Source organism: Lithobates pipiens, unplaced genomic scaffold (assembly GCF_037356315.1).
Source record: "Lithobates pipiens isolate NorthernLeopardFrog02 unplaced genomic scaffold, aLitPip1_a1.2 Scaffold_8, whole genome shotgun sequence".
NCBI lineage: Eukaryota > Metazoa > Chordata > Amphibia > Anura > Ranidae > Lithobates > Lithobates pipiens.
The window spans coordinates 39279094-39567451 of NW_027507903.1; the positions used below are offsets into that span (position 1 = coordinate 39279094).

General features: G+C 43.9%; 1 long non-coding RNA gene across 2 annotated transcripts; it reads left to right on the top strand.

Moving 5' to 3' along the window:
* The first annotated feature begins 85953 nt into the window (after positions 1 to 85953).
* Positions 85954 to 220805, top strand: LOC143960071 (uncharacterized). Of its 2 annotated transcripts, XR_013270252.1 has the most exons (6): positions 85954 to 86088; positions 157352 to 157446; positions 167715 to 167909; positions 191879 to 192079; positions 209034 to 209135; positions 217055 to 220805. It is a non-coding gene; the product is annotated as an uncharacterized LOC143960071 (long non-coding RNA). The 2 variants fall into 2 exon arrangements; XR_013270251.1 differs by lacking the exons at positions 209034 to 209135; positions 217055 to 220805 and having other exon boundaries at positions 191879 to 192227.
* The last annotated feature ends 67553 nt before the right edge of the window (positions 220806 to 288358 follow it).

Genomic DNA, 288358 nt, shown 5'->3' on the forward strand with positions numbered 1-288358 from the left:
CCAACATGTATAGACAAGCAGTAAAATAGCAACAGTATTGGACAGATGCCCTTCCTCAAACCACAGCAAGTCTCTGACTAGCAAAATCCTACTAAGTAGTTAAATATGAAAACATATATTCCTGTGAAAGAAGATAGTGGGGGATAGTGATTGTAGAAATGAAAATAAAGATATAAAAACCGTAGAAAGGTTGACAAAAGGTTACTAATGGAATCAGAAATAGAACGACTGAAAACAGAACGTGATTTTTTAGAGACATGCAACCTTGAAAAGAATTGAGTTAATGGAAGTCAAGAAGCCCCATAACACCAAACCCATAGCGGGGGTAGTCAGCCCCCTTTATTCAGCTGTCAGCTTTACCAAACACATGCTCGGTTCTTGACAGGGCTTGAGAAACTTCTGTGACACTTGAAAGGAATGTAATTCTTTTTATATTTTGTTATAAAAATATATGTTTTTAATTCTCTTTACTGGAGGTGATTGGTTCTCAGCTGCTTATAGAGAAATGCGTGTCAAATGTTCTATAACAAGGGAAATTTTGACATTTATCTGAAGGTGCTTTAACCACTTCACGCCCGCGCTATAGCCAAAAGACGGCTACAGCACGGACGCTAACTGCCGGGAGGGCGTCCCTGGACGTCCTCCTGCTTACTCCCCCTCTGCGCGCCGCGGCGGGCGCGTATCGGGGAAGTTCTGTGCTGGCCATGTCCTTTGGACACAGCCAGTCACAGATCGCTGTAAATGGGCAATCACAGTGGCCGTTTACAGCGCGATTGGCGTGTCCAATGAGAGATGATCTCATATGTAAACAGCCAGCTCTCCCTCCTCACGCAGAGACAGCGTGTGAGGAGGGAGAGATGAACCGCTGAGAGATGCAGCGGTTAGTGGAAAAAATAAAAATAAAAAAACGAAAATAAAGTGCCCACCTGTCCCCACTGCCACCTGTCAGTGCCATCTGCCCCCACTGCCACCTGTCATCAGTGCCATCTGTCCCCAGTGCCACCGGTCATCAATGCCATCTGTCCCCAGTGCCCCCTGTCATCAGTGCCACCTGTCCCCAGTGCCACGTATACATGTCATCTGTCATCAGTGCCACGTATAAGTGACATCTGTCATCAGTGTCATGTGTCATCAGTGCCACATAGTGCCATCTGTCATCAGTGTCACATCAGTGCCACATGTCATCAGTGCCACATAGTGCCATCTGTCATCAGTGCCATATCAGTGTCACGTGTCATCAGTGCCACATATTAGTGCCATCTGTCATCAGTGCCACGTATTAGTGCCATCTGTCATCAGTACCACCTGTCAGTGTCACGTGCCATCTGTTATCGGTGTCACGTGTCATCAATGCCAGGTATCAGTGCCATCTGTCATCAGTGTCTTTTATTTTGGGGCATTATTTGTGGTATACACATGCCATGTGAGAGAAATAACCTATTACAATGACAATTTTGTGGAAAAAAAGAATTGTGCATCCTCTGGGACTGTGACATCATAATGGGCGGGGACATCATCCGGTGATGTCCCTATATAAGTCGCCGCGCGCTGCGTCCCTGCCATTGTGAGTGGAGGCAGCGACGAGGCAACATCTGAAGAGAAGAAAAGAAGAGAAGAACAGAAGACGGGGACAGCGGCGACAGAAGACCGGGCCACCGCCTGTAAAAGAGCTAGAACTAGGCGCGTTGGCCCGGCAAGAAGAACCGAAAGGGGAGACAAGACCCCCGAAGTCGAAAGAAGAGGGCGGCGGCGAAGAAGAAAGCCGGGCTCCTCCACTAGTAAAAGAGCTAGCAAAAGATAGCGGAGGAGTCCGGCGAGAAGACCCCGAAGACGGAAGAACCCCGGAGCTGTGCAATAAACTATTTTAACCCTTGTGTGTTGTGTTTTTTTTGTAAATTTTTTTCACAGGCGAATGGGTAGGGGTACATTGTACCCCATACTCATTCACATAGGGTGAGGGGCCGGTATCCGGGGGCCCCCTTATTAAAGGGGGCTCCCGGATTCCGATAAGCCCCCCGCCTGCAGACCCAGACAACCAACGGCCAGGGTTGTCGGGAAGAGGCCCTTGTCCTCATCAACATGGGGACAAGGTGCTTTGGGGTGGGGGGGCCGTGCGGCCCCCCCTTCCCCAAGGCACCCCCCCATGTTGAGGGCACGCGGCCTGGTACGGCTCAGGAGGGGGGGGCGGCTCGCTCGTCCCCACCCCCTTTCCTGGCCTGCCGGTTAGCGTGCTTGGATAAGGGTCTGGTATGGATCTGGGGGGGGCCCCATGCCATTTTTTCGGCGTAGGGGGTTCCCCTTAGAATCCATACCAGACCTAAGGGCCTGGAATGCTCTCGGAGAGGGAACCCACGCCAATTTTTTTTCAGAAATTTGGTGTGGAGTTCCCCCTTGAGAGCTCATTCTCTGATTGACCACGGCAAAAGTCGCCTGGCCTGGAGCGACTTAAAGTCGTGTTGTAAGTCGCCCCAAGTCGTGTTCAAGTCGTCTCCAAGTTGCCTCACAAAGTCGTCCTGGAAGTCGTGTCGCCCCTGTGTGAACCGGATCTTACAATCACTTTAACTTATGTTGAAAGTTCTTTTTTAGGAGTAAGGTTTCAGATTACAAATTCTCATGCCTGTTCTCCCTCTTAATTGTTGTAATACTTGTGCAAGCTATCTATTGTTTAATTGAGAATGTCTTTACAGTTTAATGTCTTTATATACAGTGGGAAAAATCATTATTTGATCCCTGCAGATTTTGTAAGTTTGCCCACTTACAAAGAAATTAAAGGTCTATCATTTTTATCACAGGTGTATTTTAAATGATAGAGACAGAATATCAAACAAAAGCCCAGAAAAAACACACAAAACAAATGTTATATATTGAGTTGCAGTTCAGTGAGTAAAATAAGTATTTGATCCCCAAGCAAAACATGACTGCAGACAGGCTGGGAAAGAGCACTGCCACTCCCCCCAGCACTGCCACTCATCCTAACTTCCTGCCAGCACTGCCACTCACCCACCTCCCCCCCAGCACTGCCACTCATCCCAACTCCCTGCCAGCACTGCCACTCATCCCAACTCCCTGCCAGCACTGCCACTCATCCCAACTCCCTGCCAGCACTGCCACTCATCCCAACTCCCCCCAGCACTGCCACTCATCCCAACTCCCCCCCAGCACTGCCACTCATCCCAACTCCCTGCCAGCACTGCCACTCATCCCAACTCCCTGCCAGCACTGCCTAAAGGGATGCAGGCCCAGCAACTTTCATCATTGGAACCCTGCAGGTGCAGCAGCTAATTGATAATTATAAAACCCCTCCCACTGATATTCACTTAGCGCATGGACACATACAAAGAGCTATTTATTTCAGAATAAAAAAAGGCAGGAATCTGCAACAAAGTTTGTTAAAATCACATGCACATAGATCACCCAGAGCGGAATGTTTTTCTTTCTCAACAAATGTAGAGTTACTCACCACTTATTGTTTGTGTAGGTAGTGGTAGTTCTAGCACAGAATTATGGCGGCTGGTGTTTTTTTTTCTTTGGGGGGGGGCAAGTCACCCGCCGCCACCAAATCCCCCACCACACCCCTTTCAGGGTCAGGTCATGGATAGCAGCCCCCTCCGGGTCACGGACAGACGAGGGGCAGCCATTGTTATGAACGGAATGCATTTCCTGCTAAATACTGTATTTATTGGCGTATAACACTCACTTTTTCACCACGAAAATCGGGGTGTAAATAGCGTGTGCGCCAATACTTCAATTTTAGCTGCCTCGGAGGGCACAGGGAGGGGGGTTGGACAAGCGGCTTCAGATTACATACAGTGAGAATCTCCTGTTTACTCAGCAGCATCTATGATAGGAAGTCCCGTCTCCTGGGCCACCATTGGACCACTGTTCTGTCTATCATAGGAAATATTCTCTGTATGTAATCTGTTGTCCTGAGCCCCCCCCCCCCGTCCCCTCTAGGCTGCAGATGGGAATTGATCAGGCTGCACTGATGGCAATGGTGAGGCTGCTGCATTGATGGCAATGGTGAGGCTGCCGCATTGCTTGCAATGGTGAGGCTGTTATATTGATTGCAATGGCGAGGCTGCATTGATGGCACTTGTGAGGCAGCAGATGGGCATTGCTCAGGCTGCATTGATGGCAATGGTAAGGCTGTTGACATTGATTGCAATGATGAGGCTGCATTGATGGCAATGGTGAGGCTGTTACATTGATTGCAATGATGAGGCTGCATTGATGGCACTTGTGAGGCTGCAGATGGGCATTGATCGGGCTGCATTGATGGCAATGGTGAGGCTGCATTGATGGCAATGGTGAGGCTGTTACATTGATTGCAATGACGAGGCTGCTGCATTGATGGCAATGGTGAGGCTGCTGCATTGATGGCAATGGTGAGGCTGCTGCATTGATTGCAATGGTGAGGCTGTTACATTTATTACAGTGGTGAGGCTGCATTGATGGCACTTGTAAGACTGCAGATGGGCATTGATCAGGCTGCATTAATGGCAATGGTAAGGCTGTTGAAATCGATTGCAATGGTGAGGCTGCATTGATGGCAATGGTGAGGCTGCAGATGGCCATTGATCAGGCTGCATTGATAACAATGGTAAGGCTGCTGCATCGATGGCAATGGTGAGGCTGCTGCATTGATGGCAATGGTGAGGCTGCATTGATGGCAATGGTGAGGCTGTTACATTGATTGTAATAGCGAGGCTGCATTGATGGCACTTTTGAGGCTGCAGATGGGCAGTGATCAGGCTGAATTGATGACAATGGTAAGGCTGTTGAAATTGATTGCAATGGTGAGGCTGCATTGATGGCAATGGGGAAGTAGTTACATTGATTGCAATGGTGAGGCTGCATTGATGGCAATGGGGAAGAAGTTACATTGATTGCATTGACAAGGCTGCATTGATGGCACTTGTGAGGCTGCAGCTGGGCATTGATCAGGCTGCATTGATGGCAATGATGAGGCTGCAGATGGGCACTGACCCTTATTTTGCTTCAAATTTCCTTATTTAAATTTTAAGTTTTTTCCCTGAAACTTCCCTCTTAAAATGAATGTGTGTTATACGCCGATAGATACAGTAATTGTTGCTAGCTGTATCAGTAATATACTGGAGAGATATACTATTCACTTTGATTTTGAATAAAAAATGAAAAAAAAAACAGAATATCTAAAATACTTCGGACTTTGGACTTACATGATTGTGAAAGCTACTATAGCTCTTTTGTAAATGGATGACAGTACTCTAGTTTTACCATTCTTTATTGTGAGATGACTAGCAAAAAACAATGCATTAGAGAAAGAAAAAGACAAACTCCTCATATTCCCTTGCTCAATAAGATCTTTTTTAAAGGTGCCTGTATCCCATTTTGCATAAAGGGTTAAATTCTTTGCAACTTCCCGAAATAATGAATCGCACACTAGATGGCGCCAGAAAGCCAGTTTAACATCTTTACATTTCTGATGATCTGTGCTGCTCTGTAAAGTTGTTGAAATCTTCCAGATTTGCATAGGGATCAGCTGTACCAGGTTCCAAAGACGGCTCAGATCCTTATAGGAATTCTTTTTTTTAAAAATGGTAGAACGGCGAGGCGGTTGATTTACTAAAGGCAAATATGTTGTTCACTTTGCAAGGGAATTTTCCCTTAGCTTAGAAGGTGTGTTGAACATTCGCTTTGCAAAGAGGTGAAAATAAAAAAATTAAAAAATTGCATTTTTGCTTGAATGTGATTGAATGATGAATGCAGGAAGATGAAGGAAGGGGAGCTTCACCTCATTCACTCAGCTCTAGGTAAATTCCCTTACAAAATGAACAGTCTATTTTCCTTTAGTAAACCAACCCCATGAATAAGACCCCCTTCACACTGAGGTGGTTTTCAGGCATTTTAGCGCTAGAAATTGCCCCTAAATAACACCTGAAAACCTCCTCCTATTCATTTCAGTGAGTCTTTTCACACTGGAGAGGTGCACTTGCAGGGGGTTAGAAGAAGTCCTGCAAGCAGCATCTTTGGGGCGCCCTGCCCATTGAAATGAATGGTTAGAGCTTCCAAAGCACCTGAAAAGCGATTTGGAAGTGCCGCAACACGGGTGCTTTTAACCCTTTCTTTAGGATTAAAAGCTCCCCGCTAGTGGCTGAAAAGTGCCACTTAAACAGCGCTAAATTGCCGCTAAAACGAACAGCACTGTAGAGCTAATGCAGCTGCAGCTCTAAAACCCCATACACACAATTGGACTTTCCGACAACAAAACCGTGGAATTTTGTTGGCCCAAACTTGTCTTGCATACACACGGTCACACAAATGTTGGCCAACAATTATGAACATAATGATGTACCAGACGTACTACGTTGTTTTTCAGCTCTTTGGCGCCGCCCTTTGGGCTCCCTTTCTGCTAATTTTGTGTTAGTGTAGAAGTTTGGTGAGTGTTGATTCACACTTTTCTTTTTGCGCTTTTCAGTTAGTTTCTGAACGGCCATTAGTCAACCAGCCATGTTGTGGAATTGGAGGAGATAACATGTTATTTATTATCGGCCTTGGAGTTATTGCTTTGACATTATTTTTTTGCTTGAATAATGATTTGATTTGTTATATTTATTTCTATATTTTTGGATGCATAGAATGCACTTTTTGGTTAAGTTCTATTGGCAGTTAGCATGTCTAATTTTTTATTTTTTTAATGCACAATAAAAAAATTGTGTAGAATAATACTTGGCTATGTGATTTACTTCAAATGACAGTTTGGGAGTAGGCAGTTACATTTAAAAAAAATACAATGTAAAATTAACAAGGGACACCAACATAGTTGTATCTTTGTTCTTAAAAACTACAGGATAATAGTGTTGTGGTAACAAATAAAAAAAAAAATTAATAAAAATAATAAAATTATTCTTGATATCACTAGAAAAGAAAAGCCTTTGAAAATGAGTTTGCAATAACTCCATCAGTATCACCAGCAAAGCAGCTTCATTATTATCCCATTAAAGAAGAAGAGAATTGTGCGCTGCATTTCTCGATTTCATAATTTGCCACGTCACGAATGTTAATTCTCCATTACGAGCGCTAGTTTACAAGACCGACCACTTCTGCTTCTGAGCATGCGCGTTTGTACTTTGGACTTTTGTCCGATGGACTTGTGTACACACGATCGGAAAATCCGACAACACACATTTGTTGGCGGAAAATTTGAGCCCATGTTAGCCAACCTTTGTTGGCGGAAAGTCCGACAAAATATGTCCGATGGAGCGTACACAACAAGCTCACATCCAACATTTCCCATCGGAAAATCCGATCGTGTGTACGCGGCATAACATAAAAGTGGGAAACTTGCACCTTGTAAGCAATGAGATTCCTTGGCAGTGGTGGCCCGTCCACAAGGGGTGCAGGGTCGTTCCTCCCCCCCCCCCCCCGCAATCCATGCACCCGGCCCCTAATCTACATGCAGGGTGCATGGATTTAATATTTTTTTTGAGCACATGATTAGAGCCTGAGGCTCTAATCGGCATTAAAAAATGGTGGTCTCGGGGCGCCGATCACTACTGAGTGAGGGGGGCAGGCTTGTTTGCTTCCCCCTCCTAAATATTGAGCACCAACCACCACTGTTTCTTGGGGTGGATTTACTAAAAGCACATGGTGGTGGATTTGCAGTTGCTCCAGAGCTTAGTAAATGCTTCACTTTGCAAATAATACCCAATCACATGCAAGGAAAATAGTAACAGCATTTTTGTATGCATATGATTGGATGATGACAGTCAGCAGAGCTTCCACCTCTGAAGCAACTGCTCTTGCAGAGTGCCCAGTCTATTTACCTTTAGTAAATCAACCCCATACTGTTTACTTGGTAATGGAAGTTGCACTTAGCAAAATTTTCCCAACAGCGCGTTATTGGGTACTTTTTGCAATGTAGAGTTTCAAAACATTCACTAAACTCTGGTAACACATTTTTGCATTTACGATAAAAATTAAATCTGATTGGTTGCTACGGGCAAGTTTTCCACATTCTCCAGTTCTTATAAATCATCCTTTAAATATATGTCCTCAGGAAAAAAAAATGATCCCTGTAAAATTTTCTGCTTTCATTTATTTTTATTCATAAAATGCAGATGTCACCGTCTATGATGACCATGTCTAGTGGCGGCTCCAACATTTGGGTATTATAGACTTCATAAAGAATTGTACAATGTTATAAAATAAAATTTACATTTTGAAGGTGATATTTGTATATAGAATGCAGTAAACATAAACATAGTAAACATAGTAATATCTGCAAAATCAGATATTATTTTGGTACCCAAACCTTTTGAAACATTAAAAGGAACATATATTGGTACTTGTACCATCCGATTGATTGTTATCGCTTCTTCTTTGTAATTTTATTCTATTTTATTTTCTGTTTGCTTATATTACTTTGTAATTTCTTGGAAAATGATGAAAATTATTGTATTATATGTATTGTATGTATACTGTATATATTGTATTATATATATATGTATACTGTATATATTGTATTATATATATATGTATACTGTATATATTGTATTATAAGTATACTGTATATATTGTATTATATGTATACACTGTATTATATGTATATGTATACTGTATATATTGTATTATATGTATACACTGTATTATATGTATATGTATACTGTATATATTGTAGTATATGTATACACTGTATTATATGTATATATATATATATATATATATATATATATATATATATATATATATACTGTATATATTGTATTATATATATATATATATATATATATATATATATATATATATATATAGATATATCTATATATATATATATATATATATATATATATATATACATTGTATTATATGTATATGTATACTGTATATATTGTATTATATGTATACACTGTATTATATGTATATGTACATATATATATATATATATATATATACAGTGGCAAGACAGATTACATGATCTTGCTCTTTCGGGTCTGGGGCATGCACCTGCTCTGCCGGCAACCCGCTCCCACCATAATTGGACGCATCGGAAGCCAATCAGCGGGTCCGGCAGACCCAATGTCCGCCGAGATCCGCCGAGAGGCAGAACAGCTTCCTGCCTATGTAAACAAGGCAGATCGCCATTCTGCTAGCGAGGGAGACAAAGATTCTGCGTTTCTGCTCAGCAGGAACACAGATCTCTGTTTTCTCACAGCCAAAGCACCTTCTCCACAGTTAGCAAGCACTCCCTATGGGCACATTTAACCCTTTTATTGCCCCTGATGTTAACCTCTTCCTTCCAGTGTCATTAGTACAGTGGCAGTGCATTTTTTTTTTAGCACTGATCACTGTATTAGTGTCACTGGTCCCCAAGAAGTGTCCCTCAGTGTCAGATCTGCCCATCACAAAGTCTAAAAAAATCGCTGATCGCTGCCATTACTAGTAAAAAAATAAAAAAATAAAATCCCATTGGACCTCAGCAATATTATAATCTTATATACCTCTATCTCACTGTTCATAAGAATGTACAACCGTTGTTTACATTCTGCTAGGCCTTTGGGCCAATGTTTCTTCCATTTACTTTATTTTCCTCAATAAAAGTGTTGTGGAAAATAAAGTTCAACACAATGATAGGAGATGGTCTCCATGTAGTAGAAACTGTGCGGTACTTTTTTATGTATGCTATCGCTTTGTCATAATGTTACCTTTTCTATCCTATACATTTGTACCTGTATATGTATACCTTACTCAAATTTTCAATAAAAAGTTATTGGAAAAAAAAAAAAAAAAAAAATATATATATATATATATATATATATATATATATATATTTGCATACTAGCTCATTATGCTCATATATATATATATATATATATATATATATATATGTGTGTATATATATATATATCCCATAGATTGTAGATGCTATAACTTTTGCGAAAACCAATCACTATGCGCTTATTGGGATTTTTTTTTTTTTTTTTTTACCAAAAACATGTAGAATACATATTGGCCTAAATTGATAAAGACATTCAATATTTTTTTATTGGATGTGTTTTATAGTAAAAGTAAAAAAAAAAATGTTTTTTTTTTCAAAATTTCGCTCTTTTTTTGTTTATAGCACAAAAAATAAAAACCGCAGAGGTGATCAAATACCACCAAAAGAAAGCTTTATTTGTGGGGAAAAAAAAGGACATCAATTATTTTGCAATTGTCAGTTAAAGCGGGAGTCCGCCGGGACTCCGCGTTTTTTTTTTTTTTAAAAGCCAGCAGCTACAAATACTGCAGCTGCTGACTTTTAAAATAGTGACACTTACCTGTCCAGCGCGCCCGCGATGTCGGCACCCGAAGCCGATCTCTAGATCGTCTTGTCGGGTGCTGCCGCCGCCATCTTGGGTATGGGAATCAGGAAATGGAGCCTTTCGGCTTCATTTCCCGGTTCCCTACTGCGCATGCACGAATCGCGCTGCGCAATAAGGATGGTCCCCGCTGCCTCTGGGATCTGTGTGTTTCCCAGCAGGCAGCGGGGCACTTGCGGAAAGGGGCGGGCACTTGCGGAAAGGGGCGTAATCTACGCCCCTTTCCGCAGAGAGCTATCCCGGAGGTGGGTGCAGAATACCTGTACTGTGCAGGTATCTGCACCCCCCTCCCCCCTGAAAGGTGCCAATTGTGGCGCCGGAGGGGGGGAGGGTTCCGATGAGCGGAGGTCCACTTTAGGGTGGACCTCCGCTTTAAACTCCTCCTGCACAGCCATTCCCTGGGAAGACTAGTGCACTGCTGTTTCTCCTCCCACAGCCTTTATGCAACTGAGAACATAGGGAATGTGAGTACTTATAAAAAAGGAAAAGGAGTATGTATTATTTTCTTCATTTTTTATATCTATACACAAATGTTTGAGTTGTTTTATAAGGTGAAGGTTCACATATAGTTTAAAATTTTTTGACAATGCTTCATGTACAGTATATTTTTTCAGTGTGATCAAAGTAAAGTAACTGTCACTGTGACATAGACTAAATTCTACCATTAATTATCAAATACAAATCCCAAGTGTAGTTGAGCCCTATAGATGATCATAGGTTTTAGTAACAATGAAAACGGTTCTGTGTCATTTCTAATAAGTATTCTTGCATTACAATGCAGTGCCCATGCTGTAAAAAACAGCAAATATTTGAAGCCTTTCATTATTATTCTGTAATAGCCTATTGGACATAATTATAGAGTGTAGGTGACGACATCTGGGGTTCCCAAGTGCCTTGCAATTGTGTTGTCCTCTAAGTTATTTGTGTCTTGAAATTACTACTTTTTTTGCAAGAATGAAATCTGAAGTCAGATACAAATACTGTACCATTTATTTCAATCATGTATTCATTACAAAATCTTTAAGGGCTTTATTTTATTGCCTGTAAATGCACCTCTACTGTATATTAGCCTAGGGTAGCCATGCACACATAGGTGTTTACAGGTATATTTTACCGCTTGCCGACCAGCCGCCATCATTATACTGCAGCAGGCCGGCACATTCCCACGAACTGTTGTAGCTGTACATTGGCCCTTTAAGCAGGGATAGCAGGCGCTCGCTGCACTGGGGGGGGGGGGGGGGGGTACCGATGCGTGTGACCGGCGGTCGCGATGGATGCCAGCCACACGCACACCTCCCAACTTTTTGGAATGGGAATGAGGGACACCTATCAGCAAAAGTATGCAGGCACAGGACACACCATTTGCCACGCCTCCTTAAAGGGGAATTGTACAAAAAATACAAGATTGGTTCAACCCAAAAGTGCTTTTTTACCACTACTATTCATTTATATTAGCTTTTGGAATTTACAAATGCAGAAATTTAAAAATTAGATGAAAGGTTTAGCTCTGGAAAACACTTTTTGATAGATAAAAAGTGCATTTTATATACATCTATATAGATTAGACATGTACATTTGTTTTAGTCCGAATGCATTTTCGTACGAATTTCGGGTATTTTCGTTGTCGTTTTAACAAACGATAACGAACATGCAGAATCTGAAAACCGAAAGATCCGACATAAACAAATGCTTTATTTTCCTTTTCGTTGCAACAGTTCGATATAGATAGGAGATTCGACATGATGCTGACAATAGCGATCTGTGTCCATGGAACCTGTGGTCGAATGTGCCTAACCTTAGCTCTATTAGTCCAAGATTATTCTACATAGAGAGAAAAGATTTGACATAGAGAGAAAAGATTCGATGTAGAGAGAAAAGATTCAACATTATAGAGACAATAGCAGAAAAGGTTGAATGTGCCTAACCTAACTCTATTAGTCCAAGATTTTTTTCGACATAGAGAGAAAAGATTTGACATGAAGATTTGACAAAGCAGTCGCTGCGAGCGGACATTTATGGTCATATGCTCCGCCTATAGGCTATAGAATAATTCTAATGTTGGTTGACTAGTAATAATAATTAATAAATATAATTATTACTAGTGTCATACAACATTAGAATTCTACTATAGCTTGTAGGCGGAACATTCGTCCAGAAATGTACGATTGCGGCGTTGTACAGTTTAGCTGCTCCGTCGAATCTTCTTAGAACATTCCACAGTCACCAAAAGCCTTCAATGACAGATTTGACCTTAATTATTTTGGATTTTTGGACAAATACATTTTTTAACGAAACAAAATAAATAAAAACAAATTTCGGGAGTAACTAAATAAATGTATTTTTCGCACGAAAACTAAATTCCGAAATAAAATATTTCAGTGTGCACATGTCTAATACAGATCAGACCAAAATGAGGGACAAATGATGAGGAATGAGGGACAGAGGGACATTGCTCCAAATCAAGGACAGTCCCTCAAAATCAGGGACAGTTGGGAGGTATGAACATGCAATCGCGGCCAGAATATGTACATGTATGTGTAAACACACAAATCCCTGTTCTGTGATGAGAGGAGAGACAGATCATGTGTTCCTTAAAACACCCTTCAGGTATATATTTATGCTATATACCTGAAGGGTGTTTTACGGAGTCACTTTAATGGACTGAAATTCATCTCCTTGTCTCTCTCCCTCTTTTTTGGACTGTTTATGTGTTTTTAAATTAATTTTAGATTCATTTTTGCACTATTTGCAGTCACATTATTATTTTTTTGTTTTTAAAAACAGGATATATTATGTCATATTATTATTCTGGTATTTTATAAGTTCTAGCGCAGCTTTACTTTTGGATTATTGTGTATTGTGGGTATCTCACATTGTGTTGCGGCAAGAATTTATGATTATTAGTATTATTACTGTTATTTTAAATCTTGTCTCACTGGCACAGGTTTTTTTGATTATTCAAGTATTTTCTGGACAGCGCTGTTTTCCCATGATTTTTTAGATCATGTGTTCCTACTAGCTAGGAACAATGATCTGTCATCTCCTCTAGTCAGTCCTATCCCCCCCTACAGGTAGAACACACACGAGGGAACAGTCAACCCCCTTGATCGCCCCCTAGTGTTAACCCCTTCCCTGACAGTGACATTTACACGTATAATTTACTGTATAATTGTCAGTGGTCCCAAAAATGTGTCAAAAGTGTCTGATCTGTCTGCCATAATGTCTCAGTCCTGATAAAAATCACAGATCGCCTCCATTACTAGTGAAACATTTTTTAAAATGCCATAAATCTTTCTCTATTTTGTAGACGCTATAACTTTTGCGCAAACAAATCAATATACGCTTATTGCAATTTTTATTACCAAAAATATGTAGAAGAATACATAGCGGCCTAAACTGAGTAAAAAATTTGCTTTTTTTTTTTAATAAATTAGGGATATTTATTATAGAAAAAAGTACAAAATATTGTTTGTTTGCTTTTCAAAATTGTCACTTTTTTTGTTTATAGCGCAAAAAATAAAAACCGCAGAGATGATAAAATACCACCAAAAGAAAGTTCTATTTGTGGGAAAAAAAAGGACGTCAATTTTGTTTGGGTACAGCATCGCACGACCGTGCAATTGTCAGTTAAAGTGACGCAGTGCCATATCTCAAAAAATGGCCTGGTCATTGAGCAGTCAAATCTTCTGGGGCTGAAGTAGTTAACGAGGAGTGTTTACAGGCAGAAAAAATAATGCACTAAAGGAGGACTTTATGAACATAATTTACAATAGAAAATGCACATAAACACGTGTGTAAACTTTTGGCAAGTACCCGCTCCCACGTCCGCCTAGACTATCCGAGTGGAAGCCCCACCCCCCCCACGTCTGCAGCCTCTTGGGAAATGTCACAGTTCCCAGGAGGCTGAAGGACCAATCACAGGCACACATGTCTTGTGCATGCGTAGTGGGGAGCTAGCTGTAAAGCCACAAAAAGTCACAGCTGGCTTCCCACAGTTAGCATGGCAGCACTAGGGACCTGAAGACCAGCAAAGAACCGGCCACAGATGAGGACATCGCTGAATCCCAGTACGGGCAAGTATCCTTTGATTAAAATTTTCTTTTTTTGGGGGGGGGGGGGGTGGGGAGGGTCGGACTCAAGAACGCCTTTAAAAATATTTTTGTACGTTGGAACACCATACGATCAAACCATACACTATAAAGTCTTGGGATGGTGCAATGATTGATACCTATAGGATGGTTCCACTTAGTTGATATTAGACAATACTCTTCAAAAATATATACATGAACAAAATTTGATAGTGTTTAGCGTCCCTTTAACACCTTTCGATTGTTTGCTCTAAAACAGGGGTCTCAAAACTTTCTAAACAAAGGGCCGTTTCTTGTCCTTCAAGACTGTGATGAATGGGGGCCAGTGGAAGTGAAAATTTTCCTGGCGTTGGTGGGAATAAACATCAACACATTTGGTATTAGGTGGAGGAATAGTGCCCCATCGTTGGTATCATTGGGAGGAATAGTACCCCATTGTTGGTATCATTGGGAGAAATGGTGCCCCACCATTGGTATCATTGGGAGGAATAGTGCCCCATTGTTGGTATCATTGGGAGGAATAGTGCCCCATAGTTGTTATCATTGGGAGGAATAGTACCCCATTGTTGGTATCATTGGAAGGAACAGTACTTCATTGTTGGTATCATTGGTGAAGAATAGTACCCCATTGTTGATAGTATTGGGAGGTATAGTACCCCATTGTTGGTATCAGCAGGAGAAATGGTGCTCCATTCTTGATGCCACTTGGCAGAATAGTGTCTAGCATCAATAGGAGGAATAGTGCCCCAAGGGCCAGATAAATGCAAGCAAAGAGCCACGTTAACTATGTTTATTAATCCAGAATTCAGTATTTGAAGTTAGAAATTCATATCACATTATTCTTCAGTCCTCTCAATTGTGTGTCTATGGCAGGCTAAATGAAAATATTAATGATGATAGTCCTATTACACCACCTGCTCTTAGATTTATCTGACTTTTCTTTTCACAAAGCTTGCCGAACTTCTTAGCCGAGTAGTAGACCACTGCGTTCTTCAGTGATGACCTGTCTGTCCAGGACAGGAAAATGTGGAAAATGTTTTCATGACTTTGATGCAGAGATGGTTTTCAGACTAGCAACCAGCACTTGACGGAGCATGTTTTGTATGTACATTTTTCTTGCTTATGACTTTGATGTCCATGTTGACTTTCTCTTTGGATGAATAACACACCTTTGTGTCTTCCAAACCTTAATTCCACCCATTTAATGGATTTTTAATTGTGGGCTGAATTATCCTTTGTGTTGCTTCTCTGTAAGTGACAGGAAATCATGTGTCATCCATACACCATTAGATCCAGTTGCTTGGACCAACCATCGGATATTTGTCACACCTGGCCACATATGAATTTTGCCAAATCAAATAAAAGGCAATTTTTCTGCCAAACCAGATTTCTAGATAATGAATGTGACTAATACAAAGGTTGCATAGTGACCTTATAATGTAGACTAATGAGTTCATCATCCAGGTACATCTGCAGTCTCATCCATAGTATATATTATAGTAACAAGTACAGTACTTCTTTGTATATGGAGTCCTCTTCTCTTTGTTTATTGAGAAAAACAGATATCACTTTCCATCATAATTTCCTTTTATATGGGATAAGCCGCATCATAAAGTTAAGTATTTATTTCTGCCAGTACCTGTGAATTTGACTATCTTTCTGGTGTCACTGACATTTAGGGTGTAAAGCCAGCCATAGATTGTGCTATTCTCTTTCCTGGAATCACAGGTTGCAGGGAAGAAAATCTTTCACCCCCCCCCCCCCATATACACAGTCAGTGTTGATCGGGGAATCCATCCCGCAGAGCCATTGTGTTCTTGTGTTCTCCCAGAGGGGAGCCTTCCCTGTCGGGAGAACACACAGTGATTATTGCTAGCTGCTATAGCCATCGGCAATAAATACATGAAAAATTCTACACGCTGGTTGTACGCAAGCTGATCAATGTACTCAAGTCGGTCCAATTAGCCTGCCCATACATGGCTGGATTCTCACCCAGTCTCTGCTGAACCGGCCAAGATTTGAACCGCTTTTGGCCGGCTTAAGTTAATCACAGAGAAGTTATAATCATTATCTAATATATCAGTGAATTTTCAGAAGCAGACAATTGTTCCTGCAAGGGTCTTCCCTCTGCCCCTTCTATTCTCTATCTACACTTCCACCCTGGGTCAGTTGATAATCTCTCATGATTTCCAGGGCCATTTGTGTGCTGTCAACACCCAAATCTATCTCTACACTCAACTCATCCATCTGTCTTCTCATGCATCACTAGTTTACTAATTTACATATTTGCATGGATGTTGCTCCACCAAAAAGCATATTTTTCAAAAATGACACCAACAACACCGTAATTATTTACTCCATTCATGCTAGAGTGCTAGGGTGAATCCTAGACTCTGATCCCTCTGTTCAGGTCGCACTTGCAATCACTGTCCCAAGAGTGCAGTCTTCATCTTCGCAATATTTCCAACCAAATGAAACCACAAAGCTTCTAGTTCACTATATTTTTATTCTCCCACCTTGACTATTGCAGTTCCTCCTTTTCGGCCTACATCTTCACAAGCTATTCCACATTCAGTCTATAGTAAATGCCGTTGCCAGCCTCATCCACCATGCCAAGTGCTCAGTGTCAACCACCCAATTCTGCCAATCCCTCCTTTAATCTTATACTAACCGAAACATACAAAGCCATCCACAATTCTGCCCTAAGCTACATCACTATCCTCTCTAGACCTCCTGCTCTCTATCCTCCTCATCACCTCCTCACATGCTCCAGAACCTCCTCCTTCCTCTGGAACTCATCCAGCTATCTTCTACTCTGTCCGCCTTCAGATGATCCTTGAAATTTTTGTTTCTTTAGGGAAGCCTACCCCATCTCTACGTAAACAACTGGAATTTTACTTTCTTCAACAACTCATGGTTATTTTTTGTATCACCTGTCTCTCTGTTTAAATTATTATCTCTCTTAACACTCTTGAATTGTATTGTAACTGTGCGGTCTCTCTCTTGTAAAAGGCTGCACAAATTGTTGGTGATATATAATTCCTGTGTAATAATAATGATTAGGCTGTCAGTGGTCTAGAACAGTGGTTCTCAGCCTCAGACCTCAAGTACCCCCAGTGGGCCATGTTTTAGGACCTTCTCTTAGCCCTTGTACACACGGTCGGAGATTCCGACAACCAAATTCCGTAATATTCCAGTGATTTCGACTGATTAATTCCGGAAGAGGTCCGGAAGTGATGTTGCATACACACGGTTGGACTAAGTTGTCGGAAAATCCGATTGTACATAACGTGATGATGTTATTTCGTTACGACGGGACTACGTTCAGGCTAGTAGCCAATAGCTTTGGCCTAGGAATTTGATCTGAGCATGCGTGGCACTTTTGTCCGTCGGAGTAGGCTACACATGATCTGAGTATGTCCGATAGGAGTATTTTGTCTGAAAATTTTACCGGCAAGTTGGAAAAGTTGGTCCGTCGGATATTCCGATGGAAACAGTCCGATGCAGACCACACACAGTTGGAATATCCAACAAAACGGTCTGATAGGAAACATTCCGACGGAATCTCCGACCGTGTGTACAAGGGCTTAGATAAAATAGCTCTTACCAATACTATGTCATTGATATTGATTTAAACCAGCAGTAAAGGAAAACCTGAAAACATGGCCCATTGGGAGTACTTGAGGACTGAGGTTGAGAACCACTGGTCTTGAAGATGACCGATATAACAGGAAAAGCCTATTTCTGCTGATAGTCTATTTTTTTTCAAGGACAAAGGATCTCTTTGTTTGGGTGAATGGGTAGGGGTACCACATCTAAGAGCCACCACATCTAAGAATTGGTAACTTAATATATTCAATTGTTGGTTTGACACTGTTCCGAACACACTCACAATGTGTAAGGTTAAGTCTACAGGCTTGGATAAATCAGTGTGTAAATGAATAGAAAACGGGCTAAAAAAACAAATTCAGAGAGCAGTGGCTAATGATTCTTACTCTGAATGGTCTAACATTATCAGTGGTGTACCCCAAGGTTCAGTGTTGGGACCTCCTACTTTTTAATATCTTTATAAATGAAATAGGGTCTGAGATTAAAGATGACACCAAGCTATGCAGTGGAATAAGATCGTTACAGGATGTCTCCAATTTACAAGACAACCTCAATGCACTGTTTCATTGGGCAACTATGTGGCAAATGAGGTTTAATGTTGATAAATGTAAAGTTATGCATTTGGGGGCTAAGAATATGCATGCATCATACATACTAGGGGCAGTACAACTGGGGGGATCCATAGCAGAGAAGGACCTGGGTGTTCTAGTAGATCATAAGCTCAATAATAACATGCAATGCCAAGATGCTGTTTCCAAAGCAAACAAATCCTTTCTTGTATTAAGAGAGTTATGGACTCCAAAGATAGAGATATAATTTTCTCCCTGTACAAATCATTAGTAAGACCTCATCTGGAATATGCAGTTCAGTTTTGGGCACCAATTCTCAAAAAATATATCGAAGAACTGGAGAAAGTGCAGAGAAGGGCAACCAAACTGATAAAAATCATGGAGGAGCTCAGCTATGAGGAAAGATTAGAGGAACTGAATTTATAATCTGTTGAGGAGAGGAGATTGGGGGGGGGGGGTGGGGATATGATCAACATGTAGAAATATATAAGGGGTCCAAATAATGAACTTGGTCGCGAGTTATTCACTTTAAGGTCATCACAGAGACAAGGGGGCATTATTTATGTCTGGAGGAAAGGAGATTTAATCTCCAAATATGGAAAGGCTTTTTAACAGTAAGCCCTTGTACACACTGTCGGACATTCTGACGGAAAATATCCGATCGGACCGTGTTGTCGGATAATCCGAATGTGTGTGGGCTCCATCGGACTGTTTCCGTCGGAATATCCGACGGACAAAGTTTTAGAGCTGGGCTATAAAACTTTCCGACAACATGATCCGATCGGACTTTGTCCGATTGTGTGTAGAGAATTCCGATCAGACAAAGTGCCACGCATGCTCAGATCAAATTCCTTGACCAAAGCTATTGGCTACTAGCCTGAACGTAGTCCCGTCGTAACGAAATAACGTCATTGCGTTACGTACGATCAGATTTTCCGACAACTTTGTCCAACCGTGTGTATGCAACACAAGTTTCGGACAAAATCCGTCGGACAAAATCCGACGGATTTTGTTGTCAGAATGTCCGATCGTGTGTACAAGGGCTAAGATCTGTGAATATGAGGAATAGATTCCCTCAAGAGCTGGTTCTGGCCAGCTTAGTAGATTGCTTTAAAAAAAGCTCTGGATTCTTTCCTAAAGGTACACAATATAACTGGGTACTAACATTTATAGGTAAAGTTTATCCAGGGAAAATCTGATTACCTCTTGAGGGATCAGGAAGGAATTTTTTCCCCTGCTGTAGCAAATTGGATCATGCTTTATTGGGTTTTTTGCCTTCTTCTGGATCAAATTGTGGGTATGGGATTGTATATATATATATAGGATTGTATTTATTTATTTTTTTCTTGGTTGAACTTGATGGACTTGTGTCTTTTTTCAACCTAACTATGTAACTATGATCTGTCTCTGACACATATGTCCCATACACACGGTGGGAATTTCTGACGGAAAAAGTCCAATCGGATTATGTTGTCGGAAAATCCGATTGTGTGTGGGCTCTATTGGACTTTTTCCGTTGGAATTTCCAACAGAAGAAGTTTGAGAGCAGAATCTAAAATTTTCTGACAACAAAATCCGATTGGACTTTTTCCTATTATGTGTAGAGAATTACTGGCCTCTACGTAGTCCCGTCCGACCGTGTGTATGCAACACAAGTTTCGGCCAAAATCCGTTGGAAAAAATCAGATGGATTTTGTGGTGGGAATGTCCGACCGTGTGTATGGGGCATTACAGTTTGTCTATTGTGGATCTTAAAACACCTAGTTTTGTGAGTGTGTGTATACGCAACACCTATCATGCTTTTTTTGTTTGTTTTCCCCTTTTTATGGGTTTGAACAAGATGGACTTGTGTCTTTTTTTTTTTAACCAGGCTAAATTATGCAACTATGTTTCGGGGGTTTAACCATAGAAAAAAGAGAAAGATGTTACAGTGGTCACTTCATGAAACCAATAAAAAATCTACAGCTAACTTTTTTTATTTTAAAGAATATTAAAACATACTTAAAGAGGAAGTAAACCCTGATTAGTTTACTTCCTCTTTGATTCCCTGCAAAGGTAAAGCATAATGGACTACTATGCATCGCATAGTAGTCCATTATGTGTCACTTACCTGACACAGGAGCCAGCGAAGTCACCGCTACCCCCTGTAGTCCGAAGCCTCCATCTTCTCAGTGGGTCTCACTGCTCTGCCACTGTCATTCGACGAAGCCGCAATGACGTCACTCCTGTGCATGCGCACGGGAGCCGCCACTCGCGGCATATCGCCGTTGACAGCGCCGTAGACAGTGGTGCCTGTGTTTTGGCAAATACACGGTTTAGGAGATATTTCTTGGACCTACAGGTAAGCCTTAATCTAGGCTTACCTGTAGGTCAAAGTGGTTTGTAAGGGTTTACAACCACTTTAACACAATCCATCAGGCTGCTTAGCCTACACTGATGTTCTTTTTTTACAAAGTGTTAAAAGTAGAATCAAAAGAAGAGAATAAATGCATGGCTATGGCAATGAGCGCCCTGCAGCTGTCCCCAGACATAAGTCCCAATGCAGAGTACAGAAGGTGCTTTTATCGTGACATGTCTGGACAGTGTGACCCCACTTGCTGATACAATAGACAGGTATGGGCTGTGTATTGAGCTATCTGTATACACATTGTGCTTCTTTTGGGTTGGTGCTGGAAGCCCAATAACCGAATATTTACAGCACGGTGCTTATAAAAAAAACCTTTTCATACGTTGCACAGAAGAACAGTTGTTTGCAGGGCCCAAACCTCTCCCCCACCCTCACATCTCTTCCCATCTGGGGAAGCTTGTCTGTTTGAAATATATGGAGGCCATAGTGAAACACAGGCAGTCCTAATGAAAGCGAGGATTGACGACTAGTGTTTAGATGCAGCTCTGGGCTGGGATTCAAATGCAGCTCTGAAGTATGGTCTGTGACTGAACTCCTGTGGGGAGTCAGGGCAGCATCTCATCAAGGAGATCTCTGTAACCCGCTGACGCCAGCAGCACTCAAGGGCTGGAGCAACCTTCCAAGCAGAATACACAGACACAGATGTGACCATTATACGTGAAGCTCTGTTTAAACCAAGATGCTTTATTCCTCAATGCATCCAGGAGGAGCGTCTCTTTTTTTTTTCCCTTTTTCTTTCTTAAGGGCATTGCCGGCACGTCAACCGTGTAGGCTGCCTTCTCGCAGATGCCAATAAATCCCTATGTATTCAAGCAGCGTATAAAAATGTTTATTTCTCTCAAACAATAAGCAATTAGGCTGAACAAACAGGCCCGCGTGGCTTTTTTTTTTTTTAAGTACCCGTAGACTGTACTGCTTGCTGAGATAATCTGTGTGCTGTTGTCAAGTGCTACGATGGTGTATTATCGCAACGCGGGCTTAGGCAACCTGTGGAGCTACAAGTCAGGTTTTTTCGGGAACTTGTAGTACTACGGTTACTAAAGAGCCACGGACGGTTTAGACATAAGGCTTTAAAAGCAATGACAATGACAACAAATGCAAATCTGAGCCCCTATGATTGAGGAATTATTAAAGTGTTACTAAACCCACAACAGTAAAATCAGTCTCTATCTGCAGTAAGACCCCTTTCACACTGAAGGTGCGAAAAATAGCGCCTGAAACTCGCCTTTCAAGCCTCCCTAGTGTTAAAGCCTGAGTTCTTTCACACTGGATCGGTGCGCTTGCAGGACTGATAAAAAAGTCCCGTAAGCAGCGTCTTTGGGGCGGTGCGGGAGCGGTGTATACACCGCTCCTAAACCGCCCCTGCAATTGAAATTAATCGGCTCTTTGCGGGCAGTTTTAACCCTTTTTTCGGTCGCTAGTGGGGTTAAAAGCGCCCCGCTAGTGGCCGAAAAAGCGCCGCTGTAACAGCCTTAAAGTGCCGCTAAAACCAGCAGTGCTTTACTGCTAACGCGGCCACGCTAGCAGTGTGAAAGGGCTCTTAAGCATGCTTGTTATACTCACTGTGGAATCTAAGGGGTTAATCCTCTGTTTGATCTTGTCTTCTCTGATCTTCCCCTTCTTCCACAGTCCCCAATCCATCTCCTGATAGAACAGAGCCTTGGGGGCACTCTGCACATGCTCAGTTTGGTGAGTACTGCTAGAGAGTTTTTTTTTTCTTGGGAGCATGCATGTGATTAGCACAGGGCCAATCAGCACTGTCCAGACAGCAGGTCAGGGGCCCTGCATCCTCATAGGACAATCAGTGGAGAATGAAAACTCCTTCTAAAAGCTTTAACCAGGCACTGATAGAAGTCACAAGACTGCTATATACTGCTCATGAGAGAAGGTATTTAGCCGTTTAAATTTACTAAAATAATTGCATTTCCATGTTCTTTGTACTGTGGGAGACCAAATATAGTGATGCAGCAGTGGCGGATGGTGGTATAATTATTTTTTTTGGTTGGGGGGGGGGGGGAGCAGCAAACAATACACCCACAGCCACCCCACCCCCCCCACCCCCGGTCACACAGCTGTCAACACCGCGATTTGTACTGCATACCTGCCTACTACAGTGCCATTTCTAGAGAGGTACGATGCGGTCTCTGGGATCGTACACATCAGGCTCTGTACACACAGGGGACTGTCACTCCTCTATGAACGGCTCTGATCAGCAGCGCCTCCTCTGTACAGCTTCAGTGGCCACAAACCTCTCCAGCAGCTCCAGCACCCGAACCACTTGTGGGACCACCCTGGACACAGACTTCAGGCCATACTGCTCGGTGAGGCTCTGAAGCTCGGAGCCCAGGCTCTTGGCCATGCTGTACACATTCTCCAAGGACAGAGCAGCAGGAGCCCGCCGCCATACCGTCCCCTCTCTCCTCCTCCTAGGCCAATGGGCTCGCTTCTCCTTTTGGCCAACTGGGAAAAGGGTCTCAGGAACTGCTTCCTGATTGGCCGGGAGGAAAATCAGTGTGATAACAGCAAATGTTCATTCTTTATTATCACACAACTGTGCGCTAATCACGTACTTAAAAAAAAAAAAAAAAAAAACATTGGAATCCATGCGTCCAGCTCCCTGCATGTAGATTAATTAGGGGGCCGGATGCATACCTGGGGGGCGGCGCCCATGCGCCCTGCAATACGAACCACCACTGGACTGCAGGGTACTGGGTAGGGATGCACCGATACCATTTTTAGTATGAGTACTGATAAACTCTTTTTAGTACTCGCCAATACCAATTACCGATACCTTCCGCAGCTGATTTGTTTAGCTGTCAGCAGTTGTACAAAGCATTGAAAAGTTTTTTTTAAATTAACCTCTTCAGCCCCGGAAGATTTTACCCCCTTCCTGATCAGAGCACTTTTTCCGTTTCGGCACGGCAATTGCGCGGTCATGTGACGTTGCACCCAAACAAAATTCATGTTCTTTATTTCCCACAAATAGAGCGTTCTTTTGGAGGTATTTGATCACCTGTACAGTTTTTATTTTTTGCGCTATAAACAAAAGAAGAGAGACAATGTTGAAAAAAAAAGAATTATTTTTAACATTTTGCTATAATAGATATCCCCCAAAAATATATAAAAAAAACTATTTTTTCCTCAGTTTATATTTTTGGGAAAGAAAAATCGTAATAAGCGTATATTGATTGGTTTGCACAAAAGTTATAGTGTCTACAAAATAGGGGATCGTTTTGTGGCATTTTTATTATTATTATTATTTTTTTACTAGTAATGGCAGCGATCTGCAATTTTTATCGGGACTGAAACATTATGGCGGACACATCGGACAATTTTGACACATTTTTGGGACCACTGGCATTAATACAGCAATATATGCTATAGAAAATGCATTGATTACTGTAAAAATGTCACTGGCAGGGAAAGGGTTAACACTAGGGGGCGATCAAGGGATTAATGTGTTCCCTAGTTTGTGTTCTAACTGAAGGGGGGAGGGGACTGTGTAGGGGAGATGACAGATGACAGATGGCTGTTCATACTCAGTATGAACAGACTATCTGTCTGTTGTCCTCTCAGAGAACGGTTCTCTGTGTGTCAGCGGCAATCGCAGGAGCCAGCGGTGATCGTGACTGCCGGGCACATGCATCAGCTCGGGGGCCACCGCCCCCTAGTGGCTACAGGGCAAAGTGAAGTTACATAATGTTGTTTCACCCAGCCGTGCGATTCTGCCGCAGTAAAATTGAATGAAAAGTGCAAAATGAAAAGCGCGAATCAAGACTCACCAAACTTCTACTAACATGAAATTAGCAGAAGGAGCCCAAAGGGTGGCGCTAAAGAGCTGAAAAACAACATAGTACATCACTACATTCATATTTGTTGGCCAACAATTCCTTGCCTATTGTATGCAAGACAAGTTTGGGCCATCGCCCTTCGGACAAAAGTGCATGGTTTTGTTGGTCAACAATCCAATCGTGTTTACAAGGCTTTAGAATCCCGTTTTCTCTGATTTGACAATTGCAATCTGATTGGTTGCTCTTCGTTTCTATTGTCTGTTCATTACTTTTGCTATTGGTGTTGTTTTACAAAATGCTTTGGGAAACTGTGTGACCAGAATGTAGTCGTTAAATTAGTGTGGTCCATAATAAAGCCTGAGGCTTCTAATAGAGCATGATGGAGACCCGTAGTCTGCCAGTAAGAGTTTGCTCCAGTTTCAATATAAGCTGCATATCGCATCACACTCTATAGAGGGGAAAAAACGGGTGGGACTTTATATGAGACCAGGACTATCCAGCACCTAGGTCTCCATCCCTAATAACGTAGAATATAAAGGGAAAATGGGGGGAGGGGGAAAAAGTTGGGACTTTATATGATAACACAACCCTCAGGGTAGGATGGGACATACAATATAATATCTAAGTTAATCAAAGATGACGATAATGGACATAATAAAATGATGAATATGCATTTAATTGATACAATAAAGATGATAAAAATTAGTAAAACATGGTTGAAACGTCATATAAAATAACATAGTAGACAAGGTATCATATAATGAAATCAATATAAGCAGTACATCCAGAATAGTCAACGGAACAGTATAAACATCTAGTATTAAATAAATTGATGACTCATCCAAATAAAACCCATGGTATGGACATGGTTGCTGCGACATGACATCAAATATATAATCTCCACGCGTTTCGTGGATTTGTATCCACTCATCAGGAGCAGTTTAAATAGGGATGTCTAGAATAAATAATAAGTAAATAATTAATATTCATTAATTCACACAGGAAGAGAGGGAGAAGCAACTACAATCCTAGCACTCTTACCTGTGAATATAAAATTGATTTGTAGAGAAACATTAAAATAAAACTGTTGATAATGAAAGGCACCAGGGGATGAAAAAATCATCATTTAATACTAGATGTTTATACTGTTCCGTTGACTATTCCGGATGTACTGCTTATATTGATTTCATTATATGATACCTTGTCTACTATGTTATTTTATATGACGTTTCAACCATGTTTTACTAATTTGTATTATATTTATTGTATCAATTAAATGCATATTCATCGTTGTATTATGTCCATTATTGCCATCTTTGATTAACTTAGATATTATATCGTATGTCCCATCCTACCCTGAGGGTTGTGTTATCATATAAAGTCCCAACTTTTTCCCCCTCCCCCCATTTTCCCTTTATATTCTACACTCTATAGAGGGTCTCTCCAAGCTTGGGGACCTCTCCTTAGAGGGATGCCAGTGAGTTCATAATCATGCCCATAGACCAGCGACGACCCTCTTTGAGTTAAAAGGAATCATTTTGTTGACTATTTTTAATTTTTTTAATTTTGCAGCATCAGAATGTTCTGCAGAGACTCTGCTGTGAAAAAGCTTTCAATGATGACTGGATTAACATTCAATCAGAGCAGTGGCCCTGCTGCAAATTTTGGTCTCCTTCTTACTGCAGCTCTTTCAGGTAGGCTTCCCCCTTGTAGCCTTCATGACGTTCCCTTATTAAAAGATATTGTAATAAGAAGAGCACCTCAACAGAATTGTAGAGCATGGAGACTTCCCTATGAATCCCTTTGCTTAGTTATGTGATGTCACAAAACAGATCACATGACCAAAAACAGATTTGCCATGGAGGAACTTTTTACTGTACAGTATATTGTGAATGTTACTAATTGGAAGTAAAAAATATTGGGGAACCACGTAGGGTGTCACTCAACTGCTCCATGCTCCAGAGCTGAGGCTTTCAGTCTGTGTGTAGCCACTGGCTTTCTGCATTCTCTGATGCCGTAGCCAATCAGAGGGTTTATTTTCCTTAAAGGGCTATTGTGCATAGGGTTACCACCTAACCCCTTTATAAAACTCTGGTTAGGCCACATCTGTCGTATTCTGTCCAGTTCTGGTCACCACTCTTCAGAAGGGATGTGCTGGTAATGGAGAAAGTCCAAAGAAGGGCAACAAAACTAATAAGGGGACTGGAGGACCTAGATTACGAGGAACGACTCCAAACACTAAATCTATTCTCGCTGGAGAAGTTTCGCTTGAGAGGGGACATGATAGCAATTTACAAATACCTCAATGGCGATCCCAGCATAGGAAAAAAACTATTTAGGCTCAAGAAGTGTAAGAGGACACGGGGACACACAATGAGATTAGAGGAAAAGCAGATTAACCTTAAATTGCGCAGGGGGCTTTTCACTGTCAGGGCAATAAGGATGTGGAACGCTCTCACAATTGGTGGTGGCTGCAGGGAGTATGGATATTTTTAAGAGACTCTTGGATGTACATCTTAAAGAGCACAACATACAGGGATATGGAAAATAATTATAGACACTGACACATGTGCACCTACACTGGTTGAACTGGATGGACTATTGTCTTTATTCAACCTTATCAACTATGTAACCCAAACACATATGAATTACACAGGTTCTGAGGCTAATTTAATGCAGATAAGGCACCAAGTGAGTTTAATTACCACCTTAATCAGCCACAGAACCTGTGTAATTAATATGTGTTCAGTTTGAGGCTCCATGCACACTGGAGCTCATAAACTGCAGTTTATTGGAGTTTGGGCATTTTTTTTAAAAGCCCATAAATGCCACTCTATGTTAGCCTATGTGTCCATGCATAAACGCAGATAAACGCTCATAAGCGCTTATAAATGCTCATAAACATGCGTTTTTCAATGGATTATGGGAGTTTGGAATGCCCTGTGGGATCTTTGGAGTGTCCTCTGTGTATTTTTATTGAAAAATCCCATAAACGCTAACGCTAATAAACGCTCATAAACGCTAGTACAAAACTCTGTTAAAAGCATGTTTTTCAACCAGCGTTTTCTGCCAGCAATCTGGCGTCCAGAAAAAGCTTTTTTGAGCTTCATGCCGCGTACACACGGTGAAACTGTTTGACGTACTTAGTCCGTCATACAATCCGACGGACAATCCGTCGTACTTTCCACTGAACGGACTTGACCACACACGGATGCACAAACAGTCCGTCGAAAGCTTGCGCGATGACGTGTACAGCACGTACGACGGGACTAGAAATAGGAAGTCCAAGGCACAGCAAAGCACCCTTCCGCCGTGTAAATCCTTTCTGGGCATGCGCCATTCTTAGTCCGTCGAACTAGCATACTGAGGACCGTATTGTCCGCTGAAACCAAAGTACGACGGACAGATTTTTGGAAAATCCGAAAATCTTAGTACGCCAGACTGCACGCTGAAAAAGTCCGCTGAAGCCCACACACGAGCGGATTGTCCGCTGAAATGTGTTTCAACGGACTAAGTACGTCAAACAGTTCGACCGTGTGTACGCGGCATCAGTGTGCATGGAGCCTTAAAGGAATGGGGTAGCAACCCTAGCTGTGCAGGTTGCTCAGTATTGGAGTTAGGCACCCCCAGATTGTCCCTCTGTGTCCTCTAATATCCTTAGTTTTGATTTCTCCTAATGAATTGTCAACTGATTCTCAGTGCCTCCCAAAGTTGTATCTATAGCCTCATACACATGATTGGACTTTGTACAAACTTTCCCTTGGATTTTTGTACAAAGGGCGTCGGCCCTGAACTTGTATTGCATACACACAGCAGGACTTTTTCAACCAACTTTCACCAAATCACGTGGTTTTTCTGCTCTTTACCGCCACCTTTGGTCAACTTCTGTATTGTTGTCTGATCTTTTGCATTGGTTCTGAGCATGCGTGTTTGTACTTTGTACAAAAGTCCTATGGTTTTCTGTACACAGGATCAGAATTTGCTCCATCGGACTTTTGTTGCCAGAAAGTTTGTCCGTTCGCACAGCCAACAAAAGTCAGATGAAAACCAAAAAAGTTTGTCCGATGGAGCGTACACACGGTCGGATGTTGCTCCAAAACAGCTAATTCGCATGTTTGTTGTCAAAAAGTCTGATCGTGTGTATGGGCCTTAAGATCTCCAGTGTTTCCATTGTCCGTCCAGCCTGTACTCAGCTCCTGTATGTCTCAGTGAGCCCAGCATTTCCCAGTGTCATCAATCATTCCAACCTTGTGATTCCTATTTACTCCAGCCCTTGACTCTGATTATGCTTGTTTGATCCCCTGCCAGCATCCAGTCTTCCTTAACGACCAATTCTCTCTTCAGTCAATTACTTGCTTCTCTACACTAGTGTGATTCCTGGTGTGTTCCAGCCAGCCTCTCGTTATCGTTATCTGTTCACTCCCAGCCAGGCATGGACTGGCCATTGGGACTACAGGGAGTTTCCCGGTGGGCCGATGGCTCAGTGGGCCACTCAGGGGCAGTCCTGGAGCCAATCCTCTCTGACAGTGAGTGATCACGATTTCACTCCTGTCAGGAGGAGCTGCTTCCGTCATATGCTGGAGAGAGCATTAGGCTTTCTGCTCCCTCCAGCCGGCAGACTTTCCTTCCTCTCTCCCCTTATCACTTGTTATCACATGACTGGAGCTGCTGATGGGACACTCTGATGTAAGGGGGCTGCAAATGGGACTCTGATGTAAGGGGGCCGGTCTGGATGAAGTCCAGGGCCAAATTTCTGTCCCAGTCCAGCCCTGCTCCCAGCCTGTGTTCGTCCCCTATGTGCTTTCCTTACACTCTTGTGTTACCCACTGCCTTGTGTATCCAGCATGCCAGCACTGCAAGGGACTTTCTTCTGCTCTCAGTATCTGCCTGCTGGAGTGAGTCAGAGGACCACAACCTGGAAATCACCTGCACCATAACATCTGCACCCATTGGAGCTCTGGTGTAGACCAGACGGGTCCTTAGATTCTCAGGGCTTTCATCATTAACAATTGTCAGCTAAAGCTGAACTCTCTGTGTCCATTCTGTGGCTTTTACTACAATCTGCCAAGCCCTGACAACAAAGTCCTGGTCAGCCACTCTCCCTCTAGTGGAAGTGGATTCCTGATCGGTGATATAGGGCCCTAATGCAGCTGCATAAAAGTAAAAAAGACCCTACGCGCACACCTGCAATACCTCTGTGAACCAAATGTGAAAATAACAATTGATAAAAAAAACTGTTGCTGCTCAGATGTAGCACCCTGATGTTTAGACAGGGTTGCTAACCAATTTAGTTTGCCAGGTAGTAATTGTCCTGGCTAATTGTTAGTTGATCCACTGATTTACCCCTAATTCTGGAATTGCTGCACTTTTCTCTTCTGTCACTAGGTGGCATTGTAGCTGGTGACATTAGATAGACAAGGGCATAGCAAGGACAGATTATGAATGGATGGGGTGTCTCAGACAATAGGCAGGGGTTTCTTTAAGCCCCTTGGCCTGCTGGGATAGCTATTTATTTGGTTGGAGTCAGGTGATCGGGGTTCTGTGCCACCTGGACGGCTGTCTGGGTGGATGTGTTATGTCGCAGATAGGCCAGAAGCCTGAGGCCTATCCCGGGGACACCTGACTGCTAGGCTGCCTGAGGCCTATCCAGGAGCAGGAGAAGCAGCGTAGGGTTGGGACTGCAGGATTGGAGTCCAACCAAGTTGAGTTGAGCCTGATGGCAAATTAGTTGTGGTCAGAGGTAGAGGGGAAGCTGTCGCCACTAAGTGCCCACTCCCCTTGTTACCGGAGACCACTGTCAGTAAGCTGAAGCAAGTACCTGAGAAGTCTTCTCACCAGCCAGAAATGGTGAAGAAGTGGGAAAGCATCAGCGAGAGCCAAGCCAGGGACCCAGCAGGATAGCGGGGGTGACGCTTGAGAAATATACAGCGGGATAGCCGTGGAAGAACTGGGGATCCAGTGACAACTGGGATCTGGAAGTCTAGTGAGAGACTGGGAGCTCAGTGAGTGAAGATCTGCAGTGGGATACTGTGAGATAAGTAAAAGGATTGTTCTGTGTTACCAAGAGTTATGTACAACTACCGTTAGTGACTGTTGCAAGATTAGTTGCCTTCCACTGCTGTCTACCACTGTAACCCTTTCTCCCAGAACAGATCTATTGTTTACATCCAAAAGTGACTGGCGCCCATCATTTCATCTTGCATCACACCCATCATGCCTGGTAACCCATTCTGCAAGGAAGGATGTCAGCTCTCCCTAACCCTTGAGGTCACCATTAGGCCTCTAGGACCCCGGGACCTTCTACACAGGTAATTAAGTGTACCACTCTATAATACCAAATAAAACAGTTTTAGGGTGAGTATGTATCCCCCTGAAAAAGCCAAGTCTGTGGCGTAATGCGGCCAGGGCAGGATGTTTTCTCGAATGGTATTGTGCTTGTCAGTGATTAGCTTGGGAAGTGTCTGACACATCAAGCGATAGTCTGTGATCTCAAGGGGATAGTGGTGTGACATATGCCCACAAGTCGCAACCTCATATGCTGAAATCTTCCATGGAGGACTGACACCTTTGTATGTGCTGTTTACCTGTAGTGCACCAGTTATCTGTGTACTTTCTAAAGTGAGTGGTTTTATTTACTATTTTAATAAATGCAGTATTTTAATGGACAGCTCTATGATGGTGTACATGTATTAACTGAGTGTTTATCGGTAAATATGGAGCCTGTCTGTGCCTGGTGGAAACTAGGTCTGGAGGAGGAGTGTTCTTCCAGGGATCCGACCATTAACATAATTTAAAGGGCAGGTGGGAATTAGACCTGGCATATAGGTCAAGGATGAAGGTGAGCTGCTAAATGGTGGAGGTGCATGACACACACAGGGTGTACTACATAAGGATTAAAGGGGAGTCAGCATGGTGAAGTGGACATCTGGTGGAGTCCTATCATGGACCTTTCCCTCCTTTATTCCTTTTCTATAGTCATTGAACTGAGATTGGTGGTCATTATGTGGTGGAACTAGACACATGGACATTTTTCTTCCTTTTCTTATCATTATGAGGTTTAGAGCACAGAATTTTTTTCCCACCCTTTTCTTCATTTGTGATTATTTTTTTGACACAGATTTTGAGGACTTGCATTTATCTTTATTAGCATACACAGAGCAATATAGGTGTATCACAATCCAATTCAGCTTTAGATGTGTAGCACTTATGCCGTGTACACACGACTGGACTTTTCGACAGCAAAGTTCGGACGCAACGAATCCGTCAGACAATTTGAATGTGTGTGGGCTTCTTCGGACCTTTTCTGTCGAAAAAATCTGACGGATTTTAGAAACAGAACATGTTTCAAATCTTTCCGCCAGAACCAGTTCCTAACAAGAAAACCGCTCGCTTGTATTCAGGTCCGATGGACCAACAACGACGCTAGGGCAGCTATTGGCTACTGGCTAATGAACTTCCTTTTTCTAGTCCCGTTGTACGTCATCACGTTAAACGATCGGACTTTGGTGTGATCGTGTGTAGGCAAGACAAGTTTCAGTGGAACTCCATCAGAACTCCGTCGAAAAGTCTTGCAGAGTTCATTCCGATGGAAAGTCCGGTCGTGTGTATGTGGCATTAGTCACCCTAAAACTGTTTCATTAAATACAGCTGCAACTGCTGCAAACCTTATCCCTACACACTTGTTATGAAGTATAATATAAATGCTTTAGTCCAGCTTAATGTCTGTAGTCTTTTCTTGTAAATAGCTAGGCCAACATATTATCCTTTAAAACTCAAAAGCATAAGAATCTCCATTAGGGGGCTACAGGCAGAGCTATAAAACTAGGTGCTCAGGGTGGAATAGGGTGAAATAGGGCCCTCCTTTCCACCCCTTATCACTCCTGTCCACCCCTTATCATCTCAGTTTCCTCATAGAGAGCTCAACACCATTTAGGATGTTTAACCCTTTAAAGTCTATGGCAAATAATTGTATATAGCGGTCTTTGAAAGCATAATGCCCCGCATACACACGATCGGACTTTCCGGCAGACTTGGTCCGGCGGACCGTAATCCATCGGACAATTCGATCGTGTGTGGGCTCCAGCGGACTTTTTTTCCCAAAAGTCCAACGGACCTAGAAATAAAACGTTTCAAATCTATCCGATGGACTAAAAATCGGGAAAACCGTTCATCTGTGTGCTGGTCCGACGGAGCAAATACTATGCAAGGGCAGCTATTGGCTACTGGCTATTGAACTTCCTTGTTTATTCCCATTTATGTCATCACTTTCAAAAGGATTGGACTTTCGAATGGACTGAGTCTAGTCGTGTGTTTCCAAGCCCGTTCTTTCAGAAAGTCCGTCGGACCTCCACCGAAAGTCCGTCGGGAAGACCATCGGATCTAGTCCGTCAAAAAGTCCGGTCGTGTGTACCCGGCATAACAGGTATACCAATTCTGCTGTTGATGCGAGTAATGGGAAGCTAGGGTGAAGGTGGTAGTAAATGGAAAGATAGGAATAGGAAGAGAAGGAAAGGCCAACAGTGCTTATTAAAGAGGAAGTAAACCCATCAGATTCCCTGCAAAGGTAAAGCATAATGGACTACTATGCATCACTTACCTGACACAGGAGCCAGCAAAGTCACCGCTGTCCCCTGTAGTCTGGAGCATCCATCTTCTCGGTGGGTCTCACTGCTCCGCCGCTGTCATTCGACGAAGCCGCGATACGCACGGGAGCCGCCACTCGCGGCATATCGCTGTTGACAGCGGCGCGCTCAGTGCGCCTGCGCACCTGCGTGCCGCTGTCTACGGTGCATGCGCTGTAGACAGCGGTGCCTGTGTTTTGGAAAATATCTCCTAAACCATGTAGGTTTAGGAGATATTTCTTGGACCTACAGGTAAGCCTTAATCTAGGCTTACCTGTAGGTCAAAGTGGTTTGTAAGGGTTTACAACCACTTTAAGGCACAAAGCTGGCCAAGGGAGTTTCTTTCTCAGCCTTCCTCCTCTCCTCTCCTGCTGGAAGTTGCAGGATGGAAAGCAGGTGAAGGGACTACTAAATAAATAATGTATTGGTCCTGTCCTTTCCAGAATAAACACAGTGAGTGATCAGCACCAATCACCCCTGTGTCCATTTATCACGGAAACATAGGAAACTGTGTTTCCTGAGCTTCAATTTGTGAATGAACAGGACCCTCAGAGTGCTTCAAGTTTATTGATCTGTACAACTGGGGCTGCAGAGAAAGGGACTGATAAATCCATGTCAGGTAGGCTGTATTTGACCCTGTGATTTCTAACAGCAGCCTTGGTTATGCTCACTGTGGAACCTAAGGCCGCGTACACACGGGCGGACTGTTCGCCCAACTTAGTCCGCTGAAACACAATCCGCTCGTGTGTGGGCTTCAGCGGACTGTTTCAGCGGACAGTCTGACGAACAAAGTCTTACGGAATTTCCGTAAGACAGTCCGTCCAAACTTGGTTTCAGCGGAGAGTCCGCTCATGTGTAGGCTAGTTCGACAGACTAAGTTTGGTGCATGCTCAGAAATGATTTACACGGCGAAGGTTGCATTGCAGTGTATTGGATGTCGAATTTCTCGTCCCGTCGTACGTGCCGTTCACGTCATCGCGCACGCTTTCAGCGGACTGTCTGCTCATCGTGTGTGGTCAAGTCCGTTCATGCAAATTTTGAACGGACTGTTTGTTGGATTGTCTGACGAACTTAGTTGGGCGAACAGTCCGCCCGTGTGTACGCGGCCTAAGGGGTTTATCCTCTGCATTGTGTAAAAAGGCTGTTTGATCTTCTCTGATCCTCCCTTTCCTCCACAGTCCATCTGCTAAAAGTAAAAAGCCTTGTGGAGCACTCTGCACATGCTCAGTTTGGTGTATATTACTGGAGAGTTTTTTGTTCTTTCTCGGGAGGGGGCAATCAGCACTGTTCACACAGAGGGTCAGGGGTCAACACCAAGTTCACAAAATTTGAACCACTTATGTATTTATACATGGTGATAATATCCCCCCTTATTCTCCTCTTCTCAAGAGAGAATAGATTCAGTTCCTCTAATCTTTCCTCCTAACTGAGCTCCTCCATGCCTCTTATCAGTTTGGTTGCCCTTCTCTGCACTTTCTCCAGTTGCCCGATATCCTTTTTGTGAACTGATGCCCAAAACTGAACTCCATATAGTAGTGAGCTCACTATATAAAAATAAGACTGGTGTGCAGTCATGTTGGAACAGGAAGAGACCATCCCCAAACTGTTCTCACAAAGTTGGGAGTATAAAATCTTCGAAAATGTCTTGGTATGCTGACCTCTTAAGAGTTCCCTTCACTGGAACTAAGGGGCCAAGCCCAAACCCTAAAAAACAACCCCACACCATAGTCCCCCCTCCACCAAATGATTTGGACCAGTGCACAAAGCATGGTCCATAAAGACATGGATGAGCAATTTTGAGGTGGAGGAACTTGACTGGCCTGTGCAGAGTCCTGACCTCAACCCAATAGAACACCTTTGGGATGAAGTAGAGTGTAAACTGCAAGCCAGGCCTTCTCGCCCACATCAGTGCCTAACCTCACAAATGCGCTTCTGGAAGAATGGTCAAACATTCCCATAAACACACTACTAAACTTTGTGGACAGCCTTCCCACAAGAGTTGAAGCTGTTATAGCTGCAAAGGGTGGGCCAACTCAATATTGAACCCTACAGACTAAGACTGGAATGCCATTAAAGTCCATCTGCTGACCGTGGATACAATGCTCTGCAGGCTCTCTAGAAAAATACAATACCTGCAAAAAAATTTGCATTTATTATTTTTTTATGAAAATGTGAACTTATTCTTTAAGGAAGAAAGTGCAAAGAACAAAGGGAATGTGCAAATTCATAAAAAAATATATATATATTTTATTATTTTAATGACATAATTTAAGGAACTATTCCTAATTGGTTCCGATGGGTTACTTTAGATTTTTTTAGTTTCTCTCTACACTATTTTATCAATTAAATTTGCATGTGTTTGTGGTGTGTATTTACATATGACAATTTAATTAATCTAGCTACATGAACAGCTTTTTAGATGATAAATATGACCTGTCCTTATTTTTTTCATATGGTATTCCAACCCCTCACCAAAATCTGAAAATTTATTCCAGAGGTTTGGATTTTGTGTGATTTTTTTCTGTTTTCTCGCTTTATCTTCATAGATCCTGGAAGGACAAATCAACTTTTTACGTCTTTATGCTTTTCACCCTTGATTCTTCATTATGTGAAAAGATGCTAAATGAATACTTTCAAGATGGCAATTTATATTGAAATTGCTGTTCATTATCATTGCATAACAAAGCAAAGAATAGACTAAGACATGCAATTTTGTCAACAAGGTTTTACATGAATAACATATTGTAGCTTCGCCAACAGCTCTAATTTCAGGAGCTGCTGGCATGCCCGTCATATTCTGTGCAGGCTGTAGCCTCCACAATGCCAAGTGGCCACTACAAGTCCCAGCACAGCAGCATAGGTGCTACCTATTTGAAGGATGACTCTTCCTGTACCTTCTGAAGAATGTAAATTATAAAGTATAGGTCCAAACAAGTTGACCTTTTAGCAGGTATAATATTGTAATATTGGTCTTTATAAATTGTAGGCATTACATTTTCTTTTTCTTTTTGTTCAATAGCAGCAAAAAAAGGATTTCACCATGTCAGATCAAGAAAGTGTAGTTGCCACATCCTTCATATGTGTTTCAGAAAATGAGAGGCCCCCCTTCAATGGGACTTTTAAAGGCAACGTACACTTGAGTAATGCAAAAATTTTTATTTATTAGATATACATAAAAATATCCGATCGTAAAAATGTCGATGGTTAAAGAGTTTGTACAAAAAATATACACCTATTAAAAAAAAAACATATTTTTGGTAACATTTTTCACAGCCTTGTATGATATGTTACATGCACTATGTTTTATCTGCTTTTTTGAATTTTTTGAATTTTTGATTCATTTTCTGATGTTTTTTGTTTCTTTTTTATTGCCAGTTCTGTCCAATCCTTACAATCAATTTCTTGCTGTCCACCAGGCAAATACCAAATTAGGAACCCTTATGCCCTGTACACAAGGTCGGATTTTTTGATGGAAAATGTTCGATGGCAGCTTTTTGTCAGAAATTCCGACCATGTGTAGGCTCCATCGGAAAATTTTCCATCTGAATTTCCATCACACAAAATGTAAACTCAAATTCTGGATCTCAAATTTTCCGATCACAAAATCCGTTGTCGGAAATTCCAATTGTGTGTACACAATTCCGACGCACAAAGTTCCACGCATGCTCGGAATCAAACAGAAGAGCCACACTGGCTATTGAACTTAATTTTTCTCGGCTCGTCGTACGTGTTGTATGTCACCGTGTTCTTAATGTTCGCAATTTCCGACCAACTTTGTGCAACCGTGTGTATGCAAGACAAGTTTGAGCCAACATCCGTCGGAAAAAATCCATGGATTTTGTTGTCGGAATGTCCGATCAATGTCCGATCATGTGTACAGGGTATAAGTGTTTCATGACCTTATCACTTTTTGGTTGGTGCCCATCTAGGCTCCCACTGGCACAGTTGCTTCACTCATTTTTCCTTTATGGAATCATTTTGCATGGTATGTATATTTTCTCGGACAGCATGATTGTTCATCTGTTTTTCATGGCTAATACGAATAGCTCTACCTTTTCTATACCATTCTGACATGTCCTTTTTATCTTTTATAGTAAAAATAAATTGTGACTATACTTACTCCTATCCTATACCCCTGACAAAGGTGTTTAACCAGAAACGTGCCAGTAACCAGGGATTACTATATACCAGAGAGTATTATTATTTTGTTGTCATACTTTTCATGTGAATTGTTGTTTTTTGTTTGTGTGGCTTTTCATATTTGTAAATTTTTTGTACAAACTCTGATGATTTTTTTCATTACTCAAGTGTACATTGCCTTTAGAAGTCCCAATGAAGGGGGACCTCTCTTTTTTTTGTTCAATACCAGTTCTAGCATGTGAAGAATGTTCACATTTTGTGAAGAATGTTCACATTTTGATTGTTATTATATAGGATATACTGTATATAAACCAAGTTATGGCAGGACCAGTAACCACTCACAATAAACAGAGTTTTTCAGCATATTGTTGTTATATTGGACAAGGATAATTTTTTTATATTAGAAGGTTTTTTATGACTACACGTTGCACATCATTCCCAGCTTTTAAATGGGAAATTACACTTTGTAGTGTTAAAATGTTTGAGCAAAAGACATGCCCATGGGAACCCTTTTCACTTCATTACCATTTCTTATAGCCCAGAGTGATTGTTCTGTTTCAAATGCTAAAACATGCAATATTATACCTTCTAATCTAGACCCAGCCTATGCAGACAGTATGGTCACTAGCTGACTTGGCAGAACCCACAGGCAGTTTAACTCTTCAATACGACACAGATGAATCCACCTTAGTATTACTTCAAATAACTGCAATAGAGTGAATGTTTTTCAGTCTTTTAAAGTGTATGACCATATTGACTTTCCTAAGCCCTATCTCTGCAGTATAAAAGTGAAACTGATTACAGAGATTGCAGGGAATTAAGGACTGTATAGCCCAGGGCTGGCAAAACATTAGGGTAATAGAGGAACATACCAAATACAATAAAACAAGAACAATAGGCAGCAGACTCCAACTTGTTATCAGTAGATACCCCTATACTATAATATTATACGACAGCATACAACAATATTAAAACTGTCCATGAGTATGGATAATGGAGAAAAGAGGAAAAAATAGGCAAAATATACAGCATATACATGAGTCCTTGTGGTTCAGATGAAGTCATCGATTTGAGAAAGCTGGGGCAGTATCTGAAGGCATCAGGTCAGTTCTCCAAAGGTGGGAAGGTTTGCAAAATACTTTATAGGTGGAAATGGAACAATCTGTTGATTTAAGAAATCTTTCCTTGGGACTCTGATTCCAGCCTTTCCGAAGAAAGGAACCTTCTAGCATGATGACTGGTAAAGGACTCCAAATGGTTTCCTAAGCCTTTTACTGGTGCGGTGTTTGTGGCACATTGACTATGCTGTAAGTCGTGTCAGCTTGGACTTTGATGGACAAATCTGTAGCTAAGTTGCAGATTAGGTCAAGAAGCTGTTACAGGAATGCAGAATCAAACCCTAGGAACTTGTAGGCAGGTGCAGTTTACCCTCCCCTCTGTAGGTGGTGCTGTGTTGCTGGCTGCAATAGAGAGGAAATGGAGGATTTCCATTGGAACATTGTTCCTCTGCAGCCTTTGTAGGTGTCTGTCACCAGGGGAGCAGTAGTCTGATTGGAAGCCTCAAAAGTGTATGACTTCAGCAGCCATCTTTAACGGAGGCAATGCTAATAAATAGCAGTGCCCCACTGTAGTTGGCATTTAGTTGTGACGTGAATAGAGTAGGGGCAGGATCCACTCTGGATAGGGACAGTTTATTTAACCCTAGAGGACAGACTAGGAACAGCGCTTCCGGCACCGTGTGGAGTGATAAAGGGGTTGGATTGGTTCTTCTACTACATTGCTACTCTGCCTAACACCACCCCTCTACTCAGATGCTGCTCCAGTAATGTAAGCCTTATTAGAGTGATAACCTTAGTGCTTGAATTACTTCAATGTGTACCGTTAACATTGCTGGGAACATCTGTGTTACTAAAACGCTGATACCATAGTGTTTGGAACTGTTAAACCCAGGGCTGTCTTTAAGGTAGGGCAAAAGGGGCAGCTGCCCTGGGCCCTGTCATTGTTGTGGGGCCCAAAGCAGCTGCCTAATACTTGCCAACTATACCAGTTTAAATTCCCTTGGCCCTTGAAGTTTTAGTCCCTAGCTTTATCCTGATATCTCAGTGTGAAGTGCTGCTATTAATGCTGCCCAGCTCTGCCTTATTGTGTACAGATGACTCACCCGCAGACCCTGTGTTTACAGGTAAATAACCGACATTCATATGTAAATAGCTGCATCCGGCGGCATATATATGTAAATAAAGGCGGCATTCATATGTATATCATGCCCCCTGCAGTGAGGAGATGATGTGCTGTAACCTCTAGCAACCAATTAGTGATCATTATTACTGTACAATAATCTCTAGCAACCAATCAACAAGCAGAAATCATGTGCTGTAACATCTAGCAACTAATCAATGAGCCGTAATGTGTGATGTAACCTCTAGCAACCAGTCAGTAAAGGTAATGATACACTGTAATCTCTGGCAACCAATCGCAATCACTTCCTGATCTGATACAGTAAACTGCTTTTAAGTCTAGCTGCTATTTATTGTATGTCTCAGAGCAGGTGGAGAGCGAAACTGTATGGAGGGGGCCCCAAGAAAACATTTGCCCAGGGTCCAATCACTATTAAACCGGCCCTGGTTAAACCAAGTACCTTTCTGCTGTTCTCCACATGTTTTTTATTACCCTCATCTAACCAAATAATAATTGTGCCACTTTACTTGATCTCTGTATGCAATTCTTCCATATTGGGCACCAACTAACTGCTCATATTTTCATGTCAGGATTCTCTAAGTGAAGGAACATTACTGTTTTGCAGTTGTAAGATGTAGTTTTGATGACAGAACTAGCCTTTGTGGATAGTCCTTTATGAGCAACTCTGTAGCAAATATTGTGATTTAGAGTCACTAGTTACAAAATCCATAAACTGGTGAACATTAGTATTGTTGTGTGGGATCTTGTTATTGGTTGGTTACTGGTAATTTGTTGAAGGTTAAATCTTGCTGCTGCCAGTAGTAATTTTGGATGTTGTCTCAATGATGCTGCTGCAAGTTGGTTCTCCAATGTGGACCTGCTCCCTAACGAGAAGTCTTGTTGCCTGATGATCCCTTTCAAGTTCCCACAGCTTGAGTCTTGAAAAATGAATTGGGTGTCTCAAATACTCTTAACAATAGTTTATACACTTGTAACACTGCTTCTGATTGGTATGAGGAGCAACCATAACAACCCAACCTAGGTCAGACTTATTGGCGTAATGTAAGCATTGTTGCGAAGATAGCTCCTCCATTGTTCTTGTACCTTGTGGACTCTTGGAAGGTCTCCTCATAGCAGAAGCAAGAATTTGGCATTTTCATCCAATGGAGGTATATAATCAGTCAAAATTACAAAGTATACTGTGTATGACGTAAGTCTTAGGTAATTTATTATACTTGATAAGTGTAGGAAAATTGATTTATTTTTATTAGATAATAAATAGAAAGTGACCAGAGCTCAGACTTCCTAAAAATAAAACTTAATTTTTTTTGCCCAGTGTAAACTTTGTTGCAGGTTGTGCACTTTTAAGATACTCACCGACCCAACGGATTTAGCAGTGCCCTGCAGAATCCTCTCACAATTCTGCCCCCACTCAGTCTATAATATCACTGCTATAGTGTCCGTACTTATTGAAATAAGCAGGTCAAATAGAGCTTTTTGTGAACAACACAAATCTCCTTTATTTCCACCTTCAACCTCCTCAAGAGCTCTGGTGGATCCCCTAATAAGCATTTAAGGTGCCTAACATTGGCACCAGATTAAGCCAGCCAGCCAAATGTTTATCCATCTTCTACCTTGCAGGAGCCACCATGAGTTCCATGATACAGATGTGATGTCAAACTGGAAATTTAACCCCAACATGTTTTGTCAGTACGTCAGACGTCATCAGGAAGGATTTCCTTTTATGTCTGAAATGTTGAATTTTTCAGGGGAGAGGCTGGTGGCTGATAAAAGAGGCATGGATTAGCCAGTTCCTGTGAGTCTTCCACGCCGGCTTTCCAACAGCTCTCTAGATTCCTGCATCGGCTCCATTATTGTTTCAGTCCCAGTGGCTCCTGTCAGGACTGAACTTTCTTCTATCGGCTTCACACTGTGTAGCTTTAATACCTATCACTCTAGGATGCTTGTGAGTGCATTTAAACTTGTTTTTATTTTTCTCATTCAATAAAATCCCACTACACCAGGGTGGCTTGGCGCCTTTCCTTCCCCCTTCCTTTCTCTCATGGAGTGTGTAGAACAATACTTTTCCCTTTACATTAAATATGTCAAAGAACTCTGTTGTGTATAGCGGGATATCTGCGCTAAACCCAGTTAACCAGTTGCCGACCGCCGCACGCCGATGTACGTCGGTACAATGGCACGGGCAGGCATAAGGACATACATGTACGTCCCTTGCCTCCCGCGGGTCGGGGGCCCGATCGGGCCCCCGCCCGGTGCCTGCGGCGGTCGGTATTCGTACGGGAGCGATCCCGGACGAGGGGACGGCCATTCATTCATGGCCACCCCCTCGCGATCGCTCCCGACGAATAGAAATCCCCGGTGACATCACTTCCTCTCCTGTAATGTAAACACAGGAGAGGAAGTGATGTATTCTCTCCTCCGTGTCGGTATTTTTCGTTCCGACACGGAGGAGAGCGGATCAGTAAGTTGCACCAACACTCACACACACAGTAGAACATGCCAGGCACACTCACACCCCCCCTTTACCCCCCGATCACCCCCCCAATTACCCCTGCCCCCCAGTCACAGTGACACCAATGTCATTTTTTTTTTTTTTTTTTTTGCATTGGTGTCATTTGTGACTGTAATAACTGTTAGGGCAGTTAGAGTTAGCCCCCTTTAGTTCTAATGTACCCCCCTAACCCCCCCAATAAAGGTTTAACCCCGTGATCACCCCCCGTCGCCAGTGTCACTAAGGCTGGGTTCACATTGCAGCGGTTTATGAGAACGAATGTGATTCGCACCGCACTGCAGTGCAAATCACATCCGATCTCTGTGCGATTCGAGTTCAGCCATTCGCCGCACCCGCCGCACCCGCCACACCCGCCGCACCCGCCGCAAATTCGCACGGGACCCTTTTTTTGGCCCGCAGCAGAATCGGATCGCATGGGTGTTCACACCATGCGATCCGAGTTTGCAGATCGCACTGCGATATGCGAACTGATCTGGGGGTGTCAGTAACATTTCACTGACACTCCCAGCAGTTCGCATAGGGCAGTGTGAACTGCCGCCGGGAGGCATGCGATGCGGGAACCCGCCGCGGATTCGCGGCGTTTCCGCATCGCTCCAGTGTGAACCCAGCCTAATAAGCGATCATTTTTCTGATCGCCGTATTAGTGTCACAGGTGACGCTAGTTAGGCAGGTAGGTATTTAGGTTCGCCGCAGCTTTTTATAGCGCCAGGGACCCCCATATACTACCGCATAAAGCCCCCTGATTGCCCCCTAGTTAACCCTTTCACCAGTGATCACCATATAACTGTTACAGGTGACGCTGGTTGGTTAGTTATTTTTTTATAGTTTCAGGGCACCCGCCATTTATTACCTAATAAAGGTTTAACCCCCTGATCACCCGGCGGGTGTCATTTGTGACTAATAACTGTTAGGGCAGTTAGGGTTAGCCCCCTTTAGTTCTAAGGTACCCCCCTAACCCCCCCAATAAAGGTTTAACCCCGTGATCACCCCCCGTCGCCAGTGTCACTAAGGCTGGGTTCACATTGCAGCGGTTTATGAGAACGGATGTGATTCGCACCGCACTGCAGTGCAAATCACATCCGATCTCTGTGCGATTCGAGTTCAGCCATTCGCCGCACCCGCCGCACCCGCCGCAAATTCGCACGGGACCCTTTTTTTGGCCCGCAGCAGAATCGGATCGCATGGGTGTTCACACCATGCGATCCGAGTTTGCAGATCGCACTGCGATATGCGAACTGATCTGGGGGTGTCAGTAACATTTCACTGACACTCCCAGCAGTTCGCATAGGGCAGTGTGAACTGCCGCCGGGAGGCATGCGATGCGGGAACCCGCCGCGCATTCGTGGCGTTCCCGCATCGCTCCAGTGTGAACCCAGCCTAATAAGCGATCGTTTTTCTGATCGCCGTATTAGTGTCACAGGTGACGCTAGTTAGGCAGGTAGGTATTTAGGTTCGCTGCAGCTTTTTATAGCGCCAGGGACCCCCATATACTACCGCATAAAGCCCCCTAATTGCCCCCTAGTTAACCCTTTCACCAGTGATCACCATATAACTGTTACAGGTGACGCTGGTTGGTTAGTTATTTTTTTATAGTTTCAGGGCACCCGCCATTTATTACCTAGTCTCACTAGTGTACCCCTAAATTTAGGGGTGTCTACTTTCCAAAATGGGGTCATTTGGGGGGGGTTTGTGCCATCTTGGCATTTTATGGCCTTCAAAACTGTAACGCCCTTAGAAAGCCTGAAGGCGGTGCTTGGTTTTCGGGGCCCCGTACGCGGCTAGGCTCCCAAAAAGTCCCACATATGTGGTATCCCCATACTCAGGAGAAGCAGCAGAATTTATTTTGGGGTGTCATTTCACATATGCCCATGGCATGCGTGAGCAATATATCATTTAGTGACAACTTTGTGAAAAAAAAAAAAAAAAAAAAAGTTTGTAATTTTCCCGCAACTTGTGGCAAAATATAAAATATTCCATGGACTCAACATGCCTCTCAGCAAATAGCTTGGGGTGTCTACTTTCTAAAATGGGGTCATTTGTGGGGGTTTTGTGCCATCTTGGCATTTTATGGCCTTCAAAACTGTAATAGGTAGTGAGGAGTGAAATCAAAAAATTACGCCCTTAGAAAGCCTGAAGGCGGTGCTTGGTTTTCGGGGCCCCGTACGCGGCTAGGCTCCCAAAAAGTCCCACATATGTGGTATCCCCGTACTCAGGAGAAGCAGCAGAATTTATTTTGGGGTGTCATTTCACATATGCCCATGGCATGCATGAGCAATATATCATTTAGTGACAACTTTGTTAAAAAAAAAAAAAAAAAAAAAAAGTTTGTAATTTTCCCGCAACTTGTGGCAAAATATAAAATATTCCATGAACTCAACATGCCTCTCAGCAAATAGCTTGGGGTGTCTACTTTCTAAAATGGGGTCATTTGTGGGGGTTTTGTGCCATCTTGGCATTTTATGGCCTTCAAAACTGTAATAGGTAGTGAGAAGTGAACTCAAAAATTTACGCCCTTAGAAAGCCTGAAGGCGGTGCTTGGTTTTCGGGGCCCCGTACGCGGCTAGGCTCCCAAAAAGTCCCACATATGTGGTATCCCCATACTCAGGAGAAGCAGCAGAATTTATTTTGGGGTGTCATTTCACATACGCCCATAGCATGTGTGAGCAATATATCATTTAGTGACAACTTTGTGTAAAAAAAAAAAAAAATTTTTTTTTTTGTCATTATTCAATCGCTTGAGGCAAAAAAATAAAATATTCAATGGGCTCAACATGCCTCTTATCAATTTCCTTAGGGGGTCTACTTTCCAAAATGGGGTCATTTGGGGGGGTTTTGTACTGCCCTGCCATTTTAGCACCTCAAGAAATGAGATAGGCAGTCGTAAACTAAAAGCTGCGTAAATTCCAGAAAACGTACCTTAGTTTGTAGATGTGACAACTTTTGCGCAAACCAATAAATATACAATTATTGACTTTTTTTTTACCAAAGACATGTGGCTGAATACATTTTGGCCTAAATGTATGACTAAAATTGAGTTTATTGGATTTTTCTAATAACAAAAAGTAGAAAATATCATTTTTTTTCAAAATTTGCGGTCTTTTTACGTTTATATCGCAAAAAATAAAAATCGCAGAGGCAATCAAATACCATCAAAAGAAAGCTCTATTTGTGGGAAGAAAAGGACGCAAATTTTGTTTGGGTACAACATTGCATGACCGCGCAATTACCAGTTAAAGCAGCGCAGTGCCAAAGTGTAAAAAGACCTCTGGTCATTTACCAGCAAAATGGTCCGGTCTGAAAGTGGTTAACAAACAAAACAGTGAATATATATATAAAAATATATATCATCTATATGTATAAAAAGAAATGGTGCTGCATCCAAAAAAAACTTAAATATTCAGTCCATAAACTTGTATAACTAATAAAGATGTGTAATCCAAAAAATCTAATAAAAAGGCATGTATAGATGCTCGCATGTGCTATATTAATGTGCTATAAAAAGTGCTAAGATGTGAATACACATATGTGAAAAAAACGGAAAATTGTATACTCACCTTTCCGTAATTTTCCTTTCCTGACGCATCTTCATGGCACCACACACTGGGTTGTGACTCCGCCCCCACAACCTGACAGGATTGGTTAACTATAAATTTGAAGGGGAGACCTCCTGCTGCATTCTCTGTAAATATCATAAACTAAACAAACGGGAGGGAATTGTGTGGTGCCATGAAGATGCGTCAGGAAAGGAAAATTACGGAAAGGTGAGTATACAATTTTCCGTTTTCCTGACGCCTTCATGGCAGCACACACTGGGAAATAACTCGCCAGACGGGTGGGTAAATGCAAAATATATTTAATTCCTATAATGCCGAAGAGTTGGCTCTAATAACAGATCTACCAAAATCTGCCAAGGACAAATGGGCAGAATTCACTCTATAGTGAGAAATGAAAGTATGTTCAGAAGACCAGGTTGCTGCCCTACAAATCATCTCTGGAGAAACTCTGCAATATGCCGCCCAAGAAGTAGCCACTGCCCTAGTAGAATGAGCCCTGATGTCTTCTGCAATCGCCAAATGTTGCGTGGAATATGCCTTTTTAATGGCCTTCACCAACCAGGCCGCAATAGTGCGTGAGGAAGCTGGCAGCCCGCGTCTAGTTCCATGAGGAATAATCAAGAGAGAGTCCGTTTTCCTAAAGGAGATAGTAGCTGACAAGTAGTTGGTGATGATGGATTTAATGTCCAGCGGATGAGGATCTCCCTGATCATCAGTGAAGGATGGAAGGACAATATCTTGGTTATAGTGAAAGGAAGAAGCCACTTTGGGTATGAAACGATCTGAGGGTCTAAGAACTACCCTGTCTGGAAAGAAAACCAGATAAGGCTCTGAAATAACCAAGGCTTGAATTTCCAACACTCTTTTGGCTGATGTTATGGCAATTAGAAAGGCAAGCTTCAAAGTCAAGTCCCATAGTGAAATAGATTCCACAGGAATAAACGGTGGACTAGAAAAAGCATGGAGAACTACCGACAGATCCCATGCTGGAAATATAGGCTTCCTAGGAGGCTTTATCTTCAGACTAGCCTTAAGAAATTGGATGACCAGGGGATGAAAAGCCCATTTTGTGCCTGTTTTAGCAGAGAGAGCCGAAACCTGCACCTTGAGGGTGCTTGAACTGAGGCCTTTGTTAATTCCCGACTGAAGGAACTCCAGAATTTGAGGCGGTCCCGGAGCAAGAGGATTCCAATTTCTTTCTCGGGCCATAAGGCAGAACTTTTCCCAAATTCTAGCATAGATGGAATTCGTGGAAACTTTCCTAGCCTGCATTAAGGTAGAAATGACCTCCTGGGAACAGCCTTGCGCCTTCAACCTAGACCTTTCAACTTCCAGGCCATCAGATGTAACCTCTCGGGAGCAGGATGAAGAAACTGTCCCTGTGAGAGAAGGTTTGGTTCTAGTGGCAGAGCAATTGGTGGCTGGACACTGAGCTGTAGAAGAGTTGTAAACCACGGCCTCCTCGGCCAGAATGGAATTACTGCGATTACTGTTACTGAGGACCTCCGAAGTCTGGACAGGAATCTCGCAATTAGAGGAGTAGGCGGGAATATATACCCCAACTTGAAACTCCATGGATGTATCAGGCAGTCTATTCCCTCGGCTGATGGAAACGGATTCCTCGACAGGAACCTGTGACATTTGGTGTTTAAAGGAGTGGCTGCTAGATCTATCTCCGGTGTCCCCCAGGTTTCCGTCAGGAGAGAAAAAATTTGAGGACTCAAAGACCACTCGTTTTTGGACAACGGCTTCCGACTCAGATAGTCGGCCAATGCATTCTGTGTTGCTGGGACATATACTGCTCTCAAGTCTGCTAGGTGAACTTGGGCCCATTCTAAAATGGGACAAACTTCCTCCATCAAGGTAACACTTCTTGTACCTCCTTGTCTCTGTACATAAGATACTGCCACCTTGTTGTCCATCCTGATAAGCACACTCTTTCCCGAGAGCAGAGATGTGAATGCCGTTAGGGCATGGAAGGCCGCCCTGAGCTCCAAAATATTGGAAACTACTCCTAGGGCTTGGAACTGCCACTGGCCTTGGACTGCTAGATCCTGGTAGTGTCCTCCCCAGCCGCTCTGGCAAGCATCCGAAGTCACCACTTCTGGGTCTGGAGGGATTATTGGCTTGTATTTCTCTAAATTGTTCTGGTGTGTCCACCACCATACTGATCGTTTCACCGACTTGGAAATGACAATGGTCTGATGCATGGACACTCCATTCCACTGCTTGAGAAAGGAGTTTTGCAGGATCCTCATGTGCCATTGGGACCATTGCACCATGGGTATGGTGGCTGACATGGATCCCAGCATGCTTAGACAGCCCCTGGCTGAAAGATGACTTGCTGACAGCAGTCTCCGCATCTTTTGAATTAGGAGCTGAATCTATGCCTGTGGTAGCTGAACTCTGTTCAGTTCGGTGTCCACATGTGCTCCTAGAAACACCATCTTCTGCGTGGGTTGTAAACTGCTTTTTTTCAAATTGACGATCCATCCGAAGTTGTGGAGAGTTAAAAGAAGAATTTCCCGATGCTGAAGTAATAACTCTCGACTTTTTGCTAACAGTAGGATGTCGTCTAAATAATGGTGAATTCGAAGACCTTTCCCCCTCAGGAACGCTACTAATGGTAGGAGAGTTTTGGTAAAAGTCCTGGGAGCTGACGAAATGCCGAATGGAAGGCACCGAAACTGGAAATGGGAATGATTGATGGCGAACCGAAGAAATTTCTGAAAGGCCGGATGTATTGGGATGTGCAGATAGGCGTCCGACAAATCTACTGACAGCATCCAATCGCCCAGATTTATTGCTAAGAGTATGGACTGGAGACTCTCCATCTTGAAGGCTTCTATTTTGATGTTTCTGTTGAGCCTCTTGAGATCCAGTACTGGACGAAAATCTCCTGTCCTCTTCTTCACCAAAAATAACGGAGAGTAGAAACCTCTCCCTCTTTGAGTCGATGGAACCTCCACAATAGCCCCCTTCTGTTTTAAATCTGCTACATATTCTATCAGGAGATTTTTCCTGAATAGTGTGGAAGGCAGTCTGGTAGGCTGAAAGTGGTTTCCTGGAAACCCGTTCACGAACCCCCATTTGTGCCCATACTTGATTGTGGACAGTGCCCAATTGTCCTGTATATGTCTTGTCCAGATCTGAAGAAACCCTCTTAGCCTGGCGCCCACCTGGGCTGGGTGAGCGGGCAAACTTTCAAAAGGACTTTGGATGCTCCCCTGCGGGTGTAGCCTTGGTCTTCTGCATTCTCAGAAAGGAAGGCTTAGTATTCTTCCAATCCCTCCTGAATTCTCTGCCGGGACGGTAGGATCTGGACTCCCTATACTTGTCCGGAAGATTTCGCCTAAAAGAAGGCCCTTTCTGAGCTTTGGGTCTTCTATCGGAAGGAATCAGTCCAGATTTCCCTCCTGTGACTTTGGAAATAGCCGAGTCCAGTTTGGCCCCAAAGAGATTGGAACCATCATAAGGGATCTTGCACCAATTAATTTTGGAGGCTGTATCGGCCATCCATGGCTTCAGCCATAAGGCCCTCCTTGCTGTTACTGATGCCAACATTGTTCTGGCCGAGGATCTTATGATGTCCACTGAGGCCTCTGCTACAAAGTCACCTGCCAATCTAATCTCTTGCAAAGAAGAGACTAATTTCTCCATTTCTGTACCTTCTAGCAGATCCTTCTCCAATTTAGTAGCCCATCCAGAAATTGCTCTTGCCACCGCTGCCGTAGTAATAGCCGGCCTGCAGGAGCCCCCTGCCATGGAATACGCTTTCTTTAACTCCAAATCCATTTTACGGTCCAGTACGTCTTTAAAAGAGACCGCATCTTCGATGGGTAAAGTGACATGACGGGCCAGATGCATCAGGGAGGAATCCACTATGGGAGCATTAACCAAAGGTTTAACCTTTGATTCGTCCAGAGGATACATTTTTGCTAATCTGTTAGCGATGCTTGGTCGTTTGTCTGATTCCCACTCATCTTTAATAAGATCTCCGAGTTCCTCAATAAATGGGAAGGACTCTGGTCGTTTTTTTAAATTGGGAAAGTACTTGCGGGTTTTCTGAGGCTCAGAAATAATATCCTCCCAGCCGATAGCCTCTTTGACTGACCTTGCAAATGGTTCCACCAAAGAAAAATCAAATCCTGCAGACATTTCCTGGCCATCATTATCTGAGGATGATTCCGAAGCTTGGGAATGATATGTGTGTGCAGTGGATGTGCTAGGGCCTGTCACCTCCATAGCGGGTGCTGTTGCCAAAATAGATTCACGTACTGATTCCCTTATAAGGTCAGTCGCAATTCTGGCGTCTGCTTCCTTCTCCTTAGTTGCTTCATTGAAGCAAGAGCGACAGGCAAGCTTCTCCGGAAGGGCCGGTGCGCCACATATCCAGCAGGCATTAGCTGCGGGTCTGGTGTGATGGCTGTGATGAGAGGAAGGAGACCTGTGGTCCGAGTGGCTATGCCGAGGGCGACCATGGTGGGAGCGACCATGTCTCTGACGAGATGAGGACCTGGAGCGACTTCTGTGCGATCTCCTACTGGAAGTGCGACTTGAGCCTCTTCCATGCCTGGAACTTGCTCCTCTTGATCTGGTAGGGCTGCCAAAAAAAGCAGCATCTTTAGCAGTCGGCACTCTTTTTTCTCCCCTTCAATACTCACCTACGACGTGTAGAGCCCCTTACCTTTCTAGCTGTCGATGGTCTGCGTGGGCAGTGGACTCCATGAAAAAAGGTAGACAGAGTAGACTGAAGGGAAGAAAAAAATAATTTTCCTTGCGATACCGATAATAGATAAATAATTAAAAAAAAAACACACATTTTTTTTTTTTTATGAAAAAAGATTTTTTTATTTTTTTTTAAAAACCTGCCCCTTTAAGAACTAGCATTTGAACAAAAAGCCTTGCAGAATACACACAAAAGACTATGCAGATATAGTAGAGAAAAGGAATATTCTTACCTTATCCAGCCGAACAATAGAGATACAGGGCAGTGTTTGTAAACAGCAGCATGCAGAAGCATACAGCTGTAATTTTAAAAACGGCACCATAGCGGCGCCGAATGACGCTCCGCGCATGCGCAGAACGGCCCGAGGACACCGGCGCCATCTTGGAAGAGGGAAAAACCCTCTCTTCAGGGAGAAAACAAGGATACAGCTGCAAATAGACATGCGCAGAGCGATGAGGACACTAGCGGCAGCCATGACAGCTGTCTGGAGGACAGCAAGACCCAGCCACTCCTGCAGGGAAAAAAAGGACATGCAAATAGACATGCGCAGAGCGATGAGGACACTAGCGGCAGCCATGACAGCTGTCTGGAGGACAGCAAGACCCAGCCACTCCTGCAGGGAAAAAAAGGTATCTTTTAAATAAGAAAAGGATAGGATTCATAAAGGAGAGCCCACTGCACAATAAAAGCTTATTTAAAGCTTATAAAAAAACTCAGTGAGATGTCCCCTGAGACCACCAGAACGGGGATTCCCTCCATAAAGCTGGTCTGCGTGGGCAGTGGACTCCATGAAAAAAGGTAGACAGAGTAGACTGAAGGGAAGAAAAAAATAATTTTCCTTGCGATACCGATAATAGATAAATAATTAAAAAAAAAACACACATTTTTTTTTTTTTTATGAAAAAAGATTTTTTTATTTTTTTTTAAAAACCTGCCCCTTTAAGAACTAGCATTTCAACAAAAAGCCTTGCAGAATACACACAAAAGACTATGCAGATATAGTAGAGAAAAGGAATATTCTTACCTTATCCAGCCGAACAATAGAGATACAGGGCAGTGTTTGTAAACAGCAGCATGCAGAAGCATACAGCTGTAATTTTAAAAACGGCGCCATAGCGGCGCCGAATGACGCTCCGCGCATGCGCAGAACGGCCCGAGGACACCGGCGCCATCTTGGAAGAGGGAAAAACCCTCTCTTCAGGGAGAAAACAAGGATCCAGCTGCAAATAGACATGCGCAGAGCGATGAGGACACTAGCGGCAGCCATGACAGCTGTCTGGAGGACAGCAAGACCCAGCCACTCCTGCAGGGAAAAAAAGGTATCTTTTAAATAAGAAAAGGATAGGATTCATAAAGGAGAGCCCACTGCACAATAAAAGCTTATTTAAAGCTTATAAAAAAACTCAGTGAGATGTCCCCTGAGACCACCAGAACGGGGATTCCCTCCATAAAGCTCATTTAGAGACTGTACAGGAGGGACTTCCAAACAGGAGAGGCTTGAACCTGCTGGGGTGAGGCGGTAAGAGGCTTATTCATCTGTAGGTATCTTTGAAACTCGAACGATCCAACCTGTCAGGTGAGGATAAAAAAGAATGCAGCAGGAGGTCTCCCCTTCAAATTTATAGTTAACCAATCCTGTCAGGTTGTGGGGGCGGAGTCACAACCCAGTGTGTGCTGCCATGAAGGCGTCAGGAAAAACATTTAAAACTGTGTAGTTCCAAAAAAAAAAACATGCTTGGTCCAATGTGAACAACCAGGGCGAACTTCTCAGAAGATCAAACGATTTTTCTGTTCATCAAACAAAGTAAGTAAAACAGCGCCGCTTACCAGATGTGATGGATCTCAAATGATAAGACTTAGCCCTTGTACACACCGTCGGAGAGTTCAACAACCAAATCCGTCGGATTTTCTCCGTCGGATTTTGTCCGTCGAATCTTGTCCGAAACTGTTGCATACACACGGTCGGACTAAATTGTCGAAAAATCCAATCTTTCAGAACGTGATGACGTAATTTCGTTACGATGGGACTAGATTCAGGCTAGTAGCCAATAGCTTTGATGTAGGAATTTGATCTGAGCATGCGTGGCACTTGGTCCGATCAAAATTCTCTACACATGATCAGATTACGTCCGACCGGCCCAGTTGGTCGGGAAATATTTCCAACATGTTGGAAAATTGGGTCCGACGGAGATTCGGACGGAATCAGTCCGATGCATACCACACACAGTCGGATTATCTGACGACACGGTCCGATAAGATGCATTCCGACGGATTCTCCGACCGTGTGTACGCGGCATAAGATAGGCACACACAGGAAGGATCACTTGGCCAAGGGAGTTGAATCCACTAATTTTCCAATACTGGGATCCTTCCTCCTGTAGCAGCTTTTCTCTGCTGAAATACTCCTCTCAGAGCCTTCTAATAGAATAGATTCCTCCAAGGGATGTATTTATGAAATGGAAAGAAGAGGCTTCATGGTGCAGTACTCGAATTAAAAAGAGGAGTATTTCAGCAGAGAAAAGCCGCTACAAGAGGAAGGATCCCGTATTGGAAAATCAGTGGATTCAACTCCCTCGGCCAAGTAACCCTTCCTGTGTGTGCCTATCCGATCTCTATAATTTGAGATCCATCACATCTGGTAAGCAGCGCTGTTTTACTTACCGTATTTATCGGCGTATAACACGCACCCCAAGTTTAGAAGGGAATTTTAAGGAAAAATTTTTTAGGAGGGAAATTTAAGGAAAAAAAAATGAAATTTAAATGCCCATCAATGCAGCCTTATCAGTGTCCATCTGAAGCCTTGTCAGTGTCATTTGCAGCCTTGTCATGCAGCCTGTCAATCATTGCAGCCTTGTCATTGCAGCCTGTCCATCATTGCAGCCTTGTCATTGCAGCCTGTCCATCATTGCAGCCTTGTCATTGCAGCCTGTCCATCATTGCAGCCTTGTCATGCAGCCTGTCAATCATTGCAGCCTTGTCATTGCAGCCTGTCCGTCATTGCAGCCTTGTCATTGCAGCCTGTCCATCATTGCAGCCTTGTCATTGCAGCCTGTCCGTCATTGCAGCCTTGTCATTGCAGCCTGTCCATCATTGCAGCCTTGTCATGCAGCCTGTCAATCATTGCAGCCTTGTCATTGCAGCCTGTCCGTCATTGCAGCCTTGTCATTGCAGCCTGTCCATCATTGCAGCCTTGTCATTGCAGCCTGCAGCCTGTCCGTCATTGCAGCCTTGTCATTGCAGCCTGTCCGTCATGCAGTTTGTCCGTCATTGCAGCCTTGTGCATCGTTGTCCCCTCAGCTTTTGTTTTTAAAAATGGCCCTGCCGAGATGTCCTTTGTATCTCGGCGGAGCCCGGAAGTTCTCGGCGGCTTTCGGCTGCCTCGGCCGTACTCGGAGGCTTACGGCCACCTCGACTGTACTCGGAGGCTTTCGGCCGCCTCGGCCGTACTCGGAGACTTTCGGCCGCTCTCGCCGCTTCTCTGCGGTTTTCGGCCGCCTCGGCCATGCTCGGAGCCTTTCGGCCGCCTCGGCCGTACTCGGAGGCTTTCGGCCACTCTCGCCACTTCTCAGCGGTTTTCGGCCGCCTCGGCCATACTCGGAGCCTTTCGGCCGCCTCGGCCGTACTCGGAGGCTTTCGACCGCTCTCAAAAACCGCAGAGAAGGGCCGAAGGTGGCCGAAAGCCGCGAGAAGGGCCGAAGGCGGCTTAAAGCTGCCCAGAGCCCAAAAATTGCAAAGGAAATTGCGGTGGATTGGCGTATAACACGCACCCGTGATTTTCCCCTGATTTTAAGGGGAAAAAAGTGCGTGTTATATGCCGATAAATATGGTACTTTGATTGATGAACAGAAAAATCGTTTGATCTTCTGAGAATTTCACCCTGGTTGGTCACATTGAGCCAAGCACGTTTTTGTTGGGATTACACAGTTTAAAAAAAAAAATTTCCCACATATGTGTATTTGCATCTTAGCACTTTTTAGAGCACATTAATATAGCACCGCATGCGGGCATCTATACATGCCTCTTAATTTGATTATTTGGATTGCACATCTTTATTAGTTATACACAAAAGAACTCTGAAGTGGCAAAAAAAACAAATTAACTGCTATAATTGTCTAAAACATCCTGATGGCGAGGAAACATCTTAACCAGAGACATTCTGGCACGGGTCTCTGAAAGTCTTTTGTGATGTAGCTTACTTTATTTGAATATGATCTTTGGAGGTGACTGCTAATGACATCTCCCGCCATAATCAAACATGGATGTAAGATCTTCAGTGGATGTAAAGTCCTGTTTAAATATGCCTTGCTGTAAGGCTGATAGCCACATGTCTCTGTTACATTCTGAGCACTCTCTGTGGGCGCACAACATCTGAAGCAGATATCATAGTTGCTCATTGCATTCTTCAAAGGACTTTGCCTTGCATGACGTTTCCTGAGAGGATATGGTTTGTTGTGAATGAGACAGTAGGAGTTTGGGTCTTTTCACCTTTCTTCATTGTTGCAGCTGGCAGTGTGTGTAACTCCTGTCTTTCTAATGGAGGTCATGTTTCTAGAGTCCCTGTATTAAGTGGTGAGGTTTTGAGATGATTTGATGAGCTGGTTAAGAGATCTGCACATGAGTTGCCACAAAGAAACAAAGGGATTCAGGTCCAGTAGAGCAACTGTCCATCAAACAAAGGGAAGATGGCTGTTTTTGCAGCCCCCCCCCCCCAAACTTACCTGAGTCGGATCTCGATAGGATGCAGGTATAAACCTAACAGGGATTATAACCCTCCCTAACACCTTAAGAAATACTTTAAGATGAAAGGAGAAGTAGGGACAAAGCTTTTTTGGCAGTACTTCTCCTTTGGGTCACATAGTTCTGCACTCCTGTGACTTGTATTCAGCCAACAGCGGGTTAAAGTTGGCTGACGTCACTCAGCCTGTCCAGGCTGTGGAGTGTAACAAAAGTTAATGTCAGGATCTACCCAAATGCCTAGACTGGCAGCTGGCTCAGCCTCTCATCATGGAGGGGCAGAGCAGAGAGCCGGTGACTGACAGTTACCGGCTCTTTGCTCACTGAAGACTTTCATGGCTCAGTTCTCGGTCTTAGAGGCAGCAGGGAACAGATAGAGCCTCAGATCTATGCTGCATCCAACTAGGTGAGTATAAATGTTTATTTTTTTAAAATAAGCATCTGTGCCAGTTATCATTCATGGCATGCCTGATGGGTTTAGTTCCAATTTAACCACTTCAATACCAAGCAGGCCAATTTTCAGCTTTCAGTGCTGTCTCAATTTGAATGACAATTGTGCGGTCATGCTACACTGTACCCAAAATATTTTTTATAATTTTTTTTCCTAAAAATAGAGCTTTCTTTTGGTGGTATTTGATCAAGGCTGGGGTTTTTATTTTTTGTGCAACAAATAAAATAAAGACAGACAAAGTTTTTCTTTGGTTCTGTTATAAATTTTGTAAATAAGTACGTTTTCTCCTTCGCTGATGACCATTGATGAGACTGCACTGATGGGCACTGATGAGGTGGCACTAATGAGCACTGATAAGTGCCACTAATAGGTGGCACTGGTATGCAGCACTGATGGGCACTCCTAGGTGGCACTGATGGGCACTCATAGGCAGCACTGATGGACACTCATAGGTGGCACTAATGGGCCCTGAAAGGCTGCACTGATTGGGTACTTATGGGTGGCACTGATAGGTGAAATGGATGAGCACTGATAGATGGGCATGGATGGTCACTGATAAGTGGGCACGGATGGACACTGACAGGTGGCAATGATGGACACTAGGGATGAGTCGAACACCCCCCTGTTCGGTTCGCACCAGAACCTGCGAACAGACCTAAACTTCGTGTGAACTTTAGAACTCTATTAAAGTCTATGGGACTCGAACGTTCACAATCTAAAGTGCTCATTTTAAAGGGTAATATGAAAGTTACTGTCCTAAAAAGTGTTTGGGGACCCGGGTCCTGCCCCAGGGGACATGGATCAATGCAAAAAAAAGTTTTAAAAACTGCAGTTTTTTCAGGAGCAGTGATTTTAATAATGATTAAAGTGAAACAATAAAAGTGTAATATTCCTTTAAATTTCGTAGCTGGGGGGTATCTATAGTATGCATGTGAAGGGGCGCATGTTTCTGGTGCTTAGAACTGTCCCTGCACAAAGTGTCATTTGTGCAGGAAAAAAAATCTTTTAAAATCACTTGCGGCTAAATTGTCGGCTCCCCGTAATACAGAGAACACTCAATGAGTGTTCTCTGTATTAGCCGACAATTCATTCATTCATTGATAAAAAAAAAAAGCGTGGGGGTTCCCCTAAATTCAATTACCAGGCCCTTCAGGTCTGACATGGATATTAAGGGGAACCCCGTGTCAAATTTTAAAAAAAATTGACGTGGGGGTCCCCCTAAATATCCATACCAGACCCTTCAGGTCTGATATGGATATTAAGGGGAACCCCGCATCAAATTAAAAAAAAAATTGACGTGGGGGTCCCCCTAAAAATCCATACCAGACCCTTTATCCGAGCACGCAACCTGGCAGGCAGCAGGAAAAGAGGGGGGGACGAGAGAGCGGCCCCCCCTCCCTCCTGAACCATACCAGGCCACATACCCTCAACATTGGGAGGATGCTTTGGGGGTCTGTGACCCCTCAAAGCACCTTGTCTCCATGTTGATGAGGACAAGGGCCTCATCCTCACAACCCTGGCCGGTGGTTGTGAGGGTCTGCGGGCAGGGGGCTTATCAGAATCTGGAAGCCCCCTTTAACAAGGGGACCCCCAGATCCCGGCCCCCCCCTGTTTGAAATGGTAAGGGGGTACAAAAGTACCCCTACCATTTCACAAAGAAAGTGTAAAAATGGTTAAATAAGACAAACACACTTTTGAAAAATTCCTTTATTAAAAATAAAAAAAATTAAAAAAAGATTCCAGCGGTGCTAATCCACTCTTGCTATCCAGCGACGGATCTCCGGGGTCCAGCGATGGATGATCATATCCAGCGACGGGGGATCTCTCAGTCCAGCGCTGTCCATACATCCGTCTTCTGTCTCCACTCCGGAGACACTGCGGGATCCCAGCGCTGACGTTTCTTATATTAGGAGGGCGGGGCCACCCGTCACCTGACCCCGCCCCTCTGACGCTGGAGAGGGAAGCCAGGGGTTCCCCAGTGACGTATGGGTGACCCTGCCCCCTCTGATGTAACGCAGGTTTCCGTTACATCAGAGGGGGCGGGGTCACCCATACGTCACTGAGGAACCCCTGGCTCCCTTCCCTGGTATGGATTTTTAGGGGGACCCCACGTCAATTTTTTTTTTAATTTGATGCGGGGTTCCCTTTGATATCCATATCAGACCTGAAGGGTCTGGTATGGATATTTAGGGGGACCCCCATGTCAATTTTTTTTTAATTTGACACGGGGTTCCCCTTAATGAATTGTTGGCTAATACAGAGAACACTCATTGAGTGTTCTCTGTATTACGGGGAGCCAACAATTTAGCCGCAAGTGATTTTAAAAGACTTTTTTCCTGCACAAATGACACTTTGTGCAGGGACAGTTCTAAGCACCAGAAACATGCGCCCCTTCACAGGCATACTATAGACACCCCCCAGCTACGAAATTTAAAGGAATATTACACTTTTATTGTTTCACTTTAATCATTATTAAAATCACTGCTCCTGAAAAAACGGCAGTTTTTAAAACTTTTTTTTGCATTGATCCATGTCCCCTGGGGCAGGACCCAGGTCCCCAAACACTTTTTAGGACAGTAACTTGCATATTACCCTTTAAAATGAGCACTTTGGATTTCTCCCATAGACTTGTATAGGGTGTTCCGGCTTTTCGAATTTGCTGCGAACAGCCCAAATTGTTCACTGTTCGCTGAACAGGCAATGTTCGAGTAGAACATGAGTTCGACTCGAACTCGAAGCTCATCCCTAATGGACACTGATAGATGGCACTGCTGGGCATCACTGATGAGGAGACACCTTGCGGGTATTAGTAGTAGGCACTGACTGGCACCATTTGTTGGCACTGATTGGCATATTTTGGGCACTGTGTGATATCCCTGGTGGCAATAGGGGCACACCTGGTCAGCCATGTGTGATGGGTATCCCTGGTGGTCCAGAGTGGGCATCCGTGGGGGGGGGGGGGGGTTGTGCTGATAAACAATCAGCGCAGACCATTCCTGTCAGGAGAGCCGCCGATCTGTCAGACGCGAGTGAGGAAAAGTCGATAAACGGCTCTTCCTGTTTACACTGTGATCAGCAGTGATTAGACACAGCTGACCATGTGGTAAAGAGCCTCTATCAGAGGCTCTTTACTGAGATTTACTGAGCTGACACGCCTCACCACCGATCGCCATGTTGTGCACCCCTACGGGCCGGCAGTTATCCTGCCGGACATCATATGATGCCCAGTCAGGATAACTGAACCACCGCCCGGCTGTCATTTTGCTATAGGCTGGGCAGGAAGTAGTTAAAGAGGAGCCCCAGGCTCTCCCAAAAAAATAAAAGTCAGCAGTTACAAATACTGTAGCTGCTGACGTTTAATATAAAGACATTAGCCTGTCCAGTGATCCAGCGTTGTCCTCACCCGAGTCGATTCTTCAATCAGTTTCGGGTGCAGGCTTCGGCATTGTAGGTAAGGGAAACTGGCAGTGAAGCCTTGCGGCTTCACAGCAAGTTTCCTACTGCTCATGAGCGAGTTACGCTTTACTTTGTAAATGGTCCCACAGTCTTCTTGGACCTGTGATGTGTCCCTGAAGTCTACGGGGGAAGGAGGGGAGGCCGAACCTCCAGCTCAGATCATTGCGGTGCATCTGACAGGAAGTGGGAGCGGGTACCTGTCACAAACAGGTACTTGCTCCCCCCCAAAAAAAGTTCCAAATGTGGCAGTGGAGGGGGGAAAAGATGCAAACAAGTAGAACTTCCCCTTTTGGTTGCCAGCTGGGAGATTCCGAGGCCAACAGCTGAGAGTAAGCAAAGGGTCAGGGATTCTGGTGACATCATTGCCAAAATATGGCCATTAACATATTTGGGTAATGACATCACCAGCATCCCCAGCCTTATAGCAACTGTAGAGCCCTGCTTAGGAAACTGTTATGTTCATAACAGCTTCGCAGCACCAATCTCCCCACTCGGCATCTCTCTGAACGGCAACTCTTGGTCTTAATTACCGCCATTTGCTTATCTTTTCGCTTTCTTTTAGAATCTGTCACAGCAATAGCAACAGGTTCTAGAAGTTGCAGTTATAATAACTACTTGAATCTTGTGTACCTTTTGAAAACCTTTAAGTTGTTGCAAGGCTTTCCTGAATTAGGCACAGGTCGTACTACCCAAAAAACTCCTACTTTCAAATTCCCCCCATTATGTTTTAAGAATCTGGCCTCACTAGTTATCAGCTATTGCTGGCTGCCCAGCAGAGCCCTCGATTACATAGGGTCTATCAGCTTCACTTTTAACTTGTACATAGTTGTACAGCAAAGGGTTAACTTTGTGTTTGGTCCCTCTGCAATTTCAGCCTGGTAGCCCCCCTGCATAATGACATGAATAGAATTGCATGGTATGACAGCAGTCACTTTCTCATATTGTACCAGTTACTATGGCAGCAGATGTGGATGAAGGCAGTTGTGTACTAGCCTACTGGATGAAAATCAATGCCGGTAATGCAGTTGTAATAACAGCTCTGAGATCTGCACGGGCAGCCCCACACTCTCCACAAAACTTCCATGTATTTTCTCTTCATGTGACGGTTTGTTCGAAGGTGTTCTAGGAAAAAAAACAACATTCAAAAAAAAAAAAGGCAGTGATTTTTGTGTCACTGTCACTCTTGAAATAATACAGCTTGAGGCGTAGGAAACCAATTTCAAACTAAAGTTTAAATCAGAGTTTTGTCACAGGATATAATACTTAGTCCACCTCTGGGGTCATTCAGAACCCCAAATGAACCTGGCCATACATGGATCAAAATTTGGCCAGTTCAAGTTCAGTTCTCCTTAGGTGAATTGATATTCTCAATGACACCATGCTCATGGAGGAGATTCAGGCAAGAGAAAAATAGGATTTTTATAACAGCTTACTTGTAAAATCCTTTTTTTGGAGTACATCACGGGACACAGAGCTACAGTAATTACTGTATGGGTTCTATAGCACCTTAAGGTGATGGACACTGCCACACCCTAGACAGGAAGTTTAGTTCCCCATATAACTCCTCCCTTATCAGGAGTACCTCAGTTTTGTAGCAAAGCAATACACGTGTAACCAGAAAGAGGGGAGGGACGTCTGTGTCCCCATGATGTACTCCAAGAAAAGGATTTTAAAGGTAAGCTGTTATAAAAATCCTATTTTCTTCTTTCTACTTTCTAGAATCTGGTAAATATATGGACTGAAGACCAAGTTTCGGCCTTGCATATTTGAGCCATGGAGGCTTGGTGATGTGCTGCCCACGAAGCACTAACAGCCCTGGTGGAGTGTGCCTTGATTTGAAAAGGTGGAACCTTCCTCTTCAAACCATAAGCTTGAATAATTACTTGCCAAATCCATTTGGCAATAGTAGATTTTGACACTGCCTGTCCTTTGCTAGGACCTTCAGGCAACACAAACAAATCATCTGTTTTCCGAATCTGAGCAGTTGCCTTTAAATAGATTTTGACTGCTCTCCCTACATCCAAAGAATGTAGTGACTTTTCTTCCGTAGAACAGGGTTCTCGAAAAAATGAAGGTAGAACAATAACCTGGTTTAGATGAAAACCTGAAGCCACCTTTGGCAGAAAGCTAGGATGAGGACGCAAGAAAGAGCCACCAATTCTAGTACCCTTCTTGCAGAAGATATGGCTACCATAAAAACTAACTTACTTGTCAAAAGGATCCAGGGAATATGTTGTATCGGCTCAAAAGGCTGTTTCTGTAATGCCGACAAAACAAAATTCAAGTCCCTAGGGTTCAGGGGTGCTCTAACCAGTGGATTAAGGCACGATACCCCCTGTATAAAGCTTCAGACCAAAGAATGCGAAGCAAGTGGACGTTGAAACAAAATCGATAAGGCCGAGACCTGGCCTTTGATGGTGCTCAAGGCCAGCTTCATCTCTAAGCCCATTTGCAGAAAAGCAAGGATTCTACCTATAACATATTTTCTAGGATGCCAACCCCTGGATACACACCAGGAAACATATGCCCTCCAGACTCTATAATAAATAACTCTGGAAGCTGGCTTTCTTGCATTAATCAAAGTAGATATCACTGAGCCTGAAAGCCCACGACTCCTTAGAATGTGGGTTTCAATAGCCAAACTGTTAAATTTAGCGTTTGTAAGGTAGGATGGAATACTGGTCCCTGCGATAGCACATCTGGACATGGTGGTAGGGTCCATGGGGCCCCTACCGCCATCTTTACTATTTCTGTATACCAAGATCTTCTGGGCCACACTGGGGCCACAAGAACCTAGAATAGGAGGGAATGCATAAATCAGTGAGAACTGATACCAGGGGGTCACCAACACATCTGTTCCACATGCGAGTGGATCCTTGTTCTTGACACAAAGTTGTCGTCTTTGTTGTGGAACCTGGACGCAAACAGATCTACGTCCGGGATCCCCCATCTTTGGAATATAGCCAGGAAGATGTCGGGGTGACGGGACCATTCCCCTGGGAACAACTGCTGGAGACTTAAGTAGTCCACCTGCCAGTTCTCTACCCCTGGAATGAAGATTGCTGATATGCACGGCACATGCTTTTTTGCCCAGGTTAGGATATGGTTTACCTCTCCCTGGGCTGCCTGACTTCTGGTGCCCCCTTGGTAATTGATATAACCAACTGCTGTGGCATTGTTGGATTGAATCCTGACAGGAAAATCCCGCAACCTGAATGTCCAGGCCTTTACGGCTAGGTGCGCTACCTGAATCTCTGGAATTTTGATGGGCAAGGTCCTTTCGGTTCTGGACCATTTCCCTTGGACAGATGCTTCTTCCAGGACTGTTACCCAACCCGAAAGGCTGGCATCTGTTGTTACCACCTTCCAGGTAACTGGTAAGAAGGATTTCCCCTTTTGCAGACTCTCGGATATCCTCCACCAACTGAAGCTCTGGCCTACTTTTGGTGACAAATGCATTGGAAAATCTAGTGCTTGGACCTTCTTGATCCAGGCAGACAGGATACTGTTTTGCTGCAGTCTCAAATGAAACTGAGCATTGAGAACCGCTTCGAATGAAGCCACTATTTTCCCTAAAAACCTCATACAAAGGCTATAGAAGGACCCTTCTTCGCCCTGACCACCTGAATCAGCTCATTTATGGCGCTGATCTTTTCTGGGGTAAAAACACCCTCTTCTGGGTTGTAACTATAACCAGACCCAAGTACTCTAATCTTCTTACTGGCTTTAAAGAAGATTTCTCTAGGTTGAGGACCCAACCTAGGCATTCCAGGTAGTTGACTGTGGTGACCATACTTTGGTCCAAGCTGGCTACAGACCAGTCTATCAAGAGCAGGTCGTGTAGGTATGCTATTATCGTTATACCTTGAGTCCTTAATGTGGCCAGAGAAAGGGCCAGAAGTTTGGTAAACAGCCGAGGTGCAGTAGTTGGACCGAAAGGCAAGGCTACAAACTGAAAATTAAGTTTTTCTACTTCGAAACGCAGATATTTCTGGTGATCGGGGAAGATAGGTACATGCAGGTATGCATCCTTGATGTCGACTGATGCCAGAAGTTCTCCTTGTACAATAGAGACTACTGATTGGATAGTTTCCATGCAATATTCAGGAACCAGTTTAGATCTTTGATATCTAGAATGGGTCTGAAATCTCCATTTTGTTTTGGCACAGTGAAAAGGTTTGAATAAAACCCCAACCCCTGCTCTTATATGGGAACCACCATGATCGCTTTTTGCGTCAAAAGTCGGTCTAACGGCACTATTAAGTATCTGGGGGTATATGTCTCTAGGAATCCAGCAGATTACATTGCGCTGAATGTAGAACCATTATTCTCCCTGGTGCGTACCAAGATTCAGGCCTGGTCTCGCCTCCCCCTTGGGGTTTGGGGGCGCGTTAATCTGATTAAAATGGTCCTATTACCTAAACTACTGTATGTGTTGTGGCATGCCCTGGTATATTTGCCACTGAAATATTTTAAATCCCTTGAAAGTCTCCTTAGGCCCTTTGTATGGGGGAATAACAGACACAAGCTTGCTTGGCAGGCTTTGAAAAGCCCGACTGATATGGGGGGCATGGCTCTTCCAGATCTAAACCATTACTATGTTGCCTCACAACTGTCTCAGCTTTTTCATGTAGACAAGACTGATAAACAAAGTTTTCTTACCCTTCTCTGCCCTACTTGGGCACAAATTGCAGATGATCCGATAGCTGCTGTCTCGACGGGGGCGGGGAGCTCTGTTGGGGAGCCAGGTAAACACTCCATGCTTTTTCATTACAGAAGGATTTGGGATCTGGCATCCACTAAACTGAATGTTACATCACCAAATGACTATACCCCACTTTGGCATAACAAACAAATGCCGGAACTTCAAAGGATCCAGGGTGTTCAGTTATGGGTATCGAGGGGAATATACTACCTGCATCACCTGATTCACCACGGTACTATTAAAACGTTTCAGGCGCTGCAGGAGGAATTTGGTATTCCAAACACTATGCTATATCAATACCTACAGGTTCAACATGCACTTGGAGCACAGTTTCCGCAGTCATTGCCTCGGCCTGCTCCCAATCCTATTGTCGCCATAGTGAAGGATACTGATCCCAAAAAGCTTATCTCATGCTTTTATGGTATGCTTACGGCCCCCGTCTCGGCGAGACTAGCGTATGCTTTGAAGTCCCGCTGGGAGGGCGATGTGGGTGAACTGACGGATGAGGAGTGGGAGGAGGCTCTGGAGACGTGCAAGTTGGTGTCCCCTAGGCTCCAAGACAGGCTTTCTCAGATCTATATAGTGCATAAAGCATACCTCACCCCCCTCAGGACCGCCAAATATAATTCGAATCAATCTGTGCTCTGCCCGATGTGTACTCTAGAGACTGGGACGTTCTTCCATCTTATATGGTCTTGCTCCAAACTACAGGAACTTTGGAAACAAGTAGTGTCATTTCTACATGATGTTATGGGCTCGCCCTTGGCTCTCGACCCCAAACCCTGTCTACTAGGGATATTTCCTGACGTATTAGATAAAATTACTAACACTTTCCTACAGGAAACCTTGTTTTCTGTTCGAAAAGTGATAGCTAGACAGTGGATGAGGCCCCTTCCACCCCGGGTTGAGGACTGGAAACGGGAAGTTAATTTTACGCTCCCATACAAAAAATTCTTATATAAAAATAGGGGTTGCCCAGCAAAATATCATAGAATATGGGATAAATGGCTGCAGGAGGCTGCCACGTGTGATGAGGGAATTTGATGTAATATTACAGTAAATAATATGTCAATGTTAGGACTTTCCTTGGCAGTGATACATAATGGATACTGTAATGGAGAAATGTTTCTTATCTATTGTTATGGTTATGACGCAACACCTTTTGAATGTTCGGTGTATGCCACTGTGATTGTAATCTCTGCAATAATGTTCAATAAACATTACCTGTTTGAAAATAAAATAAAAAAAGTCGGTCTAACGCTTGAAAGAGAGACTTCTTTTTCTCGGAATCTTTGGGGACATTTGACCTGAGGAAACGGGGAGATGGGAATTCTCAGAACTCTAGTTTGTAACCTAGAGCTATTGTGGAGACCACCCATCTGTCTCGAAATTCTTCCTGCCAGACCCTTGAAAACTGCAGAAGTCTTCCCCCCACTCGAACGAGCGGGGAGACCCCTTCATAAAGAGGCTTTAGCATTATGTCTTGTAGGCTTCCTCCCCTAGGACTTCTTTTGTCCCTGGGGTTGACCCTGAGGTTTACCTCTTGAACATGGCAGAGGAGGCTGTCGCGACTGCCTGGAGGCTGATGCCTCTGGCACTGGAGAAAGAGCCTGTTTAAATGAGGGACGTTTACTTTTTTTCCTAAAAGGGTACTTTTCCCACTTGATATCTTTTGGATATATTTGTCCAAATCCTGCCCAAACCTCTTTTCACCACGGAAAGGATCAGCCAGGAGCTTTTTGCATGGCGCTTCAGCTGACCAACTTTTCAACCATAAGATTCTACGCATATGTACCAACCCAAGCGTAAGGCAAGAGGTTTGGAGAATAGAATCTCCGTTTGCGTCAATTTCAAAACACAAAGCCGATGGCAGCTTAGCGAAATCCTGGGCCTGCTGTTCAGGGAAAACCTTGAGCACCTATTTCAAATGGTCTCTCAAGGACTGACATTGCCGCTACTAGAGGTTGAGCCACTGAACCTGCCAAGGAGAAAATGTTTTATAACAGGAATTACATTTTTTTATCAGTTTGATCCCATTGTGCATTGTCAAATGGACAAGTAAAACGTTTATTTACAGAGGATATAGCAGCGTCAATTGCTGGTATACTCCACATCTTAGTATATTTTTCCTCCATAGGATAAAGTGTTGAAAACTTTTTAGGGGTTAAAAAATGCTTATCTGGGTGATCCCCCTCAGTATAGATAAGCTTTTCCAGCATGGAAAAGAAGAATGGACAGGAAAGGCACGCAAAGCTTGAGGAGGCTTTAGTGAACCCAAACAAGAAGTGGGCTCTTCAACCGACTCAGTTAAGGGTAGCTTAAATGTGGAGCGGACCATTTCAGTAAGAGAATGCACCAGCAATTTCTCAGCTTGTGAAGCTGAAAAAGGTCTTTCCCCACTTGATCCCCTGAGGGGGAATTATCTTCCCTCTCCCACCGTTTCTTTGTTTGAGGATCCTGGGTGGTAGAAGGGGACCTAATGCATTTTCTTCCACTCTGTGAAGATGTGATTAAAGCCGCTAACCTTTCCTCCAATCCAGTCATAGCTGACGAGAAAACCTCCTTAGTTATATAGACAGGGGCTGAAATGTCGGAAGCAATTGCAGCGCCTGATGAACCCGATGGCTCACTTTGACCAGCCTCCCTAGGCCTTTCAGGGGGAGATAGTTTGGCAGAGGGAGGGTCCTTAGGGCCTAAAAGCAACCCCTTTGTGCCCTTGTTTTTTTGTGGTATTTGTACCACCCCCTCTGGTCATAGTGCTCAGCACAAACGCAGGTACTGCCAAAAAAATGCACCCACAGCTGAGCAAATAGTCCAGCAACTGCAGCTGCTATTAATGCTCAGCCTGATGCAAAGTAAATGTGCCCTGGGAATGCCTGTGTCACCAACACTCACATGCCTCCAGCCTGCTCTGTGTTCCTCCTTCAGCTGTATGAACCTGAAAAAAGTGCACTTTATAGCTTTACACAGCCTGGGGCCGAGGTCCCTTTTTATCGGGGGTTCCACCCCCCTGGACCTGTAAAGCACTCTGCCAGGAATATGGCTGAAAAAAACAAAGCACTGGATCCTGGGGTTCAGCTCTCTAAAAAGAGAAGCATTACAGGCAAAACCTTGTTTCTTCCACCATGAGGCCTGGGTACCATTCAATTTGGCCTTAAAAGACATCTTGAATGGATCCAGTTGCATGGCTTGCCCCGGCAAGATTTCTCTAGTGGAGCTCAGCACAGCACAGCTTTACTCGTGACCAACACCTAAGACACTGACGAAAAAACTGAGGTACTCCCGGTAAGGGGAGGGGTTATATAGGAAATTGAACTTCCTGTCTAGGGTGTGCCAGTGTCCATCACCTGAGAGTGCCATGTACCATATAACCCATACAGTAATGACTGTGGCTCTGTGTCCTGTGATGTACGATAAAGAAAGGACTTGTGGGAGAAGCACACCAAGCTGTGGTACATATGGCTCCACTATTCCTCCTCTGACAGATTTTTTTTAGGAGACTCTCTACACAACCCAGAATCCTGCCAAGCAGTTGGCCCCCCCCCCCCCCGCCTCGTTTTGACCTGTATCCATGAATGGTGCTGGAATATGGATGCCTGTCACAAAGCCAATGTGACAACTACATATCCAGTAGGAATGTAATACTGAATACTCTATCTCCCTTCCTCCTCTCTTTTCTTTTCCCTCTCTCCCATTCCTTTTTTAAATCCTTTCTGTGCTCTATTGCGCATTCTCTACTGGACATCTCTCACTAGCCATTTTTTTGCATTATTTTGCTACCAACCAGTTACCTGTGTTATCTTTTTGTGTATTTTTGGCATCTGTTCATAATTTTTCCCCTTCCCCTTTTTCTTTCTGTATCTCTTATTGTTTCATTTAAAAATCACTGTATAAAAATATATTCAACCTAAAATGTGGCCAATTTAGCAGGAATTGGCCAAATTTCAATCAGTGTGTGGCTGTTGCTGCTTGACAGAAGTTGTTCTGTTGAAGGGACATGCTAGAAATCCGGAAAATTGTTCAAATACTTACTGTCAATTTCCTTTCCTGGCCTATAATCATGTCAGCACACAATGGGTTAATGCCTCCTCTGGAGCTCAGAGGACCACCTCTTCCTAGCTAACACCAAACTGTTAGATAACCTAGCCTGCGACAGACCACTAGGGAGGGAGTCCTGTGCTGACGTGAGGCTAGGCCAGGAAAGGAAAATTTCGATAAGCATTTGATAACAATTTTCTGTATTTCTGGCCCACCTCACGTCAGCACACAATGGGATATCACTAGCTGAATACATTTTCAGGAGAGAACACATGAAAAGAAACATTGACAATCAATGTAAAGCTGTTAAAGACAAAAATAATTTATCTGTCTTGTCCCAAACCTTGCAAAACTTGCTGGCTGCACGCCGGGCTTGTAAAGTTGAATAAAAAGCTATATGTCTCACATATAGCCTTCACTAAAATCTTGGCACAACTGCCCCAAAGGTTTCCACCCCTCTAGTCAAAGGAGCTTGCCCCTTTTCCTGAGCAGAAAGAACTACTTCCTGCATGCCAATCTAATCACCCTGGTGAAACAATAGAAGATGACTCAAGAACCTGACAGCGAAATGAAAAGATTGTCCACTTTCCTCACATCTTTTTACCCTTGCATGTACACTGTTAGCAACTTGTCCATTTGCAAGGACCTTAAGTCTTCCTGTTGTGTACTCAGTGACTCCATGTGAATACTAGTAGGGACTGCCCCCCGGTTTTCCTGGAAACTGGATACCACTTTTGAATTGAGCTTTGGAGATGGACATAGTATCACTATTTTTGTTAAAAGACACAGAATTGATCTTTGCAGGAAAGGGCTGCAAACTCTAACATTCTTCTGTCTGAAGCAACTGCTGTCAGAGGAACTAGTTTTAACAGTAGGAGCTGCAATGGAAATGAAGCTATTGCAGTAAAGAATGCCTGTACTAGTACTTTCAGAACCAAGCCTAAGTCCCATGAGAGGATCAAGAATTTACTTGGTGGTCGTATATGGATTACTGCCTGCATAATGCATTGGTTCAATGGTGTTGTATGCCAGACAAACCTCAAGCACTGATTGTAAAAATGTCTGAAGCTGGGGACACAGGATAGAAAGCTTTGCTAAGCAAACAGAATAAACTTCCTTCATATACTCATATGCAGCGTTCATGATATTGTGGTCTTCATAAAGGTCTGAACCACCTTGGATGAGAATCCCTGCACCTCTAGTTCGGCTGATTCAATAGCCATTGACGTTGGCATAAAATATCTTGTTTGACTGGAAACGGGATTGGTGGTGCGGATGACATCTGGGGGGGGGGGGGGTTGCAATGAAAACCAAGGCCTCCTCAGCAGGTGGAAAGCACCTATATGGCCTAAACATGTTCTGTCCAAATCCAATCTTCAGAAGAATTTTCATAATCATGGACACTGGAGGAAGAGAAACACCAACGGAAAAAAACATGGCACTGTGAATTGTGGCACTTCTATCACTTTATCTTTGTACATTGTTACAGCCGTGTGTTCAGTGGACTCTATGAGAACTACAGCTGGAATGCCCCATAGAGTCAATATTAGTTGAGGTACACATTGTTGGAAAAAAATTTGCCTAACTGATCTGTTAGTGGATCCTGCTTTCACAGTAAGTAGCCTGCCGTTAACTGCCTGTTAGCGGCTCTCTGCCCAGCAGTGGCGTTGCTAGGGGGTCTCTATTGGGGCTATAGACCCAAATCTGGGGCCCATAGCCCCGAGTCTATTGCCACAGGGTCCCTGCCTGAACAGCGGGCCGCGGTTGCAACGGGCGGGGGGGTTGCTTGAGAGAGGAGGATGAGAGAAGAGAGTGGATGGACAAGCAAAGAAGACATCATCTCTCTCTGCCCACTCCACATCACCTCTCTTCCGCCCTCACAACCGGGTCTCTTCAATGTGGGAGCGAGGTGTGGTGGGGGAGCAGAGAGATGACATCATCTCTCACTGCCCGCCACACATCAGCGCTCTTCTGCCCTCACAGCACAGGCCTCTTCAATGTCAGAATTGCGGTGGGGAGCAGCGAGTTGACATCATCTCTGACTGCCCGCCCCGCATCACTGCTCTCCTGCCCTTACTAAATGGATCAGTGCTGCCAGCCTGCCACCAATGCAGTGACAATGCACATTTGGTGTCACTGGCTGGCATAGCAAATGACAATTCACATAAGTTGGCAAGTGACAATCCACATCTCTTTGCAGGTGATGTAGCAAGTGACAATCCGCATCAGGTGGCAGGTGACATAGCAAGTGACAATCTGCAAATGGTGGCAGGTGACCTGCCAAGTGACAATCTGCAAATGGTGGCAGGTGATGTGGCAAGGGACAATCTGCAAATGATGGCAGGTGACATGGCAAGTGACAAACCACATCTGGTGGCAGGTGATGTGGCAAGTGACAATCCGCAAATGGTGGCAGATGACCTGGCAAGTGACCATCTGCAAATGGTGGCAGGTGATGTGGCAAGTGACAATCCACATCAGGTGGCAGCTGTAAATGGTGGCACGTGACGTGGCAAGTGACAATCTGCAAATGGTGGCAGGTGACGTTGCAATCTGAAAATGGTGGCAGGTGACGTGGCAAGTGACAATCCGCATCAGGTGGCAGCTGCAAATGGTGGCAGGTGACACGGCAAGTGACAATCTGCAAATGGTGGCAGGTGATGTTGCAATCTGCAAATGGTGGCAGGTGACATGGCAAGTGACAAGCCACATCTGGTGGCAGGTGATGTGGAGAGTGACAATCCACATCTGGTGGCAAGTGACAATCCGCATCAGGTGGCAGGTGACGTGGCAAGTGACAATCTGCAAATGGTGGCAGGTGACGTTGCAATCTGCAAATGGTGGCAGGTGACATGGCAAGTGACAATCCGCATCAGGTGGCAGCTGCAAATGGTGGCAGGTGACGTGGCAAGTGACAATCTGCAAATGGTGGCAGGTAACTTGGCAAACTGCAAATGGTGACAGATGACATGGCAAGGGACAAACCACATCTGGTGGCAGGTGACGTGGCAATCCACATCTAGTGGCAGGTGATGGTGGCAAGTAACAAGCTGCATCTGGTGACAGGCGACGGTGGCAAGTGACACGCTGCATCTGGTGACAGGTGACGGTGGCAAGTGACATGCTGCATCTGGTGGCAGGAGATGTGGCAAGTGACATGCCCAGGGCTCCCACTGATTCTGCATTATGGTGAGTTGAACCACTTCATTATATATTAGAATGTAACAATAGAAACAATTCGCTTCAATCACCCTGACACCATATCAACTATGGTGCCATGATGATTGAAATTCCAACACCAGCCATTGCCTGAGAAAAATTGCTTACCACCGGCGTGGCGTCCCCCCCCCCCCCCCTCCCCTGGGCCTGCAAAAAGGTTGGCGACTGCTGCTATGGGCTCTAGCCCAGCAAAAACTTTGTTATGAAAAGTAATTGGGAAAGACACTTGGTGCCCCTTTGGTGGGTAATGTAGGCTACTGCTTTCTTGTTGTCAGTCATCATCTTCACTCGTGCCCCTTGGAGGAAGATCCTGAAAGGCTTGCAATGGTAGAAAAAATGGCCTTAAGTTTAAGACAGTCAGAGCATTTGTATTCCACTAGGCTCTGGTGGCATTGCACTTGTCTCTTCAGACTGGAGGCAGACTGGCATCCGACGTCAGAATTGTTCCATTTCCTGGGCACGCCACAAAGAGCCACACTGGTGTCCAAAAACTCAAACTTTTGCTAATTTGTGCAGACACAAAGACCTTCTGATCCATAGATAGCCAATCCTATTGAGTGAGGAGGGCAAATTTAAGAGGCCCCAATGTGCCACCTGGCCCAAGGCAGCACTGAAATGGCTGTTGTAAAATGTCCCAATGGGGACAATGCAAACCCTCTCTGACATAAATGCTGTCTCCATGACTCTTCATATGCAGATTTTCATTTTGCTAATTTTGCAGTTTTGGAAAACAACTTGACTTATTCGGGCATGAAAAGCTACCCCAAGATCCTTCATAGATTAAGACGGAGTTAACTGCTTTTCCTCTTTGATCACTAGTTGAATGAACTTGAAAAAGGATTTACAGGACAAGGTTGTGATGCTTTGCCAGCTCCTGGCTTAAAAATGCAACAATCAAAATGTCATCCAAGTATCAATCAAGCCTTATCCCCAAAAACAAATTACTGCCACTACTGCCATTGAAATGTTCAAAAAGTTTCTTGCTGCTGTGCCAATTCTGAAAATGGCAAACACCTAAACTGGAAGTGACAGCCAGTCACTGCAAATCTCAGATGTCTCTGGTGTTATGCACAGATTGGTACATGGCACTATACATCAGACAGGTCGATTGACTAACTCATCTTCATGCTGAATGATCATCATGACTGTTTGCACAGACTCCATCTTGAACCTTTGTTGTGTATGTACCCATTCAGTTTCTTCTAACCCAGACAATAGGGAAATCTCCTGATGCCTTGGGTCCTAGAAAGAATGGGGGAAACACCCAGATTTGTTCTTTTGAGGGCACCAGCACTATGGACTTGTTGCAGTATAATTCCTATATGTAATCATGCAATAATTCTTTCTTCTTGAGATCTGTTGGTCATGAATGAAAGGATTTGGTGATTGTACTCCCAGCTAACTGTCTTTGATGTTTGTCGCCCAAACACTCCAAAAAGGAGGCTATCCTGGCTCCCACTGAAAGACCATGGTTGGGCATAATTTCAAAGACTTTCGAAATGTCTAGCAGCCTGCTCTGGATTTGATTCCATGTAAACAGGAAGTTTGAGCCCCCTTCACTGCGATCTGGTAAATTTCAACCTTGCCTATAAGATTTGGCCTCCTGAACCCTTCTGAAGATCGACTGACTTGAGCTGTTTCCTCTTGTAAAACTGCAGCCACCCTCTGGACATTTCTTCTGTTACTCGCTTAGTCCAGCATTTTTGCCAAACAACCTCCCATTATGGAGAATGTTACAAAGGGGTGTGTAGAAGCTTCACCCACCCTCCAGTGGCACAACCACATCGCTGTGACTTAATCCGCCAGGCGCAAGCCCTAGAATTAAGTCTATTGAAGCCTCAGCCAAAAGTCAGCAGTAAGGTTCAAGTCCTCCAGAACCATGCAGACTCCTACAGTGTCCACTTGAATTAAAGGCCATTTTTAATGCTTTAAACATCACAGTGCTGTTGCTAGTCAACAGGCAAAATTCTGCCACAGTATAGATGTTCTGCCAGTCTGCAGGCCAGTTCACCACGATTTCTGAGTTGAAGGGGTCTTGCTACATGCACATTTTTGAAGTGTTCAGGTGCCTTTTCATTTTCCCATGTTACGGATGTGTTCCATACATAAAAAATGCAACATATTGTACTTTAGTTGACTGTACTGGAACACACTGCACTGGTGTGACGTAGGCCATTGGAATCCATGGTAAACACTGTTCATGCATTTTTTACTCCAATAAAATCACATTGGATTGCATCCAGTGTGAACCAGCCTTAAGTCCACTTTTTGATCATCCATAGGATCCATAAAGGTATTGAAAGGCAAAGACACTTGCACACCAGACACTGGCAGGCCCCATCCACTCCTGGAAGTGCATTGCTTAAAGATGCATCAGCCAGCTTCATTGGATAAAGCTTGGAGACCTTTTACTGTAAATTGGTCTTATTATCAGATCTCTCCCATTCTTCATCATTGAGCTTTTAACTCTCTGTCATTATTGGAAAAGAAGGTCCTTCCTTTTTCAAAATTGGAAATATTTGCATGCTTTTTGCAATGGTTGGACCCGTGTCTTGCCTGTGGTATGGATATTTGCTGCATACTTTCCGCTACAGCTGATGGGCTTAGAAATTTGTGCATCCGCTTTCTTATCCATTGTCATTTGAGGCAGTTCTTGACTTCTTGTCAATGCATATGCGGTGTAGCATGCTACCAGGGCTGGGCAAGGCATTTTCTATTGTGCTGATTTAAATGCAGCCATTGCCACGTGAGCTGCTTGAGGAGCATGAAAGCTGCCCCGTGCGGGAATGTGAGGAATGCATATTGTCCAGGTCAGGAGATGACCAGTGGTGGGTCTTATGTTTCTTGGAGTGTTTGTGTTTAGGGCTTCTGCTCTACACTATACTTTGCATTCCTTGAGCACTCGTTTGAAGACCTGTCCTACACCACCCCCTCCTACCTATACTAATCTTCCGTGCCACTGACAGGTGTGGTGAGCTCATGAAAACATTTTTTTAATAATTTCACTGGTTGTACTTGATAGACTTGTGTCTTTTTTCCTTGTGAAAAAGATTTTTATTGAGCATACAATAGAGTATTTGACAATAGGTTAAGTACATAATATACAACAGAAGTAATGAAGCTCAGAGTTATATATTCAATACAATGTAAATGATATATTCAACTATAATTACTACTATAACAATACCGCATATTAATGGTATGATTTATTAGAGGAATTAGCTTCTTAAAGAGGAAGTAAACCCTGATGGGTTTACTTCCTCTTTTTTTCCCTGCAAAGGTAAAGCATAATGGACTACTATGCATCGCATAGTAGCTCATTATGTGTCACTTACCTGACACAGGAGCCAGCGAAGTCGCCGCTGTCCCCTGTAGTCCGCCGCATCCATGTTGCTGGTGGCGTCTCGCAGCTCCGACGAATCACAGCGGCGCAACCGCGATGACGTCACTCCCGCGCATGCGCACGGGAGTCGCGTCTCGCAGCTCCGCCGCTGCCATACGCCGAAGCCGCGATGACGTCACTCCCGCGCATGCGCACGGGAGTCGACAAATTAGGCAAATCCATGCGCCGTAGACAGCGGTGCCCATTTTCGGGCAAATATCTCCTAAACCATATAGGTTTAGGAGATATTGCTTGGACCTACAGGTAAGCCTTAATCTAGGCTTACCTATAGGTCCAAGTTGTTTGGAAGGGTTTACTTCCTCTTTAAGTAGGAAAGAGCTTCAAAATCATAATAGGAATAGATAGAGAAGAAAGGAAAGATAGGAAGAGAAGAAACTAGGAAGGGAAGAAAAGAGGTCCACAGGGTCGAGTCGAGGGCCGCCATATCACTCATCTATATACTGTAATCACTTACCCATTGGGTCAGCTACCATGGTAATAGAACTTCTTCGTTAAAATTTGATGGTAAATAATTTTTTATCCACGGATGCCATACTTTTTCAAATTTGATAAGCATGTCAGCTTCAAGAGCTGACATTTTGGCTTGCGTCATAGTGTTGTTCATCCTATTCACTACCTCATCCACAAGACTTGTGTCTTTTTTCAACCTCACCAACTATGTAACTATGTAAAAAAACAGGTACACTACCTTTTAAGACCCATCTACTTTCATTCACTTTCTTCAGAAGCAGCAGCAGGTGAGCTCAGGCAGCCGTCCAGAGGCAGACAGGAAACACAGAATCTGAAACAAAAACCAGTCAGACTGTCTAACCTCTGGGAACAGCGCACAGCAGGGGAGCAAACAGCAACACATCTTTACCTCACAGGAGAAAACTGGCAGAATTGCAGAGAGCGGGAGAGAAATCCGTTCCTCTGCCGGTTCCAATACTGTTTAAGCTGCTGCTTGGTGACTGGTGATCATTACCCCACGCTGCCCATCTCTCTGCCCTCTGTGACATCATCTACTGCCGCTCTCAGACTGAAGACAAAGTCAGGAGGGCCGTGCGGCAAGCTGCCTATACAAGACAAGAAAAACCCCAATGGTGACATTTCAGAGCTTATTAATACCACACCTGTGGAATATTTGTGCCATCTAAGAAACATTGGCACAAAGAACACCCAGTTTAAGGAGGGTTTACCATTACTTTTCAGGGTCTTCCAACTCCATGAGAGGCTGAACATGGAGGGGTAGTTTTGGCAGGTGGATATATCCTTGCAGCAAACAAAGTACTTACCAACTGCAATCCACAGGTGGCCTGGAGCATGTAAAAAAAAACACTTCAGTGGGGGTAGGATTGGGCCGCCTTTTGTTTAAGCCAAACCTGAACATTTTAGCAGCCTTTGGGTGCACCAAGAAGAGTAGTAATATGGTGCTCATAGCATGCCGCCGCAAACAGTGATTGTGGCCAAATTGCTATTGCTGACATCAACCTGCATCCCAGTGATGCCGAACCTGCCCCCAGACAGCTCCCAGATGGCAACAGATTTGTGTGTGACTATCTTTGTTATTTGGGGAGCCACAGCCCAGTCTGAATAATTTGTTTAAGTTTCAGTCCGCCTGAAACCAAGACACATGATTAAAATCCCGAACTGTCCAGGTGAATCCCGGACCGGTGGAAATCGTAAGTGGGGGAGTATCTGTCTTTTCTATTTAGCTAGGAAGAGGTGGTCCTGTGAGCTTCAGAGGAGATGTTAAACCATTGTGTGCTGACATGACGTGGGCCAGGAAAGACTTTGATCAATCAGCGGCCGATCAGTGTATTCTGTACCAGTGGGGGTGAGTCCTCTATCCATCTCGTTTGTCTAAATGGAGGAATCTAAATAAAAGATGGCGCTCTTTTTGATCTGTACAGTACCTAATTTTGTGAGTGTGTGTATAAATATCAACAAATATCATGCTTTTTTTTTGTAAGCTATTAGCTCTAAAATCATCCTAAAGAAGCCCTCATCTTGGGCAAAACATGTCGATCCAAAAACCTTCTGGGATCTATCCCTATGTGGATTTATGTACTGTATGTCTTTGTATAAAACACAATATGTTTTTTAGATCTGTATCTTTCTTGTTTTTAAGGTTTTAGACAGCTAAAATGTATTGATTTTATATGGATTTTTCTTGAGCAATTATCTTTTTCTGGGCACATTTAATTCCAGGGAAGTTCGGGAAACTGGAGAGAGTGTAGAGAAGGGCAACCAAACTGATAAGAGGCATGGAGGAGCTCAGCTATGAGGAAATATTAGAGGAACTGAATTTATTGCCTCTTGAGAAGAAGAGATTAAGGGGGGGGGGGGGGGTATGATCAACATGTACAAATACATAAGTAGTCCATATTGTGAACTTGGTGTTGATTTATTCACTTTAAGGTCATCACAGAGGACAAGGGGGCACTCTTTACTAGGATTAAAAAAGATTTCATCTCCAAATACGGAAAGGTTTCTTCACAGTAAGAGCTGTGAAAATGTGGAATCGACTCCCTCCAGAGGTGGTTCTGGCCAGCTCAGTAGATTGATTTAAAAAAAAGTCCTGGATTCTTTCCTAAATGTACACAATATGACGGGTACTAACATGTATAGGTAAAGTTGATCCGGGGAAAATCACATTGCCTCTCGGGGATCAGGAAGGAATATTTCCTTCAGCAGAAGAGATATTGTGTGTGTGTGTACACTAATGGATTCAAGCTCTAAACATCAGTTTTGCATATAAGAAAAAACCCTCATAATGAGACTTCAAAGGGCACTGAGTCATATCTAAGTGAATAGAAGGGGTCTTGGGATGATATAAAAAGTTAAAGCGGAGTTCCACCCAAAATTGGAACTTCCACTTTAAGGGAGGTGACCCCCTGACATGCCACATTTGACATGTCATTTTTTTGGGGGGGAGCCGGTACCCTCTTTTTAGAGGGTCCCAGCTACCACTTCCTCTCCCGGCGCACCTCTCAGCAATCATCTGGGACATGTCACAGGTCCCAGACGATCGCCTGGCCAGTCAAAAAAAAAAAAAACGTTGACACGGTTTACTTCCTCTTTAACCACTTAAGGACCGCCCCACATACATTTACTGCGACGGGGCTGCTCTGAAGTGCAAAATCACGTATCTGCACATGATTATCTTGCACAGTTCTGGGCAGGAGTCGTGCTCCTCTGTGATTCGACACAGCGGGAGTCAATCAGAGGGTCCGGTGACTGCGATGGCCGCCAGCCATATGTAAGCAAGGCAGATCATCCTTCTGTCAAACAGGAAGACTGCATCCATCCCCATGCAGTAAGAAAGCACTCATAGGGAACACAGTTTACCCTTTGATTGCCCTTGATGATAACCCCCTTCCCTGGCAGTGTCATTTATACCGTGTGAGTGCATTTTTTTTTTAGCACTGATCACTCTATTGGTGTCACTGGTCCCCAAAGAGTGTCACTAAGTCTCAGATTTGTCTGCCGTAATGTCGCAGTCCCACTAAAAATTGCTGATCAGCACCATTACTAGTAAAAAAAAAAAAAAAAAAAAAAGTCCCTAAATCTATCCCATAGTTTGTAGACACTATAACTTTTGCACAACCCAATCAATGTACGTTTTTTGGGGGATTTTTTTTTACCAAAAATATATAGCACAATACAAATTGGCCTAAATTGATGAAGAAATTAGATTTTTACACTTTTTTTTAATTGAGAATGTTTTATAGCAGAAAGTAAAAAATTGATATTTCTTTTTCATAAATCATGAGACACAGAGTCAGGCTGCATTACATGCTGGGTTATACTTCATCATTAGGTGAATGGGCACTGGTAGACCCAAGGTCTTCAGACAGGAATTGATCCCCTATATAACCCCTCCCATACAGTAAGTAGTTTATTTAACCAGTATCTGCAAGGTGGATGGCACGGTTTGTTTTAGCTGCTTAGATAAATGGTACCCGAGCCTCGCAAAGAAGACTCAAGATCCTGCGAGATTTTGTCTGTAATGTGGCCTCCGGACGCTGGACCCTGCGGAGCTCAAATCCTGAACACTACAGCGTTAAGGCATTTCCTGCAGGGTGCTGTACAGGTCCAAGGGGGTGGACCCCAAACATTAAAGGGTACCCAGTCCTTGAAGGTCCAAGTGACAGCGTGAAGGGTGAAGATTGGGCCCTTAGTTCCTATGTGACCTTGCGCCTGGTCGGGTAAGTGAAACCCCTTTATTTTATTATTGTGGGGTGTCCCAGCGATTGTAACAATCAGTCAAGCTAGCTAAAGGCTGGACACCTGTGTGCGGTGACTATACGGGGGAGTTCTGGGCTATCTATGGGTGTTTGCAAAATTTACCTTTTTTGCTTGTGTCTGGCTGTTTTTTACCTGTGTGATGGCGCACTACAGTGCTCCATTTCGTCTTGGTTCCCCATGGCGCACGTGCGTTCGCAAGCATAGAACATTCCAGTGCACACCCAGCTTATTTAAGCTGTGCAGGCCAATAATGTGGTGCTTCCAGAAGGCAGCTGTGGGACACAGAGCAGGCTCTAAACAGACTTGCAGTGGTTTATTTCTCCTTACCCGGGTCACGTGAGTCAACAGGTGTTGCTTGGCAGGCTTAAGGTACTTAACAGGATTTGTTGCATAGGGGGTTGGTGAGCCCTATTAAAGGGTCTCCCTTTTAAGGTGTTTTAACTACACCAAAGTACTCTTTGTTTGCTGCATTGAATGTCTTCCAAAAAGATGAGTGGAACACCACAGGGAAGGGTACACCTACGCCATCAGTAGTTCTTGATGAACCTAGTCGTATCCCTAGTGTTTTATCCACTGAAAGACCGGAGGCTCCCGGGTAATCTGAGCCGCTGCACCTATCTGGTATTGTCCCTACAGTCAACGCTGCTGCTTCACCCTTCATCACTAAGGATGAACTATCCTCAGCCCTAGCTGGGTTAGAGCCCAGGATTGCTGGCATGATTGTCTCCATCCCGCATCCTGTCTCCATCCCGCAGGGTGGCAGGAACCGTGACAATTCCCCCTCCCTGGAGTCTCCTAGTCTAGAGCAGGAATGGGTTGAGGATGGGGAAGAGCTTAAAGCTCGGGATTCGGTGGAGTGCCCAGCAGATGAGTCTGCTTCTGAGCAATCTGGACAAGAAGATGTCCACTCGATGCCTGCCTCTCCGTCGCAGAGGTTTTTGATCCTGACTCTGACCAAAATGGTTCATTCTGCCTTTAAGTTGCCTCTTGCAGAGGTGGCTGAGCCCCCCTTGTCCTCTTTGGGATCTCTGCGACCTTTTCAGGTCGCATAGACTTTCCCGCTACACCCCCTGTTGGAACAGGCGGTGTATGCTGATTGGGAATATCCTGACAAGACTTTTTTGCCTCCTAAAAGATTTTCGCTTTTATATCCCATGGATGAAAAGTTAACTTGTCCGGGAAGATAACACAAAGGGCTTGAAAGACCCTGTTGGCACGAAATTGGAGTTCTTATTAAAGGTTTCCTTTTTTTTGGCCAGTTCAGCCATTCAGCCAGCTGTTGCAGCAATTGGTATTTGCCAGTCCGTAAAGTATCAAGTCAAACCACCGGACAGGCCTAACCAGAAGGATGATCTGCCTAAAAGTAAGGCAGATATTCCTCGAGCACTGTGTTTTGCTGTTGGTGCTTTAAAGGGTTCAATACAGCAGGTTTCTCATCTGGCTCTCGTCTGTATATATGCGCAGACTTTTATGGCTTAAGAAATGGTCAGCCAAGTTTCCTTTCATTCATTTTCATGGGGAACGTTTATTCTGTGATCAATTGGACAAATATATCCAAAATATTTCACTTGGAAAAATATATCCAAATATATCCAAAAGAAATACATAGGAAGTTATATACTACAGTGGTAAAGAATAACTGTACTTTTCAAACACTTTGTCTGTTTTCTTATATCCAGGAAAGTGAAGACATTTTAGCTCTGAAAGCTATCATCACTGGCGCAGACCAGTTCAATCATGGCTTTGTTTACATTCTGCTTGTGTGCATCTGTACTGTAACTGTAGACAATGATAGAGAAAAAGGAAGGCATCTGCTTTTTGCACCAATTTTGGTGATTCTGAAAACTTTGAAGTGCAAAGGAGGGATTGGAGGTCTTTTAGACCCCCAATCCCTCCATAAAGAGTACCTGTCGCCACCAAGAGATGTTTCCATTCCTTGTGACAGCAATAAAAGTAATCAGAATTATTTTTATTTTTTTTAAAGGAACAATAACATTTTTTTTTTAAAGCGCAGCAAAGAAAACGCATACGTAAGTTTCGCCCGCAAATGAAAATGATGTTTAAATCCCACATGTGAGGTATCGCCACGAACGTCAGAATGAGAGTAATAATTCTAGCAAAAGACTTTCTCTTTAACTCTAACCTGGCAACTGTTAATTTTTTTTAAACTGTCGCCTATGGAGATTTTTAGGTACCATAGTTTGTCGCCATTCCATGAGTGTGCGCAATTTCAAAGCATGACATGTTAGGTATCTATTTACTCTGTGTAACATCATCTTTCACATTATACAAAGAAATTGGGCTAACTGTACTGTTTTTTTTTTAATTCATTTTTTTCCCAAAAAAATTGCATTTGAAAACCGCGGCGCAAATATCGTGTGACATAAAATATTGTTTGTATTATTTTATTCTCTAGGGTCTCTGCTAAGAAAAAAAAAAAAAAAAATATATATATATATATATATATATATATATATCTATACAGTATATATATATATATATATATATATATATACATATATACACACATATATATATATATATATATATATATATATATATATATATATATATATATATATATATATATATATATATATATACCCGTGTATATATATAATGTTTGGGGGTTCTAAGTAATTTTCTAAGTAAAAATGCCTGAAGCTGCAGGCATCATCCCTGGTATAAACACTCAAAGTCCAGCACTGTACCGGTACTTTGCTGGTCACCAAGTGGGTAAAGAAACCCTTACTTTGTGTGGCCTCATGTCTTTTCTAGAGACCTAATATTAAATAGATCTCTCCCCTTGCTAGTGTTACCATTCAAAGATTTGTATATTGTGATTATATACCTTCTTGAGTGTCTCTTCTCCAGGAAAAATGCATTTAATGTTTGTAGTTGTTCATCGTAACTGAGATCGTCCACCCCTCCTACTAGCTTTGTTGCCTTTCTTTGGTCTCTCTCCAGTTCAAGCACATCCTTCCTGAAGATTGGTGACCAAAACTGGATGGCATACTCAAGATGTGGCCCAACCAGAGTTTTGAAGTGGTAGAATTATATTTTTTCTCTTGAGTAAAAACACTTTTTAATGCATACTAGTAGTTTGCTTGCTTTGCTTACTGCAGCTTGGCATGCTATTGCTGAGTCCAAGACCCCCATATATATTCCATCTGGGATTCCCCCAGAGATTGGCATGCTATTGCTGAGTCCAAGACCCCATATCTATTCCATCTGGGATTCCCCCAGAGGCCCCCCCCTGACAGGTAACATGCATTCATATTTTTAGCTCCCAAGTGCATTACTTTACATTTTTCAATACTGAACCTCATCAACAGTAAACTTTAGCTGCCCATCCTATTCTAAGTACATTTTCTTTGATTGTTAGATCTTCTTGTAAAGTTACTATGTCCTGTTTACAAGCAAGCTTGCTCTAATTCTATTTTACTGAACTGGTTGTTTACAACTGTCAAAACATAGACTTAATCTTTCAGTAAATGCCAGTTTATATATATATATATATATATATATTATAGTGAAGATAAAGGGAATTATATTTGTACCACAACTAGGCATGCACTGGTCATTGGGACTACCCGGAGTTTCCTGGTTTCCTGGTGGGCTGATGGCTCAGTGAGCCGCTTTCCAGACATCCCAAGTCTCCTGCGAGGTGCGGGAGTCTCCCGCATTTTGGCTGTGGCTCCCGGACACCTGCAAGGCAATTGTGATATCCCAGCTGCAGGGACGATCCGGGAATGATCGGTGTGGCAGGAGGAAGGGCTGTGGCCATGATCTCTCTGTATAGCTTTTTAGCCGCTTCTCCTCCTCTCCTTCCCACGGGTGTTGGCTAAAAAGCTATACTGGGAGATTGGTGCTCACAGCTGTCCCTACCATCGCACTGATCATTCCCAGCTGTTTCCTCTGTGCTTCTCCGGCTGCTCCACTGGCCACCTGTCCTCCTCCACTCACTCTATGTTCTCATCTGGTCCACTGTCCTCCTCCTTATCCCACCCTTGTCCCCCACAGCTGACTTCCCTCCTCTCCCGTCTGCTGCAGGGGGGAACTGTCAGGATGGAGAGCGGAGAAAGGGACCAGTAAATATGTAATTTACCGGCCTCTTCCTTTTCTAAATTGGACACAGCGAGTAATCACTACTGTTTCCCTGTATCCTGTGAAAACTGAGCAGAGTAAACTATGTTTACTTTGCTTCAATTTATGAATGAACGGGAGCCCCTGTCTCCTGTCCATTCATCAGTGCTGAGAAAGGGACTGGGGAATCTGTGTCCTTAGTCCCTTTCTCTGTCTCAAAGGGAAGATATCAGGGGTCTGTTTAGAAAAAAATTCTAAATGTAATTGTAATAAAATAAACGACTGTTACCACTAACCCCTGCCCTACCAACACCGCCCACTGCCCCAACCCCCTAATCCCAAAAAGCATTGTGAAAAAAATAAAAAACAAGTTAAATTGTGAAAAAATCAATACGTAACAATAAACTGGCACCATCCACTGCCTTACTGAAACCGTCCACTGCCACATACACCCCCACCCCCTTCTCCAGAAGCACTGTGAATAAAATATTTAAAAAAATTATTTAAAAAAAACAAACAAAAAAATTGTAAAAAATATACTTACAGTTGAATGTTTTTACTTATGTTTTTTTTGCGCAATTGTGTATATTTTATATACTGTTTTTGTGCGTGTTTGCAAAATTAAAGTGGGTCGGTCTGGATGAAGTCCAGGGCCAAATTTTTGTCCCAGTCCAGTCCTGGCCACAACCTCCATGAAAAAATAATGGTCTTTAAATGCCATTAGCATGACATAGACCACAGGAGACATTTTCTGAAAACTGACCTAATATTCTATAACTTCTGCAGTATGCCACCTCCACTTCATTTTCTTATACAGTTGATCTTGCTGGCACATATACAGACAATAATACAAACTTTAGGCTTGGAAGTAGTATGCTTAGCGGTGTGGGATAAAGTGCATTAGACAACCACAAGACTACTGTAATGTAAGCACATTGTAACATGAAGCATGTCAAATTGGACTTCAATGGTTACAAAACTATGCCAGCCACACAATGTCAAGATTTCCTTCCCATCAGTCACATGGGACTTAGGCTCAGCACTGATTTAAAACATCTGTATTTCAGACTCTTATCCAGCCAGCCGCATAGTGCCTTCATTGTTAATGAGGTATACAGGGGATGATGAAAGGGCAATTGTAGCTTTGTCAAAGAAAAGGCTTCCATTAGTGAAAATTTTCTATGTGCTGAAAAAATAGAAGCCAACAGAGGAGCATTATTTGATGGTATCACAAATTTCTGAGTTATTACATTTTTTTTATATCACTATATAACACGTGCCCAGTACATCATTCCTTGATGATGGCTTTACAGGGAAGGTTATTGCCATGTTTCTGAAGCTGCTTTATGATTGGGAGGGTCAAGTTTGGGTCCCATGGATGGAAACAGTTATGGCAAATTTGCAACAATTATTGAAATAATTGATTGCAGATTGGGGTTACCCATAACTGTTTTTGGTATGCCCTATTTTCAAATTTATACTCCTTGTCTTTTGAGAACATTCATTATTGAAAGAAATAATTTTAGTTTGCAAAGCACTGTAAATGAAAGTTCAAGGAAGATAAGGTAGCATAGTTGTCCATATCAACGTAATACCTTTGCTTTTTTTTTCACTTTCACTCTATTGCTGGTGAATAAGGATGAGCCGAACACCCCCCGGTTCGGTTTGCACCAGAACCTGTGAACAGACCTAAACTTCGTGTGAACTTTAGAACCCTATTAAAGTCTATGGGACTCGAACGTTCAAAATCTAAAGTGCTAATTTTAAAGGCTAATATGCAAGTTACTGTCCTAAAAAGTGTTTGGGGACCTGGGTCCTGCCCCAGGGGACATGTATAAATGCAAAAAAAAGTTTTAAAAACTGAAGTTTTTTCGGGAGCAGTGATTAAAGTGAAACAATAAAAGTGTAATATTCCTTTAAATATCATACCTGGGGGGTGTCTATAGTATGCTGTAAAGGAGCGCATGGTTCCCGTGCTTAGAACTGTCCCTGCACAAAGTGTCATTTCTGCAGGAAAAAAGGTAATTTAAAAGCACTCGCGGCTATAATGAATTGTCGGCTCCCCGTAATACAGAGAACAGTCATCGAAAGTCATTGATAAAAATAAAAAATAAAAATTACCAGGCCCTTCAGGCCTGGTATGGATATTAAGGGGAACCCCCGTGTCAAATTTAAAAAAATGACGTGGGGTTCCCCTTAGGTTCCCCTTTAGGTCTGTTATGGATTTTAAGGGGAACTCCACGCCAAATTAAAAAAAAATGGATTGGAGTTCCCCCCAAAAATCCATACCAGACCCTTTATCTGAGCACGCAACCTGGCAGGCCGCAGGAAAAGAGAGGGGACAAGAGAGTGCCCCCCCTTCTAAACCGTACCAGGCCACATGCCCTCAACATTGGTAGGATGCTTTGGGGGTCTGTGACCCCTCAAAGCACCATGTCCCCATGTTGATGGGGACAAGGTCCTCATCCCCACAACCCTGGCTGGTGGATGGAGTTAAATCATTTTCTAACATAAAGTTTGCAAACCTTGCAAGATGGTCTTGAAAGGCCAGAAAATAGTCCAGAAATAAATATGACATGATTTGGCTCCTATAGACTTTAGTTGGGTTCAGGCACTATGTTTGACATTTGCAGATTTCAGGCTGGGTTCTCAAATCCTTCAATGAACTGAATCCAGGCCAGTTTGCTTATTAATTACTTTTTATCAACTCAAAAAAAGCTGGTACCTAATTCAGTCTAAATTTTAAAGTGAACATGATCTCATATGGAGTACCTTGTCAAAATGTGATTTTATATTAGAAAATGATTTAACTCCATCCAACACCTATGACTATTGACTACATAAAGTCAATTCCTACAAACCTAATTTGCTCGATTGATTTTCATGCAATTTTTTTCACCTTTTACTTTCTTTTCTCTTTATGTGATATAATATTCCATTCAATATGTATCTACTATGCTTTTCACTCTTCCAGGCAATACATTTTGTTGGTCTTTAGTTCATGAATACTGTATGTATATACTGGTACCCTTTACACATTGGTCTAATATCATTTACTCTACAGACATATTTGGAATTTTTTCACCCTGGCCTATTTGGAGGGTGTTTTGGTCCGCTCGCTGCTTCCTTGGGTTCATTCCCTCAGCTCCCAGGACAGACTTGCCTCGCAGATCCTGACTTGCAACACTGCTTATTTGGAACAATTTATATGTAAGTATTCCAGGGAGATATACAGTACATCTTGTTTCTCATTGCCAATACCTTCTTTTTTACTATCCGGCCAAAATTTTAGATCCTATTTGGTACCTTCTTTAATTTTTTTTAGATATGCTATGTGTTTTCTTCTGATGAGTGGCACCAGGCCACAAAACGTGTCAAACCTATCAATGTCATAATTTTCCCAACACATAGCTTGACCTCAACTGTGATTCATTTGTATCCATTACTCAATAAGCATTTGGCTGTTTACATTACTTCCATGGGATTCTATGTGATTTCAGATGTGTGCATGTGTATATACATATATATCACCTTAATGCATAGAATGCATTAAGGCAAAAAACCATGAGGGTTTACAACCCCTTTATAATGCGTTCTGTTCTAGTATCTAATGCGGGGGTTTCAAAGTACTGAGTGGTTACAATTGGCCTGCAGGACTGATGCATACTGATACATTTCCTGGTAAGCAACGGCCGCCTGCTTACGATGTTTTTTTTTTTCTCTTCCTGGTTTACTCAGAGTAAGTCGGGCTAGCTGACATCGGTGACAGCACGTGACGTTTAACAATATTGCTTCTGGGAGTTGTAGTCCACGGCTGTGCACTCAAGCTCCCTGCACCCGGTGGGTGGAGTCTGGAGAGCAGCGAGGGCAGCCAGCCTAAATACAGCCATTGGCGTTGCTATGGGGGTGCGAGGGGGTCTGGCTGCCTCCTCCACTCCTCCCACAGACTCCTTCACTATGGAGGATGCCGCAGCTGAAGCAGATAGAGGTGAGGACAGACACACTAGCCCCACCCACCCGCCGGGATCTAAATGTGCAGGAATGAGGCATGCTATGTAAGTTACTTTGCACACTGTCACTACATAGAGTTCAAAGGTGCCCTGTACCACCCCAACCTGCCCTGTGCCACCCCAAACTACCCTGTGCCACCCCAACCCACCCTATGCCACCCAGCCTGCCCTGTACCACCCCAACCTACCCTCTGCCATCCCAACCTACCCTCTGCCACCCCAACCTGCCCTGTGCCACCCCAACCTACCCTATGCCACCCTAACTTGCCCTATACCACCCCAACATGCCCTATACCACCCCAACCTGCCACTATACCACCCTATACTATAATTTATCAGGGGCTGGTTTGGGGTGCGTCCCATGACCGTGCGCTGCCTGCATGGTGCTGTGCAGCCTAGATGGGGGGGTGACACTAACCCTAGTGACGCCACTGACTACAGCCAAACTACAACTCCCAGTGGGATCTTCTTGGACACCGTCGTGGCTGAGTCTGACTCACTGGATCAGCATGCAAGGAGGCGGACCTGTCCTGCTGTGCCTGAGCTGGCAGCTGCCATAGGTCCATTGCTGAAGTCACAGTGCGAGACCCTGACCTGTGGGGTCCTGCTGGCCGCTGACCTGGGGGTCCTGCTGGCCTCTGGGTCCTGCTGACCTGCAGGTCCTGCTGACCATGGCCTACAGGCCAGCAGGACCCACAGGTCCAAAGCCAGCTCTTAACAGGACCCACAAGCTATGGGTCCTGCTGGGAGCTGGCTTCAGAACTGTGGGTCCTGCTGGCCGCTGACCTGTGGGTTCCTGCTGGCTGCTGACCTGTGGGGTCCTGCTGGCCCTGGCCTATGGGACCTGTGGGTCCTGCTGGCCATGGGCTACAGGCCAGCAGCCAGCAGGACCCATATGCCATGGCCAGCAGGATCCACAGGCGGATCCTGCTAGGAGCTGGCTGCGAACCTGTGGGTTCCTGTTGGACGCCGACTTGTGGGGTCCTACTGGACCCTGTCCAGAGCCCCATGGGTCCTGCTGGCCATGGCCTACAGACCAGCAGGACCCATAGGTCAGTGGCCAGCAGGACCCACGGGTCCACAGCCAGCTCCCAGCAGGACCCACAAGCTGTGGGTCCTGTTGGCAGCTGGCTGCAGAACTGATGGTCCTGCTGGATGCTGCAGAGCAAACACTGCCAAGCATCTAGCAGTAAGCATACACTGGTAGCAAGCAGAGGCGGCTCTTTAATTAGGCAAATTAGGCAACCGGGAGGACCCCAGTGAGTGTGAGGCCTTAGGCGACCGCCTAATTTGCCTAATTAATCAATCACCAGGGTGGCATTCCGCCACCTCCGGCGCTGCCTTGTGCTTTCCGGGCATTGCTGAGACTTTTCAATACAGAAGTTGGGCTTCTGCAGAAGTGACAGCACAGCTCTCCAGGTGGCCGCACTGAATCCTAGCTAGTGTAATGTACATGAAGCGGGGAGGGGCCTGGCATCCCAAGTGTCAGGCTGCTCAGGCATCCATCTAGTCGCTGCACTTGCTGGTGCCCGCAGCATCTCACACACCACTTGCCACCCAGACTAAAAGAGCTGAGGACTATTTCCTAGGCTTTGCCTCGGCTCATGATAAACCACACGAGGAGGAGCCTAGGAGAAAGAACATCTCCCATCTGCACATAGAGCCTGAGCCCGGGCCGTATCTAAGGTCTGTGTTGGGACATTTATGGGGGAGAAGAAAAAAAAGTATTTATGGCAGGCGAAGACTATTGGGGGGGGGGGAGGGGACTTTTGCTGGAAGAGGAATGGTGATCCTGTGTAGGATGAGGATTTGGTGGAGTCAGTTTTTATTTAAAGTGGCTGGTGTGAAATGCAGTTCTGAACTGCTCCTTCTGTACGTATCATGCACCTTAACTCTGCACTCTCTCTCCCTTTATTACTTTTTTTTTCTCTCTCTCTGTATTTCTTTCTTTCTCTCTCCATCCCCCCTCTCTTTCTTTCTGTCTCCCGCCATCCCTTTTTCTTTCTTTCTTTCTTTTTCTTTCTTTCTTTCTTTCTTTCTTTATTTCTTTCTTTCTCTCTCCATCTCTCTTTCTTTCTTCCTCCCTCTCTCCATCTCTCTTTCTTTCTTCCTCCCTCCCTCCATCCCTCTTTCTTTCTTTCATTCTTTCTTTCATTCTTTCCTACTCCCCCATCCCTTTTTCTTTCATTCTTTCTCCCTCCATCCCTCTTTCTTTCTTTCTTTCTTTCTTCCTCCATCCATCCCCATTTTTTTTTCTTTCGTTCTTCCTCCCTCCGTCCCTTTTTCTTTCTTTCTTTCTTCCTCTCGTCATCCCTCTTTTTTTCTTACTCCCTTCATCCCTTTTTTTTTCTTTGTTTGTTTCTTTCTTTCTTTCTTTGTTTCTTTCTTTCTTCCTCCGTCCATCCCTTTTTCTTTATTTCTTTCTTCCTCCCTCCGTCCCTTTTTCTTTCTTTCTTTCTTCCTCTCGTCATCCCTCTTTTTTTCTTACTCCCTTCATCCCTTTTTTTTTCTTTGTTTGTTTCTTTCTTTCTTTCATTGTTTCTTTCTTTCTTCCTCCGTCCATCCCTTTTTCTTTCTTTCTTTCTTTCAAAGTATTTTATTTTATTTTCAATAACAAAATACAGAGAGACTGAATCAACCAGTTTGACAGGCAATAATTAACTAAGTACAAACATATGGTTACAGTCATGATAGCTAACATATCAACCTTCTGGACATTCGAGTAAAGAGAGGAAGTCATAGCCAAACAAATATGAAAACAAAAACAACGATCCAAAAGTGTTGAGCCTGGTTCCCCTCTTCAATGGGGGGGGGGGGGGGGAATGACCTGGAGGGCCTGCTTGGTTCAGGGCATATAAACTATTCGTCTCGGCTGAGGAGTCTTAGCTCTCCTGTTGGGCCTAGCCTGAGTTAGTTCCATGAGGTACCCTCATCCCTGTGCCCCTCTCGGGATCACACTGCGCAGGGAGAGGGTCTCCCAAACATAGAAAGGGCCCTCCCAGCCACCCCTCCATGATGTGCAAGGTCGGATATGCGAGAATAATGTAAAGGTCGACCAGTACCCCTGGGGGAGTGGAAGGCAAGCCTTCCAAAGAGTCAGAAAGAAGAAAGAAAAGGAAGGAAAGGGTAGAGTGAGAGAGAGTAAGAAAGTTCGTTAGGTTCCCAATGGTCAATTCCTGCTTAGTGCGTGAGCCGGGGGGATCCCAGGAATGAGAGAGATCCCCACAAATTGGGCCCAGGGTTCCCAAATTAACTCAAATTTTTGCGTGCAATCATTAAGAGAGCTCACTATTTTTTCCTGAGTCATAATCCATGAGATTTTTCATATCGCTTGCTTAACAGAGATTGTAGTTTGCTTCCAGGCTTTAGCTAAGGTCATTTTTGCCCCCAAGAAGATGAATTGGATCAGTTTCCGCTTATGTTTAGGAATGCGAGGAAGATGGTCGTTCAATAAGGCAATTTGTGGTAGCCTGGGAAGCTCGTGACCTGTCACTTTTTGGATGATTGTAAACAGTGTTTTCCAGTAGTGCCTAATTCTGGGGCATTCCCACCATACATGTGCAATTGTACCCAGCAGCTGACAACCCCTGAAGCACAGTGGGTCGGCTGTCGGGAACATCTTGGCTAGTCTTGCGGGGGTCAGGTACCACCTAGTGGCTATTTTTATGTTTGCTTCCATAAGGGAGGTGTTTAAGATTCCTTTAAAGGCTGTTGGGAAAGCAGATTGCCAGGACTCAAGGCTCCAGTGAAACTGGAGGTCCTCCTCCCAGGATAACATGTAGGAGGACTTTCCCGAAGGTTGTGATAGTGAAGCATAGATGAGTGAGATCCCTCCCCTCTGCTCCACGGCTTGGCCACACCAGAGTTCATAAATAAAGAAGCGTGGAGGGTTTGGTTTGTCTGGCAAAAGGCTATGTAGAAAGTGGCTAATTTGTGCGAAACGAAGCCTTTCAGTATGTGGAAGGTCTAGTTTGTTAACGCAATGCGCGAGCGAGATGGGTCCATTGATAGAAAAATAATGTCCTATGCGGTACAGCCCTTTGTCCAGCCACCACTGGAAAGCTTGTATATCCATTCCCGGAGGACATTTTGGATTATGGAATATATGGGACAAGGGAGTTAGGCCTGAGGTTATGTTCGGGTTCTTCTTTAATTTATCCCATAACGAGAAGGAATGTGAAAGAGTAGGGGCCAGGATTGGGGGTCTGTTTTTAGGTGCGGTCCAAAGCAAGAAATCCAGAGTATTGTGTGGGGCTGCTTGTCTTTCTATTTGTTGCCAATCAGGTTCCTCCCCATTAAAATATATCGCTGAAAGCTGCGCCAATCTGGCCGCTTGATAATATCTGTGTAAATGGGGGAGGCCAAGGCCACCTTGTTTGCGAGGTAAGTATAGGATATGTTGAGAAAATCTGTAACCGGAGCCTCCCCAGACAAATTTCAGGACCTTGCTTTGGAACGAGCGAAGATGATCGGGCCGTATCGGGATTGGGAGAGCTCTAAAAAGATACAATAATCTAGGCATCAGGGTCATTTTAACGGCATTGATTCTGCCTAGCCAGGAGATGTTTTGTGTGGACCAAAATTTTAGGTCTTGTTCCAGCTTGTGAAACATGGATGGGTAATTCTTTGCATACAGAGTTTCAAATTTGGGGGTTAGGTTTATGCCTAAGTATTTAATAGTGTGATCATTCCAATCAAAGCGGAAGTTCAATTTAAGTAGGTCTACCAGAGCCGGGGGCAGAGATACATTGAGGGCTTGGGACTTGGAGAAGTTCACTTCCAGGCCGGATACTCGAAGACAGGGTGCTACATAAATTCGGTAGGGAAATAAGGGGGGAGGTGATATAAAGTATCAAGTCGTCTGCGAACAGACCGCACTTGTGCTCCTGGGGCCCGCAGATTACCCCTTTGATATCTGGGTTTGTCCTGATTGCAATCGCTAGTGTTTCAATCGCAATAGCGAAGAGTAATGGAGATAAAGGGCACCCTTGCCTCGTGCCTCTCGCTATTTCGATGGAAGTGGACAGGTATCCCTGAGACTGAATAGCAGCTGTGGGTGTAGAATATAGAGCTTTAATGATTCCCATAAAGCGTTCCCCGAACCCCCACCTATCCAAGAGTGAAAACAGGTATTGCCAGGAGACTGAGTCAAACGCCTTTCGTATATCTAAGGAGAGCAGCATGCCCTGTTGTTTAGGTCCCCCTGGCCAGTTAGATTGGAGAATAGAAATAATATCTATAGTGCGTCTGGTCTGGTCCGGTCCCTGACGGCCTGGTATAAAGCCTACCTGGTCTTTGTGGATGTAAGAGCGTGTAAAGGAGTTAAGTCTATTTGCGAGGATTTTGGTGAGTATTTTGAGGTCATTATTTATCAGGGAAATTGGTCTATAATTACCCACCTCTTCCGGGTTTTTGTCCGGTTTCGGGAGTACTGTAATAAAAGCTGAGTTTAAGTCAGGATGTAGCGGGGCGCCATTCACTTTTTCGTTGAAAAAGTTAGTCAGGTGGGGAGCTAAAATTTCAGCAAAGGATTTATAATAGGGCACCGATAAGCCATCTGGTCCCGGGGGCCGAGCCCCTCTTTAAGTCCTTAATGACCGCTAAAGTCTCTTCTATAGAGATCCTCTCCTCCATGGTGGCTTTGTGGGTGTCCGAGATGGATGGTATGGATAAAGTGTCTAGGAATTTCGTTGTGAGATTAGGGGAACTATGACGGTCCTCTTTGTACAGTTTGGCGTAAAATTCCTGAAAAGCAGAAATAATCTTAGTGGGGTCAGAGGTGGTTATGTGGTCGTGCGTTCGAATTTTAGGGATGGTCCTAGCTCGTGTCCTGGGTGAGAGTTTTTTGGCCAGCATATGCCCTAGTTTATCTTTATGAGAGTAAAATTTGGCCCCGCTCCATCTTAATTGCTTCTCAGCTCTTACTGTCAGGGCTAGGTTTAATTCTAGCCTGGCAGAGTCCAATTGGGATGTGGAAACAGTATGGGGGTCCCTCTTATGATGGGCTTTGAGTTCAGCATAGGTTCTTTCAAGCTTGCGGATGGCAGCCACTCGCTCTTTCTTGAGTTGTGATGCTATCTGAATGAGTTTCCCTCTAACGGTAACTTTGTGTGCTGCCCATAAGGTTTCTGCAGAAATCCCTTCTGTCCTGTTGCGTTCAAAATACTCAAGAAGTGTGGAATGAATATCTGACACCCTAGCGGGTTCCGATAAGAGAGACTCATTGAGTCTCCAGTGGTAATGTTTAGGTCTGTTAAGTGGATTGTGCAGTGTGACAGTCACTATGGAGTGTTCCGAGAGGACAGTATCTATGATTTTGGAGTTCGCCATAAGGGGCAGCAATTGTGTAGGCAGGAGCAGATGGTCTATCCTGGCATAGGATTGGTGTGGATTGGAGAAGTGTGTGAAATCCCTCTTGGTTGGATTGGCTTCGCGCCATGCATCTGCCAGGCCATAATTATAAATCAGTTTAGCAAATTTTAAGCTAGTGTTGGAGGGGCGGATGAGTTTGCTTTTGGCCGGATTTGACTTATCAAGTCCTAGGTCTAGGGCAGTATTGGAATCTCCCCCCATGACTAAGCTCCCTTCCATGTGAGGGTCAAGAGTAGACATCATGGACTGGAAAAACTTGTGTTGTCCCTTGTTAGGGGCGTAGTATGAAACAAAAGAATATACCTGGCCGTCTATGGTCCCTTTAACCAGAATGAATCTCCCTTTTGGATCTTTATAATCTGCTTGCCAAGCGAAATTACAGGATCTAGCAAATAAAATTGCTACACCTTTCGTTTTGTTTTCGGTTTTTGCTAGGTAAAACTGGGGGAAATGGTGATGTAGGAAATTAGGGCTGTACCGCATAGGAAAGTGAGTCTCCTGAATCAGGACAACATCCAATCTAAGGGCTTTGTAGCCATTAAAGAGCTTTCGCCTTTTGACAGGGGAGTTTAGGCCCTGAACGTTATGCGAAGCTACCTTGAGTGTGGAGCCTGGGTGGTCAGCCATTGAAACAAAGAGAGGGGATGCCAGCCATACCTGCTTCATGTATCCCTGGAAAGTCCTGAGATCCTGTCGTCCCCAGGTGGAATCCATAAATCAGAAGCATAAAGCTGTGAACGACCTTTAAGTAGTCCTGGAGGAAAAAAGAATAAAGAATGACCATTGGGAACCATTGAGTTAATAAGAGAGTGATAGAAAAGAGATCCCAGATGGGAGGAGGAAAGAGAGAAGAAAGAGAGAAGGAGGAGGAGGTCTTAGAAGACAACCTCAGGTTTGTCGGGGTAACCACCTGGGGACCATGTCATCCCCAGGAGACTACCTCCTCTAGAAACGCCTGCTCCTCTGAGGGCAGACTTCCTTGCCCACTGAGCATTAAGGTCGGTGGGAAAGGTGGAGGCGCATGTACCGAGTCCAACACCCCGGCACTACTGTAAACAAAATAAAGATGTGCAACCAGCACTAAACCAGTGAAGTATATAGGTAGAGCTAAACATATAGCAGATCGTTCCGCAAGGTAGCATGAGACTAATGATCTTACAAAATGCTAAGTACATGTGAGAAACGGGAGACATTTTCTGGAAGAAAGAAAAAAAAAAAAGGGGGGATAAGAGGAAAACTGAAAGTGTAAACAAAACATATTGGAGACTTCGAGATCTTGCTATGGGCCTCTAAGTGGGGCCCGGGGAGTGCAGAATCGAGTAAGATTGGCTGAGATGAGATCCATCTAAAAGGAAGGAGTCCATCCTTAAACAGGAACGTTCCATTTAGGAGTCTCGAACAGTTCTGTGAAGAAGAGAAACTGTGCAACGGTGCAAAAAACCAAACTTGATGCAGCCTAGCTTGAGACCCCCCCTTTTAGGCAGGAAAAGGGCGTCAAAGAAAGCTGAGGCACTTAGAGGGGAGATCAGGGAGAGGGGGTGAATCAAGTCTTCAAGAAGGTGTAGTGGAGCCGAGGCTCGCAACAGGTGGGGGGAAGTTCCCCGGTATTACTCCATCCTGGAGTAGGAGATGGGATTGAGTGACCAAAAGGCTTGTGGGTGGCCCGGCCTCAGGTCTGCAAGTGGTCCTTTGTCCTCTTCGGCGTTGTTGGTTCCACAGGGGTGTGAGCGGGCTAGTTGGAGGTGGGCGCTTGGCCGGGTTGTAATTCGGGTTAGAAGTGTCCATGTCTGATTCCGTAGCAATGAGTTTAAGAGATAGGAGGGTCTTTTCTCCATCTTGGAAGCTGGAGAAGGAGTGAAATTTGCCCATGTGTTGAAACTTGACAGCAAAGGGGAAAGTCCACCAGTATTTTATTTATTTTTGTGCAAGGACCACCAGAAGGGGTTTAAGGGCTCTCCTTCTCTGAATCGTGGAAGGGGAAAGATCAGCAAAGAGTTGAATAGGATGTCCTTGAAAAGAGAGTTGTTTTGTCTCCCTAGATTGCTTCATGATCTCCTCTTTGACAAGGTAAAAATGTGGCTTGGCAATGACATCTCTAGGGGATCCGTCTTTTCTGGGGGGTCCTAGGGCTCTGTGGACCCTATCCAGCTCCAGACGGTGCTGTGGTATGTTTGGTATCAAAGATTTAATGATGTCTTGGGTGGCTTGTGACACATCAGAAATGGATTCTGGGAGTCCTCTGATCCGGAAATTATAGCATCTGGATCTATTTTCGAGTTCATCAATTCTGAGTATGGCAGTGTCCAGTCTATCCTGCAGAGTCTGGATGTGTGCTGAGTTTTGATTGGTCGCAGAGACTGTCATGTCCTATTTGTGCTCTATAGCTTCCATTCTAGCTCCCAGGGTCTGGAAATCTGTTTTTAAGTCCCCTGTTATCTTAGCTGCAGTAGAAGCTAAACCTCTTTCCAGGAGGGCTGACATCTTCGACAGAAGATCATCAGTGTGGGTCCCATGCTCAGAGAGGGGGAGAGATGGAGGGGATTCCCCTGGTGGTTGGATGAGATTCGGGCCTGCTGGGGAGTATGGAGGATCACCAAAGTTTCTGCTGAGCAGAGAGTCAGTGGATGCCGGTGAGGGGGTGAGGTGCTGTGCAGGTCCACTGGGTTGAGGTGGGGTGTAGGTGAGTGAGGCGGGGGCGAGTACTTGCCGCATCTCCGCGTGTATTTCTCTCCCTGAGGCGCGCTGTTGGGCCGCGGCGGCCATCTTGGTACACCCGTTGAGGACTCGTTGAATTGAGGCACTAAGTCTCTGCGGGGCTTCCTTCCAGGCATACGGCTGGCTTCTCCGGAACGTCCGGGCGCCGAATTGCCCGTTTTGGCTGCTGGCAGTGCGGGTGGCCGTGCGCTGTGGGTGCCGTTGGTGCTGGACTCGGCGGAGCTCTGGCTCAAGCGGCCATCTTGGAGACTCCGCGCATGCGCACTCTCCTCTTTCTTTCTTTCTTCCTCCCTCCATCCCTTTTTCTTTCTTTCTTCCTCTCTCCGTTCTCTTTTTATTTCTCTCTCGTTTTCTTTCTTTCTTTCTTTCTTTCTTTCTTTCTTTCTTTCTTTCTTCCTTCCTTCCTCCATCTTTCTTTAATGTCCTTTCTTTCTTTTTCCCTCCACCCCTCTCTTTTTTACCTCCTTTCTCCCTCTATTCCTTTTTTTTCTTCCTCCCGCTTTTATTCTTCCTTTTTTTCTTCCATTTTCTTTCTCCATTCTTCTTTCTTTCTTTCTGTCTCCCTCCATCCTTCTTTGTTTCTTTATCCTTCCCTTCCTCTTTCCTTCTCCCTCCCTCCATCCATCTCTATTTTTCCTTCTCCCTCCATCCCTCCTTTTTTCTTTCTCCTTCCATTCCTCTTTCTTCTCCCTCAATCCTGCTTTCATTTATTTCTCTCTTTCTTTCTTTCTCCATCTCTTTCTTTCTTTCTTTCTTTCTCCATCTCTGTCTCTCCCTCCCTCCTTCTTTCTTCATCCCTCCATCCATATACAGACCAGGATCCCCCAGTTTCACTCCAGTTCTCCTCTACCTATCGCTCATCTCCTACCCACTCCCCCCTTCCTTAACCCCTGCAAAGAGCTTGAGTGGGGCCTCATGTCTACATTTTGCCCAAGGCCTCACAAAGCCTGGAGACGCCTCTGGTAGCAAGCAGTAACTACCACTATTCTTTTTGGAACTTGAAAGTTTGCATGCGGCACCCATGGGATATGAAAACTTGTCCTTTGGCCCTCAGGTAATTTGAGTTTGAGACCCCTGATCTAATGGTACATAGTGAAGAGCATTGCTTTGTAGTATTTTTCTTAGCATTTTTTTGGAAACAGAAAGCTTGTGCCTCTAGGAAAGAGAAGACACTTGTCAGAAATTCCTGATGTAATAGGGTGGGTATGGTGGAAAAGATCCTTTTCCTCCTTTGGTTGCTTCTGGCCTGGTGCACCAGGCTTGTCCTTGGTTGAAGTGCTAATGTCTTTCTGGTAGAATTGGGGCTGCATTGGTCTAGTCAGGAGCTAGGAGGCACAAGGAGCTCCTGGTAATGTGCCCCTGGGAGTGGTGACCCAGGGGTTTCAGAAAAGCACTCTGGGTTTGGGACCCAACTGAGTTTTCACTGGCTATTGGTCATGTCACTCATTGCTTTTGTTGCAGTTGCCTCTTGGAGACATTTTCTATACTGGCCAAAAGGCCTACATTGTGCCTTACACTTGGCACTTTCTATTTCTTTTTTCACTATTTATCATGGGCACTAGCACTGCAAATGTGGTTTCTTTTTTTGTACAGACACGGAGGGTGCCGGTCTGTTGAAGCCTGCACCCCAGAGATTATGGCATGGGCCCTACTTCCTAGGGTTGCCACCTCATCCTTTTAAACCCAAACACATATTAATTAGACAGGTTCTGCGACTGATTAAGGTGGTAATTAAACTCAGTTGGTGCTTTTATCTGCATTAAATTAGCCTCAGAACCTGTGTAATGATTATGTGTTTGGGTTTAAAGGGATGAGGTGATGACCCTACCTACCTCATTGGTGGATAATCCATTACTGTACCCTTGTGTACTCTTTGGCTTGGTGTGATTTCATGGCTTACTTTTTTGCTTCACTGGGAATTTAATATCTTGCTGCAGAGTTCTGAAAAAAAAAAATGTACTGAAGTGCGAAAATCCTGGCGATTGGGGAGTAAGACCATGCAAACTCTGGGGCTTTTTTTTCCATTCCTACAAGTTTCCTTTAAAAAGCAAATATTTAATCTGGATAACATTATGTTCATAACTACTGTATAGAGTTGGTACATCTGCAGTAAACAGGACTTTATATGTTCATTATGTTCAAGTATTTTATTTCTGAATAGAAATCATTTTATTATGCTGCAGTCACTTTCGTTCTGTGTGTTTATCCAACAATCCAATCTATATGAATTCAGCAAACTCCTCTGTGAACATTTAGCTGATTCTACTTAATGCTCTCAACATAAAATAGAGACAATTAAGAGCCCGTTTCAGGGAACCATGTTCATAGGAAAAAGTGAGTGCCTCTTTAAGTAGGAAACGCATGAATGGCAGTAAGAAGTGCTTGTAGAATATCTGGAGATTATCTCTTGTAAAGTTTGTCAATCCTGTGTAACTGGTCAGTTGTACAGTTGTATTTTAAAATAAATCTGTGACCAGGCTATGAATATTAAAGTATTCACAGATTCCTAACAAGAAGAAAATGAGCTTTGAAGTCTATCTCCAGGCAAAACTTAAAGCCAGAAGTAAACCTTAAAGTTCCACCCCCTGGCATCAGTGGGCATAAATAATGCCCTGTCAGTGGTTTATATTGGAGGAAGAAGGCCCTATTGTCAGGATCAATGGGAAGAATAATGCCTTTGATGGTATCAGTGAGAGGAATGGTGTCCCATCATTGGTGTCAGTTGGAGGAATAGGGCTCCAAGGGCCAGATAAAGGGCAGCAAAGAGCCACATCCATCCCCTGGGCCACAGTTTGGAGACCACTGTTCTAAACTGACAACACAAAGCACAGAAGCTGATTTTTTTTTTCTTGCATGGAAAGTTTTCATACCTTGTTTGGCCATTTAGAGGTACAGGACACTGTGCAGACACACATGCCTGTATTGGGTAGCTCTTTCAGCCAATCCCCCCCCCCACCCCCCGACCAATCGCAGCCTTCCTCTGCCCCCCCCAACCAATCACAGCCTTTCTCTTGAACATGCCCCTGTATATAGTAATGGAAGAAAAAAATGCAACTCCGCCACACAGGCTAAAAGTCCTGCAGTCACACAAATGGCCAAACAAAGTTCAGTCCAAAGCTGTGTTCTGACTGAACTGAGAGCTAATCCTTATAAAAAATAATAAATAGCATAATGAATGATTAAAGTTCAAATACACCATTTATTGAGTAAAGAAAAAGAGCGTTCATGTGCATAAACAACTCACAGAGGTGATTCCATATGACCAAGGTGCTTAGCAGATGCAGGTGTAAGCCAAACTCACATATGGCTGATGGTAACATGAGAGCCTGGATGTGGGTCCAGATGGATGACTCAGATCCCGGGGACTCCTAAATGGTAGACACAGTAATTGGGTGACACCAGGGAGGATGGAGAAAGCCGCCTGTGGCCGGGGGACCTGGAAGTCCACACACTGGTGGGTCAGATAGACCAGAAGCAGGGCATTTTTTCAGCGGGAACACAGGGCAATGCAGTTCTGGCACTTCCAGCACTGAATGTATGCAATGGCAAGGGGTGCTGGGGTGTAATGGAGGGTCTATTGAAGCTGGTTGCTGGGGTATCTATTGTTGCTGGAGTGGATCTGGGTAGGGGGTGGAACCAAGGGTCGGTGCTTAGAGGTAGGTAGAGGAGCGGAACCAAGGGTCGGTGCTTAGAGGTATGTAGAGGAGCGGAACCAAGGATCAGTGTTCAGAGATGAGTAGGGGGCAGAGACACAAAGTGACTTAGAAGGGGGGGAGTTCCTGTACCTATTCTCTGAGAAGAAAAGCACTGACCAGAAGTGACATCAGGTGCTGATGGACGCGCTAGACAGTGCTCCGCAATGTGAGGTCACCACAGGATACTAAAAACGTCCCCAAATAAGGGGATGTGAAATGCAAATGAAGATAAATAACATGTTGATAGCCAGTAGCAGGAACCAAGGACTACATGTTTGGGGGGTTAACCCCTTCCCCAGGTCACATCTGAGGGGATTAGAACACCTAATCTAATTGCTGTCTGTGCCCCAATTAGGCCCCTTTCACACTGAGGCGTTTTTCGGCGCTACAGCGCTAAAAATAGCGCCTGAAAAAAGCGGCTCCATTCACTTCAGTGTGAAAGCAGGAGGGCTTTCACACTGGGGCGGCGCACTAGCAGGACGGTAAAACAAATCCTGCTAGCAGCATCTTTGGAGCAGTGAAGGAGAGGTATATTCACTGCTCCTAAACCACTCCTACCCATTGAAATCAATGGGGCAGCGTGGCTATACCGCCGGCAAAGCTTTGTGGGCGGTTTTAACCCTTTTTCGGTCTCTAGCGGGGGTTAGGGGGCCTTAGGGAGATTCACCCTCTCAATTTTAGCTTTTCTACTGTTATAATCGAAGGAGAAAGAAAAAGAAGATCACAATCTTTGGGTTATTCCCCAAAAAAGGTAATAGAGGGAATATCTTCCAATAGGGAAACTAGTGAAGAAAAGTGATTCCCTCAATTTGGAGGGACGTCCTCTTACTTCCTGTTTAGGCTATGGGACAGGAAGTAATGTGACACAGGTTGCAAAAAAAGAGTTTAACTGGTGCTTAACTTTTATTGCTTATATTTGCTTGTAAATGTATTATTAAGTACATCAATTTCAGAAATTTCAGAAAAAACATAAAAGTGGGCCTGGATAAGTATGTCTATGGTGCCTGTAGATAGCCTACACACGCTCATTGTGATCATACAGGACTATTGTCCAATCATTGTTACCCTAAGGCCGCGTACACACGCGGGGACTGTTCGCTCAACTTTGTCCGCTGAACAGTGTTTCGGCGGACAGTCCGCTCGTGTGTGGGCTTCAGCGGACAGTCTGACGAACAAAGTTTTTCGGAAATTCCGTAAAACTGTCCGCTGAAACTTGGTTTGAGCGGACAGTCCGCCCGTGTGTAGGCTTGTTCGTCAAACTAAGTTCCGCGCATGCTCAGAAAGGATTTACACGCCGAAGGTTGCATTGCAGTGTATAGGACGTCGTATTTCTAGTCCCGTCGTACGTGCCGTTCACGTCATCGCGCAAGTTTCAGCGGACTGTTCGTTTGTCGTGTGTGGCCAAGTCCGTCCATGCTAATTTTGAGCGGACTGTCCGCTCAAACTGTTTGACGAACAAAGTTGGGCGAACAGTCCCCGCGTGTGTACGCGGCCTAAGGGTAAAGAAGCAGTAGTGCGGTGTGTGATTCATCCTTCTTTTTTTCTGTAGAGGTGCTATTGAAGTCACAGAAATAGATCTGCATTCAGACATTGTACTAACAACCTCTGTTTTCAATTTCCCTCTAGTTTGCCATTATAGCATTTGTATAGTGAATGTTGTAATCTCACAGACCCCACTAAACACACACCAATTAAATAGTCCGCTTAGCTTATAATATTCTATAGAGCTGTAGATATGATTTCATTTACATAAGAATACCAGAACGTAATCTATAGTTAAAGTGAACTTGAATTCAATTCAATAAAATGTACTGTAGAAAACATTTAGAAATAATGATTGTGCATAAGTAATACCGTAACAAATGTACCTTTTTTGCCTTGAATTCCTCCTCAAAAATAGCGGTACACTTCCTTGTATGCCTAGACACAACTATGCCAACAGACTGATAGCTGTATATCTACAGTGTGAGATCAAAACGGATCTGGCTGCCCCCTATCCTTTGCTGTCAAAACACTAATTACGGAAAACAAAAAAAAAATACTTGGGGGGGGGGATTGCAAAAAATATATTATTTTCAAGCTCCTGGTAAGCGAAGCAAGGTGATGCCAGTGGTTATTCTGCCGAAGTTCCCGACGGAGTTCCGCTGAAAAGGACTTGCGTACACATGATCACACCAAAGTCCGATTGTTTAGAATGCGTACAACACAAACGAAGGGACTAGAAAAAGGAAGTTAAATAGCCAGTAGCCAATAGCTTCCTTGTGTTGTAATAGCATACAGACTAACGGTTTTCCTGATAGGAATTAATTCCATCGGAAAGATTTAAAACATGTTCTATTTCTAGGTCCATCAGCATTTTCGAAAGAAAAAGTCAGCTGAAGCCCCCACACGATCGGAATATTGATGGAATTATTCCGTCGCACCTTTTCTGCCCCGACTTGTTCAAGCCCCGACTTGTTCATGCTCCCGACTTAGTTGGGGTAGGTGGAACACTTTGGTGGGGGTGGGTCAGCCCGACACTTGACCTTTGACCTCTGGGGACACACCTGCTGACCTTTGACCTTTGGGGGAGGTCCCTATTCCAATCCCTGAGTCCTAACCTTTTTCTTCTAGGGGAAACCCTAACCCTAACCCCTAACTCCAACCCTAACTCCTAACCCTAAGTCTAACCCTAAGTCCTAACCCTAACCCTAATCTATTAGTTCATGAAGTCCATATAAAAGAGTATATTTAACTATGCAACATCAGTGGCAGCTCCCCATAGAGCAAAGCAATGACTCTGTGAGAAAACAAAAGGGAACAGATGGGGGCACCAGACTAAGTGTAGCCAATAAAACAAAATGGATTTATTTCAAAAGCCAAGTGGCAACTTACATAAGTAACAAGCAAATGGGCATCTCAGTACATATGGGGCAAGATGTTAAAGGGTGTCCGGAGGTCTTCTGAAGAGGTCCTGTGAGGCTCAATGTTTCTGATGCCTGGACTACCTGATGGAAGGCAGAGGACCGCTGCCCAGAGGGAGCAATAACCAGCGTGAAACGCAGAAGGAGCCGGACCTGGTGTGATTAGGGCTGTCTTAATGAGTGGGCATGCCTGAGCATTGCCCACTGCCCAGGGGCCCTAGCTGCATGGGGGGGGCTGCACTTTCTCCAAAGCAGCTGGTCCTTGGGCCCACACTGCCCCAAAATTGGGGGCCCCATGATGGCACTAAGAGTGATGGATACACAGGGGAGGCAGGCTAGCAGCAGTATGCTGTGCAGAACAATACCTATTATTTCACAGCCAGCAAGGAAGGGCAGGGCTAGAGTGCCAGTGATGCTCTGACCCCACTCCATGAAGCCTGAATGGTCGGGACTTGGAGGCCGCGGAGTAAGAGCTGGAGTGGGAGCTGCAGCCAAAAGTTTACATGCACTGTATTGCCACTGAAAAAGGGGGTACTACATGGATGGAATAATGGTGCTGGGGGATATCAAAGGAGTATGGGGGGAAAACAATGCTGAGGGGGGATCTGGGGTGTATAGGGGGTAGCAATGCTTGGGGTAGCTTGGGTGGCTATAATGCTAGATGTATCAGGGATGTAGAAAGGCCACAGTGTAGGGGGTATCAGGGATGTAGTGGGGTCACAATACAAGGGGTATGTTATGGTATATGGTAACAGTGCTGGGGGGAATATCTAGGTTGTAGAGGGGTCAGAGTGCTGGGGGGATATCTGGGGTGTAGAGAGGTCAGAGTACTGGGGGGATATCTGGGGTGTAGAGGGGTCAGAGTGCTGAGGGGATATATAGGATGTAGAGGGGTCAGTGTGCTGGGGGGATATCTGGGGTGTAGAGGGGTCAGGGTGCTGGGGGCTATCTGGGGTGTAGAGGGGCCAGAGTGCTGGGGCGATATCTGGGATGAAGAGGGATCAGAGTACTGGGGGGATATCTGGGGTGTAGAGAGGTCAATGAGCTGGATGGATATCTGCGGTGTAGAGGGGTTAGAGTGCTGGGGAGATATCTGCGGTGTAGAGGGGTTAGAGTGCTGGGGGGATATCTGGGGTGTAGAGGGGTCAGAGTGCTGGGAGGATAGCTGGGGTGTAGACGGATCAGACTGCTGGGGGGATATCTGGGATGTAGAGGGGTCAGAGTGTTGAGGGGGAAATATGGGATGTAGAGGGGTCAGAGTGCTGTAGGGATATTTGGGGTGTAGATGGGTCAGAGTGCTGGGGGGATATCTGGGATGTAGAGGGGTCAGAGTGCTGGGGGGATATCTGGGATGTAGAGGGGTCAGAGTGCTGGGGGGATATCTGGGATGTAGAGGGGTTAGAGTGCTGGGGGGATATTTGGGGTGTAGAGGGGCCATAGTGCTGGGGAGGCATCAATCTAGCAGATACATTATATGGACAGGACAGCTTTGTTACTGTATGTATGTAATATTTTCCCACAGTTTCTTTGCTGAACAGAATGATCGTTCATGTAGTTAATGCGGAGCTCCACCCAAAAGGGGAATCTCCACTTGTCTGCCTCCTACCTACTTGATGTCTGTTTACCTGTGCTGTCTCCATTGTAGGGGCCCCAGAGCATTACTTTGCCCAGGGGCACATGATGCTATTAAGATGGCCCTGGGTGTGATGTCAGCGGGAAACTGGATGTCTTCCACTCTGCTTATCGCTGCCTGTAATTCCATTTCTTTATGATTTTATATTGGTTCTGTTTTGTGTAAACCGGAGAGCAGAGCAAAAAAAAATCCATAGTACATCGCTCACAACTGAACATTGGCCGCTCACGACAACTAAGTCTTGTTAACATTTGTAATATTTCAATCTTTAGTGGTAATAGTCCAATTATTTTTATAGCTTACATATATTTATACTGGTAAATCCTGCAGTTCCAGAGCGTTCCTGTCTTCCTTCTCCATTTAACATTCACTTTCATTTCTTGGAGCTTATCCAAGCTCTATTGTACCGAGGAAGACACAGGCCGCTTTATTTCAGATACACTTCTGCTTCCAGAGAAACCACCCCCAGATTTCAACAACCATTAAACAACCTGACAGGACTTTCAGCAAGAGTGGAAAAGTAAAATAGCCAGCTTAATATGTGTAATCTGGGTGGTTTATTGTAAGTAGTCAGTCTTGTTTGGTTTCCATTTGTTTAAAAGCCGCGGAGAGACTTGGGGCAAGTCAACTTTTCATCATGGTGTGCCATGAAAGTTGATGACAACTGTTTCATGTTTTTTCTAACACTTTTAACTCACTAATCACTTAACGGTTTCAAACAGATCTAGACTTAGATAATCACACAGCTCCATCTGGAAGCCTTCATGTAGCAAATACAGTAGGTATGTCTATAAAGCTATGATGCTGGGTTTAATGGAGTACACGGTATGCTGAACGTCGAAGTCTACAAAATAGGCAAATTTATGTTTGGCGAAACACATTTTAATTTCCCAAAATTAGTATTAGAAGAGGTTTTATGCTTTATGTATAAATGTATCCAATCTGCTACTATTGTCTACATCCACCTTTCTCTACCTCTTCGACAAAGAGGAACCCTTGAAATAACTTATGTGTCCCAGGGAAACACTGCTAAAAATTACAATTTCTACAACTCCTGATACATTAGTGTGATGGTCAGTGAGAAGAATGCTCCTAAGGCCTCGTTCACATGACCGATCCGTTCAGGTCCGCCTGTCAGTTTTTTAGGTGGACCTGAACGGATGCTACATAGACCTCTATGGAGTGTCCGGTGTCAGTGGTGAAATGCTACACATCCGACCTGCTCCGATCCGAAAAAGTGTGACGGGGAAAAACTTTTCCATCCATCTGCGGATCGGATCGGGTGATGACGGGCTCTGCGATCAGTCGTCATCCGATCTCCCATAGGGGAGAGCGGCGCTCTGACAGGTCCATCCCTGCGCAGTGTGCAGAGGCGGACTTGTCATCTTCCTGCTCAGCGGGGATCGATGGAGTGATCCCTGCTGAGCAAGCATATGTACACGGGGCAGATCATCACTGATCCGTCCCATGTAAAGGAGAGTCCTTACACTTGTGGTCATTAGGAAGAATTACCCCCTTACAGATAGTTAAAAGGATCAATGGTGTCAGTGTGAACATATCAGAGATGCAGAAATTGCTAATATCTCAAGGAACATCTATTAACTTCTGGAGGAATTCTACTTGAGAAACCCTGCTCTACATGCTTTCAATGTACCGTTCACATTACTGCTATTTCAGATACAAGTCGAGTTGCACAGAATCGTCTGACATTGGAAATCACATTGTTTTCAATGGTGCACTTTCATATCAATGTAACTCAGCACGGTGCAATTTTGGAAAGGTTTCCTGTGCTACTTTGGGGCAATTCCAGCACATTTTTGGCTCCACAGAATAAACAGACCACTTCAAAGTAACATCCAATAGGGATGGGCGAACGGTTCGGCCCGAGCATAAGTTTGGGCCAAACTTTGGTTTTTTGGATGTTCAGCAAACACGAGCAATATGCAGTGTTTGGGGGAAATTTGAAAGCTGACGGGGGTCCCCTTGTTAAAGGGGGCTTCCAGATTCCGATAAGCCCCCCACCCACAGACTCCCACAACCACTGGGCAAGGGTTGTGGGGATGAGGCCCTTATCCCCATCAAGATGGGGATAAAGTGCTTGGGGGCTACCCCAAAGCACCCTCCCCATGTTAAGGGCATTTGGCCTGGTACAGTTAAGGAGGGGGGGCGCTCTCTTGTCCCCACCTTTTATGCGGCCTGCCAGGTTGCGTGCTCGGATAAGGGTCTGGTATGGATTTTGGGGGGACCCCTACGCCATTTTTTTTTTATTTTGGCACAGGGTTCCCCTTAAAATCTATACCAGTTCTGAAGGGTTTGGTATGGATTTTGGGGGGACCCCTATGCTATTTTTTTTTTAAATTGGTGCAAGGTTCCCCTTAATTTCTATATCAGACCTGAACAGCCTGGTATCGATTTTAGGGGGACCCCACGCAATTTTTGAAAAAAAAAATTGGTTCGGGGTTCCCCTTAATATTTATACCAGACCCAAAAGGACTGGTAATGGACTGGGGGGAGGATCCCATGACACTTTACAGGCATACTATTGACACCCTCCAGGCACAATATTTAAAGGAATATTTAATTTTTATTGTTTCACTGCTCCCAAAAAAAATGCCATTTAAAAAAAAATGCATTGATACATGTCCCCTGGGGCAGAACCCGGGTCCCCAAACACTTTTTCGACAATAGCCTGCATATAAGTCTTTAGAATGAGCACTTCATGATTATTCATGTTCGTGTCCCCTAGACTTTCGCGTGTTCTGCCAAATTGTTTGCCTGTTCGGTATGTTCTGGTTCAAACCAAACCAGGGGGTGTTTGGCTCATCCCTAGTATCCAAATTGAACTACATAGTCACACCAAAAGTTGCATAAAAATCAGATCTCAGCAGTGGAAACCTAGCCTTATTCTTTGTAAACCCCAATGTCCTGTCCCAGTATTGTTGGTAAGTCACATGCTTACATGACCTTCCCTTGCTTGGTGCCACATTGCCTCTTTTTCAAAAATCCTTACTGTGGCATCCTGCTCCTCCTGCACATGCATGTCATTAGACATGTGCGACTTGTTTAGTTACGACTCCAAATTCAGACTTTTTCATTATTAGGAGACGCGGATACATCCAAATCTCCAAATCACACTAGTACACACTCCTGTGCATCTAAAATATATTATTGGCATAACGAATTATCAAAATTTTGTTCAGATCCATTTCATTTTTCTGTTGCATTAAAATTTTTCTTTATTATGAAAAATGCACTGCATATAAAATGGAAACATATTGCAATACACTGTGTTTGGGTTGGATGGAGGAGGATCCATCAGAATCTCTGAGTCATAATATAAAAAATGAATCTGAAATGATTTTGTCCCATTTGTTATGTTATGATTTGGAAATTCTGATGGAGTCCCCTCCATCCAATGCAAATAGAGCGCATAAGTAATATCCCGAAATAATAAATGAACATGTTAAAATGAATATAGCCAATCTTCCGAAAAATAACTTCTGAAATATGAATCAATTCGGAAAAACGAATATACAAATTATTCAGAAAATTTGAAACAAATCAAAATATACTAAATAAATCTGAATATATAAAATAAATTCCAAAAATTAATCATTCTAATATAAAAAAATATAGTCTGGGGGAAGGGGAGTGTTAGATGTACTAGGAGGTTTAAATACACTATCAAATTGAAGCCAAACTCGGTTAACAGTTTTTAGGCAGTTACAGCAGAGAGGTTTTTTTTTTTCATTTTGCAATAAACGTTTCACATAAACAAGTAAAAAACTGATAATTGTAAGCACCCCAAATGGTTTGTCTCAACCCTCTAACTGCTACATCTGCAGGACAGATTGTTCTCTTGAAAACAACAGCCTTACTGACAGGACTATTATTTAAAAATGAAGGAAAGGAAACCTAAAAAAAAGAAAACTACCGTATTTTTCGATCCATAAGACGCACCTGATCATAAGACGCACCTAGGTTTTACAAGTTGAAAACAAGAAAAAAAAATATTCTGAACCAAATGGTGTACTAAAATATTTCCCAGTGCCCATGAAATGCAGAGTGACCATTACCATAGAAAGTATTGGCAGGGTATGGCAGAGTATTGGCAGGGTATTGCAGAGTATTGGCAGGGTATGGCAGAGTATTGGCAGGGTATTGCAGGGTATTGCAAAGTATTGGCAGGGTATTGCAGAGTATTGGCAGAGTATTGGCAGACTATGGCAGAGTATTGGCAGGGTATGGCAGAGTATCGGCAGGGTATGGAAGAGTATTGGCAGGGTATGGCAGAGTATTGGGAGGGAATTGAGGGATGGCTGTGATTGCACTTGTCACAGAGCAGCACTGTGGGCTCTACAGATGCAGCCCACAGCGCTACTGCCATCCGATCTCTCCCCTCCACTGTCATCATGACACCGGTTTGTTTACAAGTGATCGCTCCATCATTTGACAGAGCGATCACATTGCAAACGCGGGTGCACCAAGTTGGCCGCTGCTCCAGAGCTAGGCTGAAGCCACAACCTTTCCTAAGGCCGTGGAGCGCTTCGGATTGCGGCGGGGCGGTGCCAATCGTATATTCGCACCATAAGACGCAGGCACATTTTCCCCCATATTTCTGGGGGAAAAAAGTGTGTCTTATGGTCCGAAAAATACGGTAATGAAGCTATCACATCTAAGATATGGTAAGCTGCAATATAATAAATGTTTACTTTTGGGTTTAATACCGCTTTAACTATTCAGACAAATCATGAAAACGATTTCCTTCCTTTGCAATTAGAACATTTGTTTTCATCAACAGCTCTTAAATGAAAAAAACATGCAGGTAACTTTTCTGCAATCTTTATGATGCCTATTATGTTGTTATGAATGCATGTATGACACATACCTGGTTGGAGGCCGAAATTACAAGAGGGGAACTAGGTGTCTAACCTTGGAGATGGCCAGTAGAAGTGGTGTCAGGGCTGTAGACAGGGATCTTAGAGACACTCCAAGAACAACCGTGGTAATGTAGTGCAGGACGGAAACCGATGAACCTGGGATGCAGTAGTGTGGAGACGATGCCCCCGAGGAGACAAAAGAGCCATTAGTCCAGAAGCCCAGCCGGACTCAGGCATAAGTAGTCAGGATGAGAGATGTGGACTAGAGACAAGCCTGGGTCATACATGGTTAAGCAGCTAGAACATACAGTAGTCAGTAGCTAGGCCAAGGTCACACATAGTAGATCAGATAGAAACGTGGTTAAACAGCAAAATCACAATCAGGAGTTCAACAGAGAGTTGTCAGGAGAATGCCTAGTCAGCAACAGGTAATCAGGTAACCAGGAATCAGAAACACAGGAGCAAAGATCATAGTTAGCTGAAGATTATACAGCAATAAGCAGTCATGGGTGCGTCCAGCGCAAGCATGCGTTCCTGCACCGCGTTCATGCATGTCGTGCAAACGCTCGTGCCCCCACAGGAGGGACTCTCCTTCTGCATGCTGGTGCATGCGCACCCTTGTTCTGGTTAACATCCATATTATCCATATGTGCTGCAATAGCTTCCTTGATCACATGGTCCGTGACTATTTTAGTTCTTTTAAGTCTGATTCCACTTTGCTAAGCAAGTAAAAAGAAAGTGAAGGGGTGGCTCTCGCAGCATGAAAATGAGAGGATCTGAAAGGTACCCTAGCCTCATTTTCCCCCCAATACTGGAAAAGTATTACAGTGGGACCCTAGTGAGCAGGAATAGTCGGAGGACTAGCAATTGGAGCAGCCCAGGAGAGACATATGCTTACTTACAAGCAATTTTAGGTGAGAGTTCTGAGAGCACAATGGTGACATGAAGGAGTATTGGTGAAGCACAGAAGGATATCATCTATAGGTGTGGGGTGAACATCATGGTTAAAGATACTGTATAAAACAAAAATGCTTTGTGCACTGGTGGGCAGTCATGTTGGAACAGGAAGGGGCCATCCCCAAACTGTTCCCACAAAGTTGGCAGCATGAAATTGCCCAAAATGTCTTGGTATGCTGATGCCTTAGAGTTCCCTTCACTGGAACTAAGGTGTCAAGTCCACCCCTGAAAAACAACCACCCACCATAAACCCCCCTCCACCAAATGATGTGGGCCAGTGCAAAAAGCAAGGCCCATAAAGACATGGGTGAGCAATTTTGGAGTGGAGGAACTTGACTGGCCTGCACAGTCCTGACCTCCACCTGATAGAATACCTTTGGGATGAATTAGAATGGAGACTGCAAGCCAGGCCTTATCGTCCAACATCAGTGCCTGACCTCAAAAAGGCGCTTCTGGAAGAATTGGTCAAACATTCCCATAGACACACTCCTAAACCTTGTGGACAGCCTTCCCAGAAGAGTTGAAGCTGTTATAGCTGCAAAGGGTGAGCCAACTCAATATTGAATCCTATGAACTAAGACTGGGATACCATTAAAGTTCATGTGCGTATAAAGGCAGGTGTCACAATACTGTGTATGTTTTTGTGTTGGGAATAATGACACACACAAAACTACAGTATACTCTTTAGTCATCAGAAGCATTATACTGCAACTTAGATATGGTTAGTGGGACTTTAAGGGCCGGTGCACACAGCGATGCGCGGCGAGGCAAGTCGGAGACCTGCACGGACCTCAGCGGCGACTTGCAGAGGACTTCTGTATAGAAGTCAATGCAAGTCGCCCCCGAAGTCGCCCCAAAGTAGTACAGGAACCTTTTTTCTGAGTCGGAGCGACTCGAGTCGCTCCTCTCAGAACGGTTCCATTGTACAGAATGGGGGCGACTTGCGGGAGCGAGGCGAGGCGAGCCGTGTCGCCTCGCCTCGCGTCGCAGTGTGAACCGGCCCTAAGGCTCCATGCACACTGAAGCTCAAAAAAGCTATTTCTGGACGCCAGATTGCTGGCAGAAAACGCTGGTTGAAAAACCTGCTTTTAACAGCGTTTTATACTAGCGTTTATGAGCGTTTATGAGCGTTTTACAGCGTTAGCGTTAATGAGCGTTTTTTATAAAAATACACAGAGGACACTCCAAAAATCCCACAATGCATTGAAAAATAGTATGCCGAACACTAATGAACGAGCGTTTATGAGCGTTTACAAGCGCTTATGAGCGTTTATCAGCGTTTGTCGTTTTTTGGCGCTGAAAAACGGCACTTTGAACGCGAATTTCTGGCGTTCAGAAAAAAGTCCATAAACTCCACTGCTCATTAAAGCTGAAAAACGTCCATGTGTGCATGGACACATAGGCTAACATAGAGTGGAGTTTATGGGCTTTTACAAAAAACGCCCAAACTCCAATAAACTGCAGTTTATCAGCTTCAGTGTGCATGGAGCCTAAAAGTACCATGGAATGGCATAAAAACAACTGCTACAAAATATAAAAACTTTGGTACACCTCCCTTCTTACACTGTATTCCATTTATACCATTTTATTATGTAAATAACTTATGAATATAATCTTACAATACTGTTCTGAAATTCTGTCATATTACAATGGCAACAATAGTGGAAAATGGGCTGAGTAGCAACTCTATGCATTTCATTGAGATCATTTCAACTTCTTTAGCAGCCACCAATTTATGATATAAAATAGTACGTAAATTAGAGACATCAAACATACATAATTTTGGATCTTTTTTGATGTATGTATGTATTTAAAGTAAGTGTATCATTTATTTCACAACAGTATTATAAGAATTTATTTATAAGCTATATACAACTACAACATACTTTTTACTGAGACGTGAGCAGGGAGATGTACCAAAGATTTTATATTTTATAACATTTGTTTTCCTGCAAATCATAAATAAAGATGTTTTTATCTTTTTAATAATATGTACTGAGACATTCCTTGGTGCCACCATGTCGGGCATTTATTAAATGGAGATATTGGTACCTATATTTGAGTATTGGATGATTTGGGTCCTTATTTTTTTTTCTATAAACCATTATACTGCACTAAACTTTTCATTTAGCCTTAAAATTGTCATGCTGGTTATTTTCAAATGTGTGAAAACATGAATTCCCAATAAAGAATCCTTGAAATATATATTTGAAATTGGGATATTGACAAAAAGACAATGTTCTGTTTTATATGAAATCTGGGTAAGGCCCCTTTCACACATGCGGATGGTATGTCCGTATTTCATCCATCCGTTTGCGGATGAAATACGGACATACATTCATCCCTATGGGATAGCGGGTGTCTGCGGATGAGCATCCGCAGACACCCTATTTCGTCCGCCTCTGCAACAGTCCGATTCTGCAGACGGAGGAAAATCCTATTTTTCTATCCGTCTGCAGAGCGGATCGGACGAACACGGACACACGGTCCGTGCTCGTCCGATCCACATAGAGGAGAGCGGAGATCTGACAGGGCGGTCCCTGCACAGTGTGCGGAGACCGCCCTGTCCGCAGCCGGCTCAGCGGGGACAACGGAGCGATCCCCGCTGAGCGAGCGGATCTTCACGGGGCGGATCATTACTGATCCGCCCCGTGTGAAAGAGGCCTAAGGCCGCGTACACACGCGGGGACTGTTCGCCCAACTTTGTCCGTCAAACAGTTTCGGCAAACAGTCCGCTCAAAATTAGCATGGACGGACATGGCCCACACACGACGAACGAACAGTTTGCTGAAACCGTGCGCGATGACGTGAACGGCACGTACGACGGGACGAAAAATACGACGTCCTATACACTGCATTATAACTTTCGGCGTGTAAATCCTTTCTGAGCATGCGCGGAACTTAGTTTGACGAACAAGCCTACACACGGGCGGACTGTTCGCTCAAACAAGGTTTCAGCGGACAGTTTTACGGAATTTCCGAAAAACCTTGTTCGTCAAACTGTCCGCTGAAACTGTCCGCTGAAAGCCCACACACGAGCGGACTGTCCGCCCAAACACTGTTCAGCGGACAAAGTTGGGCGAACAGTCCGCCCGTGTGTACGCGGCCTTATGCTTTAATAATGATATTTGTTTTTCAAGACAAATGAAGGAACATCAGTAGTGGAACCTAATTTAACCTTTTTCTTATTTCATAAAGTTTTATTGAATTCACAAATTAACAAGCTTCCCCTCATTTCAGATCTACCCCTTAGATTTAGAGCAACCGCACCTCCAAGTGCACTTTCAGTGCAAAGTGGATTTGCCTTTCGTAAATAACCCCCTATGTCTTTTTATGAGTGGTATCGTGACGGATTGGTAAGGGAGGAGGTTAAATGGGGGAAAAAAAAGGGAGACGTTCAATAGTAAGGGTGGGGGGGTTAATAGCTAGTCAGGAAGTTAATTTTCCCTCTTTCCCTCCCCCTCCTCTCTCACGTCATCATCTGAGATGGGTGTATCCTGTACTCAAAGGGAGGATTATTGATAATAAATGAGTGAGTAAGTAATTGTGGGAGAGTGATAGGGGAAAGGTAGAGGCATGCATGGAGGAACTCCATCTGACACCCTATGATGCAATCTGTAGTAAGTAAAATGTATATAAAACCATGTATGGTGATATTAGATAGGAGAAAACATTAATTTCTTGATCATACATCACGGGACACAGGAGCTTCATTACATAGTGGGTTATATAGGCACCTCTGGTGATTGGACACTGGTTGACCCTAATTAAAGAGAATTCCTCCCCTATATAACCCCTCCCATCTGGGAGGCACCTCAGTTTTTTCGCCAGTGTCTGGTCGATGGTCACGTAAAACTTAGCTCTATGCGGGTCCCGGCGAGGGCCGAAGGGCTACAACAAACCGGATCCATACCTCGGGCCGATATTTGACTCCCATGATGGTATGGTACCCGGGCCTCGTCTGCCGAAGAAATGAGGTTTTGCCTGTAAGTCCTCTCCATTGGAAGACTAGGCTCTGGGACAACCAGACTTGGGGTACTGTTTACTCAGGGCGCCCGTAAGTTTCTGGCAGAGCTTTCTACATGGCCCAGGTGGGAGGATCTTTTCGTAAGAGCCCCAGATATACCTGAAGGTTGGCTAACAATACCCGCCGTGATGGGTGAAGGCTGGAATTGGTCTGATATCAGCAATTCCTGCGGCGGGGACAGGTAAGGGAAGTCATCCTATATATTTTAAATATATGAATGGATTTCTTCATTGTGAGTAGTTGTATGTCTTACCTGGTTTCCACCACTAGAGGGAGTAAGAGCAGCCTGATGCATACTTACATGCCTTTCAATACAAACACGCTCAGTGAAAGCCTGGTTCTCCAGCTACTCACGTCTCCCTTACAGTTCCTGCCACAGTTAAAGGTAAAAAGGGGTCCCATGCAGGTCAGGGGTCCCACGTTGCTCCCTTTGGGTTCTCCTCCCCCCCCCCCCCCGGATTCCGCGGTCCTCGTGCACGCGCGCAGGCGCGTGCACTCGCGCTGGGCGCGCTCCCGGCCTAATGGAGGAGGGGGGGTGTGGTTGCGAGCCGTGCACGTTAGTGTGCACGGCGCTGTAGCGCAGGCGCCAAGCGGCAGTTTTAAAAAGCCCAGAGCGTCAGGGGACTGTAACTGGAGACACAGGAGCTGTGGGCTGTAAGCATCCGTGGGGATTGGATCCAGGCAAACCTTAAGACACCTACTCAGCATCAGGTTGTGCAGTTTAAGCATATATTGATTTATTGTGAGACTTTAAGCGCAACAGTGATTGCATTTGTACTAGTACCTCTGCTTTGTAGCTTAGTACTATGTCTCCTCGTAAGAGGGTTTCAGGGGCAGGTAATAAAAGCACTGGCAAGTCACCACCTAGGTCCAGGGGTTCCAAAAGTGCCTGTAAATTACCATCCCCCTCTGCAAGACTGGAGCCTGCCTCTCAAGACGAGTCGGTGCCCCTTTCAGGCTTTGCAGCCTCTCCCAATGTCGCAGCCCCGGTCTATGTCACTGAGGACTCCCTTAGGGCTACATTGGAGGGTTTTGAAGGGAGGATCATGAATTTTATTTCTGCTTCCCTAAAAGATAGCAGGAAAAGGGGTAGATCCCCTCCCTCTGCTGAAATTCCTCTCTCAGATAGTTGCTCTGAAAATGAGGAGGGATCCCTATCTTTGGATAGGGATCATGAGCAGTCGGATGAGTCAGAGGAAGAGGAGATAGTCCCCTCCTCCCAGGCACTCAGAAAGCAGGTGCAGTATTATACTGAATTGGTGCGTACCACGTTCAGAATGCTGAAGTCGCTACATCCTCTGTCTCTTCCCTGGGAGTCAGGAAAGCCCCACAGACTGCTTGTTCCTTCCCAATTCATCCTTTAATGGGTGAATTGATGTATGAGGATTGGGGACATCCCGATAAACTGTTTACTCCTCCCAAGAGGTTTTCTATGCATTATCCTGTGGAGGAAAGTTTCGCTAAGAAATGGGGGGTCCCATCTGTCGATGCGGCTGTTTCTTGTGTGAATAAAAACCTAACTTGTCCTTTGGATAATGCGCAGGTATTTAAGGATCCAGTTGACAAAAGGCTGGAAACCTTATTAAAAGCCTCCTTTTCCATGGCTGGCGCTGTGGTGCAGCCTACAGTCGCAGCCGTGGGGTTGTGTCAGTTCCTCAAGGAACAGGTTAAACAGATGTTTGGACTCCTTCCCAGTGAGGAAGTAGAGAAATATGCAGAGATGCCTCACATCTTGTGTTTCATAATTGATGCGATTTTGGATTCTGTCCAACAAGCATCACGTTTATCCCTCATGTTGGTACACATGCGTAGGGCTCTATGGCTAAAGAATTGGGCTGCTGAGATGTCATGCAAAAAGCATTTGACTGGGTTCCCGTTTAAAGGGGAGCGTTTGTTTGGGGAAGAATTAGATAAATTCGTCCAAAATATTTCGGGAGGTAAGTCTACTCTCCTTCCAGTCAAAAAGAGCAAACGTCCTTCATTCAGGCGTACTCTCTCTCCCGAAGCATCAAGCTCTAAACAGTGGCGACGGCCTTCCCAGCCCTCCTCTGCTAGAAAGCCTCAGGGCCGAGCCCAGGGACAGAAAAGGACTTGGGGGCGAAAGCCTGCCAAGCAGACCCCCAAGACCTCCTTGTGAAGGGGCGCCCCCGCTCGGCAGAGTGGGGGGGAGGCTCCTGCAGTTTGCAGGCGCCTGGCGGGAAGAGATTCAGGACAAATGGGTGATCTCTTCAGTATCTCTGGGCTACAGGCTAGAGTTTCAGAAGATTCCACCTTCTCGTTTTCTAAGGTCAAGGATCCCCAAGGATCCAGTAAAGCAAAAACCGCTATTCCTGGCCTTAGATCAGTTACTATCCCAGGGTCTGATAGTAGAAGTGAGCCCGAAAGATCAGGGTTCAGGTTTTTATTCAAATCTCTTCACCGTTCCAAAACCAAACGGAAGTGTCAGACCTATCTTGGATCTGAGAGACTTAAACCGGTTTTTACACATCCAGACCTTCCGGATGCAGTCAATACGCACTGTGGTCTCCTCCCTGCAAGGGGGAGAATTCATGGCATCAATAGATTTCAAAGATGCATATCTCCATGTGCCAATATTTCCCGCACACCAGAAGTTTCTAAGGTTCGCGGTAGAGCGGCGCCATTTTCAATTTGTGGCCCTGCCGTTCGGGCTAGCTACGGCCCCTCGAGTCTTCACGAAGATTCTGGACCCTCTCTTAGCAATCTTAAGAGTTCAGGGCATAGCCGTCATGGCTTACCTAGACGACTTGCTTCTCGTAGAGAGAACTGCAGCGTGCCTAAGTCGCAGCGTCACCAGGACGCTAGAACATCTAGAGCGCCTAGGTTGGATTATAAACCTAGAAAAGTCGTCCTTGCAACCGACCACCAGGTTGGATTACCTGGGTTTGATTATCGACACCGCTCAGGGCCAGGGGCGGATCCAGAGCCTAGTCTCGGGAGGGGCGCTTGCAGAAAATATGTTTTTTTTTTTGGGGTAAATTTATCAGGGAAATGGCTAGTGTTAGCACTTCAATCATCACGACGCCATGGTTGTTATGGTGTCAGGATGATTGAAGCACATTACTATTATTACATTGTTATAAAAAATTAAATGGTTCAACTCACCATAATGCAGCATCAGTGGGAGCCCCGAGCGCGTCACCTGCCACACGTTGCAGATTGTCACTTGCCACGTCGCCTTTCACCAGATGCAGATTGTCACTTACCACATCCCATGCCACATGTTGCAGATTGTCACTTCCCATGCCACACGTTGCAGATTGTCACTTGCCACGTCCCATGCCACACGATGCAGATTGTCACTTGCCACGTCACCTGCCACCAGATGCAGATTGTCACTTGCCCCGTCCCATGCCACACGTTGCATATTGCCATTTGCCACGTCCCATGCCACACGTTGCAGATTGTCACTTGCCACGTCACCTGTCACCAGATGCAGGTTGTCACTTGCCATGTCACACGATGCAGAGTGTCACTTGCCACGTCTCGTGCCACACGTTGCAGATTGTCACCTGTCACCAGATGCAGATTGTTACTCGTCACGTCCCATGCTGCACAATGCAGATTGCCACTTGCCATGTCCCATGCCACACGATGCAGATTGTCACTTGCCACGTCCCATGCCGCACAATGCAGATTGCCACTTGCCACGTCCCAGGCCACATGATGCAGAGATTGTCACTTGCCTGCCATAATTGTCTCTTGTTATAATTGCTATATAATTGTCCCAGGCAGCAGATTACCAGTAAAGCAGCAGAGAGATGAAGTAATCTCTCTGCTGCCGTGGCTGCCTGCACACTACACGGAACTTCAGGGATGCAGGACGGGCGCCGGGCAGTGAGAGATGATGTCATCTCTCTGCCCGCCCACCGGCTCCCTGATAGGCCAGCAGCTACTCACACACTGACACTGAGCCGGGCCGTCCGCGGAGCCACCCGCTGTCTCTCCCCGACGGAGCCGCCCGTGCTCTCTGCCATGGAGCCGCCCGCCGGCTCTCGACTCTCACCCGCGGTGACACCTACCACTCCTATTCTCGGAGGGGGCAATTGACCCGTTGCCCCCCCCCTGGATCCGCCCCTGCTCAGGGCAGGGTGTTTCTTCCAAGGCCAAAGGCCTTGGCCATTGGAGATCTGGTGCGCCTGATTCTGGGCAGAAGATCTTCCTCCATTCGGTTATCTATGAGACTATTGGGAAAGATGGTCGCCTCATTCGAGGCCGTCCCATTCGCCCAGTTCCACTCAAGGCCTCTGCAAAGATGCATCCTTGCGGTTTGGAACAGGAAGCCCCAATCCCTGGATCTTCCTATGCGTTTATCCCCCGGGACACGCAAAAGTCTTGTCTGGTGGTTACAAACCAGGAATTTGCTGAAAGGCAAAACTTTTCTTCCCCTCTCATGGAAGATTGTCACAACGGATGCCAGCCTGACAGGCTGGGGAGCCGTATTGGAGGGAACGTGCTCGCAGGGAAAATGGTCTGCGACCGAAGGTCTGCTGCCCATAAATATCTTGGAGATTCGGGCAGTTTATATGGCACTCATAGAGTGGTCTTACAGACTGCGAGGTTTCCCGGTTCGGATTCAGTCCGACAATGCCACCGCAGTGGCTTACATCAATCACCAGGGCGGTACCAGAAGTCTGGTGGCCCAAAAGGAGGTGAATCGCATACTTGTCTGGGCAGAAGAGCATGTTCCGTGTCTTTCTGCAGTCTTCATCCCAGGAGTGGAGAATTGGCAGGCGGATTTTCTCAGCCGCCAGCAGTTGTGCCCAGGAGAATGGGCTCTGCACCCCGATGTGTTTCAGAACATATGTCACAAGTGGGGCACTCCAGACGTGGATCTGTTTGCGTCCAGATTCAACAGGAAACTGGACAGGTTTGTGTCAAGGACAAGAGATGCGCTTGCCCAGGGGTCAGATGCTCTGACGGTTCCCTGGGATCAGTACAATCTGATCTATGCCTTCCCCCCGAGCCCGCTGCTATCGCGGTTCCTGGGAAGGGTCAAGAGGGAGTCGAAGTCGGTCCTTTTAGTGGCCTCAGCTTGGCCCAGGCGACCATGGTTTGCAGAAATCATGAAGTTGGCAGTGGGCAGGCCATGGACCCTCCCTCTCCGGCCAGATCTGCTCTCACAGGGTCCAATCTACCATCCTGCTTTACGCAGTCTGAATTTGACGGTCTGGCTGCTGAGACCCACATTCTGAGAGACCGTGGCCTTTCGGGGCCAGTCCTTTCCACTCTGGTCAATGCCAGAAAGCCGGCCTCCAGGCGTATCTATTACAAGATCTGGAGGACATATGTTTCCTGGTGTGAACTCAGGAGATGACATCCTAGAAAGTATGTCATTAGCAGAATCTTGGCCTTTCTCCAGTCAGGCCTAGAAATGAATTTGGCCATAAGCACCATCAAGGTGCAGATTTCGGCCCTGTCTGTATTTTTTCAAAGACCTCTTGCATCACACTCCCTAGTACGGGCTTTTATCCAGGGGGCTATGCGGATAAAACCGCCAGTTAAACCTCCGGTATGCCCATGGGATCTGAATTTGGTTCTCTCGGCCTTAGAGGCCCAACCATTTGAACCTTTGCATCTGGCTTCTTTAGCTCTCTTGACTAAAAAGCTGGTCTTCTTAGTAGCCATATCCACGGCTAAAAGAGTATCAGAATTGGCAGCTCTTTCCTGTAAAGAGCCCTATTTAATTATCCATAAGGACCGGGTGGTTATGCGTCCCAACGGGTCCTTTCTACCTAAGGTGGTTTCGGGTTTCCATCTGAATCAGGATATAATCCTACCATCCTTTTTTCCAAATCCTCAGTCCATAGAGGAAGAGTCTTTACACACTTTAGATGTGGTTAGAGCAATCAGTCTTTATCTTCAGGCAACTGCCCAGATAAGAAAAACTGACTGTTTATTTATTCTGCCAGAAGGCCCTAGAAGGGGTCAGGCAGCGTCAAAGTCCACTCTCTCAAGGTGGATCAGACAGGTTATTTCTCAGGCCTATAGCTTAAAGGGGAAGATTCCTCCTTTTCAGGTGAAAGCGCACTCTACTAGGGCTGTCAGTGCTTCTTGGGCAGTGCATCACCAGGCCTCCCTGGCTCAGATCTGTAAGGCTGCGACTTGGTCATCAGTCCACACATTCACCAGATTCTATCAGGTGGATGTCAGAGGGCAAGAGGATATCACCTTTGGGCGCAGTGTACTGCAGACTGCAGTTTAGGTCCTCAGGTCCCTGGCGGTCTATATTTATGATCTGTGTCTGCCTCCCCTCAACCTGAGCATTGCTATGGGACATCCCACTATGTAATGAAGCTCCTGTGTCCCGTGTTGTATGATCAAGAAAATGGGATTTTTATATAAAGCTTACCTGTAAAATCCTTTTCTTGAGAGTACATCACGGGACACAGGGCTCCCGCCCCTCTTGGGTTTTATGTGGTTTCTTATTGCTTTGCCACAAAACTGAGGTGCCTCCCAGATGGGAGGGGTTATATAGGGGAGGAATTCTCTTTAATTAGGGTCAACCAGTGTCCAATCACCAGAGGTGCCTATATAACCCACTATGTAATGAAGCTCCTGTGTCCCGTGATGTACTCTCAAGAAAAGGATTTTACAGGTAAGCTGTATATAAAAATCCAATTTTTACAATGTGTGTATTAGTAATAGTTTTCAGACATTTTGATCACAGAGTAAATGACTAGGTAGCATTAACAATTTTTCATACCTGACTGGTTTGTTGGATAATGGGAATTTCAGGGACTTCAACTGTACCATAAATAATCTAATGGTGTATATGATAATAGATAATAGCGTTCACCTGGGTTATTTTGTCAAATTTCACTTGGCAGGGAGGTTGGGAGGAGAGATAGAAGGAAGGGTGGTGGGTGGAAGTAGGAGTAGCGAATAGTCAGGGCTATGGGGTTAGGTATGGTGGGGGTGAGGATAAGGAGGATGTTATATTGAATTTAATAAGTGCTTACTCGTATAATACGTAACAGTACAGAAAAAAAACTCCTGGGTTGTTACATAGGCCTTGAGCTGTGGAACGCATGGTGAGATCAGAATATGTCTGATGCCAAACCTACGTAATCTAGCATAGTTTATCATCTTGGCTTTGAGCTAGACAGATAAATATTAGTGCTTGTTGGCATCCAAGCTACAGAGCATACCAGTGTAGTTTCTGTCTCCTCAAGGAGGTATTGGTGTTCTGACACAGCTTTTTGGGGAACAGTAAAATGTTTAGAATTATTTGAATCTTCCACTGGTAGTGCTAGCTGCAGCTTAGGAGTACCATGTAAAAATGACATATAGTGGTCATCAACCCTGTCTTCAGGGCCCACTAACAGGCCAGGTTTGCAAATTAACTGAAATACATCACAGATTATATCATTTTCTGCTCAGTGATTGCAGTATTCTAGTCTGCATCTCCCCAAGGTAATACGTAAAACCTGGCCTGTTAGTGGGCCCTGAGGACAGGGTTGATGTCCACTGATATAGTGTGTAGTACTCAGATAATTGACCCTGAGGTCCGAAAAATAATGCCATCAGATTAGTGTTGCTAAGGAGTAAATGTTCTGAAAACGTAAGGTCGAGAAAGCAAAGTTAAAATGATTTGTGCCGAGAATCTGGAAGAGGAATATATTGCATTGTACTGTAGGTTAGCATGAACTATGTATACCGGAAGGAATCAATGTACCATGCTATCTTAGGCATACATGCAGTTCAGTCATATACTTATCGATGTTTTGCATTCTGCAAGAGGGTTCTCATATAATTGAGGCACAGGGGGCCTCTTTCTTCCTTCTCTTTCTCTCCTCTTTTTCTCAAAGTAATTGTTGAGTAGTAGCTGTAAATAAAAAAGCAAGAAACCCCCCCGTTGAATGGTTAAAGCATTTATACGGTATACTGTGTATTATTACAAGAGTATACTCAAAGTTGATTGTGGTCTCCTTCTCAACTGCGAGGAGCATTCTGAATTTAAATGAAAGGGTCAAACCCTTATGAACCAAGGATAAGGATGTTTACTTATTATGGCTGGAGGAAGGATGCATCTTTATTCCAAAACCAATTAACTACCATTGAATCTGAACATAAGTTCTGGAACGGGTAACTATCCAGTCCTTTTTGTTGTAGTAGTTAGAGTGAAAATAAAAGGTGAAAAATCAAAAAGGGCTGGAATGAACAAAAAAGAAAGGTTAGAACCAACAGGGTGTTCACAACCCTTAATATTGTGTTGAGGTGGGTTGATCAAGCAGCAATTATTCAAGGTTCTATGTGGTCACAGAGTCTCTGTGGGGAGATTCCAGGGCTCCAATCTGCATCTTCTCTAGAGTTGCATTGTCTTGGTGGGACAGAAGGTTGAGATCTTCAGCGGCGGCCTCTCTGTCTCTGTGCACAGGGAGTGCAGTTGTTGGAAACTTCAGTCCAGTTTTTTGAGAGGGAGAAGGAGGTGTACCATTCTGGAGCCTCTATGAGTGGGATACCCAAGGAGCCACAGAAGGATTGTAAGTCGTCTGTAGTGCGTAGAAACGCTGTATTTCCCTTCCAGGTCGCCGACAGGCAGAATGGAAATTTTCAGCGATAGGGTATACCTGCAGTGCGTAGCTGGTCCAGGAGAGGGTGTAATGCTTTCCTATGTTGTAAGGTAATATTTAATTGTGTACTCCATTTCTTTCACAGGCTTTCCTCAGGATGTTTTTTTTAGAGGGAAATTGACCAAGCAGCAGATCCCATCCCTCTAGGATCTATGTCACGTCCGCTTGGGCAGAGAGCTCTGTGAATTGACTCCATTTCTATCGGAGAGTCCACTGGTCTTTCCAGAAGGTCATTAAAGATGGAGGGACTCCTTTCACTCTTTTATGGCATCTCCTTCTGTTATCAAGGTTCTCTAGATAGCGATGCATCTCTATAATTTTTGCAAGCTGATTGTCTGAGTGTCAGAAACCATGAATCAGACTGAGACAGAAGTACAGTTAAATCACACTTGTTTAATAATGAAACGAAATAGAACAAACATAGTCAAAACATAGCTAAAGTTCGGTAACCAAAACGAATAGTCAGACAAGCCAGAAAGTCGGGGAGCCAGAGATCAGCACAGTGGAACAGCAAGCAGGATCTGGAGCCAGAAGGAATGTCAGCCAAGAAAGTCTTTAACAGGAACACAGGAGAATGCAGTCACTGTGATGTTGACCGAAGCAAAGGGAGATCATCTGGGCTGGACGGCTTAAGTAAACAGGACAGATGAGCAGGATATCATCAACAGGTGAGTCACTGTGGAGAGATAGGAGCTGGAAATTAGCCATCAGCTGAGCGGCCAGCTCAGAGAAGGAAGGGCTGAGCCCATCCCTGACACTAAGGATCGCTGTTTCTGGCGTATGGTGTCAGCATGGCGGGTGGTCTTCTGTTCCACCGAGCTTAACCTCATGGCTACAGATTGTATGTCTGTACGGAAAGGTCTGTCATGGCAGTGGTTAGGGTTGCTTTTATATTGGCCGCTACAGCCTGTAGGTCTAACAGGTTCAAATAATGTGGGGAAAGGCTAGTGTTACCTTCCCCTAGCTCTGGAGAGCTTGTCTCGCTGCCAGGAGCAGATGGCTGAACCCTGGCGGAAGCCACATGGCTTTCTCCTTGCTGTGATCAGAACATCACTGGTATGTTCCCACTAGAGATGGACGAACTTCCGACGGGACGTTTTTCGCGAACCACGAACGCGGGGAAAGGTTTGCGAACTGCAACGTTCGCGGCGGGCCCCATTGACTTCAATGGCAGGCGAACTTTAAAAACCTACAGGTCATATTTTCAGCCACAAAATACTTACTAGCTGTGCACACATAGTCCCACCACATGGCCACTGACATAACACATGTATGAAGTGAATCTGGGATCGACAACTACAAGCATTCTTTTTTTATCTGTGAAATTTTGACAATTCAGTACTCAGGAGCGCATGAAGGCAATGGAGGAGAGGAAAGGTCAGGGTAGGCTATGAAGAGGGTGCAGGAGATGATCACCAGCACCGTGATATAGAACACTGACACCAGCACCGTGATAGAGTGCACTGACACCAGCACAGAGATAGAGTGCACTGACACCAGCACCATGATATAGAGCACTGACACCAGTACCGTGATAGAGTGCACTGATACCAGCACCGTGATATAGAGCACTGACACCAGCACCATGATAGAGTGCACTGACACCAGCACCGTGATAGAGTGCACTGACACCAGCACCGCGATAGGGTTCACTGACACCAGCACCGTGATATAGAGCACTGATACCAGCACCGTGATACAGTGCACTGACACCAACACCGTGATATAGAGCACTGACACCAGCACCGTGATACAGTGCACTGACACCAGCACCGTGATAGAGTGCACTGACACCAGCACCCTGATATAGAGCACTGACACCAGCACCGTGATAGAGTGCACTGACATCAGCACGATGATAGAGTGCACTGACACCAGCACCGTGATATAGAGCACTGACACCAGCACTGTGATAGAGTGCACTGACACCAGCACCGTGAGAGCACTGACACCAGCACTGTGATAGAGTACACTGACAGCAGCACCGTGATATAGAGCACTGACACCAGCACCGTGATAGAGTGCACTGACACCAGCACCGTGATAGAGAGCACTGACACCAGCACCGTGATAGAGAGCACTGACAGCAGCACTGATACCAGCAACTCGCTGCTGGGCCCCAAAAATATGACATCGATCAACCTCCTTCAAACAGGAGGGTACGGGCATATAGTACGGTGTGCTTTTTTTGTTGTAAAAGGAAGTGAGCCAAATGTAGAAAAAAGGTCTATGTGCTCGATTAAATAAATAGTTTCTAGAGATATACATGGTCTACTGGTCACATGTGTTGAATTCCTCCAAGATCCATGCCTCATTCATTTTCAGAAATGTGAGGTAGTCAACACTGTCGTGAGCTAGGCGAGTGCGCTTATCGGTCATGATCCCCCCTACTGCTCTGAACGTCCTTTTGGACAGGACACTGGACGAGGGGCAAGAAAACAGTTCCATAGCAAATTGGGCAAGCTCTGGCCAGAGGTCAAGCCTGCCCACCCAGTAGTCCAGGGGTTCATCACTCCTCAGAGCATCCACATCGGCCGTTAACCCGATGTAGTCGGTCTAGACGGTCTAAGCGTTCCCTGATGCTGGATCCGGATGAAACCTGTCGATGGGTCGGCTGAAAGAATTACCTCATATCAGAAGTCACCAACACATCTTCAAACAGGCCTCTTCTTGCAGGCGCTGTTGGATTGGTACCCGCAACTCTTTCTCTGGGAGTGGGAATTCCTCCTCTGCCAGCACACGCAAAAGCAGAATGCAGCATTTCTTGAAGCAAGGCCTGGAAGTGCTCCATTCTGACAGCCCTCTGTGACGGTGGTAACATTTCTGCCATTTTGTGTTTGTACCGGGGGTCTAACTAAGTTGCCACCCAGTACTTGTCCTTGACCCTTATGCTTTTTATACGGGGGTCCCTGTTAAAACACTGGAGCATGAAGGCCCCCATTTGCACTAAACTGGAAGCTGTGTGGTGGCCTGGCTCCTGCTCATCATCCAGGATAATATCGTCCTCTTCATTCTCCTCTCCCCATCCATGCACAACAACAGGGATCCCAGAAAGGTTTAAAGCATGCTCTTCTTGCTCCTCCTCATCCGCCCCGGCACCATCCTCCTCTGACTCCTCATCCGACTCCTATGGTTGACTTGTCTCAGATAGAGTAGCCCCCCCTGGGAATTCATCCAGCATTGCGACTTCCTCATCTTCCCGCTCCTGCTCCTCCACGGCTTGATCAATGACACAACGCAATGCATACTCCATAAAGAAGGCATAAGGTACCATGTCACTGATGGCGCCATGGCTGCGACTGACCAGTTTGGCGATCTCCTCAAATGGGCGCAGAAGTCTGCATGCGTCGCGCATGAGCAGCCACTGGTGCGGTCAAAAAAAAAAAACAGCTCCCCAGAACCTGTTCTGCCGCAGAGTTCATACAGGTAGACGTTAACTGCATGTTTCTGCTGGAGCAGCCTATCAAGCATATAGAAGGTCGAGTTCCATCGCGTCGGGCAATCGCAAATAAGACGTCTGACCGGCAGATTGTGTTGCCGCTGAATGTCAGCAAGGCGAGCCATGGCCGTGTAAGATCTTCTGAAATGGGCTGAGATTTTCCTTGCCTGCCGCAAGATGTCCTGGACCCCAGGGTATTTGACAACGAATCGCTGCACGACCAAGTTTAAGATGTGTGCCATGCATGGCACATGCGTCATTTTGCCCTGTTTCAATGCGCTAAGCAGATTGGCACCATTGTCACACACCACTTTACCAACTGTCAAATTGAGCGGTGTTAGCCACTGATCTGTCTGTGAACGCAAAGCTGAAAGGAGTGCAGGGCCAGTGTGGCTCTTGGCTTCCAGGCACAACAGACGCAACACAGTATGGCAACGTCTCATCTGGCATGTCGAATAGGTTCTGGGGAGCTTGGATGGCGCAGAGATGCTAGCAGCAGAAAAGGAGGAGTCAGCCAAGGAGGAGAGGGAGGAGGATGGAGTAGGACGAGGAGAAGAAGAGCCAGGCCTGCATGCAGTCCATGGTGGTAAACCAAATCTACACGGGTGCCACGGGTTACATGCATGACGGCCATCAGAAGGTTCACCCAGTGGGCAGTAAAAGTGATATACCTTCCCTGCCCGTGTTTGCTAGACCACGTGTATGTGGTCAGATGTATCTTGGCACTGACACTGTGTGCCAAAGTTACATTCACTTGCCGCTGAACATGGCCATATAGCTCTGGGATGCCCTTCTGTGAGAAATACTTCCTTCCTGGGACCTTCCATTGTGGTGTTCCAATGGCCACAAATTTTCGAAAGGCCTCCGAGTCCCCCAGTTTATATGGAAGTAGTTGGCGGCTATCAGTTCTAACAAGCCAGCCGTCAACCGTTGGGCAAGAGGGTTATCCGGCATCATAATTTTTTTCCGCTCAAACATTTGGCCCAGGGAAGCCTGCCTTTTTGCAGAAAAATGTGAGGCTGGCGTGATGGAAGGTGGAGTGGAGGACAATTGTGAGGAGAGAGGAGAAGGAGAAGACGAGGCTGGACGGTGAGAGCCTGGAGTGTGGCTTTGTGTGTTCCATTGCTCCCACTGGTCTCGGTGATGGCAGCTCATGTGCCTTCTTAAGGCGGTCGTTCCTAGGTGAGTGTTGGGCTTACCGCGACGTATGCGTTGACTGCAAAGATTGCAGATGGCAACACTATTGTCAGCAGCGGACATGTTAAAAAAAGACCACACTGCGGAGCCATGTGCTGGCGTCCTGGGAGCGCCAGATGTGACTGTACATGGTCGATGCTTTGCTCCTGATACATTAGCAGTCTGCTTTGTCCCTCCAGTGCAATGTAAGTTATTCCTGCTTCTCCTCCCTATCTGCTGGTCCATATCTCCCATTGAACTCCCCTCCTCTTCCTCTCTTGTGGGCACCCACGTGACATCACTAGACACGTCATCATCGACATCACCTTCCCCACCGCTATAATTAGAGATCTCGGAGTAGGCAGCAACAGCGGGGACCAACCTCCTCCTTGGGCTGATCTGGGTACTGTCGTCAGACTGCTGAGTGACGGTTGTTGCTACCTCCTCTTCCTGATCCAATGCCAAGAGTGGCTGCACATCGGAAATGTATTGATATGGATCAGAAAATAATTCCTGTGACTCAAGCGGAAGGTATATGGTGGTGGTGGTGTTGGTGGTAGTGTCTTTGGGGGTGCACACAGCAGAGAGTGAAGAAGAGGGTGCAGATCGAGAGGATGAGGAGGGTGCAGAAGAGTAAGGCTGAGTGAGCCACTCAACCAATTCCGGTGCGTCCTTTGACGTAATCGCACGCACCTTCTGCAATTTTCCACTTTGGCTCAAGCCTGTTGCTCCTGCCCTACCCCTACCACCCCTGCGGAAGGGCCTGCCTCTTCCTCTGCCTGTAATTTTTTAAATGACCCTGTGACTAAAGTCTCTAGAGAAGTGCAGTATGTATGTGAAAGAAGGTATATAACACCCCGCTTCAATCTGTCGTTTTTGGGGGCCACTGGTCTATCACACCAGTTATAATACTTTTTTTAATTGCGTTTGTCACTCTTTGTAGTATCGCTGCAGAAACGCTCAGCAGTCACAATGCTGCACAGTGGAAATGCACTATATTATGCTTTCTATATGTGCAAGTATTTTATACATGTATTACACACCTATATACTGCACACCAAATAGTACACCTATACCAGTCCTTAAAAGGACCTTTGTGGACCTAGTAGCTAGTGATTTGCAGACTGTCGCTCAGTCCTTACACTGATAAAAGACAGCTGCAGAAACTAGCAGTAATCTTCAGCATAGCAATGCACCAGCACCCTATATATTGTACAACTATACCAGTCTTTAAAAGGACCTTTGTGGACCTAGTAGTAATAGCTAGCTAGTGATTAAACTGACTGTCCCTGCTCCACACAGCGTCCTGTCCCTACACTGACAAAAGACAGCTGCAATCACCAGCACAGCAATGCACCAGCACCCTATGTATTGTACACCTATACCAGTCCTTAAAAGGACCTTTGTGGACCTAGTAGCTATTGATTTGCAGACTGTCCCTCAGTCCCTAAACTGATAAAAGACTGCTGCAGAATAGGGCAGCAGTCAGCAGCAGTGCACCACAACCCTATATATTATACACCTATACCAGTCCTTAAAAGGTCCTTTGTGGACCTAATAGTAATAGCTAGCTAGTGATTAAACTGACTGTCCCTGCTGCACACAGTGTCCTGTCCCTACACTGACAAAAGACAGCTACAATCACCAGCACAGCAGTGCACTGAACACTATATACTGTACTACACCTATACCAGTCCTTAAAAGGACTTTTGTGGACCTAATAGCTAGTGATTTGTGTCACTGCAGTCTCTCCCTGCTGCACACAGCATCTTGTCCCTACACTGACAAAAGACAGGCTGCTGCAATCACCAGAACAGCAGTGCACAGAACCCTATATACTGTACTACACCTATACCAGTCCTTAAAAGGACTTTTGTGGACCTAATAGCTAGCGATTTGTGTCACTACAGTCTCTCCCTGCTGCACACAGCATCCTTTCCCTACACTGACATAAGACAGAATGTAAAATGGCTGCCAGATGTGGTCTATTTATAAGGTGGGGGAATGTCCAATTGTCCATGTGCTGAAATGTCTCAATTGGCTGTCCTGTAGCCCATGATGGATGTGTCATCATGGGTCAAAGTTCTTTCACACTGTAGACACATATGTCCGCCGGGCGAACAGCGGCAATAGTCCGCCAATCGGGCGAATCGCGAACACGCAAAATTTGCCGCAAACCGACCGCCGGGTGAACAGTTCGGCCATCCCTAGTTCCCACTGAGCTGCATGCTGGATTCTTGGGGGAGACGAGTGGCAGAAGAGCTTCTGTTGCCTTTCCTCATTGTCTGCTGGCAGATTAAGGGCTGGTTGTCTCCAAGATAGCTGATATTAATCCCCGGGGTACATGAGCTCTTCACTCACACAACCATCTCAGTCCAGAGCCAGATCACCCTAATTTAACCTTTTCGTATTCTTTTTAAATCCTGTAACCACATAAATGGACTCTAGCATTATTTTGTCTTTTCTTTCCAAAGAAAAGCTCATAAAAAGAATTAATAATTTTAGTCAGGTGAGCCCCATTGTACGTGATTTTTGTTAGCTTTTCCTCCCAATATGCTTAACCTGCAGTTTCCCTTGAAAACCTGGACATATTAGCATTTGAATTACTTTTGTGTGCCATTGTTACATCTACTGCCTAAGTCGAGAGGCAGTATGTTTTTGTTTTTCATGGTCACAGCTAAAACCATTGAATCTGAATGCGTATCTCTGTGTTTTGCACAGGTCATTTAATACCAGGTTCAACATTTTTTATCAATTTTCAAAATTGTTTCTCTGTACAGAAAACATATTCAAGGCTCCTTAGTTTTGTAGAGAGTTGGGAAGGAGAATCTCTTTTAACTTTTGCTGCTCTCTCTTTCACCTTTTTGGAGATTTCCCCTTAAAGTGGTTGTGACGGCAGAAGGTTTTTTATATTAATGTATTCTATGTATTAGGATAAAAAACACTTTCTGTGTACACCAGCCACCCTCAACCCCCCTACTACTTACCTGAGCCCCCTCTAGGTCCAGCGATGTTGCAGGATTGTCTTGGCTGGCCGAGACTCCTCTCCTCATTGGCTGAGACAGCAGTGCGGCACCATTGGCTCCCGCTGCTGTCAATCAAAGTCACGGTAAGCCCAACACTCACCTAGGAACGACCGCCTTAAGAAGGCACATGAGCTGCCATCACCGAGCCCAGTGGGAGTGGACACAGGGAGCTGGGTGATCAGGATGAGTGGCATGGCATGAACCTGTGATGGACATCAGGAGTTTTTCCAAAAACCACTGTCTGTGAACACAGTTCACCATGCCATCCAAAAAAGTTAAAGCTCTATCATGCAAAGAATAAGCCATGTCTGAATATGATTAAGAAACAACGTCATCTTTTCTTGGCCAAAGCTCATTTAAAATGGTCTGTTGCAAAGTGGAAAACTGTTCTGTAGTCAGACGAATGGAAATTTGACATTCTTTTTTGGCAACCATGGGCGCCGCATCCTCCAGACTTAAAAGGAGAGGGACCTTGTTATCAGCGATCAGATCAAAAACCTGCATTTACAGCACAGTGGTTTAGTGGTTAGCACTCCTGAGTGCAGCACTAGGGTGCTTGCTTTGATTTTCAACCAGGACACTACCTTCATGGAATTAGAATTTTCTTCTTATGCTTGTGTGGGTATACGCCAGTTACCCCCCACACAAAGACAATTTAAAGTGTAAGTAAACCCCTCTATCGTTTTCAGCCAAGGAAGCTGCCAGGGAGGGGGAAGGAGGTGTGGTAACATGACATTTACTTTAGAGTGAAGGCCCACTTTAACCACATGCTGACCGGCGCACACCGATGTACGTCGGCAGAATGGCACAGACAGGCAAATGGGTGTACAGGCACGTCCCTTTAAATCTGCTTCTGTGCCATTGCGTGAGCGCGCCGGTCGGAACCTCCGTGAGTCTGATCACGGGTCCCGCAGACTTGATCGCTGCGGGGATACCCGCGATCGTCTCACGTAAGGAAGAATGGGGATATGCTAATGTAAACAAGCATCTCCCCGTTCTGCCTAGTGACAGTGTCACTGATCTCTGGTCTGTGTGATCAGAGCAGAAATCAGTGATGTGTCATAGACAGCCACGCCCCCCCACAGTTAGAAACACGCCCCTAGGACACACTTAACACCTACACCGCCACCTAGGGGTTAACCCCTTCACTGCCAGTGTCATTTACACAGGAATTAGTGCATTTGTATAGCACTGATTGCTGTATAAATGACAATGGTCCCAAAAATGTGTCAAAAATGTCCGATGTGTCCGCCATAATGTCGCAATCATGATAAAATTCGCTGATCGCCGCCATTACTAGTAAAAAAAAAAAATATTAATAAAAATGCCATAAAACTATCCTCTATTTTGTAAATGCTATAACTTTTGCGCAAACCAATCAGCAATCGCTTATTGTGATTTTTTTTTACCAAAAATATGTAGAAGAATACGTATCGGCCTAAACTGAGGAAAAAAATGCTTTTTTATATATTTTTGGGGGATATTTATTATAGCAAAATGTAAAAAATAATGCGTTTTTTTCAAAATTGACACTCTTTTTTTGATTATAGCGCAAAAATTTAAAAACCACAGGGGTGATCAAATACCACAAAAAGAAAGCTCTATTTGTGGGAAAAAAAATATTGTCAATTTTGTTTGGGAGCCACGTCGCACGACCACGCAATTGTCAGTTAAAGCGACGCAGTGAAAAATCGCAAAAAGTGGTCTGGTCTTTGGCCTGCAAAATAGTTCAGGGCTTAAGTGGTTTAAGTTTTTTGGGAGTACACCTTGTATTCTCAAGGTCTGCAAGTAGCTTATGTATTACTAGTAGTAAATGTTACTGGCCTGTTAGTAGAGCTCTATGAATGGAGTATGGGCAGATGATGGAAAGATCTGCCTCCTCCATTCATAAATCATGTTTTATTCATAGAAGCTGTAGTACGGCTTCCATGATTGGAGGAGGTGGGCGGAAAGGATGGGCATAGTCGCGCACACTGGATGAATGCCTGTCACTGCTCCCTCTGTTCCATTAACCTCCACTACACCAGAAGATTGCTGTGGCAGAAGTGAGGGTGAGGGCATCAGAGGAGCAAAATTTCACCTTAACCAGGAGGCGGAAAGCATAGGTGATATGTCACACTCATGGTTATGAGTTATGCTCCTTACTTTTTTTGTCGTTCTCTTTATTTTTACTAAAATAAGACTTTAAGGATCTTTTTTTACATGCGCTAGTACAGGAGTCTCCAATCTTTCTAAACAAAAGACAAGTTTACGGTCCTTCAGCCTTTAGGGGGTCAGACTGTGGCCAGTGGGATCAGAAAATGCCCCTTCATTGGTATGAGTAGGAGGAATAGTGCGCCAGCATTGGTATGAGTAGGAGGAATAGTACCCCAGCATTGGTATGAGTAGGAGGAATAGTGTGCCCCAGCATTGGTATGAGTAGGAGGAATAGTGCCCCAGCATTGGTATGAGTAGGAGGAATAGTACCCCAGCATTGGTATGAGTAGGAGGAATAGTACCCCAGCACTGGTATGAGTAGGAGGAATAGTACCCCAGCACTGTATGAGTAGGAGGAATAGTGCCCCAGCATTGGTATAAGTAGGAGGAATAGTGCCCCAGCATTGGTATGAGTAGGAGGAATAGTACCCCAGCACTGGTATGAGTAGGAGGAATAGTGCCCCAGCATTGGTATGAGTAGGAGGAATAGCGGCAGGAATAGTGTCCCATCATTATGCCAGTGTGAGTAAATGTGTCCCTCTTTATCATATGAGGAAGCTGGAAGATATAGACAAGGATACACAAGAAATTACAGTGTTTTGTATAGAACCTACAGTATTTTCTCTAAAATGCTTCATTGTTTGAATTGGAATAAAAAGTTCTTAAAACTGCATTTTTGGTGCACGATAAACAGAATAAACTGCCTTTTAAAAGGAATTTTTTAAATGTGAACATTTCAGAATAAGAGTACTTACAACACTGCTGCCCCATTCTTCATCACTTTATTATACTGAACCAGCAACAATTATCAACTGGTGAGTGACAAGCAGACTGAGATCCTTTTAATTCAATCTTAGCTACAAGGACAAGTAGCAAAAAGAATATTGTACAGTAAATGTTAGCTAGGTACAAATAGATAATGGCAAGTGCAGAGTTCAGAGTAGTCAAACAAATTCAGAATTATTACCAAAAGCCACACATTTCAAAGAATAAAAATGTTCTTTGCAATATACTGTATATTAATGTTGTCTACAAAGTTAAGAAAATCATGTTTTAAAAATGGAAATCATTATTTTCTAGATGAATTTTATGACTTCTTTACTTACAAACATATAAACCTTACTTTTTAACCCACATTTAATTAATTTTGCAGCATTTGTATGACAACGAAATTTTCTGGGTACAAAGTATCATTCAAAAAAGTATCAAGAGAGGTTTACATTCAAATTAGTGACAGCCTGTCCATATGGGGCACAAGGGCGCCGCCCACCTAATCCATACGTCCAGCCCCTAATCTAAATGCAGGGCTCAGACTCATAGATTCCTATGGGTTTGTCTCTTTGTTTTTTTTTTTTTTAGCACATATTTAGAACCTGAGGCCCTAATTGGCTTCAAAAAAGAGAGTAGTGGAGGTGTGGGATAGAAAAAGGGACAATGGAACATATCTGGTTCAGTTGTAAGAGAGTAAAAAACTTCTGGTTAAGTGTTTTTTCGAGATATACCAAAAAGTGACTGGAAAAAAACTGTCTCCAGATGTGAAGGTAGCATTATTCTCTCTTACGTCAGATACAGTAGATAGTATGAAAAATGGGATAATACAACATATGACAACAGCAGCTAGAACAATAATAGCACATAAATGGAAAGAAACAGCGAGTCCAACAGTGTGGGAATGGATATGTGAAATGAACGAAATATGCTTCATGGAACAACTTATAAGAGAAGAAGGATATATAAATATTCAGTTACCAATTGTATGGAAACAATGGGAAGAGTTTAGGTTCTCAAATGGATTGAAAGAATATTTATAATTTAAAAGAGGGGGAGAGGGAAGAAGAGAGGGTTCGTTAACATGGATATTAGAGGGGAGGGGAGATAGGTGAGGAGGGGGAAAATGTAAGAAAGGGAATAAGGAGTGGGTTTTTTTTTTGTTTTTTTTTCTTCTCTGTGTGTTTGGTGGTATGTTGGATGTTAATAAATGTGGAATATATTGAGTGGGTTTTATGTATGATGTTGTAAATGAACCAGTATGTATTATGGTTATTTTTTTTTTAAATAATAAAAAGAAGATTTGAAACAAAAAAGAGAGCAGAGAGCACTGCGCCCTGAGCCCACCTAGTTGTGTGACAATAGCACATTAATATTTTCTATTGTCTTCCTGATTCTCTTCCCGGCCAATCAGGAATTCGGTCCTGAAACCTGATTGGCCGAGAGGAGATGCAATCCTATTGGCTGTGAAGCAGAGGAGGAGGCGACGCAGGGTGAAGCCGCTGCCCGTGACCTAAATTGGGTAAGTGCAGGGCTTGTGACTGACCAGGGGGGAAGGTTGGCACAGATGATCCGACAGGGGAGTGGCGGGTGGATTGTTTGCTGCCCCCCAAAAAACATATACCACCAGCCGTCACTGACTCTAATATTCCAATGACACTCACCAAATCTAGCTGCTTTCTTTTGGATTGTAAGAAGAATTCTATGTTAACACAAAGAGGTTGATTTACTAAAACTGGAGAGTGAAAAATCTGGCATGGATGCCAATCAGCTTCTAGCTTCAGCTTGTTCAATTAAGCTTTGACAAAAAAACTGGAAGCTGATTGGTTTCTATGCAGAGCTGCACCACATTTTTCACTCTCCAGTTTGAGTAAATCAACCTCAATGAAAACTCCATTCAATTGGTGTCCCTAGTAGAATATGAACCTATGACAAAGAGTTGCATAACATGAATGATGACAACTAAGGCATCATAACTCATTGTTTTGCTGTGAAGGAGATCTGGTAAGTTTACCTTGATCAGTGATCAAGTGTCAATGATGTTCCAAAAGAATCTTGTTTCTGTGGAGACACAATCAAAGAAAGCCCAATGGTATTAACCACATCATTAACTGTAAATTACAGGACACATGATCTTAGTCTTGGGTGATTGGGGTATCCAGCTATCTTCAAGTGATTGGATACTGGCAAACAAAAGCTGTAAGGACAGTCCCAGCACCCAGCAAGTACTAGTGTCCTTCACGAGGGCTTATGGCACAGGCATGTACCATTTTAGTCTTGTGTGGTGGGCAGAACCACTCTGGGGGGTCTTCAAGATCTCTTCCAATAACCCTAATTTGATGGTCTTGACCCCTGCCCCCAGTCTGAGCCACTAGATCTATCCATTTTCTGACTTAAAAAAATAAACCTTACAGTCATTGAGAATGACCCTGTGATTGCCTCTCAGGGCCTCTCCAATTGCCTTTCTTTGGATCAAGTGTGGGTGTAAGTTTGTGTATATGGGATTGTATTATTATTATTTTTTTTGGTTTGAAACTTGATTGACTTGTGCCTTTTTTCAACCTGACTAACTATGTAACTATTAGGGCTGTGGAAATAAATGATTAATTCCTCGATTAATCGTAAAAAAAAAAAATGTAAAGATCAAAATTATTTTGATTAGTACTCACCTCTCTGCCGGCTTCTGGGTCTTCAGGAAATTCTGTCGGAGATCCAGACTCCTCCTCCCTTCCCCAAGTGCCTCCATCTGCTAAGGAAGGGAAGGGGTGAGGAGTCCGGTGATGTCAATGTCCGTGATATCACCGGACAATAGAAAAGGGGAAAAGGGTCCGCCAGTGCACTTAGTCCACTTAGCTGCAAGTTTTTGAGAGAGATCTATCAGAACAGCGTAAGATTTACCTATCCTGCATTCAGCCTAACTGAGGCATTCGTCTTGGGAGGACTTGCCAAAGACTGTATCGTTCTTGCTCCCCCCCACTACAGTAAGTAGTTGCTCTGCATGGTCTTCCTGTCTTCCATCTGTCAGCTGCTGTTAGAATATCATTGTGGATCAGATATATAAGGATCTCTTGTATTGCCTGGGACTGCAGTTAATGATTTGCACTGGACAGTCGGTGGTTGGGAGGAGGGCAGTGGGCGTTGTGGTGTCTTCTCCCATCAGTCATGAGGGATGAGCCTGGAATTACTTCCTAAACTTGCAGTAACTGTTACCTATACTTTTCATACTTGTAGAAGGCTCAAACCCAAGCTGATGACCTGCATGCAATGCTGGAACAAGGTCCTTTAGCACCAAAAGCAAAAAAGGTAAAACGCCCCCCCCCCCCCCCCCCCCATTCCACCAATGAACTCTGAACTACCTTAGCAACATAGGTTGTAGGTGTTTTCCTTTCATTGCGCCCTCTTCTTTTCTTCTGGAGCACCCAAAGTGGCCTCCTCTTCTTTCTGCCCCTCGGCCCAGCCCTGTCTGATGACCCTGTGGTCAGGATTGCCTGCCTTGGTTCCTAATACTCAAGATGGCTCTACATTTTTAAAGTGATACTAAACACACGCTGTTTAAATGACATTTTCCCTTCTCTTTTTGTATATGGATGACGGCACTATTTAACCACTTTCAGACCGGACCATTTTGCTGGTAAATGACCAGAGGTCTTTTTACACTTTGGCACTGCGCTGCTTTAACTGGTAATTGCGCGGTCATGCAATATTGTACCCAAACGAAATTTGCGTCCTTTTCTTCCCACAAATAGAGCTTTCTTTTAAAGGTATTTGACTGACTCTGCGATTTTTATTTTTTGTGATATAAACGTAAAAAGACCGCAAATTTTGAAAAAAAATGATATTTTCTACTTTTTGTTATTAGAAAAATCCAATAAACTCAATTTTAGTCATACATTTAGGCCAAAATGTATTCAGCCACATGTCTTTGGTAAAAAAAAGTCAATAATTGTATATTTATTGGTTTGCGCAAAAGTTGTCACATCTACAAACTAAGGTACGTTTTCTGGAATTTACGCAGCTTTTAGTTTACGACTGCCTATCTCATTTCTTGAGGTGCTAAAATGGCAGGGCAGTACAAAACCCCCCCAAATGACCCCATTTTGGAAAGTAGACCCCCTAAGGAAATTGATAAGTGGCATGTTGAGCCCATTGAATATTTTATTTTTTTGCCTCAAGCGAATGAATAATGACAAAAAAAATTTATTTTATTTTTTTTTACACAAAGTTGTCATTAAATGATATATTGCTCACACATGCTATGGGCATATGTGAAATGACACCCCAAAATAAATTCTGCTGCTTCTCCTGAGTACGGGGATACCACATATGTGGTACTTTTTGGGAGCCTAGCCGCGTATGGGGCCCCGAAAACCAAGCACCACCTTCAGGCTTTCTAAGGGCGTAAATTTTTGATTTCACTTCTCACTACCTATTACAGTTTTGAAGGCCATAAAATGCCAAGATGGCACAAAACCCCCACAAATGACCCCATTTTAGAAAGTAGACACCCCAAGCTATTTGCTGAGAGGCATGTTGAGTCCATGGAATATTTTATATTTTGCCACAAGTTGCGGGAAAATTACAAACCTTTTTTTTTTTTTTACACAAAGTTGTCACTAAATGATATATTGCTCACACATGCTATGGGCATATGTGAAATGACACCCCAAAATAAATTCTGCTGCTTCTCCTGAGTACGGGGATACCACATATGTGGGACTTTTTGGGAGCCTAGCCGCGTACGGGGCCCCGAAAACCAAGCACCGCCATCAGGCTTTCTAAGGGCGTAATTTTTTGATTTCACTTCTCACTACCTATTACAGTTTTGAAGGCCATAAAATGCCAAGATGGCACAAAACCCCCACAAATGACCCCATTTTAGAAAGTAGACACCCCAAGCTATTTGCTGAGAGGCATGTTGAGTCCATGGAATATTTTATATTTTGCCACAAGTTGCGGGAAAATTACAAACTTTTTTTTTTTTTTTTTACACAAAGTTGTCACTAAATGATATATTGCTCACGCATGCCATGGGCATATGTGAAATGACACCCCAAAATAAATTCTTCTGCTTCTCCTGAGTACGGGGATACCACATATGTGGGACTTTTTGGGAGCCTAGCCGCGTACGGGGCCCCGAGAACCAAGCACCGCCTTCAGGCTTTCTAAGGGCGTTACAGTTTTGAAGGCCATAAAATGCCAAGATGGCACAACCCCCCCCCAAATGACCCCATTTTGGAAAGTAGACACCCCTAAATTTACGGGTACACTAGTGAGACTAGGTAATAAATGGCGGGTGCCCTGAAACTATAAAAAAATAACTAACCAACCAGCGTCACCTGTAACAGTTATATGGTGATCACTGGTGAAAGGGTTAACTAGGGGGCAATCAGGGGGCTTTATGCGGTAGTATATGGGGGTCCCTGGCGCTATAAAAAGCTGCGGCGAACCTAAATACCTACCTGCCTAACTAGCGTCACCTGTGACACTAATACAGCGATCAGAAAAATGATCGCTTATTAGGCTGGGTTCACACTGGAGTGATGCGGGAACGCCACGAATCCGCAGCGGGTTCCCGCATCGCATGCCTCCCGGCGGCAGTTCACACTGCCCTATGCGAACTGCTAGGAGTGTCAGTGAAATGTTAATGACACCCCCAGATCAGTTCGCATATCGCAGTGCGATCTGCAAACTCGGTTCGCATGGTGTGAACACCCATGCGATCCGATTCTGCTGCGGACCAAAAAAAGGGTCCTGTGCGAATTTGCGGCGGGTGCGGCGAATGGCTGAACTCGAATCGCAGAGATCGGATGTGATTTGCACTGCAGTGCGGTGCGAATCACATCCGTTCTCATAAACCGCTGCAATGTGAACCCAGCCTTAGTGACACTGGCGACGGGGGGTGATCACAGGGTTAAACCTTTATTGGGGGGGTTAGGGGGGTACATTAGAACTAAAGGGGGCTAACCCTAACTGCCCTAACAGTTATTACAGTCACAAATGACACCAATGCAAAAAAAAAAAATGCATTGGTGTCACTGTGACTGGGGGGGCAGGGGTAATTGGGGGGGTGATCGGGGGGTAAAGGGGGGGTGTGAGTGTGCCTGGCATGTTCTACTGTGTAGTGTAGTGCTTGTGCAACTCACCGATGCTCTCTCCTCGGTGCCGGAACGAAAAATACCGACACGGAGGAGAGATTACATCACTTCCTCTCCTGTGTTTACATTACAGGAGAGGAAGTGATGCAATGCTTCACTCCCATTCGTCAGGAGCGATCGCGAGGGGGTGGCCATGAATGAATGGCCGCCTCCTCATCACCGATCGCTCCTGCACGGATACCGACCGCCGCAGGCACCGGGCGGGGGCCCGATCGGGCCCCCGACCCGCGGGAAGGCAGGGACGTACATGTACGCCCATATGCCTGCCCGTGCCATGCTGTCGACGTACATCGTCGTGCGGCGGTCGGGAAGTTGTTAAATAGACTATAGAGTGATGCCTACTTGCCTACTATAAAGTGACTGACAGTCAATATACTAGATAAGTTTTATAATTAAAGTTAAACTTTCTGATGTGGCATTGATCAACATTGTTGGCACTGTAGGGGCACTGATGTGGCCCTGATGAGCACTGTTGGCACTATAGGGGCACTGTTGAGCACTGTTGACACTGTATGAGCACTGATGAGCACTGTATGGGAACTGAGGATTGTGCCAGCTTAATCTGCTGCAGTGTTTCTCTCTCCTCTCCTTACAATGATACAGTGTGTGAGGAGAGAGAAACCCTGCATCAACCCGAGCTGAACCGACCATCATTGGACGAAGCTCCATCATTGGACAGAGCGATTACATGGTAAAGGATTGCTGTGATTGGCCCTTTACCCTGATCCGTGATGCGCTGGGTCCCGCTCCCAGGGGGCACGCGAGAAGCGCAAGCATGGTGGCTGTCATATGATGGCCTCTCAGGACTACTCAGCCACGCTGTAGCTTTCATTTGGAAAACCTTGGTAGCTCAAGCTTGCCAATGCTCTCCTAAATGTTTGAAAGATTTAATATCACCCAGCGCCAGGAGCTCTTACACATATTTGGTCCCCCGTTCCTGCCACCAATGGAACGCCACCGGTTTATCATAGGCAGGTGGGAATTACGGAATGTCTAAGATGCCTAACAGAGGCAAATGAAGTGAGTATCAATTGAGTAAGGATTTTCAGGGAATCCCATAAACACATTGATTGTAGCAAAGTCTGGTCGGAAAGAGTGGGTCTATACTGGGACAGGGGCCAATGGAGGTTGTAGACCAGAAATGGTGCGTGGGTTTACTACGATTTTTTTCTATCCTTGATTGGCCCAGAGATATTAGAGACACAGCAGTAAAGCTCTGACAAAGGTTTTTAACCCTCCCCATCTGTATCCAAAGCGCATTTTAAAAAGTTTTAGCCGGAGTTGAGTTTTAATTCTCCCGTTGACTTTTTCTAGCTGTAATTTTGCTCCTTTATCAGTTCCTTGTACATTGATTAACTGCTGCAGTTGCAGACTAAAAAGGCTATACAAACAGGACATGGACAATGCCAAGCCAGCTGAGCAAAACATGATTTTGTTACTTAAAGACCATGCAAATAAAAGCATTCATTGGCCAAATCACCAGCTGATAGCCTAACTGATTTGTCCTTGTGTACTTCAAGACTGATATTTTTTATACATGGTCTAAAAAGACTAACAGATTGGATTTGAATGACCGCACAGTTGAACCGTACAAAGCTCCATTCATTGCCAAAAAATTGCAATATCCCAGAAGTGAAACAGACAAGCAGTTATATATGCAGACCTGGGCATGTTAAAAGGCCAGTCCCCTTCTGGTACTGATTCCAATGTCACAGAGTTTAATAGCAATCAGTGTTTAGTATTGTGTTAAATAAGGTTTTTCATGGAAAGATTCCATAAGTTGTTATATGATTAATGTGACGGACGCTTGGTCTGCAGAGTTTAAATCAGATAATATAAGTTCAGGGAGCTTTTAGAAGGTGGGATGGATTGATAATGTTTGCTGTGTGTTAGCATATGGCTGGGTCTGGGAGATTAAGAACTTTAATAAATTTTGGATGACAAGAAAAATATAAAAGAAATTTCCTTTGGCAGAAGCCTTTTACATTTTAATCGTTTGAATTGTATTTCTGCTGTGATTTTTTTATTTATTTTTTGTTATAGAAAGAAAAAATTTAATCCTTAATCACTTCAATTTGGTAAAGATTTACCCCCCATTATGATCAGGCCATTTTTTGTGAAACGGCACTGCGTTATTTTACCTGGCAATTGCTATACCAAAATAAAATCGATGTCCTTTTTTTCCCCCAAAAATAGAGCTTTCTTTTGGTGGTATTTGATTAACTCTGTATTTTTATTTTTTGTGCTATAAAAAAAGACTGACAATTTTGAAAAAAGAAACCCAATATTTTTTACTTTCTGCTATAAAACATATCCAATTAAAAAAATGGGGGGGAAAAAAATCAAATTTCTTAACTAATTAAGACCCCTTTCACACTGGGGCGTTTTTCAAGCGTTTTTCAGGCACTTTAGCGTTTAACAAAGCGCCTGTAAAGCACTTGAAAGAAGCCTCATCTGCAGTCCCAATGTGAAAGCCCAAGTGCTTTAAGAGCCCTTTCACAATGTCAGCGCCCGAAAAATGCTCGTAAAGCGCCGCTTAAACTAGCAGCGCTTTACCAGCGTTTTTCGAGCGTTATTGGGGTGCTTTTAACCCCTGCTAGTGGCCAAATAAAGGGTTAAAAGCGCCCACAAAACGCTGCTGCCAATAGCGTTTTTCAGGCGTTTTACAGGCGCTTCCCATTGATTTCAACGGGAAGGGGCGCTTTAGGAGCGTTGTATTCACCGCTCCAAAAGCGCTGCAAAGAAGCTGCTTGCAGGACTTTTTTTGACGCCCTGCCAGCGCAGCGCCTCAATGTGAAAGCACTCAGGCTTTTACATTGTGATTGCAGTTGCAGCTTCTTTCAGTCGCTTTTTTTAACGCTAAAGAGCCTGAAAAATGCCCCAGTGTGAAAGGGATCTCAGTGTGAAAGCACTCTGGCTTTTACATTGGGATTGCAGTTGCGGCTTCTTTCAGGCGCTTTTTTTAACGCTAAAGCGCATGAAAAACGCAGTAAAAACGCCCCAATGTGAAAGGGGGCTTAGGCCAATATGTATTCTGCTACATATTTTTGCAAAAAAAAATCCCAATAAGCGTATAGCAATTGGTTTGCGCAAAAGTTATAGCATCTACAAACTATGGGATATTTTTATTTTATTTTTTACTAGCAATGGCAGCAATCAGTGACTTATAGTGGGACTGCAATACTGCAGCGGATATTCTGACACTATCTGACACTTTGGACACTTTTTTTGGGGCCAGTGACACAAATACAGTGATCAGTGCTAAAAATATGCACTATCACTGTACTAATGACACTGGCTGGGAAGGGGTTAACATCAGCGGCCATCAAAGGGTTAACTGTGTGCCTACCCAGTGTTTTTGTGTACTATCGAAAAGAAAATGTTTTCACTAGGGGAAGACATGGATCCGTTTCCTGCTTTGCAGGGACACAGGATTGATGCTTTCCCTATTGACAGAACGGCGATTTGCCTTGTTTACATAGGCAGACTGCCGTTCTGCCTGTGTACCAAAGGAGTAGCAGATGCGGCGGCCATCGAGTCCGCGGTACCCACCGATCAGCTCCCACTGTGTAGAATGAAGCCTTCAGCCCTGGGTCCATTGTTTGTGCGCAAACCAGCACCCTGATGGCATACCTTCCAACTTTGGAACTTGAGAATGAGGGAAACTTAGGGATGAAATGGGCGTGGCTAAAATTTGCTGAATATTGGCATAGTATAAAAGAGCATGGTTAACTAGAGTTTAAGCTACATATGGAATATGTAGTCTACTGTGCTATAGGTGAAAAATTAACTTACATAAACCTAGAAAAAAAAATCTGCCATATACATATATACACAGATACAGTTAGGGGCTGAGAAACACTTTGTTTCCGATATTAAGTATACTTATTCCCACCATCACTCCAGAAGAGAAGTCAACCTTTCATATCTGAAGCCCCTTTTTGAAATTATGAGTCCCTTTCACATCAGGAGTCCCCTCCTTTCACATTACAGTTTTTAAAAATATGAGCCATAGTGGTAGATTTGCCAATTATAATACCATTGTTATTCATAGGAGAGGGGGACCCAGAAGTGTGATTGGAAAAGTGGACCTGGAAGGGTGATAGGAGAGGGAGGCCTGGGCAATGTAAAAGGAGGAAGGGACCTGGGCAGTGTGGAAGGAGGAGGGCTCCTGGGCAGTGTGGAAGGAGGAGGGCTCCTGGGCAGTGTGGAAGGAGGAGGGCTCCTGGGCAGTGTGGAAGGAGGAGGGCTCCTGGGCAGTGTGGAAGGAGGAGGGCTCCTGGGCAGTGTGGAAGGAGGAAGGGACCTGGGCAGTGTGAAAGGAGGAGGGCTCCTGGGCAGCGTGGAAGGAGGAGGGCTCCTGGGCAGCGTGGAAGGAGGAGGGCTCCTGGGCAGCGTGGAAGGAGGAGGGCTCCTGGGCAGTGTGGAAGGAGGAGGGCTCCTGGGCAGTGTGGACGGAGGAGGGCTCCTGGGCAGTGTGGACGGAGGAGGGCTCCTGGGCAGTGTGGAAGGAGGAGGGCTCCTGGGCAGTGTGGACGGAGGAGGGCTCCTGGGCAGTGTGGACGGAGGAGGGCTCCTGGGCAGTGTGGAAGGAGGAGGGCTCCTGGGCAGTGTGGACGGAGGAGGGCTCCTGGGCAGTGTGGAAGGAGGAGGGCTCCTGGGCAGTGTGGAAGGAGGAAGGGACCTGGGCAGTGTGAAAGGAGGAAGGGACCTGGGCAGTGTGAAAGGAGGAGGGCTCCTGGGCAGCGTGGAAGGAAGGGAGAGTGTAACAGTAGAAGCACCCCTGTGCACACACTATACTTGCTCAGGTGCTGGGTACTTGGGAAATCTTTTCTGCAGTGTTGGGGTTTTGGGAATCTGACAGTGTCAGAGAGTATACTCTACTCATGGGTTACCGGGTGAGAACTGTGTCCTCCTTCACCACTGCCGGGAGGGAGCAGCCTGGAGCAGAGGTGGTGTCCTCCTTCATCCCCGAGAAGGAGCAGCTTGGAGCGGGGGGCGGTGTCATCCTTCATTTCTGGGATAACTCCAAAAGAATATATTTCACCATAAGCAGACTAATTTGTTGCCACCATCCCATACAATAATATGTGAGAAAGGGTCCCCCAAGGAGGATTGGGATTTTAAGGGCAACTAGTAATGGTGCAAAACCAAGTATTTATTTATAACAAATTGTAATTTATTAAATATTATAAAAAGCCAATATCTGCATAGAAATTGGGATTTGACTATTCAAGAACAACATCAGAATGTACAACAAATACAAATAAGTATTGTCTCCTAGATAGAATTTCCATCTAGGAGACAATACTTATTTGTATTTGTTGTACATTTTGATGTTGTTCTTAAATAGTCAAATTGCAATTTCTATGCAGGTATTGGCTTTTTATAATATTTAATAAATTACAAATTGTTATAAATCAATACTTGGTTTTGTACCATTACTCGGTTTCCCTTAAAATCCCAATGCTCCTTGGGGGGCCCTTTCTCTCTTCATTCCCGGGAGGGAGCAGCCTGGAGTGGGGCGGGGTCCTCTTTCATTCCCCGGAGGGAGCAGCCTGGAGCGGGGGCGGTGTCCTTTTTCATCCCCGAGAAGGAGCATCCTGGAGCGGGGTGGTGTCCTCCTACATTACTAGGCAGAAGAAGTCCCAATACATCACCTGGCTTGAGTCCATACAGAGTTCTACTTAACTGGACAGAGCGGGACAGGAAGTGGGAGCTGAAGATGGAGGCGGAGTTGGGAGACATAGCAGAGCTGCATAGTGGTGGTTTCCTCCTGCTGTGCATGCCTCCAATGTGTGTCATGGGTTCCTAGTATGCCGAGCGGTCCTAGCAACCAATAGTGGACGGGTGCGAGAGAAGCAGAACGCAGGCATACAGTACTGATAGGAGTGCAGTGTGTGAGAGCAGACATTGCACCCATTAAGGATGCCTCAACTGAGCTTCACTACCGCAACTTGTTCGGGTACCATGCTCCGGAACTCCAGCCGAGATCCGCTGGACCCCGGGACATTGGTTGAAATCTCAGGACAGTTGGGAGGTATGCTGATGGTGCAGGTGTGCACAGGCCCTTTTAGTATGGGTGCTGACTATAGTTTAGGTCTCCACCTTTCCAAGGAAGCTGTTGCAGTCAGGAAGCAGTAGGCACATAGACATACTAGGGGATGTGTGTCTGTCTGAGCTCATCAGGTTCACACTTAGAGATACAATAACTGCAGGAGCAGCATCACATTCTGGATTGAGAGACTATGGGTTTGATTTGGCAAAAAGACTGTGCACTTTGCTCCAGATGTTTGTAAATTAGGTTAAGCTCCACTTTGCAAAGAATACCCAATCACATGCAAGGAAAATTAAAAAAACAGCATTTTTGCTTGCACATGATTGGATGATGGAAGTCAGCAGAGCTCTCCCTCATTTACTAAGCTCTGGAGAAATTGCACTTGCAGAGTGCAAAGCGCACAGCCTATTTGCCTTTAGTAAATCAACTCCTATGTTCTATTATTCTGAGAGCTGATGTAGCCTGAGGTGAGCTGCTTTATAGCCAGGAGACTGCATAATTACTTTGATTGTAGGTTAATGCTGAGACCCCGGTATGGGATTTCTGCTGTAAGTAACCTTTAATTGTTAATTAAAAGTTGGCCAAGAAATCCCTAAAATGTAAATACATGTGTGTGGGTAGAAGAACTGTGCATGCAAAAAGTTGGACATCATCTCCCAAATTACAAATTTGAAAAGACCTCTATTTAGTGGGATTGTAAAGGCAACAATACAAAAAGGAAAAAAAATATATAAAACATATACATTTATTAACATAGTCAAAATGTACATAACAAAAAAGAAAAATAGAACAAGCACTGCATATTCTAAATGGCATCTAAAAACAATTGATTGGTGAGAGAATGATACTGTCCGCTTATAAGTTCCAAGACCTCCAGAAGCTGGTGGAAACCGAATAAGCGGGTCATCCTCCATCATTTTTACCATATCCCAAATTTATATACTTGAAATAGAGCAAAAAATACTCAGAGCTTCCAAAAAATAGGAAATCGAAGTCAGGGGATGTAGTAAGTGTCACTTCCCAAAAAATATAAGATTAAAAACAAACACAGCTTTATAAATACAATTAAAACCATGATAATTAAAAGACAACCATATCCTGAATGTACAATCACAATAGTAAGAATGTAGAGCCTGGTGGATCAATGTGTTTCACATGGATAAAGTGCTTCATCAGGATCCACGTGCCCCTATTTCAAAAGGATATGGAATAAGGTACAATATCTTTAAAGAAAATTGTAGTATAACATCAACACCTCATGTAATAAATCAATAGATATATCACAGAAGAATAAAGGGTTAAAGAAAGAAAAAAGAGTGAAGAAACAGGGAAGAAAAACAAATCTTCCTTTTTCCTTCTCTCTTTAACCCTTCATTGTTCTGTGATGTATCTATTGAATTATTACATGAGGTGTTGATGTTATGTTACATTTTTGTTTATATATATATATATATTCTACCTTTTTCCATATCCTTTTCAAATAAGGGCACATGGATCCTGATGAAGCACTTTATCCATGAGAAACTTGTTGATCCACCAGGCTCTACATTCTTACTATTTTGATTGTACATTCAGGATATGTACTTCTTTTAATTACCATGTTTTTTTTTTTTTATCATACTAATAAGACTGTATTTGCTTTTAATCTTATATTTTGTATGAAGTGACACCTATTACATCTTCTGACTCCAAGTGGCCTGAAGTTCATTAAAGCTCTACACTCTACAAAGGGGCCCGAGCCCTTTAATACTCACCTTGTCTGACTTAACCTTGATCTCTTAATGATAAAAAAAGTGTCATTTAAAATTTAACACACAACTTTGATATTACTCTAAGGCCGCGTACACACGGGCGGACTGTCCGCCCAACTAGGTTTGTCAAACAGTTTGACAAACAGTCCGTTCAAAATTAGGATGAACGGACTTGACCACACACGACGAACGAACAGTCCGCTGAAAACTTGCGCGATGACGTGAACGGCACGTACGACGGGACGAGAAATTCGGCGTCCGATACACTGCAATGCAACCTTCGCCGTGTAAATTATTTCTGAGCATGCGCGAGACTTAGTTTGCCGAACAAGCCTACACACGAGCGGACTGTCCGCTCAAACCAAGTTTCAGCGGACAGTCTTACGGAAATTCCGAAAAACTTTGTTCGTCAGACTGTCCGCTGAAACTGTCCGCTGAAGCCCACACACGAGCGGACTGTCCGCTGAAACACTGTTCAGCGGACAAAGTTGGACGAACAGTCTGCCCGTGTGTACGCGGCCTAAGGCCGCGTACACACGGGCGGATTGTCTGCCCAACTTAGTCCGCTGAACCGTGTTTCAGCGGACAATCCGCTCGTGTGTGGGCTTCAGCGGACTTTTTCAGCGGACAGTCTGACGAACTTAGTCTTTCGGAATTTCCGTAATTTTGTCCGTCCAAACTTGGTTTTGTCCGTCCAAACTTGGTTTCAGCGGACAGTCCGCTCGTGTGTAGGCATGTTGGACGGACTAAGTATGGCGCATGCTCAGAAAGGATTTACACGGCCGAAGGTTGCATTGCAGTGTATTGGACGTCGTTTTTCTAGTCCCGTCGTACGTGCTGTACACGTCATCGCGCAAGTTTTCAGCGGACTGTCTGTTCATCGTGTGTGGTCAAGTTCGTTCATTCAAAAGTTGAACGGACTGTCTGTCGGATTGTCTGACGAACTTAGTTGGGCAGACAATCCGCCCGTGTGTACGCGGCCTAAGTCTTTAGTAAAAAAACATTTCAAACTCTGGTCTTGATCATGCAATAGAAATGTGTTCATGTAAAACTTTGCACATTACTGACCATGCCTGGTAAACTCAGCAGAATTTTTCCTATCAGAGATGCCGCACAGATTAAAAGCAGAAACTTTCACTGCAAAATGCCTCTTTTCGGGAATACAAGGACTGTATCAAGCAGTGGATTTCACACATACACTGCAAGTCTTTACAGGATTGTTGTTTTGCTCTTGTTTTGTTCAAAGTATACAGACTTCCTCCTCACTTCCTTCATCACTTCCTCTGTATCTGACAGTCCAACAACTGCATGGACAGTCCTGACACTTGTCTGTTATAAATAACAGCTTTACTCTGATCTGTCATTGTGGAAGGAAATAAAAAAAATATTTTTTTACTTTCTGCTATAAAACATATCCAATAAAAAATCAAAAAAAATTAAGGTCTTCATAAATTTAGGCCAATATATATAATGCTACATATTTTTGGTAAAAAAAAAAACTTCCAATAAGCATATATTGATTGGTTTATGCAAACGTTACAGTGTCTGCAAACTATGGTATATACTGTATTATTGTTTTTTATACTAGTAATGGCAGCAATCAGCAACTTATAACGGGATTTTGATAGTATAGCGGGCAGTCTGACACTGACACTTTGTGGGAATCAGTGACACTAATACTATGATCAAGTCCTAAAGTACACTAGTAAAAAAGTGCACTAGCTAAAGTGCACGAATACAAGTGCTAAAGATATGCATTATCACTGTACTAATGAGAAAAAGTGAATTGTGCTAACCTGATTCCAATCAAGTTCTTCAAGTGCAAACGTGCTCTCGCCACCACCACACATATAAGTTGGCTCCTTACCGACTCAATATGACCCCCTGTTACAGAGGGTCACAGGGGGTGAGAAATTGAATGGACTTTCACGTTATCGGGCTGTCTATCCGATCCTATGTCTTCTACAAGATGGAGCCAGTTCACTCTCTCACCGATCCTCCCCTCCCGTGCACTAGGATCAGCAGGTATTGATGGTCAGAAGTCCAGAAGTGCTAGACCTTGTACTAGGTATGTGATCCAGCACAGGAGAGACTCTCTGCTGCCATACGCATACGTGAGATGGTCGGCAGAGAGGCTAAGTAGTGCATGCACTACTTTTGGCATGGTCCAGTTTGAGTCAGCTTATTCAAAATGAATAGGTTTGATGTTAATTGGCTATTGTCATACAAATGGGCATGCCCACCCTTTTTTGAAGCCAATCAGGCTCTAATCACGTGCTTCTAAAAAAAAAAAAAAAAACATTGGAATGCATCCGACCGGCACCCCGTGTGTAGATTAGGGGGCCTGGCACATGAATTTGGGGGGCAGCACCTGCTGGTTGGCTTGTGCCATGACTAAACCCAACACAGCCAGCGAACTCTCTACCCAGAAGTACTAGATCTTGTACTAGGTACGTGATCCAGCACAGGAGAGCCGCTCTGCTACCGTACCCATACGTGAGATGGTCGGCAAGTGGATAAAGTAGTACATGCACTACTTTTGGCATAGTCCAGTGCGCTTCAACCAATTCAAAATGAATAGATTTTATTTGCTATTATCACACAACTGGGCATGCCCACCCCTTTTTGAAGCCAATTAGAGCCTAGTGCACTAATAACGTGCTTCTAAAAAAAAAAAAAAAAAAAAACCCCTTTGGAATCCATGCATCTTACACCCTGCGTGTAGATTAGGGGGCCTGATGCATGGATTGGGGGGGCAGCGCCTGCTGGTTGGCTTGTGCCATGACTAAACTCAACACAGCTAGCGAGCCCTCTACCCAGAACTACTAGATCTTGCACTAGGTACGTGATCCAGCACAGGAGAGCCGCTCTGCCGCCGTACTCATACCATGCCTCCCAACTTTTTGAGATGGGAATGAGGGACACCTATCAGTAAAGGCATGCAGGCATAGGGCACACCCCTTGTCTTGCCCCCTTAACGGATAATTGTACAAAAAAACAAGATTGGTTATTCCACAAGTGCTTTTTTACCACTTCCATTCCTTTATATTGGCTTTTGGAATTTACAAATGCAGTCATTTAGAAATCAGATGAAAGGTTTAGCACTGGGAAAAACTTTTTGATAGATAAAAAGTGCATTTTATTACCAACTCTAAAGATCAGACTAAAATGGGGGACAAATGAGAAGGAATGAGGGACAGAGGGACACACTACAAATCAGGGACAGTCCCTCGAAATCAGGGACAGTTGGGAGCTATGCTCCTACGTGAGATGGTCGGCAAGTGAATAAAGTAGGACATGCAATCCTTTTCGCATGGTCCAGTGAGATTCAACCCGTTCAAAATGAATAGGTTCAAATCACACGGCATGTGAAATCCTGATTCCTGTTGTGAACTGGCCCTCACGCCAAATCTGAGTCGACACATCTAATAATTACATTGCAATCAATAAGTGAATTATTTCTTTGTTGCATATGATGACAGTTTTTCATACATTCATACCCTATGGTGAAGCAAAATTAAAAATCCTGCAGGATGCAAATGTCTTACTGATGGTTATACAATACCCATGTACCCATGAATCGGAGACAATGCTTCCTTTGGCAGTGTGAGAAGTAAAGAATTTGTAATTTTCTCCTTTTAACAAACGGAAACAATAGAGGACGGCGTGTAACAAGCAGCTAATTAGCACCTGAAATATGGGTCCCAATGGACGTGGCTGTGAAAGAGTGAAAGTCCCATTGAAAAATGCTGGAACTATATCTGGGTATTGTTAGTCTAAGGAGTGATATTACTTTCAATGCACAGGGCTTCACCAGGCAGTCATTAACAGTCTCTGTGAAGATGTGCATTGAATATCTTCCAAGTCACATTCAAGGCCTGAAAACATCTCTACTGTCAATGAGGAAATGAGATGAAAAGACTCATGTGCTATTTTCCATGGAAAGAGCTTTAGAAATCTTTATTCTACATTGACCATTATTTCCATTTTTTTAACCTCCAAGCTGCCTCCTGCATATCATCTAGAGAACGGGACTTAAAGCGATAAGAATCTCAAATCCAAAAATGTGATATATTCCAGTTTACCAATTCTTAGATGCATCCGTTTTCTTTTTTTTAGGCTTTTTTTCCCCTCTGTTTTCACCTGGTGATCTGGCCAGTAACACACCTCCTGTATTAGAGTGCTCCCACTCTGGATGAAGGAGCACAGGGGGCACCTTTGGACAGGAGCATTCTCAGTCTGGAGTGCGGGGCCGTGACAAGAGGTGGGCAGGAGGGGTGGCTGCCCTGGGCACTGTGGTATCATGTGAGGTTCGGGGGCACCACAAGGATTGGGAGGAGGGGTTTTCATTGGAGGGTGAATTTGATTGAGGGGCGGGGGCAGGAGGAAGGGGGGAAATTTGAGGAGGTGTGCTAGGAGTGGGGATTTGAGGGGATTTGTGCTAGTAGGGATGATTGGGGGGCATTTGTGCTAGGACGGGAAATTTGGGGGGGTGGATTTGTGTTGAGATGGGGGATTTGGAGTGGGGGGCAGAGGATCTATGCTAGGGTAGGGGATTTTTTTTCTTGAGGGGGGGGGTGGTTTCAATGTAAGATGCACACATTATGGTAAGGCTACCACATGCCACCCTTGTTCAATTTTCATGCATTGTTGAACAATTTATTGTGGTATACAAAGAGTATGTCTTATTATATTTGTCGCATAGCTCCCAACTGTCCCTGATTTTGAGGGACTGTCCCTCAGTCCCTCTTTCCTCCACTTTTGTCCCTAATTTTGGTCTGATCTATATAGTTGTATATAAAATGCACTTTTTATCTTTCAAAAAGTGTTTTCCACTGCTAAACCTTTCGTCCCATTTCTAAATTGCTGCATTTGTACATTTTAAAAGCCAATATAAAGGAATAGTAGGGGTAAGAAAAAGTACTTGTGGATTTAATTAACCTTTTTCCTTTTTTTTTGGTTAGTTCTCCTTTAAGGGGGCGTGGCCAAGGGTGTGTCCTATGCCTACATAAATTTGCTAATAGGTGTCCCTCATTCCCATCTCAAAATGTTGGGTGGTATGTTTGTCGGTATGACTTTTTCTGTAACTTACTGCTGGTTTCTGTATTGAACAGCCCTTAGATTTTATTTCCCCTTTTAAAGTGACATTAAAGTCTTCCATTTAAATTTTTTTTTCATTTACAAATAACAGACATGCTGTACTTACCTGCTCTGTGTAATGATTTTGCACCACAGGTGCGCACAGCCTATTGTATTAGAGTGTGCACCACAAAGCTCAAACACACATGCCTGTGTATATATACTGATAGTGTCAGTAAAGCACTGGATAGTGTCATTAGGGTAGAGATTGGTGTCAGTAGGGCAGTGAACAGTGTCAGTAGTTTTATTTACCCACTTGCCGACCGCCTCACGCAGATATACTGCGGCAGAATGGCACGGGCAGGCAGAGTAACGTGATGGTACATTACACGCCTGTCACGGGTGCCTAAGGCGGTCGGCATCCCTCCAGGAGCGATCCATGCTGAGGGGGAGGCCACTGATTCAAGGCCACCCCCTCACGATCGCTCCTGGCAAATGAGATTGCGTCCTCTGCTTCTGCAATGTAAACAGAAGCAGAGGAAGTGATGTCATCTCTCCCCTTTTTGTTCCAGCTTCCGAGGAGAGAAGACATCAAGTAAGTGCACCAACACTACACTAACACCAGAACACACAGGCACACTAATCACCCCCCAATTACCCCCCTGCACCCCCCCTGTCACAGTGACACCAATAGCAGTTTTTTTTTTTTTTTTTTTACTGATCACTGCATTGTTGTCATTTGTGACTGTTAGAAGTGGTAGGGCAGGTAGTGGTAGGCCCCTTTAGGTCTAAGGTACCCCCCTAACCCCCCCTAATAAAGGTTTAACCCCTTGATAACCCCCCGTCGCCAGTGTCACTTAGTGATCTTTTTTCTGATCGCCGTATTAGTGTCACGGGTGACGCTAGTTAGCCAGGTAAGTATCTGGCTCACCGTCAGCTTTTTAGAGTCTCAAGTACCCCCATATACTACCTAATAAAGGTTTTAACCCCCTGATTGCCTCGCTAGTTAACGCTTTCACCAGTGATCCCTGTATAACCGTTTTTAGGGTCTGTGTCGACCCAGACAGTGTCAGGTTAGTGCCAGCACCGCTAACAACCACGCACACAGCATACGCTTCCCTTAGTGGTATAGTATCTGAACAGATCGATATCTGATCTGATCAGATCTATACTAGCGTCCCCAGCAGTTTAGGGTTCCTAAAAATGCAGTGTTAGCGGGATCAGCCTAAATACCTGCTAGCACCTGTGTTTTACCCCTCCGCCTAGCCCAGTCCAGCCCACCCAAGTGCAGTATCAATCGATCACTGTCACTTACAAAACACTAAACACACATAACTGCAGCGTTCACAGAGTCAGGCCTGATCCCTGAGATCGCTAACAGTTTTTTTGGTAGCGTTTGAATCAGTCGCTAACAGTCAGGAGCTTCTTTACCTGTGAGTTTCACTAGTGTACCACTAAATTTAGAGCCCAAAATGGCAAATCGAAGATACGTATTCACTGGTGAAGAGGCCTACACGTTTCTGAGCATGACAGATAGTGAAGAAGAAGTCACTCATCTGTCAGATTCAGGCTCAGAATACGTTCCTGTGGACGACAGCGGCTCCATGACAGATAGCTCTGACGATGGAGTTGTGGTCCCTGCCAAGGTCAGGCGTACCAGACCCCGATCTTCTTCTTCTGTTGAGGTGCAAGAATCGCAGGGCTCTCGTACGGGGCAGAGAAGTACTAGCACTGCTATTCCTTCCGGTGAACTGGCAAGCACCAGCAGCCTAGTACACCCTGGTTGTACATCCAGCACAGCGGTAACACTTGGTGACGTGGCGAGTCCCATAAGTGCAGTTCAAGCTGGTGAGATGGCAAGCACAAATAGTGTGTCACTGCCACCAAGAAGACAAAGACATGCCCATCAAGCGCATAGTGCCCTTCCTGCTGCATTCGCCAATCCTAATTGGGAACCCGCCACTTCTGCAGCACCCGTACTTCCCCCATTCACTGTCCAACCCGGCATTCAGGTGGAAACAGTTGATTTTACGTCACTCGATCTTTATTCGCTGTTTTTCCCCGAAGATCTCTATAGATCTATTGAGGACCCAATTTGTATGCTGGTAAATACATCGCTGCTAATCCCCAGTCCTCCCTTGCCAGAGATTGGAGACCAATTATGGTTTCCGAATTTAAGATCTTTCTGGGCCTTTCCCTCAACATGGGCATAGTTAAAAAGAGTGAGTTGCGGTCATATTGGTCCGCTGACCCAATTTACCATATGCCCGTATTCTCTGCCTCCATGACCAGGGCACGATACAAGCAGATCTTGCGGTACATGCATTTCAACAACAATGAACTCTGTCATCCTCGTGGAGACCCTGGATACGATCAGCTCTATAAAATTTGGCCCCTCGTAAACCACAGACTTGTTTGCTCTCCATCAAGTTGTCTGCATTGATGAGTCCCTGTTTAAGTTTTCTGGCCGCTTGTCATTCAAACAGTATCTTCCCAGCAAGCGTGCCAGATATGGGGTCAAGATGTATAAGCTCTGTGGCAGGGCCACAGGCTATACACGTAGTTTAATGGTTTATGAGGGAAAAGATAGCCACGTAGAGCCGCCAAACTGCCCAGATTACATAGGGAGCGCTGGCAAGATTGTGCGGGAGTTGGTGTCACCCTTATTCGGAAAGGGATACCACTTGTACATGGACAATTATTACACGAGCGTGCCACTGTTTAGATTCACTTGACTTTTTATTCACTTGTTTGATCATCACATTGGAGCATGTGGCACCATGCAACCTAATCGCCGGGGCTTTCCTAAGCGGCTTGAAGATTCCCGTCTTAGGCTGGAGGAGAGAGCCTGCTTCCAGTGTAATAATTTGCTTGCTGTGAAGTGGAGGGATAATAAGAATGTTTTCGTTCTTACCTCTCTTCATGCAGACACGACGGTCCAAATTCCTACGGCGACTGGTCTTGTGGAGAAACCCCTCTGTGTCCACAAATATAACCAAAATATAGGAGGGGAGGGCACAAACGACCAGTTGTTGACGCCGTACCTAGTTGCCCGTAAGGCCAGACGCCGGTACAAGAAAGTGTCTGTATAATTATTTCAATTGACTTTGCTGAACACTCATGTGCTATACAGAGCTTCAGGATGGACTGGATCTTTCCTTAAATTCCAGGAAGAGATCGTCAGAGCCCTTCTGTTTCCAGACGGTGCTCCACCTCACCTTCCCAATCCAAATGCAGTAAGCCAGCTGCATGAGAGGCATTTTCCTTATGTCCTCCCGAGTACCCCTACCCAACGAGCCCCCCTAAGAAGATGTTGTGTCTGCAGCAAGCGTGGATATTGGCGTGACACCCTTTATTATTGTCCCTCCTTTCCTGACACTCCTGGTCTTTGCACTGTGAATGTTTTGAGTGCTACCATACACTAATGAATAAGAAAGGTAGTGGTGCGCTGTACACAAAAAGGATATATCTATTGATAAAAGCAGTATATAAAATCCGCAATGGGGGGATATCCAGTAAACAATACAGGTCTGGGTATGTCTATGTGACTAGTTTAAACAGCAACACTCATTTCTACTAATATTCCACAACATAAATACATAAAATAGTGAAAATTCATATACAATCCAAAGTGCAACGTGTTGCGATCCTGTAGTCGCATAAAAGTGCAAATATTCCAATGTGCCACTGTGGCTGATAAAACAATAATGTTCGTTGCTATTAGTGTAAAATCTACAACATGAAACCGTGAAACAATAAAAAAGAAAAAACACAATACAACATTCAAAAGTGCAGCGTGTTGCGATCCTAAAATCGCATAAAGTGCAAGTGTTCAGCTGTGGTGCACATAGGCAAACCTTCAAACATAAATGATAATTAAGTGACAAAAAATATAAGTGTATCAGACACAAAGTCAGTTTTCAGTGCAAAGTGCTGCGATTATTCTCAAAATCGCATAGGGTGTGACTTCTTCAACAAGATATACGATGTGGAGCTGTTGCAATGGGAAGGGCAGTGGTGCTGGTGGAAGGGGATATGGCCTTGGTGGTCCCGTATATACCAGTAATGGATGTCCCCTTACCTTACTGCTGTAAGGTAACAGCGTATATATAGAGAGCTTTTTGGGATCCTTTTAGCGGAGTTTTCCCTTTAATGTGGGGTGCCCAGGTCCTGACCAATGATATGGTCCCTTTAAGGGGGTTTCCTCTGTGGTATTGCAGTCAGGGTTCCTCAGTGGTATGGCATATACATGGGTTTAAGCAGAGATGGAGGAAGAATAGTCCATAGTGTAAAGTGCTTCAACAGGTTTATTGTTATTACAACAGTTTAAAAATACTCACAAACAAACAGTCTGTACAAGCAGTGTATAAACGAGCTGCGGGCTCGGTCTACGTCACTTCCTGGTTGCTGTGTCCCGCACGTGTTCGTCACGGGTCACGTGACTTCATCAGGGGATAAACACAACAGTAGGAAGTGTCCTTAAATAGCTTAAACAGTGCTAGTATATGGCAGCCATTATTATGGAGACCCGGAAGTCAGCCGGCGGCCATTTTGTTGTTGATAATGCCGCCGGAAAGGGCACCGCGGCCATTTTTTTGGTGTCTGGCATACTTATTGTATTTTAAAACCCGGAAATGGATAGAAGGCATCCGCCCATCTATCCATTAAACAGGAAATGCGGCCGGCGCCATTGATATAGCTACCATACACTAGTTGAGTATTAGCATAGGGTACAGCACTGCACAGACTAGGCCCACTTTCACAGGGTCTCACAAGATGCCATCGCATTTTGACAGACCCAAACCTACAGTTACAAAAAAAAAAAGTGTAAAAAAAATATATATTAAAAAAAAAAATTGTTGTAATTTTATTGTTCTCTCTCTATTGTTTCTCTATTGTTCTACTCTTTTTTTACTATATTCTATTCTGCAATGTTTTACTATTATTATGTTTTATCATGTTTGCTTTCCAGGTATGTCATTTTTTTTTATACTTTACTGTTTACTGTGTTTTATTGTTAACCATTTTTTTGTTTTCAGGTACGCTATTCAGCTGCAGCACAGATGTATATATCTCGACAGCAACAGCGTTTGCTCCCACGATACATAAAGCCATAACTCCAGCGCTGCCAGAGGTGATTTCACCACCACAGTTGAAAAAAAAATGGTGCATACGCCCATCATTAGAAGAGGTTGGATGAAGGGAGGTATTCTAATGGGTGGCATATCCACCGATCAATCTCTTTTTTTCGTTCAGCCCACAGGCTGCATAAAAAAAAAGATTACAATATATGCCCAACGAGGACCAGCAACGTACTGGCATGTTGCTGGACTTTGAGTGGTTATACCAGAATGATGCCTGCGGGTTTAGGCATCATCTTGGTATCATTCTTTTCAGCCAGCGGTCAGCTTTCATGTAAAAGCAATCTTAGTGGCTAATTAGCCTCTAGACTGCTTTTACAAGCAGTGGGAGGGAATGTCTCCCTCTTCCCACCATCTTCCATGGTTTTCTCTGGCTCTCCTTTCCCAACAGGGAACCTGAGAATGCAGCCGGCGGTTCCACCAGCTGACCATAGAGCTGATCAGAGATCAGAATGGCTCTAATCATCTCTATGGCTTAAGAAACCGGAAGCTACCAGCATTTCATGACTTAGATTTTGGCGAATGTAAACAGCGCCATTGGGAAATTGGGAAAGCATTTTATCACAACAATCTTGGTGTGGTCAGATGCTTTGAGGGGGGATCCAGGGTGTAATAGACCCCAATTTTTTCAAAAAAGTGTACCTGTCACTACCTATTGCTATAATAGGGGATATTTACATTCCCTGAGATAATAAAAATGATAAAAAAAAAAATGAAAGGAGCAATTTAAAAATAAGATTAAAAAAAGCAAAATAAAAAAAAAAAAAAAAAAAAGCACCCCTGTCCCCCCCTGCTCTCACGCAAAGGCGAACGCAAGTGTCGGTCTGGCGTCAAATGTAAACAGCAATTGCATCATGCATGTCAGGTATCACCACGAAGGTCAGATCAGGGGCAGTAATTTTAGCAGGAGACCTTTTCTGTAAATCTAAAGTGATAACCTGTAAAGGCTTTTAAAAGCTTTTAAAAATGTATGTAGTTTGTCGCCACTACACGTTTGTGCACAATTTTAAAGCATGTCGTGTTTGGTATCTATGTACTCGGCAAAAGATCATCTTTTTTATTTCATCAAACATTTGGGAAATATAGTGTTTTTTAGTGCATTAAAATAAAAAATAAAAATGTGTTTGAAAAATCGCTGCTCAAGTACTGTGTGAAACAAAAAATGAAACACCCACCATTTTAATCTGCAGGGCCCTTTCTTTAAAAAATATATAATGTTTGGGGGTTCAAAGTAATTTTCTTGTAAAAAAAATATTTTTTCATGTAAACAAAAAGTGTCAGAAAGGGCTGTCTTCAAGTGGTTAGAAGAGTGGGTGATGTGTAAGCTTCTAAATGTTGTGCATAAAATGCCAGAACAGTTCAAAACCCCCCTAAATGACCCCATTTTGGAAAGTAGACACCCCAAGCTGTTTACTGAGAGGCATGTCGAGTCCATGGAATATTTTATATTTTGACACAAGTTGCGGAAACATGACACATTTTTGTTTTGCACAAAGTTGTCACTAAATGATATATTGCTCACACATGCCATGGGCATATGTGGAATTAAGTATGGGGCCCCAAAAACCAAGCACCGCCTTCAGGATTTCTAAGTGCATACATTTTTTATCTCACTCCTCACTACCTATTAGCCCTTGTACACACGGTCGGAGATTCCGATGGAATGTGTCCTATCAGACCGTTTTGTCGGATATTCCGACTGTGTGTGGTCTCCATCGGACTGCTTCCGTTGGAATATCCGACGGACCAACTTTTCCAACTTGCCGGTAAAATTTTCCGTCAAAATGCTCCGATCGGACATACTCTGATCATGTGTATCCTACTCCGACGGACAAAGTGCCACGCATGCTCAGATCAAATTCCTAGACCAAAGCTATTGGCTACTAGCCTGAACGTAGTCCCGTCATAATGAAATAACGTCATCACGTTATGTACAATCGGATTTTCCGACAACTTTGTCCGACCGTGTGTATGCAACAGTTTCGGACAAAATCCATCGGATAAAATCCGTCGGACAAAATCCAACGGATTTGGTTGTCAGAATGTCCGACCGGCTTACAGTTGCGTGAAAAAGACACATTTTTTTATTTTATTTTGCACAAAGTTGTCACTAAATGATATATTGCTCAAACATGCCATGAGCATATGTGGAATTACACTTCTCCTTGCTTCTCCTGAGTACGAGGATACCTCATGTGTGAGACTTTTTGGGAGCCTAGCCGTGTACAGGACCCTGAAGACCAAGCACCGCCTCAGGCTTTCTCAGGGAGTGAATTTTTGATTTCAAAACTGTGATAGGTAGTGAGGAGTGAGATAAAAAAAAGTACGCACTTAGAAATCCTGAAGGCGGTGCTTGGTTTTTGGGGGCTCGTACTTAATTCCACATATGCCCATGGCATGTGTGAGCAATATATCATTTAGTGACAACTTTGTGCAAAACAAAAATGTGTCATGCAACTTGTGTCAAAATATAAAATATTCCATGGACTCAACATGCCTCTCAGCAAATAGCTTGGGGTGTCTACTTTCCAAAATTGGGTCATTTGGGGGGTTTTGTGCCATCTTGGCATTTTATGGCCTTCAAAACTGAGATAGGTAGTGAGGAATGAGATCAAAAATGTACGCTCTTAGAAATCTTGAAGGCGATGCTTAGTTTTCGAGGTCCCGTATGCAGCTAGGCTCCCAAAAAGTCCCACATATGTGGTATCCCCATACTCAGGAGAAGCAGCAGAATGTATTTTGGGGTGTAATTCCACATATGCCCATGGCATGTGTGAGCAATATATCATTTAGTGACAACTTTATGCAAAACAAAAATGTGTCATGTTCCCGCAACTTGTGTCAAAATATAAAATATTCCATGGACTCAACATGCCTCTTAGCAAATAGCTTGGGGTGTCTACTTTCCAAAATGGGATCATTTGGGGGGGGGGGGTGGGATTTGTGCCATCTATGATAGGTAGTGAGGAGTGAAATCAAAAATGTACTCCTTTAGAAATCCTGAAGACGATGCTTGGTTTTCGGGGCCCCGTACATGGCTAGGCTCCCAAAAAGTCCCACAGACGGGGTACCCCGTACTCAGGAGAAGCAGAAAAATTTATTTTGCCATGTAATTCCACATATGCCCACGGCATGTGTGAGCATGAGCAATATATCATTTAGTGACAACTTTGTGCAAAACAAAAATGTGACTCAACATGCCTCTCAGAAAATAGCTTGGGGTGTCTACTTTCCAAAATGGGGACATTTTGTGGGGTTTTGTGCCATTTTGGCATTTTATGGCCTTCAAAACTGTGATAGGTAGTGAGGAGTGAGATCAAAAATGTACGCTCTTAGAAATCCTGAAGGCAGTGATTGGTTTTAGGGGCCCTGTATGCGGCTAGACTCCCAAAAAGTCCCACATATGTGGTATCCCCGTACTCAGGAGAAGTAACAAAATGTATTTTGGGGTGCAATTCCACATATAACCATGGAATGTGTGAGCAATACCGTATATCATTTAGTGACAACTTTTTGTAAAAAAAGAAAAAAAAATGTATTTGTCATTATTCAATCACTTGGGACGAAAAAATGTAATATTCAATGGGCTCAACATGCCTCTCAGCAATTTCCTTGGGGTGTCTACTTCCAAAATGGGGTCATTTTGGGGGGGGGGGGGTTGTATGCCCTGCCATTTTAGCACCTCAAGAAATGAGATAGGCAGTCATAAAATAAAAACGGAGTAAATTCCAGAAAATGTACCCTAGTTTGTAGACGCTATAACTTTTTGCGCAAACCAATAAATATACGCTTATTGACATTTTTTTTACCAAAGACATGTGGCTGAATACATTTTGGCCTACATGTATGACTAAAATTGAGTTTATTGGATTTTTCTTATAACAAAAAGTAGAAAATATCATTTTTTTTCAAAATTTCTTTTTCCGTTTATATCATAAAAAATAAAAATCGCGGTGGCCATCAAAAGAAAGCTCTATTTGTGGGAAAAAAAAGGACGCAAATTTAGTTTGGGTACAAAATTGCATGACCGCGCAATTACCAGTTAAAACAGTGCAGTGCGAAATTGTAAAAAGTCCTCTGGTCTTTAAGCAGTCTAATGGTCCAGGGCTGAAGTGGTTAAAACTTTTTTTTTTTGCAATTTTTGTTTTTTATGAGCTCAGTTTTAGACAGGTTGAGTTTGAGGAAGCGGTATGATATCCAGATTGATACTGTATGTCAGTCAGTAGATTAGTAATGCGTGAGGAGACTGATGTTGTAAGCTGAGGGGTAGAGGGATAGATTTTGGTGTCGTTAGCGTAGAAATTATATTGAAAGCCATGGGAGGCTATCAGCTTACCCAGAGAGGAGGTATAGATTAAGAATAAATTCAAATAAAGATGCAGCGCTTAATATGTTAAAATAAGTGAAAGGATATTGGTGAAAATTCTCAATAAATCAACACAGAGCAAAATATCACACTAAGGTGCTGAGGGGGACATCTCACTCATCATAATAAAACAAATGTGTTCTAAACGTGAGCAACCAATAGTAAAAGTAATGGTGAAAAAACTCTTACAGAGAAAACTAAAGCAGTTGTCATATAGAAAAAATAAAATGAATTAAATTAACCATAAAAATTATACATACAGTATATCAAAATTGCTAGACCAATCACTGAAGAAAAAAACAAAAATAAAATATATTAAAAGTCCTAATTCCAAATAGTGCAAATAATCAATCAGAAAATAAATAAATAAAAGTCCATAAAGTGTAAAGTGCTGCTCCAAAAAAAAGTAATGGTAGAAAAACAGATCCCGCATCATGATAATTCACACCCAAGTGAGTATTGAGGCTCCTTACCGACTGCAGATGACCACCATAGAGGTAGTCTCACCAGGCACAGGGAAATTCAGGTCTCCCACAAAACTACTGGCTTCCGCAGCTGAAACTGTGACTACAATATTCATAAAACAAAAACAGAAAATGCTCCCATGGTGTAGTATTTCTTAAAGGATTTAATATACCAAACGAATTGCACTTACAGAATATTCCATCCGTTAAAAGCGTAGCCACAATCGTATAATAATATCAAAGTCTAGCCAATCCCCAGACGACATCCTATTGTGACGAAATGCATAGGGAGGAGCCTGTGGCGGTGACATCATTACGTTTTTTATTCTGAGATTAATGGGACACAGATAGTAGGGGTTAAGGCATAATCTTCTCCCAGCACTCTCATATATATGGACATTTGATATTCACATATGTTACATTTTGAGAACTGTTTTATTTAGTTAAATTGTGTTTTTTTTTTTTTTTAAGTATAGTGTTTGATTTAGACTTAAAGGGGCAGCAGCCTCAAGTCACCAAGTGTGGTATATGGGATTTTGTTTTGTACTGAATGTAATCAATTATTTATTTGGTTTTTGCTATTAGTAAATTGTTTGTGAGTTTTAGGACAAGCGTTTCTGTGGAGTATTAAGGGCAAAATCCAATCTGAAGGGGATCAAAAAGGTTATTAATGAGGTGGTCACTCAGCTGGTTGTAGACCAGGTGCTCAAAGAGTTTGGAGGAAAAGGGAAGCAAGGAGATGGGGAGTAGGTTGTTAAGATTGGTGAGGTCCAAATAAGGCTTTTTAGGTATAGAGGTGACTAGTGTATGTTCTAGAGAGTTGGAGAAGTTGCCGGAAGAGAAGGAGAGGTTAAAGATGTGGGTTAGAGAGTGTAGGATAGAGTCAGAGGGTGACCATAGTATCTGAGAGGGAACAGGGTCCAGGGGACAGGTGGTTATGTGGGTGTTAGAAATAAGTTTAGCAACTGGTATATAGTAGCAGGGTTGAATAATGGAAGTGTTGATTATACCTGTGGACATGGGGTGTTAAGTGGGGACAATTTCTGTAGAGTGGAGAATTCATCATGAACTGAATCAATCTTATTTTTGAAGTGATTGGCAATCTCCTGGGCAGTTAGTGAGGTAGTGGGTAGAGACAGTGGAGGATGAAGTAGAGGGTTAATGATAGAAATGAATTGACAGGGACTGGATGAGAATACAATTGATAAAATAGGTCTGCTTGGAAGTGTGGAGGCAAGAATTGTATTTTTGGAGGGCAGATTTGTATTGGTTGAAGTCTTTGTGAGTCTTAAGTCACAGACGCTCAAGAGCATGGCTAAGTTTTTTGAGACTTCTGGTGTCTTATGTTTTCTCGGGTTGTAGAGGTTGGGCCTAATTCTGTGTGTAGTAAGAGGGGTGAGCTTGTCCAGGGTGGAGGACTGTGATCTACTGTAGACAGAATTGGCTATATTGGGACAGGGCAGGGGTGAGACTTTGTCATGGTAGACAGTAGTTGAATAGAGAAAGGTAAGGTTGAAGTGACAAAGGTTTCTACGGGTAATTGTTAGGGGGCTGGAGGAAAAGCTGATGGAAAACAGGGAGAGACCAAAACTAATAAGGTAGTGATCAGAGAGAGGAAAAGGATTGTTGGAGAGGTTGTAAGGGGTGCATAGTTAGAAGAACACAAGGTCAAGGGTGTTGCCATCAGAGTGAGTAGAAGCATGTACCAATTGCTTCAGGTCAAATGAGGAGGTTAGACTAAGATGTTTAGAAGTAACAGGTGTGTTAGTATTAACAGGGATGGTAAAGTCGCTGAGAACGATTGTGGGAATTTCAGAAGAGAGAAAGTAGGGTAGCCAGGCAGATAAGCCATCAAGAAAAGTTGATACCGGTCCAGGTGGCCGGTAGACCACAGCAATTAAGGAGATTAGAGAAAAAAGACATATACAGTGAGCTTCAAATGATGAGAGGGACAGAGAGGGAGGAGAGTGAATAACCTGGAAGGTGCTCTGTGGGTTTTGAAGGATTCCCTCTCCAAAAAGAATTTCTTGGGATTTTTTTTGCTCTCCACTATGTGTCTTTCGTGTTCTATCTTAGCCACCCTAATTGCACCCTTATGTTTCTTGTTACGTTCTTTGTAAAGTCTGAATGCTGATAAATAATGATCTATCAGCCTTGTATTTTTTGAAGGCCTTCTCCTTTGCTTTTATATGCATTTTTACACTGGAGTTAAGCCATCCAGGACTTTTGTCCCAATGGGATGCACTGGCTAATGCCCATATTTAATATGCTCTTAAAGCAAACCCATCTCTCCTCCATGTTATTTGTTTATAAGATTTTATTCCAATTTATATCTTCTAGCAAGGTTCATAGTTTAGGGAAGTTTGCTCTTTTGAAATTCAATGTCTTTGTATTTCCCTTATGTTTCCTATTTGTGTAATTTATACTGAAGCAAATTGACCTGTGTTCACTGTTTCCTAAATTGCCCCTTATTTCCACATCTGTAACCAGGTCTGTATTGCTGGTAATCAATAGGTCTAGTAACGCCTTAATTCTAGTTGGTGCCTCTACCATCTGACCCATGAAATTGCCCTGCAAGACATTTATGAACTGGCGAGCCTTAGACGAATGCGCGGCTCCTTCCACCCAATCTATGTTTGGATATCTAAAATCCCCCTCCTTGCTGCTAATCCAAATTGTGATGCGAGGTCCGTATCCCCCTCCTCCCTCAGGTTAGGGAGTCTATAGCATATTTCCAGTATTATTTTCCCATTAGTTTCATCCCTTTGGAGCTCTACCCATAAGGATTCCACCTTCACTTGTACATTATTCTTGATATACAGGCATACCCCTCCCCCTTTTTTACCCTCTCTATCCCTGTGATAAAGGCAATACCTTTGAATGGTTGCCAGCCAATCATGAGAGCTGTTGAATTAAGTCTCTGAAATTCCCACAAAATCTAAATCCTCCTCGTACAACAGTATCTCTAGTTCTCCCATCTTGTCTGCCAGGCTCCTGGCATTGGTGAAAATGCCACGTAGTTTAGACCGGTTGCATACTGTCCTCTCATTTAGTATTACGAGAATGCAAATAGGACTTGTACCCGGAGTCTCTTGAAGATAATCAAGGAAATGTAATGGAGGAAAGCTGGAAAGTGACCTGGGGTATGCCATGGTCACGTGGACAGTTTTCCTAAAAGGGGGCATACCCTAGAAGTAATTGGAAATAAAGAAGAAGTAAAACAAAGGGAATGGGTGAGTAGGATAATGTGAAGAGAGACGCAGACGGAAAGGGGAGGAATGGGGCAGATATTTATAGGGCGAGCCTTCTCCTACAAATTCAGGCCTACAGCCAGCCTTCCTACTTGTTACTGTATTTACCTTGAGTTTATGTGCTTTAGTCAACCTACCATTAATGCCCCCAATAGTACCCTCTGGAATATGTTCCACGCTGACTATCTTTACTTTGGCTCCTCCCCCCGTCACCTAGTTTAAAAGCCCCTCTAACTTTTCGGCCGTCTTCACTCCCAGCAGATCTGCACCCTCCTCATTTAGGGGCAGTCTGTCCCTTCTATAGAACTGGTGACCGATTGAGAAGTTGGCCCAGTTCTCGAAGAAACCAAACCCTTCCTTACTACACCAGCTCCTCAGCAATTTGTTTACTTTCCTAATCTCCCTCTGCCTTTCGGATGTGGCATGAGGAAAATTACCTACAAGGTAGTATTTTCAGAAATACTATCGGTGCGGTAGTATTTCTGAAAATACTACCATGGAGGTCATTTTCCTCAACTTAGCTCCCACGTCTCTAAAATCGTTCTTTAGGACACTCCATCTGCCTCTGACTTTATCATTGGTGCCAATGTGCACTATGACAGCTATGTATTCCCCAGCCCTTCCCAGTAATCTGAAGAACACCTGAAGGTGCTACTTCAATGTTGGTGCTCTTTATGTGGCCATGCTGTGTAAAAGTCTCACACATGTGGTATCGCCATACTCTGGAAGAGTAGCAGAATGTATTTTGGGGTGTAATTTGTTGTATGCATATGCTGTGTGTGAGAAATAACCTGATAATACGACAATTTTGTAAAAAAAAAAAAAAAAATCTTCATTTTGCAATGAATTGTGGGAAAAAATGACAACTTCAAAAAACTCACCATGCTACTTACTTAATACATTGGAATGTCTACTTTCTAAAAAGGGGTCATTTGGGGGGTATTTGTACTTTCCTGACTTGTTAGTGTCAATTTTCAGTGATTGGCACCATAGTTTGTAGACTCTATAACTTTCACAAAGACCAAATAATATACACTAATTATTATTTTTACCAAAGATGTGCAGCAGTATAAATTTTGGCCAAAATTTATGAAGAAAAATTACTAATTAGCAAAATTTTATGACAGAAACAAAGAAAAGGGCATTTTAGCACAAAAAATAAAAAAACCCACTAGTGATTAAATACCACTAAAAGAAAGCTCACTAAGTAAGTGCACTGTATTGAGGTGGTTAAGGGGAACTCCACGCCAATTAAAAAAAAAAAAAATGCCGTGGAGTTCCCCCCAAAAATCCATACCGGACCCTTTATCCAAGCACGCAACCTGGCAGGCTGCAGGAAAAGGGGGGGCGAAAGAGCGCCCCCCCCCCAAACCGTACCAGGCCACATGCCCTCAACATTGGGAGGGTGCTTTGGGGGTATCCACCCAAAGTACCTTGTTCCCATATTGATGGGGACAAGGGCCTCACCACCACAACCCTTGCCCAGTGGTTGTGGGGGTCTCTGGGCGGGGAGCTTATCGGAATCTGGAAGCCCCTTTAACAAGGGGACCCCCAGATTCTGCCCCCCCGTTTGAGATGGTAAGGGGTACATTGTAAAAAAAAGCTAAATCTACTTTCCTACTCATTTACTAAAGCTAGCATAATAAGGATTACAAACAGTCAATGCTGTTTCACAGAGTGAAGTTCTGCTTTAAAGTCCAGTTCACACCATGTCCCCACATGAATCGCACAGGAATGTGCTGTGAGTTCCTGTGCGATTCACACTGCATGCAAAACACAGTCAATTTGCAATTTGCAGCAGGTGTCAATGCAAAGTTAACGAAATGCAAACAAATGCAGTTAGCAAACACAAATTGTTTGCCAGCACCGGATCGCATGGTACCTTTGTTCCAATGCAATCCGGTTGTAGTGCATTTAAAAAAGAACCACAGCATGGTGCTGTGCAACATTCCGAATGGGCAGAAATCACACTGAATAAAATTGCATGTGAATGCCTCCTCTGTGCTCATAAAATGATTTAGAATAGTTAGGATAAACAGAAGAAAGAACAGAAACTCTTGTGAGTTGTTGGTAGAAGTAATTCACTTCAGCTAAAACTAACAGTCTGCTTATATAGTCTCCTAATTGGTAATATATTTCTGTGTCTATATGTTATAAATAATATAAATCTCATCTTTCAGACTGGAGAAGTTCTGCATTCTTACCCCCTCCTGGGCTCCTACTCTATATAATTCTTCATAGTTTCCTGATCATTTCCTTCCTCGGCTGCTGCACAGGACCAATGACCCCTTCCAACGCACACTGAACCTATTCAGGAGGGCGACCTACGAAGCACATCACAATGTCTCCCAAGAGGAGAATTTCCTTTTTAGCAGGTATTGTATATATTTTTAAAAATCAAAATAAATGGATTATATAGAATAAAACCATTTATCCAGTTTAAAGGAGGACTCCACTTTCATAAAATAAAAATATAACAAAAAAAAATAATTAAAATTTATGTACATTGCTATATCCAGGGGGTCATGATAAGGTGCCACATCTCAAACGTATATTAGTATAATATAAGTATACAGTAAAATGATAATCCTGGAAAACCTGAATATTTTTTAGTGTTTTTATAAATAATTTTATACAATAAATTCTAGAGATGCACTGAAATCTCAGCCACCGAAATGGTGTGAAAATGGTGTTATCCTCATTTTGCCGATAAGAGAAAAAGGTGCCAATAATGGCCCTGAAAAAGCACACGGTGGCCGCAATTTACTGTGCTTATGGTGTGTTTTTCGTAGGTCATGTGTCTCAAAAAACGTATTAAAAAAAGTTACATGATGCGTTATTGATGCATTATTGTTGCGTTTTCAATGCATTTCAATGAGGAGGTGCGTTTTTGATGCTGTTTTTTTTTTAACAGACCAAAAATGCAGCATAATGGAAGCGCAACAAACCAGTGTGAAGACATACATACTGTAGAATTTGAAGTGATACATTTTTCTTAAAGCGGACCTTCAATCATTTTTCAAATTTTCCATCTATTAAATCTTCTGCCCTTGTTGTTTTAACTACTTCAGCCCCGGAAGATTTTACCCCCTTCCTGACCACAGCACCTTTTACAATTCGGCACTGTGTCGCTTTAACTGAGAATAGCACGGTCGTGTGACGTTGTACCCAAACAAAATTTGCATCCTTTTTCGCACAAAATAGAGCTTTCTTTTGGTGGTATTTGATCATCTCTGCATTTTTTATTTTGATGCGCTATAAACAGAAAAAAAAGCAACAATTTAAAAAAAATATATATATTTTTTTTACTTTTTGCTACAATAAATATCCCCAAAAATGTTTTTTTAAAACAAATTTATTCATCAGTTTAGGCCAATATATATATTCTTCTACATATTTTTGGTGAAAAAAAATAAAATAAATCACAATAAGTGTATATTGATTGGTTTGCGCAAAAGTTATACTGTCTACAAACTATGGGAAAGATTTATGGCATTTTTATGGCATTTTTTTTCCTTACTAGTAATGGCGGTGATCTGCGATTGTTAGCGGTACTGCGACACTGCGACGGACAGATAGAACACTTTTGACACATTTTTGGGACCATTGACATTTATACAGCGATATAAAGATTAATGTGTAAATGTCACTGGTAGGGAAGGGGTTAACACTAGGGGGCGATCAAGGGGTAAAATGTGTGTTCCCTCACTGTGTTCTAACTGTATGGTGATAGGACTGATTAGGGGAGGAGACACTTACTTAGTAGGAACAAACAACATGTCTGCTTTCCCCTGAAAGAACAGGGATTTGTGTGTTTACACACACAAATACCCATGCTGGCTCTTGTGCACGCAATCGTGACCGCCGGCCATGCACATCGGGTCCCCTTCCATGCAGAGGGCGTGCGCTCTCTGGTGGCTTTTAAAAGGAACCCCGTATATGTACAGGATTTCACACAGTGGTGCCATTGTGCCGGAGTAAATGTGCGTGAGCTAGTCGGGAACCGTTTAATGACCAGGCCATTTTTTGCAATACGGCACTGCATAGTTTTAACTGACAATTGCGCAGTCGTACGACATTGTACCCAAACAAAAAGTAAATTTTCCCACAAATAGAGCTTTCTTTTTGGTGGTATTTGATCACTTCTGCGGTTTTTATTTTTTGCGTTATAAACAGAAAAAGAGTGAATTTTTTTAAAAAAAAAGCTATATTTTTAACTTTTTGCTATAAAAAAATATCCCCCCCAAAAAATGTCTTCCTCAGTTTAGGCCAATATATATTCTTCTACATATTTTTGGTAAAAAATTGCAATTTGCTTATATTGATTGGTTTGCACAAAAATGGGGGTGTGTATTTTTTTTTTATAGAGGAATGTAATCTGTAAGATTACAGTACTGTGTGTGTTTTGTGTGTTTTTACTTTTTTGAATTTGGCGCCGATCTCCGCTCCCGTGCGCCGTAACGACGCAGGGAACGGAGCTCGCGGCACTCGGGCACTGTGTGAATCAAGCGGAGGAGCTCGCACACACAGCATGGAGGACATCACTGGATCCAGGGGACAAGGTAAGTAACTTCTCCCTGTGTCCTCCCTGTATCCAGCGATGCAATCCTGAGTCTGGCTCGGGGTTACCGCTTATGGTACTGAAATACCAACCCGAGCCAGACTCAGGATCACCACCAGGGAGGTTAACAAAAAATACCCAATCATACGCAAGGAAGTTTAAAATGCATTTTTGCTTGCACATGATTGAATGATGGAAGCCATCAGAGACCCCTCTCATTTACTAAGCTCTGGAGCAACTGCATTTGCAAAGTCCTCAATCTATGTGCCTTTAGTAAATTTACCCATTACATGTTCAGAAATATAGTTTTTTTTTTGGTAATTTCACCAGATTTTTGGAGACTTTTTTTGTTTACACACAAGCATATCTATCATTTGCTGCATGATTCTCCCAATCACTCTACACATAATACAATGTACCAAACCATAAACACATCACAATGGTCTCATCACTTGTTAGAACTTATGCCATATGAAGTGGGGATGCTTTATTTATTCACAATTATGTATAGGTGTGAATCCAGCCTTAGAGAGCACAAAGGTGGAAGCATTGACTGAAAAATGGATCTAATAGCATGGATCTCTAGCAGTCTCATGTAATTTTTCTCCACTCTATGACCATGACCATCACTTGAAGCATGTACCCAGTTTTCAAGAAAACCTATTGCATATTTCAGTCTCTGGCAATCTTATGCAGCAGGTCTGCTGCCTCTGACCATCTCTGGTACTATGCCTGTAGTCTCTGACTATTTCTTTTATCAAGCCCACAGTCTCTGACCATCTCTTGTAGCAAGTCTGCAGTCTCTGACCGTCTCTCATTGTTGGTAGTCTCTTGTGGGAGGAAGCAACATGGTGCAGCGGCAGAAACTCTTATACATTTAGTATAAAAAATGTGGCTGCCTGGTCCGAGCCCAAGCGTGGAGACCAAATGCACACGAAACTAAGGAGCCAGTGTCTTAAATAGAGTCTGCCTGACACAAGACGGCTGCCAGAGTCACATGGGCTGTCTGCATCCAACGGAATTGCTGCCCTGGTGACCCAAGAAGCCATAGAGGAACCACGTTCCTTTTGACTTCCTCTCCCTCTGCACTGCCACTGTGCTTGAGCACCACCTGCCATGGAGAAAATAGACTGCACCTGCCAAACCCCCCCCCCCCCCCCCGACAGATGCTGTCCTCACATGACAACACAGTAACAAGTAACTTGAGAAAAAAATTAATAACATACAAAATTCAAACTACATAATCAGAATACTTTGCTGTAAGCTGTCCGTGGTTAGACCGCAAAGGGTGGTGAGTCCCAGTGTCCTCTGTGGAATTAAGGAAGTAATTGAGGTTCTAGGGATGCAGGAGGGTGAGGGTTGTTTGTATCCCCCATATCCTTTTCACTTTGGCCTAGAACTAATTCCTCAGACAGATCAGGACAGTCTGTGGTACTCTCTGGTGTAGCTGGACTGTCCACAATCACTGGGCTGGGGCTCTTTGCCTCTGGAGTGTCAGGAACTGGAGGCTCAAGTAGGAGAGGGGGAAGGTACCATTCTTCAGGCACCTCCTGTACTGGTGCAATAACCGTGGAATTGAATGACTCTCTATCTCCAACCAGTCTAGTAGAGTAGTTGCCACTCTGCACACAAGACCTCAGTAAGTTACTGTGGAGACGTCTCTTGATGGGATTAGGCCCTTCCAAATCTAAATCGTACATCAAAGTTGGAGGGAAGGGCTGCTTCTCCACCTGATAGGGGGAATGCTCTCATTTAGGTTCCAGTTTACTGTGTCTCTTATTCTTGGTATTTTTTTTTAACCAACATGCGTCCCCTATCCATGTGTCTGGCCCCCTGATCTACATATCGGGGCACCGGACTATGGCTTCCAATGCGGGGTGGGTGTTTTTTTTAAGCACCTGATTAGAGCCAGAGGCTCTAATATGCTTCAAAAAAAGGGTGGGCAAAGAGCACTGCACTTCGAGCCCACCCTGTTGTGTGACAATTGCGAATGAATTTTCGCTATTTTCACACTAAAGTTCTTCCCCCCCAATCAGGAGGCAGGTCGTGAGACATGTTTCCCGATTGGCCAAAGCATTAGGTGATCCTATTGGATGCCTATCGCTTTGGCAGAAGAGGAGACAAAGGGCGGAGGAAGCTTGAGAAGCAGACACCGGAGCTGCTGCTGCCTGCACTCCAGGAGAGGACACCACAGCCCCGCCACACGAGTAAGTGCCAGACTGCCCGCATGCGGTGCTTTCTCAATGCCGCTCTGCCGGAGGAGGGTGTATTGTTTGTTTGCTGCCCCCCCCCCCCAAAAGAAGAACCCACCAGCCGCCACTGTCCGGGACCAGGGCAGGACTTACCATTGGGCTTGACTTGGCTCAAGCCCATGGGCCCCACCCAATAGGGGGCCCCGGCCAGATACATAGCCGAGTGTACTCGGCTCGGCTCCACTCACAGTCATGCCCAGTCCCGCCCTATGATGGACATAACACAGGGACTGGGTGTGACTGTGAGCCGAGCCGAGTACACTTGGCTACTCTCGGCTCCGCTCGGGACTGCGAGAGGACCCGAGAGCCGCCAAGAGGGCTCTGTATCTCGGCGATGCCATTTTTAAACTTCAAGACTGCAATGACAAGGCTGAAAATGACACTGGACAAGGCTGCAGATGGATGGGCAAGGCTACAGATGGACACTGATAAGGCTGCATTTTTGGGTGTTTAAATGTAAGTTTTTTTCCTTAAAATTCCCTCCTAAACTTGGGGTTCGTGTTATATGCCGGCGCATGTTATACACCGATAAATATGGTAATCTATAGAAGGTAGGGCCCGAAAGTGACTCAAGCCCAGGGGCCCCCACCACCCTAAGCCCTGCCCTGTCCGGGACCATCACATTTCCTCCAAACAGGCCCTCTAGGCGTGTTCCAGTGTGGCCCGGTCCTTCATCCTCCATGATCAACCAGATGGGAACCTGTTACAGGCTTGCAATGCTGTCTAGTTTCCCCTCCCACCTTCTTGTAGCAAGCCTGTAGTCTTTGACAATTCCTGTCTACAGTTTCTGACAGTTTTACTAAATAATATGTGTGGACCTTTGGTGATGTCGGGGGCAACACTTGAGCCCCCTATATCAAATCGGTTGTCCACAATTGTTTTAGATAGTAAAGTTGAAATGACACGTCAAATAGAAATACATATATTTTACAATGCTGTCGGAGGGTGGGTGAAATTATTTTTAGTATGTTTTTTTTTTTTTTTTAAAGGGAAGAGAAGGTATTGTATGGATAATAGTGTCCTATTATTGATACAAGACATACAGGTTTACTCAGTAAGGCGGAAAGAAGCATGCACAGTGCTGTAATCACATAGCAGCCGATCAGCAATTATTGTTCTGACTGCTCTAACATAGAGAGATGGAAAATGTGATTGCTGAGTGATACTGCACTTTGCACCTCCTCACTTATTTAATAACATTCTGGTAAAGGCAGTGCGTTTCCCCGCCGTTGTCAGACTGAGAAGACGTGAAGCTCATAATTTTTTTTGTACTTGATGTTGCCAGTTTCAGGTGTCAGTAAAAAGAATAATGTCTGTCCCCGGTGTCAGAAATTGTATAATATCAAATGTTGATGCTCAGGGAGAACACAATGCCTTCCTCTGTTGTTTGAGGAGATAGACATCTGAGAAATGGCTATTAAAGCCTTTGATTATGAGTATTTCGGGCCTCGTCGCAGGTAGTCTGAGTTCCCCAATCAACTTACAGATAAAAACAGTTAAATTACATATAAACCCAAAGACAGAAATAAACATTAAAGTTTAACCACTTGACCACTGGGCACTTAAACACCCTTAATAACCAGACCAATTTTCAGCTTTTGGTGCTCTCACATTTTGAATGACAATTACTCAGTCATGCAACACTGGACCTATATGAAATTTTTGTCCTTTTTTTCACACAAATAGAGCTTTCTTTTGGTGGTATTTAATTACCTCTCAGTTTTTTATTTTTTGTGCTATAAAAGAAAAAAGACCGAAAATTCTGTGAAAAAATGAATTTTTCTTCGTTTCTGTTATAAAATTTAGCAGATTAGTAATTTTTTCTTCATAAATTTTGGCCAAAATTTATACTACTACATATCTTTGGTAAAAATAAGTACAAATTGGTGGATATTATTTGGTCTTTGTGAAAGTTATAGAGTCCACAAGCTATGGTGCCAATATCTGAAAATTGATCACACCTGAAGGACTGACGGCCTATTTCAATTCTTGAGACCCTAACATGCCAGAAAAGTACAAATACCCCCCAAATGACCCCTTTTTGGAAAGAAGACATTCCAAGGTATTTAGTAAGAGGCACGATGAGTTTTTTGAAGTTGTCATTTTTTCCCACAATTCTTTGCAAAATCAAGATTTTTTTTCCTTTTTTTTTTTCCACAAAATTGTCCTATTATCAGGTTATTTCTCACACACAGCATATGCATACCACAAATTACACGCCAAAACACATTCTGCTATTACTCCCGAGTACGGCGATACCACATGTGTGAGACTTTTACACAGTGTGGCCACATACAGAGGCCCAACATGCAGGGAGCGCCATCAGGCGTTCTGGAGCACCCAGGACAATTCTGACATTTCTCTCCTACATGTAAAAATCATCATTTATTTGCTAGAAAATTACAGAGAACCCCAAAACATTATATATTTTTTTTTAGCAAAGACCCTGGAGAATACAATGGTGGTCGTTGCAAATTTTTATCTCCCACGGTATTTGCGCAGCAAATTTTTGGAACGCGTTTTTTTGGGGGAAAAAACTGTTTTGTGCTTAAAAAAACAAAAAAAAACAGTAAAGTTAGCCCAATTTTTGCATAAAGTGAAAGATGAAGTTATGCTGAGTAAATAGATATCGAACATGTCACTCTTCAAAATTGCACATGCCCGTGGAATGGCGCCAAACATCGCTACTTAAAAAATCCCCATAGGCGACGCTTTAATTTTTTTTTACTGGTTACATGTTTTGAGTTGCAGAGTAGGTCTAGGGCTAGAATTATTGCTCTCGCTCTAACGTTCGTGGCGATACCTCACGTGTGTGGTTTGAACACCGTTTTCATATGTGGGCGGGGCTTACGTATGCGTTCGCTTCTGCATGCGAGCACATGGGGACAGGGGCGCTTTACATTTTTTTTTTTTATTGTTCATTTTACTTTCTTTATTTTAGTTTGACATTTTTTTCCCCAAAAATAAATTTTTGATCACTTTTATTCCTTTTACAAGGAATGTAAACATCCCTTGTAATAGGAATATGGGGTGACAGGTCCTCTTTACAGTGAAATCTGGGGGTCAATATGACCCCACATCTCACCTCTAGGCTGGGAAGCCTGAAATAAAAAAATAAAAAAAAGATTCTGGCTTTGATCGTACTGGCGAGTTGGTAGAAGCACCGGAGGGTGGTGAGGGGTGGGGGGGCGTCTATGGCTGGGTATTGCAGGGTATCACCGAGTATGGCTGGGTATCTCCGAGTATGGCTGGGTATGGCAACTTATGACAGGGTATTGCGGGGTATTGGCGGGGTATTTGAGAGTATTGGGGGGTATTGCAGAGTATTGGGGGGTATTGCAGAGTAATGGGGGGTACTGCAGAGAATTGGGGGGGTACTGCAGAGTAATGTGGGGTACTGCAGAGTAATGGCAGGGTACTGCAGAGTATTGGGGGTACTACAGAGTAATGGCAGGGTACTGCAGAGTATTGGGGGTACTGCAGAGTAATGGCGGGTACTGCAGATTATTGGGGGGTACTGCAGAGTAATGGCAGGGTACTGCAGAGTAATGGCGGGTACTGCAGAGTAATGGCGGGTACTGCAGAGTAATGGCAGGGTACTGCAGAGTAATAGCAGGGTACTGCAGAGTATTGGGGGGTACTGCAGAGTAATGGCAGGGAGTAATGGGGGTACTACAGAGTAATGGGGGTACTGCAGAGTAATGGCAGGGTACTGCAGAGTAATGGGGGGTACTGCAGAGTAATGAGGGGTACTGCAGAGTAATGGCAGGGTACTGCAGAGTATTGCAGAGTATTGCAGGGTATTGCAGAGTATTGGCAGGGAATTGAGGGGTTAAATTCGGTAAGCAGCGATGTGGGCACTGCAGATGCAGCCCACATCGCTGCTGACACCGATCTCTTTCCCCTCCGCTGTACCGATCGGTACAGAGAGGGGGAGGGAGGAACCGGCGTCATGTTATGACGCCGGTTTGTTTACAAGTGATCACTCCGTCATTTGACGGAGCGATCACGTGGTAAACGGCCGCGACGAGCGGCCGTTTACCGTGATCCGTGATGCGGACCCGGCGGTCACGGATGATCTCGTGTGCGTGCCCCAGGGGGCGTGCGAGAGCAGAATTCTGGGAGGCCGTTAATTAACGGCCTCTCAGAGTTAAACAACCGCCCTGAAGCCGTTAATCGGCAATGGGCGGTTGTTAAGTGGTTAAAGTCCAACGACATTCTGGTAGGCTAATTGGCTTCTGTCCAAAATTGGCCCTAGTATATGATTGGGGTCCTTGGATTGTGGGCTCCTTGAGGGTAGGGACCGATGAGAGTGTGCAATGTACAGGCATAGGGACAATTGTAGACACTCAGGTTGAACTGGATGGACGGGTGTCTTTATTCAACCTTACTAACTATCTAACCATCTAAGCCCAAGAACAAAATTGTTATATTTTCCAAGGAACCTGCCCTTACATGTGGTAACTGCATCCGTTTTATTTTATTTTCTGGTTCTTTTTCCTTTTGTTTACCTGGTGATCCTACTAGTATTACACTTCCTATCCTACGGTGAAAATGCTTGCTCACCATGCTGTGTCTATGGAGGAGCAGCATTGTTTCCCTAGGTTGCTCGCTCCTGATTTGGGCCACAGACACCTCCCTCTTTCCCTATGTAATGAGGTGAGGAGTTGGATGATGACGTTGTTTGTTCAGCTCACAAAAAGTTACAAGGACGCTGGATTTCTGACAGGATCAGCATTTACAGTATCTCACAAAAGTGAGTACACCCCTCACATTTTTTGTAAATATTTTGTTCTATCTTTTCATGTGACAACCCTGAAGAAATGACACTTTGCTACAATGTAAAGTAGTGAGTGTACAGCTTGTTTAACAGTGTAAATTTGCTGTCCCCTCAAAATAACTCAACACACAGCCATTAATGTCTAAACCACTGGCAACAAAAGAGAGTACACCCCTACACACGATCAGACTATCCGGCGGACTTTGTGGGTGGGTTCCGGCAGACTTTTTTTCCCAAAAGTCCGACGGACTTAGAAAGTAGTTTTGACTCAAAAAAGTAACCGGGACTAGGTACTATAGCGGTGAGATTTACACGTCGCTGGCCCCTTCACCTGGTATGGACTTAAAGGGGAAGCCCTACGCCGAAAAAACAGCGTGGGGGTCCCCCCCAAGGTCCATATAAGACCCTTATCCGAGCACACAGCCCGGCCGATCAGGAAAGGGAGTGGGGACGAGCGAGCGCCCCCCCCCCTCCTGAGTCCTACCAGGCCGCATGCCCTCAACATGGGGGGTGCCTTGAGGAAGGGGGGCCCTGCGGACCCCCCACCCCAAAGCACCTTGTCCCCATATTGATGAGGACAGGGGCCTCTTCCCGACAACCCTGGCTGTTGGTTGTCGGGGTCTGCGGGCAGGGGGCTTATCAGAATCCGGGAAACCCCTTTAATAAGGGGGCCCCCAGACCCTATGTGAATGAGTATGGGGTACAATGTACCCCTACCCTTTCACCTGGTGAAAAAAAGTAAAGAAAAAACACCACACAAGGGTTTAAAATAATTTATTGCACAGCTCCGGGGGTCTTCTTCTGTCTTGAGGGGTCTTCTCGCCGGACTCCTCCGCTATCTTCTGCTAGCTCTTTAACTAGCGGAGGAGCCCGGCTTTCTTCTTCGTCGCTGTCCGGGGGTCTTCTTCAGACTTTGGGGGTCTTGTCCCCCTCTTCGGTTCTTCTTGCCGGGCCTTCGCTTTCTTCCTTTAGCTCTTTTACTAGCGGGCTCCTGGTCTTCTGTCGCCGCCGCCTCTTCTTCCAACTTCGGAGGTCTTGTCCCCCTCTTCGGTTCTTCTTGCCGGGCCTCCGCGCCTTCTTCCAGATCTTTTACTAGCAGTGGCCCGGTCTTCTATCACCACCGCCGCCACCTTCTCTTCTTCTTGTTCTTCTTGTTCTTCTTCTTCTTCCTTGAGATGTTGACTCAACGCTCTCTCTGGCTGCAATGACAGGGACGTGGTGTGTGGCGACTTATATAGGGACATCGCCGGGTGATGTCCCCGCCCCTTATGATGTCACAGTCCCAGAGGAAGCTCTGGGGAACTCCATGCCCAAGAGGGTTAAGGCAGTGCTGGAAAATAATGGTGGCCACACAAAATATTGACACTTTGGGCCCAATTTGGACATTTTCACTTATGGGTGTACTCACTTTTGTTGCCAGTGGTTTAGACATTAATGGCTGTGTATTGAGTTATTTTGAGGGGACAGCAAATTTACACTGTTATACAAGCTGTACACTCACTACTTTGTAGCAAAGTGTCATTTCTTCAGTGTTGTCACATGAAAAGCTATAATAAAATATTTACAAAATGTGAGGGGTGTACTCACTTTTGTAGGATACTGTATTTTTCTGTACTTGCAGGAAATATATTTAGCCTGAAAAAAAGGAAACTAATGGGGTCACCGCATCTAAGGACCAGTCTAGTGTTTAGATTTTACTTATCATACTAAAGTAATTTTCAATATTTTTTTAATCTAAAGCTTCCACAAAAACAAAACAAAAAAAAACAAAAAACTGTGGATCTTGCTATGCAACTTCTTGTTCAGACACTTCCTTTCATTATGTACTCCTTACTCCTGCAGTTTTTGCATTGCACTCTCCTCACACCTACCCTTTGTCTGTTACATACCACTGCGCCCTACAATTTATTTGTTATGCACTAGTGACCCCTGCACCCTATGTGCATTGTGCCCTGACCCTGCACTCTGTGCATTACTTACTCCTGATCCTTGCACACTATGCATTATGCACTCCTGTCCCCTGCACTCTGTGTATTACACAATCCTGAGTGCTTAATTTTGTGTTGTGCATACCTGAGCCCTGCATTCTGTGTGTTACTTACTGCTGACACCTGCATTCTGTGCATTATGCATTCCTGACCACATGCACTCCATGCAATACACATTCCTGAGCCCTGCTCTCTGTGTATTACGCAATCCCGAGCAAACCTCCTACCTTTTGGTGATGGGAATGAGGGATACCGATTAGCAAAAGTATGTAGGCATATGACCCCCTGCCACACCCCCTTAAAGGATAATTCTACAAAAAAAATGATTAAGTAAACCCACAAGTGTTTTTATACCACTACTATTCCTTTATACCGGCTTTTGACATTTACAAATGCAGCAATTTATAAATTGGATGAAAGGTTTAGCACTGGGAAACATTTTTTAAAAGATAAAAAGTGCATTTTATATACAACTATATAGATCAGGCCAAAATGAGGGGCAAATGAGGAGGAAAGAGGGACAGTCCCTCGAAATCAGGGACAGTTGGGAGCTATGCACTTTGAGGGAGAGTTGCTAAAGCCGGCGCACTGAGAATCTGGTGCAGCTGTGCAAGATAGCCAGTCAGCTTCTAATTTCAGCTTGTTCCGTTAAAGCGGACCTCCGGTCGTTTTTCCAAATTTTCATCCAATAAATATTGTGCCCTTGTTGTTTTAACTTTGGATAGTAAAACATTTTTTTTTTTCTGCCAATAAATACCTTAAACTGTCCACTGTTGGCATGGACCATATGTTGAGTACATGGACTGAAAACTGGCGAGTTTAGAGGGTGGTGATAAATGGGGAGTACTCAGAATGGTCAGGGGTGGGTAGTGGGGTCCCCCAGGGTTCTGTGCTGGGACCAATCCTATTTAATTTATTCATAAACGACCTGGAGGATGGGCTAAACAGTTCAGTCTCTGTATTTGCAGATGATACTAAGCTAAGCAGGGTAATAACTTCTCCGCAGGATGTGGAAAAATTACAAGAAGATCTGAACAAATTAATAGGGTGGGAAACTACATTGAAAAAGAGGTTTAATGCAGAAAAATGTAAAATAATGCATTTGGGTGGCAAAAATATGAATGCAATCTTTACACTGGGGGAGAACCTCTGGGGGAATCTAAGATGGAAAAGGGCCTGGGGGTCCTAGTAGATGATGGGCTCAGAAATGGCATGCAATGCCAAGCTGCTGCTAACAAAGAAAACAGAATATTGGTATACATTCAAAGGGGGATCAACTCCAGAGATAAAATGATAATTCTCCCACTCTACAAGACTCTGGTCCAGCCGCACCTGGAGTATGCCATCCAGTTCTGGGCACCAGTCCTCAGGAAGGATGTACTAGAACTAGATCGAGTACAGAGAAGGGCAACAAAGCTAATAAAGGAGGGGGGGGGGGGGTGGGCTCACTAGAACATGACAGAGATCACTGCTCCCAATGACAGGGAGCAGTAGCTCCCTCTCATGTCACTAGGCAGAACAGGGAAATACCTTGCAATGCATTCGCGGGCCGCCGGTGAACATCAAGTTCACAGGACCCACGGGCACGCCCCCGCTAGCCTAGGCGGGAACTTCAAAGGGATGTATAGGTATGCCCTTTTGCCTGCCTGTTCCATTCTGCCAGTGTAAATCGGCGTGCGGCAGCCGGCAAGTGGTTAATAAGGCACACACCCATTCATTAAAATTAGAAGAAAAGTGGTTTAACCTTAAACTGCGTAGAGGGTTCTTTACTGTAAGAGCAGCAAGGATGTGGAATTCCCTTCCACAGACGGTGGTCTCAGCGAGGAGCGTCAATAGTTTAAAAAAACTATTAGATAAGCATCTGAACGACCACAACATATAGGGATATACAATGTAATACTGACATATAATCACACACATAGGTTGGACTTGATGGGCTTGTGTCTTTTTTCAACCTCACTTACTATGTAACTATGTAACTTTATAACAGTTGCTGTTTAATTTTTAACAAATGATTGTGCTGAGGTTTCTTGCTTGTGACACAGTAATTAAAGCTATTTTGGGGGGGTACAAGCGCTGTCCCATAGGTTACTGTGTACACAGTGAATAAACTCAAGTATTAAACCCATGGCATGTTTTGCCACACCCACAATTTGCCAAGGGGCACTGTGAGTGTACCATCTTTTTCTTTTCCTCTGGTTGCTCAAGGCTAAACCCAACCAGGAAAAAAAATATCTATGCCACTAACAAAACGTTTCTTTTTGTCTGTCATGCTGCAGATTTAGGTACAATTTTGTAGCTGTTAATTGTCTGATAAAAGTCATTATGTTATTTTCCTTTGGTTTACTTATAATCCCTGTTTTGTGTATATGTTTTCTGTGTCGTTTTGATCTGCAACATTAAAGTGATTGTAAGGGTTATTTTTTCTTTAAAATAACAAACATATCATACTGACCTCCACTGTGAAGCTCGTTTTGCACAGAGTGGCCCCAAACCTCGTCTTCTGGGGTCCCTCGGCATCTCTCTCAGCTCCTCCCTGCATCAGATAACCCCCAGGAGAAGCGCTCTCCCGAGGGGGTTACCTTGCGGGCCTGCTCCCGAGTCCAGCATTCAGTGTCCATAGCCACCGAATGTATGACTCGGCCCCGCCCCCGGCGCCGCGTCATTAAATTTGATAGACAGCAGCAGGAGTCAATGGCTGCGCTGCTATCAATTTATTCGTTATTTTGGATCATTTGTAACTTCAGATAAACCTGTATTCGTTACGTTCACTAACAGCCAAATTTGAAAGGAAATTTCAATACCTATAATGTAATAGTTAGTAATAGTTAAGTTATAATTAGTTAGTTATTATTTCAGATTTTCGAATTTTCGGGTTTTCGAATTTACGAATATTCAGAAAAATTTGTTAAACGGGTTTTCTTTCATTTGGATATTTCCAAATTAACGAAATTGTCAAAATTTGTTAAAAAAACTAATTTGGAACTAAAAAACTGCACATGTCTAGTATGAAATGGATCCTGTGTAAAGGCCAGGAAAAGATTATCCATGTTTCATATTATCAGAGACCTTATATCACCTTGGTTGAACTGTAGCTAAATTGTCCGCAGTCTATTGAGCTGTATAAATGCGAGTCAAGGTATGCACAAAGGTTGTCTGAGGACAGCTTGTACATAGAAGAGGTCCTAGGACAGATCATTGGCTTTCACCCCTCCATCAGGAAGGAGGGCAGCATACAATGATGAAGGGGGTGAGGAACACTCTACTGTAAGCTGTGAATATATTAGAAGTCACGAAGGAATTCGTAACTATGAAAAGGGCCAAAACATAAAATTGCCTATTTAGAGGGTCTGCATTTTGAGTTCCTGATGTTGAACTCTGTTTAATTATCATTTATATATAATACACAGGTAAAAAAAATGAATTAAATGAACACAGAACATACATTACTGCTCAAACATTAGGAAATTATTCAGGAAATAACAGAACATGAAATGCCGAGCTCTGCAATTTCCATATTTACAAAGTAGAATAAGTCTAAATTTGGGGAATTGTGTAAACCGTAACCTGGAAATAGGAGTAGAGTTTGATTTTTGTGTGTATGAATCGACTTTATTTTTCTTATTTTATGGAAACGATTTCTAGAATAATGTGCTATTCTATGCACCATGGTGTTGAGCAATTACCCAAAACAACCTTTCATCCATTATTTGAAGAAAAAGTCAGCTTCCTTCCAAAAATGTATTTACGCCCATGTTCACATCGAGCCTTTTTGACATGTGATTTGACATGCTATTGCCAGCAACTTTGAGGTGCCGCACCGATTCCCAAAAGTAGTTCCTGTACTACTTTTGGCAATTTCAGAAGCGATTTAGATAGACATATGTGCAGGAATCCGCACAGATATCTGTCAAGTCGCCCCCGAATTTGGAGTGCATTGCAGGTTTGAAATTGTGGAAGTTCAGCTGAACGCGCACAATTTCAAACCCGCCCTCAATGTGAACCTGGGTTACATGATGTATAACTTCCTAGTTTACTTCTATGATGAACAAAGGTTCCTGAGTACAAACAGTACATGTCTGCTACAATCCCTACATCAACATACAGAGAACCTCTTCACATACTGTCCTTTGTGTCTTATATATCTCCACAATTCTGAAAATTAAAACCAACTTTTACCACAATCATGGAGATTTTTTATGTTAAATTTGTTCTTGAAATGGAGAATGGTTATTACAAACAGTGCTTTACTCAAAGTGGAACTAAACTCAAAAATGAAAATGTTCTATATTGCAGCTTACCAACTCTTATGCCGTGTACACACGGCCGGACTTCGACAGCAAAGGTCTGACGGAACGAATCCGTTGGACAATTCGACCGTGTGTGGGCTTCGTCGGACCTTTGCTGTCGAAAAATCAGACGGACTTTAGATTTAGAACATGCTTCAAATCTTTCTGACGGACTCGCGTCTGGTGAATAAATCCGTTCTTCTGTATGCTAGTCCGACAGACGTAAACCGACGCTAGGGCAGGTATTGGCTACTGGCTATGAACTTCCTTTTTCTAGTCCAGTCATACATCATCACGTTCAAATCCGTTGGGCTTTGATGTGATTGTGTGTGGCCAAGTCCGTTCGCTCGAAAAGTCAGTCGGAGCTCCGCTGAACAGTCAGTCGGGAAGACTGTCAGGCCTAGTCTGCTGGAAAGTCCAGTCATATGTACACAGCATTAGATGTGCTGGATGCATTAGCTTTCTTTTTTAGGCTTTCTTTTTTTAGGCTCTTTTCACTTGGTGATATTGGCAGTAATTTAGGTATTTTTCAAGTTCATTAAAAGACTGCCAGGATCGACGTGTACAAATATATAAGGGGTCCATATAGTGGACTTGGTGTCGAGTTATTCACTTTACAGTCAACAAAGAGGACAAGGGGACACTCTTTATGTCTAGAGGAAAAGAGATTTCATCTCCAAATACGGAAAGGTTTCTTCAAAGTAAGAGCTGTGAAAATGTGGAATAGAATCCCTGCAGAGGTGGTTCTGGCCAGCTCAGTAGATTGCTTTAAGAAGGGCCTGGATTATTTCCTAAGTGTACATAATATAACTGGGTACTGACATTTATAGATAAAGTTGATCCGGGGAAAATCCGATTGCCTCTCGGGGGATCAGGAAGGAATTTTTTCCCCTGCTTTAGCAAATTGAATCATGCTCTGCTGTTTTTTTTTTGCCTTCCTCTGGATCAGCTGTGGGTATAGAATTGGGTATATGGAATTGTATGATATGATTATTATTTTTTTTTTGTGGTTGAACTGGATGGACGTGTGTCTTTTTTCAACCTGACTAACTATGTAACTAACTATGTAACTATGTGACCGTGAACCCAGGACCTCTGCTATGTCTGTGTATATATTCTCCCTGAGCTACTCCGGATGTTGGGCAGCTTCCTGGACAATTCCTTGAATGATCCTGCCTATTACCTTGTTTCTCTTCAGCCTTGAACCTTTTGCTCCTCCCACAAATTTCCTGTTTGAAGCCATGTCTCTGCACTTTCCAGATTACTTTACCAGATTATTGTGCTCTCTCCAGCCAATATCTCACTCTTGTCACTCATGCTACCGGCCATATCTTCGTTACCACTCGTTTACTAATTTGTTCCTCGACTACGCTTCCTCTTATGGCCAACCTCCTACCAATTGTTACCGACCTTTGGCTTACTTACTAACTACGCTTCTGCTTGATCACTACCTGCTATATCTGTTAATAGATCCTGGCTTACTCACCTCCTGGTGGGGTGATCCTGAGGACCACGACCTGGTACTAACATGCAGCGAAACCCATCTCCACCATCAGGAGTTCTCGTTAGTACTTAGACCCCGCACTTTGGATGAGCCCATGTCATTTGTCCTGTCCTGATGGTCTGTTGCGATTCTCTCTACTGCTCTAACTTTTGGACTACAAGCCCTTCCACCAGACCATGACACAGACCAAGCTGTACAGAAAAAGTGGCAGCTAGAGGGTTGAGATAAACCATTTACCACTGATAGGGGTGCTTACAATGATCAGCTTTTATACATTTTTTCAAAACTTTTATCCCAAAAGGAAACCAAAAACTGTTACTTAAGGTGTTAGCTGGGGTTCAGCTTTAATTTGTTACTCAAGTCAATCTAAAACTGCTAGTGTATCTAAGAATATCTATTCCACAAGTTCATAATGCTGATGTCCGAGGGTATATCTGTTGCTCTTTCATCCAGAGTGGAGACACCCTAAGCCTGAAAATGTGTTACCAGCTGGATCACCAGCTGAGAATAAAAGACGAAAAGCCTAAAAAAGAAAATTAATGGTAAAGTGCAATACAGTACTGATCAGGAGCAGTGGCGGCCGGGCCATAAGGGGTACAGGGATGTCGCCCCCCCTAGTTTGCATGCAGGGCGCGAAAATAATGCCTTTCAATGAGGTCTGTCTTTTTTCAAGCACATGATTAGAGTCTGAGGCTCTAATTGGCTTTAAAAAGGTTGTTCTCTGGGCGTAGAGCACTGTGCCCCGAACCCTCCCACTTGTGATACTAGCGAATCAATACTCACTATCAGCAGGGCCAGATTAAGAACATCGTGGGCCTGGTGCTGAGGATTTTGATGGGGCCTTTTATAAACAATAAATAAATAAAAATGCAAACTATTTTTTGTTATAACAAATTAAATTAAAGAGAGAGAGGGAGCAAGAGAGAGAGAGAAAGGGGATGAAAGAGGTGTGAGGGGTAAGGGAGGGAGGATGAGAGAGAAAGGGGGGATGGGAGAAAGAGGGAATGACATCAACGCAGCCTGGCCAAGGCAAATGACGGAAGGCATAGAACCCAGAAGGAAGACCGGGTGAAGATGGAAGTGCCCAGGCCCCGCCGGACTGATCACAGCACAGCACTGGAGGTCTGACAGGTAAGTGTACCCTAATGTGCTAATATGCTGGGCACACTTGTACATTATGGCATAACCTCCCCAAGGGCCTCTAAAAAGTAGTAATGTTAGAAAAGTTTACTACCGCTTTACTATCACCGGAGCCTCTCATGGGGCCCCTACTGACCCTGTGGCCCTTGGGCAGTGCCTAAGTACATGGTTGTCAACATTTCAAATATATTTTAGGGACGCTTTTTTTTACAAGTGCTATATTTAGAGTAGCTGACATCCCCCGTGTTCCTCTATACATCACAATAGTAATTACAAAATAAAATAAGTACTAATAATGGGGCAGAACAAATATGAGGACTGTGAGATTTCCTTTAGTTTAACTGACAAAAGTGCCCATTCTAGAGCTGGTAACATTGAGGAACATATAATTTTAACATATAATTTTAACATATAATTTGAAAGAACAGTTTTTGTGGGTAAGAGGCATAGGGGAGGAGTGTGGATGGTATAAAAGTGTGAAGTATGTGCAGGTGAGGGAGAGGAATGTGGAGGGTCTAACAGTGGGCACTATGTACATGAGAGGAGTGCAGAGGGTATGGCAGAAGGCACTATGTACAGGAGAGGAGTGTGAAGGGTAAGACAGTGGGCAGTATGCACAGCAGAGGAGTGTAGAGGGTATGAAATTGGGCACTATGTATAAGAGAAGAGTGTGGAGGGTATGACAGTGGGCACTATGTACAGGAGAGTAGGACAGTAAGCAGTAATTACAGGACAGGAGTGTGGAGGGAGGGTAAGACGGTGGGCACTATGTATAGGAGAGGAGTATGGAGGGTATGAAATATAGTAGTATGTACAGGAGTGGAGGGTATGACAGTGGGCACTATGTATAGGAGAGAAGTGTTGGAGGTATGGCAGTGGGCACTATGTATAGGAGAGGAGTGTGGAGAGTATGACAGTGAGTAGTATGTACAGGAGAGGAGTATGGAGGGTATAGCGGTGGGCACTATGTATAGGAGAGGAGTATGGAGGGTATGTCGGTGGGCACTGTATAGGAGAGGAGTGTGAAGGGTACGACAGTGGACACTATGTACAGGAGAGAAGTGTATGACAGCGGGCACTATGTACAGGTGAGGAGAGTGTAGGATATGACAGCGGGCGTTATGTATAGGAGAGAAGTGTGGAGAGTATGACAGTGGGCACTATGTATAGGAGAGAAGTGTGGAGAGTATGACAGTGTGCACTATATATAGGAGAGGAGGATGAAGTAATCTGGGAAAGAAAAATTTAAAGGTTTGTGAAAGGATGTTTAGGGACTGCGTAGTGGTTAAGCGGGCCAGACATGGATTGAAATTACACCAATTAAGCAGAGACCAGCCATAGTCGATCTATGTATGGGCTAGCTGGTTTTACACAAGTCAACCTATTAAGCGACTTGAGTGCAACCAGCCTGTCAGGTTTTCCCCAAAACAATTAGTGCTGCCAGCTATAGTTAGCAACACTAATCATTGTATTCACTGACAGAACACAATAACACTAAGGGAGTGATTGCCCCATTCACAGGTCAGCAGGTGAGAGGGTGTGTGGGGACAGGCTGGGGAGAGATACTAGTCAGTCCCTGGGTAGGTACTGGTTAGTATCAGAGCCAGATACACACAGGTTACATACGCCAAGATCATTAGAGCGAGAGCAATAATTCTAGCACTAGACCTCCTCTGTAACTCTAAACATGTAACCTGTAAAAAAATGTAAAGCATCGCTTAGTACACAACAAAAAATCGTGATAACTTTAGTGTTTTTTTTTTATGAATGAAACAGTTTCTTTCCAACATAAAAAGTTGCAAATATCACCATTTTATTCCATAGGGTGTCGGCTAAAACAATTTATAATGCTTGAGGGTTCTGAGTAATTTTCTAGCATAAAAAAATTATGATTTTTAAATGTAGGAGAGAAGTTTCAGAATGGGCCTGGGTGGCAAGGGGTTAATTATCATAAGTAATATACAAATAATTATTATAAGCACTGTGAGTTCATCCTCTCCGTCTGCAGCAGAGTGTTCCAGCTTGTATTTATACTGCCGCTCTGTATGTAGCTTCTGACAGGCTGTGCAAGGAGACCTGTATCTCCGGAACCATATATGATAGCAGCCCCATATTTTAACCAGTGCTGGGGTGGGTCTTTAGCTACCTACCCACCAAATATGGGGCCTCTGTGACTCCTGATCGCCGAGCTACAATCCTCGAAGTTGATCCTTTTTTTTATTTTTATTTTTTTTTGGGCAAATGGGCCTATCTTGAGAAAGGGGCCTGGAGCTGCAGCTCCAATAGCCCCTATGTTAATCCGGCCCTGACTATCAGTTTCCGGTTTCTCCTCCCAGCCAATTAAGACAGGAGGCAGATCTAAAAAAGACAGGGTTCGTCGGGAGGAGAAGCTAGGGAAACTGCAACGCTGTGACCGTTGGAGGTGTGACTGCGAACTTGGGGAGATTTGTTTGCTGCATTTCCCCCCCCAAATTTTTTTAGCAACTGCTGCCACTGATTGGGAGTCAACGGGGCGGACTGAGAGCCAATCACAACAGGCTAGAGAAGAGATTGAAAACCAACAGCTTTTACAGGTGCCAGGAGGAACATTATGTCTTTGAGTGATCAAGATGTCTTCTCTTGTAGATCACTGATAGGGCCAGAGTTCATCTAGATCAGTGCAACTGGAAATGCATTAGAGAAATATGCCATGATCATTACCGCTTTATTTAGAATCCATTTTTTTCAGCAAAGCTGATTCCTGTTATCAGCTCAGGATAACAATACTATGCCATAAAATGGGTAAAATCTGACAGGGGTCTATCCCTTAACCACTCTATCCAAAACCAAAAAATAAAGTTTTGGCTTTACATACATGACAAATTGTATGAGAATTCAGTGATAGCAGGTGCACTGCTCTGTCTAAAAAAGTGTGGTCATTTTGATTAACTCAGCATGAAAAGAGTGTTCCTGGAGCATTCAGTTCCTGATGTGCAACTGCAGCAAACAATCAACTATGGGTGGCAAGACACTGTCAAAAGATCTCTGGGATAAAGTTGTGGGCATGCACAAGTCAGGAGATGGATCCAAAAACATTTCAAAGGCTTTGCCAATGCCTAGAAGCACAGTGAAGTCTATTATTAAGAAATGAAAGGTATTTGGTACAACACAGACCCTCCCTGGATCCGAACATTACTCCAAACTGGATGAAAGAGCCAGGAGGAAACTGGTCAGAGAAGCTACCAAGAGGCCTACAGCAACTCTGAAGCAGTTGCAGGAATGTATGACAAAAAGTAGTCATTGTGTGCATGTGACAACAATATCACAAATTCTCCACATACATGGCTTGTATGGGAGGGTTGCAAGAAAAAAGCTACTCCTCAAGAAAGGCCACATGCAGTCATGACTGAGCTTTGCCAAAGCCCTTGAAGTATCTGAGGCCACATGGAAAAAGGTGTTATTGTCAGATGAGACCAAAATTTTATTATTTGGTCTCAACACCAAACAATATGTCTAGTGGAAATCCAATAGCACTCACCATCCAAATAACACCATACCTACAGTAAAGCATGGAGGTGGTAATATCCTGTTATGGGGGTGTTTTTCTTCAGTAGGTACTGGATCACTTTTCAGGATAGAGGAAAAATGGATGGGGCAAAATACCATCAAGTTCTTGAGGAAAATCTGCTGGCCTCTGCCAGAATGTTGTCAATGGGAAAAAGGTTTACCTTCCAACATGACAATGACCCAAAGCCCACAGAAAAAATTACCACACAGCGGTTGAAGGAGAAAAACGTGAATGTCCTTACATGGCTTAGTTAAAGCCCAGACTTAAACCCCATTGAAAATCTGTGGAATGATGGCACAGGTTGGTGACATCGCAAGGAGGCAGAGCGATCAGGTGACCTCACTAGGTGGCTTTGCCCCTTACCTATATAAGAACCGTCAAATTGTGAAGCCTGCAGTAGGCGGTCATCCTTCATGGACGGCGGAGCATTTTTTCTTTTCCTTTTTTAGGTCTGACGGTGGTGGCGGTGTCAGATCTACATCGGGGGACACTGTTTTTTTTTTTTTTTTAATAAAGGAATTGTCAAAAACCTGTCTACCGGTTTTATTTATTTTTGAGACCTCATACTCATAAACATGGAGGGGGGAGGGGCAGGATCTGGGGGCTTCCAGATTCAGATAAGCCCCCTGCCCACAAACCTCCACAACCAAAGCCCAGAGTTGTGGGGACAGACCCTTGTCCCTCATTAACATGAGGACAAGGTGCTTTGGGGTCGGGGGGCATGTTGAGGGCATGTGGCCTGGTATGGTTCAGAAAGGGAGTGCTCACTCTCCCTTCCCTGGCCTGCAAGGCTGCGTTCTCAGATAAGGCTCTGGTATGGATTTTTGGGAGAACCCCACGCAGAGTTTTTTTTTACATTTTTCACTATTCTATTGCTGGCAATGTTTTTTTTTATCAGCTGTAAGTGGAGAAGCCCGGCCTGCTCCAACCAGCTATTCACTGCATCCTGATTGATCAAAACTTTGTCCAATCTGGGCTTAGAATGCACTGTGCAGCACGCAATGCATTGCAGGGTGTTTGACAGGGTGAACATCTGCCGAACTCCCTGCAAATTCGGGTGTTGCCGGTGTTCGGGCTAAACTTTTACTCAGCCCGAACTATTCGCCCAACTCTATTGATAATTGATACCAATTAAGGATCCCTGTCTTGAAGAGTTAAGAATTGAGCCTGGAGCAATTGTGGAGAGGGTTTTGGCATAGAGTATCAGGTGCCCAGCAGGTGGGCAAGAACACTGGGTGTCTGTACGTCATCTACAAACTCCACCCAGGATGGTGGCACACCACCACGTCACATGGACCTTACAAAATATCTAAGGTTCTATGTAAATCAGTCTTAAACCAAAATAAGGGATAAAAAAAATTTGATGCATACATATTATAATGAAATGTCCCACACACCGCTTCCTCCAGTCTGGACCTTCAGATATCAGACCATATATTGTAACTAAGAACCAGACTAGACTAGCTCAGTTACACAGCTTGAACAAGAACTGTTTTATTTGAGATCTCACACAATTATATACACCAGGATGACAATACAAACTGTAACCAGAAACCTAATTATTATGAGCTAATTAACTAATCATTTAACCAGACTAGGTGAGACAGAGATATGACCTTTCAGGTCAGTCTTGTCGTCTCCTAGCTCACTGACTATACCATACACATTATCATAAATGTCAACACAGAACTCCTTCACACGATAGCAGAGTTAATTAGCACACATCACAATGGGTGAAAGAGCCTTAGAAGGCACACTAGACATACTTGCAATAAACACATCATAGCAGACAGCCCTAAGAGTCCCCACAGTGTGAAGCAGTCACTGTTTTTTAATATGGCACTTAGGGATCCCACAGTCTTGGGGAGACATAGACTTAATTCCAAAGTAACATTACTTCAAGGATCCCCAGGTATACACCTCACAAAGAATATTGTTACCTTAAAATCCAGGGCCCATAATCAGTATGATTATCAGAGGCTAGCATTCAGTCGCCTCCAAAAGCCTCTGTCCCGGGTGAGTCTATCACACATTATAATATATAATGTACATATAATACAATCAAAAAACTATGCATTGGAGTGGAGGTGAGTATATATACATAAGATGTCATAAATATAATTTAAAACTCAAGGACTTATTCAAGCCTGAAAATGTGGTGGTTTGTAAGCTAAAGATTCATTTGGTCTTACATTTAATAAGAGACAATCAACATCCCCACCCCTTTCATGAATAGGTGCATGTTCTAATGCAAAAATTGTTAATTTCCCTATCTCCTTTCAGGCCAGACCAAGGGTTCCCTGCAGTGAGTTCTATCATCCTGGAGGACCTGGTAGAAGTGTACAGAAGCTAGAGGTGCAGCTAAAGTGATTCTGTCTCTGGAACAACAAGCAGGGAGCCTTAAGCTGGATACATAGAGCCAATGGCAAATCGGACCTCTGAGTGAGAACTAATGACCCTGAGAAGGAGAGAGGCTGTGGAAAGGTGAAGATGGCTTAAGAGTGTCATGTAATGTATTGCTTTCACATAATGACTGCTATGATGTATTCACCATATGTGTGATTGATGAACCTGGGTATTATGTCTATGTGATGTGATGTGTCAATGCCATCTTATGAAGTACACCAGTAAAGTGTGGAAACTATATCTTTTGTGTGGACATTCAAGTGGACATTCCTTTCTTTGAATATAAAGGCTAATGGCTGGAGATGTCTTGGGAAAGTCTCTGGCAAGGAATCAGGCACAATATGGCAGAGGTAGATTGCTACAAGCAGGTAGGTTGTTGTTTTATCAAGAAGAAGTCGGGCAGGAGCTTGTACCTCTTTGTGACAACACACATCCAATCAGAAGCCCCCCTTACATTTGCTTCATTGGGCAGCCATGCCCAATGCTGTCTCAACATAAGAACAACACAATGAAGGCTTGTTCACACTATCACTCCTCTTCCCTTGTGGTGCTAGTGAGTGGGGTTATGGCCCTTTTATATTGTGATGTGGGAGGAGTCCTGGTGTCATGGTCTGGGGTAAGCCTCGGAGGCCAGTAGCTATAACAGTAGAAAGGTTAACACAGTAAACCGCAAAATACACAAGCAAATCTCCCTGGCGGGTCTCATCTGAGGGGTGGGGTCTCAGCTCTTACCAGTTTTCACCAGAGCTCCTGATGGTGGAGATGGATTCCATAGCATGCTTTTGCCAGGTTGTGGTCCTCAGGATCACCCCACCAGGAGGTGAGCAAGCAAGGGCTTTGTAGCAGATGTAGCAGGTTGGGATCAAGCAGACGTGTACTCGATGAACAAGCCAAAGGTTAGTAATGAGTGGTAGCAGGATGGAACCAAGTAGAAGCATAGTCAAGAATAAGTCAAAGGTCAATAAGTGGTAGCGAGGGTAAGGACAGCAGCAGGTATGCATGGGGCAAGATATTAGCTGGAGCAGATCACAATAATTTAGCAAACAGGAAATTCCAAGACATCCAATTCCAAGGCTTAAATATGAAATTCATGGGAGGAACACAGAGTTCAAGGTTAAGGAGAAACAAGATATAAGGTAAGGTTTTCCAAGGGTTCAGGGAGGGAGCTGTTCAACAATTCAGGTGGCATAGTAAGAAGAGCCATTGCTAGACTCAATAGAGGTCTTGGGTTCAGATCCAGATCCTGGTTGAAAGGTGGATGGAAATTGGCCACCCCTGACTTGCATCATGTAGGGCTGTGGCCTGAAGAGTAGTAGGCCTTCGGGGCCTGAGTCCAGAGATACTTTTTTGTGAGAACCCACTGCTGGAGTGCTGGGATACTCATGAAAACGATAAAAGGGAAGATGGCTAGACTATAAGGATTCAGGTCCATGCTATTGGCACTTTATCAGAGACAGAACTGAGATGTGTAACTGTCGTGTTGTACACTGAGAACTAGAAGAGGAATAATGGAGTAAAGTTGCTATGCAAATTGTTCTAAATATTTGGAAAAGGCATTTCTATGTGAAAATGTGTTACTTCAAGTGTGGGCCTTGGGATCGGAAATGTGAATATGATGACAAGGTGAGCCTCCAGCCCAGAGTATCTGAGACAGAATGGGAGGCCTTCTGGTATGTGCAAATCCTATATAGAGAAGAAGCAGGGCAGGACTTGGGCCAGCTTGGGGAACCATTATTAAAACTAGGCCCTTTACACTGTGATCTGCAATGCAGGTCACCACTAATATGCATTGAAAATAACTGGCACTGTCATTAGTCCACATGGTAAATCGCTGCATTTTACCATGCACACTAGAGTAAACCTAACAGCGTAAGTCCTATGACCTATGGCTTTGGCTCACACCAACATGCAGCATTGGTGTGCACTGCAAAAAAATAGGATACGGTGCATTTTTGCACTGCATGTTGCGACAAACTATAACTATAAAAAACACACACACACTAGAGCATGATTATTAAGCACAAAATAATGTGCTCTGTGTGATGTGGACCAGCCCTAAAGCCTCACATGTGTATAAGCTAAAACTAAATACTATTCAATATAAAGCCACAAGGAAAACTCTATTAATTTAGTACACAGAAAAATGAGGACAAAGTCATCTCTTGAAAAACGCTGTAACTGAAAACATAGCAACCAACAATGAGGTTAAATAGCATGTAACAAGCTTTAATAGTCATAAATTATGGCTAATTATAGAACAATTAGATTATGAGGACTTCATTTGAATAGATATACCAAAACCAACTGAATTTTATTGCTTACTTAAGACACGAATTTGATAATGAAGCCACCCTGCAATTTTATTACTATTATTAGCATTACAAAATAAGTTCTTTAATCTTTAAACTTTAATGGTTTTTGGCCAATTGTATATTTTTTTATAAGTTTACATCATTTTAAATCTATATTTTATATGTTTTCTAACTATTTATAGAAAATCTTTATTTTGCAGTAAAACTTTAGTCACACATAGTGATGAGCTGATCGCAGCTGGGTTTTGTTTCGAGGTAGCTTCTGTGAACATTACTGAAGTTCGAGTACCAACCCAATTGAAGTCAGTGGAAGTCCAAGTGTCAAATCCAAACCTGATTGAAGTTAATGGAAGCTGAATGTTATAAAACGGTAATAGCCATTTTGTAGGCTATTTCAAAAAGTTACGGTCAATCAAGCGGCATGGGGGTCTGGGCACTGCCCCGAGGAACATGTACTAAATCAAACAGACTGTATAAAAAATTATTTTTGAAAGGAAGTAGCAATTATAATATTGCTGAAAGGGCAACATTAAAAATGCTAAATTCTTTAAGGCCTTGTTCACATCATCACATAGCGGGAACGAGTACTCCCGCTACATGATTTTGACATCACAGTTTTAACGCGTTTTTGTGTGTCGCATAGAGCAGTCTATTTACTTGAAGCCCCGTTCACGTCTCGTGTGACAATCCCAGCACAGTGCGCGTTTGGGTGCCATTATGCTTCAATGGCACAACAAATGCCATGCAATTGTAATACCATTGTCAAGCGACACAACAGCAAACCGCGCCTTCACAAATTGTATGAAGCTTGTCATTCAAAAACGAGCAGAAGCTTCTTTTCGGGCAACAAACACACATAGGGCTGCCCATTCAAGTGAATTGGCTGGCCAATGCAACATGCAAAATTGTGTGAAAATTGTGTGAACAGGGACTGAATAGGCTGCCCTATGCGCATTTGTGGCCCCAAAGGAGGCTCCTGCTCCTTTTTGGGAGACAAGCTTCACACGATTTGTGAAGGTTTGGTTTGCTGTGGTTGCCGTGCGATCCTGAGCATGACAATTGCGGCAGAACCACATGTTTGGGAAGCCATTGAGGATAATGTGACCCAAGCTCATGCAGGGCATTGTGCTGCAATCCCAAATCATGATATGTGAATGGGTCCATAAAAAAACATGCTTGGGGGATTCCCCTGAACCTGCCTGTGGAGTGGTATATCTGTACAATGTATAGATGAAGGCATCCCCCCTTCATCTATACCAGATCCTTATCCTAGATGAGGATCTGGTATAAATGTTATTGGGGTGTGTCACAAAAGAAAACATTTTTTATATGTGGTTCTCCCTAAAAATACTTACCATACCCCTTATCATTGATGATGATCCAGTATAGATTGTAAAGGGGAACCACATGCAAAGAATAAGAAAAAAAGAATGTGTTTTTTCCAAAAACCCACAACAGATCCTTATTCAGGAAGTCAGTCTGGCTTGCCAGGAATGGGGGTGGGTGAGCGAGCAAGCTCCTTTCCTCCTGAACCATACCATCCCTTATGCATACAACAGGGGACTCCCTGGCAAAGCACCATGTTCCCATGTTGATCAGGACAAGGGCCTCTTCCCCACAACCCTGGTCTGGTGGTTGTGGGGGGTCTGCGGGTGGGGGGATTATCTGAATCTGCTAAAAATCTTGCTGAAAAAATACCTAATTTTAAAAGAATCCCCCCCCAAAAAAAACCTCTACAGTGCAATCATACTAATTAGATGAGGACGTTTTCAATTTTTATTACTTATTTGTACATGCCGCAAGCCCATGCTTATAATTGGTTAACACACAGTATATGCTGCTACTCCTTGTAATTTCTGTACTCCAATGGAAGTATTTTATTTTTGTTAAGACTCTCTTTTATTTTTTATGTAGAGTACTTCAAAGTATAATTCCATTCAAACAGGAAACAGAATTACACAGTGTTTTCACAGCAGAATGTACTAATTAATTCAAGGTTTGGGAGCAGCAAAACACTTATGTATTGGACTTAATGTCATTACATTTGTTGTAGAGCACTGTTTTCTTCCCTGATATTAAATATCTGTACTCCTTCAGTGCCATTCAGACTTCTACAAAAAGTGCTCTTCTGTTAAATAGAGGGCACTGGAGAGAGTGACTGTTAAATTGCAGTGGGAACAAATAAATGTAATGAATACATTTCGGCAGAACCAGCTTACTTTCATTAAAAAAATTGAAATAGTATTTTGGGAGCAAAAAAGTATCTTCGGCAACCCAGAATTAAAATTTCTTAAAGGAACAATTTTGTCCAGGAGGAGAAGTTCCCAGTCTTAAGAGCTGCTGTCCATCTGGGCAGTCCAGCTGTGCTTCTACACTTGTTTGTCGGGGTCTCAGGTGTTTTAGAGCTGGGGGGACTATCTTCCTGAACTTTGCTGGAACTGACTGAGGCTATCTGGAATGGAAATATCACAGGAGAAATGTCTGGCTGATATTGGAAGGAGGCATCCAAGTATCCAGTCACATTCGTGAGTACAGACCTACGTGTAGGCTCCTAGTGACTGTATGCTGTTTAGACATGGGCGCTGTCAAAAAATTTGTTCCGTTTCGTTCCGTACAAAAAAAAATCGTATTTCATAATTTGTGTACAAAATTCAACTTGGATTCGTACGAAATGCAAATTTTCGTTAGAGTTGTAAACTTTTTGTTAAATAACGAAAGTTTGTTATGATAAATTTATCATTATGAGGGGCTCCCACCATTCCTGGGTTTTTTAACTTTTAGGTTTGTTAACTTTTCGTAACAATTCCGAATGTTCGTTAGGATGAATTTATCATTATGAGGGGTTCCCACCATCCTTGTGCTGTGCTGACTTCCTCTGTTTGGTGAACAAAACACCAGTCCTGTTTCTGTTTATTTGGATTCGAAATTTCGTATTTTGTATGAAATTCATAAGCATAGAAATTCCCATCGGGTTCCCACCATCCCTGTGCTGAGTTCCCAGGTCTGTACACCTGCTGTGTGTCCATTATGAGGGATTCCCACCACCCCTGTGCTGAGTTCCCGGATCTGAGTTTACACCCGCTGTGCCCATTATGATGGGTTCCCACCATTGCTGTGCTGTGCTGAATTCCTGGGTTTTTAAAATTTAGTTTTGTTAACTTTTCGTAAAAATAAAGAAAGTTTGTTATGATGAATTTATCATTATGAGGGGTTCCCACCATCCCCGTGCTGTGCTGAATTCCTGGGTTTATAACCTTTAGTTTCATAAGATTTTCGTAAAAATAACGAAAGTTTGTTATGATGAATTTATCATTATGAGGAGTTCCCACCATCCCCGTGCTGTGCTGAATTCCTGGGTTTTTAACCTTTAGTTTCATAAGATTTTCATAAAAATAACGAAAGTTTGTTATGATGAATTTATCATTATGAGGGGTTCCCACCATCCCTGTGCTGTGCTGTGCTGACTTCCTCTGATTGGTGAACAAAACACCAGTCATGTTTCTGTTAATTTGGATCCAAAATTCCAAAATTCGTTAACGAAATTTCGTATGAAATTCGTAAGCATAGAAATTACCATAGGATTCCCACCATCCCTGTGCTGACTTCCTGGGGTTTTTAACTTTTAGGTTTGTTAACTTTTCGTTAATTACGAATTTTCGTTATGAATTTGGATCCGAAAATTCGTAAACAAAATTTCGTAATTCGTTCAGAATACGTATGCATAAAAATTTGTATTTCGGATTTGTACAAATGTACGAATTTCCGGAAATTCGCACAAATTTTCGTTTCATGCAAAACTAATCGCACATGTCTAATGGTGTTTCTATCCCTTGTGTCTCAGCGACAGAGCTTGCTTAAAGTGCAACATTTCCTACGGTGCCTCTTTGTCGCTCTGTCTCTTAGTTGCTGCTGGAGGGATGGTACTAAGAAGTTTTCAGAATGTGACAAGTGTCCTTGTGTTTTTACATAGTGGGGCTGTTATACTAAAACTGGTGAGTGCAAAATCTAGTGCAGGTCTGCATTGAAACCAATCAGCTTCCACTTTTATTTGTTAAAGCTTAATTGAACAAGCTGATGATAGAAGCTGATTGGCTACCATGCACAACTGCAACAAATTTTGCACTCTCCAGTTTTAGTAGATCAAACCCAGTGTTACTTGAGTATCCCACAGCCTGTCTGCACCCTACCCAAGTTCAACCTACAATAAAACATCAAAAAGATACCCCTAGACCAGGGGTCTCAAACTGGCGGCCCTCCAGCTGTTGCGAAACTACAAATCCCATCATGCCTCTGCCTGTGGGAGTCATGCTTGTAACTGTCAGCCTTGCAATGCCTCATGAGACTTGTAGTTTTGCAACAGCTGGAGGGCCGCCAGTTTGAGACCCCCTGCCCTGGACTGTTTATTGAGCCAAAAGAGTGACTGTTACTGTGTGCTTGGCTGCTACTACACTAGTGTGCAAAAAGGACACAAAATCAGCAGGCCCTTTAGAGGGTGATCACTACAGGAAGAAGACGGGTATCCCTGCAGTGTGGATTTCACTACCCTGTTTCCCCGAAAATAAGACCTAGCGTGATTGTCGGTGATGGCTGCATATTAGCCATACTCCCCAAATAACCCCTTCCCTGTTTCCCTGAAAATAAGCCCTACCCTGAAAATAAGACCTACAAGGACTTTAATTAGGGCTTATTTGGGGGATACGGCTTATATTGCAGCCATCACCGACAATCACGCTAGGTCTTATTTTCGGGGGAAACAGGGTAGGACCCAGCTGCCCGCCATACATGGTTCAGCAGGGACCCGACAAATTTCAATCCATATATGGGCATTGTGGTTGAAAAGAACTTGACCTACCAATCGACTTCTCTTCAACCACCCTGTTGAAAAATTTTCACTCAATCGGCCTCGTAGGTTATAGCTGGCAGCATTGACTAGTGTATTCTAATGGCAGGAACATCTCCTCACCATCAAAATACAATGACATTGTGGGGGGGGGGGGGCTCTGTTTTTTTTTTGTTCAACCTCCTGGTTAAATGAAAAAAAACTCATCTATGGCCAGCTTAAAGCTGTAGGAATATTTTTTTTTTTGCGACTAGACTTTAGCTTTACAATGTTACTAAACCCATTAGCCTACATTCATTATATCTGGTCTCCCACAGTACACAGAACATGGAAATGCAATAGTTTTCATTCTGCTCTGATTGTCCTATGCAGGACCCCTGACCCTCTGTCTGGACAGTGCTGATTGGCCCTGTGCTCACCACTTTCATCCTCCCAAGAAAAAAAAAAACTGTCTAGCACTATACACCAAACTGAACATGTCCTCAAGGCTCCGTTGTATCAGCATCAAAAACTGCTCTATAAATTACCTTTCAATAAAAAGACTAAGCAACAATTCTGCGTAACACAATCACAGTGAACAACAAATAAAAATTAGATAGAATTGAGTAAATACTCATACTAAAAATAAAATAATAAGAAATAGGTGTCCATAGGTGAATCCGCACAAATTGTGACAATAGGTCTGAACTTCTTAGCCCTTGTACACACGGTCGGACATTCCGACCAAAAAATCCATCTGATTTTTTCCAACGGATTTTGTCCGAAACTGGTGTTGCATACACACTGCCGGACAAAGTTGTCGGAAAATCCGATGACGTTCGTTCGTTACGATGGGACTACGTTCAGGCTAGTAGCCAATAGCTTTGGTCTAGGAATTTGATCTGAGCATGCGTGGCACTTTGTCCGATCGGAATTCTCTGCACACGATCGGACAAAGTCCGATCAGATCATCTTGTTGGAAAATGTTATATCCAGCTCTCAAACTTTGTTGGTCGGACATTCCGACGGAAAAGATGGAGCCCACACACGGTCGGATTATCCGACAACGCGGTCTGATCGGACATTTTAAGTTGGAATGCCTGACCGTGTGTACAAGGGCTTAGTGTCAATGTCCACCATCCATCACCTTGTACCACAGTGCCTCCACCAAAAGCTGAAAAAAACAGCTTATCAGCTCCTGTAGACCACTTATTACAGTGGGTCAGTCTAAGCCTGAGGTTTATAACCCAGCCCGGGCCCTTCTCCAGGGCTCATCCACATTTCAAATATCACTCAGTGAATTGGATTTGCAGTTTCACATGCCTTGTACTCCCTACCAGCAGATGGATTATGGATTGTGGAAGAAGGGGAGGATCAGAGAGGACAGGATCAAACAGCCTTTTTACACAATGTGGAGGTTTAACCCCTTAGGTTTTACAGTGAGTATAACAAGCATGCTTTACTGCATATACAGACTGATTTTACTGTTGTGGGTTTAGCAACATTTTACTTTTTTAACCACTTACCGACCAGCCGCCGCCATTATACGGCGGCAAGTCTGCTCGTTCCCAAATATCGCTGTACCTGTACGACGGCTCCTTTAAGAATCATAGCAGGCGCACGCGCCACCCCACTGCATGGTGGGGGTCTTGATGCGTGTGGCCATCAGCCACAATGTCTACCGCCCCCCCCCCCCCCCCCCCCCCCCCCCACGATCGCAGGCATGAGAGCCAGAATGGGGATCTGTAAACACACAAATGCCCAATCTGGCAGGGGGGAGAGACAAGTAATTAGGAACAGCGATTTGTCTCCTACTCCAGTCAGTCCCATCGCCCCACAGTTAGAAACACACACATTAAGGGGGAACACTGTTAACCCCTTCATCGCCCCCTAGTGGTTAACCCTGCCAGTGAAATTTAATCAGTAATCAGTACATTTTTATAGCACTGATCACTGTATAAATGTCAATGCTCCCAAAAAAGTGTCAAAAGTGTCCAATCTGTCTGCTGCAACGTCGCAATCCCTCTAAAAATCGCAGATCGCCGCCATTACTAGTAAAAAAAAAATGATCAAAATGCCATAAATCTATTCCCTATTTTGTAGACGCTGTAACTTTTGCGCAAACTAATCAATATACCGTAACCTTATTGCATTTTTTTTTACCAAACAGATGTAGAAGAATACATATTGGCCTAAACTGATGAAGACATTTTGTTTTTTACATTTTTTTTTATATTTATTATAGCTAAAAGTTAAAAATATTGTTTTTTTTTCTAAATTGGCACTCTTTTTTTGTTTATAGTGTAAAAAATAAAAAACGCAGAGGTTGATAAAATACCACCAAAAGAAAGCTCTATTTGAGGGGAAAAAGGGATGTCAATTTTGTTTGTGTGCAGTGGCGCAATTGTCCGTTAAAGCGACGCAGTGCCGTATCGCAAAAAAAGGCCTGGTCATTAAGGGGGTAAATCCTTCCGGTCCTTACGTGGTTAATAAGACACAGGAGTTGAATCCAATGCACTTTTGCTTCAGACAAGCGCAGTACAGATGTTTTTCCTGTCTTTTAAAGTGTAAAAAGACAATGACCTTCCTATAAAAAATTCAAATGCCCAAGTAATCTACAGACGCTCCCACGCATATATATGTTTTTTTCCTTTTTAACACTAAACTTTCATCTTCATTTACTTGCTTTGAATAGGGAACATGATTAGACATTCTAATAGGGAGGGGAAGAACAGATTCATATTGTGTAGCTGTATGTGGTCTCTCTGTTTTTTTTCAATTCAATGTCTGGGTAAGATTGTTGGATAAAAATGTCTTGATTCAGAGGATTCTGGTTGCCTACAATGGTATCTAATTAAGTAATGTCTAGAGACAAAGACTTGGACTCAGAAAGCACTCTTGTGTGCTCATTCTTCCTCCTCCTCCTGTTGAGTACTTTTTAAAAGTTACTTACAGAGAGAATTGTCTTTACACTGAACGTGATTTTACCAACTCATAAAGCCACGCTGCAGTTACTAACACTGTATTAAAGGCTAAGTTCACCTTTGAAACATGTTACATGTTCCAACTGTATTTAAGGTGGACCATTAGACATGTGCAAAATGGAAAAATTGGTTTAGTTTAATTTTGGATAGATTCATAACGTTACTCATTTTGTTTCCTTGTTTCCTTGATTTTCTGCGGAATTCGTCTAGATTTGTTTCTTTTATCCATTTTCTAACGAATTCCAAATTTTTGGAACAATTCAAATTCGGATCAAAAAATGATCGACTCTAATGCAGCCAAAATGTGCATCCCTGCCAAATGGCGCTCTTCCGATCCACCAACCATAATGGAGTGGCTGCGACGTATCGGCAAAACGGCGGAAATGTAAGACCTAATCCATCAAGCTCACGATAGACCCGCCAAATTTGCCACAACCTGGGCATGTTGGTCTCATTTCATCTCTACTTCGGAATATAAACAGCTCTTACAATAGGGAGCACTTGGGGGATGGAGCAGACGAGGAGAACCTAACAAACCCCATCCTTACCCTATCTTTCCCCCACTCACCTATGATTCGACCCACCCTCCCTTCTTTCGCTTTAGACGTTAATTCATACTGGTCTAGAGGACATTTATCATTAGTCAAACTTATTGATCCCACTACGGCCTTTCAATTTTTCATCCAGTGCCTAAGAGAAGCATTTTGTTCCAACAGCACTATAACACATACTACTAACAAGCTTCTCATAGGAATCCTACTATATATAGACCTTTAATGTTAAAAAATGATCTATCCACTGGAGACCCTATGTATCACCCCCAGCTAGCCCCATCTTTTTTGGCACTCTAGAGAATAAATGCTCGCCGATGCATCCATCGATGGGACGCAAGTTACGAATTCCCAACAGAAATGTGGAATGTATGGGTGATCTTCTGTCGACAATCACGGCCTTGCCCGCTTAAGTTGTATGGTTTCTGTACTTTCGCCTATGTTCAAACATTCCTTGTATGATATATTTTCTGTATTGTGTAAAATTCTAATAAAATCTTTTGAAAAGAAAAATTATCGAGTCATCAGCTGTCAGGCTGTCAGCAGGTTTCCCCACTGGCAGCTGTAATGTAAACAAAAGAATAATGGCAATGAAAGATTCAGAAAAAATCAGCCTGGGGGTCCGCCTCCATCCATATGGACTTTAAGGGGAACCCCATGCCAACATTTTTTTTTTAAACTGGCGCGTGGTCCCACCCAAAATCTATACCAAACCCTTACAGCCAGGAAAGGGGGGAGGTGACCCGTCCTTATGAACCATACCAGACCACATGCCCACAACATGGCGGGGCTTTGGGGCAGGGAGGCCTCCCCCTAAGCATCTTGTCCCCATATTTTTTTTGTTGTTTTTTCTTTTTAATATCTTTATTCGTTTTCTTTGTATCAAGCATATAAAAAAAAAAACTCAACACGATTACATTTTACATTGTTTAAATCCCCTACCTGCCCCCCCCCCCGCCCACTCCCCTGTCCACCCCCCATCCTCTCTCATCCACCTTTTGTCACTTGTCTTCTCCCATTCCTTCCTGTCTCTCCCCTTCCTCTGCTCCCATCACTTCTGCTTATCTCCTTGTCTGCTTGAATTTTGTCCACACTTTCCATTTATTTTCAAATCCTTCCATTTCCACTTCTCGACTGCATCCTAAATATTCCATGTTATAAATATCTTTTATTTTTTAATACCAACTTCCCATCATGGGGCTTACTGAGTTTTGCCACTGTCGGGGTATTAAACTTTTGGCTGCGTTCATCATGGGGGGTACCAATGTTCTCTTACAATGTTTTGTTGACATTTTAACCCCATGAAGGAAACCCCTCCAAGGTTCCTCAGGTATCTCTGTTAGTAATCTCCTCTATCACCTGCAGTACCTCCTTCCAATATTTTTTGATTTTTGGGCATGTCCACCATATGTGGGCCATGGTTCCCACTGCATTGCATCGCCGCCAACAAAGCCTTGACACCCCACTTTGGTATTTGTGTGCTATGTCTGGTGTTATGTATCAGCGTTATATACATTTGTAATTCATTTCAATGGTATTACTATCTATTGCCATACTATGTACCATCCTCAGTATATGTACTGAGTACAAGTACATGTTGATGGGGACAAGGACCTCTCTCCCACAACCCTGGCCCAGTGATACAGGGGGTGACTTATCAGAATCTGGAAACCTCCTTTAACAAGGGGGCCCCAAGGTCCTGGCCCTCCCATGTGAATGAGTAGGAGAAACATAGTACACCTACTCATTCACCAAGAAAAAGTGAAAGTTAATAAAAACACAACACCGGTTTTTGACAAGTCCTTTATTTATAAAAAAGAAAAAAACGCAAACCCGAACGAAAAAAAGAAAAAACTTCTGCCCGCCAAACACAACTGTCCCTGTCCAGGGACAAAGATAAATGACAGGTAATCGTAGTGGCATATAGCAACAAATCAAATAAATGGTGTTGCGCTCCCTTAAACTAAATAATATTAATCCATGAAATGCTAACCAATAAAAACATAAATTATCTGTGCATAAATTCTGATTCCCGTGATAAATCGTGATCAGTGATCAAAGTGACTAGTGCAACAAAGCATTCCAAACGAATATATATATATATATGTAAAGAAATAGAAACCACATATATAAAATCACATAGACCAAAGTAAAAATCGCATAAAATCACCCAGTGATAGTGATGAATACCAATAAATAGATTTTCTTACTCGGTGTAAATAGAAACACATAAAATCGCAAAGATAGAAAAGAAATCGCATATACCCATAAAGTGATAAATGCAAATAAATAAAGTATGAAATCACAACGTGATAGTGATGAATACCAATAAATAGATTTTCTTACTCGGTGTAAATAGAAACACATAAAATCGCATAAATAGAAAAGAAATCGCATATACCCATAAAGTGATAAATGCAAATAAATAAAGTATCACACAAAGTGTGTATAAAGCAAAATTGAATAGTGAAACATTCAGTGCAAACAAATATAGAAGTCTCTCAAACTGCAAACAAAAATAAAAAAGTGGCAAAAAAATCCGTAAAGTGCTTCTCGTAGTAGCAGGTGCAATACAACGTAAACTGTGCACACTCTGGTGTCTCTTCAGTGTCCCGCAGTTAACATATAGGGTGGCCCCTTACCTTACTGCTGTAAGGCAAACAGCATAAAGAGACCAAGGTCTCAGATGGTGACAGCGGTGTACCCTTAGTTCCAAGCTAGGAGGACTTCTCCCCACATTAAGGCAGGATCTCACAGAGAAGGAAACAGGAGGGCTCCAAATGGTGAAGTATGTATACACTTTTATTACAAAACTCAAACAAATGGAAAGGTACTCACAAACAAATCAGTTTAAAAACGCCAGATAGCAGTTTAAAATGTTCCTTTTCGTCTCTCAGACGTGGCTTCCTGTATCCACAAGCACTTCCTTCCCACGCGTATCGTCATGTGACTTCATCAGGGATCATTCATGTGAACGAGTAGGAGAAACATAGTACACCTACTCATTCACCAAGAAAAAGTGAAAGTTAATAAAAACACAACACCGGTTTTTGACAAGTCCTTTATTTATAAAAAAGAAAAAAACGCAAACCCGAACGAAAAAAAGAAAAAACTGCTGCCAGCCAAACACAACTGTCCCTGTCCAGGGACAAAGATAAATGACAGGTAATCGTAGTGGCATAACTGGGTGTCCCTGCCCTCATGACTACCTCTCATTGGGTAATGACACCCTCCAAAGGAGAGGTAGACACGGGGGAGAGATCACACGATTACATCCCCATAAACCCTATGTTTACCTGTCTCATTGGAGAACCGCACACCAGAAAATAAAGGGAAAAAAAAACATAGCCACCACATTTATAAATTGGTAGGCCATAATTATATAATTTTTTTGTTATTGAGTTTAATACCACCTTAATGTAGGTCCAGTATAATAATATGGCAGATCTAGATTCTGTGGTCTTTTCTTTGCTAACTTCTATTCTGTATGTGAAAAAGTCATTACAAGTTCTGTTTTTACGCTATTAATCGCTAAGGCCTTTTCTGTCTTCCGCAGCTATTCCTCATCTTGTTCTAACAGCCTCGAGATCTTAGAGAAACCATGAAGATTAGTCTATCAGGAGTCATTGAGAAAATGTCCCTAACATTAGTGGGGGTCAGTACCTACTTACAGTGGTAGCCAGAATGTCACCCTCACTGGCTCTGCCAAGTGGCACTGGACCTGAAACGATGAAGGCACAGCTGCAGGAAACCCTAGCCTTCTGTAACACCCTCATAGATTGCTAGTTCTAGTTAGGTAAATTTAGCTTGTTGGCTCTCCTGTAATCAGTTGAGCTGGGTGTGATTACTTTGGACTTCTCTGGGTTCTGCAGGCTTCGGGTTTGATTGCTTATCCCTGTTTTCTGGAGAGTTCCAGAATCTAGTGGGTGGAGGAATCAAACAAGCAAGCTGAATATTTATTAGTGTATAAAGTACCTCTGCGCCAACCACCTTGACAAGGGGAATAGAGGGATGCTGCAAACACTGAAGGGAGCTTCACCTACTCCCTGAGCAATATCGATTAAGTGGTTTTAGTGTTGCGCAAATGGGGGAATACAAGAAAGGAGGGGAGAGGGAGGGGGGGGGGGAAAGGGGGAGAAAGAGAGGGAAGGAGAAAAGAAAAAGGGGAAGGGGAAGAAAGGGCAGGGAGGGGGAAGGGGAACAGATGAGTATGCAGGTAAAGGATAAAAGGGTAAAGGTCAAAAAGTGCTAGTGTAAAATTATATGTGTCTGGGTGTGCACAAATCCTTGTTCGGTACGTGCTAAACTAAAATAAATGTTAGAGAGTGCCATACAAATAAAAACTCGCAGTAATGGATGAATGCCTCACGGCTGTGAGGTTACAGCCTTAATAGTATAGGTGGGTAACTGGCTCCTGTTCCTGGGATAGGTATGCCTCACAAGATAAAGAGATAATGTCCCATAGTGTAGTAGTTTCAACCAATTGAATTTTATTTAAGTATAGTGACAGGGTACTCACATTCTGAGTGAATAAAAACTGCAGTAATAGAGCAACAAGCAGAGTAACGAACGGTGTATTCCAATGTCCTTCCTAGTGTCTCTCTCACTTCCTTCCTTGCGCATTCGTCACCGTCACGTGACTTCTTCAGGGAAATGAATAGAGAGAAAGGAGTTGTGTTTTTATGCTGATATTTATGTAGCTACAGCCAATGCCTGGGGAGGTGAGCCAAAATGGTGTCTGGAGGATATATAAATAGTTTGGAACCACTGAGATAAGGGTTCTCTTTTTACTGGAAGGGAGGGACCCAGCCAGGAGGGCTACCTGCTCATCCTGGCCATTCTGCAGAAGACCGCAGCCTGATCATCCTAGTTCCAGCTGTGCTCAGCTGGAGGGCCTATCCAACCACAAGCCCATTAGGAAAAAGAAAAGAGGGATGTCACTGGAGACCTGCCTTGGAGGCTTCTCATAGGATCCTGCCTGCTGGAGTCTGAGGAAAATATTCAAATTTTTGGGGACACTGTGAGAACACATTAAGGCCCCTTTCACACTGGGGCAGTTTTCAGGCACTACAGCGCTAGAAATAGCGCCTGAAAAAAAACGGCCCCTTTCACTCCAGTGTGAAAGCCGGAGGGCTTTCACACTGGAGTGGTGCGCTAGCAGGACGGTGAAAAAAGTCCTGCTAGCCGCATCTTTGGAGCGGTGAAAGGAGCGGTGTATTCCGCTCCTAAAACACTCCTACCCATTGAAATCAATGGGAGAGCGCGGCTATACCGCCACTAGTGGCACTTTGCGGGCGGTTTTAACCCTTTTTTGGCCTTTAGCAGGGGTTAAAACCACCCCACTATCGGCCGCAGACCGCCGCTAAAATGACGGTAAAGCACCGCTAAAAATAGCGGCGCTTTACCGCCAACAGCCCGCACCGCCCCAGTGTGAAAGGGGCCTAAGAGAGAGAAGGATCTCAGTAACTGTTTCCTTAGTAACCCCTGCTTCACAGAGTATAAGGCTTGCCTGGCCTGGGGCCCCAGTGCTGTCCATTTTGTCCTACTACTAAGCGAACTGGGTCATGAAGCTGGGGAAGACCCCATCCAAGTTAACTTGCAATAAACTTCCAAAAAGGGCAACCCTTAGACTGATTCTTTGAGCCAGAAAAGTGAAATGTGCTGTTTGCCTGGCTGCTGCTGTACTAGTAGGAGAAAACCCTAGGACACAAATCATCAGCCCTTGTGGGGGTAACACTACACACCTCTGAAGGAACCTTGGTTAAGAATGGCTTTTATATATGTATTTAAAGAGTTTTTCCATTTCCGGAGACTGCTATTCTATTCCGTAGAGTTCCTGTCCTACTACTTATAAATGTATTTTTCATGTTTAATCTTGTTTTTTTTTTCTTTTTGCATTTGAGTAGCTTATGCCACCTTGCACAGCTCCATCCCCATTAAATAAGTAAAAAAGCAAGGTCAGATGCACTTGCATTAGCAAAGAGAAATCTTTTGTGTACATCAGAAAACGCTGCTGTGCCCTCCAGTGTGCGTTCCAGACATTGGAATGACGTCACCGCCCTACACGTTTCCTCATCAGTCTGCAACATCTTTAAGAGCCTAGCTCTTGCAGGTGTAGCAGGTACAGAGATGAGACAAACCATTTACTACTGCGTATAGGAGTGCTTACAATGATCAACTTTTATTTATTCATGTAAGACCTTTATCCACCCCAAAAAAAAGTTTCCTGTAACTGAATATAAAGTGTTAGCTGGAGTTTGGCTTCAATTTGTTAGTTTATCTAAATCTGCTAGTACATCTAACAATCCCCTCCCCCCAGACTGACAATGCTGCTGTACAAATTTGCCCCTGTACTCCTTCATCCAGATTGGGAGCGCTCTAGTACAGGAGGTATGACGCTGGCCAGATCATCAGGTGAAAACAGAGGGGAAAAAAGACAACTAATGCAGCCACCACATCTAATGATTGGTAAGCTATCGAAACTTCCTGTATATTTTACTTTGTTGCCTCTGTTTACTGTTTATTTCCTTGTGTTTTTATAAAATCTAAATAAACACCGATTATAAAAATCGATGGTAAGCTGCAATATATTACATTTTTGGTTTTGGGTTTGCTATCACTTTAATTTGACATCTGGTTTTTAAAAGCTACCGTGATTTAACAAAAAACATCTAAAATAAAGCTCAGGAACATGTTGTTAATAAGTGTTTATTAATGGCACAAAGTCATGGCCAATGTGAAAACCCAGCAGTATAATACATCAGTGGAACTAGAAAATGACTAAACCATTGTAGGTTGGGTATAATTACTAGAGCAAAGAAAAGCTCCTGATAGTGCCCATAGCAACCACACAAATGGTAGATTTCCCATACAAAATTAGCCCACCAAAATCTTAATTGGAATCTGCAATGGGCATGTTAGTTAATGACTGAAACAGGTTCATAGAAAGTTGGATTTGTGCTATGTATGTTGTACAGACTGTTTTAACCATTAATTTAAAAAAAAACACATTATTATGCATGATTCCCATCTGGGCTAATTGGGTTAAAATTATTTCAATATAAAATCTTCAATTTCTGCTGGAAAAATTGTTCATGGTTGTCTCCATGCTTCTAGTAACCAGACAAATGAATTAACAACAATGGCTACTTGTATAACCTCACCTCCACCTCCATGTTACAACCTGAGCAGGTCAAAAAAAAAAATCATTATACAATTAAAATTTCCCTGAGGATAAATAACTTTGTATTAGGCGGCGTACACACGCGGGGACTGTCTGCCGAAACTAAGTTCGTCAAACAGTCCGCTCAAACTTTTGAATGAACGAACACGCCCACACACGGCACTTTTTGAGCGGACAAATACGGCAAACTTTGTTCGTCGTACTAAGTCCGCGCAACTTTTGAAAGGAGCGGACTCGCCCACACACGAGGCAACAGTCCGCTCATTTCGAGCGCGTGTGCAGGTAGGCGGGGCCCGCGACGGAGACGTCGCGGGCTCCGCCGCCTGGAATGGACTTAAAGGGGAACCCCAACGCCGAAAAAATCGGCGTGGGGGTCCCCCCAAAGTCCACAACAGACCCTTGTCCGAGCACGCTACCCGGCCGGCCAGGAAAGGGGGGCGAGCGAGCGCGCCCCCCCTCCTGAGCCGTACCAGGCCGCGTGCCCTCAACATGGGGGGTGCCTTGGGGAAGGGGGGGGCCGCGCGGCCCCCCCACCCCAAAGCACCTTGTCCCCATGTTGATGAGGACAAGGGCCTCTTCCCGACAACCCTGGCCGTTGGTTGTCGGGGTCTGCGGGCGGGGGGCTTATCGGAAGAAGGGAGCCCCCTTTAATAAGGGGGCCCCCGGATACCGGCCCCCCACCCTATGTGAATGAGTATGGGGTACAATGTACCCCTACCCATTCACCTGTAAAATAAAAGTACCCAAAAAAAAACAACACACGAGATAAAATATTTTATTGCACAGCTCCGGGGGTCTTCCGTCTTCGGGGGTCTTCTCGCCGGACTCCTCCGCTATCTTCTTGTAGCTCTTTTGCTAGCGGAGGAGTCCGGCTTTCTTCCTCCCCGCCGCCGGCCTCTTCTCCTGACTTCGGGGGTCTTGTCCCCCTCTTCGGTTCTTCTGCCGGGCCACCGCGCCTTCTTATAGCTCTTTTGCAGGCGGTGGCCCGGTCTTCTGTCGCCGCCTTCCGTTCTTCTGTCGCATATAGTGACAATGGGGCGGTGTCACATGGTATATGTCACATGGGTTGGTCACATGGGGACTATGACATCGTAAGGGGGCGGGGTCACCATGTGACCAACCCATGTGACATATACCATGTGACACCGCCCCATTGTCACTATATAAGTGGCCGCTCAGCGCGGCTCTGGCATTCCGGCCGGAGAGAGCGACGTGTCAACATCTCCTGGAGAAGAACAAGAAGAACAAGAAGAAGAACAAGAACGGAAGGCGGCGGCGACAGCGGCGACAGAAGACCGGGCCACCGCCTGCAAAAGAGCTATAAGAAGGCGCGGTGGCCCGGCAGAAGAACGGAAGGCGGCGACAGAAGAACGGAAGGCGGCGACAGAAGACCGGGCCACCGCCTGCAAAAGAGCTATAAGAAGGCGCGGTGGCCCGGCAGAAGAACCGAAGAGGGGGACAAGACCCCCGAAGTCGGGAGAAGAGGCCGGCGGCGGGGAGGAAGAAAGCCGGACTCCTCCGCTAGCAAAAGAGCTACAAGAAGATAGCGGAGGAGTCCGGCGAGAAGACCCCCGAAGACGGAAGACCCCCGGAGCTGTGCAATAAAATATTTTATCTCGTGTGTTGTTTTTTTTTGGGTACTTTTATTTTACAGGTGAATGGGTAGGGGTACATTGTACCCCATACTCATTCACATAGGGTGGGGGGCCGGTATCCGGGGGCCCCCTTATTAAAGGGGGCTCCCGGATTCCGATAAGCCCCCCGCCCGCAGACCCCGACAACCAACGGCCAGGGTTGTCGGGAAGAGGCCCTTGTCCTCATCAACATGGGGACAAGGTGCTTTGGGGTGGGGGGGCCGCGCGGCCCCCCCTTCCCCAAGGCACCCCCCATGTTGAGGGCACGCGGCCTGGTACGGCTCAGGAGGGGGGGCGCGCTCGCTCGCCCCCCTTTCCTGGCCGGCCGGGTAGCGTGCTCGGACAAGGGTCTGTTGTGGACTTTGGGGGGACCCCCACGCCGATTTTTTTCGGCGTTGGGGTTCCCCTTTAAGTCCATTCCAGGCGGCGGAGCCCGCGACGTCTCCGTCGCGGGCCCCGCCTACCTGCACACGCGCTCGAAATGAGCAGACTTCCCTCCGAGCGGGAACAGTTTGCTCATTTCGAAAGTAGCCTACACACGGGCGGACTGTTCGCTCAAACCAAGTTTCAGCGGACAGTTTTTCGGAATTTCCGAAAAACTTTGTTCGTCAAACTGTCCGCTGAAACTGTCCGCTGAAGCCCCACACACGAGCGGACTGTCCGCTGAAACACTGTTCAGCGGACAAAGTTGAGCCAACAGTCCGCCCGTGTGTACGCGGCCTTATGGTACAAAATCCAAGACAATCTGAATTGGAGCAATAATGGTCCCTAAATAGTCCAATGTAAAACCACAGTCACTCATTGAAAGCATTGGTGTACTTTGGTGTTGTGCTGCCCTAGGCAAGAATCTACCACTTTATAATTACAGAGGAGGTCTGGTGCTAGAATTACTGCCCATGATCTGACATTCGTGGTTATACCTAACACGTGTGGGACTATCGCTGTTTGACCAACATGCGCTTTTGCCTTTATGTACAAGCACGGGAGGACGGAGGCTCCTGGTGGGATAAGAGAGCCGCGGGATGCGGCGGGAGGGGGGAATGTCCTCTCCCGCTGCTTGTAATAGGAACAAGCAGGAAATCGAGTGGAATCAAGCAGGAAAACAAGTAGGAATTGAGTCGCTTTGATTGCTATAACAGGAGAGCCAACTGTTGGCTCTAAAAACCGATACCAGGGTGATGCAGGCATCATCCCGATACAGGTGCCGCCCCCCTGAAAAATGCTGCCCGAGCCAAATGCCTTCTTTGCCTCGTGGTAGATACACCCCTGATTAAAAGGATGACTTGCTGCTTCCCTTAAGCCCAGAGTCAGGGTCAATCCGCCAGAGACAAAACTGTAATAAAAAAAAAGTGCACAGGGCATGACCATCTAATTTTAGAATTTATTGCACAAAGTGTTAAAGAAGCAATTGCACTTAGATGTAAGGATAAAGGTGCAGGCACATTATCAAAGCCAGCTTGAGAAAGGAGTGTATACAGCCCTGAAACACACATAGCCAAGCTCCTTATGTCTGATGTTATTTGCTCTCCGGGAACTCGACCTGTTGCCTGGACATCTGACCACGCTGACCACATCTGACCACAGTTTACTATCCAGTGACAGCCACTTCCTGGCACAATTCTGCATTACTCCGCCCACTTCTACTATGTACTCCATATTTCAATCTCAGGTCCTCCTGGTAAAGCTTTTGATAATGTGCCTATACCTATAACCTTATATGTGAGTGCAATTTGTTCTTTTAACCCTTCGTGGTATAAATTCGGCACTTAGATGGCCCCGCCTTCTGCACCTTTCTTTAATTAAAAAAATATCAAATTGTAACTCAGTTCTCTTCTTATGGCAAGTAAAATGTGAACCTTAAAGAGGAAGTAAACCCTGATGGGTCTACTTCCTCTTTGATTCCCTGCAAAGGTAAAGCATAATGGACTACTATGCATCGCATAGTAGTCCATTATGTGTCACTTACCTGACACAGGATCCAACGAAGTCACCGCTGTCCCCTGTAGTTCCGAGTGTCCATCTTCTTGGTGGGTCTCGCTGCTCCGGTGCTGTAATTCGCCGGAGCAGCGATGACGTCACTCCCGCACATGTGCACGGGAGCCGTCACTCTCAGCATATCACAGCGATCTGCGGCTTGCCCAGTGCGTCTGTGCGCCGCTGTCTACGGTGCATGCGCCGTAGACAGCGGTGGCTGTGTTCAGGTAAATATCTCCTAAACCGTATAGGTTTAGGAGATATTTCTTGGACCTACAGGTAAGCCTTAATCTAGGCTTACCTGTAGGTGAAAGTGGTTTGTAAGGGGTTTTTTTTTCATGCTTTTATTATTTTTATTATATGAGTGGCATGATTTGCGCAGGACTCCTTGTTTTATTTATCTGTAAGGGTTTACAACCACTTTAAGGCTAGGTTTAGATGTGCATGTAAACCCACTGCTCCTCTAAAAAGCAATCCATGTTTAGTCGATTCCAGTTGATTGAAAGGCAGTGGGGAGGCAATGTGATGCCTCCTCATGGCCTGTTGGAACCCAATTTTTGCTGACCAAACACACCACAAGCACATGCATTGGATTTTCTGGGCATCCCCATTCGTGTTCAACCAGCTTGTTGCCCGCTGATTGTAATAGGTTTGATAGTTTTTGTTGTAGGCGTGAAGCAAAAAATCATGACTGCAGCATGTAAACCCCTTGTCTTCTGCCACTGCAACCTAACTTCAGTCATTAGTCTAAAATGGGGGTCTCCAAACTTTCTAGTCAAAGGGCCAGTTTACTGTCCTTTAGACTTTAGGAGGGCCGGATTGTGACCATTGAGAGTAGAAAATTCCTCAGACTTGGTGATCAGAGGTGGTAAAAAAAATTGCATTAAAAAAATTACATAACACTGCCTGTAGGCGGTAGGATGAGAAACTGTGCCTCATCATTGGTATTAGTGGGAAGAATAATTTCCATTGTTAGTGTCAGTGGGAGGAATAGTACCCCATCCTTGGTATCAGTGGGAGTAAAAGTGCCCTATCCTTGGTATTAGTGGAAGTAGTAGTGCCCCAAGAATAATCCCATCATTGGTGTCAGTGCGAAGATTTGTGCCCCAAGGTTGGTGTCAGTGGATGGGATAGTACCCCATTGTTGGTATCAGTGGGATATGTCTTGTATCATTGGAAGGAATAGTGGTCAGATAAAGGCATGCAAAGGACCACATCCGGTCTGCGGGCCACAGTTTGGAGACCACTGGTCTAAATAACGCCAAATTGAATGACATAATGGCGAGATTTACTAAAACTGAAGAGGGCAAAATCTGGTGTAGCTATGCATAGAAACTAATCAGCTTCCAGATTTTATTGACAAAGCTTGATTGAACAAGCTGAAGTTAGAAGCTGATTGGTTACCATGCACAGCTGCACAAGATTCTTAGTTTACTAAAGCATCATGTATCATAAGAATTGCCATTGAATAATGGCGCCATACACGCGTTAATAAATGACCATTTGCTTTTCTGATTGATCTATTCTGATTGAAATAATTGAACTATGGTCAAAACCTATTCTATCAATATGGTACACATGGGGAAGTTTCTATCAATTGATAAGCTATTATTATAACATATGATCATAAATCACCATGTAATCTCAAAATCTGATCTATCAAAATACGATCATATTTATGAACAACGTATCTCAGTACTGGCTAAAGCAGTGCTGACCAAATCCAATCGCAATTGAATCTTAGTCGAAAAGGAAGTTATGGCTGTTCTATTTTTAGAAAATTCAATTGTTTTGATCGAATTACAGATCAATAGGATAAAAAAAATCAAAACATACATGGGCACCATAACACATTTATGTCCACGCAGTGGGTGTCCCTAACACTTACTGTATTCATCAACCAGCTCCAACGTTCTGTGCAGGGAGCTCGCTCACTGCATGCTCTCAACAAAGTGACCAAGCTGTCATTGACAGCGTGGGCAGGGCTCCTGATCATGTGACTGCTGAAACAGCCAAACCCAGTGGTCACACGACTAGAAACCTCACCTCCTGTCTTTCAGAACTACTGACAGTTTACTATGCTTCAGTTATGAATGAACACAGTGGGGGATCGGTACTGGTCACTGACTGTGTTCATTCAGAAAAGAAAGATATGTCATTTACTGGCAGCAGCTGACATGGGAGAAGAGGAGGGAAGCCGGCAACACAGCATGCGGTGGGGGCACACGTGGGTCAGACAACAGAAGAAAGAGGAACCTGAAGGTTAGTCCATATTCCATATTTAGTGGAAAGGATCCGCTGTATTTTCCTCCTGCAGCAACTGAATGTCGTAGAAGGGAGAGGAGGAGAATTGGGCATTCAGCTGCTGCAAGGAGGAAAATTCAGCCAATTGGTTCCACTAAATGCCACCCACGCCGCTTTTCTTCTTCAGCTTCCAGGATCGGCAACCAAGGCACATGATCTACCGTCACCTGGCCGTGATCAACAGGTTTCTGACTCCTACAGTATGGGAAGAAGGCAAGCCGGGGGATTCAGTGTGAAGCTTTGGGCAATATTCTGCTCAGAAACCTTTGGTCCTGCCATTCATGTGGATATTACTTTCACACGTACCACCTACCTAAACATTGTTTCTGACCAAGTACCTCTTTCAACAAAAGAATGCACCCTGCCACACTACAAAGATGGTTCAAGAATGGTTTGAGGAACACAATAACAGTTCAAGGTGTTGATCTCCAAATTCTCCGGATCTCAATCTATTGAGCATCTGTGGGATATGCTGGAAAAACAGGTCTGATAGATGGCGACCTCATCTCACAACTTACAGGACTTAAAGGATCTGCTACTGAAGGCTTGGTGCTAGATATCACAGCTTACCTTCAGAGGTCTGTTGAAGTCCATGCCTGGACAGGTCAGGGCTGTTTTAGTGGCAAAAGGGGCTTTTTTGGTAGCATAAGGAGAACATACTCAATATTAGGTGGGTCATCATAATGTTATGGCTGGTCGGGGTATCTCCAAGGTGTCCATTGAGGTTTGTACAGGAGGACTTCCTTTATCTTATATAGGTAATAGGCCGCTTGCTATAACTCCTGTCTGTAACACCCAAATAAACATTTTATCGGTATCGTGCACCGCATGTTGTGGCTTCTTATACAATGCCATATGTTATACTATTCATAGTGACTGTAAGATTAAATGAGGAAAGAAAAATATCTTGTCACAGTGCCGAATTTGACAATTCTTTTCTAAGTTAAAATCAGACTGAGTGGTTTGTCGAAACAAGCATAGCCAGCAGTTGATCAGAATTACAGAAATTCTTCAGTAAAGCACTCGAGGTATGAAGTCACACTGTGCCGAATCAGAAGCCTATTCATGTACACACAACTCAATCATTACTCCTTGCACCTTTGCTCGTACTAGGAAAAATACCGAGGGCCCTACACATCAGCATCGTGTTTCCATTTAATCGCAGCCACTTCATATTCTTTATCCCCCAACAGTGAATTTTTTTCCTTTTTTAACTTTTTTTTTCCTCTTGGCATCAGCACAAACAGAAATTCGCTGTAGCTTAAAGTCTGCAATGTGTTTTTTTTTTTCAGGCATGATAAGGAATGAGTGACTAGATGAGGGACCTTGGACTGAAGACCTGATGATGTCATGGCTCCAGTGAGATCAATGGATATAGTCATTGCCCTTAGAGTACATAACTCATTGTGTATTTCCCTAAGTGGACCATAAGACACCCAGCACCAAGTATTGTATGTATTCAACTCTGCCAATTACTTGCCATGTCGCTGAGTACTATTCTGTATTGTGAGATCCCTCTTTGCTGTTTTCTGCTCTAGCCACATGATTGGGTTTCTTTCTTTCTTTTGTATGCCAAGTTATTCTGTAGGCTGAATACAATAGTACAAGAATTACCTGGGTATATTGGAATATATTGCAGCTTAAATTAAAAGAAGAATTACGGGTAAAACATAGCTTGTCCTAGGCTTCATGTACACTACAGCTCCTAAACTTGAGTTTAACCGTTTCCCGTCTGCCGGCCATCAAATGATGGCTGGGCAGCGTGCCTTCCGTTCTGGGTGGATGTCATATGACGGCCTCCCAGAATGACCACTCTTGTGCGCCCATGGGGGCACGCATTGCAGCGATCGGTGGTGCAGTGTGTCAGTCAGACACACCGCTACACCGATCTTAGTAAAGAGCCTCTGACGGAGGCTCTTTACCACGTGATCAGCCGTGTCCAATCATATCTGATCACTATGTAAACAGGAAGAGCCATTGATCAGCTTTTCCTCACTCGCGTCTGACAGACGCGAGTAGAGGAGAGCCGACCGGCTGCTCTCCTGACAGGGGGAGTCTGTGCTGATTGTTTATCAGCGCAGCCCCTCCTCGGATGCCCACCCAGGACCACCAGGATGACGCCAGGACTACCAGGGATTGGCACCACCCTGGACCACCAGGTATGCCATCCTAGACCACCAGGGAAATGCCAATCAGTACCCAGGCAGCTGCCAATCAGTGCCCATCCTCAATGCCTACCAGTGCCAATCAATGTCATCTATCAGTGCCGTATATCAGTACCCATCAGTGCCACATATCAGTGCCCAGTAGTGCTGCCTATCAGTGTCACCCACACGTATCCATCAGTGCAGCTTTTCACTGCCTATCAGTGTCGCCTATCAGTGCCCATCAGTGCCCACCAGTGCCACCCATGAGTTCCAGCTATCAATTCCCATCAGTACTGCATATCAGTGCCACCTATCAGTGCCGCCTACCCGTGCCCATCGTCAGTGCCTGCCAGTGGCCATCAGTGCCACCTCATTGGTGCCACCTCAGTGCCCATCAGTGCCCCCTTATCGGTGCCAATCAGTGAAGAAGAAAACTTACTTATTTACAAAATGTTATAACAAAATAAACTTTTTTTTTTTTTTAAATGTTAGGTATTTTTTTATTTGTTTAGCAAAAGATAAAAAACAGAGGTGATCAAATACCACCAAAAGAAAACTCTATTTGCGGGAACAAAATAATAAAAATCCTGTCTGGGTACAGTGTAGCATGACCGCGCAATTGTCAATTAAACAGTGACAGTGCTAAAAGCTGAAAATTGAATTGGGCAGGAAGGGGGTGTAAGTGCCTGGTATTGAGGTGGTTAAGAGCATTTGGCATTTTTTTGCCAAAGCTCCTGAACTTAACTCTATAAAAGCCTATGTCTCAATGTACAGAATCGTTTAGGAGCTGCTGCGGGTAGAGGAGGTTCAACCTCCCTTAACCTCCCTCTCCTGAATGCGGAAGAATTGCGTTCAGGATAGAAACGTTTTGACCGCCGGTTGCAAAACACAATTTTGCCATGTAGGTTATGTGTACATGAAGCCTTTAACCACTTCCTGCCCAGGCCAATTCTGACATTTCTCTCCTACATGTAAAATTCCTAATTTTTTTGCTAGAAAATTACATAGAACCCCCAAAAATTATATATGTTTTTTTAGCAAAGACCCTAGAGAATACAATGGCGGTCATTGCAACTTTTTATCTCGCACGGTATTTGCGCAGCAATTTTTCGAACGCGTTTTTTTCAGAAAAAAAAACAGTTTCATGCTAAAAAAAAAACAAATCAGTAAAGTTAGCCCAATTTTTTTGCATAATGTGAAAGAGGAGGATACGCCGAGTAAATAGATACCCAACATGTCACGCTTCAAAATTGCACGCGCTCGTGCAATGGCGCCAAACTTTGGTATTTAAAAATCCCCATAGGCGACGCTTTAAAATTTTTTACTGGTTACATGTTTTGGGTTACAGAGGAGGTCTAGGGCTAGAATTATTGCTCTCGCTCCAACGTTCGCGGCGATACCTCACATGTGTGGTTTGAACACCGTTTTCATATGTGGGCGGGACTTACGTATGCGTTCGCTTCTGTGTGCGAGCTCACGGGGACAGGGGCGCTTAAAAAAATTTTTTTTTCTTTTTTATTGTTAATTTTATTTTTATTTTTTTAGTTTTACACTTAAAAAAAAAAAAAAAAAATTGATGACTTTTATTCCTATTACAAGGAATGTAAACATCCCTTGTAATAGGAATATGGCACGATCGGACCTATTTACAGTGAAATATGGGGTCAATAAGACCCCATATCTCACCTCTAGGCTGGGCAGAATAAAAACAAAAAAAAAAAAAAAACGATCCTGGCTTCCTAGCCAGATTGGCGCCGTTAATTTGAATAACGAGGCCGGGCGTGACGTCATAACATCGCGCCCGGCCTCCGAACGATCATAGAGACTCCGGGGACAATCTAGTCCACCGGAAATCTCTATGATCACATCCTGGGGCCGGCGGATCCTGTGACCGACTCACCGATGGAAACGGTGAGTCGGTAGAAGCACCGGAGGGCGGCGGGAGGGGGGGGGGGCGTCCCCTCCCGCCGCCCGTAAGAACGATCAAGCGGCGGAACAGCCGCTATGATCGTTCTTATGGTGCAGGGAATCGCCGGCTGAAAACGGTAATATCTAAATGATGTCTGTGGACTCAGGCATCATTTAGATATAACCACCGAAACCCCAGGCCGTCAATAGACGTACTGCGGTTTTGAAGTGGTTAAATGCTCCCTTCCCCCTCCCCACCTATGCTGACTAAACCATGTAAGATGTATATACTTACCTATTTTCTGGCATTTCTGGTCCAGCCATATGATCCAGCTCTGCTGTGTCAGCCAGCGGCAGCTGCAGGGTAGAGTAGGGACTGCAGAAAATGCATGTGCCATAGGAATCCTATGGGTGACGTCACCGCTCCCAGGCATTCCTAGCTATTGTCAAGCACTCTCTTCTCTCCCCTGCAGACACCGCTGGCTGATACAGGGGATTACGTGACCAGACCAAAGCAGGCAGAAAGTAGTTTAGTATATACGGTACATATTTTTAAGGTTAGTCAGCATAGGTGCTAGGAGGAGGCAGAAGACATTTTTTTTAAGACTAGTTAACTGGTAGCCTTGATTTTTAAGTTTGATTCCAGATACAAAAACATTAATTTAAATATACTCCAATATGCCCTGTTTTCCATTATTTGATTTGGAAATTAAACCTCCCACATTTTGATTTAAAACCCTACAATACTCCAAGTCCTTAAGGCAGTTTGGCAGCTTCAAACTCATGGGCCTATTTCATGTCGACATGACTTCAACATGTTATCGCCTTATGTACTCAGATAACATACCCTCCCAATTTCTTCAAGAATCAAACCCCCTCCACAACTTTGAAACCCTTAATTATCTTAACCACTTGCCACCCAGACCAATTCTAACACTTCTCTCCTACATGTAAAAATCATCATTTTGTTTGCTAGAAAATTACTCAGAACCCCAAAACACATATATATATATATATATATATATATATATATGTTTTTTTTTAACAGAGACCCTAGAGCAGTGATGGCGAACCTTGGAACCCCAGATGCTTTAGAACTACATTTCCCATTGTGCTGCACTGCAGAGTGCATGACCATCATGGGAAATGTAGTTCCAAAACACCTGGGGTGCCAAGGTTCTCCATCACTGCCCTAGGTAATAAAATGGTGGTCATTGCAACCTCTTTATTATCTCGCATGGTATTTGCGCAGCAATTTTTCAAACGTATTTTTTTTTTCTTTTAAAAACAAACACTTTCATGCATTAATACAAAAAAAAACAGTGAAGTTAAGCCGATTTTTTGCATAATGTGAAAGATGATGTTACGCCAAGTTAATAGCTGTAGTGCTTTAAAATTGCGCACACCTGTGGAATGACACCAAACTTTGGTACTTAGAAATCTCTATAGGCGACTCTTTATATTTTTTTACAGGTTACCTGTTTAGGTGATGATTAAGCACAGTGTAGCTGTGTGAAACATGTAACCTCTGTTCTGGCTCTTGCACTTGTGGTGTATGTAATTTCATATGGAACATTAATAAATGGACTTCAATAACATCGGTGTGCAGCCAATCTTCTTAATTTTCATTTAGAGTTACAGAGGAGGTCTTGGGCTGGAATTATTGCTTTTGCTCTAATGTTTGCGGCGATACCTCACATGTGTGGTTTGAACGCCGTGTACATATGTGGGCATGACCTACGTATGCTTTCACTTCTGCAAAGGAGCATGCAGGATCGGGGGCACTTTTACTTTTTTTTTCTATTTTGACACTTTCCCTTTACATTTTTTGATCACTTTTATTCCTATTACAAGTAAAACATGTAAACATCCCTTCTAATAGGAATAGGGCATGGCAGGTTCTCTTTACAGCGAGATTTGGGATCTATAAGTCTCCAGATCTCACCTCTAGGCTGAAAAGCCTAAAACCAAAAAGAAAATGATCTCGGCTTCCCAGCCAAGGCAGTGTTTACTATAACGTGTTTCATAAAGTTGTGCCCAGCCTCCTAAGGTCATAGAGACTGCCGGGGACCATCTGGCCCGCGGTATTCTCTATGGTGAACTTCCAACTCCAGTGGATTCCTTCTCTGTCTCGTCTATCACACAGGGGAGGCAGTAGAAGCACCGGAGGGAGGCGGGAGGGGATTTCCCCTTCTGCCGCCTGTAAGTCTGCAACGTCATATGACGTTGTGCGGGCCAATGCCCCTTCAATTGCCTATACTACCAGCATCATATAAAATCTAGATGGCAACTAAGGAACTATTAGGGTCTATTGGATTTATTAGGTATACACCCTTGTGGTCCAACAAGCTGTTGCCCAAGGTCTGTAAATTACACGGCTTTCAAAGATGGGAACAGTCCGGTATTTCTCACCTGTCCCAGCAGTATGACAACAGAGCTTTTAAATCATTTCAGCACCTTCACCCCAACAGAAAACTTGGGCATGGGCAGATGTGCCAAAGAATACATGTAGGTTTCAAGCAAAAGAATGCGAGGATGGCACAGTGAAGGAGGTCCAGGACCTCCTTTACTGTTCATGTATGAGTACAGCTCCAGCACGTGCACAGATGTGCCAAAGGGCTTTGCCAGGTTCCAAAGGCAGACTATCAGACATGTCGGTGTTGGCAGAAGAATGGTGGAGCCACTAACCAAGAGATGGAAATTCCTCTTTAAGTCTTAATTTCAGCTCCACAAGAAATGGGTTTATCAAGATTTACAGTTGAGGAGGAACGATTTACAATCTCAAAACTGCCTTACTCTACTTTTCTCCCACAGTTACAACCAAAGGTCTTATTTCTGAAATGTATATCCAACTGCTAGGTAAATTTCTACTTAAATTTCCATTGCTTAATAGGAGGATGTGGGAAATTGACCCAGGGCCAATTTAAGCTGACACCTAGGATGATGCCTTGCAATCCACACAACTGGTTTCATATGGGTTGATTTACTAATACTGGAGAGTGCAAAATCTGGTGCATCTCTGCATAAAAACCATTTAACTTCCAGCTTTTTTTTTATTTTTTTTTAATCAAAGCTTAAATGAACAAACTGAACTTAGAAGCTGATTGGTTTCTATGCAGAGCTGCACCATATTTTAGTACAGCTTTTCATTCTCCACAGAGTATAATGTACCCCTAAATTCCAACATAGAATTTGCTTGCTTGCCGACCCTTTGTATCAGATGGAGTCATCCTCAGGGTAGCCTCATACAACTTGTGTGGTAGTGCCCAAATTACAAAGATACTGGGATGGTCTGATCGAAACTATTAAGTACTCTTTTAACCACTTTCAGACCGGACCATTTTGCTGGTAAATGACCAGAGGTCTTTTTACAATTTGGCACTGCGCTGCTTTAACTGGTAATTGCGCGGTCATGCAATGTTGTACCCAAACGAAATTTGCGTCCTTTTCTTCCCACAAATAGAGCTTTCTTTTAAAGGTATTTGACTGACTCTGCAATTTTTATTTTTTGCGATATAAACATAAAAAGACCGCAAATTTTGAAAAAAAATTATATTTTCTACTTTTTGTTATTAGAAAAATCCAATAAACTCAATTTTAGTCATACATTTAGGCCAAAATGTATTCAGCCACATGTCTTTGGTAAAAAAAAGTCAATAACTGTATATTTATTGGTTTGCGCAAAAGTTGTCACATCTACAAACTAAGGTACATTTTCTGGAATTTACGCAGCTTTTAGTTTATGACTGCCTATCTTATTTCTTGAGGTGCTAAAATGGCAGGGCAGTACAAAACCCCCCCAAATGACCCAATTTTGGAAAGTAGACCCCCTAAGGAAATTGATAAGAGGCATGTTGAGCCCATTGAATATTTTATTTTTTTGCCGCAAGCGATTGAATAATGACAAAAAAAAATTTTTTTTTTTTTTTACACAAAGTTGTCACTAAATGATATATTGCTCACACATGCCATGGTTATATGTGGAATTGTACCCCAAAATACATTCTGCTGCTTCTCCTGAGTATGGGGATACCACATGTGGTTGACTTTTTGGAAGCCTAGCCGCGTACGGGGCCCCCGAACGCCTTCAGGATTTCTAAGGGCATACATATGTCATTTTACTCCTCACTACCTATCACTGTTTTGAAGGCCATAAAATGCCAAGATGGCACAAAACCCCCACAAATGACCCCATTTTAGAAAGTAGACACCCCAAGCTATTTGCTGAGAGGCATGTTGAGTCCATGGAATATTTTATATTTTGCCACAAGTTGCGGGAAAATTACAAACTTTATAAATTTTTCACAAAGTTGTCACTAAATGATATATTGCTCACACATGCTATGGGCATATGTGAAATTACACCCCAAAATAAATTCTGCTGCTTCTCCTGAGTACGGGGATACCACATGTGTGGGATTTTTTGGGAGTCTAGCCGCGTACGGGGCCCCGAAAACCAAGCCCCGCCTTCAGGCTTTCTAAGGGCGTAAATTTTTCATTTCACGCCTCACTACCTATTACAGTTTTGAAGGCCATAAAATGCCAAGATGGCACAAAACCCCCCCAAATGACCCCATTTTAGAAAGTAGACACCCCAAGCTATTTGCTGAGAGGCATGTTGAGTCCATGGAATATTTTATATTTTGCCACAAGTTGCGAGAAAATTACAAACTTTTTTTTTTTTTCACAAAGTTGTCACTAAATGATATATTGCTCACGCATGCCATGGGCATATGTGAAATGACACCCCAAAATAAATTCTGCTGCTTCTCCTGAGTACGGGGATACCACATGTGTGGGATTTTTTGGGAGCCTAGCTGCGTACGGGGCCCCGAAAGCCAAGAACCGCCTTCAGGCTTTCTAAGGGCGTACATTTTTGATTTCACGCCTCACTACCTATTACAGTTTTGAAGGCCATAAAATGCCAAGATGGCACAAAACCCCCACAAATGACCCCATTTTAGAAAGTAGACACCCCAAGCTATTTGCTGAGAGGCATGTTGAGTCCATGGAATATTTTATATTTTGCCGCAAGTTGCGGGAAAATTACAAACTTTTTTTTTTTTTTTTTTTTTCACAAAGTTGTCACTAAATGATATATTGCTCACGCATGCCATGGGCATATGTGAAATGACACCCCAAAATAAATTCTGCTGCTTCTCCTGAGTACGGGGATACCACATGTGTGGGATTTTTTGGGAGCCTAGCTGCGTACGGGGCCCCCAAAGCCAAGAACCGCCTTCAGGCTTTCTAAGGGCGTAAATTTTTGATTTCACGCCTCACTACCTATTACAGTTTTGAAGGCCATAAAATGCCAAGATGGCACAAAACTCCCACAAATGACCCCATTTTAGAAAGTAGACACCCCAAGCTATTTGCTGAGAGGCATGTTGAGTCCATGGAATATTTTATATTTTGCCACAAGTTGCGGGAAAATTACAAACTTTTAATTTTTTTTATTTTTTTTTCACAAAGTTGTCACTAAATGATATATTGCTCACACATGCCAGGGGCATATGTGAAATGACACCCCAAAATAAATTCTGCTGCTTCTCCTGAGTACGGGGATACCACATGTGTGGGACTTTTTGGGAGCCTAGTTGCGTACGGGGCCCCGAAAACCAAGAACCGCCTTCAGGATTTCTAAGGGTGTAAATTTTTGATTTCACACCTCACTACCTATCACAGTTTTGAAGGCCATAAAATGCCAAAATAGCACAAAACCCCCCAAAATGACCCCATTTTGGAAAGTAGACACCCCAAGCTATTTGCCGAGAGGCATGGTGAGTATTTTGCAGCTCTCATTTGTTTTTGAAAATGAAGAAAAAAAAATAATGTATATTTTTTTTCTTTTTTTCAATTTTCAAAACTTTGTGACAAAAATAAAGGTCTGCAAAATACTCACCATACCTCTCGGCAAATAGCTTGAGGTGTCTCCTTTCCAAAATGGGGTCACTTGGGGGGATTTTGTGCTATCTGGGCATTCCATGGCCTCCGAAACTGTGATAGGCAGTGAGGAATGAAATCAAAAATTTACACCCTTAGAAATCCTGAAGGTGGGGCTTGGATTTTGGGGTACCGTACGCGGTTAGGCTCCCAAAAGGTCTCACACTTGTGGTATCCCCGTACTCAGGAGAAGCAACAGAATGTATTTTGGGGTGTAATTTTACATATAACCATGGCATGTTTGAGCAATATATAATTTAATGACAACTTTGTGCAAAAAAAATAAAATAAAATAATAATAATGTATTTTTTCCACAACTTTTGTCAAAATATAAAATATTCCATGGACTCGACATGCCTCTCAGCAAATAGCTTGGGGTGTCTACTTTCTAAAATGGGGTCATTTGGGGAGGTTTTGAACTGTCCTGGCATTTTATGCACAACATTTAGAAGCTTACACATCACCCACTCTTCTAACCACTTGAAGAAAAAGCCCTTTCTGACACTTTTTGTTTACATGAAAAAATATTTTTTTTTGCAAGAAAATTACTTTGAACCCCCAAACATGAAGTGTTTTTTTAAAGCAAAAGCCCTACCGATTAAAATGGTGGATGTTTCATTTTTTTTTTTCACACGGTATTTGCGCAGCGATTTTTCTGGGGAAAAAAACACACTTTTTTTTTTATTTTAATGCACTAAAAATCACTATATTGCCCAAATGTTTGATGAAATAAAAAATATGATCTTAGGCCGAGTACATGGATACCAAACATGACATGCTTTAAAATTGCGCAGAAACGTGCAGCGGCGACAAACTACGTACATTTTTAAAAGCCTTTAAATGCCTTTACAGGTGACCACTTTAGATTTACGGAGGAGGTCTACTGCTAAAATGAGTACCCTCGATCTGACCTTCGTGGTGATACCTCACATGCATGGTGCAATTGCTGTTTACATATGACACCAGACCAACGCTTGCGTTCGACGTTGCGCCTTAGCAGGGGGGGACAAGGGTGTTTTTTTTTTTTATTATTTATTTTGCTTTTTTATTTTATTTTTAAACTGTTCCTTTCATTTATATATATTTTTTTATGATTTTTATTGTTATCTCAGGGAATGTAAATATCCCCTATGATTGCAATAGGTAGTGACAGGTACTCTTTTTTGAAAAAATTAGGGTCTATCAGACCCTAGATCTCTCCTCTGTCCTCAGAGCATCTGACCACACCAAGATCGGTGTGATAAAATGCTTTCCCAATTTCCCAATGGCGCTGTTTACATCCCGCAAAATCGAAGTCATGAAATGCTCTTAGCTTCCGGTGTCTTAGGCCATAGAGATGATTGAAGCCATTCTGGTCTCTGATCAGCTCTATGGTCAGCTGGCGGAACCACCGGCTGCATTCTCAGGTTCCCTGTTGGGACAGGAGAGCCTGAGAAAATCATGGAAGATGGTGCGGGGGGGGGGACATTCCCTCCCACTGCTTGTAAAAGTAAAAACAAGGGTGAACAGCGGCGCTAGATATGGTGATAACATAAAATTATATAACAACTGGAATATAGGTATACATAAAATGTGTGTGAATAAGCACACATGATATTAAAACATTTGTTTAAAACATAATGTCCATAAATGATCCGAGATCTTGTATGATTAGCACCTGGAGGCAGCTCCCTGAGGCCGCGTACACACGCGCGGACTGTTTGCCCAACCTTGTTCGTCAAACAGTTTGGGCAAACAGTCCGCTCAAAATTTGCATGAGCGGACTTGCCCACACACGAGCGGACTGTTTGACGAACAAGGTTGGGCAAACAGTTCGCTCAACTTTTGAAATGAACGGACTCGCCCACGTAAGACGGAGGCAAGTCCGCCCATTTCGAGCGCGTGTACAGGTAGGCGGGGCCCGCGAAGGAGACGTCGCGGGCTCCGCCGCCTGGAATGGGCTTAAAGGGGAACCCCAACGCCGAAAAAAATCGGCGTGGGGGTTGCCCCCAAGTCCACACCAGACCCTTGTCCGAGCACGCTACCCGGCCGGCCAGGAAAGGGGGGCGAGCGAGCGCGCCCCCCCTCCTGAGCCGTACCAGGCCGCGTGCCCTCAACATGGGGGGGTGCCTTGGGGAAGGGGGGGCCGCGCGGCCCCCCCACCCCAAAGCACCTTGTCCCCATGTTGATGAGGACAAGGGCCTCTTCCCGACAACCCTGGCCGTTGGTTGTCGGGGTCTGCGGGCGGGGGGCTTATCGGAATCCGGGAGCCCCCTTTAAGAAGGGGGCCCCCGGATACCGGCCCCCCACCCTATGTGAATGAGTATGGGGTACAATGTACCCCTACCCATTCACCTGTGAAATAAAGTACAAATAAAAACACAACACAGGGGAAAAAAATATTTTATTGCACAGCCGGGGGTCTTCCGTCTTCGGGGGTCTTCTCGCCGGACTCCTCCGCTATGTGTGTGTAGCTCTTTTACTAGCGGAGGAGTCCGGCTTTCTTCCTCCCCGCCGCCGGCCTCTTCTCCCGACTTCGGGGGTCTTGTCCCCCTCTTCGGTTCTTCTGCCGGGCCACCGCGCCTGGTCCGGTGGCCCGGTCTTCTGTCGCCGTCTTCCGTTCTTCTGTCGCCGCCTTCGGTTCTTCTGCCGGGCCACCGCGCCTTCTTGTAGCTCTTTTACAGGCGGTGGCCCGGTCTTCTGTCGCCGCCGACTTCCGTTCGTGTTCTTCTTCTTGTTCTTCTTGTTCTTCTCCAGGAGATGTTGACACGTCGCTCCCTCCGGCCGGAATGCCAGAGCCGCCCTGCGCTGTCACTTATATAGTGACAATGGGGCGGGGTCACATGGTATATGTCACATGGGTTGGTCACATGGGTTGATGTCACATGGGGACTATGACATCGTAAGGGGGCGGGGTCACCATGTGACCAACCCATGTGACATATACCATGTGACCCCGCCCCATTGTCACTATATAAGTGACCGCACAGCGCGGCTCTGGCATTCCGGCCGGAGAGATCGTCGAGTCAACATCTCCAGGAGAAGAAGAAGAAGAAGAAGAAGAAGAAGAACAAGAACGGAAGGCGGCGGCGACGACAGCGGCGACAGAAGACCGGGCCACCGCCTGTAAAAGAGCTACAAGAAGGCGCGGTGGCCCGGCAGAAGAACCGAAGAGGGGGACAAGACCCCCGAAGTCGGGAGAAGAGGCCGGCGGCGGGGAGGAAGAAAGCCGGACTCCTCCGCTAGCAAAAGAGCTACACACACATAGCGGAGGAGTCCGGCGAGAAGACCCCCGAAGACGGAAGACCCCCGGCTGTGCAATAAAATATTTTTTTCCCCTGTGTTGTGTTTTTATTTGTACTTTATTTCACAGGTGAATGGGTAGGGGTACATTGTACCCCATACTCATTCACATAGGGTGGGGGGCCGGTATCCGGGGGCCCCCTTATTAAAGGGGGCTCCCGGATTCCGATAAGCCCCCCGCCCGCAGACCCCGACAACCAACGGCCAGGGTTGTCGGGAAGAGGCCCTTGTCCTCATCAACATGGGGACAAGGTGCTTTGGGGTGGGGGGGCCGCGCGGCCCCCCCATTCCCCAAGGCACCCCCCCATGTTGAGGGCACGCGGCCTGGTACGGCTCAGGAGGGGGGGCGCGCTCGCTCGCCCCCCTTTCCTGGCCGGCCGGGTAGCGTGCTCGGACAAGGGTCTGGTGTGGACTTGGGGGGAACCCCCACGCCGATTTTTTTCGGCGTTGGGGTTCCCCTTTAAGCCCATTCCAGGCGGCGGAGCCCGCGACGTCTCCTTCGCGGGCCCCGCCTACCTGTACACGCGCTCGAAATGGGCGGACTTTCCGAGCGGGAACAGTCCGCTCATTTCGAAAGTACAGCGGACAAGCCCACACACGGGCGGACTGTTCGCTCAAACACAGTTTCAGCGGACAGTTTTTCGGAATTTCCGAAAGACTTTGTCCGTCCAACTGTCCGCTGAAACTGTCCGCTGAAAGCCCACACACGAGCGGACTGTCCGCCCAAACACTGTTCAGCGGACAAGGTTGGGCGAACAGTCCGCCCGTGTGTACGCGGCCTTAGAGTGAAGCGTTGAGCTCTGTGTAGAAATGGGAACAGAGGGGCGCCAGACTGAGTGCAGTATAAATCATATATTTAATAAAAACAAGTAGTAACTCACAGGTTAAATTAGATGAGTTCAGTATGCCTCCTGGTTCCCAGCATTTTCTGGATCCCCGTAAGATCACACCAGTGCCCCAGGCTGCAAAGGGAAGACATTTATGAGACTCCAGGACTGGCGATTTTCACTGCATACTGAACTCATCTAATTTAATTTAATTTAAATCTATTTGATTTATACTGCACTCAGTCTGGCGCCCCTCTGTTCCCATGCTTGTAAAAGTAGTCTAGAGGCTAATTAGCCGCTAGGATTGCTTTTACATAAAAGCCGACCGCTGGCTGAAAAGAATGATACCAAGATGATACCTAAACCTGCAGGCATCATTCTGGTATAAGCACTCAAAGTCCCGCAACATACCAGTATGTTGCTGGAACTGGTTGGGCATATATTGTAATTTTTTTTTCATGCAGCCTGTGGGCTGAACGAAAAAAAAATATTGATCGGTGGGTATGCCCACCATTAGATACCACCCTTCATCCACCCACTTCTAATGGTGGGCATACATGCACCATTTATATATGCCGAAGCATGGGGGCATCCTCCCGCAAAAGGTAGGAGCAGATCGCTCCTCCACCCCTTATGCCCCCATGCTTCGGCATATATGCTCTTTTTTAACTGTGGTGGTGAAATCACCCCCAACAGTGCTGGAGTCGCGGCTTTATGTATCGTGGGAGCAAACGCTGTTGCTGTCAAGATAAATAAATCCGCGCTGCAACTGAATGGCGTACCTGCTAAGCAAATGATGGTTAACAATAAAACAAAGTAACATTACAGTATAACAGTAAGACGTACCATACCTGCAAAGCAAATACAAAAAAAAATAGCAAAAAAAATAAAAAAATTTAACACAATCTGTGCCTAAAATATATATATGCCGAAGCATGGGGACATCCTCCCGCAAAAGGTAGGAGCAGATCGCTCCTCCACCCCGTATGCCCCCATGCTTCGGCATATATGCTCTTTTTTAACTGTGGTGGTGAAATCACCTCCGACAGCGCTGGAGTCGTGGCTTTACGTATCGTGGGAGCAAACGCTGTTGCTGTCAAGATAAATAAATCCACGCTACAGCTGAATGGCGTACCTGAAAACAAAAAATGGTTAACAATAAAACATTGCAGAATAGAATACAGTACAAAGGAGCAGAACAATAGAGAGAGAATAGAGAGAGAGAGAACAATAAAACGACAACTATTTTTTTTTTTTATTATTTTAGATTTTTTTGTGTTTTTTGGTTTTTTTACTTTTTTTTTTTTTAAACACTTTTTTATGTAACTTTAACACTTCTGTTGTAACGGTTCCAGCGGTTTGGGTCTCTCAAAATGCGATGGCATCTTGGGAGACCCTGTGAACGTGTGCCTAGCCTGTGCAATGCTGTACCCTACTCTAAAACTCAACTAGTTCATGGTAGCGTTCAAAACATTCACCAATGCAAAGACCAGGATTGTCAGGACAGCGGGGACAATAATGACGATTGTCACGCCTATATCCGCGCTTTCTGCAGACACGACATTTTCTTTGGGGGGCTCGTTGGGTAGGGGTACTCTGGAGGACATAAGGATAATGCCTCTCATGCAGCCGGCATACTGCATCTGGTTGGGGAACGTGAGGTGGAGCACCGCCTGGATACAGAAGGGCTCTGACGATATCCTCCTGGAATTTAAGGAAGGATCCAGTCCGTCCTGAAGCTTTGTGTAGTACATAAGCATTCAGTATAGCCAATTGGAATAAATAAACAGACACTTTTTTGTACCAGCGTCTGGCCTTACGGGCAACTAGATACGGCGCCAACAACTGGTCATTGAGGTCCACCCCTCCCATGTTAAGGTTATATTTGTGGACACAGAGGGGTTTCTCCACAATACCAGTCGCCGTAGGAATTTGGACCGTCGTGTCTGCATGAAGGGAGGTAAGAACGAAAACATTCTTATTATCCCTCCACTTCATAGCGAGCAAATTATTACTGCGCAAGCAGGCTCTCTCCCCCAGCCTAAGACGGGACTCTACAAGCCGCTGGGGAAAGCCCCGGCGATTAGGTCGCAGGGTGCCACATGCTCCAATCTGCTGATCAAACAAGTGACTAAACAGTGGCACGCTTGTGTAATAATTGTCCACGTACAAGTGGTACCCCTTTCCGAATAAGTGTGACACCATGTCCCACACTATCTTGCCAGCGCTTCCTATGTAGTCAGGGCAGTTCTCCGGCTCTACGTGACTATCTTTACCCTCATAAACCATGAAACTACGTGTATAGCCTGTGGCCCTGTCACAGAGCTTATACATCTTGACCCCGTGTCTGGAACGCTTGTTGGGGACGTATTGTTTGAATGACAAGCGACCAGAAAACTTAATCAGGGACTCATCAACGCAGACAACTTGATGGGGAATAAACAAGTCTGCAAAACGTTGGTTGAAGTGGTTTATGAGGGGCCGAATTTTGTAGAGCCGATCGTATTCAGGGTCTCCACGAGGACGACAGAGTTCATTGTCGCTGAAGTGCATGAACCGCAAAATCTGCTCGTATCGTGCCCTGGACATGGAAGCAGAGAACACGCGCATATGGTGAATTGGGTCAGTGGACCAATATGACCGCAACTCACTCTTTTTGGTTATGCCCATGTTGAGGGAGAGGCCCAGAAAGATTTTAAATTCGGAAGCCGTAACTGGTTTCCATTGTCTGGCAAGGGCGGACTGGGGAATAGTGGCGATGTGTTGACCAGCGTACAAATTGGTTTGGTCCACAATAGATCTATAGAGATCTTCGGTGAAAAACAGTGAGTAAAAGTCAAGTGTCGTAAAATCAACTGTTTCCACGTTAATGCCAGGTTGGCCAGTGAATGGGGGAAGTACGGGTTCTGCAGAAGTGGCGGGCACCCAAATAGGATTGGCGAATTCTGCAGGAAGGGCACTATGGGTACGACGGGCCTGTCTTTGTCTTCTTCTTGGTGGCAGCGGGACACTACTTGTGCTTGCCACCTCGCCAGCTTGAACTGCACTTATGGGACTCGCCACGTCACCACGTGTTACTGCAGTGCTGGATGTAGGTCCAGGGTGTACTAGGCCGCTGGTGCTTGCCAGTTCACCAGAAGGATGAGCGGCTCTAGTACGTCTCTGCTCCATACGAGTGACCTGCGGTTCCTGCACCTGAACAACAGAATACATTCGGGATCGGGCACACCTGTCCTTAACAGGGACCTCATCTTCATCGTCAGAGCTATCTGTCATGGAGCCGCTGTCCTCTACAGGATCGTATTCTGAGCCTGAATCTGACAGATGAGTGACATCCTCTTCACTATCTGTCATGCTCAGAAACGTGTAGGCCTCTTCACTAGTGTACCTTCGCTTTGCCATTTTGGGCTCTAAATTTAGGGGTACACTAGTGAGACTCACAGGTAAAAAAGCACCTAGCCTGTCAGCGACTGTTTCAAAACGCTACAAAAAAAACTGTTAGCGATCGCAGGGATCAAGCCTGACTCTGCGAACGCTGCAGTTATGTGTGTTGTGTTTTGTAAGTGACAGTGATCGATCGATACTGCACTTGGGTGGGCTGGGCTGGGCTTGGCGGAGGGGCTAAACGCAGGTGCTAGCGGGTATCTGGGCTGATCCCGCTAACAATGCGTTTTGGGAAACCTAAAATGCTGGCAACGCTAATATAGATCTGATCAGATACTATATTACTAAGGGAGGTGTATGCTTTGTGCGTGGGTGTTAGCGGTACTGGCACTAACCTGACGCTGGGGCGACGCAGACCTTATCTGACCCTCAAACTTATATCACCCGCCGGGTGATCAGGGGGTTAAACCTTTATTAGGTAATAAATGGCGGGTGCACTGAAACAAAAAAAAAATAACTAACCAACCAGCGTCACCTGTAACAGTTATATGGTGATCACTGGTGAAAGGGTTAACTGGGGGGCAATCAGGGGGCTTTATGCGGTAGTATATGGGGGTCCCTGACGCTATAAAAAGCTGCGGCGAACCTAAATACTTACCTGCCTAACTACCGTCACCTGTGACACTAATACAGCGATCAGAAAAACGATCGCTTATTAGTGACACTGGCGACGGGGGGTGATCACAGGGTTAAACCTTTATTGGGGGGGTTAGGGGGGCACCCTAGAGCTAAAGGGGGCTAACCCTAACTGCCCTAACAGTTATTACAGTCACAAATGACACCAATGCAAAAAAAAAAAAATGCAATTGGTGTCACTGTGACTGGGGGGGCAGGGGTGATTGGGGGGTGATCGGGGGGGTGAAAAGTGTGCCTGGCGTGTTCTACTGTAAGTGTAGTGTTGGGTGCAACTCACCGATCCTCTCTCCTCGGTGCCGGAACGAAAAAGACCAGCGCGAGGAGAGATTACATCACTTCCTCTGCCTGTGTTTACATTACAGGAGAGGAAGTGATGTCACGCTGCCATTTCATTCGTCGGGAGCGATCGCGAGGGGGTGGCCATGAATGAATGGCCGCCCCCTCATCCCGGATCGCTCCCGAACGATTACCGACCGCCGCAGGCACCGGGGGGGGCCCGATCGGGCCCCCCACCCGCGGGAAGGCAGGGACGTACAGGTACGCCCATATGCCTGCCCGTGCCATTCTGTCGACGTACATCGTCGTGCGGCGGTCGGGAAGTGGTTAACTTGATTATGTTTATAATTATATCTGTTTAGGCATATCAACTTTTAATATACAAGCGTGGATCCTGAGGAAGCAAATTATGTGAAACACATCGATCCTTCACGCCTGTACAAGTTTTTAATTACATACTCTTGAAAACAGTTTGGATATAGCCTATGAAATAGTCAAACATACATGTCCTTTTTAATGTGGTGTTTTTAACCATTATAATAAAGCTTTGTGATTTTATGTATTTATTGTGAAACCTTTTTTATTTTGGCACAATTCAAAATCCCATGCTGTTGGTCTCCTCTTCACCCTGGGGTGTATCCAATGGGGTTGGTGGTTTCCTTTTTTCTTGTTTCTTTACAGATATGGGGATTTGGCCTAGGACCCATTTCAGATGCAATCCACAATCCACACAACTAGATTCCTTGCCACTTTCACATAAATCAACACAGCTTTTCATTCTCCACAGAGTATAATGTACGCCTGAATTCCTACATGGAATTGGCCTGCTTGCCGACCCTTTGAAACAGATGGAGTCATCCTCAAGGTAGCCCCACACAACTTTTGTGGTAGTGCCCCCGGTACAAAGGTACTGGTCATTCATGGTTTGACCAGTGGTAATCTTGTGGCTGAACCTATTACAGTTTCTGTATTTTATGCTATTTTGATGCCTTCCTCATGGAAAATTGTTTATCAGTGGTGGTCACTAGGGGTCTTTTTGTTGCTCGTAGGATGCTAGCACTAAAGTTTATATCAGTAACCCTTCCCATGGTGGAAGTGCAAAATCAGGCTCACTTCTGCATAGAAACCAATGAGCTTCTAACCCCAGCTTGTTCAATTAAGCTTTGGTAATAAAACCTGGAAGCTCATTGGTTTTTATGCAGAAGTGATCCTGATTTTGCACTTTCCAACTTTAGTAAATAAACCCCATTGTGTACTTAAAAGTGGGGTACGTCTGTACTTACCAACATTTTATTTTATTTGGTTTCTTTGGATCGAAATGATGTATCCTTCATTGGTCTAAATTGGAGTTGCCTGATCCCTAGTTTTATAGTCATGATACTACCTAGTGCTGAGGTCGGCAACCTACAGCCCGTGAGCCGCACCCAGCCCGCCACCGGTAAATGTGTGACCCGTCAGTGCACGTGATGAATCCACGTGCACTCGGCCCGCAGATATTTTAAGTAAGAGCAGAGCAAAGCAGGGGGTAGGAAGCTGAATGAGAACACAGGAGAGACACACAGCAGTGCTGATAAGACAGTGGGAACTTCCAGAATTAACTTTCCAGGTAAATGGTTGCTAGGTGGTCTAGCAACCAAACACCAGCTTGTTAATATGAAAAAATTAACTCCGAAAGCTCCCGCTGTCTTATCAACGCTGCTATGTGTCTCTCCAGTGTTCTCATTTAGCTTCCTGCACCCTGCTCTGCTCTGCTCGGTCTCCCTCTCTGCATGAGGCAAGGTAGGAAAGGGCAGAGCTGCGGGGCAGGGGGGCTGTGTAATATGCAGGGGTGTGTGTAGGAGGCTGTGTAATATGCAGGGAGGGGCTGTGTGATGTGTAGGGGGGCTGTGTAATGTAAAGGGGTCCAGAGGTGTGGGGGCGCATTAATGTAAAGGGTTCCTGAGGTGCGGGGCTGTGTACTGTAAAGGGGGTCCAGAGATGCATGGGCTGTGCAATATAAAGGGATCCAGAGGTGCAGCGGACTGTATAATGTAAAGGGGGCCAGAGGTGCGGGGGCTGTGTAATGTAGAGGGATCCGGAGGTGTGGGGCTGTGTAATGTAGAGGGCTCCAGAGGTGTGAGGCTGTGTAATGTAAAGGGTTTCAGAAGTGCGGGGCTGTGTACTGTAAAGAGGTCGACAGATGCGTGGGATGTGTAATGTAGAGCGATCCAGAGGTGCAGGGGACTGTGTAATGTAAAGGGGGCCAGAGGTGCGGGGGCTGTGTAATGTAGAGGGATCCGGAGGTGTGGGGCTGTGTAATGTAGAGGGCTCCAGAGGTGTGAGGCTGTGTAATGTAAAGGTTTTCAGAGGTGCGGGGCTGTGTACTGTAAAGAGGTCGAGAGATGCGTGGGGTGTGTAATGTAGAGCGATCCAGAGGTGCAGGGGACTGTGTAATGTAAAGGGGTCCAGAGGTGTGGGGGCACTTTAATGTAAAGGGTTCCAGAGGTGCGGGGCTGTGTAATGTAGAGGGATCCGGAGGTGTGGGGCTGTGTAATGTAGAGGGCTCCAGAGGTGTGAGGCTGTGTAAAGGGGGTCCAGAGATGTGTGGGCTGTGTAATATAGAGGGATCCAGAGGTGCAGCGGACTGTGTAATGTAAAGGGGGCCAGAGGTGCGGGGGCTGTGTAATGTAGAGGGCTCCAGAGGTGTGAGGCTGTGTAATGTAAAGGGTTTCAGAAGTGCGGGGCTGTGTACTGTAAAGAAGTCGACAGATGTGTGGGATGTGTAATGTAGAGCGATCCAGAGGTGCAGGAGACTGTGTAATGTAAACGAAACCAGAGGTGTGGGGCTGTGTAATCTAGAGGGATCCAGAGGTGTGGGGCTGTGTAATGTAAAGGGTTTCAGAGGAGCGGGGCTGTGTACTGTAAAGGGGTCCAGAGACACGTGGGCTGTGTAATGTAAAGGGATCCAGAGGTGTGGGGCTGTGTACTGTAAAGGGGTCCAGAGACACGTGGGCTGTGTAATGTAAAGGGATCCAGAGGTGTGGGGGCTGTGTAATGTAAAGGGGTCAAGATTATTATCTTAATTTATTAGCAGGTGAATGCAGCCCTCCATGCATTCACATACAATGAATTCAGCCCTTAAGTGAAAAAAGAATGCTGACCCCTTCTTTAGTGTATGCTCCTATAATCTATTTTCTACCTTATTACAATGTAACATCCTGGTGTTAATGTACTGTGTGCTGCTTCTTTTTCCTTGACCTGTATGACAGATTGATTCTTTGAATCTTTGTGTATACAACAAATACATTGTACATACATTATAAAGATAGATATATTTATACAGATTTATAGAAAATGAAGGCACAGCTAGAGAAGGTAAGGTTTTTCCAGTAATACTTTGTTTGCTGAATGGTTATTATAACCAAGGATAGTCAATCATTGTGGGAAAAGTTTCAGTGGTGTGTAATAGATGCTGAGCTGGGAGTGAGTCATAGAACTGTATATAATGCCTGGAAAAAGACATTTATTAACCTCCCTATAAAATGACCACAGATGTTGCTGCGGAATGAATGTTTCATTTTTCAATATCAGGACTTATTAAAAACTAAAAATAGATTTGACAAGAAAAATATAGCATAAGCTCTGGCATGGTTCATTGTTTCCAAAGACAATGACGTCTGTTAGCTGCTACAGTATATTGAAGTTGAATCCCAATGGATATTTTTACATTGGTCCAGCTTGGATATTACTTTGCATATGCCATGGTTACGTAGGGCTTGTATCGCCGCTCAAAGCCGGTGGATGAAAGACCTCTGTGACCATGCACCCGAGGGTGGGGCGAAATACTCCAGGGGGCGTGGATGGAGCAGCGCTGGCTGAGACCACATACCATCACAAACATCTCTAGAGCACAGGGTCAGCTTCAGCGGCATCTCACTTCTACACACTTTTGCCGCATACACACGACCGGACTTTCCAGCAGAATAGGTCCGATGGGATCAGTCTGTCGGACATTCCGATCATGTGTGGCTAATCCGATCGTTGTTCTAAAAAAAATTCAGACGGACCTAGAAATAGAACATGTTTCAAATCTTTCCGACGGACTTAATCCCTGTCGGGAAAACCCTTTCGTCTGTATGCTGGTCCGACGGACCAAATATGACACAAGGGAAGCTATTGGCTACTGGCTATTGAACTTCCTTTTCTAGTCCCGTCTTATGTCATCACATTCAAAACGAATGGACTTTCGAACGGATTCCATGCTGAGCTGCTGCCCTGCTTGTAAACACTGGAGGTTGGCTGTCGGGCACGGGAGCCATTCAGCCATTCGGGCCTGCAATGCGGCACAATCTGTCTGTGACTGGATGGATTTGTGTCTTTTTTCAAACTCACCTACTATGACTGATCATAGTACCGGCTGGTTTCCACTACCATGTGACCACTATCACCAATCACAGCAGGTCACAGGACAAGCCATCCATTGTGTACAATTGTGTTGCTAGCTGTAATTAGTCACAGTGATCACATGGTACAGACTGGGCCAATCACAGCTATTCTATAAAACCAAAAGTATTGGGAAGTCTGCCTTTACACGCACATTAACTTTAATGGCAGCCTGCCCTTTGCAGCTATAACAGCTTCAACTCTTCTGGGAAGGCTGTCCACAAGGTTTAGGAGTGTGTCTATGGGAATGTTTGGCCATTCTTCCAGAAGCACATTTGTGAGGTCAGGCACTGATGTGGACAAAAAGTCCTCACTTTCAGTCTCTACTCTAATTCATCCCAAAGGTGTTCTATCAGGTTGAGGTCAGGACTCTGTGCAGGCCAGTCAAGTTCCTCCACCCCAAACTCGCTTATCCATGTCTGTATGGACCTCGCTTTGTGCACTGGTGTGCAGTCATGTTGGAACAGGAAGGGGCCATCCCCAAACAACACCACAAAGTTGGGAGCATGAAATTGTCCAAAATGTCTTGGTATGCTGACACCTTAAGCCCCCTTTCAAACGGGGCGGATACGCTCAATGGAGTCCGCAAGTTCAGTGGGTAAGTTACAACTTCAAAAAACTCGCCATGCCTCCTACTAAATACCTTGGACTGTCTACTTTCCAAAAAGGGGTCATTTGGGGGATATTCCTACAGTCCTGACATTTATGAGCCTAAAGAAATTAAATCATATATCGGGATTGATTGATTTTCAGATATATTATACCTTAGTGTGTGCACTAAATGGAGCAGAATATAATTTGGCCTAAATGTATGAGCAAAGATTTTTTATTTGCAACATTTTATAACAGAAACAAAGACAACCCCATTTTTTTCAACTTTTCAGTCTCTTTTTTTTATTTTTATTTTACTTTTTCTTTTTTTTAAACCTGAAAGAAAGCTGTTTGTGTAAACAAAATGATAAAAAATGTAGTTTGGGTACAGGGCTGCATGACCACGCAATTGTCCTTCAAAGTGTGAAACTGACCTGAGCAGGAAGGGAGAAAGTGCCCGGTATGGAGGTAGGTAAGTTATACTTTAAATGTAATAAACAACTGCTGAGCTCATTCTGAAAATGTAATTTGCCTGGCTGTCAAGTGTATTTAAAAGATCGGATATTTTTTTTTTTCAGGTTTAGATACAGTAGAGAAGTTTTTTTTACCATCCAGCTAGTGAGATTTCCCTTCACTTCCTGTTCAGTAGACACGGCAGAAAATGAAATCAATTCTCTCAGGGTGTCACCAGGACAGGAAGTACTGAGAACCCTCTCTAAATGGGACAGAAAAAAGAATTGGGGAAAGATCAGAACCTCTATGAGATTTCTATTGCTGTCTGTGTCTAACTACCAGTGTTCTCCTTATCTCCTGACCTTATTTCTTGACCTTAGTGTACAGGAAGTCATTTGAAATTTCTCCAGTGGGGTCACAGACAGCAGTAAAAAGCTGAAATATGAACTCTTTCTATACGTTCCAAAACGAAAAAAAAATAGTTTGGTCTGCATAGGGCTTTAATGGTCTGTTGCTTTGAATTCATACCTGTCCCTTTGTGCAGTAATTCCCCTAGTATCCTCCCCTGCATGATAATAGCAACAGGCAAATAGATCCGTGTAAGAAAGCTTATATCCATCATTTCCATTAGCCGAGGTCCTCTGTTAGGGTGACTAATGGAGCCGCAATCAAGAAAATCAATGATTTATACTGAAGGCTTCTCCAGGAAGGGATTACTATGTGGAAGCTGCATATGTTATTAAGATATCTCTAATGCAGTGTTAGTGTCATAAGGCAAATTTGCAAAATGCGCAACAAATGCCTGTGGCTCTTGCGGTGCCATTTATAAAAAACGTACAAAACCCTCCTATCCTTTACAGCCAAGGAAGCTCCATCTTATCCTCTGTTTGATCTGCAGTTGCCATGGTGCTGCACATGTGATCAGTTATGACACTGATGGATTGACAGCTCAGTTGAGAGCACAAGCAACTGTGGTAGTTATCCCTGGCATTCCATGAATATAACAGTTTTGGGAAACAGTTAAAGCGGGAGTCCGCCGGGAGTTCCGCCGTTTTTTTTTTTTAAAGCCAGCTACAAATACTGCAGCTGCTGACTTTTAAAATAAGGACACTTACCCGCCCAGCGCGCCCGCGATGTCGGCACCTTGAAGCCGATCTCTCAATCGTTTCTCGGGTGCTGCCGCCGCCATCTTGGTCATGGGAATCAGGAAGTGGAGCCTTGCGGCTTCATTTCCCGGTACCCTACTGCACATGCGCGAGTCGCGCTGCGCAATAGGGATGGTCCCCGCTGTCTCTGGGATCCGTGTGTTTCCCAGCAGACAGCGGGGGGACCTGCGGAAAGGGGCGTAGATTCTGCAGATATCTATGCCGGAAGTGGTTGCAGATACCTGTACTGTACAGGTACCTCCACCCCCCTCCCGCCTGAAAGGTGCCAATTGTGGCGCCGGAGGGGGGAGGGTTCCAATGAGCGGAAGCTCCACTTTAGGGTGGACCTCCGCTTTAAAGTGGTTGTAAATCCCTGGAATGAAAAATGAACAAAGCATATCATTCTATACTGTGTACTTGCCTCCATCAACTGTGATTTCTGTCTCCTCTATCATTCCTCTGCTATCTGCATGAGTCACTTCTGACAAAATATGTCACATACACTATATTACCAAAAGTATTGGGACACCTGCCTTTACACGCACATGAACTTTAATGGCATCCGAGTCTTAGTCTGTAGGGTTTAATATTGAGTTAGCCCAGCCTGTTCACAAGGTTTACGTTTGTGTCTATGGGAATATTTGACCATTCTTTCAGAAGCACATTTGTGAGGTCAGGCACTGATGTTGGAGAGAAGGCCTGGCTCTCAGACTCTACTTTAATTTATCCCAAAGGTGTTCTATCGGGTTGAGGTCAGGACCCAGCCAAGTTTCTCCACTCCAAACTCGCTCATCCATGTCTTTATGGACCTTGCTTTGTGCACTGGTCCAAATCATTGGGTGGTGGGGGGATTATGATGTGGGGTTGCTTTTTAGTGGTTGGGCTTGGCCCCTTAGTTCCAGTTAAGGGAACTCTTGAGGCGTCAGCATACCAAGACATTTTAGACAATTTCATGCTCCCAATTCTGTTGGAACAGTTTAGGGGTGGCTTTTTCCTGTTCCAACATGACTGCGCATCAGTACACAAAGCATGGTCTATAAAGGTATGGATGAGCGAGTTTGGGGTGGAGGAAATTGACTGGCCTGCACAGAGTCCTGACCTCATCCCAATAGAACATATTTGGGATGAATTTGAGTGAATACTGCAAGCCAGGCCTTGCCTGACCTAATGAATGTCAAACATTCCCATAGGCACACTCCTAAACCTTGTGGACAGCCTTACCTCTCAGCAGCTCTCAGATCCCTGCTTACCCTGCATGCATGACGGGGACAAATGCTGACCAATGGTCTCACTGCAAGTGAGAGAAAGAGCCGGAGCTGCCTACACTGTAGAGAGCTACTAGTGCATGGCAGGGTAGGTGAGATGTGAGGAAGCTTTTGAGGTGGGAGAGATGAGGGCTGTAGAGGAATATGTGTGCAGAAGTGGGGGATGGAGGAGAGTGGTGCAGAAGTCAAAGCTAAGGACGAGGTATGATAGAGAGCTGAACCCTGCACTCTCTGCATAGCACACCTCTAAACGCTGCATTATGTTTGTAGCACACTCCTCAATTCTGCACTCTGTACACACTGCACCCCTGAACTCTGCACTTTGTACTTGGCGCACCCCTGAACTTTGCACTTTGTATGTAGCGCACCCCTGAACTCTGCACTTTGTACTCAGCGCACCCCTGAAATTTGCACTTTGTATGTAGCGCACCCCTGAACTCTGTACTTTGTACTCAGCACACCCCTGAACTCTGTACTTTGTACTCAGTGCACCCCTGAACTTTGTACTTTGTACTCAGCACACCCCTTAACTTTGCACTTTGTATGTAGCGCACCCCTGAACACTGCACTTTGTACACAGCGCATTCCTGAACTCTGCACTCTTTACACACTGCACCCCTGAACTCTGCACTTTGTACACAGCGCATTCCTGAACTCTGCACTCTATACACACTGCACTACTGAACTCCTCTAAACACTGCATTATGTTTGTAGCACACTCCTCAATTCTGCACTGTGTACACACTGCACCCCTGAACTCTGCACTTTGTACTTGGCGCACCCCTGAACTTTGCACTTTGTATGTAGCGCACCCCTGAACTCTGTACTTTTTACTCAGCACACCCCTGAACTCTGTACTTTGTACTCAGCACACCCCTAAACTCTGTACTTTGTACTCAACACACCCCTGAACTTTGCACTTTGTATGTAGCACACCCCTGAACACTGCACTTTGTACACAGCGCATTCCTGAACTCTGCACTCTTTACACACTGCACCCCTGAACTTTGTACTTTGTACGCTGTGTACTCCTGAATTCTGCACTCTGTACACTGTTTTTTGTGGGGTGTTTTTTCATGCTTTGATGTAACTTTATTTTTTGGTCTTTAGTCAGTTCACTGTGTTTTCAAACCCTGATTAAAAAAAAGGTGTTTTTGAACCCCCCGAAATGTGTTGCTTACTCTTTGGATTGCCCCCCTTGACTTTTATTGGAATAAAGTGGTGTCTGGACCTTTTAGCAGTTGTATGGTGCTTCAATTTCCATTTTGTATTTTATTTTTTATATTTTATTCCATTAGTACACGTCAGGAATTTATTAATGCAGACTAGTAAAAATACTAAAAGTTCCATTTTAATTTATAATGTTACTCAGCAAGTTTGTCCTAAATTGAATTAATTTATTTGAAAACAATTTGCTATAAAGTCTAATTGCAAATGGCAATTGCTGTTTTCTGCTGCTTCAGAAAAAGCAAAATGAAGGCAATTTTCACCTTGGTAAAACATTGACTTCTCTGATAGTTACATCAAATAAGCACTGATCACCAGCTAGAACCAACATCATTAGACCCAGCATATTCAGCTTAACCGCTTAAGCCCCGGACCATTTGGCTGGCCAAAGACCAGACCACTTTTTGCAATTCGACACTGTGTCGCTTTAGCTGACAATTGCGCGGTCGTGCAACGTGGCTCTCAAACAAAATTGACGTCATTTTTTTCTCCACAAATAGTGCTTTCTTTTGGTGGTATTTGCGGTTTTTATTTTTTGCGCTATAAACAAAAAATGAGCGTCAATTAAAAAAAAAAAAGAAATATTTTTTAACTTTTTTCTATAATAAATATCCCTTAAAAATATATAAAAAAGCATTGTTTTCCTCAGTTTAGGCCGATATGTATCCTTCTACATATTTTTGGTAAAAAAAAAATTGCAATAAGCGTATATTGATTGGTTTGCACAAAAGTTATAGCGTCTACAAAATAGGGGATAGTTTTATGGCATTTTTATTATTTTTTTTTTACTAGTAATGGCGGCTATCAGTGATTTTTATCGTGAGTGCAACATTATGACGGACACGTCAGACAATTTTTACACATTTTTGGGACCATTGGCATTAATACAGCGATCAGTGCGAATAAAATTGCATTGCTTACTGTAAAAATGTCACTGGCAGTGAAGAGGTTAACACTAGAGGGCAGTGAAGGGGTTAATGTGTGTCCTAGGGAGTGTTCTAACTGAAGGGGGATGGGGACTGTGCAGGGAAACTAACAGATCACTGTTCATGCTCTGTATGGACAGACGATTTGTCAGTTCACTGCTCAGAGAACTGGAAACTGTGTGTTTACACACACAGTTCCCGGTTCTCCGTGTGCCCCGAGCAATCGCATATAGCATAACGGAAATTTGCGCGGCCGAGCCATGCTGCCACCAGCTGGTCGGCTAGCAGTTAAAGTAAAGGCAAACCTTTTTTTTTTAGTTTTGAACAGAGTGAAGGGGAATTAGAACACCTTTCAGGTTTGTATTGGTGTCTCTGCCCCCACTGGGGAAATAAATCCACCCTCTCTATTTTTCTTTTTTTCTTTTATCACAGAAAGTGAAAGTAAAAAAAAATCCCCAATTTTAATTTGTTGTCAAAACATACTTGAGGGAATATATTCCAATGGTGACATTAGTTCTGAAGACCCTGGTGACAACCAGGAATGTACTCACTTTGGCGGGATTTCCTCTCACTTCCTGTTTTGGCTATGGGACAGGAAATGAGTGGAAATCTTCTAAGTGGGACACAGATGGAAAAAAATACATGGGTTATAACTAGGGTTGCACCGATACCGATGTTGGTGCCGATACTAAGCATTTGCACAAGTTTCGTTACTCGTGCAAAGGCTCAGACACCTGAAACTAATACTTTCAGGCTCAGATCCTTCAGCTGTCAGCGGGATTCCCCCATTGACAGCTGAAATGTAAAAAAAAAAGCCAGCAATTATCGGTTGTTAAGGAGCGGGGCCACCACGTCCTTAACAAACAATGACTCGTTCAGCTGTCAGTGGGGTTCCCCTGTTGAAAACTGAAGTGTAAGCGAAGTCTTACCAATTGGAGCTGTCAAAAAAAGCAGCCTGACAATGTTTATCAACAACATTGCTCAGCCACTGAAACAGAAAGATAAAAAGAAACATTGTTTATTTTTGTATCTTTCTGTTTATTCATCTACAGATCAAACGGATGAACTTCGATCTGCGGATGAAGTCAGTTTAAAGCGAACTTTCAGGTAAAAATATATATATATTTTTTCGTTTTTAATTAAATGTTCCTCTGTTGAACCCCTTATTAACCCTTAATTTACTCTAATCAGCCTTAATTAACTTTGTATTCTCCTTCTCTATTTAGTTTTTATTTTCCTGATGATTTTTTTTGTTTACTTCTATTGTATAAACTAGTAATAATTAAAACTTTTTTTTTGTTTGCTTTGTTTGTTAATATTTTTACACCTTTAACATATTTTTACACGTTTCACATTGAAAAAAGTGCAAAATTAAAAAAATGTATTTAATTTGTAATTTATTTTTCAATGCTTTTTACCATTTCTGACAGCTGTGTAAACAAAACAGTTGCGGTAGGTACTGGTAGTTGGTATTGATGAGTACTAAAATAAAATTATTGGTACTCAAACTCATTGTAAAAAATGGTATTGGTGCATCCCTAGTTACCCCTTACTCTATCCAAAATGGAAAAAAAAAGTTTTCCCTATAGTTCTTTAACCCTTTTATGACTAAGCCTATTTTTGACATTTGGTGTTTACAAGTTAAAATCCATATTTTTTGCTAGAAAATTACTTGGAACCCCCAAACATTACATATATTTTTTTAGCAGAGACTCTAGAGAATAAAATGGTGATTGTTGCAATATTTTATGTCACACGGTATTTGTGCAGCGGTGTTTAACCACTTCAGGACCGCCGTATTGCCAATGTACGTCAGCACAATGGCACAGGCAGGCACAATCACGTAGATGTACGTGAATGCCTTCCAGCGGGTGGGGGGTCCGATCGGACCCCCTCCCGCTGGATACGACGGTCCGTTTCCCTCCGGGAGCGCTCCGTGATGAGGGGATGGCCGTTGGTTTTCGGCCACCCCCTCTGGATCGCTCCTGGCCAATGAGAAGCTTCCTCTTCCTGTGTAAACAATACACAGTGGGGAGGAAGTGATGTCATTCTCCTCGGGGCGGTCTTTTTGACCGGACTACGAGGAGAAGACTAATAGTAAGTGTGCACCAACACTACACTGACATGTAGGTACACACAGGCACACAAACCCCCCCCCCGATCCCCCCCCCCGATCGCCCCCCCCCCAGTCACAGTGTCACTGATTGCATTGATCATTTCTTTACTGATCAATGCATTCAGTGTCAGTTGTGACAGTAAAAACTGTCAGGACAGTTAGTGTTAGGTCCAGGGTAGCCCCCTATCACCCCCCAATAAAGATTTAACCCCCTGATTGCCCCTAGAGTTAACCCTTTCACCCCCTTTTGCCAGTGTCACTAAGCGATCATTTTTCTGATCGCTGCATGTGTCGCTAGGTAGCTAGTTATTTTTTTAGGTTCACCGCCAGGTTTTTATATCGCTAGGTACCCCGATATACTACCCAATAATGGTTTTAACCCCCTGATTGCCGCTAGTTAACCCTTTCACCCCCTTTTGCCAGTGTCACTAAGCGATCGTTTTTCTGATCGCTGCATTAGTGTCGCTACAGTCGCTAGGTAGCTAGTTATTTTTTTAGGTTCACCGCCAGGTTTTTATAGCGCTAGGTACCCCGATATACTTCCCAATAATGGTTTTAACCCCCTGATTTCCGCTAGTTAACCCTTTCACCCCCTTTTGCCAGTGTCACTAAGCGATAATTTTTCTGAACGCTGCATTAGTGTCGCTACAGTCGCTAGGTAGCTAGTTATTTTTTTAGGTTCACCGCCAGGTTTTTATAGCGCTAGGTACCCCGATATACTACCCAATAATGGTTTTAACCCCCTGATTGCTGCTAGTTAACCCTTTCACCCCCTTTCACCAGCGATCACAGTATAAGTGTCACTGGTGACGCTGGTTAGCCAGTTAGTTATTTAGGTTCCCCGTCAGGTTTTTATATAGCGCCAGGGACCCCCATATACTACCTAATAAAAATTTGAACCCCCTGATTGCCCCTAGTTAACCCTTTCACCACTGATCACCGTATAAGTGTTACGGGTGACTCTGGTTAGTTTGTTTTTTATAGCATCAGGGCACCCACCATTTATTACCCAATAAAGGTTTAACCCCCTGATCACCCGGCGGGTGATATCAATTAGGTTTTAGGGTCAGGGTCTGCGTCGCCCCAGGCAGCGCTAGGTTAGTGCCAGTACCGCTAACACCCACACGCAAAGCATACACCTCCCGTAGTGCTATAGAATCTGAACAGATCAATATCTGATCTGATCAGATCTATACTAGCGTCCCCAGCAGTTTAGGGTTCCAAAAAAACGCATTGTTAGCGGGATCAGCCCAGATACCTGCTAGCACCTGCGTTTTGCCCCTCTGCCCAGCCCACCCAAGTGCAGTATCAATCGATCACTGTCACTTACAAAACACTAAACACATAACTGCAGCGATCGCAGAGTCAGGCCTGATCCCTGCCATCGCTAACAGGTTTTTTGGTAGCATTTTATATTTAAATCCGGAAGGCAGTGCTTGGTTTTCGGGGTCCCGTACGTGGCTAGGCTCCCAAAAAGTCCCCCACATGTGGTATCCCCGTACTCGGGAGAAGCAGCAGAATTTATTTTGGGGTGTAATTTGACTTCTGCCCATAGCATGTGTGAGCAATATATCATTTAGTGACAACTTTGTGCAAAAAAAAAAAAAGTTTGTAATATTCCCGCAACTTTTGGCAAAATATAAAATATTCCATGGACTCAACATGCCTCTCAGTAAATAGCTTGGGGTGTCTACTTTCCAAAATGGGGTCATTTGGGGGGGTTTTGTGCTATTTTGGCATTTTATGGCCTTCGAAACTGTGATAGGTAGTGAGGAGTTAAATCAAAAATTTGCACCCTTAGAAATCCTGAAGGTGGTGATTGGTTTTCGGGGTGCCGTGCGCGACTAGACTCCCAAAAAGTCCCACACATGTGGTATCCCCATACTCGGGAGAAGCAGCAGAATGTATTTTGGGGTGTCATTTCACATATGCCCATAGCATGTGTGAGCAATATATCATTTAGTGACAACTTTGTGCAAAAAATAAAAGTTTGTAATATTCCCGCAACTTGTGGCAAAATATAAAATATTCCATGGACTCAACATGCCTCTCAGTAAATAGCTTGGGGTGTCTACTTTCCAAAATGGGGTCATTTTGGGGGGTTTTGTGCTATTTTGGCATTTTATGGCCTTCGAAACTGTGATAGGTAGTGAGGAGTTAAATCAAAAATTTGCACCCTTAGAAATCCTGAAGGTGGTGATTGGTTTTCGGGGTGCCGTGCGCGACTAGACTCCCAAAAAGTCCCACACATGTGGTATCCCCATACTCGGGAGAAGTAGCGGAATATATTTTGGGGTGCAATTCCACATATAACCATGGCATGTGTGAGCAATATATCATTTAGTGACAACTTTTTGTAAAAAAAATTTTTTATTTTTTTTTTGTCATTATTCAATCCCTTAGGACAATAAAAATAAATATTCAATGGGCTCAACATACCCATCAGCAATTTCTTTGGGGTGTCTACTTTCCAAAATGGGGTCATTTGGGGGGGATTTGTACTGCCCTGCCATTTTAGCACCTCAAGAAATGAGATCGGCAGTCATAAATTAAAAGCTGTGTAAATTCCAGAAAATGTACTCTAGTTTGTAGACGCTATAACTTTTGCGCAAACCAAAAAATATACGCTTATTGACATTTTTTTTACTAAAGACATGTGGCTGAATAAATTTTGCCCTCAATGTATGACTAAAATTTAGTTTATTCGATTTTTCTTATAACAAAAAGAAGAAAATATCTTTTTTTTTCAAAATTTTCGCTCTTTTTCCATTTATATCGCAAAAAAAAAAAATCGCAGAGGCACTCAAATACCATCAAAAGAAAGCTCTATTTGTGGGAAGAAAAGGACGCAAATTTCGTTTGGGTGCAATATTGCATGACCACGCAATTACCAGTTAAAGCAGCGCAGTGCGAAATTGCAAAAAGACCTCTGGTCCTTAAGGTGTTTATTGGTCCGGAGCTGAAGTGGTTAAAATGCAACTTTTTGAGAAAAGGGACACTTTCATGAATTTAAAAAAAATGAAACAGTAAAATTAGCCCAATTTTTTTGCATAATGTGAAAGATGATGTTACGCCGAGTAAATAAATACCAAACATGTCACACTTTATAATTGCACGAACTTGTGGAGTGACGACAAACTACGGTACCTAAAAATCTCAACAGGCGACGCTTACATTTTTTTCCCCGGGTAACCAGGTTAGAGTTACAGAGGAGGGCTAGATACCTCACATGTGTGATTTGAACACCGTTTACATATGTGGGCGCGACTTCCGTATGCGTTTTCTTTGCTTCGCGAGCTCGCAGGGACAGCGGGCGCTTTAAAAAAAAATTCTTATTTATTTTAAATTAATAAATTGTTTTAAAAAAAAAAATAATTTTGATCACTTTTATTGCTGTGATAAGGAATGTAAACATCCCTTGTGACAGTAATAGGTGGTGACAGGTACTCTTTATGGAGGGATCGGGGGTCTAAAAGACCCCCGATCCCTCCTTTACACTTCAAAGTATTCAGATCACTGGTTTTCGGCAATTCTGAATAGTGTATATATTTTTAAATCCGGCGCCATTGGCAGCCGAGTAAATGGGAAGTGACGTCATGACGTCGCTTCCGTGTTTACTATTAGGAGACTGGAATGAAGCCGCTTATGGCTTTATTCCAGTCCCTCCCCAGCAGCCGGAGGCATCACATTTTACATCGGTGCTCCCGATTGAACGGGAGCCCCGGTAAGAGCAGCGGGAGGGGGGGCGTCCCCTCCCGCTCCTCCGGCATAACAGCCAAGCGGCTTTTAGCCACATCGGTTGTTATGGCTGGAAAGCTGATCGCCTGCTGTAAAAATAAGTACCAGGATGATGCCTGCAGGTGCAGGCATCATCCTGGTATAACCCCCGGAAGTCGAGTACGCACATCTGCGTACGTTCAGTGGCAAGGGGTTAAATTAAAGTGTAAGTTCACCTTTTCACAACAAATAAAGCAGAACTAACACCGTACACCCTCCTTACTCCTCTGGTCTCTGCTGTTCTTTCCTCCATGAATGATTCGCTCTCTCTGTCTATGCAGCCAGTGCAGGGGTGCAGGGATTCGAAAGCCAAGGTCTCTTTACTAGACAAATCAGAATGCTTTTGTTTGGTCAGCACGTGACCACATTGACCAATTAGAATTGCTCTGATCTGTCTTGCCATCCATAAGGCGTCTCTTCTTGGTTCACGGGCCGCTCCGTGCAATGGGAGGCTCCTGCTGTGTGAAGCTTCTCTTCTTCTGACAGTTCTTTTTTTAGAATGGTTCTATGCGTCAGAGGGGGGCGGAGTCACCAGATGGCCCTGTCCTCCGTTATAAAAGAACTGTCAGAAGAAGAGAAGCGTCACACAGTGGGAGCCTCCCATTGCGCGGAGTGGCCGTGAACCAAGAAGAGACGCCGTAGAGGAAGATGCCGGACGAGAACACCGGACCAAGAAGAAGCGGATTGGAGGAAGAAGATGATGGAGGAAGAAACCGAAGGATGAAGAAAAGAAGAAGGAAGAAAGAAGATGAAAGAAGACTTTAATAAAGGAATTGTCAAAGACTGTCTCCTGTCATTTTTAACACTTTGCCACTTTTTGGTGAAATGGTAGGGGTACTTTTGTACCCCCTTACCATTTCACACAGGAGGGGAAGGCCAGGATCTGGGGGTCCCCTTGTTAAAGGGGGCTTCCAGTTTCCGATAAGCCCCTGCCCGGAGACCCCCACAACCACCGGCCAGGGTTGTGAGGATGAGGCCCATGTCCTCATCAACACGGGGACAAGGTGCTTTGGGGGGGACCCCAAAGCATCCTCCCAATGTTGAGGGCATGTGGCCTGGTACAGTTCAGGAGGGGGGTGATCTCTCGTCCCCCCCTGCCCCGGCCTGCCAGGTTGAATGCTCGGATAAGCGTCTGGTATGGATTTTGAGGGGGACCCCCACGCCATTTTTTTTTTGGCACTGGGTTCCCCTTAAAATCCATGCCAGACCTGAAGGATCTGGTATGCTCTTGAAGGGGAACCCATGCCTTTTTTTTTACATTAAAGTTGTGTTGTAAGTCGTGCTGTGATTCACACTCATGTCGTGTCCAAGTTGCCTCCCGAAGTCGTGCTGGAAGTTGTGTTGCCTCTGTGTGAATGAATGGACTGTTATGTTGCAAGTTCAATAAACACAGATTGTTATTGTTAGTCACGTTGAATCTCCTATCTGTATCGAACTGTGTCAAAAACGATAACGAAAATACCTAAAATTCAGACGAAAATGCATTTGGACAAAAACGAATGCACAATAATAAGGCTTACCTGTAGGTACATTGAATATCTCCTAAACGTGCAATGTTTAGGGGACATTCCCAATGCATACCTCACCAGACCTTCAGAGCTCTGTGCCACAGGAGTGACGCCATTGCGGCTGCGGCCACTCACACAGCCAGAGCCTGCTAACCTGGAATGAAGACCGGGTGAAGGAAGCCCTGCCAGCAGTGACAGCTCACCCCTGAAGGGCTTCGTTCTAGGGTAAGTATTTCATAATGCACTAGGATGTGATGCATCCTAGCACATTATGACATTGCCTTTGCTACTGCTTTAATGCCATGCGCTTGTATATTAATTACCTGTTTGAGCCACCATGAAATGATGGAGTGAGAAGCTGTTCCTCCTTTACTGGGACCATCAGGAATGACAAAAAGAGAGTCAGTCTTTCTAATGGAAGCAGTAGCTGAAAGATATGCAAGTGCCTCCACTGCGGGTACACTTATATTTTAGTGTTAGGACCACAGATACCAGGGTGCCTTGACGTGGCTCTGTGGCTCACGCATGTGTTTTCAAATAGCACGATAGCCAGCTATAGATGAGGGTGGTGGCAAGTTTTTGTTATCACGTAAGTGTTTTATTGGTCCAGCAGTGCACCAACACCTTTGCTGCCATTGTGCTCTTGCTGGGTGTTTGGTGTGCTCCTGTACCTTTAAGGAGGGGTGGGTTCCCCTCCAGCCCACCTGCTCTCATCTATCCATCAGAATGCATGTGCCTCCACTGCGGGGACACTTATATTTTAGTGTTAGGACCACAGATACCAGGGTGCCTTGACGTGGCTCTGTGGCTCACGCATGCATTTGCTCACTAAACCCCTGTTTTTAACGCATACTGTTAGACACGTCAATTTGGTTGTCTGCGAGCTGGTGGTAAGTAGGCTTTGGGTTTTTTCCTGGGCATTCCCCAGACATTGTTGTTAGCTGAAAGATATACCTGCACAGCATGAACAACATCCAGGCAGTGAAGGGAATTTTTTTTTTGACGTACTTGAGCTGAACAGGGAAACAAAGAACAATTATGGAAGGCCAAAATCATCTTAGAAAGGAAGGAGACTCTGGGTCTTAACACCACTTTATCCTTATATAAGACCAGACAGGGTTCTTTACAGGAGAGGGCTGCCAGTTCTAACACATAGCTCACAGAGGTGATAACTACAAGACTAGCAACCTTTAGGGTGAGTGAAGACCTGGGCTTAAAAAAAAAAAACAGGTTTGCCAGCAGTTACATCATATCAGAGTAGCACATCCACTCTAGGCCCATTGGAGCTATGAGGATTAATCTCAACTATGACCCTTCAGAGTAGGTGATGAAGGAGTTTCAGAGGAGGTAAAACATAAAAAAAATATGGGTGTAAGGACCATTCACTCGGGTCCAGGCACTGCTAGGCAAATGTGAAGTTCTGTCCAGGCCAGAATTCTTCTACCTTTCTTTTCATCTCTTTCAAGGTTTTGTAATTCCCAGATTGAGGGTCTGGATTAGACTTGTGCAAAACAGAAAATGTTGTTTAGTTTTGGTTCGTTGTCGTTCGTAAAATACATAATTTTGTTTTATTTGTTATGTTACGTTAATACGTTTTCGGATAATTCGTTATTTCTGTAGAGTGTCGATATTCATTATACTGAATCTCAAATCATGTCAAATTAATTTGTTATATGCGCTATAATTTAGTTCGTATTTGTTGAAATTCGTTAATTATGTATGTATATATATTCGTGATAATGATTTGTAGTTTGGAAAGTCGTTTGTTTATTGAATCTATTAACACACACAATGACAATATCTCCTCTGCTCCGCTCAAATACAATACAACACCCTTCTCACTCAGTTCTCAGGAAGGCACTTAATTGCCAGTAATCCAACCTCCAGCACAAAATTATTTAGCTGATTGGACTGTAAGATTTACTTTGAGTTGAACTTTTGTTTCATTAGATCTTTAACAAATTACCGAATCATGTCCAATTCATTCGTTATATCTGCAATAATTTCTTTCGTATTCGTTGAAATTCGTTTTTTTTTTTGGACATTCAGATGTATCCGAATGTCCGAAAGATGCAAAATTTGGCCGAATTTCGATTAGTTACTAAACAAATTGAACAAGCCTAGTCTGGAGTCCAGAAGCTTCACAGAGCTTTGAGAGGGACAAAGCCCCTAACCCTCTGTCCAGGGCTTACAGGAGACCAGCAGCCTGAGTGTGAAGACATGCATACCTGTTATAATCAAGGGCCTGTCTGTAGTTTGGAACTATAATCTAGTTGGAAACTTAGATATTTTTAAGTTTGGGACCACATTTTACAAAGGTGCCTTTTGGTGGGAGTGTGGCTTTACATGTATTTGCAAGTATGCAATGTGTTTTTAACTTGAATAGCTAAACAGTCTAGTTTTTGTTAAACAACTTCGGAAATTACAACTGCAAGCGTTAAGTGTTTCTTAAAGCCCAACTCCAGGATATTGGCAACCCCCCCAGCCACTCTGGAGTTGGGATTTAACCCCTTTACGCCAACGTAAAACACTGAGACCCCCGGGCCCCATACTAATGATCAGGACCCGGAACTCCTGACTCTGGGTCACCTGTTCGCTGTGGTAGCCTCTGATTGGCTACCACAGTGATCAGTCCCTTTGAACCCCCCGCTGTGTTTCTCACTCTGTTAATGGAGGAGAAAGATACATTGTATCTCTCTTTCTCCTTGCAGAGAGAAAGAAATGTGTGTGTGAAACATAAGAAAAAAATAAAGAAAAAATACCTAGAACAAGGTTTGATTTAGGTCAGTGCCAAGGTTGGCAATTCGGTCAAGATCAGCGCCAAAGGTCAGAATCAGTGGCACCCCCCCCCCCAGGAGGACGGTCAGGACATCAAAGCTCCACACTAACCCCATCTAGGAAGCTGGCGGGCAGGCAGCGTGTCCGGCAGGTGGCAGCTTTCTTTGTTCCTCCTGTGGATCATGGTGGCTTCCACCGTGCATCTCTCTCCTCCTCCCCGTAGGCACCCAACAGGATCACCTTTCCTTTCAGCAAATCTGGAAATGGGTCTCACACCAGCTTCTGATTGGCCGGATTGAGGATCAGTGTTACAATACAACAGCGAATTTTCATTTGCTGTTGTAACACCTGGGTGGGCTCATGGCACAATGCTCTGCGCCACAAGCCCACATATTTTGAAGCCTATTAGAACTTATGGCTCTAATCAGGTGCTTAAAAAAAAAAAAACAGATGCTGTAATTTACGCTCCCGGCGTCCTGAAAGGGACCAGACTCATGAATAGAGGTTAGTGGCGATGGAAAGGGGAGGCCCCGCCGTGTGCCCTTAATGGATGGACCGCCCCTGCCTTTAGGCTTGAAGGAGTTAAACATTATTATAAGGGAAAGAAGTGAGGAGAAGAGCTGGTTTCTTTTTCGTCTTCATGGTTTTCTCCTCTGTCATTGCATCATCCGATGTCAGAACTTTATTGATTAGGAAAAGCAACAAGTGAAATTTAGCAGTGACACATGGCTAGGGTGGGTGAGATGAAGAACAATGGTTTTGCTTATCTTTGCACATAGACCCAATAGCTTATTTTGTATGGCTCCTCTGTGTACAAACTGGTCTTTGAATAGAACCCATTCAAGGGAACATTTAGCTCCATGAATAGTGGATTCAGAATGACACTTTCTGGCCGTAGAGCCGGTTTGGAAGACATGCAGTCCACAGACTGAGAATAAAATGTTTCTTTACTTCTTGTTTAATGATTGCTCCTTACTGTACATTTACAGAGAACACACAACCAGACTGTAAATTACAGTATATTTTATCTTTAACCATCGCAGTGAGAGTTACTTATAGCAAATCTGTCAAAAAACTGGATAATTGGAGCTATGAATATGATGGAAAATACATCAACGAGAGAAAATCGCTAAAAATGATCAGTGCTACAATTATATTCAAATCTTAACCTTTTTTTTTCTTTTTTTTTTTTGGAAGAGGTTATAGTTAGCTCTACCCTTCCATGGATTCCAACTGATCCTTTAACCACTTCACCTCCAGAAGGTTTACCCTCCTTCATGGCCAGGCCATTTTTTGTGATACGGCACTGCGGTACTTTAAATGACAATTGCGTGGTCGTGCAAAACCGTACCCAAATAAATCCTTTGTCGTTTTTTTCCCACAAATAGAGCTTTCTTTTGGTGGTATTTGATTACCTCTGCAGTTTTTATTTTTGAAAAATAGTAACAATATTTTTTACTTTTTGATATGAAACACACCCAATAAAATAAAAAAATGAAAGAAATCTAATTTCTTCCTCAATTTAGATTTAGACCAATATGTATTCTGCTACATATTTTCGGTATAAAAATAACAAATACGTGTATATTGATTGGTTTGCACAAAAGTTATAGCGTCTACAAACTATGAGATATTTTTCTTTATTACATTTTTTTACTAGTAATGGCGGCGGTCAGCAACTTATAGCAAGACTACGATATTGCGGCGGACAAATCAGAAACCTAACTGACACTTTTGACACTTTTTGGGGACCAGTGACACTAATACAGTAATCAGTTCTAAAAAATATGCATGGTCACTGTACTAATGACACTGGCAGGGAAGGGGTTAACATCAGGGGAGATCAATGGGTTAAATGTGATCCTAGGGGGTGCTTGCTAACTGTGTGTGAGGGGGGTACTTTGACTTGAGGAAGGTAAAGATCCGTGTTCCTGCTTAGTAGAAACACAGGATCCGTACATTCCCCTCTCATAGACCCCCCTTCAGTTTTTTTCCCAAATGATCAGCAGGTCCCATTGTGTCTAATCACAGCAGAAGTGGGTAGCCGGTGGTGTGTGTGCCCAAGACTGGAAGTGTCAGATCACGTACTAGGTAGCTGCCTTTGCCAAAGTATATTACGGTGAGCATTCCGCAAGCGGTTAAAGAGATAAACAGCCTCATTTACCAATCAGGAGGTGGCAGGATTGACACATAAGTTCAGCTGCCTATCACTCTGGATCTATTAAACATTTTGACATACTGTAATGCCGCGTACACACAAGCGGAATGTCTAACAGAAAAAGTTAAATGGAAGCTTTTCATCGTATATTCCAATCGTGTATATGGCTCATCTGACTTTTTTTTTTTTATTCTGACAGACCTAGAAATAGAACATGTTCTAAATATTTCCGACGGAACCAATTACTATCGGGAAAACCGCTCGTCTGTATGCTGTTCCGCCAGACCAGAAACGACAAATGCTCTGAAGCAACTATGAGACGGAAGCTATTGGCTACTGCCTATTGAACTTCCTTTTTCTAGTCCCGTTGTATGTGTTGTATGTCACCGCATTCTTGACAATCGGACTTCGGTGTGATCGTGTGTATGCAAGACAGTTTCAGCGGAATTCCGTCAGAACTCCGTCGGAAAAACCTTCAGAGTTTATTCCGACTGGAAAACCGGTCATGTGTACAAGGCATTAGCATATCAGTAAACCTTAATAAAAAGCATGATAATATTTTATAGTAAAATGTCCATTCGTGTAATTATTGATACTGTATAAATAACTGCTAAACAGCCCACTTTGCAACTTAAAAAAGTTGTATGGTCACAGCATACCCTTTCATTTTATAACTCAGCCTTGTAATAAGAATACATGCAATACTCATTTTCAGAATCCAATATAATCTTACTTGAAAAATCTCCATTCCCGTTAGCAGTGCTACCTGTCTGCTAGTCATCTCTTTGCACATCTTCCTGGATTCCCTGAATGCTTTGCAGCTTCTTCTCTGCTGTTTACTTTCCATTTCTAAGGACTACATATCCCATGGTACCTGTCTGCCGGCAAGCAATGATTACTGTACTGACTCCGCTTCCTGAGTATCCACCTCTGTAGATCAGAAGGCAGGCTCTGTGAAATATGTGACACAACAGTGCCTACTCATAGGGCATAGTGACTACGTGTGACAGAATTCAAGGAAGTAAATGTACGGGGATCTTCACAAAGTAAGTTTTCAGACTTCAAGTTCCTTCAGAATAATAGGAGAAATAATTACAATACAATACATTACTATTTAAACCTGGGAGGCTGGTCTTAGATGTGAGCTTTATCCTAAGGGTGCTTTCTCTCCAAGTGCCCCTTTATGGTTTAATCCCTCTCTTCCTCAATTTTTTTAAGTACCAGAGCCTATTGCATGGACTAAATATAATATCAAATTACTTTCTCAAGTGATTACTGATAGGAAATTATCTACCTTTTCTACATTTACTTTGACTTTTAATGTTCCAAGTTCCCACCTATTTAGATATTTCCGCAGAAGGCTTAGTGCTTAAAGAGACCCTGTCACCATCCCATGCCCAATAAAGTGGTATTAAACCCAATATTTATTATATTGCAGCTTACCAATTCTCAGATGTGATGACTGCATTCATTTTATTTCTTAGGCTTTATTTCCTGCTGTAACTGCTCATAAAGTGTTAGCTGAAGTTCAGTTTCAACTTGCTAGTGTATCTAAATCTACTACTGCGTCTAACACCCCCCCCCCTCAGATTAACCCCATCATGCCTAAGGGTAAAACAAATGTAGCGGTACTCCCGTAGGGGCTGCTGAGTGTTTGGCCTTCCACCCTGCCCAGCCTGGTGCTCACCTCTCAGACACTGCAAGTCAGAAAAACAGTCCATGTGCTTATTTTGTTATGTTTTATTAAGGGATTTGAACTTGGATGTGGGGGATGCCCAATGGAACTGTAGTGGCATCTCCGACCTCTAAAGGCCTAATGGTGACCTCCAGAGTCAGCTAATGTCGTTCATTGTAGTGTGGGCTCTTAGGCATGGTGGGTATATTGCAAGTTGAAAACACTTTTTGGAATGCAAGAAAAGAGATTTATTGTCTCTTAAAGAGAACTGGGAGAGAGAGGGTTTAGGGCCTGGACACCCTTAGGCAGATGCAATAGTAATTGGCAGACTCTCAGGCAAAATAATAGGCAGACAGCTATAGGGGTAGAGGGCCTTTAAGCTGGATGTAGCAACTGTATTTGTAGAACTGCTGTCTCCTTTGGCAACTGAACTTTGAACAGTCAATAGAGATCCATACACGTAACTCACAGTAACCCGTTAAAGATCTTTTCTCACATCTCACAGTATTCTACTGTAGATCTTCACTCACTAAGCTCCCGGTCTCTCACTAGACTTCAAGATCCCATATGTTATTGGATCCCCTGAACTCTTCCACAGCTAACCCGCTGTAAACTCCTTAAGCTTCACCCACGCTAACCCGCTGGCACTTTGCTGAAGCTTTCCCACTTCTTCACCATCCCCAGCTGGTGCAAAGACTGCTCTGGTACTTCCTCAGACTTCCACACACTGGCCTCTGATAACAGGAATGGTTGTCCCTAGTTGACGACTATTCCTCCATTTACCTCTGGCCTTGATCATCACTTGTCCCTGGTGACAGGAGTGGTCATCCCTTGTGGCAACTGCTTTTCCCTCACCGCTGGCAATGATCCAGTTCCCCCTTCCGGCAGAACCTCTACAACTTGGTTGGGCTTCCAGCCTGAAGCCCCAACCCCGCGCTGCTTCTGTCAAACCTGGATAGGCCTCAGACAGCCTAGCAGCCAGGTGCTCCCGGGATAGGCCTCAGGCTTCTGTCCTAGCAACCCAGAGCCTTGTGACACACATCCACCCAGACAGCCGTCCAGGTGGCACAGAACCTCGATCACCTGACTCCTCCAGAATAAATAGGCGCTCCCAGCAGGCCAAGGGACTAAAGAGACCCCTTCCAATTGGCTGAGTCAACCTATACACTCCTAATCTGGATCCCCTATGTCCTTATTCTACTGCCGCAGGCAACAATGCCCCCTAGTGACAGAAGAGAGAAGTGCATCAAATCCAGAGTTAGGGAGAAAGCCAGTGAATCCTCTATCGATTAACCAGGCTAATTACCACCTAACAAGCTAAATTTGTTAGCAACACTGCCTACTATCAGGGTGCTACAGAACTTTTGCAGAACTTGCTGGGACAAACTATATACACACGGGTACATACACTCTATTTCTCCTCCTGCATATCGCCAAGCACAGCTAGAACAAGGTGATTAGGCCTGACACTGGCTCAGCCAGGCCTTGGTTATTGCCTTTTGCAGGCAGGGACCGTGGGTCCCTATAGTGTAGCAGAAATATAAAGTAGGTGCTAGCTGTCTTACATGCGTCTACTGAGCCCAGTAACCCATCTTCAGGCCCTCCCAGCCCCTGGCTGCAGATGCCCTTCTCCACTGCCCATGACACCACAGTCCACTCCACTGGCTCTGCGCCTATCCCAGACTGCATGCTCCCAGTCCTCTCAGGCATGCCTCCTCAGTCCTCCTGACTGTGAATGTCACTCATCAGCCCTCTCCTGGCTGCAGACAGTTGTTCTTCTCTCTGGAGACTTGCCCAGCAATGCTCTCTCCTACTGTCCTATCTTGCTCCTCCTGTGCCTCCTGTCCAGGACACCTCTACAATTTCTAATTTCTTGAAGGCCCCCATCCGCACCCAAACCCAGGCCCATGGTCACCCCCTCCCCTCCACCCAGACTGTGGGGCTCCCCCAAAGGCCTAGTAGGATAGTCTAGCATTCCATCTCCAAAGCTCTGAACAACTCCCACTCCCACTGGGCTGAACCTGGGTGTTTAAGGAGGCCTGCCCCCTGCCAATCCAAGTTAGGAATTGATCAGGGCTCCTTAGAACATGCCGGGCAGCTCAGCCTCCTCGCTTTCTAGAATCTACTTGAAAGAAGAGGGAGGTCTCAGTGATGCTGTCTGTGAGTCACCAACTGTTACCCTGAGCCACTCCCAGTTCAGAATGAAAACAAACAGGCATGACCATCAGCCAGGCCTGCCTAAATTTGCCTATCTTACAAAAATCATATCTCTAGCACCTACCTATCTAGAGGGTGCTACACAAATGTAAATGCCTAAGCACAATTTTGCAACATTGACACGTGTTAGTAAAACTGTACATATCATCACAACTACTTTGTGCATCCAGGAGGATTATACCGTATTTTCTCAGGATAAATTGGGCTTTCTTTTGGTGGTAAATGGTTATGGGTTTCTCCTAATTGTTTTTTGTTATTATCAAATAAAAACTGGCCCAAAATAGTAAAAACATTTTTTTTTTATTTAGCCATATATGTCTTGCTATTATCATAATTTACCACCAAAGAACAACCCAAAATAAATTCTCTTGCTCCTGGCAACCACAGTGATACCACATATATGTATGCTAGTTGTTGTTTGTACCTGTAGTACAGCCCAAAAACAATAGTGTGCATTTTGCATTTTTTTTGTCCTGCCTAAAGCACACTAACTAACTGGCACTAATTAATTTCCAATTTCCAATTCCTTTTTTTTCCTTTTAATCCTACCTAAAGTATGTGACCTACAATCCCAACCTTGACCTTTGATCTTGACCCTAACACTAACCCTGCCAAACCTTGACCTTGTTATTTTCTTTATTTTTTTATTCTTTATTTTTAAATGTTGTTATATTTATTTATTTATTTTTACACACTTTGGTTTGTCTACATTTCTTCTCCACAGAGGCGGGCTCACAGTGACTGTTCATTGTGATAGCCACTCAAAGACTCTCACAGCAATCAGGTGACCCAGAACTGAAAGTTCCGAGTCCCGATCAATAGTACGAGACCCAAGGCTCTTGGTCTCTGTGCTGGGAGCATGCCGTGCGACGCACTCCCAGCAAAAAGGGAGATACATATATACTGTATGCATGAGGCCCCATATATATCATACAGTTAGCAATGATGCTGTCCAAAGTGGTAGATGGCAGATCACCAGCCGAAAACAAAGGGAAAAAAGGCAAAAAATAAAAAAATAAAAAAAGTAAAGTAAAGTAAAGTAAATTGATGCAGCCACCACGTCTAATGATTGGTAAGCTGCAATGTATAACATTTTTAGGTTCATGTTTACTACCACTTTAAGATCAGCATCTACATTTACTGTACTCACAGAGACATATGCTAGGCTGTATATGTTAAAAAATGATTTCCTCCACCCTGTTGAAAGCAGATGTCTTTTTAATCACCTCTGACACTATATGACCTTTGCATTTCATGTGTGTGCAGATTCTCCCCCTGCCCAGTCCTGATGTTAACCAAGGCCCTGGCAGATAATCGTATACAATCTGCCAGGACCTCAGCTGATGGAAGGAAGGGGACACGGAGCAGCTGTGTCTGAAGTGTCAGGGGTAATTAAAAATATTTTCAGCACAGGGGCAAATGAATACAGCCTAACATATGTGAATATTTTAACTAAAGATGTTTATCTTACTAGGCATAGATTGCTAACAGTGTCTCTTTAAGTTAGCGAGACATAAGATGATCCTTGTTTGATCTGGCAATTTTTTCAAATTTTGGTTTAAAACAAAAAATTCTATACAAATAATTATTCTTAAAATCCTTTCCTTGAAGACGTCATTTAGACGAAATGCGTTGGATAGGGCCCATTGGGCACAACGTCCTCCTGCAAAGCCGTGTCTGAGCTCGCAGCCAGGGTATTGTGGCTGGAGCAGGCATGGCTTAAAGCTATATATGAGTCTGTTCAATCCTTGGTGTAAGGACTGGCAGTTAAAAGATGTAAGTTCATTATTTTATTTTGGTTTTAAATATAAAGAGAGTTTTAGGCACTGGAGGCCTTTCTCTGCTTTTTTTTTATTTGGATTCTGTGACATGGGATGTCAAATCAGTGGCAATTTCCGGCAATGGCATGTCCTAATCGGTGCGACGCTACATCTGCGGCACCGCACCGATTTCAAAAAGTAGTTTCTGTACTACTTTTTGCGATTTCGGGGTGTGATTTCCATTGACATCGGTGCAGAAACCCACACAGATGTTTGTGAAATCACCGCCGAAATAGGCACTGACATGCGGGAGTGAAATCGTGCAAAAACTTTATGCACAGCTGCACCAGATTCTGTGTGCACCGGTTTTAGTAAACCTCCCCCCTCTATTTATATCATGATTTTTTGAAAGGACTGGTTTTTATTACAATTTTTGCACATAGAAATGAATTGATATTTATTCATAGGGTAAGGCACTGAACTTTATTACGTTTTTTTTTATAAAGCATATGAATTTATTATGCGATGAATTGATATTTATTTATATGGTGATTCATGATTTTTTTATTCATATTATTTTTTATTAGTTTATACATTAATATATTGCTATTAATTTGATTTAGATTTTTTTCATATGAATTGAATACAGGTAATTTTTAGTTATTTATCTCTTGATATGTTTGTAGCCCAGCCTATATATGGTAGCGCTGTCACATTTTCGTATTTCTAAATATATTTGATTAACTCATTATAACACCTCATGAAAGTTCCAAATGTGAAGGCTCCAATGCCCTTATAATCCCAACAAGTGTGTCCAATATGGGTATAGACGACAAGCCAAAAAAAGTGAATCAGCTAAGGGCGCCTCCACCATAGCGTAAAACGTGGCTTCTTACCAGAAATTGTGGACTCTTGATCAAGAGTCAAAAACGTTGCGTGAATTAAAGAGGGATTCCACCAAAAATAAAAATATTAAAAAACAAGCAGCTATAAATACTACAGCTGCTGACTTTTAATAAATGGACACTCACCTGTCCCGGGTTCCAGCGATGCCGGCAGCCGAGGCCGATCGATCGCTCGGCCCTCGGCTGCTGCCGCCACCATTCTAGGTGAGGGAATCAGGAAGTGAAGTGAATCGGCTTCACTTCCCGGTTCCCTACTGTGCATGCGCGAGTTGCGCCGCGCAATAGGAAATCTCCGCGCTGTCACTGGGACCCGTGTGTGTCCCAGCAGACAGCGCAGCAGGGCAGGAAATGGCGTAGACTCCCACGTGAGTCTATGCCCGAAAGTGGGTGTAAATACCTGTCTTTGACAGCTATCTCCACCCCTCTCCCCCCTGAAAGGTGTCAATTGTGACACCGGAGGGGGGGAGGGATCCGATCAGCGGAGGTTCCACTTTAGGGTGGAATCCCGCTTTAATATCACTTGGTATGGAAACTATTAGCCCTTGTACACACGGTCGGAGATTCCGACAACCAAATCCGACGGATTTTGTCCGTCGGATTTTGTCCGAAACTGTTGCATACACACGGTCGGACAAAGTTGTCGGAAAATCCGACGTGATTACGTTATTTCGTTATGACGGGACTACGTTCACGCTAGTAGCCAATAGCTTTGGTGTAGGAATTTGATCTGAGCATGCGTGGCACTTTGTCCGATCGGAATTCTCTACACATGATCGGAGTATGTCCGATCTGAGCATTTTGTCGGAAAATTTTACCAAGTTGGAAAAAAACAGTCCGATGTAGACCACACACAGTCGGAATATCCGACAAAACGGTCCGATCGGACACATTTCATCTGAATCTCCGGCTGTGTGTACAAGGGCTTACATTTTTTCCTCCTCTCTGGTTACAGTGATATCAGAAGTAATGGTGGGTGTTGCTCCATCATATCATGCATATAAAATTAATCAAAGATAGTCACAAAGTGTAAAACTGAAAAGTATATTTTTTAAAAGCCAGGAAGCACTAATTACTCACAATGTTAATCGTAAAATCAAGCATGAATGCAAAATAGGATATTGTGCTAAATCTGTAGGTAAATAAGAGAACCTGAACCTTTGCTAAGTGGAAGAGTGGTATTGATAATATAGTTGGCAGTACCTTCACCAAGGACAGGGACTCCCATTCCTAGAAAATTAACCAGTAATCTAAACAAAGTAATAGGAAGAAGAAGAACTACTGCGACTAGCATATAACATTAACCATAAGCATGTAGACGCACACCAGTGTAGAAATAATACAAGCTTTTCATAAGAAAAGATTAATAACAGTGCATACATGTACATCTAATGTATAAACAGATATTATCAGCAGGAGTCCCAGTGGAATTGTGCACATATACCTGGGTATATATATTTATATAGTTATTTATAGAGAGACCTCCAAATGAATGTTGCAGAAAAGTCTCATTTGCAGGGGCCCCTGAGGATAATGTGGCATCTGTCTTTGTGCTGGAGACCTGATGACAAGATCTGCAGTGATGAAGAGACCCTCCAGCTGGTACCCAACCAGTCTGGAATGCAGTCCTAGTAGTCATTTGGCAATAATCATCTCTTCTGATTTGGTATTAGTGACATGGACAGGACATGTGGCTAAGACCTTCTCTCTCTTCATTTCCTCCTTCCTGGATCTAGCAGCTGATAGTAGAGGGCAGCGGATCGATGCAGATGTTCTTCCCTTACCACCTCCATAGGCACACATTGACATTAGTGGCTAACCTGAATGTGATTGTGGGGAGGTGCAGCATGGTGAGGTGGCAGTAAACATTTAGAGTCCAGTAGCAAAGAAATGGGTTTATATTGATGTAAAGGTTCAGGAGTTACAACAGGCCCGGCAGGGAGGGCACGCGAGCGGGAACACTCATAGAATACAATAGCAGTGTTAAACAGAGCAGGTCTCGTCATGCCAACGGGGTCTGTGTTGAGGGGCAGAATGCAGACTGGACAGTCCATACCCAAATGTATATAGAAATATAGAAAAAACAATCAGATTTCATTAGTCTTCAATTTCAACACAGTAACCTTAAATATTCCTCCGTGTGTCAAAACTGATATACCGGCACTACAAAGATCTCTGTAGGCGTTACACCTGGACTCTTGCAGTGCAGATAGATTTCAGTTCTCCCAAGCTGTTTTGGTCTCTGGTACAACAAGCCCTACTGTGTTTCATTTACCAGAGAGGTGAAGGTTACATACTGGATGAAAAACAACTTAAGGTGGAAATGTCCTTCAACATTCCAACCTTGGTAGCCAATTTATTTCTGAAATCGTGTATTCTGAAAAAGTCACACAATGCATGACAGTAATAGAAAGGATGGAATATGAAATATCTGGGGGTATTGATGGATAACAATAAAACATACCATCCAAAAAGCTTAGGATTATTTTCTGATCGTCAGTTCGTTATCCATTAAAGGACATTGCATTATTTCGATTCTCTTTGCTGTACACATTCCAGTATGACTGTTGTATTATTTTGGATACCATGCTAGGAGTCCTCCACGATTTTAACAAAAGCCAATGCCAGTGACAATGAACATGCTAATTGCAAGGTTACTTTGCAACAACTTAGCATTGTCCGCTTGCAATGGGAAGTGTTGTTACTGCCAGGATCTCCAGGTCAGACACTTTGCAACATATTCTCCAAAGAGATATGCTGAGAAAAATTGATATACAGTAAAACCTTGGATTGAGAGTAACTTGGCCTGAGAGTGTTTTGCAAGACAAGTACATTTTTTTTATACATTTTGACTTGATAAATGAGCGATGTCTTGATATACAAGTATAAAAGTATAAAAGAGAAGAGAGGTGCCTCTAATGCCACTTAGACACGATCAGACTATCGGCGGACAAACCGCCGGACTTTGCAGCGGAGGTCCACCGTACTTTCCGAAGGAGCGGACCTGCCCACACACGACCGGACTTTTCCGGCAGACTAGGTCCGACGGACAAACCGCCGGACTATGGAGGGAGTCCCCCGGACTTTTGAAATAAACGGACTTGCCCACACACGGAGAAAAGTCCTTTCATTTTGAACGTGGCTCCAGGTAGACGGGACTAGCGCAGGAAGTCAATGTCGCCGCCTCAATCGGCGAGATTGACACCTCGCTGGCCCCATCACCTGGTATGGACTTAAAGGGGAAGTCCTACGCCAAAAAAACGGCAAGGGGGTCCCCCCCAAAGTCCATATCAGACCCTTATTTGAGCACACAGCCCGGCCGGTCAGGAAGGGGGGGTGGGGACGAGTGAGCACCCCCCCTCCTGAGTCGTACCAGGCCGCGTGCCCTCAACATGGGGGGGGGTGCTGGGAGGCACAGGTGCAGTGTCCAGCCCCACTACCAGCAGCCTGCTAAAATCTATCACAGTCTGTAAACCGTGGAGGCTGCACACTATACTAAGAGCTCGTTCACACAGGGGCAACTCAGGTTCGCCCCAAGTCACGCTGTTAAGAAAATCAATGTTAGTTAATGGAGCCGTCTTAATGTACACTACAGCAGTTGCTCCGACTTCAAAAAAGGTTCCTGTACTACTTCAATCCGACTTCAAGGCACCTTGTACCCATTGATTTCAATGGAAGTCGCCACCAAGTCGGATCTCCATCTATATTGAAGTGACAATGTTGCCTCTCTCACAGAATAATCAGCTCTCTAGGGGGAACTCTACGCCAAATTTTAAATAAAAATCCGGCATGGGTTCCCCCTCCATGAGCATACCAGGCCCTTAGGTCTGGTATGGATTTCAAGGGGAACCCCCATACGCTGAAAAAAACGGAGTGGGGGTCCCCCCAAAATCCATACCAGACCCTTGTCCGAGCACGCAGCTGGGCGGTCAGGAAATGGGGTGGGGACGAGCGAGCACCCTCAATATGGGGGGTGCCCCCCACCCCAAAGTACCTTGTCCCCATGTTGATGAGGACAAGGGCCTCTTCCTGACAACCCTGGCCATTGGTTGTCCGGGTCTGCTGGCTTATCGGAATCCGGGAGCCTCCTTTAATAAGGGGGCCCCCAGATCCCGGCCCCCCACCCTATGTGAATGAGTATTGGGGTACCATGTACCCTTACCCATTCACCTGGGGAAAAAAAGTGTAAAGAAAAAAACACAATACATGTTTTTAAAATAATTTATTGGACAGCTCCGTTGGTCTTCGTCCCTCTTGGGGGGGTCTTCTCGCCGGACTCCTCCACTATCTTCTGCTAGCTCTTTTACTAACGGAGGAGCCCAGCTTTCTTCTTCGTCGCCGCCGCCATCCGGGGGTCTTCTTCCGACTTCGGGGGTCGTGTCCCCCTCTTCGGGGGTCTGGTCCACCTCTTCGGTTCTTCTTGCCAGGCCTCCGCTTTCTTCTTCCAGCCCTTTTACTAGCGTTGGCCCGGTCTTCTTTCTCCGCCGCCGCCTTCTCTTCTTCTTCCTTGAGATGTTGACTCTACGCTCTCTCTGGCTGCAATGACAAGGACGCGTTGTGCGGCGACTTATATAAGTCGCAAGGGGCGGGGTCACCGGGTGATGTCACATGTGACCCCGACCCCTTATGATGTCACAGTCCCAGCATCCTCCAGGATTGTGACATCATAAGGGGGCCCGGAAAGACCCCCACGCTGTTTTTTCGGCTATCCCAGCTCCATCCACCACCCCAATCCTATCCCGGTTCCATTCATCCCCCGATCTCATCCCAACTCCATCCACCACCCCGATCCCATCACTTAACACTTAACTCATTAGCTAACAACCTGCTAGGGCCTTTTGAGGTGAGGCCTGGCGCTTACAACCATAGGAGCCCTATACTATTGCTTGCACAAATGAGATGCACCATGCACATTGCGAGTTTTAAACCGGCATCAGACCGCTTTCTGCTTCCTCCTGAGCGGATTGTTTGTGATTTCATGCTGGATTGTGGCGCCGACACCCAGCATGACTGCTGACACCATGGGATCAAATACCACACCACCCTTGCCCTTTAACCCATTAAATAAGACACTTACAACCACTTACGACCATTAGGTTGGAAAGGGCAAGGCCACAGCTTTATTAGCTCCAACACATAACATGTAAACATATTTAACCAGTGCCAATCACAGTCGTACTGTGAGTACTCAACCAAAAGAGGAAAGTAGGGGCCTGTTCTTACCATAAGTGCCTACTTCCAATTTTCCATCAAGGGCATAGCCCATTACAGCAACATTAACTGCTGGCAAAGTCAAGAAAACCGCAGCAAGCTGAGAAAGACCTAGAATTCCCTGGGGTACACGTTCCCTGAGCTCAGGCCCATCCCATCCCCCATATTTTAACCAATCATTCTCCTTGTCCTGGCACCTAGCCATGCCCCCATCAGTCCAGGCTCTCTTTCCCTAGGTCAGCGGCTCACTTTTCCCCTCACAATATATGCAATTTTTTCACCGAAAAAATGTAGCAGAATACATATTGGCCTAAACTGTTGAATACATTTATTTTTTATTTGTTTTTTTTTTCAAAATTGTCGGTCTTTTTTTTGTTTATAGCGCAAAAAATAAAAACCGTGATTAAATACCACCAAAAGGAAGCTCAATTTGTGGTAGAAAAAAAGGACATCGATTTTATTTGGTTACAGCGTTGCACGACCGTGCAATTGTCAGTTACGTAACAAAGTGCTGTGTTGCAAAAAATGGCCCGGTCATAAAGGGGGTAAAATCTGCCAGGGCTGAAGTGGTTAAATAAAAATGAATGAAATGGTATTTTTGGTTTGTGGTGCTCAGGTGGAGTGTATTTCCCCTTTAACAGCCTGTCAGGGCCTTAAATGAACCGGCTTTTCTATTTGCTACCCAGCAAGTCCATTTTTTTGTTTTACTTATATTTAATTATACCTAATTAAACTTAATTATATTTACTGTAATTAGGCTTGCCTCTGTGCTGTCCTTTACAAAATTAAGCTCTTTGAAAACTGTGGGGGGAGTGCAGCTGTACCATTAGCTCAAGCTACCAGTTCACGTACTTTCTACTTCTCTTCCCTGCCATTTTCTTGGTGGGATGTAACAATAATGGAAACTGAAGCACCACACCGCTGCTAAGAGGTTCAGATACAACTTTATCCTAATAAATGTTGGGGGACAATTAAAAAAAATACTAATGATTTGGGGGCCCAAAATAGCCTGCTTCATCAGGGCTTGATGGAACACAATGTGAATAGACTAGAAGTGAACAGGCCCTTGAGGCTGGGTTCACGCTGATGTGATGGGTTACATCGCATGTGATTCGCATAGGAATCGCACCATATTCCTGTGCAAGTCACATGCGAGTCTGTGCGGTGTGATTTGAGCCTGTCATTTGGTATGGCTCAAACTGCACCACACGAAAAAAGGTGCAGGCACCTTTTTTTACTGCTCTGGAATCAGATCGTATGGGTGTTCATACCCGCATGCATGCGCCACCCCCAGATCCACTGCATGAAATCTATAGCTATAGCAATAGAGAGGATTCCACCGACCATTAGTATAGGTTTACAAGCAGGTCATCCTGGCAGGTGATGCTGGCTCACCTGAAGTGTGGGGTCTTATCACTATTCACCAGAGCCCCTGAGGGTGGAGATGGGTTTTTCTGCATGTAAGCGGCAGGTCATGGTTCTCAGGATCGTCCAACCAGGAGGTGAGCAAGGGTCCAGTAGCAGATATAGCAGGTACGGATCAAGCAGAAGAATAGTCAATTAATTAGCTGGAGGTAGTGTAGATACAGAGCAGCAGGAGTGACAAGAGCGAGATATTGGCTGGAGAGCGCACAATAATCTGGCAAACAGGAAGTGCAAATGTATGGCTTAAACTCTTTGTGCTGGCTGCACGCAAATACAGGTATGTGGCCTCTCAGAGAGCGGGCCTTGGCACCGAGCGGCCGCATATTTGCGTGCATTAGTCAAATACAGCGTGCACCCTGCTCGCTCCTGCCACGGTTACTGGCAGCTAATGTAAAGCACCTGATTGCTGCTTGCAATTGGGTGCTTTATGATCATCTGACCGCCGTGACAGCCAATTACGGCAGTCACATCATTATAAAACCCACCGCCTCCAGGCATCCAAAACCCTTTTAAGGGCCCGGGAGGTGCTGGCTCCAAGGGGTTAAATAAGAGGTTCATGGTAGTAAAGGGTTCAAGATGCAAGAGAAACAAGACACAAGGCAAGGTTGTCTAATGCCGCGCACACACGACCGGACTTTCCGACAGACTAGGTCCGACAGGATAAGTCCGTCAGACAATCCAATCGTGTGTGGGATAATCTGATGATTATTCTTTACAAAAATCAGATGGACCTAGAAATAGAACATGTTTCAAATCTGTCCGACAGACTCAATTCCTATTGGGAAAACCGTTCGTCTGTATGCTGGTCCGACAAACCAAATATGAGGCAAGGGCAGCTATTGTCTACTGGCTATTGAACTTCCTTTTTTAGTCCCGTCATAGGCCATCACGTTCAAAATGAACGGACTTTTGAATGGACTTAGTCCGTTCGTGTGTGGGCAAGTCCGTTTGTTCGGAAGTCCTTCGAAAATCCGTTGAAAGTCCGTCGGGAAGACCGTCGGACCTTTTCTGCCGGAAAATCCGCTCATGTGTATGCGGCACTAGGAATAAAGCAGGGAATTGTTCAGTAAGAAGACATACTGTCAGACACAGCAGAGGTTATAGATCCAGGTCCTTATAGTGGGATAGCAGCTGCTGACAGGAGTTCAGGAGGCGCTACTGCTGACTTGTGTCTTTTTTTTTTACTTTTTTTAATTAGCAAACTGCATTTTTACATTGTGGGACTCCCTTATTGTGGTGCGGCCCCATTGATCTCAATAGGTGAGTTTGACAGGCAGTGACACCTGAGCCTAAAGCCTTGTACACACGATCGGATTTTCCGACGAGAAATGTGTGATAATAAAGTTCTTATGTACTATCCTAATCTTATTTTGAAACTCACTTATCCACCTTTAGTCATTTGGTTATTGCACGTACCAACACAGATTATAGCAATTACACACGTTTTCTTTTTTACATAGGGTGCTTACAGTTATGTTTGATACAGGTTTGGTTCCCGTATGTTAGGTGCATTAATATAGTGCACCTGCATACCTCGGCACACGCAATCAGCACACACATTCCCTGGTAGGGGACATTGAGGGAAGCCTTTTGGGTTTGGGTATCTATTATAGAATAGCCATCCCTCCCTTCTCCCTTCTCCCCCATACAGGGCAGGACTTAGGGTGGTGGGGGCCCCTGGGCTTGAGTCATTTTCGGGCACTACCTTCTTTACATTACCGTATTTATTGGCCTATAACAGGCGCCGTCGTATAACATGCAACCCAAGTTTAGGAGTGAATTTTAAGGAAAAAACTTTTAGGAGCGAAGTTTAAGGAAAAAACGTACATTTAAATGACCATCAATGCATCCTTATCAGTGTCCATCTGCAGCCTTGCCCATCCATCTGCAGCTTTGTCAGTGTCATTTGCAACCTTGTCAGTGTAGCCTTGTCATTTGCAGCCTTGTCATTGCAGTCTTGAAGTTTAAAAATGGCACTGCCGAGATACAGAGCCCAGTCAAGCCCAATGGTAAGTCCGGCCCTGCCCCCATATCTTTCTCCTCTGGTTAAGAGTACCTAAAGGGGAGGTGTTCTGTATCTTTTGAGGGGGGGGGGGGGGTTAGAGATATTTTATACATTGTGCACATTTGAGGTAGCGCCACTAATTCCAATTGTCATATAATATCTGGGAAATGTGTGATGTCAGGCTGTTGGTGGAAAATCCAACCGTTTGTACGCTCCATCGGACAATTATTGTTGGATTTTCTGTGGACAAATGTTGGATCAAAGGTTTAAAAATTTTCTACGGACAAACATTTTTTTTCCTCAGTTTAGGCTGATACGTATCCTTCTACATATTTTTGGTACAAAAAAATCAAAATACGTGTTTATTGATTGGTTTGCACAAAAGTTATAGCATTTACAAAATAGGGGATAGTTTTATGGCATTTTTATTGGTAATTTTTTTTTTTTTTGTAGTAATGGCGGCGATAAGCGATTTTTTTCTGTGACATTATGGTGGACACATTGGACAATTTTGACACATTTTTGGGACCATTGGCATTAATACAGCAATCAATGCTAAAAAATTGCATTGATTACTGTAAAAATGTGACTGGCAGTGAAGGGGTTAACCACTAGGTGGTGCTGTAGGGGTTAAGTGTGTCCTAGGGAGTGATCATAACTGTGGGGGGGGGGGGGGGGGGGCTGTGTGTGACACAACACTGATCACCGGTCCCGATTACAGGGAGAGCTGATCAGTGTCAGTGTCACTAGGCAGTATGGGGAGATGCTTGTTTACATTAGCATCTCCCCGTTCTTCCTCACCGTGAGGCGATCACAGTATCCCCGCGGACATCACGGTCACGGAGCTCCCGCAGGTACGCGTATACGCCCACAAGCATCGTAGAGGTACGTTAATCTGCCTGTACTTTCCCTTCTGCCCCAGTATATCTGCGTGTGGCGGTTGGGAAGGTTAATGGGATAATAATGAAGCTGCTTTGCTGGTGATACTGATGCAAACAATTTTTTCAAAGGCTTTTTTTTTTTCTAGTGATATCAAGAATAATATTATTATGTTTTTTTTTTGTTGTTTTTTTCGGCAAGTTACCACAACACCATTATCCCGTAGTTTTTAAGAACAAAGATACAACTATGTTGGTGTTCCTTGTTAATTTTACATTGTATTTTTTTAAATGTAACTGCTTACTCCCAAACTGTCATTTGAAGTAAAACACATAGCCAAGTATTATTCTCCACAATTTTTTTTATTGTGCATTAACCTCCCTGGCGGTATGATTATTTCGGATTATAGGTGCTGAAAGCGGTAGCATTATTTTGAATGGAAATTTGGCGTTTTATATTGTAAGCCTGTAATTCTTAGGAATAACTCACTGAAATCTGTTTAAACCAAAGTCTAGTAGACATCCCGGGTAGGATAGAGTTTGAAACACAAAATCATAAATTATAATATAATAAATAACTGTAAATAATAACAAATAATAATATAATAATAATCATACTTTTTACTCAATACATTTTAGTAAATAATATAATCAAAAACACTGACATTTTTTTTTTGTCAAACAAGGGTGCAATATTGGTAGTCATATTGCTTCGGTAAATGTCTCTGGTATGGAAAATTTTAAATCATGGTACAGCACAAAGTCCAACATCACAGTCAGGACAGTAAATTCTACCTTGTTTCTTTTCTAATTTTCCTTCCAGTGTCGTCACGCTTAGAGCAGCAAACGACACACATCCTTGTGGGTGCTGCCTTCTTTTCTGTTGATGGAACGTGGTCCATAAAGTGCCGACCAGTCAGGCGTTCCGGGTTCACAACGCCAGCAGCACGACGGCCAGATCTGTTTACTGTCCTTGGTGTTTGGTGCCTGAGGAAAATAAGTTTGGCAACTTTTCAAACAAAGTCTGCATGAACAACAGGCCTGTCACTCTTTTTTTTTAGAAGAATGAAAGCATTCCACAGGCACTGCTCCAGAAGGTGCCTGAAGATTTTTTTATAATATTTTTTCTGTTGCTTCCTCATGGCTGGGTAAAAAGTCATGGCCTGGTCAGCTCGGTCAACACCTCCCATAGCATGGTTGTAGTCCATCACGACTTGGGGCTTCATGATGTCTTTTCCACCTTTTGTTTGTACCATGACAGTAGAGGTGTTGTGAATGGTACTCATTAGGCACACGTCTTTTTTGTTGCGCCATTTCAGTGCCATCATTTTTCCTTTTTGCCAGGCAACTATTTCTCCTACCTTGAGCTTTTTATTGCCAAAGGTTGGTGGCAAGTCACGCCGGTTAGCTCTAACGGTCCCGTATGCATCTGTTTTATGCTGCAATGGGAACTCATAGAGTTCTGGAGAACTGTAAAAATTGTCTGTGGTTACACAGTAGCCCTGATTCAGCAGCGGTTCAATCAGAGTAAGCACGGAAGCGGTTGCCAGTCCATAGTTACCGAATCTCTCATTGAACTTGGTTCCTTTCCAGGTGTAAAGTATGGAATTCCATATGTACCCAGTGCTGGATTCACAGAGCATGAATGATTTTATTCCAAAACGTGCCCCCTTGGACGCAATAAACTGTATCCAGCTGAGTCTTCCTTTGTAGGCCATCAGACTTTCGTCGATACTGATGTCTCTATCGGGTACATAGGTCTTCTGGAAATTTTGCTGAATCATTTGGAAAAGCCCCCAAATCTTTTTTAGTTTTGGTGCTGGATGAGAAGTCTCGTCAAATTCCTCATTATTCTCAAAGTGTAGATACTTCATAATAAGGGAAAATTTGTACTCCGACATGACGGTGCCAAAAAAAGGAGTTGCTAGCAATTTGTTGGTGGTCCAGTACCACTTCTGCAGGGGTTTCCAAACCACTTCCTGTAGAATTATGAGGCCCAGAAACTTCCAGATGTCCTCCTTGGTTACTGGTTCCCACTTTCTGCTCCTTGCAAACCTCTGATGCGTAGCAGCTTGTTGTTCGTGGTACCGATTTGTCTCCATAACAATTTTTTTCTATTACCTCATCGGTCCTCATGCCAATGGGTTGTCATCCACATCCACTTTGATACCAGGTGTTCCAGTAAATGGAAATCTTGGGGGTGCTGCGTGCTCCGTACCGCAATCAATTGAGCACCAAGTCCACACATCACTGGGCAAAGTCGCAGGATCATTGCTAAAATCGCTTTCCGTGCCTGACAAAGAAACTTCCCCACAAATCGCTATCACTCACTTCTGCAAGCGATTCTGTATCGCTGTCGCTGTTTTCAAGCAGGTCATATGCCACTTTTGAGGTAGAGGTGTGCTTTTTTGATGCCATGGTCGCTCTGCAGTTTCCAGACACAAAGTAAAATTGCAGGCAGGGGCACTGGATAAAGCAATGGGGGCAAGCTAAGGTCAGTTTTATTTTATTTAGTAATGTAATCCAATAGGATTACAATGTATCAGTGTGTTCATGTTTTAAACTTTTTGAATTTGGCGCTGGTTCCACCTCCCTGCGTTGCTACGCCCACAGGGAACAGAAGCCAGGGCACACAGTGCATCGGGCGGAAGGTCCGGCTGCCGTACACAGCGGGGATACATCGCGGGATCCCGGAGATAAGGTAAGTTATCTCTTTCTGGATCCAGCAATGCAATCCCGAGTGTGGCTCAGGGGTTACCGCTAATGGTACAAAAATCTCACTCCGAGCCACACTCGGGAATACTGTCAGGGGGGTTAAAAAAAGAAAACAAATAACATTAGACATGCTATCTGCCAATAGAACTTAACCAAAAAGTACATTCTATGCATCCAAAAATATAGAAAATATACCAAATCATTATTCAACCCAAAAAAATGTCAAAGCAATAACTCCAAGGCCAATAATAAATAACACGTTATCTCCTCCGATTCCGTAACATGTCTGGTTGAGGAACAGCCGTTCAGAAACAAACTGAAAAGCGTGAAATGAAAAGCGTGAATCAACACACACCAAACTTCTACTAACATGAAATTAGCAGAAGGAGCCCAAAGGGTGGCGCTAAAGAGCTGAAAAGCAACACAGTACGTCACTATGTTTGTATTTGTTGGCCAACAATTGTGTGGCCATTTGTATGTAAGACAAGTTTGGGCCAATGCCCTTTGGGCAAAAGTCCAAGGTTTTGTTGGCCAACAATCCGATTGTGTGTATAAGGCTTTAGTTAAAAACAATGCAGTCTCAAATTGAAGCATCATGTTTGTGGCATGTATACAACCCTGTCAGGCTCAAATATTATAATTCAGGTGGGCAGCTGGGGGCGGGGGGGGGGGGACTGCACCTCAGTGGCCTATTTTTTTACCGCCCCTAGACCACTAGTGTGAAGGCGCCTTAGCCCTTGTACACACGGTCGGGCATTCAGACGGAAAATGTCCGATTAGACCGTGTTGTCGGATAATCCAACCGTGTGTGGACTGCATCGGACTGTTTCCGACCGACAAAGTTTTAGAGCTGGGGTATAAAATTTTCCGACAACATGATCCGATCGGACTTTGTCTGATCATTTGTAGAGAATTCTGATCGGACAAAGTGCCACACATGCTCAGATCAAATTCCTAGACCAAAGCTATTGGCTACTAGCCTGAACGTAGTCCCGTCGTAACAAAATAACGTCATCACGTTCCGAACTATCGGATTTTTCGACAACGTGTGTATGCAACACCAGTTTCGGGCAAAATCTGTCGGACAAAATCTGATGGATTTTGTTGTTGGAATGTCCGACCGTGTGTACAAGGGCTTAAAGAAAAAAGGCTTTGGCTATACAGACTGTATTGGGGCTCAATTGGCCTTCGCTGAAAAAAAATATTTCCTTCTGCAAAATTTTACAAAATGAAATTCGGCAAAATTACTCAACTAATACTAAAGAGCAATGTCAAGGTGTTCCTACTCCTGTTCAGATTTTGCTATAGGGTACACTCCAATATATAACTCTGATGCTGTGATTTCACAGTATGAAAATATCTAATAAGTTGATCTTCATTTCCAGGAGGGGTAGATGCTGGCTATCACAAAGCACATTTGGATAAAGCCACCAATGGCGCCGTAATGATTTTTTATTTTTTTTTAGGAAAATGGAACAGATGGCCTAAAATAATTACAAACACTTAATCCTTTTGTTTCTTGGGGTATCCATTTTGGCAGCTTTTGTTTATTTTGCCATTTTCTCCATCTGTTTTATCATGCACTGACCTCAAGATCACGTTTGTAGTCAGTGCTGGTGTCTATGCACTGGGCCAGGTCTTTCTGGTCTAATAGGAAAACAGCATACAAAAGCCATTTATCTCTTGACATGCGAAGTAGAAATATCATGGACAGCAATTATTCCTTCATGTCACAGTACAAGACAGTCTATTAAGAGGTGCCATACTGAGAAAATAAGTTTATTAATATGACAGCTTAATGGCAACACTATTATCAGCTACCAAATGCAAAGAATATGATTTTTTAGCAAGTAGATTATACAATTAATGAAGCTGTAATGACAGAGGCAGAAGCCAGATTACATTTGGATGACACTAGGGACAAGAGATAAAATGTCAGGAATGAAATGATAATCTAACAAAAAAGAAGCTCCACAACACATACAAAATACACTAAATACTCTTAACCACTTATGGACCGGGCCTATTTTTTTTACACTCAGTGTTTACAAGTTCAAATCAGTTTTTTTTTTTGCTAGAAAATTACTTAGAACCCTAAAACATTATATTTTGTTTTTTTCAGACACCCTAGAGAGTGATTCTCAACTAGGGTTCCTCCAGAGGTTGCTAGGGGTTACTTCAGCATTGGGCCACTTCTGCCTCTGATAGGTTCCCACTGGCACCAATGATCTTTTTAGCCATTTGTAAGGAGGTAATTCTTCCCAATGACCACAAGTGTAAGAACTATTCTTCCCACTGACCATCACACTAATGCAGTGATTCTCAACCAGGGTTCCGTGGAACCCTAGGGTTCCTCCAAAGGTTGCTAGGGGTTCCCTCAGCATTGGGCAATTTCTGCCTCTCAAATAAGTTCCCAACGACACCATTGATCTTTTTAGCTATCTGTAAGGAGGTAATTCTTCCCAATGACCACAAGTGTAAGGACCATTCTTCCCACTGACCATCACACTATTGTATCACAAGTTGCAGATTTCTAATTTTTTAGCAGGGGTTCCCTGAGACTGGAGAACCATTTCAAGGGTTCCTCTGTGTTAAAAAGGTTGAGAAAGGCTGCACTAATGTATCATGAGTCATAGATTTCACATTTTTAGCAGGGCTTCCCCAAGACTGGAGAACTATTTCAAGGGTTCCTCTTTGCTGAAAAGGTTGAGAAAGGCTGCCCTAGAGAATAAAATGGCGGTCGTTGTAATACTTTACGTCACACCGTATTTGCGCAGCGGTCTTACAAACACAATTGTTTTGGAAAAATTACACTTTTTTTAATAAAAAAATAAGAAAACAGTAAAGTTAGCGCATTTTTTTTTATATTGTGAAAAATAATATCACACCAAGTAAATTGATAACCAACATGTCACGATTCAAAATTGTGCCGCCTCGTGGAATGGCGACAAAGTTTGACACTTAAAAATCTTGAGTTACAGAGGAGGCCTTTTGCTAGAATTATTGCTCTCTCCCTAATGATCGCGGCGAAACCTCCCATGTGTGGTTTGAAAAACCATTTACATATGCGGGCACGACTTACATATGCATTCGCTTCTGCGCAAGAGCACGGCGGGACGGATGCTTTAAAAAATGTTATTATTATTTATTTTACGCTTTATTTTTACACTGTCCCTTTAAAAAAAAAAAAAAAAATTGTGACCACTTTTATTCCTATTACAAGGAATGTAAACATCCCTTGTAATAGTAAAAAAAAGCATGACAGGACCTCTTTAATGTGAGACCTGGGGTCAAAACAACCTCAGATCTAACATTTACAATTAAAGGGGTTGTAAAGGCTTGTGTTTTTTCACCTTAATGCATCCTATACATTAAAGAGGAGTTTCCACAAAAAAATAAAAATTAAAAGTCAGCAGCTACAAATACTGCAGCTGTTGACTTTTAATAATCGGACACTTACCTGTTCCAGGGTCTAGCGATGCGGGAGATCGAAGCCACGCTCACCCCCCCTCCGGTTGGTGGTGCCGGCATTGCAACTGTGGGCACCAGGCTGTGGCTTCACACCCGGGCACCCACGAGTGGCGCCGCGTGCCGTAATTGGCCGCGCAGTCATCTGGGACCTGTCACGTGTCCCAGATGACTGACAGGAGGGAGGAGGCAGAGCTGAGCCCTTCCTGTGTGAGGGGAAGTGATGTCACCAGCCCAGGCACTGAAGGAGACAGACTACGAGGGATCCCCTAGCAACAGGCATTTAGAGGTGAGTTAAAAAAAAATCCAATTTTTTTTTAATTTATTTTAGAAATTTTAATGATTTTCTTTTTTTTCTGTGGAACACCACTTTAAGGTGAAAAAACACCTTGCAGTCACCGGCCCCCCAACCCCCCGTTTTACTTACCTGAGCCCCGAATTTCCATTGGCGCGTCCCCACTTTTCCTCTCTCCATGGGTTCCCGGCTCTTGATTGGATAGATTGATAGTGGGGCAGCCATTGGCTCCCGCTGCTGTCAATCATATCCAATGACGCTGGTGCTGGGGGGGCGGGGCAGAGTCCTGCATTCGGCCTCTATGGACGCCGAATGCTAGACTCGAGAGCGCTCCTGCAAGGTAACCCCCTCGGGAGAGCTCTTATCCTAGGGGGTTATCTAATGCGGGGAGGGACCCCAGAAGAGGATGATCAGGGCCACATTGTGCAAAACAAGCTGCACAGTGGAGGTAAGAATGACATGTTTGTTATTTTAAAATAATAAAAAATTATACTTTTAGTTTTTTTTTTTGTTTTTTTTCAATAATTATTTTTTCCTCTTTAAGACCATTGTGCGGAAGTGACAAAAAGAATATACTAATGCACAAACCAATCTAATAAAAGCGAGTACCTGCCAACATGAAATATGTTTCCCCACAGTGATAAATAAAAATAAATATATGTGGTGCTTTCTCAGTGAACAAAGTAACAATGCTATAATAAATCATCAAGTGTAATGATAGCCAAATAACTAATTCAACAATGATAAATAAAGTGCTGAGTGCAAAAAATCCTCAATCCAGAAATAGGTGTAAAAAGCTTCACAGTACAAAGTAATGAATTATAATCAATTGAAGTAATGCAATAATAATCAATAATGGATTCATATACCTTAAAGTGCAATAGGAACAGGAAGTCCATAAAGTGCTAGGGGCAGTCAATCTTCAGTGTACAGGAATACTTCATACACAGTGTCACCGATCACAGTGCAGGCCAATTATATCAAATTCCTCAATAGTGCTTCACCATCCGTGTGTACAGTGTGCCCCAGCTTCTCACCTCAAAGGAAGACCCCAATGGGGTTCCGAGACCGGGAGTGACGTTCACCCGGCTCCTCCCAGTCGGGTGAACGTCACTTCCGAGACCGGAAGTCCTTGACACATGAGAAAGCTGATGACTGTGATTTTACATGTGAGTTGCTAAGTTTTCTAAAAATGTATTTATTATCTTATTGGAATACTATACATGCAGACCTTTTTTTATAGCATGTGAGCCTTATTTGATGAAAAGTGGAGGAGGTGGAGGAGATAGCTATGGGTTAATGGAAATACCTGCCTGTATCTGTGAACACCGCTGCCCTATCTAGTAGAGGACTACAAGGAGAGAGCCTTAATGCTGTGGATGCTTATGAGAGACTCATCATTGGTGCGACTAGAACCGTAGGGGTCTTCATTTAAGGTGTATTTATAATTCATTAATTTGCACGGTGAAGGTTTTTACACCTATTTCTGGATTGAGGATTGTTTGCACTCAGCACTTTATTTACCATTATTGAATTAGTTATTTGGCTGTCATTACACTTGATGATTTATTGTAGCATTATTACTTTGTTCACTGAGAAAGTGCCACATATATTCCTTTTCATTGTGTGGAAGTGAAGCTCGACGTCTCTTCCGTCATCCAATGGTATGGAATCCAGTAGGGGCCATCATTCCCTCGACTTCATGCCTCTGAGGGGAAAGGATCAGATTGTCTCCACCGCTAGTGTCAGCCCCCGTAAGCAGCGTAGATGACCGGGACACCGCGGGACGGGAGTGGGCACCTCTCCCACTGATAAAAGTGATCCCGCCACAGAGATCACTTTTACCTGAAAGCAGACCACCTGCCGTTTTTAAAAATACTGTTTTTATTTTTTATACATGGACATTCTATGCATTAAGGTAAAAAGCCTTTTGTGCTGCAGGAGTCCCCCAGCCCCCCTTCCTTATTCTTACCTGAGCCTGATCTGATCCAATCAGGTGCACAAGGGCAGGGGCACTCGCCATCTCCTCATTGGGCAGATTGATAGCAGTGGCAGCTATTGGCTGCCACTGCTGTCAATAAAATGCTGTGATGAGGGATCAGACTGGGTTGCTCGGGAGTGGGCACACATGGGTGCCCCCAGGGAAAGTGGCTTTCCCTGGGGGCTGGGGGCAGTCACCAAAGAGGAGGGGCCTGGAGAGCCAATGGGGGGACCCCACAAAAGAAGGTGCAGCGCTGCTCTGTGCAAAACCATTGCACGGAGCAGGTAATTATATGTTTGTTATTTTGGTTTAAGAAAAACCAAAGGTTTATAATCACTTTAAAGTATAACTAAAGGCAAAACTTTTTTTTTTCATTTTGGATAGAGCAATGGAGGGTTATAACTCCTGAGAAGAAATCTGTCCAAATTTAAAGGAATTCCTGACTGTCATGTCAACTAGTGTCCCCATTGGAAGATTTACCCTCTATTATTGTTCTGGGGACAGCCCCAAATTATTTATTATTATGATATTGGGAAATGGGTCAAATAGAGGGTGAATCTCCCAAACAGGTGCACAGGCAGTAATAAAAAACCTGACAGTGGTTCTAATTCCTCTCCACTGTATCCAAAATAAAAAAAAAGTTTTGCCTTTAGTTCTACTTTAAAGGGGAGCTTCAGGATTGGTTTATAACTTGAGGAGTAAAGATGAGTTTGCATTTGTTCAGAACCAGAAGCCAGCTGTCATTTTAGGTCCAATGAGTTGAGGGGTGAGAATATTACAAATAGGCAAGATGTATTAGGCCAATGTAATTGACCTAAATTGGCCATGTGTTCATATTGGGTCAAGGATGTCATGACCATCACCTGAATTGTGGCGCAGGAATGCCCTGGCCACAGTTGATTAGACAGCAGTAGGCGGGAGTGACAGTTTTCCTCCAGGTTTGGTCCAAACCCAAGTTTGGACCAAACCCTAGCTCACCCCTATTAAGCAGATACATTTCTTCTCACTTCCTGCCCTGAAGACATTTCAGGAAGTGAGGAAATATTTTCTCAACATGAATTTAGAGATCATGAAAACATGCCAGAGGTATATCCTGTCCAAAACAGAAGTTACATTTTTTTTGTTGGATAGAACAGTGTAGAAAATTATTAAACTTCTATCAGCAACTCAGGAACTACCGCAAGCCAAAAACTGAACCTTAGTTGGCTTCATTATTAACTATACATTTATTCCACAGAAGTGAAGATAAGTCTGAAGTGTCTGTACGTTATGTCCATCTTAGTAGCAGTTGTTCCTTACTCTGTAGAGAGCATAAGATCTGGCAAACTGTTAAGAAGAGCATCCAGCACTCACATGGAGCTCCCCTGGCATCACCCATGTCTAGGTGGGCCCCTTACGCAAAGCCTATGTGGTTGCTGAGGTAGAGACTTGCAAAAGAAGAATAATGCCGTGTACACACGATCAGATTTTTTGACGGACTAGGTCCGAAGGAATGAATCCGCCAGACAATTCGATCGTGTGTGGGCTTCATCAGACCTTTGCTATCTAAAAATCAGAAGGACTTTAGATTTAAAACAAGTTTTAAATCTTTCCAATGGACTCAAGTCCGGTCGAAAAATACGTTCATCTGTATGCTAATCCAACGGAAGAAAACCGACATTAGGGCAGCTATTGGCTACTGGCTATGAAATTCCTTATTCTAGTCCGGTCGTACGTCATCACGTTCTAATTCGTCTTTGTTGTGCTTGTGTGTGGCCAAGTCCGTTCGTTCTGAAAGTCCGTCGGAACTCCGCCGAAAGTCCGTCGGGAAGACCGTCAGACCTAGTCCGTCGAAAAGTCCGGTTTTGTATACGCGGCATAAGTACCTGCATGCCGACTTCTCTTTAACTTGCCCCACTCAGAATCAAAACCAGTGAGCAGTCAACTTTATACCCTTTTCCCTACATGAGAACCTCTGCTGGATCAGCAAAAGTCTCCCTTAGGGATGATGGAAATTTTGAGTTTTCACGTCTTCAAAATTTGTATGACCATCAGGAGTCAAGAGGAAAGGGAAAACAGAGGTGTATTTAAGGATGTAGTGGACTACAAAAGGGTTGCATACACTCTTTCCAATTAACTTAAACCTGTTATTGTGCTAAAAAAGGACCCCTCCTTAGTTTCATTTACTTTTTTACAGTAATAAAATATAGACAGCAAAACAAAAGGTCAAATAAAACAATGAAAGTGAACAAGGATAGGGATATTTTGTATTATCATTCAAAAACATTGTATACATGAAAGAAACCAAATAAGGTACTCAGGTCCCTTTCAACAATAATAAAATTAGGAGGACAAACAAATAAAAATAAATAAATGTGTAAACACAAAAATAAATACATAAAATAATATTGCAATAATAACAATCATACAGTTAAGTATTATCGATCTCAATTTGCAGGAATGGTTATAAAAAAATACGAATATAGCAGCAATAAATCAGGGTGATGCAGAATGCATCAATCTCACAGCATCAGGAAAAAGCTGTTCCCAATAGTTCTCATTCTGATGCTGCAGAACCTTCAGCTGACAGTCAATAAGCAGGACGGGAAGAGCTCTTCATAATATTAAGGACCATCTTTCTAAATCTGCTGTTGTAAATATTATTGATGGAGAACATATTGCTGTCAGTAATCCCCTGGGCAGTCCTTACCACCCACCTCAGTGCCTGTTTATCCACAGAAAGGCAAATCACATACCAAAGAGTGATGTAAGAGGTAAGAGAGCTCTATACCACACAGCCATAAAATGAGATGAGGAGTAAAGAACCAAGGCCAGTATACTTACATAGTTACATAGTAAGTGAGGTTGAAAAAGACACAAGTCCATCAAGTCCAACCTATGTGTGTGATTATATGTCAGTATTACATTGTATATCCCTGTATGTTGTGGTCGCTCAAGTGCTTATCTAATAATTCTTTGAAACTATCGATGCTCCCCGCTAAAACCACCACCTGTGGAAGGAAATCCCACATCCTTACCGCTCTTACAGTAAAGAACCCTCTACTCAGTTTAAGGTTTAATTGCTTTTCTTCTCATTTTAGTGAATGACTAGCTGTCTTATTAAATTCTCTTTCACAGAAAAGTTTTATCCCTATTGTGATCATTGAAATCATATCCCCTCCAAAGTGTCTCTTCTCCAGAGAGAATAAGTTCAGTGCTAGTAACTTTTCCTCGTAAATAAGGTCCTCCAGTCCCTTTATTAATTTTGTTGCCCTTCTCTGGACTCTCTCCAGTTCCAGCACATCCTTCCTGAGGACTGGCGCCCAGAACTGGATGGCATATTCCAGGTGCAGCCGGACCAGAGTCTTGTAGAGCGGGATAATTATTGTTTTATCGCTGGAGTTAACCTCCCTGGTGGTAATCCCGAGTCTGGCTCGGGTTGGGATTTTAATTACAGGAGCGGTAACCCTGAGCCAGACTCGGGATCGCATCGCTCGATGCAGGGGAGGACACAGGGAGAGTTACTTACCTTGTCCCCTGGATCCAGCGATGTCCGCCGCGCTGTGTGATCGAGCTGTCCTCCGCTCGATTCACAGTGCCGAATGCGGCCGAGCTCCGTTCCCTGCAAAGTTACGGCGCACGGGAGCGGAGAGCGGCGGAAAATTCAAAAAAGTAAAAACACACAAAACACACACAGCACTGTAATCTTACAGATTACAGTGCTGTATTACAAAATTACACACCCCCTTTGTCGCTAGTGGTCTGTGCAATGCCCTGCATGCACTTTTATATTATAAATACTGTTTTTTTCTGCCTGGAATTTGGAGATTGTCCATAGCAACCAAAACGTGTCCCTTTTTCTGTTTTTTTTGGATTTGATTACGTTATTGAATAATTTTTATTATTCTTTATTATAATATAAACTTTATCATACCCGGGATGTCCGCTAGACTCTGGTTTGAAGAGATTTCAGAGCGTTATTCCTAAGAATTACAGGACTACAAAATAAAAGCCAGATTTCCATGAAAATAATTGTACCGCTTTCAGCACCTTATTCCAGACTGAATCATACCGCCAGGGAGGTTTATCCCCTTTTTATTGCATGCAAATATTCTGTTTGCTTTGCTTGCAGCAGCATGGCATTGCATGCCATTGCTTAGCCTATTATCTACTAGGACCCCCCGGTCCTTTTCCATCCTAGATTCCCCCAGAGGTTATCCCCTCAGTGTATAGATTGCATTTATATTTTTGCCACCCAAATGCATTATTTAAAATATTTCTACATTAAACCTCATTTGCCATGTAGTTGCCCACCCCATTCATTTGTTCAGATCTTCTTGCAAGGTTTCCACATCCTGCAGAAAAGTTATTGCCCTGCTTAGCTTAGTATTGTCTGCAAATACAGAGATTGATCTGTTTATCCCATTCTCCAGGTTGTTTATGAATAAATTAAATAGGATTGGTCCCAGGACCCTGGAGGACCCGACTTTCCACCCCAGACCATTCCTAGTACTCCCCATTTATCACTACCCTCTGAACTCATCCCTGTAGCCAGTTTGCAATCCATGTACTCGCCTTATGGTCCATGACAACGGATCTAACTTTGTACAGTAAACGTTTATGGGGAACTGCATCAAATGCTTTTGAAAAATCCAGATACACCACGTCTACAGGCCTTCCTTTATCTAGATGGAAGCTCACCTCCTCATAGAAGGTTAATAGATTGGTTTGGCAAGAAGGATTCTTCATGAATTCATGCAGATTACTGCTAATGATACCATTTTCATTACTAAAATCTTGTATGTAGTCCCTTATGATCCCTCCAAGAGCTTGCATACAATTGATGTTAGGCTAACTGGTCTGTAATTCCCAGGGATGTATCTTGGCCCTTATTAAATATTGGTGCTACATTGGCTTTTCTCCAATCAGCTGATGCCATTCCAGCCAGTAAACTGTTCGTAAAAATTAGGAACAATGATCTGGCAATTACTTGACTGAGTTCCTTAAGGACCCTCGGGTGCAAGGCAAGCCATCTGGTCCCGGTAACTTATTAATGTTTTTTAAGTCTATTTCTAATTCTGTCCTCTGTTGGCCACAAGGGTGCTTCCTGTGACTTGTCATGGTGATAAACATTGCAGTTTACATTCAATTTTCTCAAAAATAATATTTAAAACAAGGGACCATCCCAATATCTTTACCCCTGATTTTAAGAGGAGGGGGCATTGTGTTTGTCCAGTATCATCTCCTTTGTCTCCTTTATGTTAATGGAGAGATTGGTATGTTTTCAAAAGATTTTAAGATTTCCTGTCTACAAAATGGACTCATTGTAATGAATGATGAATCCCACTGCTGCAATATCTTTGATTGCTCAGATACTTAGTAGATACTTGTAAGTCGACAGTGTGTACACTAAGAGGCTCATGGGAGGAACCTGTATTGAGGATGATGTAAGAGGATGAAATATTGGATTTTTCAACAGATTGGGGTCTATTTGACATGCGATACAGAAATTTCATGTGCAGCAATTATTCGCTCATGTCACAGTAGAAGACAGTCTATTATGAAGGGCCATATTGAGAAAAGAAGTGTATTAACCTGACAGCGTAATGGCAACGTTATTATCAACTAATAACTACAAAGAATATGATTTTTTTAGCAAGTAGATTATACATTTACTAAAACCGTAATGTTACACCTGACAATAAAAACATTTTTGCCTGAAAAGATAATCTAAGAAAAATAAGTTCTACAACACATACGACATGCACCAAAATACTTTGGAAGGGAACTGCAGGACTGGTTCAGAACTAGTGTGGAATAGGAATGAGCTTGCGTTTGTTTGGATCCAGAAGCCAGCTGTCATTTTATGTCCAATGAGTTGTCAGTGAAGGATGTCACATTGGGGAGGGGAGTGCATTAGGTCATCAACCCAATATGGACATGTGCCTTACTAGGTCAAGGATGTCATGCGCACCCCTGACCCTTTCTATACGTGCACTGCAGTTGCCCTGGCCATAGCTGGAGTGACAGCTTCCTACCAGGTTCAATCCAAACATAAGTTCATCCATATTGAAAAAATACATTTCACTTCCTTCTATTCCCTTTGGGAAGTGAGGAAAAATGTTCCCAACAGGGATACAGAGGTTATGAAAACATGTCAGTTCTATCCCTTGTTCACCCTATCCAAAAAAAGAAATAAAGTTATGGAAGGAGTTTCACTTTAAGTTAAAGTACATTTAAAGAAGAAAATGGTTTAAACGCCTATTGGCAACCTACGTTTTTTATAGTCCACTACACCCTTAAGAACACCTTTACTTTTCTTTACTTGCATTTCCCTTGAGACTCTAATGCATTTAGCCAAAATAGTAAATTTTTACCTACACCTTCAATCTCCTTAAAGCGGAGTTCCACCCACTTTTGAGAGGTGGTCTTAAACAAAAGACCACCTCCACCTCTCCACCCCTCATTTTTGGATATTTAAAAAAAAAATTGTTCTTCTATAGTACCTTTTTTGGAAGTACTAAGTGTACTTTCTATCCAGCTGGGCCATAGCCCAGGACGTCTTGTCCTCTTCTGCGGCGACCCCCCCCCCCTCCCCCCGTTGTCTTCTGTGACCTGTGTGTGTTCCAGAAGACAAGCTCTGGCCATTCACAAACCACCGTGTGACTCGTGCATGTGCAGTCGGAAACCGGCAGTGAAACGACAAAGCTCCATTGCCTGTGTCCCTTAGTTGGAATGGCGGCGCTTGCACCTGATCCGATGTATGGATTGGCCTCGGGGGGGGGGGGGGGCGACATCGTGGGCTCCCTGGACAGGTAAGTGTCCTTATTAAAAGTCAGCAGCTACAGTGTTTGTAGCTGCTGACTTTTTGCGGCTGGAACACCACTTTAAAAAGTAAAGGTGTTAATAGGCCTTCTTTACTATGCTAACTGTATTGGTGAGGTTATCGGAGAACTCATTAAGTTAACAAAAACCTTGAACCTTTAGAACCACATTAAGACACATCCTGAGGTAGACGGAGAAAGGGGGAGGGGGGGCAGGTATCAAAGATAATGGACGAGAATTGGGAATATAACAGACTGGGGCCTGTAGTTGGGTTGAACCTATGCCAGTTAGGTACTCCCCTGGAATGGGAGGGTATGGACTAATGCTTTTCCCTGTTCTTTGGTTTTGGCAGGTTATCTTTGGGTCCAACTCTGGTCCTGTGATATAAAAGAGGCACAGTGGTATGAAGCAGAGAGCCACTAAGGGA